This window comes from Schistocerca gregaria, chromosome 2 (assembly GCF_023897955.1).
Source record: "Schistocerca gregaria isolate iqSchGreg1 chromosome 2, iqSchGreg1.2, whole genome shotgun sequence".
Lineage (NCBI taxonomy): Eukaryota > Metazoa > Arthropoda > Insecta > Orthoptera > Acrididae > Schistocerca > Schistocerca gregaria.
Window position 1 is genome coordinate 878,638,061 of NC_064921.1, and position 288,358 is coordinate 878,926,418.

The 288,358-nt window shown below is 44.0% G+C and overlaps 1 protein-coding gene across 1 annotated transcript; it reads right to left on the reverse strand.

Annotated features, from left to right (window-relative positions):
* Nucleotides 1-105,779: 105,779 nt before the first annotated feature.
* On the reverse strand, nt 105,780-218,871 carry LOC126336037 (glutamate receptor ionotropic, delta-1-like). The gene is made up of 11 exons (XM_049999517.1): nt 218,676-218,871; nt 212,427-212,605; nt 207,407-207,573; nt 195,795-195,980; nt 184,904-185,057; nt 169,998-170,119; nt 147,812-147,982; nt 139,762-139,982; nt 121,897-122,105; nt 111,002-111,270; nt 105,780-106,134 (listed from the first exon to the last, which is right to left on the reverse strand). The coding sequence occupies exons 1-11, from the start codon at nt 218,869-218,871 to the stop codon at nt 105,780-105,782; spliced, it is 2,229 nt and encodes a 742-aa protein (XP_049855474.1).
* Between the last annotated feature and the right edge of the window lie 69,487 nt (nt 218,872-288,358).

Sequence of the window (288,358 nt, forward strand, 5' to 3'; positions counted from 1 at the left end):
GTGAGGTGCACGGAAGAAGACAGAAAATGTCTCCCACTCCATTACAGATTTTTAGTCATGCCCAACCAAAAGCTCTGCACACATGCATTCATAGTAATTATCCCTTATACCATAATAATTACCATTAGCCATTCAGACAATCCCTTGCCAGAATCTGAACAAACAATCCAGCAGGCTCTCGTCAACGTTCCTACTGTGCTGACGCGGCTGATTGCCTTCCCTTTCTCTTTAACTGCACAGAAAACGGATTTCAGCTCCAAACAGCTTTATGAGACCCATGTTCAAATGGTTCAAATGGCTCTGAGCACTATGGGACTTAACTTCTGAGGTCATAAGCCCCCTAGAACTTAGAACTACTTAAACCTAACTAACCTAAGGACATCACACACATCCATGCCCGAGGCAGGATTCGAACCTGCGACCGTAGCAGTCGCGCGGTTCCAGACTGTACGCCTAGAACCGCTCGGCCACTTCGGCCGGCACACCCATGTTCACCTAAGTTAATTTCCCTATTGCACGCCAGCTAAAAGTCCCCAAGGCTGCTGAAATAACAATACTCACTCGCCGTATAACAGAGGAAAGAAGATGTAGAAATAATTAGCAATTTAGTCATTGGCAGTAATGAATACTCTGTGCAGTTTTCATTGAGGATTAAGGATTTGACTTGACTGACTGTATGAATCTGTATATTAAATTATAAGACAACTTAAGGGACAGTCTGGGGATAAAGTGTCATGCGACATAAGATAACAGGATAAGCCATGGCAATTTCACATAAAAATGGTCTGAGTTTAGAAATTAAAAAATTCCAAAGAATCGCTTAATGTGCGCAGCATCAACTCACATATTTCTGAGCAGTAACAAAGGATACATCACTGATGTCATTGGCATAATGAGAAATAAAATTCCCTGTATTTCACTTCAAGAAAATGGACCATGACTAGTGGGCACTTCTTCTACATCTTCATCTACATAGATACTCCGAAAGCCACCAGACAGCACGTGGCGGAGGGTCCCCTCATATTCCACTCGCAAATAGAGCAAGGGAAAAACGACTGTCTCTACGCCTCCGTATGAACCCTAATTTCTCGTATCCTATCTTTGTGGCCCTTACGCGCAATGTATGTTGGCGGGAGCAGAATCGTTCTCCAGCTAGGTTCAAATGCAGGTTCTCTAAATTTTCTCAATATTGTTTCCCGAAAAGAAAGCCGCATTCCCTCCAGGTATTCCCATTTGAATTCTCGAACGACCTGCGTAACACTTACGTGTTGTTAGAACCTACTGGTAACAAATCTGGCAGTCCTTCTCTGGACCGCTTTGATGTGTTTCTTCAATCCGACCTGGTACGGATCCCAAATACTCGAGCAGTACTCAAGAATAGATCGCACCAGAGTCCTATATGCGGTCTCCTTTACAGGTGAACAGCTCTTTCCTAAAGTTCTTCCAAATTACCGACGTCGACCACTTGTCTTCCCTACCACAGTTTTCAGATGCTCGGTCCACCTCACGTCGCTTTGCAACGTTACACCCAGATATTTAAACTACCTGACTGTGTCAGGCCATACACTAGTAATACTGTATCCGAACATTACAGGTTTGTTCTCCCTACTCATCTGCATCGACTTACATTTTTCCCCATTTAGGGCTAGCTGCCACTCATCACACCAACTGATAATTTTGTCTGAGTCGTCTTGTACCTTCCTACAGTCACTTAACTTCGACACCTTACCGGACACCACGGCATCATCAGCAAACAACCGCAGATTGCTGCCCACCCTGTCCGCCAAATCTTTTATGTACGTAGAGAACACTTCCCTGGGACACTCCTGATGATACCTTCGTCTCCGTCGAGCACAACATACTGGGTGCTACCATTTAAGAAGTCTTCAGGCCACTCACATGTCTGTGAACGTATTTCATATGCTCATATCTGCGTTAACAGCCTGCAATGGGGCACCATGTCAAATACTTTCCGGAAATCTAGAAATATGGAATCTGCCTGTTGCCCTTCATCCATAGTTATTGATGCATCATGTGAGAAGAGAGCAAGCTGAGTTCCATACGACCGATCGTTTCTAAAACCATGCTGATTCGTGGACATAAGCTGCTTAGCCTCAAGAAAGTTTATTATTTTCGAACGGAGAATGCTTTCAAGGATTCTGGAGCAAAGTAGGGGTGTTGGTGTGTAATTTTGTGGGTCCGTTATTTTACCTTTCTTGTGTGTTGGAGTCACCTTTGCTATTTTCCAGTCGCTTGGGACTTTTTGTTGGGCGAGAGATTCACGATAAATGCAAGCTAGGTAAGGGGCCAATGCCGTAGAGTACTCTTTTTAAAATCGAACTGGGCTCCATCTGAACCTGGTGATTTATTTGTTATCAAAACTGTAAGTTGCTTCTCTACGCCAGGTACGCTTATTTCTATGTCGTCCATAAAGAAGTCTGTCCGATGGTGAATTGACGGTGTGTTGTACGATTTTCCTGTATGGACGATTTCTTGAACGTGAAATTCAAAACTTCAGCATTCGTATTGCTACCTTCAACTGCTACAACAGGCAGGTCAACAAGGGACTGAATGAAAGCCTTAGACTCGCTTAGCTATTTTACATAGGACCAGAATTTTCTTGGATTCTCTGCCAGATCTTTTGCTTAGTTCTGACGGTGGTAGTTATTGTATACTTCGCGTATAGATCTTTTCACAGACGCACGAATCTCTACTAACCTCCTCTCGTCGTCGTTTGTGCGTCCTCTTTTTAACCTAGAGTGCAACAACAGCCTCTGCTTCTTCAGCGTCTTACGAATTTCCTTATTAAACCACGGGGTCTTTTCCATTCTTTATCCACTTACTAAGCACAATCTGCTTAAACTTTGCCCATAATTCCTCCACATCCATCTTACTGGGACTAGGTGATGCCAGTTCACTGTCTAAGTAAAATGTTAATAACTGCTTATCTGCTCTTATTAGCAGAAACACTCTTCTAGACTTCTTAACTGATTTATTAACTTTCGTAACATAGTTGCTATAATGACATCATGATCGCTAATTCTCGTTGCTATACTGACATTGTCGATAATGTCCGGCCTATTTATATCTACAATGTCTAAGATAGTTCCATTGCGTGTGGGCTGCCGAGATAGCTCCTCACGACAATTTTCAGAAATCGTGTTCAAAAGTATTTAGCATGAAGTGTCGCCACCGCAATGAAACTTAGACATCCGAGTCTATACTCGGCAGGTCAAAGTCGACACCAACTAGTATTGCATGATCTGAGTATTTACGCTCTATTGACAGTAGTCCTCCTCTGAATGACTCTAGAACAGCCACAGAGGAATCCAATGGCCGTTAAAAACTTCCAACAATTAACTTAGATTCACCTACACCTGTTATACGCGACCACACGACTTCATTATCACACTCCATTTCTATCCCAGTAAAAACAATACTCAATTTGCTGATAAACAGAAGTAAAGGAAAGCTTTCTAGCTTGGGAAGATCATGCAGTCTGAATCCCAAAATTACACGATATTCCGTACTACTTCATTATGTTGCATAATATGAATTCAGCTTACATACTGGATGTTCTTTCTGAGCAGCAGCTGTTTCTTCGTTTGTTATACATGACTTCCCTTGAATTTTTAGCTCCGTATTCTCACTTACATTTCTGATCTTGCGGTTCCATCGCACCATGTCCGTACCTCGTAGTCCAGCTGCTGTCGTTGCAACGTCTGGATTACTGCGTCCCGGGTTCGATTCCCGGCCTGGTTTGTGTTGACCTCATCATTCCATCATTCTTGAAAGAGGCTGGATTGGACTTTGTACGTACTAGGAATTTGTATGGGATCCGATGACCACGCAGTTGAGTGCCCCACAAACCAGACATCATCATCATCATCCATTGCATCATAAAGTAAACGACATGACAGAAAATATTCATGCCAAAAACAAGTGAATGAAGTAAAACATACTTTTGCTTGTTGCCTGTAGGGAAGCGAGCGAGAAATAGGTTGTAACACGTTTACTGCCTCAGTCAGGCATGCTAGACAGACTAAACTTTCCTCATGTCACGAAGAAAGGAACTTATGCGCTACTAGTGTAAGATGGTTTCTCTGGTACTTCCAAACTATCTACAGCTCGTTACTACGGCATGTTCAGTGGTTTACTGGAAAAACGGTAAATATCCAATTTTAGCACTTTCCAGCTTTCCCATTTCTGCTCTTCAATTACAGCAATGATAAGGGTGTAAAATACTTATTGTTACCTGTTGCATTCTTACCTGTTGCATACTTAAATGTTGTTTGGAGTGACATCTCTTGGAAATGATAAGAGCTACCAGCTGGTTAGTTAGAGAGGAGGCGGTATCTGGCGGGAAAAGCAGCAAAGTAAACAACCTTAGCAACTCCAGTAAGCAGCGAAGCTTGGCCAGCTTCTATAAATGTTACAAATTGAAGACTCCCGCACCGTTTCTCTGTCTGTATCTCCAGTAAGCAGCGAAGCTTGGCCAGCCTCTATAAATGTTACAAATTAAAGGCTCCCGCACCGTTTCTCTGTCTGTATGTGAGGGATAGCCTCAAGAACCACTGCAGGGATTTTGATATGATTTCACTAATAGATTGACTGATTCACGAAAAATGTTTGTTTATGTAATTTATTAATGCTACACAACACAAGTCGTCCGGCTGTAAATACTTAGTGCTACCCGTGCGAAGCTGGAGCGGGTTGCTACTGTAATATGCATGTCAGTTGCAGTATCTCTCCATGAATTACAGCCTTCAGGCGAATGTTTACGTGCAGCTCTTCCACCTTCCCTAATGTCATCTACCAACCCTCTTTAGGCGGGCACTGTGAGTAGAGGAGCAGTTTGGAGATGGTGGTTGTTTGTATCAGCATGACAAAGCACTCTGTCATGGCACAGGTTTTGTGAACAATAATATTCCTGAAATGGATTTGTCTGCCCAGAGTTCCAACCTGAACCCAATGGAACGCCTTTGGGACGAGTGAAACGTCGACTTCGCTCCAGGACCTTGTGTTCAACATCAGATACAACTCTTGAGGAAGAGTGGGCTGTCATTCCTCCACAGACAATCAGATACGTCACTCTAAGTGTCCCCAGCACAGTTCACGTCGTCATCAAGGCCAGGAATGGGGACACCTCATAACAGTATCCACTAATATGTGTCCAGATACTTTTGAGCAGAGAGTGTGCATGTTCCTTATTTACCATCTTATGGCCGCTGCTGTCGCCGTTGCAATCTGCGTTAGTCAGCGCCGACCCTGTCACCAACAAGCTGACTGTGATGCCAACGGTTTCCCTCGAACTGCGGTACTCACGGTACACTCCTGACGCGTCATAAGCCTAGAAAGAGCAATGCGTCAGAGACTGTATCACAAGCGACGGGCACCCACGACCTGTCCGCGATCAAAGGCGCTGACATCACGTGCATTGCTCATCTCGCTCGTGACTGTCACGTCACCAGCCAGTACAGAGTCTGGTGATATGCTTCACGTGATACGGCACTATCTCTGATTCAACTGCTAATGACTGTTTTAGTACTATCTTTACACCATGTGCCTTATCACCACTTATCGTACCTTTAGTGCACTCAGTTTATCATTGTGTTGGCCAAGTGATCATTGCTTCAATACCTACATATTTAGTCTGAGCTGTGACCTTAATAACTGCCGTAAAAATAAAAAATAAAAACCCCTTAGTCATTAATCGTGATTTTTATTTCAATGCACGATGCGTTTCGAGTTCTGTGACTTCATTATCAGCAGCAGTGGTTACTTAGTTTTTAGGAAAAGCGTGTGTAAACATATTTGTATGCATACAAACATTTTAATTCAGTAGCACATTTGCAGAAAAATTTAATTAAGTCAAAGAGTATCTAAATGCACATGTTTTTATCTATAACGTGATATAGAGATGTTACATTTTTATCTATGGACAGATATTATTTCCTAAATTAAATCTTGCTGCAGATACCTTACGTGACTGTATTTTGCAAAGCTGTTAAATTCTGGCTACTTTAGGAAAAATAAACGTTTGAAATTGGTGAAAAAGCTATGGCTGCAAAAATCAGTTTGTTCGTTTAAAATGTTTTCATAAATGTTTTCTCTGTTTAACAGTATTTCTAGTTTATCTAACAACTGCTTCACCTTGCAATAAAACCGTGTACTCTCAATGAGACAAGTAGTAGCTTTTTTCAAAAAACGATGTAAACTGGTCACGCATGGAGCCCCCAGGCTCGAAATGCATCGCATGTTTAAGAAAAATCACGACTGGTGCGGTTTGTTTTCTTTTTTACAAAAGCAATACAATAGCGACAACAATGTTGACAACAATGAAGAACATTAGATAATAACTACTGTAACGCATTCGCAATGATTGACTTAGTCATTGATCAATTGTAGTTCCAACTAAAATATTCGCAAGACAAAAGTGTCACAGTGATTCGTTCACAAGCAATAAGTGCCATTGTTATCCGTGGTTTCTCACATAATGTGGTTGCCACATTCATCAAGAGTATTTCACTATTATTAAGATCCGGTAATGTACAGAAGTAATTGAATCTCATTTAACTTGTGATCTCTTACTGTTCTGCAACTGTCGTACTGTAGATTCCACACTAACTGGACCTCATGTGACTGTTTCGCGACATTCCTCGTAACAATGTCCAAGGATTCAGTTGAAGCGAAGGTTACAGCGTTTGTCTCTACCTTTACACTGCGTATTAAACTCACAAGCTGATACTTTCTGCATAAAATTCGGTCTTTATGAAGGTAAGGGTATCTTGTCAGTAGCAGACTGTGGTATTTTTGTTTAAAACGCATTTATGTTTCGACATAGTCTTCTTGCAGCTCAATGCACTTCGGCAAGTGGTTCCCACTGAGATGGTTCTGTCGCAGAACTTTGTAAAATACCCACCTACAATTGACGTAGTTTCAGTATTGAGATCAGAAAATGTCCCAACCAAAAAATTTCTTTAGTTGAGGAGGTAGGTAGAAATCATGAGTTCGCAATCTTGCGAGCAGTCCTCATTTTACCAACGCCTAGATAATTTTCGTGTTAGATGCAAGAAATACAAATTTTTTCTTAATGTACAGCAACAAAAGCAAAACGAGGATAATGGAATGTAGTCGAATTGAATCGGGTGATGCTGAGGGAATTAGATTAGGAAATGAGATACTTTAAGTAGAAGATGAATTTTGCTATTTGGGGAGCAAAATAACGGATGATGGTCGAAGTAGAGTGGATATAAAATGTAGACTGGCGATGGCAAGGAAAGTGTTTCTGAAGAAGAGAAATTTGTTAACGTCGAGTATATATTTAATTGTCAGGAAGTCGTTTCTGAATGTATTTGTGTGGAGTGTTGCTATGTATGGAAGTGAAACATGGATGACAAATATTTTAGCCAAGAAGAGAATAGAAGCTTTCGAAATGTGGTGCTACATAACTAATTAGGAGGTTTTGAATAGAATTGGGGAGAAGAGAAGTTTGTGGCACAACTTGACCAGAAGAAGGGATCCGTTGGTAGGACATGTTCTGAGGCATCAAGGGATCACTAATTTTGTATGGGAGGGCAGCGTGGAGCGTAAAAATCGTAGAGGCAGACCAAGAGATGAATACACTAAGCAGATTCAGAAAGATGTAGGTTGCAGTAGGTACTGGGAGATGAAGAAGCTTGCACAGGATAGAGTAGCATGGAGAGCTGTATCAAACCAGTCTCTGGACTGAAGACCACAACAACAACATCAAGTCCAAAAGAATTAGAGGGTTATGTGAATCAACATCCGCTTCGTTAAATCTAATCTGATATACGCGGTACCTGCGGTGTTAACGAGTAGTTTGAGATCTTTTGTGTCAGTGTAGGCAACAATTAAAATCATTCGCCATCTCTTGGCTGTGTTATGCATTACAGTGTCTGGCGACCTCTCATAAGGAAGTTAGTACTGGTATCCCGGTGTTGTCTAGTGAGCTACATAGGTGGCAGTTGTCATTTATGGACGTTTTATTCAACCAAGCTCATGCAATGCGACATCGTAATGCTGCGCAAATTGCAATGGCGGTCTGTTTATCCCAAAAAGGATGGACTTTCGGTTGTGTTGCTGCAGGTGGTTCATGTGCCATCCATAGCTTGTGGACACGCTACAGGAAGACAGGTGAGCACACAAGGATCTGCCCATTTCTTAGTTGCGGCATCTTTACGGATACCGCGAGAGCATTGCAAGACAGTGTCAAAAGGGCCACTGGAGCCGCTGTGTTCGATCACACTGCAACGAACAAGTTGCGAGAAGGAACCTTACCACTCAGACGTCCTATTCGAGTACTCCACTTGCCACATCTTGTAGCTCGCCTTCAGTTCTGCCGTTCCCATGTCAACTGGCCACTTCGTCACTGGGGAATCGTCTTATTGATAGACGAGTTCAGATATTCTCTGATGCAAGGTGATGGCCGCGTTCGTGTGTGGATTCCCCTGCTGAGCACTGCCTATCAAATGGTGTCCAGGAAATGTTTTGGGGAGGCGGAAGCTTCAGTGTTGACAGCCATACGGATCTTGTTGTCCATGGTCGCCTTACCGCCAGTCAATAAATCGAACAGACGCTTTTGGACCATGTAGTGACTACTGCATGCGCTGGTGGCCCTGAATTCCTTCTGATGCAAGGCCCTATATGGCAGGCGTCAGCAGGGTTGTTTGGCAAAGCCTGGATATTGAAGTAATGGAATGGACAGCGGTGATTCCCGACCCAAACCTCATCATGCGTTTGTGGGACAAACTTGAGAGATATGTTCGTGGTCGTTCTATTCCACCACACACTCTCCAAGAACTTTCATGGGCTCTCATTGAAGAATGGGAATGGATATCACATGGTGACCATAGACTTATACGGAGCATGCCACGTAGGTGTCAGGCAGAAATAAACGCTCACGGTGTGCGTACACGTTGTTGAAGCTCTAAAAGTCCAATGCAAAGCTACTAAAATGATTAAATGAAAGATTGTTTCCAGTTTATTTTCGACACCTGTGGAACAAATGGTTCAAATGGCTCTGAGCACTATGGGACTTACCATCTGAGGTCATCAGTCCCCTAGAACTTAGAACTACTTAAACCTATCTAACATCTCACACATCCATGCCTGAGGAAGGATTCGAACCTGCGACCGTAGCAGTCGCGCGGTTCCAGACTGCAGCGCCTAGAACCGCGTGGCCACCGCGGTCGGCACCTGTGGAACATTTCAGTTCTTTTTATGCAAACGATCGAAAATGTAATGATGTTTTAGTCCTCAATTATTGTTCAATGGAACATGGCAGACGCCCAAAGTTACGTTCCCCCAATTCTTTGATCAGTGTATTTCAGCCTCAAGTCACACAAATGGCATCATTTAAGGTTTCCACTTTTTAGCAAGTCATCATCGGGTGATAGTACTGAAGAAGCAGTATGTTGTATTTGCCTATTTTCTACTTAGCATTCTTCCCACGCGCTTTTTTTTCTAGTTCATTGCGTCCTGTGCAGTAGGCCGAGTGAGTAAGCCATCTAATCTCACATTTTTGCTGGTGCCAAGACAGCGTGCTAACGGACCTCCACTTAAACGTACTTGCTATGGCACTATGTGTCATATCGCCGACTGTAGTTCTGCAACATCTACCTGCTGTCGTTGACAAAAAATCGCGAGCACGCGACGCACTCTTTTCATAACACAGGTAGAAAAGGGGAAAGCACTTGCTTTTGATAGGGACAATTTTCGATCGATGGGAGAATAAGAAGAAATTCAACTTTTTACAAAAAACAACATTTACGTAGAAGCGCAGTGGCTTCCTGAAACAGTAGTCAAAGTAAATCCTGTCCCCAATTACAACTGTCCGTGACACCAAAGCAGAGAGAGCCACACGGGTCTTACACATTATTTCTCAACAAGCAGGATTTCCTCAAGCACTTTAGATGGTTGGTTGTTAGTGTTTAACGTCCCGTCGACAACGAGGTCATTAGAGAGGGAGCGCAAGCTCGGGTTAGGGAAGGATTGGGAAGGAAATCGGCCGTGCCCATTCAAAGGAACCATCCCAGCATTTGCCTGATACGATTTAGGGAAATCACGGAAAACCCAAATCAGGATGGCCGGAGACGGCATTGAACCGTCGTCCTCCCGAATGCGAGTCCAGTGTGAAGCACTTTAGAATATTATTTTTGACAATCCTGTGGCCCACAGCGATTTTGAGTACTACACGCGAAACGCAAACACGTGGCGACAGCACATCGGTGACTTGCCGTGGGGCTTGGGGCAAGCTGTGGAGACGCGTCGCCATCACCGGCCCAAGGGGATGGCGTTACGGCTGCTGTTGGGATGAAGCGCCGACCACGAAATAATACAGAGTGATTGAGAGTCTGCTAGCTTCTCTGTAACTCTTTTCGTGATTAACTTCACAAAATCCGTTTCAGCTATGTCGTCGTTTTCATAGAGCACGCACACAGGCTTCCGTCGAGTGCTCGGTCGCAACGCCTTCTCTCAGAGAACGAAAAGAGGCTCGTACTTACAATCTCGTTTCACTGAGCAGTACTATTTTTCCTAGATCTTTTTCTATAAGAGCCTAGGGAGCTTAATAAACTTTTGCAACTTGCCTCCTGTTCTGTTCTCAAACTCTAAAAAGGGCGCTCGTCAGATCTAAAAAAGATAGACAACCCTTTGGCGTTTGTCCCTTGCCCGTAAAAAGGGACGGCCCCATTCTTGCCTGGAATGGGTGTCCTTGCAGAAAATCTGTGCCTTAAAGTGAGGAAGTGGCGACAGTATTACCCTGGAGATACCGCATGGCCATGCATCCCTTTCTGGCGAAAATATTCCGTTAAGCCGACAATTTTATTATCGCGCTTTGACATTTACGTCTTCCTCTGATGCATTATTCGCATTCACATTGTCTCATAAAATTAATTATATGCAAACAAAGTAAATGTTTTCTGCCACGTCTTCTTTTTCTTGAATCTCAATAAATCGAGCTTACATTAAACCCCTGAAATTAAGTACCCAGTAATCCAGATGGATGAGACGGAATGGAGCATACACTCCCAACTCGGTGCCACGCTACATGTTGACTAGTAACCAAGTGCATTTTTCCCCGACGTAATGTTATATAGGATCGCTGTAATAATCCTTTGCTTTTGTTGCTGTCTTTTTTTCTAGAGTAAAGTGGTGGGCCCAGTAATACCAAAATAATAAGTTTACCTGTACAATAAGTTGCATTTCACGTAGTAAGAGGCCAAATGTTGATGAGGAATTCGTTTGCTTTTCGTCACAATTCAACAAAAGCAGAGCTCAGCCTGTTCAAATATACCGTACTCGTAACTCCTTATTACAACTATACTAAATCAAATATACTGTAGCTGTAAAACATACACTGCGTATCTCACATCTTCGTCTACATCTACATCTACGTACATACTCCGCAAGCCACCAATTGGTGCATGGCGGAGGGTACCCAGTAACACTACTAGTCCTTTTCTGTTCCACTCGCAAATAGAGCGAGGGAAAAACGACTATCTGTATGCCTCCGTAAGAGCCCAAGTCTCTTTAACATTACCTTAATGGTCTTTAAGCGTAATGTATATTGGCGGCAAATGCCTGATCTCTAAATTTTCTCACTAGTGCTCCTTGAAGAGAACGTCGCCTCCCCTCCAGTCATTCTCATTCGAGTTCCCGGAACATCTCCGTAATACCTTCGTCTTGTTCGTACCTACCGGTACCAAATTTGGCAGCCCGTCTTTGAACTGCTTCCATGTCTTCCTTTAATCCGACCTGGTGCGGATCTCAAACGCTCAAACAGTACTTAAGAATGCTTCCCATTAGTGTCTTACACGCGGTCTCCTTTACAGATGAGCCTCAGTTTCCTAAAATTCTTCCAATGAACCGCAGTCGACCATTCGCTTTCCCTACTACACTCCTTACATGCTCGTTCCATTTCATATTCCTTTGAAACGTTAAGCCTAGATATTTAATTGACATGAGAGTTTCAAGCAGCACTCTACTAATGCTGCATTCGAAAATTTTTGGTTTGTTTTTCCTACTCATTCGCATTACCTAACATGTTTCTTCGTTTAGAGCTACCTACCGTTCATCACGCCAACTAGAAATTTTGTCTACATCATCTTGTATCCTTCCACAGTCACTCATCGACGACACCTCCAGATACACCACAACGTCATCAGCAAACAACCGCAGATTGTTGCCTACCGTCTCCGACAAATCATTTATATATACACAGATCAAAAAAAGTTTCGCATCACCCCAGTTCCCAGATATCCTGAAGATAGACGTTCACTGTGGATATTGTATCACAGACACAGTCCCTCTGACTGTTCAGAGATGTCACTAAATCCGCCCAAAGATGTAAACAACCATGCATGAGCAACGCCCATTAGACGGAGGGGGTCCGACAGCCGATCAGTTACAGTCATTCCACCAGGAAGGAGATACACGGCTCATGTTGTCTGTAGTTCAACCATGCCTAAACGGTCAATACAGCGGTTCGATAGCGTCCACATTGTTACTTTGTGCCAGGAAGGGCTCTCAACAAGGGAAGTGTACACGCGTCTCGGAGTGAATCAAAGCGGTGTTGTTGTGACATGGTGCAGATACAGAAAGACAGGAACTGTCGATGACATGCCTCGCTCAGGCCGCCCAAGGGCTGCTACTGCGATGGATGACCGCTACCTACAGATTATGGCTCGGAGGAACCGTGACAGCAACGCCACCATGCTGATCAATGCTTTTCCTGCAGACACAGGACGTCGTGTAACGACTCAAACTGTGCACAATACGCTGCATGATGCGCAACTTCACCCCCGACGTCCATGGCGAGGTCCATCTTTGCAACCGCGACACAATGTAGCCCGTTACAGATGGGCCCAAGAACATGCCGAATAAACCGTTCCGGATTGGTATCACGTTATCTTCAGCGATGATGTAGCATATGCCTTCAACCAGACAATCGTCGGATACGTGTTTGGAGACAACCCGGTCAGGCTGAACGCCTTAGACACACTGTCCAGCAGATGCAGCAAGGTGGTTGTTCCCTGCTGTTTTGGGGTGACATTTGGTGGGGCCGACGTACGCCGCTGGTGGTCATGGAAGGCGCCGTAACGGCTGTTAGATACATGACTGCCATCCTCCGACCGATTCTGCAACCATATCGGCGAGGCATTCGTCTTCATGGACGACAGTTCGCGCCCGTATCGTGCACATTTTGTAAATGACTTCCTTCAGGATAACGACATCGTTCGACTAGAGTGGCCAGCATGTCCTCCAGACATGAACCCTACCGAACATCCCTGGGATAGTTTGAGAAGGGCTGTCTATGGACGACGTGACCGACCAACCACTCTGAGTAATCTATGCCGAATCGCCGTTGAGGAGTGGAACACTCTGGACCAACAGTGCCTTGATGAGCTTGTGGATAGTATTCCACGTAGAATATAGTATGCATCAATGTAAGAGGACGTGCTACTGGGTATTAGAGGTACCGGTGTTTACATCAGTCTGGACCACCACCTCTGAAGTTCTTCCTGTATGATGGAGAAACATGCAATGTGTGGTTTTCATGAGCAATAAAAAAGGAGGAAATGATGTTTATGTTGAACTCTATTCCAGTTTTCTGTACAGGTTCCGGAACTCTCGGAATCGAGGTGATGCAAAACTTTTTTTTTGATGTGTATATAAAGAAAGTCCGCCCCGATAGCTGAGTGGTCAGCGCGGCGGCTTGTCACTCCAAGGGCTCCGGTTTCGATTCCCGGCTGGGTCGGAGATGTTCTCCGCTCAGGCACTGTATGTTGTGTTGTCCCCATTTCATTATCATCAGTGGAATGCAACGGGAAGCCACCACTGGAATCACTTCCCAAGACGCTCATGTGGTGGACCTCTCTGACGAGGCACCCCCCTGACAAGACCTGCCATAAGGCAGAACACAAAGTTATATAAAGAAAAACAGCGGCCCTATCACACTTCTCTGCGGCGCTCCTGACGATACTTTTGAGTCTGAGGAACAGCTGCTGTCGTGGACAGCATACTGTATGCTTCGAGCCACTCACGTACCTATTGCGTATGCCTGTACATTCGTTAACAGTTGGCTGTGTGGCACCGAGTCAAATGCTTTACGGGAATCTAGAAAATGCAGTCTGCTTGTTGCCCTTCATTCATAGTTCGCAGGATCCCATGTGAGAAAAGAGCAAGCTGAGTTTCGCTTTATAAAGCCGTGCTGTTTTGTGGACAGAAGGTTTTCCCACAAGGGAATTTATCATATTTGAATTAAGAATATGTTCAAGGATTCTAGAGGAAACCGATGTTAAAAGTATTGGTCTGTAATTTTGAGAGTCCGTTCTTTCACCATTCTTATATACAGAAGTCGCTTGCGCTTCACCCGTCTCTTGGGACTTTGCGCTGGGCGAGAAATTAGCTACAACTGCGGGCAAAGTGTGGGGCCAATGGAGTACTCTTTGTAAAACCGCACTGGGATCCCATCAGAACACGGCGACTTATTGGTTTTCTACTCTTTCAGTTGTTTCTCCACAGCAGCAATATTTATTACTGTGTCCTACGTCTGTTGTGGCAACGACCTTGCCGCAGTGGATACACCGGTTCCCGTCAGATCACCGAAGTCAAACGCGTTCGGTTGCCGGCACTTGGATGGGTGACCATCCGGGCCGCAATGCACTGTTGCCATTTTTTGGGGTGCACTCAGCCTTGTGTGCCAAGTGAAGAGCTACTCGACCAAATAGTAGCAGCTCCGGTCAAAGAGAACGAACATATCGACCGGAAGAGCGGTGTGCTGACCACATGCCGCTCCTATCCACATCCTCATCTGAGGATGACACGGCGGTCGGATGGTCCCGATGGGCCACTTGTGGCCTGAAGACAGAGTGAGTGCTACATATGTTAGTCTGTACGATGTTCAAACGATGGTATGCTTGTACGATTGTCCTGCATCAACGATTTATAAAATGCGAAATTTAAAACTTTGCGTTTACTTTTGCTGTCTTCTTCTGCCACACCAGGCTGTTCAGTGACTAATTGGATGCAAGCCTCAGAGACACTTAGCGATTTTATGTAGGACCAGAATATTGTCGGATTCTTGGCTCTGTTGCTGAGATATGACGGTGGTAATTTTTGAGGGCTTCGCGCATGTTTTTACAGACGCACGAATGTCCATTAACTTATACCTGTCATCATTTGTGCGTTCCCTTTTAAACCGAGAGTGCAACAGCCTTTGCTTCTTCAGCATTTTTCGAATTAAAAGTGTAAGAGGATAGCTGTTTTGTGTACCTTTAATCGTCTACTGGCCGATACTATATTCTACATTATCCCTTATGTTTACATCTATAGTTATGTGCAGTCAGTTAAATGTATCACCTTGAGGCGAGAAAGAGGAGATTCGTATTTATTCTGCTTTTCAAATGGTATATTCTACACTTCGTGAATTATGTGTATGATTTTGTGATACCAAACGACTAAATGAACTGAAAAATAAAAATTTTGAAGAGGGGTATACTCACATTTAATTCACCTACCCATTTATTAATCTTGAATATGAGAGTACATTGCCTAGAAGAGCTTCACCAGCTTTGGAGGAAGTTCCATTGGTCATAAAGAGACCAAAAAAGGAATTCCATGATGGCACAGCGTACCAGTTTATCCAGGTAAACGAAAGACACACAATCGTACTTTAAAATCTTATTTTTCTGAGTCATCAGTCTTCTCGCTGGTTTGATGGGAAATGCCCCGACTTCCTCTCATATGCCAACCTCTTCGTCTCGGAGCAGCACTTACACCCTACTTCCCCAATTCTTTGTAGGATATATTCCATTCTGTCTTCCCCTGTAATTTTTGCCCTCCACAGCTCCCTCTGGTACCATGGAAGTTATTCCGTGATGTCTTACCACATGTCCTATCCCTTTGTCCCTTCCTTTTGATATTCCACATCTTCTTCTCCTCGTCGATTCTTGCGAGAAACTCCTCATTTCTTACCTCATCACCCACTTAATTTTCATCATCATTCTGGAACACCACACCCCCAAACGCTTCTATCGTCTTCTTTTCCCGCTTTTTCTCACAGTCAGTGATTCATATCGAAACAGTTTTGTGCTCGAGATGCATACTTACTTTCTTTATTTGACAAAGAGCACTCTCTTCGCCTGTGATACAAAATTCTTTTTACTTCGCTCACCTTGTTGTCCCCAATTCTGATGTTAAGCTTATCAATACTCTCACCTCTGCTGCTCATTACTCGTACTCTATCTTTCTTTCATTTCCTCTCAGTCTATATCTGTGCTCATTAGACTCGTCATTCCATTCAGCAGACCCTCTAATACTTCCTAGCTTTCTCTGAGTACGTATAGCAATGAAACCAGCGAATCTTATCATTAATGTCCTTTGAATCTGGACTGTAATCCAGCTTATGAACTTTTCCACCGTTATATAGATGGGAGCAAAGGAGCATCCCTCATTTATGTCCTTTGTATTAGGAGCAAACCTTTATCGGTCTTCTTCGATGGTGCTTTTATACATATGGCTTATGCGTATTTTCTGAAAACTCCCAACATCTTGCACTTTTTACTTTGTCTAATGCTATTAGTAAGTCGACAAATCATATGAAGTAGACTTGATTTTTCCTAATTCATTATCCACCGTATTATCAGAACTGTCTTTCTGGTGCATTTACGTTTCCTAAAGCCAAGTTGATAATCAAATGAGATAACCTTCGAGTTTATTTCAATTCTTCCGTATACTCTTCTTGTCAGTAACCTGGATAAATGAATCGTTAAGACAGTTGTGCGATTTGTATGCCTTTGCTTCTTCAGGACTGAGCGGATGGCAGCGTCCCGAAAGCCTGTTGGTTCAACAACAGTGCCACGGATCCTACATACTAACCTGAACAAGCGTTCGGTTACCACATCCCCGAACGATTTTACAAATTCCGTAGTACTTTTAGGTATCCATTTTGCCTTTTTTGATTCCAAGTCCGCTGTCAAATTCTGGCTCAAACACTGGATCCTGTCTTACAAACAGACAACAGATTGTTGTCATGAGGCAGTTCCTCCACACGCAGAGACCCTCAATATTGCTCAGTTGAGCCCTCTGCCAAGTACTAAGTGTGAATTGCAGAATAGAAATGTGGATGCGGGTGAAAGTACTCTTTCCACCTCTTCATTCTCTCCTTTGCTTTTAACAGTAGGTGTCTTTGAGGACTGTTGAATGGGGGAAAGAAATACATAGAAGAAGAATGGGTAGCTTTGAGGGATGAAGTCGTGAAGGCAGCAGAGGATCAAGTAGGTAAAAAGACGAGGGCTAGTAAAAATCGTTGGGTAACCGAAGAAATGTTGAATTTAATTGATGAAAGCAGAAAATATAAAAATGCAGTAAATGAAGCAGGCAAAAAGGAATACAAAAGTCTAAAAAATGATATCGACAGGAAGTGCAAAATGGCTAAGCAGGGATGGCTAGAGGACAAATGTAAGGATGTAGAAGCTTATCTCACTAGGGATAAGATAGATACTGCCTACACGAAAATTAAAGAGACCTTTGGAGATAAGAGAAAAACTTGTATGAATATCAAGAGCTCAGATGGAAACCCAGTTCTAAGCAAAGAAGGGAAAGCAGAAAGGTGGAAGGAGTATAAGAGGGTCTATACAAGGGCGATGTACTTTTGGACAATATTATGGAAATTGAAGAGGATGTAGATGAAGATGAAATGGAAGATACAATACTGCGTGAAGAGTTTGACAGAGCACTGAAAAACCTAGGTCGAAACAAGGCCCCCGGAGTATACAACATTCCATTGGAACTACTGACGGCCTTGGGAGAGCCAGTCCTGACAAAACTCTACCATCTGGTGAACAAGATGTATGAAACAGGCGAAATACCCTCAGACTTCAAGAAGAATATAATAATTCCAATCCCAAAGAAAGCAGGTGTTGCCAGATGTGAAAATTACCGAACAATCAGTTTAATAAGCCACAGCTGCAAAATACTAACACGAATTCTTTACAGACGAATGGAAAAACTAGTAGAAGCTGACCTCGGGGAAGATTAGTTTGGATTCCCTAGAAATACTCGAACACGTGAGGCTATACTGACCTTACGACTTATCTTACAAGAAAGATTAAGGAAAGGCAAACCTACGTTTCTAGCATTTGTAGACTTAGAGAAAGCTTTTGACAATGTTGACTGGAATACTCTCTTTCAAATTCTAAAGGTGGCAGGGGTAAAATACAGGGAGCGAAAGGCCATTTACAATTTGTACAGAAACCAGAGGGCAGTTATAAGAGTCGAGGGACACGAAAGGCAAGCAGTGGTTGGGAAGGGAGTGAGACAGGGTTGTAGTCTCTCCCCGATGTTATTCAATCTGTATATTGAGCAAGCAGTAAAGGAAACAAAAGAAAAATTTGGAGTAGCTATTAAAATCCATGGAGAAGAAATAAAAACTTTGAGGTTCGCCGATGACATTGTAATTCTGTCAGAGACAGCAAAGGACTTGGAAGAGCAGTTGAATGGAATGGATAGCGTCTTGAAAGGAGGATATAAGATGAACAACTACAAAAGCAAAACGAGGATAATGGAATGTAGTCGAATTAAGTCAGGTGATGCTGAGGGAATTAGATTAGGAAATGAGACAGTTAAAGTAGTAAAGGAGTTTTGCTATTTGGGGAGCAAAATAACTGATGATGGTCGAAGTAGAGAGGATATAAAATGTAGACTGGCAATGGCATGGAAAGCGTTTCTGAAGAAGAGAAATCTGTTAACATCGAGTATAGGATTAAGTGTCAGGAAGTCATTTCTGAAAGTATTTGAATGGAGTGTAGCCATGTATGGAAGTGAAACATAGACGATAAATAGTTTGGACAAGAAGAGAATCGAAGCTTTCGAAATGTGGTGCTACAGAAGAATGCTGAAGATTAGATGGGTAGATCACATTACTAATGAGGAAGTATTAAATAGGATTGGGGAGAAGAGAAGTTTGTGGCACAACTTGACCAGAAGAAGGTAACGGTTGGTAGGACATGTTCTGAGGCATCAAGGGATCACAAATTTAGTATTGGAGGGTAGCGTGGAGGGTAAAAATCGTAGAGGGAGACCAAGAGATGAATACACTAAGCAGATTCAGAAGGATGTAGGTTGCAGTAAGTACTGGGAGATGTAGAAGCTTGCACAGGATAGAGCAGCATGGAGAGCTGCATCAAACCAGTGTCAGGACTGAAGACCACAACAACAACAACAACAACAAATCTGACAGTACATAAGAAACGTACACTGAGGCGACAAAAGTCATTGGATCCTAATATCTTACCGGACCTCCTTTTACCCGTACAGCAAGTCATTGGAAGTTCCCTTCAGAAATATTGCGCCGCGCTGTCTCTATAAGCGTCCATAATTGTGAAAGTGCTCCCGGTGCAGCATTTTCTCCACTCTGTTACGTCTAAAAATTGCTGAATAGGGTTCATGTCGGGAGATCTGGGTGGCCAAGTCATTCACTCGAACTCTCCACAATGTTCTTCAAGCCAACCGCAAACAATTGTGTCCTGGTGAATGATATCACTGTTTGCGAACATGAGGACCACGAATTATTCCAAATGGTCTCGTTGTAGGCGACAGTAACCATTTCCAGACAACGAACGGTTCAGCTGGACCAGAGCACCCAGTTCACTCCCTATAAATGCATCCCAAGCCATTATGGAGCCACCATCAGTTTGCGTAGTGCCTTGTTGACATCTTTGATTTATGGCTTCGCGGGGTCTGCGCCATACTCGAACTCTATTATCAGCTCTTACCAACTGAAACTGGGACTCATCTGACCAGGCCACGGTTTTTAAGTCGTCTAGAGTCCAACGGATGTGGTCCCGAGCCAAGGAAAGGCGCTAAAGGCGATGTCGTGCTGTTACAAAAAGGTACTCGCATAGGTGGACTGCTGCCATAGCCCACTAAGGCCAGATTTCGCCGCGCTGTCCTAACGGATACGTTCATCGTACGTTCCGCATCGATCTCTCCGGTTATTTCACGCAGTGATGCTCGTCTGTTAGCACTAACAATTCTGCGCATTGCCGCTGCTCACGGTCGCCATGGTAATCCTGAAATTTCGTACTCTCGACACATTCTTGACACTGTGAATATCGGAATACTAAATTCCCTAACGATCTCCAAAATGGAATGTCCCTTGCGTCTAGCTTCAATTACTATTCCGAGTTCAAAGTGTGTTGAGACCAGTTGTGCGTCCAGAATCAACTTGGAAACTTTATTACATGAGTCACCTGAGTAGAAGTGATAGCTCCACCAATGCAATGCACTTTTATTCCTTGTGTACGCGGTACAACCGCCATATGTACACTATTGGCCATTAAAATTGCTACACCAAAAAGAATCGCATATGATAAACGGGTTTTCATTGGACAAATATATTATACTAGAACTGACATGTGATTACATTTCCACGTAATTTGGCTGCATAGATCCTGGTAAATCAGTACCCAGAACAGCCACCTCTGGCCGTAATAACGGCCTTGATACGCCTGGGCATTGAGTCAAACAGAGCTTGGATGGCGTGTACAGGTACAGCTGCCCATGCAGCTTCAACACGATACCACAGTTCGTCAAGAGTAGTGACTGGCGTATTGTGACGAGCCAGTTGCTCGGCCACCATTGACCATTTTCTGTATCCAGGACCTGCAATATGCGGTCGTGCTTTATCCTGCTGAAATGTAGGGTTTCGCATTGATCGTATGAAGGGTAGAGCCGCGGATCGTAACACATCTGAAATGTAACGTCCACAGTTCAAAGTGCCGGCAATGCGAACAAGAGGTGAGCGAGACGTGTAACCAATGGCACACCATACCATCACGGCGGGTGATACCCCAGCATGGCGATCACGACTAAACGCTTCCAATGTGCCTTCACCGCGATGTCGCCAAACACGGATGCGACCATAATGATGCTGTAAACAGAACCTGGGTTCATCCGAAAAATTTGAGTTTTGCCATTCGTGCACCCAGGTTCGTCGTTGAGTACACCAATGCAGGCGCTCCTGTCTGTGATGTAGCATCAAGGGTAACCGCAGCCACGGTCTCCGAGATCATAGTCCATACTGCTGCAAACGTCGTCGAACTGTTCGTGCAGATGGTTGTTGTCTTGCAAACGTCCCCATGTGTTGACTCAGGGATGGAGACGTGGCTGCACGATCCGTTACAGCCATGCGGATAAGATGCCTGTCATCTCGACTCTTGGTGATACGAGGCCGTTGGGATCCAGCACGGCGTTCCGTATTACTATACTGAATCCACCGAGTCCATATTCTGCTAACAGTCATTGGATGTCGACCATCGCGAGTAGGAATGTTGCGTTACGATAAACCGCAATCGCGATAGGCTACAATCCGACCTTTACCAAAGTCGGAAACGTGATGGTACGCATTTCTCCTCCTTACACGAGGCATCACAACAACGTTTCACCAGGCAACGCCGGTCATCTGCTGTTTGTGTATGAGAAATCGGTTGGAAACTTGCCTCGTGTCAGCACGTTGTAGGTGTCGCCACCGGCGCCAACCTTGTGTGAATTCTCTGAAAAGCTAATCATTTGCATATTACAGCATCTTCTTCCTGTCCGTTAAATTTCGCTTCTGTAGCACGTCACCTTCGTGGTATAGCAATTTTAATGGCCAGTAGTGCATAAATTTATATCGCTATGCCATGACTTTTACCACCTCTGTGTATCTCGCAGATCAACCTGTCACAACAATATTCTTGATATCGATGTCTCTCTTTGTAAGGTCTACATGTTTTCACCTGTCCTTCGTATGTTTGCACAGCGGCTGACAGGAAACAGGCTGAACACGTCCTGAGTTTCGAGTTGTGACCTCGGCCCATCTGATGCGCAGATCAACACCAGCCTGGTGGAGGCCCACCAGAGACGGAGGTGCACAAGGAGGTGGCGCCTAACCCACGCAGAGGTCTCTGCCGTGCTCGCTGGCGCCTGCGACTCCGGCTTCGAGGGGTGAGGCTCGGTCCTGGTGCCCCAAGTGCGTGGCTAGATAAGAAAAGTATTCCTGATTACACTTCTCCTTTTCTCATAGCGAGCTTTCCAATTTACGCCCATCATTTTGAATAAAATACACTGTCGGGGAAAAAAACTTAGTACACCTGGAAAGACGACGTCGATTTTGATCCCATGATGCCATATTCCACCTGGGGAATGGTCGATGTACTGACATTGGTTTCAGCGTCGTCCGCCAACAGATCATACCCTTTATTGGGGAATACTCATAGCTAGAAGACTCAGTGTGGTGCAGACGTGTGATGCAAGCAGGCAGTCATGCTACTGACAAGGGAACCTCCCCCCTCAGATTTAATTATAAGTTGGCACAGTGGATAGGCCTTGAAAAAGTGAACACATATCAGTCGAGAAAACAGAAAGAAGCACGGACAGATCATAACTTTGCGAAAATAAAGAAAGTAAACTTTTCACTCAAGGAAAGACTTGACCCAAGGACCTCTCGTAACGCAGCTACTCACGCTGACCACGGGACCACGGCGGTCCTGAGCTCACACCATCCTTGATGTTGCCTATCTTGTCCATGGAGTACTCAGTTTGTATATTTTGCTTATTTTTTTCATAGTTCCACACAAATTCTTCCTGTTTTCTCGATTGATCTGTGTTTAGTTTTTCAAGGCCTATCCACTGTGCCAACTTATAACTAAATCTGGGGGGGGGGGGGGGGTGATGGGGAGGTTCCCTTGCGAGATGCACTCGTGTTTCTACAGCCAAATGAGCGGATTTGAAAGGGGTCAAATTGTGGCCTTCCAAATGGTGAGATGATCCTTTCGGAGAATTGCCACGCAAGTTGGACTTGGCTGCGTCAGTTCTCCAACGTTGCTGGTATCAGTGGTCACCTGAGTAGTCTCACACCCGTAGACGAGGGTCTGGAAGTGCACACAACACAGTCGCCTGTTAGGCCCGTCGTATCGAATGACAGCAGTGGCAGTTCATACAGCTACCGCAGCACAGATAAGAGGACTTGTGAGCGCAGACCTGTCAACACGAAGTGTTACAAACCATTTATTACCAGTGGGAGTATGGGCACACACGCACCTCCAGCCCATTTACCATTCACGCCACAGCATCGAAGTGCACAGGTCAACTGGTGCCATCGGTGGATCGCTTGGAAGATGGAATGGCCCGCTGTGGTATTCAACGATGAAAGGAGATTCTGCCTGCACTAAAATGATGGTTCTTTGTGCATACGGCCTAGACCTAGTGCATTCGTCCAAGATACATTGGCGCCTTATGGGCTGGATGCGGTCAGCTATAACTCCCATTCACCTTTGGTGTTTCTGGAGGGGACACTAATCAGCGCTCGGAAAATGCAGAATGTTGTTACACCCGATCTTCTTCCGTTCTTGCAACACGAAGTTGATATGTTTCTCGAACAGGATAATGCTCGCCCACAAACTGCCAGTGAAATTCTACGTTCTCTGCAAGACGTGCAGCAGCTTCCCTGGCCAGTACAATTTCCAGACTTGTTTCCGTTCCAGAACGCCTGGAATTTTATGGGACGAGGAGTGACTCGTAAAACTCGTCAACCAACACCTGTTACAAAACTGCGTGAATACGTGGAGCAAGCGTGGCATAACGTATCCCAGGACAGTATTTGTCATCTGTACGATTGACTGGATGCCAGTCAGTGCCTCCATAGCTGCCCACGCGGATTGCTCACGTACTAATATGAGTGTTTCAGCATGGATCGATACCTGGCTTCTCAGAACCGCTGCTATTATTGATCTGCAAATTTAATCAATTCATGTTCTCCATCCGCACTGTTGCAACAATAAATGGATTGGTGAAGGTGCACTAATTTTTTTTTCGGCACTGTAATCCCGACATTTCGACCATCTTCGCTGTGTTCCTTTCCAGGGCGAACAAACTGACTTTAAACTCCACTATATACTGTCCTACCGCCTATGTTCGACGTCAACGTGCAATAATCACTCACAGATGTCAGATGGCAGCACTAGCAGTTGAGGGTGTATAAAATGCAGTCGTTTTCGTAATGCGGAAATGGAGCGATATATCTGATGTCCAAAAGGGCATGATCAATGTCTTTTGGGGCAAGCACGGAAGCATTTCCCAAGTGGCTAAGTTTGTAAACTGTTCGCGAGCTACCATGGTCAAAGCATGCCATGCATGGCGAAATGGCGGTATCCAAAACAGCGCCGATTTGATGCCCAAATCAAATGGCTCCAAGCACTATGGGGCTTAACAACTGAGGTCATCAGTCTCCTAGACTTAGAAAATGGTTCAAATGGCTCTGACTAGGGAACCTCCCCGTTGCACCCCCTTCAGGTTTAGTTATAAGTTGGCACAGTGCGTAGGCCTCGAAAAACTGAACACAGATCAATCGAAACAACAGGAATAATGTGTGAGGAACTATGAAAAAATAAGCGAAATATACAAACTGAGTAGTCCATGCGGAAGATGTGCAACATCAGGGATAGTATGCTCAGGAGTGCCGCGTCAGTCCTGATGTGCGGACGTGTGCAGAGTTTCGTGCGCCGCGGTCTGCTGTGCTTCGGCGTGGTAAGTAGCAGTGCTTCTTGCAGCGTTGCAGAAAGTCTACGCATATTGAAATTTGAAATATGAATTCCTGATGGCCCACATGAACAGACAAGATACTTTGAAATTCTCGTTTGATCGTAATTACGCCCGATCTAAACCACACGAAATCGAAGATTGGTTGGAATACGAAGTGAGAGTTGATTCAGAGGATGTCATTGGAATTCATCTTTCGATAGTGAGCAGCTTTGTATTTGTGAAATTGAGGAATGCTAACTTATGTGACAAAATAATTGAGTCTTGCGGAGGAATTATGAAGTTTAAACATTGCGATGGAAACGTAGGCGAAGTCACCGTAACACATGCAGGGTTTGGAATACGAACTATCAGGATATTCGAACTACCATTCGAAGTACCGGCGGAACAAATAAACGCAGTGATAGCGCCGTACGGTAAAGTTCTCAGCAACGTTGCCGAACGGTGGTCCAACGCGAGCAAATTCCAGTTCTCAACGGAGTGAGACAATTGAAGGTCGATTTGCACAGGCATGTACCGTCATACATCAGCGTCTGTGGATACCGAGGTATCGTAACATACGACGGTCAGCCGAGGACGTGCGCGGCGTGCAACTCTCCCGGCCACGTCCGCGCTGAGTGTTCACAGCGGCGAGTGGCGCAGCTGCCGGCTGGCGAGGCGCCGCGACCGCCGGCTATGACTGCGCTGCCAGCGACACGCTACGGCTGCGCGCGGCCAAGTCCTGACCCCAAGCCCTGATGGGCACACGGAGAACCATCCACCCCGAGAAGAAGGCCAGACTGCCACCACTGACACAGCAGAAGCTAGACCACCCGAACCTAAGGAAATCGTGACAGCGGTAACGGTTTCAACACAACAGACACCGAAAGATATTGGGAACCATGCAAGAACCATCCCGGAATGAGCAACCTCATAGTGAACCGATTTCTCTATTGACACTATCATCCACCAAGAGCACGGTCGACAATTTGGCTCGAAACACCACCCGCTTAGAAGATTTGAAGAATGCTGAGGAAGACAACATCAGACAGCAGCCGGTGAAACCTAAACGGTAAACACGGAAACAGAGCCCTGAAGAGATTCAAGAACTGGAAAAAAAACTCTCCCGTACCAAAAAAATCCTTAAAACAGATCGAAGCGGCAAGCAAGGCGTGGCAGACATCGGAAAACCAGACATCCCCAACCCGAATGAGGACGTACAGATGAACCCCGCCCCTCCAATTGAAGAACCAATGGACACTGTTGACCGCTGTGGACCTGATACGGGGACAGCATGGTCTGACGACACTGAATGCGCTTAGTTGGACTACCGAATGACGCAGGCGTATAAAACCGCTACGCTCAAATGTAAACAGAATAGTTTCGGAAGTAAAGTTACAATCTGTGAAGGACTACTTATATGCCGCCGACATTGACATAGCGATGTTACAAGAGGTAGTTACGACCAAAATAGCGGATGTGTACGGATATGAGGCGGTCTTAAACATAGGCAATGAATGTGGAACGGGAATATTGTTCAAACACGGCATACCATGTACAGCAAAAGCAATACTTGAATCTGGACGAGGCATCACTGCACAAATATATGTTCTGCTTCTTGTCAATATATATGCTCCCTCTGGATCCAGCGGAAAAAGAGCAAGGGGCAACCTGTTCCGGGACGAAATTGTCCCATTAATAACGGATCCTCGACTGCACATAATTTTGGGTGGAGATTTTAACTGCGTATCGCGTCCAGAAGATCAAGTCCCGAACTTCAACTTTTGTGAGGAGCTGTTGTTGTTGACTAACGGACTAGACATAATAGATGCTTGGTGCCATCTTCGACCGCACACCCGAGGATACACGTACGTATCCAGTACTTCGGCAAGCAGACTAGACAGGCTGTATGTAACGGAAGGTTTAATCCATAATGTAACTGACTGCGAAATTTGGCCTCTTAACTTCTCGGATCACTGCGCATTTCATATAACCGCGCAGCACACTAAACAAAAAACATTCCTGGGAAGGTGCGCATGGCAGCTAAACGTGTCACTTTTGGAGGACGCCGTACTGAAACAGGAGATCCATGATACATGGCAACGTTGTCTTCGGACGCAATCCAGATATCCAACACGCTTCATCTAGTGGCTACAGTCTGCGAAACCACAGATAACAAAATGCATCGCACTATACGGTCGCATGAAAGCGTACTGGCGAAAACGCACCTTGGAGAATCACTTTCTTTGTCTCCGCGAACTATATGATGATCCCATGGGATTAGTAGTAAACAGCTCTCGAATAAAACGCACTAAGGCAAGAATAACGGCGTTGGTACGACAATCACTGGAGGGAAAAAAAGTTCGATCACGTCCTCCGATTGAACTGACGCAGGAGAATACGTCCGTATATCACATGGTACGGGAAGCCAAGAGAGGTAAACAAAAGTTGGTCCACACTCTCAGTGACGAAGAGGGGAACGAATACGATCAACAAGTCACAGTAAAAAACTACGTGGTGCAACATTATGCAGAGTTTTACGCCGCGTCGGCGACTGATGCGGCGACTAGTGAGCCGCTTTTATCCAACATTCAAGCCACGGTCCATCCGACTGACAACGCCGACCTTGTAGTCCACATAACAGAGGACGAAGTATGTGCCATAATCAAAGATTCGCCTACAAAGAAATCTGCTGGTTTAGATGGCCTACCCATAGAATTTTATGCTTGTTTTTGGCACATCATAGGACCGGAATTCACCAAAAATATGCAATGAATTATTGGGAGACGTGCAGATGCCATGTCAGTTTACCGAAGGACTGATTGTCCTGATTCCCAAAAAACCACGTAGCACTACGGTCAAGGATTTTCGACAACTAACACTGCTCAATTCCGACTATAAAATCTTCACCCGACTCATGAATTCTAGACTGAAGACGGTACTGCCGAAAGTACATGGACCTTACCAAATAAGTGCTGTCCCAGGGATATCAATGTCGAATGCATTATGTGAGTATAGGGACATAATATATTTGTCGTGGCTATGTAAATGCAATGTTGGTCTCATGTTTTTAGACTTCGATAAGGCTTTTGACCGCACAAGCCATCACTTTCTACTAACTGTAATGCAACGGATGGGATTCAGTGCTCATTTTATTCAGATCATACTCAAATGTATAGTCGGAACTTCCTCTCGAATCAAAATTAATGGTCAGCGAAGTTCACCAGTCTCGATCAAACAATCAGTGAGACAAGGCTGTCCCCTTTCTATGGCACTATACGCAATATCCGTAGAACCGTTACTGTTAACCCTGCATCACAGGTTACAAGGTCTACAGGTGTTGGGTACAAAAACCGTGTGTCACGCTTATGCTGATGACATCAGTGTAGTAGTTAACACGCACTCAAAAATGGAAGTCGTTCAACAAAAAATCGACGCTTACGCCACTTCTTCCGAAGCCAAACTCAATGAACACAAATCGAAAATTTTACCTGTCGCACCCCATATGGAGACAATTCAAAGAACATGGCTACAAAGGACAGAGAAGACGAACCACTTAGGTATGATTCTAATGGCAAACCCAATAGAGATGACAGTAGCCAACTGGGACAATAAACTAAATATATTCAGGGCTACTCTCCGTGAACACAAATCCAGAACGCTCAATCGGATACAGAAAGCTCTCTTGATTAACAGCTGCGTGCTAAGCAAAATACACTCCTGGAAATTGAAATAAGAACACCATGAATTCATTGTCCCAGGAAGGGGAAACTTTATTGACACATTCCTGGGGTCAGATACATCACATGATCACACTGACAGAACCACAGGCACTTAGACACAGGCAACAGAGCATGCACAATGTCGGCACTAGTACAGTGTATATCCACCTTTCGCAGCAATGCAGGCTGCTATTCTCCCATGGAGACGATCGTAGAGATGCTGGATGTAGTCCTGTGGAACGGCTTGCCATGCCATTTCCACCTGGCGCCTCAGTTGGACCAGCGTTCGTGCTGGACGTGCAGACCGCGTGAGACGACGCTTCATCCAGTCCCAAACATGCTCAATGGGGGACAGATCCGGAGATCTTGCTGGCCAGGGTAGTTGACTTACACCTTCTAGAGCACGTTGGGTGGCACGGGATACATGCGGACGTGCATTGTCCTGTTGGAACAGCAAGTTCCCTTGCCGGTCTAGGAATGGTAGAACGATGGGTTCGATGACGGTTTGGATGTACCGTGCACTATCCAGTGTCCCCTCGACGATCACCAGAGGTGTATGGCCAGTGTAGGAGATCGCTCCCCACACCATGATGCCGGGTGTTGGCCCTGTGTGCCTCGGTCGTATGCAGTCCTGATTGTGGCGCTCACCTGCACGGCGCCAAACACGCATACGACCATGATTGGCACCAAGGCAGAAGCGACTCTCATCGCTGAAGACGACACGTCTCCATTCGTCCCTCCATTCACGCCTGTCGCGACACCACTGGAGTCGGGCTGCACGATGTTGGGGCGTGAGCGGAAGACGGCCTAACGGTGTGCCGGACCGTAGCCCAGCTTCATGGAGACGGTTGCGAATGGTCCTCGCCGATACCCCAGGAGCAACAGTGTCCCTAATTTGCTGGGAAGTGGCGGTGCGGTCCCCTACGGCACTGCGTAGGATCCAACGGTCTTGGCGTGCATCCGTGCGTCGCTGCGGTCCGGTCCCAGGTCGACGGGCACGTGCACCTTCCGCCGACCACTGGCGACAACATCGATGTACTGTGGAGACCTCACGCCCCACGTGTTGAGCAATTCGGCGGTACGTCCACCTGGCCTCCCGCATGCCCACTATACGCCCTCGCTCAAAGTCCTTCAACTGCACATACGGTTCACGTGCACGCTGTCGCGGCATGCTACCAGTGTTAAAGACTGCGATGGAGCTCCGTATGCCACGGCAAACTGGCTGACACTGACGGCGGCGGTGCACAAATGCTGCGCAGCTAGCGCCATTCGACGGCCAACACCGCGGTTCCTGGTGTGTCCGCTGTGCCGTGCGTGTGATCATTGCTTGTACAGCCCTCTCGCAGTGTCCGGAGCAAGTATGGTGGGTCTGACACACCGGTGTCAATGTGTTCTTTTTTCCATTTCCAGGAGTGTATATCACTTCGCGCCAGGGTTACCAGTACCCCAAGATACAGCGCAAAAGCTTTTAGCTGCAGCGTATTGGTTCATATGGAGCGGAAACATCTTTGAAGTCACCATGCCAACCATAGTGTTAACACGCGCCGCTGGTGGTTTGGGAGTCAAAGACATCAAGAAACAATGCATTGCCATATATATGGACCGAATCCGCAAAATACTGCAGACACCCCATCCGACAATTACGAAAACGTTATTCAACAGGTTAGCCCCAACGAGCACAAAGGCCCCAGTCGATGTTGGTCGCATTAGCGCTCAACTCGATCACGTCCGGACTTACTACCTGGAAATGAGCTATATTCAAGATACTTCACAGCTGCTTAACACCAGAAGGACCTATTACCACCTCACGAGACACCATAGGCAAAACCCAATGGAAGCCAAATATCCAGCTGTCAACTGGAGTAACGTCTGGAAAAACATTAACAACCCCATCCTCCACTCCACAGTTGTGACCACATGGTATGACATCGTAAACGAGAAGGTCCCAACAGGTGAAAAGCTGCACAATATCAAAATGAAGCAGAGTCCATACTGCGATCATTGCCATACTGTAGATACCTTGACACACATTCTCTTTTGCCGAGACCAATACCACATATGGAACTGGACTAGGAAAAAACTCGCAATAATTACTAGAACTACAGATTCTGCTACAACACTTAAAGATGTACTTCAACCAGAATGGCATTTCTTTCCTGCAACAAAGCACAATAGCTACACTTGGATCATCGGCCAGTTTGCATATTTTGCAGTTACGTATACGCATACGAGTATAGACGACTACATACAGTATATAATGGAAGAGCACCACAACCTTAAAACGAGTCGAAAATACAAAGTTTTGTTTCAAAATTTCTTACTTCACACTTTCCCATAATGAAGCGGCAATTTTGGTTGATGCACACCACTACAGCGAGTCGATACTAATTTTGCTTCATTATAATTAAGTTGGTATTTATTTATTTTTGTAGTATGGCAGTCAAAGTGTCTCAGGAAAACTAATTTTGCCAGAAGCTGTAACATAAAAGAAATCAGAAGTGCTTGCTTGATTTCGTGTTCTTCTGTTTTATGGGTATTGGACAGTTTTGTCACGGAAAAAAGATTTATTCAGTTTCTTTATATATTATTTAAAACAAAAATTACAAAAAAATTACAAAGAGAGTAGGTTAAGTTAGGGTGAAAGTTGCGGTGGCAAGAGATTTTTTTTTTTAATGCTAGTTAGGATTGGGGGGGGGGGGGCGGGGGGTGTTAAGGGTGATAGGAGCCAACGCCTGAAGTGGAAGAGGTCAGGTATAAAAAATAAAATAAAAATAAAAAAAAGTGGTTCTGTGGTTAGTGTGAGCAGCTGCGGTACGAGAGGTTCCTTGGTTCAAGTCTTCCCTCAAGTAAAAAGTTTATTTTTTTATTTTCAGTTTATGTGACAAACTAAATCTAAATCGGACAAGGTAGAAGAATCTTTTTACCCATTCGCCAAGTGTACAAGTTTGGTGGGTCGACAACATATTCCTGTCGTGTGACGCACTTGCCGTCACCAGTGTCGTACAGAATATATCAGACACGTTTTCCTGTGGAGGAATCGGTTGACCTATGACCTTGCGATCAAATGTTTTCGGTTCCCATTGGAGAGGCACGTCCTATCGTCTGCTAATCGCACGGTTTTGCCGTGCGGTCGCAAAACACAGACACTAAACTTATTACAGTGAACAGAGACGTCAATGAACGAACGGACAGATCATAACTTTGCAAAAATAAAGAAATTAAACTTTACACGCGAGGGAAGATTTGATCCAAGAACCTCTCGCTCCGTAGCTCCTCACGCTAACCACGGGACCACGACGCTCCTAAGCTCACATTGTCCATGATATTGCATATCTTGTGCATAGAATACTCAGTTTGTATATTTTGCTTATTTTTCATAGTTCCACACAACTTCTACCTGTTTTCTCGATTGATCTGTGTTCAGTTTTTCAAGGCCTATCCACTGTGCCAACTTATAACTCAATCTGCGGGGGGTGCGATGGGGAGGTTCCCTTGTGAGCACTGTGAGACTTAATATCTGAGGTCATCAGTCCCCTAGAACTTAGAACTGGTTAAACCTAACCATGCTCAGGACATCATAGACATTCACACCCGAGGCAGGACTCGAACCTGCGACAGGAGCGGTCGCGCATTTCCGGACTAAAGCGCCTAGGACCGCTCGGCCACACCGGCCAGCAACCTAGACTTAGAACTAGTTAAACCTAACCTAAGGACATTACACACATCCATGCCCGAGGCAGGATTCCAACCTGCGACCGTAGCAGCAGCGTGGTTCCGGACTGAAGCGGCTGGAACCGCTCGGCTACAAGGCCCGCTATGGTGCTCAATCGACCATAAGTGGTAGGGGTGAAGACTGCTGTGGAGATGTGTACGGGCGAATAGACTTGCAGCTGTGAGTAACTGACCACTTAGCTCCACCAAGGAGCTCCCAACAGTGTCTTCTCAAAGGCTGTTCAGCCATAGTTGCTGCATACTGGCCTCAACAGCAGGAGACTGGTTCACGCACCCATTCTGACTACTGCTCATCAGCGATGAGGGCTGAAATTTGAACGCCAATGCCACGACTGGACGTCCAGTGAGTGGTGACAGGTGGAGTTTGTAGTTGAATTACGTTTTCTCCTCGACTGGACAGATGGGCATTGGCGTGTACACCAAAAACATCAGAAAACAAACATCATGCAAGAATCGTCAGGAGAGTCCAGGACGGAGGATGGAGAGTTTTGGTCTGGTGAATGTTTTTTTCTATTCTCCCAGTGATCTCGTCGTCCTGGAAGGCACAAGTATGAAGCTATATCTGGAGAACATGTCCACTTCTAGATGCAGTTTTTTTTCCTCGGCATGATGGAAACTACCAGTGCGACAACTGTAATGATCGCCTAGTCGTGGATATTGCTAATTGCTGTAACCGCACTATTTAACTCCCATTTACGGAGCTTGTTAGCACTTGATGTTAGGTTGGCGCCATTAAAATGCATTGTAGTAATCGCTGCTGCTTGCTGGATCGCTGCTCTGTCTCGATGTTGATGCTGGCTCTAAATCTGGTTGTCTAGGGGTAAAACGATGAGGTCCTGTGTTTCTGATGTGCTTTTGATGATAAATAACGAGCGACACCAATAAATATTTAAACGTCAATTATTTATTACTCTGGTGGCCATCTTCATTCCACTGTCCACCAAAGACAATGACACAACATAAAGAAGTACTTCTTTCACATTTCTTTGCGTTGTTTATCCACCTCGAACAATAACACACATACACACTTTACCAAAGTGACAATCCGACTGCGCTCCCGACCCTTCTTGCTGCTTTTATTTATAACCTTGTCAAAGAACTACTAAAACGAGATATAGTTTATAAGTCACATGTACATCTGTTATCATAATTTGTGCAGAAAGGTTATTAATTTACATCGAGTGACATAATTTAACATGTTATTAAAATGACAGACAGATTTGTTGACTTGACAGAATAATTCTTTGGTACAAAAAGGCCGTTTTTTAGAAGTTTGTCAACTGACTTCTCTAATTTGCATAAATAAGTAAGTAACATGAATTATGAAATAATTGTTAACATAGACAATAACTTTTCTTTAATCATAAATACTCCTTAAACTGGTTGAATTTGAAGGGTATCACATACTTCGGTAAAGTAAAGCCTTTAATAGGTTCTGTTACACAATACAGCATGTCACACAGCTCGCAGTGTACGTGGGTGGTTCCAACAGGGCCGGCCGCGGTGGCCGAGCGGTTCTAGGTGCTTCAGTGAGGAACTACGCGGCTGCTACGGTCTCAGGTTTGAATCCTGCCTCGGACGTGGATGTGTGTAATGTCCTTAGGTTAGTTAGGTTTAAGTAGTTCTAAGTTTAGGGGACCGATGACTTCAGCTGTTAACTCCCATAGTGCTTAGGTCCATTTGAACCATTTTGTTCCAACAGCAGCAGGATGAGTTTACTGTAATCTCCTGGTCACCGATGTAAACCACCTGGATCGGGCTATACGCGCCATGGACCCTCAACCGAGAAACCTGGAGCAGAAGGCCGCAGCATTGGAGTCAGCATGGCTTCACATACATCTGGGTACCTTCCAAAACCGCACTGGGTCTCTTCGTGCACATCTCACTTCAGGCCGTGCTGCGAAAGATGATTATTAAGGCTTTTTACAGGTTGTCACATTAATGTGACTTCGCAATGTAAGTTGGAACCTCATCGAACTGTTCAAAGTGAAGTTGCCTGTGATTGACTGCTGCACAAAAAGCTATTGCCTGTTTTACTCTAGCAGATTATTGCCAGTCAACAATGAATCGGCAGCTTGTCTCCTGGGACTGCGTTTTCCTGCACCAAGGATTCGATCCTGCGCATGCTTGTTGGCTCAGGTCTCGAGGAGCTCCTGGCTTGGTGAAAGCATGTGCTCCATTGGATTGGGATCGCTGGAAGAAATGTGGTCGGTAACTCACACCCATACTACCTGTTCATGTTGTTCGGATATCTAATTATTTACGTGTTGTTGTTGTTGTGGGCTTCAGTCCTGAGACTGGTTTGATGCTGCTCTCCATGCTACTCTATCCTGTGCAAGCTTCTTCATCCTTCTGAATCTATTTAGTGCATTCATCTCTTGGTCTCCCTCTACGATTTTTACCCTCCACGCTGTCCTCCAATACTAAATTGGTGATCCCTTGATGCTTCAGAACATGTCCTACCATCCGATCCCTTCTTCTTCTCAAGTTGTGCCACAAACTCCTCTTCTCCCCAATTGTATTCAGTGCCTCCTCATTAGTTATGTGAGCTACCCATCTAATCTTCAGCATTCTTCTGTAGCACCACATTTCCGAAAGCTTTTATTCTCTTCTTGTCCAAATTATTTATCGTCCATGTTTCACTTCCATACATGACTACACTCCATACAAATACTTTCAGAAATTACTTCCTGACACTTAAATCTATACTCGATGGTAACAAATTTCAATTCTTCAGAAACGCTTTCCATGCCATTGCCTGTCTACATTTTATATTCTCTCTACTTCAACCATCATCAGTTATTTTGCTCGCAAATAGCAAAACTCCTTTACTACTTTAAGTGTCTCATTTCCTAATCTAATTCCCTCACCGAGCGAGGTGGGGCAATGGTTAGCACACTGGACTCGCATTCGGGAGGACGACGGTTCAATCCCGTCTCCGGCCATCCTGATTTAGGTTTTCCGGTCGCAGGTTCAAATCCTGCCTCGGGCATGGATGTGTGTGATGTCCTTAGGTTAGTTAGGTTTAAGTAGTTCTAAGTTCTAGGGGACTAATGACCACAGCAGTTGAGTCCCATAGTGCTCAGAGCCATTTGAACCATTTTTGATTTAGGTTTTCCGTGATTTCCCCAAATCGTTTCAGGCAAATGCCGGGATGGTTCCTTTGAAAGGACACGGCCGATTTCCTTCCCAATCCTTCCCTAACCCGAGCTTGCGCTCCGTGTCTAATGACCTCGTTGTTTACGGGACGTTAAACACTGACCACCACCACCACCTAATTCCGTCAGCATCGCCCGACTTAATTCGACTACATTCCATTATCCTCGTTTTGCTTTTGTTGATGTTCATCTTATATTCTCCCTTCAAGACACTGTCCATTCCGTTCAACTGCTCTTCCAAGTCCTTTGCTGTCTCTGACAGAATTACAATGTCATCGGCGAACCTTTAAGTTTTTATTTCTTCTCCATGGATTTTAATACCTACTCCGAATTTTTCTGTTGTTTCCTTTACTGCTTGTTCAATATACATAGCTTCTCTTATTTTCCGTTGCTTCATCCATACCTGCTGGACAAGTACATGGCTTTCTTGCATCCGCTACAGTCCAAATAGCGATCGGTTATTGCTGATTCTCTGTGTTGCCCCGGCTGCACATAACGTTCATGACCCGATATGCGAGTGGTAATTGTGTCACTGGTTTTGCCACATAGATGTCACTGCAATCATACAGAAGTTCGCAAATGCCTCCTGCTTATGAAGTACCACGCGCTCTATTATATCTATTTATTATAACCAGTTACTAAATGGTTGGCAAAAATTGGTTTTCCTATTAGGTTGAAAAACTTTGATAGCCTAATTTGAACTATTTGGACACAAGAAGCCTGGAATATGTCTTTACACAGGGGAAAAATTTCATTAGCTATTATTTTATGCAGATCTTATGGACTGCCTGAATAATGCTTTAGTTCGAACTAAAGAATTAAGTAATGAATGAATGCTTTCCTCGCAACTTATTACGTAAATATAGCTTCTTTTCGACGAGGTATCTGAAATTATCCATTCAGAAGGCTGTTGCACGCAGTGACTGTTATACTGACTTGTAAATAATAGATTTCAGCCATCAGTCGTCCATTTTAAATTTTATTGGCAGATCTAGATTTCAGCTAGGAAGTAGCCATTCTCAATGCACTATCGCTTTTGATCAATGCATGTAATGCCTGTTGGTCGGGCTTCATCCTCAGTTCATTGAATAGGTTGAAAAACTTTGACAGCCTAATTTGAACTATTCGGACATAAAAAACATGGAATATGTCTTCACATAGGGGAAAAAATTTCATTAGCTATTAAAACGATGGAGTTTATGAAATCAGGTGCGAATTTGGACTGGTGTCTGCAGGTGACATTGGACGTCCAATAAGCACAAGGTTAACTGAACACGAGAGATGTACCCGCCTCAGACAATACAGCAAATCAGCGGTGGCAAAACATCAGGAACAGTGCAGGATGAAGATCGAAGCGAAGAGGCCCACGTACTTGCGAAACAACCGTTTAGTTTGAGGAGGAAGATTAGAGAGGCTATAGAAATAGCCAAGCGACCCGACAACATGAATAGAAAGGACGGGTACCGACTTCCAGCGTCTTGGCTGCCAGCAGTGGCCGCTTTGCGAAAGGACAGCTCTCGCAGAGCAACAGGTGCGCGGTATGCCACAGCGGTGGAGGGTACACAGAGCGCTGACGTAGCCTAATCGATACTAGGCAGTTAGTAAACAACGCTACGCTGTATTTGACGCTCAGTTTCCTATTCGCCGATTTCCACCAATGGCAAGCAGTAAAGGAAACTCCAATGGAAACCGCCTATTTCCGCCAACACGCAAAGCAAAGGCCAATAAAATGAACTCCTAATACCCTTCCTCCTCCCCTCATATCCAATGACGGCACTCCTACATAGTATATAAGTGTCCAAACTACTGCTCATTCAGTCCCCCCTTCGTCTTTTCCTCTCCTCCCTCCTTGTTTTCCCCCTCATCCAGGTCCTTCCCACCTCACCCCCATCTGCCTTTGGCTAGGGAGTGTCATCTTTGTGCCGACATTTTCGTGAAGTGTTTTACAGTGAGTGTTTTACAGTAAGTGTTTCGTGTTGTATGTCTTTTGGGAATTGTTGCGAACGGCCGTCATACTGTCGCACGGCGTGATTTTTTATCTCTTGCGAACAGAAACCAGACTGTCGCCATGTTTTTTAATTGTGTGTCTACTATATTACTTGTCTGATTCCTGAGTATTTTATTAACATTGCCAACCCCTTTGCTTTATGTTTTAACTTTCCCCAATTTTCCGCCGTTCTACATTTTAAGTCACCGTTTTATCGCCTGCTTTTCTTGTTTCTTCTCTTCTTACGTTTTTTAAAAAGTCCGTAGGCCGTAGAGCAACGTACTAAGCTGCTGCCAGCTCGCCCCCTTGGGGGGGGGGGGGGAGGAATTGAATTTCAATAAACGAGAAAAAAGCTCATTCAGCAGTTAGCAATAAACCATGAGGAAGGCACCTTGCAACAGGCGCCGAAACATCGGAATTTTACAGATGACAATGCGGCCTCAAACCCATAAGAATTTTATTGACTGTGACAGCGGCAGCGGAAGCCTACGTTTACAAGAAGGCGATGGTTTTCTTTCTCGGATAGTCACAGGGATGAAACTTGGGTATCGTACGACACCCCTGAAACAAAACGGCAATCAATGGAATGGAGGCACACTTCGTCCCTAACGAAGCCTAAGCAAATATTGACACCTTGAAAAGTCATGTGCACCGTTTTTCGGAACAGAAAAGGCATTTTGCAGATTGATTTTTTACCTCGAGGCAAATAATTAATGCACATGGTTACTGCGGGACCATTGAGAAATTGCGCCGCGCTATACGGAACAAGCGCCGAGGATTACTGTTAAAAGGCGTTTTTTTTTTTTTTTTTTCACGGTAATACCCGACCTCACACGGTGAATGTGACATCTACATCTACATCTACATGACTACTCTGCAATTCACATTTAAGTGCTTGGCAGAGGGTTCATCGAACCACTATCATACTATCTCTCTACTATTCCACTCCCGAACAGCGAGCGGGAAAAACGAACACCTAAACCTTTCTGTTCGAGCTCTGATTTCTCTTATTTTATTTTGATGATCATTCCTACCTATGTAGGTTGGGCTCAACAAAATATTTTCGCATTCGGAAGAAAAAGTTGGTGACTGAAATTTCGTAAAAAGGTCTCGCCGCGACGAAAAACGTCTATGCTGTAATGACTTCCATCCCAACTCGTGTATCATATCTGCCACACTCTCTCCCCTATAACGCGATAATACAAAACGAGCTGCCCTTCTTTGCACCCTCTCGATGTCCTCCGTCAATCCCACCTGGTAAGGATCCCACACCGCGCAGCAATATTCTAACAGAGGACGAACGAGTGTAGTGTAAGCTGTCTCTTTAGTGGACTTGTTGCATCTTCTAAGTGTCCTGCCAATGAAACGCAACCTTTGGCTCGCCTTCCCGACAATATTATCTATGTGGTCCTTCCAACTGAAGTTGTTCGTAATTTTAACACCCAGGTACTTAGTTGAATTGACAGCCTTGAGAATTGTACTATTTATCGAGTAATCGAATTCCAACGGATTTCTTTTGGAACTCATGTGGATCATCTCACACTTTTCGTTATTTAGCGTCAACTGCCACCTGACGCACCATACAGCAATCTTTTCTAAATCGCTTTGCAGCTGATACTGGTCTTCGGATGACCTTACTAGACGGTAAATTAGAGCATCATCTGCGAACAGTCTAAGAGAACTGCTCAGATTGTCACCCAGGTCATTTATATAGATCAGGAACAGTAGAGGTCCCAGGACGCTTCCCTGGGGAACACCTGATATCACTTCAGTTTTACTCGATGATTTGCCGTCTATTACTACGAACTGCGACCTTCCTGACAGGAAATCACGAATCCAGTCGCACAACTGAGTTGATATCCCATAGCTCCACAGCTTGATTAGAAGTCGCTTGTGAGGAACGGTGTCAAAAGCTTTCCGGAAATCTAGAAATGCGGAATCAACTTGAGATCCCCTGTCGATAGCGGCCATTTCTTCGTGCGAATAAAGAGCTAGCTGCGTTGCACAAGAGCGATGTTTTCTGAAGCCATGCTGATTGCGTGTCAATAGATCGTTCCCTTCGAGGTGATTCATAATGTTTGAATACAGTATACGCTCCAAAACCCTACTGCAAACCGACGTCAATGATATAGGTCTGTAGTTAAATGGATTACTCCTACTACCCTTCTTGAACACTGGTGCGACCTGCGCAGTTTTCCAATCTGTAGGTACAGATCTATCGGTGAGCGAGCGGTTGTATATGAGTGCTAAGTAGGGAGCTATAGTATCAGCGTAATCTGAAAGGAACCTAATCGGTATACAATCTGGACCTGAAGACTTGCCCGTATCAAGCGATTTGAGTTGCTTCGCAACCCCTAAGGTATCTACTTCTAAGAAACTCATGGTAGCAGATGTTCGTGTTTCAAATTCTGGAATATTCCATTCGTCTTCCCTGGTGAAGGAATTTCGGAAAACTGCGTTCAATAACTCCGCTTTAGCGGCACAGTCGTCGATAACAGTACCATCGGCACTGCGCAGCGAAGGTATTGACTGCGTCTTGCCGCTTGTGTACTTTACATACGACCAGAATTTCTTCGGATTTTCTACCAAATTTCGAGACAATGTTTCGTTGTGGAACCTTGACTGCGTCTTGCCGCTTGTGTACTTTACATACGACCAGAATTTCTTCGGATTTTCTACCAAATTTCGAGACAATGTTTCGTTGTGGAACCTATTAAAGGCATCTCGCATCGAAGTACGTGCCAAATTTCGCGCGTCTGTAAATTTTAGCCCATCTTCAGGATTTCTCGTTCTTCTGAACTTCGCACGCTTTTTCCGTTGCCTCTGCAACAGCGTTCGGACCTTTTTTGTGTACCACGGGGGATCCGTTCCATCTCTTACCAATTTATGAGGTATGAATATCTCAATTGCTGTTGCTACTATATCTTTGAATTTGAGCCACATCTCGTCTACACTCGCATAGTCAGTTCGTAAGGAATGGAAATTGTCTTTTAGGAAGGCTTCTAGTGACACTTTATCCGCTTTTTTAAATAAAATTATTTTGCGTTTGTTTCTGATGGATTTGGAAGAGATGGTATTGAGCCTAGCTACAATGACCTTGTGATCACTAATCCCTGTATCAGTCCTGATGCTCTCTATCAGCTCTGGATTGTTTGTGGCCAAGAGGTCAAGTGTGTTTTCGCAACCATTTACAATTCGCGTGGGTTCGTGGACTAACTGCTCGAAATAATTTTCGGAGAATGCATTTAGGACAATCTCGGAAGACGTTTTCTGCCTACCACCGGTTTTGAACAAGTATTTTTGCCAACATACCGAGGGTAGGTTGAAGTCCCCACCAACTATAACCGTATGAGTGGGGTATTTATTTGTTACGAGACTCAAACTTTCTCTGAACTGTTCCGCAACTGTATCATCGGGGTCTGGGGGTCGGTAGAAGGAGCCAATTATTAACTTAATTCGGCTGTTAAGTATAACCTCCACCCACACCAATTCGCACGGAGTATCTACTTCGACTTCACTACAAGATAAACCACTACTGACAGACACAAACACTCCACCACCAATTCTGCCGAATCTATCTTTCCTGAACACCGTCTGAGACTCCGTAAAAATTTCTGCAGAACTTATTTCAGGCTTTAGCCAGCTTTCTGTACCTATAACGATATCAGCTTCTGTGCTTTCTATTAGCGCTTGAAGCTCAGGGACTTTTCCAGCGCAACTACAACAATTTACAACTAAAATTCCGACTGTTCCTTGATCCAAGCACGTCCTGTAATTGCCAAGCACCCTTTGACATTGCAGCCCATCCCGCACTTTCCCGAGGCCTTCTAACCTAAAAAACCGCCCAGTCCACGCCACACAGCCTCCGCTACCCGTGTAGCCGCCAGCTGAGTGTAGTGAACTCCTGACCTATTCAGCGGAACCCGAAACCCCACCACCCTATGGCGCAAGTCTAGGAATCTGCAGCCAATACGGTCGCAAAACCGTCTGAGCCTCTGATTCAGACCCTCCACCCGGCTCTGCACCAAAGGTCCGCAGTCGGTTCTGTCAACGATGCTGCAGATGGTGAGCTCTGCCTTCATCTCGTTAGCAAGACCGGCAGCCTTCACCAAATCAGATAGCCGCTGGAATCCAGAGAGAATTTCCTCAGATCCAAAGCGACACACGTCATTAGTGCCGACATGTGCCACCACCTGCAGCTGGCTGCACCCTGTGCTCTTCATGGCATCCGGAAGGACCCTTTCCACATCAGGAATGACTCCTCCCGGAATGCACACGGAGTGCACACTGGATTTCTTCCCCTCCTTAGCCGCCGTATCCCTAAGGGGCCCCATTACGCGCCTAACATTGGAGCTCCCAACTACCAGTAAGCCCACCCTCTGCGATTGCCCAGACCTTGAAGGCTGAGAATGATCCTCTGAAACAGGGCAGGCGGCTGCATCTGGCTCAGCCAGAGACAGTGCCTGAAACCGGTTTGTCAGACGCACCGGGGAGGCTTTCTGATCAGCCTCCGGGGACGCCTTTCGCTGCCTGCCACGCCTTGGAACGACCTCCCAATCAACCACAGGCGAGGGCTCAGCCCCACTGCGGGCAGCAACCGAGGAAACCACAGCGGTGGACCGATCTGGGGACAGACGGGACGAGGTTGACATCCCCGTGATACCCGACCAAACAACTCTTACGACAAACAACTCTTACGGGAATTTCACTGGGGCGCATTTGATCATCCTCTGTATAGCCCGGACCTCGCTCCTAGCAACGTTCGTCTCTTCTTACACCTAAAATGTGCCGCGCGGACTGACTGCGTGGTTAGTGACGATATGGCACGGACTGCGCGGTCCCTCCCGCCGAAGGTTCGAGTCCTCCCTCGGGCATCGGTGTGTGTGTTGTTTTTAGCGTAAGTTAGTGTAAGTAGTGTGTAAGTCTATGGACCGATGACCTAAGCAGTTTGGTTCCTTAGGAATACACACACATTTGAACCTAAAATCTGTCCTTAGTGGTCAACACTTCAACGATGATGACGAGCTGAAAGAACATGTTACCACATGGTTGAACACACAGGCGACAACCTTCTATGAAGAAGGCATACAAAAACGTGTGCCACGCTATGACAAGTGCCTACAAAATTTCGGAACCTATGTAGAAAAGTAGTTTGGCAGTTGTAGATTTTTCTACAAGAATTTTTTTTTCTGTGTCTGTACACGTTTGTTTCATATAACCAAATGGAACTTACATTGTGGACATACCTCGTATTTAGAGTTATAGTAACAGCAACTTCGCAACCTATAGTACCTTCCCCTCAAGAATCATTACAAGACCCTTCAAGGTATCTATCAATTTCTTCCAACTAAATCTTCGATACAAACCCGATTGGTAAAGTACTATCACGCATTAGGCCACGGTAAATGTTGAGTTGAGATTTTGCTAACTCCAACCCGTGTACGCCCTACCATTTAATATCAAAAGCTAGAATACTAACCTACCCTCACATTGAGACCGCGTGACTGCTACGGTCGCAGGTTCGAATCCTGCCTCGGGCATGGATGTGTGTGATGTCCTTAGGTTAGTTAGGTTTAAGTAGCTCTAAGTTCTAGGGGACTGATGACCATAGCTGTTAAGCCCCATAGTGCTCAGAGCCATTTTGAACCTCACATTGAGTACATTAGAGTTTTTTCATTGGTTTAAAAGGTAAATTTATTCTCCACCAACTTAGTGCCTTGACCAGCTACGATATCATAGAAGTAAATTTAATACATGAAGATTTTTGATCATCTTGCCTGTGATAACACTTTTATTTGTAGAGATAACGATTTAATAATTGCCATTTCAATATGCCCAAGCGTTAAATACACTCCTGGAAATGGAAAAAAGAACATATTGACACCGGTGTGTTCGACCCACCATACTTGCTCCGGACACTGCGAGAGGGCTGTACAAGCAATGATCACACGCACGGCACAGCGGACACACCAGGAACCGCGGTGTTGGCCGTCGAATGGCGCTAACTGCGCAGCATTTGTGCACCGCCGCCGTCAGTGTCAGCCAATTTGCCGTGGCATACGGAGCTCCATCGCAGTCTTTAACACTGGTAACATGCCGCGACAGCGTGGACGTGAACCGTATGTGCAGTTGACGGACTTTGAGCGAGGGCGTATAGTGGGCATGCGGGAGGCCAGGTGGACGTACCGCCGAATTGCTCAACACGTGGGGCGTGAGGTCTCCACAGTACATCGATGTTGTCGCCAGTGGTCGGCGGAAAGTGCACGAGCCCGTCGACCTGGGACCGGACCGCAGCGATGCACGGATGCACGCCAAGACCGTAGGATCCTACGCAGTGCCGTAGGGTACCTCACCGCCACTTCCCAGCAAATTAGGGACACTGTTGCTCCTGGGGTATCGGCGAGGACCATTCGCAACCGTCTCCATGAAGCTGGGCTACGGTCCCACACACCGTTAGGCCGTCTTCCGCTCACGCCCCAACATCGTGCAGCCCGCCTCCAGTGGTGTCGCGACAGGCGTGAATGTAGATGTAGATAGATGTAGATGTAGAATGGAGGGACGAATGGAGACGTGTCGTCTTCAGCGATGAGAGTCGCTTCTGCCTTGGTGCCAATGATGGTCGTATGCGTGTTTGGCGCCGTGCAGGTGAGCGCCACAATCAGGACTGCATACGACTGAGGCACACAGGGCCAACACCCGGCATCATGGTGTGGGGAGCGATCTCCTACACCTCTGGTGATCGTCGAGGGGACACTGAATAGTGCACGCTACATCCAAACCGTCATCGAACCCATCGTTCTACCATTCCTAGACCGGCAAGGGAACTTGCTGTTCCAACAGGACAATGCACGTCCGCATGTATCCCGTGCCACCCAACGTGCTCTAGAAGGTGTAAGTCAACTACCCTGACCAGCAAGATCTCCGGATCTGTCCCCCATTGAGCATGTTTGGGACTGGATGAAGCGTCGTCTCACGCGGTCTGCACGTCCAGCACGAACGCTGGTCCAACTGAGGCGCCAGGTGGAAATGGCATGGCAAGCCGTTCCACAGGACTACATCCAGCATCTCTACGATCGTCTCCATGAGAGAATAGCAGCCTGCATTGCTGCGAAAGGTGGATATACACTGTACTAGTGCCGACATTGTGCATGCTGTGTTGCCTGTGTCTATGTGCTTGTGGTTCTGTCAGTGTGATCATGTGATGTATCTGACCCCAGGAATGTGTCAATAAAGTTTACCCTTCCTGGGACAATGAATTCACGGTGTTCTTATTTCAATTTCCAGGACTGTATTTTGTTGTTGAGTGTTGGAAGCAATTAAACATGATTGTTGGGTATCACTTGACCCCTGAAATCACAGTTGATAAATTATACAGGGTGTTTGAAAAATGACCGGTATATTTGAAACGGCAATAAAAATTAAACGAGCAGTGATAGAAATACACCGTTTGTTGCATTATGCTTGGAACAACAGTACATTTTCAGGCGGACAAACTTTCGAAATTACAGTAGTTTCAATTTTCAACAACAGATGGCGCTGCAAGTGATGTGAAAGATATAGAAGACAACGCAGTCTGTGGGTGCGCCATTCTGTACGTCGTCTTTCTGCTGTAAGCGTGTGCTGTTCACAACGTGCAAGTGTGCTGTGGACAACATGGTTTATTCCTTGGAACAGAGGATTTTTCTGGTGTTGGAATTCCACCGCCTAGAACACAGTGTTGTTGCAACAAGACGAAATTTTCAACGGAGGCTTAATGTAACCAAAGGACCGAAAAGCGATACAATAAAGGATCTGTTTGAAAAATGTCAACAGACTGGGAACGTGACAGATGAATGTGCTGGAAAGGTAGGGCGACCGCGTACGGCAACCACAGAGGGTAACGCGCAGCTAGTGCAGCAGGTGATCCAACAGCAGCTTCGGGTTTCCGTTCGCCGTGTTGCAGCTGCGGTCCAAATGACGCCAACGTCCATGTATCGTCTCATGCTCCAGAGTTTACACCTCTATCCATACAAAATTCAAACGCGGCAACCCCTCAGCGCCGCTATCATTGCTGCACGAGAGACACTCGCTAACGATATAGTGCACAGGATTGATGACGGCGATATGCATGTGGGCAGCATTTGGTTTACTGACGAAGCTTATTTTTACCTGGACGGGTTCGTCAATAAACAGAACTGGCGCATATGGGGAACCGAAAAGCCCCATGTTGCAGCCCCATCGTCCCTGCATCCTCAAAAAGTACTGGTCTGGGCCGCCATTTCTTCCAAAGGAATCATTGGCCCATTTTTCAGATCCGAAACGATTAGTGGATCACGCTATCTGGACATTCTTCGTGAATTTGTGGCGGTACAAACTGCCTTAGACGACACTGCGAACACCTCGTGATTTATGCAAGATGGTACCCGGCCACATCGCACGGCATTTCCTGAATGAATATTTCGATGATCGTGTGACTGCTTTGGGCTATCCGAAGCATACAGGAGGCGGCGTGGATTGGCCTCCCTATTCGCCAGACATGAACCCCTGTGACTTCATTCTGTGGGGACACTTGAAAGACCAGGTGTTCCGCCAGAATCCAGAAAGAATTGAAGAGCTGAAGCAGTACATCTCATCTGCATGTGAAGCCATTCCGCCAAACATGTTGTCAAGGGTTTCAGGTAATTTCATTCAGAGACTACGCCATATTATTGCTACGCTTGGTGGATATGTTGAAAATATCGTACTATAGAGTTTCCCAGGCCGCAGCGCCATCTGTTGTTGACAATTGTAACTACTGTAATTTCGAAAGTTTGTCTGCCTGAAAATGTACTGTTGTCCCAAGCATATTGCAACAAACGGTGTATTTCTATCGCTGCTCGTTTAGTTTGTGTTGCCGTTTCAAATATACCGGTCATTTTTGAAACACCCTGCATGTATAATGAAAAAGAGGAACAGCTGTTTTGTCTTTCTAGGTTAGATCCCAAACCTTTACTTTTATTAATTCATGCATTCTAGTTACGTGACAGCAGCACTTCCCATTAATTTGCTACGATCCACACCTAACATTAGCTACCTTACAGGGCCAGATTCATGTTTATACAGAATATCTGGTTAACACTCTGGGCTTGAGAAGACACTTCAGATGCATTATCCTTTGTGCGAATGACTTACACTAGGGAACCTGACAGTGCTTCACAATTGCAAAATATGTATGGGGACTGGATATACGTCTTAATCTCCTTTCTCCCCCCCCCCCCCTCTCTGTCCGTCTTCTCCTACCCCCTGTCTTTATGTCCTTCTGCTTCCTTCACTCCCTGGCCATCTCCTACTCCCCCTATCTCTGTCCATAACCTCCTCTCCTTCCCCCTCTCCCTGCCCACCTCCTGTTCCCCCCCCCCCCCTCTCTCTCTCTCTCTCTGACCTTTAGCTTTGTTTGTTGTTATGTAGAGGGTCAAATGATGAGAGGGATTAAGTTCGTTAAAGCTAGGAGTTTTACGGCAATGAAGTTAGTAAAATGTGAAGGAATATTGGGAGCCAGAAGTAGTATGTGTGTTACATTCCGCTGCGCAGTTCAGTGCTATGACACCATGGCGTAATTGGGTCGGTGGAGCGCCGAGTTCATCAACACGAAGGAGAATTTGTGATAAACCTTATGCATTTGTTTTATGTTTTCGTCTTCTTTTAAGGCAAAGAGAAAAGATGAAGCGGTAGCCCTGCGTAGAGCCTATGCCTACTGTCATGTATTTTTTGACTTCCAGTTGTTAAAAAACGGAGGAGTTTTTTCTTATACCAGCAGGAGGAAGGAAGCATTCGCGTTCAACTAGTGAACGGGTGAGAAGCACGCCATTTCTTAGCGAGTAACTGTAAACCGTCATTTTGGGGTCGCTATGAAAAAGTGAGGAGTGTGTATTTCATATAAGTTTCGTTTAGAAAAATAGAGTATTGTTTTATTAACAGAAAGGTCGCGTGAGCTGTTATTTCAAACAGTACAATAATGACAAGAACTGAAACCCATCTGTGTACTTTGGAAAATTACGAAGGTCCGATAAGCTCAATGGGAACACGGTCAAGACTTCGAAGGTGAACACGGCGACCAAACGTAACATTACAAAGAAGGGTAAGCACAAATATACAGCGGATAAAGAAACTGCTCCCCCCTGCAAAATAATACGAACTTATTTCCAGGCATAGCTCAGCTTATTGTGCTTGTCATTCATGCCGAAAAATTGATCTCCTTAATTCAATACATTTTAAAAAGCCACGCATTTCAACGTTTTATTATCATTTATTCCATTATGTTATTATATTATAAAGTGGCGACCTTGACAGGACGTTTATTACTTTCGATTTTTTTTTCCTTTATTGTCATTTCGGTTCCCCATCAGGGGCGGGCTGGCAGCATACTGTCGGAAATAAGTCTCTTTATTTAGGAGTCAGTATAAATGCTGTGTCACCAGGCAGCAGAGGACGTGACAAGAAGCAGTTCGTTGCACACCGGGATGTCGACATCGAGGGTGGTAATCGCGCCAGTTACGCCAGCCGAGCGACACCAGAATGTTCTACCTGGGGAAGAAGAACCTCTGAAGTCAGTGGCAGAAAGCCATATTTAAGGACCTGCAGCCATCTCGTCAACATGGTCCGTCGTGAGGTGCCACCAGTTCGGAGTCGTCACTGTCATCACGCCCATCATAATAATCACCATCTTAATGCATGTCGTCCTCTATGAGGCGCCAGAGGTATGCTATCGTCGGACGCCGTCGTCAGCCGCCTGTCAATACAATCATCCCTTGGGATGCATTGTGGTAACGCACTGTGGCCGTCGTCCTCCACAAAGGCCGTGACCGGAGTCGGAGCCGAGGACCCTGGACCACTGACGCTAGGTAGCCGCAGCAGGGGTTGTCCGCTGAGACAGGCACTGACCTGTCCAGCTGCCACGCCCCCCGAGCCACCTCCACAACAGACGCCCACGCCGCATGATTCCAGCCGGCGTCGAGGCAGCAGATTCCAGTTATCTGCCGACATCTTTGTCGCTGACAATAATATTACAAGAGAAGGCAAACCTTGCCCAGGAGGCCCACAACCAATCAATTGCACTTGATCGAAAACTGTTGTTATCTACATCTACATCTATACTCCACCTGACTCTGTGTGGCGGAGGGTACCTTGAGTACCTCTATAGATTCTCCCTTCCATTCCCGTCTCGTACTGTTCGTGGAAAGAAAGATTGTTGGATTGCCTCTGTGTGGGCTCTAATCTCTCTGATTTTATCCTCATGGTCTTTTCGCAAAATATAGGTAGGAGGAAGTAATATACTGCTTGACTCCTCTGTGAAGGTATGTTCTCGAAACTTCAACAAAAGCCCGTACCAAGCTACTGAACGTCTCTCCTGCAGAGTCTTCCACTGGAGTTTATTTATCATCTCCTTAACGCTTTCGCGATTACTAAATGATCCTGTAACGAAGCGCGCTGCTCTCCGTTGGATCTTCTCTATCTCTTCTATCAACCCTATCTGCTACGGTTCCAACACCAGTGAGCAGTATTCAAGCATTGGGCGAACAAGTGTGCTGTAACCTACTTCCTTTGTTTTCGGATTGCATTTCCTTAGGATTCTTCCAATAAATCTCAGTCTGGCATCTGTTTTACCGACGATTAATTTTATGTGGTCATTCCATTTTAAATCACTCCTAATGCCTACTCCCAGATAATTTATGGAATTAACTGCTTCCAGTTGCTGACCTGCTATATTGTAGCTAAATGATAAAGGATTTATCTCTCTATGTATTCGCAGCACATTACACTTGTCTACATTGAGATTCAGTTGCCATTCCCTGCACCATGCATCAATTCGTTGCAGATCCTCCTGCATTACAGTACAATTTTCCATTGTTACAACCTCTCGATGTACTGCAGCATCATCCGCAAAAAGCCTCAGTGAACTTCCGATTTTATCCACCAGGTCATTTATGTATATTGTGAATAGCAACGGTCCTATGACACTCCCCTGCGGCACACCTGAAATCACTGTTACTTCGGAAGAGTTCCCTCCATTGAGAATGACATGCTGCGTTCTGTTATTTAGGAACTCTTCAATCCAATCACACAATTGGTCTGATAGTTCATATGCTCTTACTTTATTCATTAAACGACTGTGGGGAACTGTATCGAACGCCTTGCGGAAGTCAAGAAACAAGGCATCTACCTGGGAACCCGTGTCTATCGCCCTCTGAGTCTCGTGGACGAATAGCGCGAGCTGGGTTTTACACGATCGTCTTTTTCGAAACCCGTGCTATTTCCTACAGAGTAGATTTCTAGTCTCCAGAAAAGTCATTATACTCGAACATAATACGTGTTCCAGACTTTTGGCACCAGGAGCCATCTGTGGACACGCCACCACCATCGCCTTCCTCACATCCAGAAGAGAACCAACGTTCGAATCCAGCGACGGGCACAGGAGTCTCGTGCCTGTAACACGACCCGTTTTCACTGGTATCACATGTGGGCGTTTACAGTTACTGCCGACGAAACGTTGACTGGGAACTGAAGTCGCTTAACATGAATGGGTAAATCTGCTGCGACCAGTGGCATATGGGGTATGAGGGACATCTCTCCCGCTGCTGGTTCTGTAAGGTTAATAGCTTCAATGACAGTATTTCGCAAAGTTTTAGTCTGTAAATGGGTAGGGTTACGAAGTTTCAGACGATACAGATTACGTGGTAGTATTTCAATCGTAAGCCAACAAGTCGTAGACACTTCTTTCCTGTTTTTTATTAAAGCTCACTAGGAGGAAGAAAGCAAATCATCACATACTTGTATATACAATATTTGTTTAAAATATATGTAGTTTAAATACCCAGTTGTCATAGTTGAACTTACTGCGAGAAAGAAAACAAAACCAAATATTTTCACAACTTGATATACCACTACATTTTGTTTCTCACAGACTGTTTTAAGAGCGAACTATACATTGTTGTTTAAAAAAGTATATTGTGTATCTCCGTCTGAATGTTTTGTTATTGTAGGGGGTAAAATTTGCAGGAAAGTGGTCAGGGACTTTCCGAGGTTTTTCCTAAAAACATCTGCATATTATGCATATTTATATATTAAAAATATTTAAAGAATATATCACCGGTGTCTGCTGAGTGTTTATTAGAATTTCGTATAAAAATCTGAAGCAAGCAGGTCCAGAATTTTTCGAAATTTTTGCTAAGAGCGTTTTCCTATTATTTATTACTTAATTGTTTATTGGCTATATATTTGAAAAAAATTGTGCTGTGTCTGTCCAAAAATTTGTTAGAGTATCACATAAAAATTTGAAATAAGTCGCTCAATAACTTTTCGAAACATTTTCTAACAACATGTTGTTGTGGTCTTGAGCCCAAAGACTGGTTTGATGCAGTTTTCCATGCTGCTCTGTCCTGTGCAAGGCTCTTCATCTCCGATTAACTACTGCAACTTACATCCTTCTGAATCTGTTTAGTATAATAATCTCTTGGCCTCCCTCTACGATTTTTACCCTCCACGCTGCCCTTCAGTACTAAACTGGTGATCTCTGGATGCCTCGGAACCTGTCCTACCGACCGATTCCGCCTTCTACTCAAATTTTGCCACAAATTCCTCTTCTCCTCAATTCTATTCAGTACCTCCTCATTAGTTATTAGTTACGTGATCTATCCATCTAATCTTCACCATTCTTCTATAGCACCACATTTCAAAAACTTCTATACTCTTCTTGTCTAAACTGTTTATCGTCTATGTTTTACATCGATACGTGGCTATACTCCATACAAATAGTTTCAGAAAAGACTTTTAAGTCTATACTCGATATTAAAAAATTTCTCTTCTTCATAAACGCTTTCCTTGCCATCGCCAGTCAACATTTCTTGTCCTCTCTACTTCGACCATCATCAGTTATTTTGCTCCCCAAATAGCGTAACTCATCTACTTCTTTAAGTGTCTCATTTCGTAATCTAATTCACTCACCATCTCCTGATTTAATTCGATTACGTTCCATTGTCCTCGTTTTGCTTTTGTTGGTGTTCATTTTATATTCTCCTTTCCAGACACTGTCCATTCCGTTAAAAACTGCTCTTCCAGGTTCTTTGCTGCCTCTGACAGAATTACAGTGTCATCGACAAACCTCAAGGTTTTATTTCTTCACCCTGAATTTTAATTCCTACTCCAGATTTTTCTTTTGTTACCTTCACTGCTTGCTCATTATACAGATTGAATGACATAGGTGATAGGCTAAAACGTTGTCTCACTCTCTTCTGAACCACTGCTTCCCTTTCGTGCCCCTCAACCCTTATATAAAACTGCCATCTGCTTTCTGTACAAAATGTTAATAGGCTTTCGCTCCCTTTATCTTACCCCTCCCACCTTAAAAATTTTAAAGACAGTATTCCATTCAACATTGTCAAAACCTTCTCTAAGTCTACGAATACTATAAATTTAGGTTTGCCTTTCCTTAACCTAAGTCGAAGGGACAGTATTGCCTAGCGTGTTCCTACAATTCTACTGAATCCAAACACATCTTCCCCGAGGTCGTGTTCCACTAGTTTTTCCATTCGTCCGTGAAGAATTCGTTTTATTATTTTGTAGGCGCGAGTTATTAAACTGATAGTTCGGTAATTCTCACATATGTCAGCACCTGCTTTCTTCGGAATTGGTATTCTTCTCGAAGTCTGAGGATATTTCGCCCGCCTCATACATCTTGATCATCAGATGGAAGAGTTTTTTCATGGCTGGCTCTCCAAAGGGTATCATTAGTTAAAACGGAATGTTGTCTACTCCCGTAGCCTTGTTTCATCTTAGCTCTTTCAATGCTCTGTCAAATTCTTCACGTAGTATCATATCTCCCATCTCATTTTCATCTACGTCTTACTCCATTTCCCGAATATTGCCCCCATGCATATCGCCCTTGTATAGACCCTTTATATACTTCTTCCACCACCTTGCTTCCCTTTCGCCTGCTTCGTTTACTGCATTTTTATATTTTCTCCTTTCATCAATTAAGTTCAATATATCTTCTGTTACCCAACGATTTGTACTAGCTCTAACCTTTAAACCTACTTGATCCTGTGCTTCCTTCACTGTTTCATCTCTCAAAGCTACCTATTGTTCTTCTACGGTATTCCTTTCCCTCGTTATTGTCAATCCTTCACAATGCTCCCTCTGAAACTCTCTACAGCCTCAGGTTATTTCAGTTTACTTAAGTTCCATCTTCTTAAATTCCCATCTTTTTTTTTAGATTCTTCTGTTTTTGCCTACAGTTCATAACCAATAAATTGCGGTCAGAGTAAACATCTGCCTCTGGAAATGTCTTACAATTTAAAACCTGGTTCCTAAATCTCTGTCTTACCATCATATAATAACCCTGAAACCTTCCGGTGTCTCCAGGTCTCTTCCACATATGCAACCTTCTTTCACGATTCTTTAATCAAGTGTTAGCGGTGATTAAGTTATCTCTGTGCAAAATTCTATAAGGCAGCTTCCTCGTTCATTCCTTATCCCCAGTCCACATTCACCTACTACTTTTCTCTCTGTTTCCTTTCCTACTATCGATTTCCAGTCCCCCATGACTATTACACTTTCGTCTCCCTTAATTATCTGAATAATGTATTTTATTTCGTCATACATGTCTTCAAACTCTTCATCATCTGCGATGCTAGTCGACATATAAACCTGTACTACTGTGGCAGGTGTGGACCTCGTGTCTATCTTGGCCACAATAATGCGTTCACTATGCTGTTCGTTGTAGCTTACCGGCATTCCTATTTTTTTGTTCATTACTAAACCTACTCGTGCATTACCAGTATTTGATTTTGTATTTATAACCCTGTATTATTTGACCAGAAATGTTATTCCTCCTGCCACCGAACTTCACTAACTCCCACTTTATGTAAATTTAACCTATCCATTTCTATTTTAAATTTTTGTTTAAGGGGTCTGACAATCCGTAGAACGCCAGTTTTGTTTCTCCTCATTATGACGTCTAGAGGACAAATGTAAGGATGTAGAGGCTTATCTCACTAGGGATAAGATAGATACTGCCTACAGGAAAATTAAAGAGACATTTGGAGATAAGAGAACAACTTGTATGAATATCAAGAGCTCAGATGGAAACCCAGTTCTAAGCAAAGCAGGGAAAGCAGAAAGATGGATGAAGTATATAGAGGATCTATACAAGGGCGATGTACTTGAGGACAGTATTATGGAAATGAAAGAGGATCTAGATGAAGATGAAATGGTAGATACGATACTGCGTGAAGAGTTTGACAGAGCACTGAAAGACCTGAGTCATAACAAGGCCCCGGGAGTAGACAACATTCCATTGAAACTACTGATGGCTTTGTGAGAGCCAGTCCTGACAAAAATCTACCACCTGGTGAGCAGGATGTATGACACAGGCGAAATAACCTCAGACTTCAAGAATAATATAATAATTCCAATGCCAAAGAAAGCAGGTGTTGACAGATGTGAAAATTACCAAACTATCAGTTTAATTAGTCACAGCTGCAAAATACTAATGCGAATTCTTTAGAGATTAATGGAAAAACTGGAAGAAGCCAACCTTCAGGAAGATGAGTTTGGATTCTGTAGAAATGTTGGAACACGTAAGGCAATGCTAATCCTACGACTAATCTTAGAAAATAGATTAAGGAAAGGTAAACCTACATTTCTAGCATTTGTAGACTTTGAGAAAGCTTTTGACAATGTTGACTGGAATACTGTCTTTCAAATTCTGAAGGTGGCAGGGGTGAAATACAGGGAGCGAAAGGCTATTTACAATTTGTACAGAAGCCAGATGGCAGTTATAAGAGTCGAGGGGCATGAAAGGGAAGCAGTGGTTGTGAAGGGAGTGAGACAGGATTGTAGCCTCTCCCTGATGTTATTCAATCTGTATATTGAGCAAGCAGTAAAGGAAACAAAAGAAAAAATTGGAGTAGCTATTAAAATCCATGGAGAAGAAATAAAAACTTTGAGGTTCGCCGATGACATCGTAATTCTGTCAGAGACAGCAAAGGACTTGGAAGAGCAGTTGAGCGGAATGGACAGTGTCTTGAAAGGAGGATATAAGATGAACATCAACAAAAGCAAAACGAGGATAATGGAATGTAGTCGAATTAAGTCGGGTGATGCTGAGGGAATTAGATTAGGAAATGAGACAGTTAAAGTAGTAAAGGAGTTTTGCTATTTGGGGAGCAAAATAACTGATGATGGTCGAAGTAGAGAGGATATAAAATGTAGACTGTCAATGGCAAGGAAAGCGTTTCTGAAGAAGAGAAATTTGTTAACATCAGGTCTAGTTTTAAGTGTCAGGAAGTCGTTTCTGAAAGTATTTGTATGGAGTGTAGCCATGTATGGAAGTGAAACATGCACAATAACTAGTTTGGACAAGAAGAGAATAGAAGCTTTCGAAATGTGGTGCTACAGAAGAATGTTGAAGATTGGGTGGGTAGATCACGTAACTAATGAGAAGGTACTGAATAGGTTTGGGGAGAAGAGAAGTTTATGGCACAACATGACTAAAAGAAGGGATTGGTTGGTAGGACATGTTGTGAGGCATCAAGGGATCACCAATTTAGCATTGGAGGGCACTGTGGAGGGTAAAAATCGTAGGGGGGAGACCAAGAGATGAATACACTAAGCAGATTCAGAAGGATGTAGGTTGCATTAGGTACTGGGAGATGAAGAAGCTTGCACAGGATAGAGTAGCATGGAGAGCTGCCTCAAACCAGTCTCAGGGCTGGAGAGCACAAGAACAAGAACAACAACAACAATGACGACTTCCTCCTGAGTAGTCCCCACCGGAGATCTGAATGGAGGACTATTTTACCTCCGGAATATTTTACCCAAGAGGACGCCATCGTCACTTAACCATGCAGTAAAGTGCATACCCTCGGAAAAAATTATGGCTTTGGTGTCCCCTTGTTTTCAGCCGTTGGCCGTATGAGCACAGCAAGGCCGTTTTGGTTGATGTTACGATGTCAGATCAGTGAATCATCCAGACCGTTTCCCCAGAAACTACTGAAAAGGCTGCTGCCCCGCCTCAGGAACCACACGTTTGTCTGGCCTCTCAACAAACACAACTCCGTTGTGCTTACACTTGCGGTCTGTATCGCTGAGGCACGCAAACCTCCACACAAACTGCAAGGTCCATGGTCCATACTTTATATATATATATCTATATATATTTATATACTAGAAAATACACAGCATATGTCAATTTGAATATTTATAAAAGTATCGTACAAAAATTTGATGTAAGTCGGTCGCTAACATCATTTCCGTGTCCTTATCAACGTTTATTAGAATATCGTGTAAAAATGCTAAGTAAATTGGTGAAGAACTTTTGGAGATGTTTGGTAAGAACGTTAAACAATGACTTGTCTTTATGTAGTAGTGTGGATAATAGCGAGCATTGTAGTCGCTGGTCGTCATTAACACAAGACAGATAGATTATGAAACAAATTTGTCAACATTAGACTGACTACAAAGAAAGATTAAAACCATGCAGAGACTGTCTTTTTCCTGTTTGGACAGGTATGAACTGTGGCCTCCACCGCTGCTGGAAGAGACGGATACTATAGAGCCGGCTAAGCGAGTCCAAGTCTGCGGCGTTTCACCTCCACCCGGCAGCTGGAAGCACAGGTGCGCCGTACTAACTGATAGTGCCAGACAAAACTTGTAGAAACGCAGGAGTTAAGAAAAATGATTTTTTACAAATTTTGAGTACAGGCTTCGCACACTAAAATAGAGAAAGTCGGTATAAACTTATATTGTGAATATTTCCTTTTGTTACTATTTGCTGAAGACTGACATTCACCATGTTGTGAGGGAACATCCAAAACTAATATTCGAGACCAATAATCAAAAATCGCTTTCCTGGATGAAGAAAAATAGAACTGTCCTAATGAAAAACTTTGGTTTGAACAACACAGTAGTTGGCTACACATGTTTTATTTGTGGTCTTGCCTCCCTTCAACTTTTGGAGTGAGTTATCCAGCCAGTCATACTGCAAGTAGCCTGTGTCATTTTATAAAAACAGGAAAGAGATCCTGCCAACTAGTAATGGTACACAAGTTACTTAGCAGTGCAATTAAATAAAAACTCGAAAGAGGGAATTATAGTGCAGATTATACACTCATGCTCATAAATTAAGGATAATGCTGATACATGGTGAAACAACGCTCTGGTGGGCGGTTTGCGGATTTAAATCACCTCGAGGTATGACCATGCGGTTCATTTGACCTGCGGCCTTCGCACAATGGCGCTGGCAGCAGTCCACATACGCAGAGGTGTGCTGGTGCTCGTCAGAGTGTGGTGCAGCGTGTAAGTGGGCAGACGTTTTCAGGCGTGCTAATGGTGACTGTGTGTTGAAAATTGCTCAAAGAACACATATTGATGACGTTATGAGGGGTAGAATACTAGGGCGACTGAAGGCTGGTCAAACACAGCAGATCGTAGCAAGGGCCCTCCGTGTGCCACAAAGTGTGATCTCAAGATTATGGTAACGATTCCAGTAGACAGGAAACGTGTCCAGGCGCTACAGTACGGGACGTACACAGTGTGCAACACCACAAGAAGACCGACATCTCGCCATCAGTGCCCGCAGACGGCCACAGAGTACCGCAGGTAGCCTTGCTCAGGACCCTATCGCAGCCACTGGAACAGCTGTCTCCAGACAGTCTACAGAAGACTGAACAGATATGTTTTATTCGCCTGAAGACCTGCAAGGTGCGTTCCACTGACCCCTGGTCACAGGAGAGCCAGTAAAACCTGGTGTCAGGTACACAGTACATGGTCACTGGAACAGTTGAAACGTCCCCTTAGAAAAATTATACATGACTGTGCTTAAACTGACACACAATATTTTTGCGCAACGCAATCTGACTTTCAAAAATCCCTACAAAAGAATGGCCCTGACTAACATTAACTTACATGTTTCACATATCACCTCACAACAATCTTGGTTACTCGAACTACTGCAATACAGTGAGAACCACTACTGCCAGCTAAATAAAAGATTCAAACTACGGAAGGCACTAACTACTGATAGGTATAGTTAGCAAATGAAACATTTTAATAGAGAACAAACAATATATTTACCTTAATAGTCATAATATATATAGCAGTTCATGACATCCATTCTTACAAATTTCAAAACTCTGCCATCTCTCTTCCCACATCCACCACTGCTGGCGGCTCACCTCCAACTGCACAACGCTACGCGCTGTTAGCATCCAGCTGCCGCTGCCCAAAACTACAATGGCAGACAACAATGCAAACCACTACGTGGCGGCGGCGTTACCAATAAAAAAACCTAAACAGCCTACTTACATAGCCCCCATGCTCCCCACAAAAAATTTACAAATTGTTTTGGGCAGTGGCCAATACAGATTTGAAAAAATTTTTCATAGTTACAATAACAAAGAAATGAAATGCACACACTTATCGGTACAATGTTGGTCAAAAGCTAAAATTTTCTCACAGTCCATAAAGACAGTCCTGATCATTCATCAAAGTAAAATTGCAGTGTTTTTCTCAAAGTCTGAGTAGTAAAAGAAAATGCACACGGAAGTAGTGGATTTCCATGCAGTCTTGAAGAAGTAGTGTTGTCCTTCCAACGGAAAGACAGTGCTGACTCTTGACATGCACACAGGTAATGGGCCACAACAGAGCAAACCCACAGGAGAGTCAGTCGAAGTTTTGAAGAATATTGGTAGATAGGTCAACACAGAGTAGACCTATTGTAGTCCTGGTAGAGATTACGGTATTGGTGGGCCACCAGAGGTGCAGACCCACTGCAGTCCTTGTAGAAATAATGGTATTGGTGAGTCATCAAAGGTGTAGACCCACTTCAATCCTTGTAGAGATAGCCAGCAGCCATCTGTTGCGACTGTGCAGGTGCACAATCACCATCGAAGAGTCTTGCGGAGAATATAGCAAGTCCATCAACCACCACTTGTGCACGCACAAAGTTTTTGGAATTGTCCTTAGAACCAGCAATGCTGTTAACCAGTCCCTTGCTGAATTATCAACACATGTGCAAACACTAACAGTCCCTACTTCTCACATATTGTCCATATACTATGACCAACAGAAACATGTGCAGTGAAATGATACTTAATTTGAAGAACTGGTGTCTATACAATTATAAATTTAAAACATAAAAATACAATTACAAAGGCACAAAATACATCATTAAAGAACATAACAATACAGATAACATTTGTAGTAAAACGGGCTTTACAAAAGAATAGAAATAAACATATACATCAGTGTTACAGGAATTATGACATAAGTAAATACATAAAAGATCAGAATAACTTTTCAAACATCAATTTCACACATGATCATTAGAACAAAACAGAATAAATAATGTGTAAACATCTTTACGAAGTAAATAACATGTTATTAATGCAAATTATATTTGAGGATAACAGTATTCCTCATCATAGTGAATGTAGCTTAGTATTAGAAGAGAAAAAATTCTATGAAACAGTACACAGAGACAGAAAGAAAATAAATACACAAGGGTACACAAACACATAGTGGGATAACACAAAGGAAAGGACAGGGTTTGTTTGCAGGGTAACATTTGGTACTACAGTCCAACCCAAAACTTCATTCCTTAGATCTTTCGTCTTATTTCAAAATTTGTTTCCACCAAAAAAATCCTATCCAAGCATGCTTTTTGTAGTTATATGTTCACATATTTCTTACCTCATTATTTATTTTCCATTATCTTACCTCGTCATTTATTTCCAAGAAAATCCTACCTAAACCTGTTGTCTCTAAACCCTACTGTTTTGTTCATATCCTATTTCGAAATACTTTTTTTGGCTAAACCATTTTCTTATAGCTTCTCAATGCATTTCTTCAAATTCCTCATAGTTAGTTTCTTATATAGTCTACCACCTCTTAAGCTAAGTTAAACCTACTGAGCTCAGATTCTAAACTAAAGGACGACGCAATGCAGCAGCACAAAACAATTAACACAAACAGCAATGACAAAAAATGGCAGTTGGCAAAGCAAGCTACAGTAAATATAAATTACCAAGCAATGCAACATTACAACTGATATGAACCAATGTGCAGCAACAAGAAAAATAAATCAGTAGTAAAACTAGCTTAACAGAGTAATACAAAGTGAAATTTAGTAGCACTATGCCTGGCAAACAGCAGCACCAAATACAATAACTTATATCTAAACATGACAAAGCTCAAGCAGCAAAAATATTACACTAAAGACAACACTGCAGATAAGGGAAATGTATATTCACATCTTAATGTCTATATAGTTAAAGCGGTGCACCACAAAAACTTATTGTAAAAAAAATATTACCATGTACTTGAAAAGAAAATTCTGTATGCAACTCCTATGAAGGGAAATGTCTTTTTGAGCTCCGTTTTTTTTAAGTACATCATAAAGTTATTATTTACTGGATCTGTAGGCATAAAATATTTATATTAGTACATCCATTAAATTTTATAGTAACCAATGCTGCAGTGCAGCTAGAAACTAGGTATTAAACAAAATAGGCAAAGCAAGGCATGAAACGTCATTCACTAGCCATATGGCGTTTCATAATGCAATAAACAATCTTTCAACTAGCATGACAATAGACGTGAAATGTTTCTCGTCGTTTCATTAGGCATTTTAATGAATAAAATCGATTAAGAGCTCCACAGTATAATCATATGTTTTCAAGTTTGAGCGTGTCGTATTTGCGATGCTTTCTACAAAGGAATTAATGTCAATAGCGAGGATAATGGCCTCTTTTTTTTTACCTGTGCCTCTGAAAGGCACACACTAATGGCTTTTTTCGAGGCGATTGTCGCGCAGCTGGGTGCCCACGACGCATTACGTGAAGGTGGTCACTTAACTTTCTCACCGAAATATTTACGGCACCAGTTTGCACTACAGTGATAGTCTCATATAAAAAAATTTCACAGGTCGAGAATTTGCGTTACAAATGTGTAGAAACAAAATCCTATAAATATAACAGTGTCCAAAAAATTTCGCCAGCATAGTGATACATTCACGCATATACACACGTTTCATAACTCTTAAAGTACATTCTCGGTTTCCAACATCCTTTATCACAAACCAGAGTCCCTAACCACTACTCATTATTCCTTACCTTACTCGTCGACACTTCTTCAATATTTCATCACAACAGATATGTAGCAGAATCATATAACTCATATAACATCAGCTTATTGATCATAAACATACCGCAAGAGCGTAATACACATCGTCATCATAACATCATAAAACCTCAGCCAAATCTCAAAATCGTCGTAGCTTCTTCCAATAATTTCAAAACCTAAAAAAAATTCTCTGCTCATGTCAAAAGTGTCATCTACCTCAAACGTACTTTAAAAATCACGATCTCATACCAAATATGTCATTCAAAGCTCTCATAGTAACACAATGGTTCCGAAAAAGTATGAACAGTTCACAAAGTACAGACAAAATACAATTTCGTAAGTGTGAAGTTATCCAACTGTGTAATTACGTAAACATCTGTCACTGATGTAGTATAATAAATGTTTGTTTCTCTCAGTTAAATGATCAGATAGCTGTGTTATTTATGTCTTAGAGAAATATGGTACCGATGTGTAAAGTTGTATAAGCAAATACCATATTATCTAGGGCCCCTTGTGCTTGACAGACACATGGTACACAAAGTAGGCGTGTACCCCCCTGAGGATTAATGTAATTATATCCTCAGGTGTTACAAATTACAGCAATGGAATGAAATGTATCACGGAAAATCTTTGTATCATTGTACTTCAAATATCTTTAAAAATAAATGTTTTAAGTACAAAATTAATTACTCAAATACATGTACTGTAGCGCTAAACTGTGCGTCTTGTTGTAAGATAATCTCTGTGGAAGTGTCGTAGTTATCGTCCTCCGAAAGCTAAGTTCTGCAGAAGTCAATGTATTTACCTCATCATAAACAAAAGTGAAATGCTTTGCGTATAGATATCGTAGTTACTACGCTTATTGCCGTGATGAAGTAAGTACTGTACTGTAACGTATTGTTGTGCTACAGAAAAGGCTATCTCATTGTAGCTATACCACAAAGTTACTACTAAAACATGTTTTCCTTTCCAAAAGAATTCAGTAAAACTGTGCAGATTTAAAAAAGTTACACCGCAAAAGCACAATGTAAATTGTGTCACACATTAGCAGCGTCGTGATATAATCGTGTAGCTATCAAAGAAACCAAATGCTAAGTCATCTTTAATCTCACAGAAAGTACTTCAAATAAAGAATGTCTTTTCAACTAAACCAAAATGTTGCATTAAAATCTCATTAACAGTATATGTTCGAAATATGTAAGCCTTATAGTCGTTACGTAATCGTGCAACTAACAAGCAAGAATGTACAAATAACAACACTGTGTCGTCTGTTCACTATAACAATGCATTCGTAATTTCTGTTTAAAAATGTTCCCTACGTTCTAGACTGGATAGTTAACTTCAAAACGTTGTTGCATGTTAACAGTTTCTCAGTGTGACAAAGCATACTAGTAGTGTGAAGTGAAAAGTTTTATGGGAAAGACAAAGTTAAAAAGCAGATTATCTTTCAATAAACGGTTTTACATGTGAAATGTAATGCGATCTTTTAGTGTTCCTAGTACGCAGAGTTTCAGTTTCAACGCAATTATCATGTGGTTAAGTCGGTTAGGAACACTGGAATTTTGCTCAAGGTTAGCTTATGTTATTTTTCGCTGAGCCAGCCGGCGCACATGGCTGCCTGCGGTGCGAATCATTGTCTGTCTCTTTGTTGGCGTGCGCCGTTATTGGGATTAGGAGACCTAACTTCTACAAATTCACCTTGACGAGAAGGCCCTGCCCTGTTTGAAACTCGCCAGTTCTGATGGAATTCAGGTGTGTCGTTTTGTCGGTAGTTTACATAGTTTCTTGTTTGTCGGTCACGTGGTGGAGAATTTCTCCCTGAATCGTAACTGCGCGCTGGACCGTTGCGTCTGAAGTTAATCTGTCTCCCTTGATAATAATTATTTTGGTTCCCATATTGTCTGTTTCTCTGATTGTCTCTGTGATAGTCACTACCGCGGAGAGGTGATCTTTCCCTGTAATTATTACTACTCTGCCAACGTTTGTCATACGGGTGGTGTCTGTTTTGGTCACGATTTGTATTGTGAGAATAGCCTTGTCGTGTCCAGTTATTATTTCTTTCATCGCAGAATTGTGACGGATGTAACCTGTAATTGTTGTGTTCCTGTTTTCGCGTTCCGCGATTGTCAGTGTCAATTTCCAATTCTTGTAACAGTCCCTGAAAAGCTTCAATGTCCTCTTTGCAACGTCCTGCCAAAATAATATGTCGTAAATGTTCAGGCAATTTGATTAAGCAAATGCGGATGAGTTCTGAGGGGCTGTATGGGTTTGAAAGATACTGATTCTTATGTAACATGTCTTCAAAATATTTCACAAGACTGGAAAATTCAGATTGTTCGAAATGTTTCATCATAATGATGCTATGTTTTACGCGGTCTTGTGTAGCTTGAGACCAATATGCTGAGAGGAAGGCACGATAAAATTCTCCTTCACTGTGACAATGGTGAATGACCGATCGCATTCTTACAGCTGGTTCATTCTTTAAGTAGCCACACATAAATTCTAATCTGAGCTCCAATGACCAGTTAGGAGGAAAACAATGAGAGAATTGATGGAGCCGCGCTTGTGGATGAATGTCGTTGCCAGAATTCTTAAATGTTTTGAATTTACGTGTAGTAATGAACAGCTTATAGTCAAAATCATCATGACGGCGAGTCGCATGTCGGTCATTGTTACATCGTTTCGGCGGTTCCATCGCAAAATTCAATGCGCCTTGCCAATTTCTTTCATAATTTCCGAAGTGTCCTGTGTTATTATTTTGTGGTTGTTCTGTATTTCTAAGTTCGTCTTCCCGTATTGGAGTGCGAGTGTCCTCTGAAATATGTAATTTTTGTATTACCTACGTCAACTGATCTTGTAATTCCCGGATTTCTCTTTTGTATTGCGTATTAATTTGATTCTGATTTTGTTTGACTTTCTTAATTTGTTCATACTCTTCTGTGTCAGTGATGGCTACAGGTCTTGTGTCATTCAGATCATCATCTACCTTTGCAGATAGATTAGTGGACTGATCCGAAAGTTCGGCTACTTTCTCCGATAGTGAACACATTTCCTCAGTGTGTTTTACTGAACCAAGTTTCAGAGTGTCCATTTGAGTTGAAATCGAATCTACTGTGTCCTTTAAGTTTTCCTGAGTTCTTGCAAGTTGCGTAACCGAATCGGTGGATGCAACTGAGTCAATTTTAGCTTGCAAGGTCTTATGACTTTCATGAACAGTAGTTTGCAGTTCTTTTATGGCTGCTTCGTGAATCTGTAATGCATTTTCATGCATCGAAAAAATAGGTTCAAAATGCTCACAAATCTGTGTTTTTACGTCATTACAGACTTTTTGACATTTCGATTCAATGTTATGTAACTCAGTAGTTAAATCTTCACGTGTTGTCCAAGTGTGGTGTCTAACTTTTGAAGCTTTTGCTGTGTTTGTCTCTGATTTTGTTCCATTTGTTGCATTAATTGCAATAATAATGTATTAGTGTCGGGAATCTGTTCCTCTATGCTTTTCGGCAGTGCATTTCCACCGGCAACATTCACATTTTGACAAGCAGAAAATATGTCTTGACTTATTTGAGAAAACGGTGAGGACGCTAAACCTGAATGTACAGTATTTCCTAGATTGTGTCCTGTCGTTTCGGATTCCTGACGCGAGCTGTTGCCGACCGATCGATCGATAATGCTTCCCTGTTCACTAATTGTTTCACTGCCTGCACCATTATTTGCAGCCCGCTCCATTTCCCTATGCACAATTACCAAATTACTACTTTGAACATTAGTTAATTCATTACATGGTGGCGCTAACACACTGTTTTCGTTTTCATTGTCATTTCTCAGTTTACTTTGGAGCCTAGTATTACGTTTTTCACACGCCATTATTGTCACAATATTTCACACGACAACACAGAAAAACACAATTTGAAGAGCAAAAATAAGAGAACACATTAACATAGCAAATAATATCTAGTTAATTGCAAGCGCAGCTGCGAAATACTTGGTGCAACTCTACATGCATGCCACAACTGTTTTACTGTACAACAATGAAAGACTACAACTACAAAGGAGATTCTCTCTACAATTACGCACTAGCAATAAACAAAATCTACACTAATTACACAAACTACAAGAAAAAAATCTGAAGATTTCAGTGAGGTATCCTCGGCTAAGGGTCGACATATGAAACGTCCCCTTAGAAAAATTATACATGACTGTGCTTAAACTGACACACAATAGTTTTGCGCAACGCAATCTGACTTTCAAAAATCCCTATAAAAGAATGGCCCTGACTAAAATTAACCCATACGTTTCACATATCACTTACCACACGAACATCTTGGTTACTCGAACTACTGCAATACAGCGAGAACCACTACTGCCAGCTAAATAAAAGATTCAACCTACGGAAGGCACTAACTACTGATAGGTATAGTTAGCAAATGAAACATTTTAATAGAGAACAAACAATGTATTTACTTTAATAGTCATAATATATATAGCAGTTCATGACATCCATTCTTACAAATTTCAAAACTCTGCCATCTCTCTTCCCACATCCACCACAGCTGGCGGATCACCTCCAACTGCGCAACGCTACGCGTTGTTAGCATCCAGCTGCCGCTGCCCAAAACTACAATGGCAGACAACAATGCAAACCAGCCACAGACTGTACACGGCACAGCGAGTGATTTTCATACAGATCGCTACGTAGCGGCGGCGTTACCAATAAAAAGCCTAAACAGCCTACTTACACAGTGGTAGCAGGTTATGTTCACTGACGAGTCCAGGTATAGTCTGAACAGTGATTCTCGCCGGGTTTTCATCTGGCGTGAACCACGAACCAGACACCGACCCCTTAATGTCCTTGAAAGGGACCTGTATGGAGGTCGTGGTTTGATGGTGTGGTGTGGGATTATGATTGGTGCACGTACACGCCTGCATGTCTTTGACAGAGGAACTATAACAGGTCAGGTGTATGGGGACGTCATTTTGAACCAGTATGTCCGCCTTTTCAGGGGTACAGGGGGTCGCTCCTTCCCCCTGGCGGACGATAACGCACGGCCCCACCGAGCTGCCATCGTGGAGGAGTACCTTGAAACAGCAGATATCAGGCGAATGGAGTGGTTTGCCTGTTCTCCCAACCTAATCCCCATCGAGCACGTCTGGGATGCTCTCGGTTGACGTATCGCTTCACGTCTTCACACCCCTAGGACACTTCAGGAGCTCCGACAGGCACTGGCGTTTTGTAGCCCATGTGTTTAGGGACGGTTTTCTCAACTTATCACCAATTCCGTTGACTTACAGATCTGTGTCGTGTGTGTTCCCTATGTGCCTATGGTATTAGCGGAAGTTTTGTATAGTGCCACGTTGTTTGGCACCACATTCTGCAATTATCCTTAATTTATGTGCATGAGTGCAGGTTAAAGCAATGATATGAGGAACTAACAGCATATAGACTATCTTACCAAAACTATCCGAGTGGTGCAAAATGTGTTCATATCATTCCGGGTTTAGCGTTTTTTTAAGCACAATAAAGGGACCACACCCTAACCACGAAAAACACCACCATACCGTAATACCACCCTTCTCCGTACAGCACTATTGGCGCCACTCACGGTGTTCCCAACTCGTGGTCTAGTGGCTAGCGTTGCTGCCTCTGGATCACGGGGTCCCGGGTTCGATTCTCGACCGGGTTGGGGATTTTCTCTGTCTGTAGACTGGGTGATTATGTTGTCTGATCATTTAATCATCATTTGTGGCAGTGGCTAGAGTGGACGGTGAAAAAAATTGGACTGTGTAACTATTGGGACTTCGCACGGACGCCGATGACTGCGCAGTTGAGCACCCCACAAACCAAACATCATCGTCATCAACCATTCACGGTAGCAGGCAAGGTTTCCCACCCATTCGCCAAACCCAAACACTTCCATTGGGCTTCCACCGGGTATAGCGTGATCGAATCACTCGTTTCGAGTCGTCCACTGTCCAATGGCGTAACTCTTCACATGATCTCAAGCATCGCTTAGAACTGTGTGGTTTAAGGGGCGCTGCTCGACGCTGTACCTCATCCTCGTAACTCCCTACGTACAGGCAATGTGCTAGCAGGACTGGTAACCGCACTTTGGAGCGCACAAGTGATTTTTTCCTGATATTTTCAAGTGATTTTTTTACAAACGTCCTCCACAATGGTCGACCGTCCCTGTCCGTCGGTTTTGGTTTAGCTATGGTTGTTCCTTTGCGTTTCCACTTCACAGTCGCATCACCAACTATTACTTGTGCGGCTTTAGAAAGGCTGAGATACGCGTGACGTATTTGTTCCTCAGGTGACATCCTGGGACCATTCCATGTTCGAACTCACTGAGTCCTCCATAGCGACAGATTCTGCTGTACCTGCTTCTCTAATGACAACACCACCTGTGCACCTACATTTACATCTACATCTGCATCTGCAGTTCACAATTAAGTGCCGGGCAGAGGGTTCATCGGACCACCTTGATGCTATTTCTGTGCTGTTACACACCTGATCACCGCGCGGAGAAACAAACACTTAAATCTTTCCGTGCGAGCTCTGATTTCTCTTACTTCATTACAATGACAATTTATCCCTATGTAGTTGGGTGCCAACAAAATAATTTCGCATTCGGAGGAGAAAGTTGGTGATCGAAACTGTTTGAAAAGATTCTGCTGCAACGACTAACGCCTTCATTTTGAAGATTACAACCCCAACTCGTGTATCATGTACATGACACTCTCTCCCCTATTTCGCGACTATACAAAACTAGCTTTCCTTCTTCGAACTTTTTCGATGTCACCGTCAAAATGGTTCAAATGGCTCTGAGCACTATGGGACTCCACTTCTGAGGTCATCAGTCCCCTAGAACTTAGAACTACTTAAACCTAACTGGCCTAAGGACATCACACACATCCATGCTAGAGGCAGGATTCTAACCTGCGACCGTATCGGTCGCGCGGTTCCAGACTGTAGCCCCTAGAACCGCTCGGCGACTCCATCCGGGGATGTCACCGTCAATCCTATCTGATGTGCGTCTCGGTGGACTTCATCTACATCTACACACGTACATACTCCGCAAGTCACAGTACGGTGTGTGGCGGAGGGTACTCTGTATTAGTCCTTTCCTTTCCTGTTTCACTCGCAGATAAAGAGAGGGAAAACGACAGTCTGTATGCCCCCGTAACAGCGCTAATGTCTCGCGACCCGTACGCGAAACGTATGTTGGCGGCAGTCAACTTCAAATGCCGGTTATCTAAATTTTATCTGTAGTGTTCTTCGAAATGAATGTCTTCTTGAATCCAGGGATTCCCACTTTAGCTCCCGAAGCATATCCGTAACACCTGCATGCTGATCTAACCTACCAGTAACAAATCTAGCAACCTCTGAACTGCTTCATTGTCTTCCTTGAGTCCGACCCGGTGCGGATCCCAAACACTCTAACAGTACTCAAGTAGGGGTCGCACTATCGTCCTATATGCGGCCTCCTTTACAGATGAACCACATTTTCCTAAAATTCTCCCAATAAACCGAAGTCGACCGTTCACCTTCCCTACCAAAGTCCTCAGATAATCATTCCATTTCATATCGGTTCGCAACATTGCATCCAGATAATCAAACAATGTGACTGTGTCAAGCAGGACACTACTAATGCTGTATCCAAACATTACGGGTTCGTTTTTCCTGGTCATCCGCATTAACTTACATTTTTCTATGCTAAGAGCCAGCTGCTATTCGTCACACCAACTAGAAATTTTGTCTAAGTCATCTTATATTAAACTACAGTTATTTATCTTTGACACCTTCCTGTACACCGCAGCGTCATCAGTGAACAACCGCAGATTGCTAACCACCCTGTCTTCCAGGTCATTTATATGCAAGAATACGAGCTGCGGACATCATTTACATATACATAATAACAACGGCCCTATCTCACTTTCCTGGGGCACTCGTGCTGTTACACCTGTCTCCAATGAACATTCGCCGTCTAGGACAACATACCGGGTTCTGTTACTTAAAAAGTCTTCGAGCCAATCACACATCCGGGAGTGTATTCCGTATGCATGTATCTTCTTTAAAAGTCTGCTGTGGGGTATGATGTCGAACGCTTTTCGGAAATCTAGAAATATGGAATCAGCCTGTTGCCCTTCATCCATAGTTAGCAGTACATCGTGTGAGAAAAGAATAAGTGGACTTTCGCAATAGCCATGCTTTCTAAAGCCGTACTGATTCGCGGACATGAGCTTTTCGGTCTCTAGAAAATGTATTATTGTTGCATCTTATAAGTGTTCTGCTAATAAATCGCAGTCTTTGGTTAGCTTTCCCCTGAACATTATCTGTGTGATTTTTCCAGTTTACGTTGTTCGTACTTGTAATCCCTAAGTATTTAGTTGAAGTCACAGCCTTTAGATTTCCGTGATTTATAGTGTAACCGAGATTTAGTGGTCTCCTTTTGGTAATCATTGGATGGCGTCACACTTTTCGTTATTTATAATCGATGGCCATTTTTCGAAACATACAAATGGTTTCTCTGAATCATTTTGCTATTGGTTTTGATCATCTTATGTCTTTGCAAGACGGTAAATGACAGCATCATCTGCAAACAATCTAAGAGTGCTGCTCAGAGTGTCTCCTAAATTGTTTATATACATTGGGAACGGCAGGGGCCCTACAGCACTTCCTTGGGGAACGCCAGATGTCGCTTCTGTTTTTCTCAATGACTTTTCGTGACCCTTCTGGCAAGAAACCACGAATACAGTAGCACAAGTGAGACGATACTCTCTAAACACGCAATTTGAGTAGAGGTCACTTGTGAGGAACAGTGTCACCGAAGCCTTCGGAAAGCCCAAAAGTAGGGAATCAGTTTGGTGTCCCCTTGTAGATAGTACTCATTACTCCATGGGAACAAAGAGCCAGTTGCGTTTCCCAATAACTATGTTTACTGAAAGCGTGTTGGCTATTTGGCAATGAATCGTTTTCTTCGATGTAATTCATAATGTTCGAGTACAGTATACGTGTCCCAAAATTCTACTGCAAATCGACGTTAGTGATATGGGTCTGTAATTCAGCGGACTATTCCCATTTCCTTTCTTAAATAGTGGTGTGACCCGTAAACTTTTTAGTTTTTCGTCGAGCGAGCGGTTATATATGAGTGCTAAGTAAGAAGCTATTGTATCGACATATTCTGAAAAGAACCCAGCTGGTATAAAGCCTGGACCCGAGCACTTGCCTTTATTAAGTGTTTAAGCCGCTTTGCTACATCATCGATATCTACTTCTAAGTTACTCACGTTGGCAGCTGTTCCTGATTCAGATTCTGGAATATTTACTTCAACTTCTTTCGTAAACGAATTTCGGGAAACTGTATTTAGTAGTCCTGCTGTAGTGGGGCTGTTAGCCGTAACAACACCATTGTCTTCGCGTACTAAAGATATCGATTGTGTCTTTCCACTGGTGTACTTTACATACGACGAGAATCTCTGGATTCTCTTCCAGGTTTCGAGACAGAGGTTCGTTGTGGAAATTACTAAGTGCATCTATCAATGAAGTTGGAACTAAATTTTGAGTTTCAGTAAAACGTGGCCAATCTTGGAGATTTTATATTCTTTCAAATTTGGTATCCTTTCTTCGTTGCTGCCGCAACAGTGTTCTGGCCTGTTTTATGTACTATGCGGGATCAGTGCCATTTCTTATTAATTGATTTGTTATATAAGTTTCAATTGCAGTAGATACTATTTCTTTGAATCTAAAACACATCTGGTCTATCTATCCTTACACAGTCAGATTGGAAGGACTGGAAACTCTCTCTTAGGAAGGCACCAAGCAAATTTTTATCTGCTTTTTTAAATAGCTATATTTTGAGTTTCTTTTCTTTATTTTCGCTTGATTATTTGTCCCTAAGAGGTCAAGTATGTTTTCTCAGCCGTTTACACATTGAGTGGGCCCCTATTGCTCAAAATACTTTTCGGCGAAAACATTCAGTACAATTTCGGATGATATTTTAAGCCTGCCATCAGCTTTTTTGCATGTATAAGGGGCAGTAAAATTAGAACTGAGTATCTGCTACAACAGGGTCATGGAATGGATCCATTCAAAAGTAATCACACATAAGTTCAAACATTTATACCAGAGACGAGATGTGTCCAGAACCGCACCCACTCCTGTACTTCCTCGTCCAACGAAACCGACGTCCAATCAGGTGTTTCTTAAAGTCGCCAAATATGTGAAAATCACGCGTGATAGATCCGGGCTGTACGGAGAGTGCTGCGGTGTTTCGCACGCAAGTCACTACAGTGTAGCCTTCGACGGATTGGCAGTATAGGGGCGGGCGTTATGGTGCAACTTACAGGAATTTGCATTTGACATCTTGGATATTCGGGAATCCAGTCGGATGTTCGCGTCGTTTTCGCACGTTATTTCAACAGCGCCTTCTTCAGGTGCTATCTGAGAACATCCGTGACTGGAGGGGTCCATTGAAGCCGAGTCTGGCGGGCGCGGACCACAGGCGGAACACTCTACTCGGCGCGGACCGATTAGGGAACGCCCAGCTCCTTCCAGGCATAAATACTGGACTCAATCGACCCAAGGACCAGTCTCAGGTAGCACCTGAAGAAGAAATCGAGGCACGCTGTTGAAATATCGTACGAGATCGACGCGAACACCCAGCTGGATTGCCGAATATCCAAGATGTCAACAGATGGCCGGGAAAGCATGAAGAATTACAACTTTGCATTTCTTTGGCGGGATGTTTCCGTTGTTGGCTTTCCCGCTTGTCCTCGGTATCGACGTGGTGGCACCACGTAAGATCGTGATGACCTCCTTTGACTGCATGGACCTTGTGCTCGAAATCAATGCACAGAAACTTCGACGCACCATAGAGTCAAAACTCCCAGAACTGCTGTCGGACGGAATCATCCTGTCTCACTACATCGCTCACTCCCACCCTCCAATCGGATGAACTCTACGCTTCAGCGATTTGGTTGGTAGCACTGCAACAACATCTGTACAGCTCAGATCTTTCAAGTGTGATTTTCACCTCTTTGGCGACCTGAAGTCGGTTTCAGCCGGACGAGGATGTGCAAGATTGGCTGCAGCTACGAATGCGCCAGCGGCTGACCGCTGAAACAGGAACTGTTCGCCCTGTCTCCATGTGACATAAATGTCTTAACGCGAGTGGTTTTTACTATTGACTGGAATGATTCCATGACGGGAGTTGGGTTTTCATTAGCTGCCAATCCTATCTGTTGTGTCGTCTAATTGTAAATTCCGCCTCACGGATTGGTGTCCCGATACAGTCAGATAGTTTGTATCAGCAGGTGATAGAGATGAGTTCCTCCAGCGACACCCACTGGTACGTTGCTTGGTGTGCGTGTGTGTGTCCAGGCTGCGGAAGGAGTGCCGGTGGTACCTGCAGGAGGTGGGCGAGCAGGAGATGTACCGCCAGTGGAGGGGGATGCTGTCCTTCCCCCCTAAGCGCCTGGACCTCTTCCTCTGCAAGTAAGTCCTTTTTCTTTTTAACACAGAGTGATAAATTTCTCTGCTCTTTTCCTTAACCCAAGATGAACTGTAAGTGCTTCAAGAGGATGAGAGGTACTCGACCAATATACATTACTGACCATTAAAATTGCTAAAACACAGAGACAACGTGCTACGGACGCGAAATTTCACCAACAGGAAGAAGATACTTTGATATGGATATGATTAGCTTTTCAGAGCATTCACACAAGTTTGGCGCCGGTGGCGACACCTACAACGTGCTGACATGAGGAAAGTTTCCAACCGATTTCTCGTACACAAATAGCAGTTGATCGGCGTTGCCTGGTGAAACGTTGTTGTGATGCCTCGTGTAAGCAGTAAAAATGCGTACCATCACGCTTCCGACTTTGATAAAGGCTGGATTGTAGCCTATCGCGATTGCGGTTTATCGTATCGCGACAATGCTGCCCGCGTTGGTCGAGATGCAATGACTGTTGCCAGAATATGGAATCGGTTCGTTCAGGAGGGTAATACGGAACGCCGTGCTGGATCCCAACGGCCTCGTATCACTAGCATCCGCATGGCTGTAACGGATCGTGCAGCCACGTCTCGATCTCTGAGTCAACAGGTAGGGACGTTTGCAAGACAACAACCATCTGCACGAACAGTTCGACGACATTTGCAGCAGCATGGACTATCAGCTCGGAGACCGTGGCTGCGGTTACCCCTGACGCTGCATCACAGGCAGGAGCGCCTGCGATGGTGTACTCAACGACGAACTTGGGTGCACGAATGGCAAAACGTCATTTTTTCGGATGAATCCAGGTTCTGTTTACAGCATCATGATGGTCGCATCCGTGTTTGGCGACATCGCGGTGAACGCACATTGGAAGACTGTATTCGTCATCGCCATACTGGCGTATCACCCGGCTTGATGATATGGGGTGCCATTAGTTACACGTCTCGGTCACCTCTTGTTCGCATTGACGGCACTTTGAACAGTGGACGTTACATTTCAGATGTGTTAAGACCCATGACTCTACCCTTCATTCGATCCCTGCGAAACCCTACATTTCAGCAGAATAATGCACGACCGCATGTTGCAGGTCCTGTACGGGCCTTTCTGGATATAGAAACTGTTCGACTGCTGCCCTGGACAACACATTCTCCATATCTCTCAGCAATTGAAAACGTCTAGTCAATGGTTGCCGAGCAGCTGGCTCGTCACAATACGTCAGTCACTACTCTTGATGAACTGTGGTATCCTGTTGAAGCTACATGGGGAGCTGTACCTGTACACGTCATCCAAGCTCTGTTCGACTCAATGCCCAGGTGTATCAAGGCCGTTTTTCAGAATCTATGCACCCAAATTGAGTGAAAATGTAAGCACATCTCAGTTCTAGTATAATATATTTGTCCAATGAATACCCATTTACCACCTGCATTTCTTCTTGGTGTAGCAGTTTTAATGGCCGGTAGTGTAGCAGCCAGTGGACGAACAGTGGAGCCTCGATTACCTGGACAAAATAGGGCAGTAGGTCATCCGGCTAACCCGAAAAGTGAAAATAACATCGGAAAACATGCATTAAATGCCTCATACTCACGCGTTATATTTATTTTCACAAAAAAGACACAAACTTTACGTTATTTTCACAAAAAGATTTACCAGTTACTGGAGAAAAACAGTAACTTTCGTACACCGAAATGGTCAGAACTTTATTCTGAACCAGATTGTATGTCATCTGTAGCACGATTCGCAGGCAACAGTTAGGCTGAAGATGTTTCAGTGTGGCATTTCAAATAAACCATTACACTAGAACCTCGTTTATCCGACCTTTATTAATCCATATTCCCCGTTTATCCGTAACCATTGGGTAAATGTAGTTCCATTTCCGGCTTCAGGGGAGTGAGACAGAAGCTTTTCAATGAAATATAATAATTCTATTCCGACAGCCGTTACCTTGATATCGTTGTATTAGGAAACCAGTGTCGACGGTCCAATCATGTGGTCTTCAGCCTTGTCACATGAATGACACCGCGTACCGCTCGTGCACGTATAAGAAAAGGCACCAGTAGTCGTATCTGGTTCCGTAGATATCCGAACATCATGAGCATGTGTGATCTTCACGCATGACAGTTGCTGTCACATCTGTGAATTTCGGATATCTGCGGAACCAGACACGACTGTTAGTGCCTTTTCTTATACGTGCACGAGTGGTACCTGCTGTCATTCATGTGACAGTCCGGAACATGTGTTTGCAACAACGAAACTAGTTGCCTCATAAAACAATATCAAAATAAAAGCTGTTGCTGCACTATCATGTTATTAATTTGTATTCGTTAGGGTTCCCTGCCTCAGTCTACATCTACATATCTACATCAACAAATATACTCCGCTAGCCACCAAGCAGTGTGTGGCAGAGGGCACAATTCGCGCCAAAGTCATATACCCCCCACCCCCCCACCCCCGACCCCCCTCTGTACCATTCGCGGATCGTACGAGGGAAAAACGACTGTCTGAACGCCTCAGAACGAGCTCTAATTTCCCTTATCTTTGAATGGTGATCAGTGCGCGATTTGAAAGTTGGTGGTAGTAATATATGCTCTACATCCTCGGCAAAGATCAGATCTCGGAATTTAGTGAGCAGCCCCTTCCGTTCAGCGCGCCGTCTATCTGCAAGTGTGTCCCACTTCAAACTTTCAATGAGATTTTTAACGCTCTCGCGATGACTAAATGTGCCAGTCACGAATCTTGCCGCTCTCCTTTGGACCTTCTCAGTCTCTTGAATCAGACCCAACTGGTAAGGGTCCCATACAGACGAACAATACTCTAACACTGGACGAACTAACGTATTGTAAGCAATTTCCTTAGCTGAAGGACTGTATCGCTTCAGGATTCTACCAATAAACCGAAATCTAGAGTTCGCCTTGCCCGTTACTTGTGTAATCTGATCATTCTGTTTGAGATCATTTCGAATAGTCACACCCAGATACTTGACGGATGTTACCGCTTCCAGAGACTGGGCATTTATTTTGTACTCGTACATTAATGGGGATTTTCGTCTTGTTATACGAAGTAGGTTACACTTACTAATATTGAGGGATAACTGCCAGTCATTACACCACGCATTTTCTGCAAATCCTCATTGATTTGTTCACAACTTTCATGTGATACTAGTTTCCTGTAGACTACATCATCATCGGCAAACAGTCTAAGGCCGCTGTCAATACCATCAACCAGATCGTTTACGTAAATCGTAAAAAGCAGCGGACCTATTACGCTGCCCTGGGGCACACCTGAAGTTACCCTTGTTTCTGTTGAACTCACCCCCTTCAGGACGACTCACTGCTCACTGTCTGTTAGCAAACTTTCTATCAAACGGCATATGTCATCTGATAGACCGTATGTGCGCACTTTTTTGGAGCAAGCGACAGTGTGGAACTGAGTCGAATGCCTATCAAAAGTCTAGAAATATGGCGTCAACCTGGGATTTGGTATCTAGAGCCTGTTGTATATCATGCACAAAGAGGACCAGCTGTGTCTCGCACGACTGCTGTTTCCTAAAACCGTGCTGGTTTCTGCAGATGAGCTTCTCAGAGTCTAGCCGCGCGGAGTTGCATCAGATATTTTCATGCTCACAAATTCAGACATAAAAACCTATAGGAAACTTCCCGTTGGCCTAGAATCATGAAATTTGCCAAGCGGTGGGGTTTCAGAGTACAACTAAAGGAAAAAGATCCGAAAATTGTTAATATTTAATTATATCACCCGACAGAAATATTTTTTCCTCTCATTTGTTTTCCAACTGTATGCCTGCCTCTTAAGATACCTGTTTCTCAGGAACGGGTAGATGTATCAACTTCCAATTTATGTCACATACTAAAGTCTGTTGTCCCTTGGCGTTGTTTAAAATTTAAGATTCTAAGTCAATACAGTCAGAAGATATCGCCATTTGTGCCATCTACTTGGATACTTTCACACTCACTCATCAAAACTTATATGGTACTTCCTGTTGACCTGGAATCATGAAATTAGGCTAGAGGCAAGGTTTCATTGTAAAACCAAAGAGAAAGATCCAACAATTGTTAGTTTCTTATTACATCAAGCTTAAAATACACTCCTGGAAATTGAAATAAGAACACCGTGAATTCATTTGTCCCAGGAAGGGGAAACTTTATTGACACATTCTTGGGGTCAGATACATCACATGATCACACTGACAGAACCACAGGCACATAGACACAGGCAACAGAGATGCACAATGTCGGCACTAGTACAGTGTATATCCACCTTTCACAGCAACGCAGGCTGCTATTCTCCCATGGAGACGATCGTAGAGATGCTGGATGTAGTCCTGTGGAACGGCTTGCCATGCCATTTCCACCTGGCGCCTCAGTTGGACCAGCGTTCGTGCTGGACGTGCAGACCGCGTGAGACGACGCTTCATCCAGTCCCAAACATGCTCAATGGGGGACAGATCCGGAGATCTTGCTGGCCAGGGTAGTTGACTTACACCTTCTAGAGCACGTTGGGTGGCACGGGATACATGCGGACGTGCATTGTCCTGTTGGAACAGCAAGTTCCATTGCCGGTCTAGGAATGGTAGAACGATGGGTTCGATGACGGTTTGGATGTACCGTGCACTATTCAGTGTCCCCTCGACGATCACCAGAGGTGTACGGACAGTGTAGGAGATCGCTCCCCAGACCATGATGCCGGCTCTTGGCCCTGTGTGCCTCGGTCGTATGCAGTCCTGATTGTGGCGCTCACCTGCACGGCGCCAAACACGCATACGACCATCATTGGCACCAAGGCAGAAGCGACTCTCATCGCTGAAGACGACACGTCTCCATTCGTCCCTCCATTCACGCCTGTCGCGACACCACTGGAGGCGGGCTGCACGATGTTGGGGCGTGAGACGGCCTAACGGTGTGCGGGACCGTAGCCCAGCTTCATGGAGACGGTTGCGAATTGTCCTCGCCGATACCCCAGGAGCAACAGTGTCCCTAATTTGCTGGGAAGTGGCGGTGCGGTCCCCTACGGCACTGCGTAGGATCCTACGGTCTTGGCGTGCATCCGTGCGTCGCTGCGGTCCGGTCCCAGGTCGACGGGCACGTGCACCTTCCGCCGACCACTGGCGACAACATCGATGTACTGTGGAGACCTCACGCCCCACGTGTTGAGCAATTCGGCGGTACGTCCACCCGGCCTCCCGCATGCCCACTATACGCCCTCGCTCAAAGTCCGTCAACTGCACATACGGTTCACGTCCACGCTGTCGCGGCATGCTACCAGTGTTAAAGACTGCGATGGAGCTCCGTATGCCACGGCAAACTGGCTGACACTGACGGCGGCGGTGCACAAATGCTGCGCAGCTAGCGCCATTCGACGGCCAACACCGCGGTTCCTGGTGTGTCCGCTGTGCCGTGCGTGTGATCATTGCTTGTACAGCCCTCTCGCAGTGTCCGGAGCAAGTATGGTGGGTCTGACACACCGGTGTCAATGTGTTCTTTTTTCCATTTCCAGGAGTGTATTTTTTCATTCGGGAAGTTTTGGAAGTCCTGGGAGCGATATCTTGCGAGTATCGATATCGATAACACCCTTATTCCCGGTATGATGAACTACCTGCATTTATAATTAGGTTGATGCAGAACCCTCGGTGCGTGAGTCCTAGTCGCACTTACCCTGAATTTTTTCGTTTCCTTTTCCTTTCTTCTTAACACGAAAATATGAGGTAAGGTACAGCATGTACTGATCAGCCAAAACATTATGACCACCGCCCACCGCGACTTTGGATATCGCCTGGTGGCTTTGCAGGCACTGGACGCGATAACAAGAGTATGTAAGGGTAGCAGACGCAGACCGGAGATCAACCGAGCAAAGATATGAGCTGCAGATGGGGAAATCCATAGAGACTGATTATTATTATGCAGAGCATGTGAATGAGTATCTGGAAAAGGGCGAAGAAGGTCGAATGTTCACGTGCTACTGTCGTGAGCATCTACGAAAAGAGGCAGAAGGACAGTAAAACTATCAGTAGTTGCTAAATGGCTGGACGTCCACGACTCTCCATAGAACGTGGGATTCGGTGGATATGATGTGTGATGATGTGTGGCATCTCTGCCGAAAGAGCATAATGCTGGTGCACGAACAAGTGTTTCGGAGCACGCCGTTCACTATTTTGTTGAACACAGAACTCCGCAGCAGACCACCCCTACGTGTTTACCTGTTGATCCAAGAACGAAGTTAGTTATGACTGTAGTGGGGACGGGACTATCGGAATTCCACCGTCGATCGATCGAAATGTGTCGGCTACACTCGATCGATGGTCGTCCCCACAGACGCCGTCATCGAGGTGGACGGCGGCTCGAAACGTGCAGCGCGCCACGGACGCGGGCTGGTGGGAGCAGTGTTATGCTGTGGGACCTGTGGTAGTAATCGAAGACACGCTGACAGCTGCAACCACCTACACCCCTTCGTGGTTGACGTCTTTCCCGACAGCGATGTCATCTTTCAGTAGTATAAATGACCATATCTCGAGGCCAGAACCGTGCTGCAGTAGATTAGATTATGATAGATTGCATTAGATTAGTTTTTCGTTCCATAGATCCGTGGTGAGGAGATCCTTGTGGGTGTGGAACATGTCAATTTTTTTTTAAGGCTGAAATAACAATACTAGTAGTGTGAGTATATACAATACATCTTTTTTAAGCTGAAATAACAATACCAATCGTCCATACAATACATCATTTGTTTCTATTAAAAAATTCGTCAATGGAAGAAAAGGAGTTGGACACAAGTAAGTCTTTCAGGCTCCTTTTAAACTGATCTTTATTTGTAACTTAGTTTTTTTTGTGTTTGCTGGCAAATTATTGAAGATGAGTGTTCCTGAGTAGTGGACCCCTTTTCGAACTGAAGTAAGTCCTTTTAAGTCCTCGTGCAGATAATTTTTGTTCCTGGTATTGTATGTACGAACTGAGCCATTTCTTGGAAAAAGAGATATATTATTTATGACAAATTTCAGTTAGGAGTAAATGTACTGAGAGGCAGAGGCAGTAGTTGGTATACCCAGTGCTTTGAAGAGGTTTCTACAGGACGTCCGTGAATTTAATCCACAAATAATACGTATTACACACTTTTGGACTCTGACAACTTTTGTTTGACTTGAAGAGTTACCCCAAAATATTATACCATATGACATTATGGAATGAAAGTAGGCAAAGTATGCAAGCTTTTTCATTTTTACGTCGCCTATGGCTGTTAACACTCGAATTGCAAATACAGCTTTGTTAAGGCGTTTCTGCAGTTCTGTGGTGTACTCCTCCCAACTGAATTTATTCTCAAGTTGTAATCCCAGGAATTTAAGACTGTCAACCTCTTCTATCTGCTCCTCTTCATACTTTATGCATATGCTGGGTGGAGACTTCTTACAGGTTCTGAGTTGCATATAGTGAGTCTTTTCGAAGTCTAATGTCAGTGAGTTGGCTTTAAACCATTTATTAATATCCATGAAAATATCATTAGCAGATCTTTCTAGAACTACACTCGACATACTATTTATTGCAATACTTGTGTCATCTGCAAACAAAACGAACTCTGCTTCTGGCAGTGTAACTGATGAGAGATCATTAATGTACACAAGAAACAGCAATGGCCCTAAGATGGATCCTTGTGGGACACGACATTTAATTTCTTCCCATTCTGATGATGAGTGGTTTGAGGAACATGTAGAGAAATGGTGTTGATGTCTCAGCGACCAGATTCGCCTAATGTCAGTCCTATGAAACCCACCTGGGCCGCTATCAGGCGGCATCACCACGTATGCAAATCAATTGCCTGTTATTAACGCGAGTTACATGACCTGCGCTTAGACATCTAATGCCACATACCTGCATAAACCTATGAAGAAATTGTCGGATCCCTGATACTCATAATCAGTGAAGTATTTCATTCCAAAGACGGACAAACAAGCTATTAAGCAGGTTGTATAACTTTTTGGCCTTTCACTGTATGTACAATTGTTGTGTTGGCACCGCACTTAGCATAGACATAGCCAGTCTCACACTTCCAGCTGTCGTTATTGAGGTCAGTGTGGCTCTGTTTCTTACAGAGTTATCATGCTGTATAATATTGTCGCCTCCTTCCCCCGTATTTTGAGAGTGCATAAGTTAGGTGACTTCGCAGTGAAAATAAGTGGCTTTTCCGATGGACAAAACGTTACCAGCGCTAAACAGAGTAGACAAACGGGACCTACTGAAAAATTTGGCTGCAGAAAATGGTGTAGGAACATGAACTCCCTCAGACTGGAACTAGAATCGAAAAGAAATTGAAGACTTCTGCTTCGAAAGGATGACTGAAGACAGTTTGCAGAATTACCGGACAATTGAGAAAGCAAGAACTGAAACATCGACGAAGCATTATTTGTTTGTTTCAGTGAGAAAAGAGAAAAGAGAAAAGAGAGCATTATTTTCCGACATCCGATCCAATCCTGCAGGAAAAGGTGCTACAAGTAAACAGCAAGCTACCCAATGACGAGCCTTACTTCGCAGCCACCCAAGGTTAATTGGAAAGACAAAAATCTTGTCATGGCACACGCCACCTTTCGGATGGAGTGAAAGTTTTTCTGGGAATATAGTGACAGCACAAATGTTGAAACAAGAGTCTGAAGAAATTATTTTTTTCTGAAAACCTACCCCCATAACAGATTTCTAATTCAGATGAACCTGGACTTCGTTACAATTTTTCCGGATCATTCGCAGCTACGATGTTGCCTCTGTATGTGACATAATGTCTTCACACCATGCACCAATTTTGCCACCTAATCCATAAGCGCTATCGTTGTTATCTGCAGACGAATAAACTGCGAGACTTTCGTCGTCATAAATCATACCGTAGCCAGCGTCATTGTCATTTCGTAGCCAGTCATTTCCGCCTATAACACCTATGTCGGGACAGTCTGCAATCTTAGTAAATGCTTCAACATCAAATTTCGGTAGCTGTGTTTTTTAGCAATTCTCCTTTATCCATCCAACACAGTCGATCCAATTGTTTGCCCATGGACACAACCACCTCCTTTCCCTGTGATTTAATTTTACAGTCCCAACAAACATGGAAAATATAGTGCTATACAACTCAATGTCAACTTGTGAACCCTTTCAGGCCCAATGGTTTTTGCAACAGTAGGCGCGGAGATTGTGCTACGCGACTATAACACGCTGTGACGTTTGTCCCTTTTTTATAGTGATCGTATCGAGAAGATCATTGGCAGTGTCACTAAGTATACCTGAAACGTACCGTAACGAAAATGTGAGTTTGTACTACTGCTTTTATAAGTAAGGAGAAACAAACCTGTAATCTTCGGCATTGGTAGTGTCTGGGCGTAAGGCTGCAAAGCGATATGAAATGGAACGAGCATGTGATGATTGCGATAGGAAAGGCGATTGGTCGACTTCGGTTTATTAGGAGAAAAGTAGGAAAGTGTGGCATATATGACGATAGTGCGAACTGTTCTTGAGTACTGTCCGAGCATTTGGGATCCACACCAGGTCGTATTAAAGGGAAGCGCCGAAGCAGTTCAGAGGAGGGATGCTAGATTTGTTACCGGTATGTTCGAACGAAACGCAAATGTTACGGAGATGCTTCAGGAACTCGAACGGGAATCCTTGGAGGCAAGGTCACGTTCTTTTCGAAAAATACTGCTGACAAGGGAACCTCGCCATCGCACCCCCCTCAGATTTAGTTATAAGTTGGCACAGTGGATAGGCCTTGAAAAACTGAACACAGATCAATCGAGAAAACAGGAAGAAGTTGTGTGGAACTATCGAAAAAATAAGCAAAATATGTTAACTGAGTAGTCCATAAGCGAGATAGGCAACATCAAGGATAGTGTGAACTCAGGAGCGCCGTGGTCCCGTGGTTGGCGTGAGCAGCTGCAGAACGAGGTGTCCTTGGTTCGTCTTCCCTGGAGTGAAAAGTTTACTTACTTTATGATCTGTCCGTTCGTTGATTGACGTCTCTGTTCACTGTAATAAGTTTAGTGTCTGTGTTTTGCGACCGCACCGCAAAACCGTGCGATTAGTAGACGAAAGGACGTGCCTCACCAATGGGAACCGAAAACATTTGATTGCAAAGTCATAGGTCAACCGATTCCTCCACAGGAAAACACGTCTGATATATTCTATTCGACACTGGTGACGGCATGTGCGTCACGTGACAGGAATATGTTGTCGATCCACCTAACTTGTGCGCTTGGTGAATGGGTAAAAAGATTCTTCTACCTTGCCCGATTTAGGTTTTCTTGTGGATGCGATAAACACTCCCAAAAAAGTGATGAAAACATAAGAGTTTGTCGCATAAACTGCAACAAATGAATGCAAGTTTCATAGTCGCACAGTTTTCCCTGTACTCTGTCAAAACAAACGTTTTTAAAGTTTTCAAATTTTTGCGTGTGTAGATCGTCGCGTGTTTCGATGTTTGTTTAGGTGTAGCGTCCCCATACTACGGTGCAGTTACCTCGCATCGGACGGACAGACTGCTCACGCTAACCACGGGACCACGACACTCCTGAGCCATTATTATCCTTCATGTTGCCTATCTTGCACATAGTCTACTCTCTTTGTATATTTTGCTTGTTTTTTTCTTAGTTCCGCACAACTTCTTCCTATTTTCTCGATTGATCTGTGTTCAGTTTATCAAGCCCTATCCACTGTGCCAACTTATAACTAAATCTGAGGGGGGTGCGATGGGGAGGTTCCCTTGTGAGAAAATGTAGAGAACCGGCATTTGAAGCTGACTGCAGAAAGATCTTACTGTCGCCATTATACATTTCGCGTAAGGACCACGAAAATACGAGACATTAGGGCTCTAACGGAGGTATACAGTCGTTTCTCCCCCACTCTATCTGTGTGTAGAACAGGAGAGGTAACGACTAGAAACGACACAGTGTACCCCCGCCACACACCTTACGGTGGCGTGCGGAGCATTTTGTGGATGTCAATGAAATACGAAATTGGTTTCAAAAGTATCTCATGAAATGATGTTTGTTAAAAACTGTACCTTCCAATTGTTGCAAAGTAAAACCACGACCTTAAAACAATTGATTGTTTACTTTTTGTCAATTTCTTCTTGTATTTGTTGCTTCTTATTAACAGTTAATTTTTTGAAAAATTTTGAAGTTATATTCCAAAGTGAAACTCTGTCATTAAAACAACTAATTTTTGCTTATTGCCAATTTCTTCTTGTATTCGTTGCTTACTACTATAAAATAATAAAGGTTAATACAGTAAAATATTTAGAAATTTTGAATGTTGAAACTCAAAGGGCTAACTGAACTCTTGCCTATGTCTATTTGTGGCAGCTACGGATCGGTAAGCCTGCATCTCGTGGTCGTGCGGTAGCGTTCTCGCTTCCCAGGCCCAGGTTTCCGGGTTCGATTCCCGGTGGGGTCAGGGATTATCTCTGCCTCGTGATGGCTGGGTGTTGTGTGCTGTCCTTAGGTTAGTCAGGTTTAAGTAGTTCTAAGTTCTAGGGGATTGATGACCATAGATGTCAAGTCCCATAGTGCTCAGAGCCATTTGAACCATTTTTTTAACGGATCGGTAAAGTTTTATTTAATAATTCTAGTCATGTACCTTCCCTCCAAAAAGTTCCAAGAGTGATTTTATTCCTGCCACACAAGCGACGTCAGCGCAGTAACTACGGCAACAGCTTGAACTAACAGTTGTAAACAACATACACTCCTGGAAATTGAAATAAGAACACTGTGAATTCATTGTCCCAGGAAGGGGAAACTTTATTGACACATTCTTGGGGTCAGATACATCACATGATCACACTGACAGAACCACAGGCACATAGACACAGGCAACAGAGCATGCACAATGTCGGCACTAGTACAGTGTATATCCACCTTTCGCAGCAATGCAGGCTGCTATTCTCCCATGGAGACGATCGTAGTGATGCTGGATGTAGTCCTGTGGAACGGCTTGCCATGCCATTTCCACCTGGCGCCTCAGTTGGACCAGCGTTCGTGCTGGACGTGCAGACCGCGTGAGGCGACGCTTCATCCAGTCCCAAACATGCTCAATGGGGGACAGATCCGGAGATCTTGCTGGCCAGGGTAGTTGACTTACACCTTCTAGAGCACGTTGGGTGGCACGGGATACATGCGGACGTGCATTGTCCTGTTGGAACAGCAAGTTCCCTTGCCGGTCTAGGAATGGTAGAACGATGGGTTCGATGACGGTTTGGATGTACCGTGCACTATTCAGTGTCCCCTCGACGATCACCAGAGGTGTACGGCCAGTGTAGGAGATCGCTCCCCACACCATGATGCCGTGTGTTGGCCCTGTGTGCCTCGGTCGTATGCAGTCCTGATTGTGGCGCTCACCTGCACGGCGCCAAACACGCATACGACCATCATTGGCACCAAGGCAGAAGCGACTCTCATCGCTGAAGACGACACGTCTCCATTCGTCCCTCCATTCACGACTGTCGCGACACCACTGGAGGCGGGCTGCACGATGTTGGGGCGTGAGCGGAAGACGGCCTAACGGTGTGCGAGACCGTAGCCCAGCTTCATGGAGACGGTTGCGAATGGTCCTCGCCGATACCCCAGGAGCAACAGTGTCCCTAATTTGCTGGGAAGTGGCGGTGCGGTCCCCTACGGCATTGTGTAGGATCCTACGGTCTTGGCGTGCGTCCGTGCGTCGCTGCTGTTTGGTCCCAGGTCGACGGGCACGTGCACCTTTCGCTGACCACTGGCGTTAACATCGATGAACTGTGGAGACCTCACGCCCCACGTGTTGAGCAATTCGGCGGTACGTCCACCCGGCCTCCCGCATGCCCACTATACGCCCTCGCTCAAAGTCCGTCAACTGCACATGCGGTTCACGTCCACGCTGTCGCGGCATGCTACCAGTGTTAAAGACTGCGATGGAGCTCCGTATGCGACGGCATTGACGGCGGCGGTGCACAAATGCTGCGCAGCTAGCGCCATTCGACGGCCAACACCGCGGTTCCTGGTGTGTCCGCTGTGCCGTGCGTGTGATCATTGCTTGTACAGCCCTCTCGCAGTGTCCGGAGCAAGTATGGTGGGTCTGATACACCGGTGTCAATGTGTTCTTTTTTCCATTTCCAGTAGTGTATGTGCATTCGACGAGTCCCATATGAACAGGTGGTGTTAAGTCTGTGCAGTGTGACCCTAATGTGTCAGCATTGTTGTTGTCACAAATTTCCAACAGAGCAACGTCTCTAAGTCAAGTACTCAAGACATTCTCCAGAACATTAAAGTGTAACGGTTTGATGATATAACCGACATTCAAGCGAATGTAACGTGTGGGTTAGATTCTATCCAGAGATAGACTTTCCTGGCAGTTTCACATGGTCGCACAAACGATCTTCGCATTTTGGTGTAGAGTATGCAGAACACCTGAATCGTTAAAAATCACCCGCCTATCTTTTCCCTATCTTTTATTAATCCAGTTGCGAAACTTTTTGGATTGGCAGAGTGGATCGTTACCGCTGTTACCTCGGGATGAACCGGAGATGTGAATTAATGAGGTCGGCTAAACGAGTATCCATTATACATGCTGGAGGCATATGATACCGACCAAATGAAGGCCCTGGCAGCCCAACTAACTCGCATTCGGGAGGACGACGGTTCAATCCCGCGTCCGGCCATCCTGATTTAGGTTTTCCGTGGTTTCCCTAAATCGCTCCAGGCACATGCCGGGATGGTTCCTTTGAAAGGGCACGGCTTACTTCCTTCCCCGTCCTTCGCTAATCTGATGAGACCGATGACCTCGCTGTTTGGTCTCTTCCCTCAAACAACCCAATCCAACCCGAACTAAGTAGCGGTATCTAGTTAACAGAAAAACATTTAAGTATTTTATATGTCTTGATTCCGGAAGATGAGAACTGTTGATGTGAAATGTATCACAAATAAATTAATGTTTTATAACTAACAACCATAAACTTTCTGTATTATTATAATACAGTTACGGAAAATGCAGTCCAGAAGTATATGCAAACGACAGAGTGATTCATTGGTGAAGAAGCAGCCTTCTAAACCAGACGCAGGTGGATAAAAAGATATTTGAGGTCATGTGTTATGAAGTGGGAGAGAATGGGGTTATGTAACCAACATGGGGACCATTTTGGAAACCGTTATCCTGGATGCAACTCGTAATTTTTATTTGGAAAGGGGGGCATATGATATATCAACCAATTAATTGCTTGAGAACAACAATGGTGCCTTTCAATTGAGCATAGCGCTCTTCATTCTCGAGCTACGACTAAAGTTCCTTCCTTGTAGATGACTTGAAAGCTGATGGCTTTAACACAAGGCGAACTCATTAAGGCGGTCCTGCTACAAGGAGGGAGGAGCACTTGTGGTGTCACAGAGGATTTCGACCAACGCCACCTAGACAGACCATCTGCAGGGGTCAGACATCTTGTCAAGTTCCAGACAAACCGAAAATTGCACAATAGAAGATGGCTATGGATGAAGAAACATCAGTTGCTGTTTTGCCATCGTTGCATAAGAGTACAGAGCGTAGCACTTGCCGCATCTCATAGTAAACTGGAAGCAGCCGCACATCAGTGATGAGAATTTTAACCACCTGTAAATAGCATCCTCACAAAACACAAATCTCACCGAGGACGATCCGGATCGTCGGATTCAGTTTGCAGAATGGGTGACGCACAAAATGGACGAAAACCATCGTTATCCGTGTAACACAGTGTCTACAGACGAAGCTGATTTCTGTGTGAAAGGAGAGGTAAATAAACGGGCTCACAGACACTGTTCAGATGTCAGCCCTCACTGGACGGATCCATCGAAAACAGTTGACTCACAGAAAGCAATGGTGTGGTGAGGAACATGTGGTTCTCGTATTGTTTGACACTTCATTCAGGGTACACTAATAGCAGCCCGTTGCTGTCTCAAGACTTCATTTCCAACCTTCTTTCAAAACGACTGTGCCCACCATCATTTGGGTATACCTGGATATCTAGTTTCTCCATTGCTGATTAGGTCATAGAAGTTTGATGAGGTGGCAGCACATTCCCCAGATTTAAGCTTAATACTTTTCTGTCTGTCGGACATGTGAAGGCAATTATATGTATGGTGAAGATCAGAACCATTAAACATGTCAGTGAGCAGGTTGTCTATGGTTCTGTCCACATTTTGGTATTTGTGTTGGCAGTTGTCCAAGAGGAACGCATGAAGCGAATAAGAACAACCTTACAACGCAGTTGACAATATTTTGAGCACATCTTGTAGCTTTTGGTGTTATCACCAACATTTCACTTGTTCTGTACTGTTGTGAATGTTATAACTTTGTTATACTAATTCAGCCCAAAAGTCCACAACAGCAGAAAAGTGCTTTTACTGCTATGGTCCTTACTAATTAAATATTTTCTTAACAGGATGGCACCAGAACAGAAAGGTAGCAACACAATAAGAAATAACCAATAAAAGTTATTAAGAGCTTGTTACAAAATGGTATTTAACTCTGGTATAGTTTGGTGCATGGTATTTGATCTCCTATACCTAATGGAATGATATCTAACTGACTTTTCTGTTTCTTGGCAATTTATTATATTGACGCCATGACTGAAACAGTCTTGATTCCTCTATATTTCTCCGTAAACAGCGACTTATAACTCGGAATTTAGTCCGGCAGAGAACTGTACTAAGCTGCTTGCAACCATTGGCGTGAACTATCTCAACAGCTGATATAGAACTGTGTGCATGTCTGTGGTGCATCGGATTTTGGGTAGCCTTATGCCTGCTGCACAACATGTACAAAATTGGAAATAACTCGAGGATGATTAAAGCTACGCTGGTGTCCAAAATTAAAGCAATAAACCGCTATTTTCCCGTCCTGTGTCTAATTTATGAGATAATGATATAAACTCTCAACAGATGTCCGTACGATCGTGTTCTGCACGGAAGATGGCGTCTCAGATGACGTCAGGGCACCTATCAAATGGGGTAGTGTTTGACAGGTATTTCCACAGCCGCAGTCACTGTGTAGACAGTTACAGACGGTGCAGTATAGCCCAGAGAAGACACCTACTAGACTCTTTGCAGTGGAAGGCTATAGGGAGACTGGAACCAGGACAGTGACAAACTGATGTGACCCGATGCCTTATTGTGAATAGTTTTTGTTGTTCCTCAGATGTGGCGACAGCTTATAGAGACCGAAACTGTATTCTGAAGACCAGGGTAGGGTCAACCACGTATGATGTCAGAAAGAGAGGACCATTATTTGCTGTGAGGGTATGACAGTACCACCTTAGTACTGCGTGGCAACTGGGATCGGAGCTCGCAGCGTCCACTGGACATGTTGAATCGAAGCAAACAGTGTACAGAAGGCTTCGAAAGAGTGGTATTTATTGTCTGAGATCTACTGTATGCGTACCTCTGACGCATCTTCACTGAAGAGAACGTCTAGGGCAGGGTGGTCAATATGCCGTCTGGACAGTCGAACAGTGGGCCAATTTCCTTGCACGGATGAAACCCACTTTTGTCTGGAAAGTGATTCCCGCCGGATTCGCATCTGTAGGGAACGTGGAACATGATTTCTGGACCCAAATATCGTGGAAAGAGAACCGATATCGAGGAGGATACCTAATGGTGTGGACAGGGATTATGCTGGTCCCTCGGATACCTCATCATGAAATTGTACGGGTAGATCGGCAAGGTGCAACTGTTGTTAAATGCTTTTTATTCCTGTCTTTGATCACAATATCAATTCTTTAGACGATGACCGGTTTCAGTCCGTAATGACCATCCTCAAATCTACAATATAGACATATACACACCCAGCATAATACAGCACATAATACATACACGTTGTATGTAAAGCCCTCTAGTGGTTAAGTTCTTAAGATCGGTGTGCGCCTACATAACATCCTGGGGGCCGACCCAACAGAGGGCGCTGATCATTGATCTGTCTTTTTTTTCGGTTGTCACATAGACATTTTATCTTTGATAGGCAATTTATAGCTTGCTACAGGCAAACTATTACGTATAATGATTGTTCACCGTAAATTCACCATAAAAAGGGTCAGTCCTATTCTCTTCATGTAATTCCTTTTAATAATTTTATATGGGTAACTGTATTCGTCTTTTAATGTATCACAATTGGTTTATATGACAGTTATCAATTTTAAAAGTCTGCTACATGTATTTTACCTAAGGTGTTTTTATCAGATTATGTTTTTTGCGTAAATGATGACTACATCTAAGCCCACAGTAGCGACATCTAGGGAGGATGTAGGTGAACAGATGTCTGTTAGCTACTGTACTTCAGTAGCTAGTTGCAATAGTGACTGTGTGCACGATGTGGCCTATTCCACACCTTATTTTAGATCTATGTGACGATGCTGTGCTGATTATTTTTATATGTTTTGGTGATGCGATGGCTGTATCACTTTAGGACATGGTGTAAAAAAGGTACGTTTTACCGTATTTTATCTGTACATTTCCCTGGTTGTATGGTGGTATATTGTGATACATATTGCTGTATAATGTTGAAACAGACACTGCTTACTAGGTGTATATATTTGTATATTGTAGATCTGAGGATTGTCATTACGGCCGGCCATAGTGGCGGAGCGGATCTAGGTGCTACAGTCTGGAACTGTGCGACTGCTGCGGTCGCAGGTTCGAATCCCGCCTCGGGCATGGGTGTTTGTGATGTCCTTAGGTTAGTTAGGTTTAAGTAGTTCTAAGTTCTAGGGGACTGATGAGCACAGCAGTTAAGTCCCATAGTGCTCAGAGCCATTTGAACCATTTTTGATTGTCATTACGGACTGAAATCGGTCATCGTCTAAAGAATTGATATTGTGATCAAAGACTGGAATAAAAAACATTTGACACTATTGGATCACTGTTTGTATACGTGACCATGTCGCAGTTGGTGTAACTGTTAGGTATCATGATGAGATCTTGGGGACCTCATGTTCCGTTTTTGCAGGGTGCTAGGGGCCCAGACTCCATACTGATGGACGACAATGCTCGACCTTATAGAGTACGGGTGATTGATGTTTTCTTGGAAACGGACGATATTGCAAACAAGACGTGGACTGAATCCCATAGAGCAAGTCTGAGACGCACTAGGGAGACCCACCAAGCACTCTCCAAGACTTGCGAAAAGCTCTGCAGGAAGTACGGGCGTTATCGTCTCAGCGTGAGATTGATGACATCATTCACAGCATGCTCCATCGTTTTCAGGCCTGTATTGCTGCCAGAGGTGGTCACACCCCACACAGAACACATTAACCTGTTGTCTAAATGTGCGAGCAAATCCGCAAAGTTGGAAAAAAACGAAGAACATTTTTGTCTACCGTTATGCATGTTGCATTTGTTTACATTCTGTATTAGTTACATTGTTTCTACTTTACTCTTGCCTATTTGTACTGTTCTGTGGCAAAATAAGCGCAACCTTGCAAAAATTTTCTCTTGTTGCTTTTATTTTGGACAGCAGTGTATGTTCAAATGAAGGATACCATTGTTTTTCCAGTCTAACTCTCTGCTGGTTTGGTTTTTCGCATTACCCTCTTTCCATTCCAAAATTACGACTTGCATCCGAGATGGAAGCCTCCAAAATGGCCGCAACATTGGTAACACAACCCCTCAAATGCTATTCCTTCACATGTTTTTGTTTTAGAAGGGTTATTCCAAACACCTGAGCCACCAAGTATTCCGTAGTACACGTTCTCGCGTCCGTCAGCCGTCGTAATTTAATATATTATTATTATTTTGATTGTTGCCGACTTACGTGGTGGGCCTTAAGAAAACTGATATTTCATTCAATTTTGATTTACACTTAAATGCTTTTGAGGAAGTTCTCCTTTTTAACAATATTAATCTTAAATTATTTTTTACATTAATGAACGTTAGACTCGCTGAATCTTAAAACATGAGCATGTACATCTACATCTACATGACTACTCTGCAATTCACATTTAAGTGCTTGGCAGAGGGTTCATCGAACCACAATCATACTATCTCTCTACAATTCCACTCCCGAACAGCGAGCGGGAAAAACGAACACCTAAACCTTTCTGTTCGAGCTCTGATTTCTCTTATTTTATTTTGATGATCATTCCTACCTATGTAGGTTGGGCTCAACAAAATATTTTCGCATTCGGAAGAGAAAGTTGGTGACTGAAATTTCGTAAAAAGGTCTCGTCGCGACGAAAAACGTCTATGCTGTAATGACTTCCATCCCAACTCGTGTATCATATCTGCCACACTCTCTCCCCTATAACGCGATAATACAAAACGAGCTGCCCTTTTTTGCACCCTTTCGATGTCCTCCGTCAATCCCACCTGGTAAGGATCCCACACCGCGCAGCAAAATTCTAACAGGGGACGAACGAGTGTAGTGTAAGCTGTCTCTTTAGTGGACTTGTTGCATCTTCTAAGTGTCCTGCCAATGAAACGCAACCTTTGGCTCGCCTTCCCGACAATATTATCTATGTGGTCCTTCCAACTGAAGTTGTTCGTAATTTTAACACCCAGGTACTTAGTTGAATTGACAGCCTTGAGAATTGTACTATTTATCGAGTAATCGAATTCCAACGGATTTCTTTTGGAACTCATGTGGATCATCTCACACTTTTCGTTATTTAGCGTCAGCTGCCACCTGACACACCATACAGCAATCTTTTCTAAATCGCTTTGCAGCTGATACTGGTCTTCGGATGACCTTACTAGACGGTAAATTACAGCATCATCTGCGAACAGTCTAAGAGAATTGCTCAGATTGTCACCCAGGTCATTTATATAGATCAGAAACAGTAGAGGTCCCAGGACGCTTCGCCGGCCGCGGTGGTCTCGCGGTTCTAGGCGCGCAGTCCGGAACCGTGCGACTGCTACGGTCGCAGGTTCGAATCCTGCCTCGGGCATGGATGTGTGTGATGTCCTTAGGATAGTTAGGTTTAAGTAGTTCTAAGTTCTAGGCGACTAATGACCACAGCAGTTGAGTCCCATAGTGCTCAGAGCCATTTGAAACCAGGACGCTTCCCTGATATCACTTCAGTTTTATTCGATGATTTGCCGTCTATTACAACGAACTGCGACCTTCCTGACAGGAAATCACGAATCCAGTCGCACAACTGAGACGATACCCCATAGCTCCGCAGTTTGATTAGAAGTCGCTTGTGAGGAACGGTGTCAAAAGCTTTCCGGAAATCTAGAAATACGGAATCAACTTGAGATCCCCTGTCGATAGCGGCCATTACTTCGTGCGAATAAAGAGCTAGCTGCGTTGCACAAGAGCGATGTTTTCTGAAGCCATGCTGATTGCGTGTCAATAGATCGTTCCCTTCGAGGTGATTCATAATGTTTGAATACTGTATATGCTCCAAAACCCTACTGCAAACCGACGTCAATGATATAGGTCTGTAGTTAAATGGATTACTCCTACTACCCTTCTTGAACACTGGTGCGACCTGTGCAATTTTCCAATCTGTAGGTACAGATCTATCGGTGAGCGAGCGGTTGTATATGAGTGCTAAGTAGGGAGCTATAGTATCAGCGTAATCTGAAAGGAACCTAATCGGTATACAATCTGGACCTGAAGACTTGCCCGTATCAAGCGATTTGAGTTGCTTCGCAACCCCTAAGGTATCTACTTCTAAGAAACTCATGCTAGCAGATGTTCGTGTTTCAAATTCTGGAATATTCCATTCGTCTTCCCTGGTGAAGGAATTTCGGAAAACTGCGTTCAATAACTACGCTTTAGCGGCACAGTCGTCGATAACAGTACCATCGGCACTGCGCAGCGAAGGTATTGACTGCGTCTTGCCGCTTGTGTACTTTACATACGACCAGAATTTCTTCGGATTTTCTACCAAATTTCGAGACAATGTTTCGTTGTGGAACCTATTAAAGGCATCTCGCATCGAAGTACGTGCCAAATTTCGGGCGTCTGTAAATTTTAGCCCATCTTCGGGATTTCGCGTTCTTCTGAACTTCGCATGCTTTTTCCGTTGCCTCTGCAACAGCGTTCGGACCTTTTTTGTGTACCACGGGGGATCCGTTCCATCTCTTACCAATTTATGAGGTATGAATATCTCAATTGCTGTTGCTACTATATCTTTGAATTTGAGCCACATCTCGTCTACATTCGCATAGTCAGTTCGGAAGGAATGGAAATTGTCTTTTAGGAAGGCTTCTAGTGGCACTTTATCCGCTTTTTTAAAGAAAATTATTTTGCGTTTGTTTCTGATGGATTTGGAAGAAATGGTATTGAGCCTAGCTACAATGACCTTGTGATCACTAATCCCTGTATCAGTCCTGATGCTCTCTATCAGCTCTGGATTGTTTGTGGCCAAGAGATCAAGTGTGTTTTTGCAACCATTTACAATTCGCGTGGGTTCGTGGACTAACTGCTCGAAATAATTTTCGGAGAAAGCATTTAGGACAATCTCGGAAGACGTTTTCTGCCTACCACCGGTTTTGAACAAGTATTTTTGCCAACATACCGAGGGTAGGTTGAAGTCCCCACCAACTATAACCGTATGAGTGGGGTATTTATTTGTTACGAGACTCAAACTTTCTCTGAACTGTTCCGCAACTGTATCATCGGGGTCTGGGGGTCGGTAGAATGAGCCAATTATTAACTTAATTCGGCTGTTAAGTATAACCTCCACCCATACCAATTCGCACGGAGTATCTACTTCGACTTCACTACAAGATAAACAACTACTGACAGACACAAACACTCCACAACCAATTCTGCCTAATCTATCTTTCCTGAACACCGTCTGAGACTTCGTAAAAATTTCTGCAGAACTTATTTCAGGCTTTAGCCAGCTTTCTGTACCTATAACGATATCAGCTTCTGTGCTTTCTATTAGCGCTTGGAGCTCAGGGACTTTTCCAGCGCAACTACAACAATTTACAATTATAATTCCGACTGTTCCTTGATCCAAGCACGTCCTGTAAGTTCAACAATGGAATAAACTTTTCATATTAATTTCTTCGGCTAGTCAGTTCTCTTTAAAGCAAAAAATCTTTAGTTATTAATTACAATAGCGGCCCACACACGCGCGAGAGTATTTTTTCTTAGCTCCGTTAACCACTGCATCGTAGTCGGGAGTCCTGGCTCAGGCTCTCGGCTGTTGCACTGAAAATAAGAATCTTACAGCTACGTATTTTCTGCAGCGTTGGGCAGCTGTGGAGAAAAATGTATATTATATTAATGGCGGGCGAGTTTTTCGCTTCCGCAAATTTTTTATAAGTTAATATCGCCACGTAATGGCGTCGTTGGCTGCATCGGCTGCTGCGATTGTTGAACTGTAAATTACTCGAATGCAGGTTAATTCAAAGGCAGGCGGACATGAAATCGGGATCACCTCTTACAAATTAAAAGTGAACAATAATATTAAATCAGTATATTGTCTGTTTAATTAGTACAAACGTTGAGGTTCGCCGATGACATTGTTATTCTGTCAGAGACAACAAAGGACTTGGAAGAGCAGTTGAACGGAATGGACAGTGGCTTGAAAGCAGGATATAAGATGACCATCAACAAAAGCAAAACGAGGATAATGGAATGTAGTCGAATTAAGTCGGGTGATGGTGAGGGAATTAGATTAGGAATTGAGACAGTTAAAGTAGTAAAGGAGTTTTGCTATTTGGGGAGCAAAATAACTGATGATGGTCGAAGTAGAGAGGATATAAAATGTAGACTGGCAATGGCAAGGAAAGCGTTTCTGAAGAAGATAAATCTGTTAACATCGAGTATAGGATTAAGTGTCAGGAAGTCATTTCTGAAAGTATTTGAATGGAGTGTAGCCATGTATGGAAGTGAAACATGGACGATAAATAGTTTGGACAAGAAGAGAATAAAAGCTTTCGGAAATGTGCTGCTACAGAAGAATGCTGAAGATTAGATGGGTAGATCACATAACTAATGAGGAGGCACTGAATAGAATTGGGGAGAAGAGGAGTTTGTGGGACAACTTGACAAGAAGAAGGGATCGGTTGGTAGGACATGTTCTGAGGCATCAAGGGATCACAAATTTTGCATTGGAGGGCACTGTGGAGGGTAAAAATCGTAGAGGGAGACCAAGAGATGAATACACTAAGCAGATTCAGAAGGATGTAGGTTGCAGTAAGTGCTGGGAGGTGAAGAAGCTTGCACAGGATAGAGTAGCATGGAGAGCTGCATCAAACCAGTCTCAGGACTGAAGACAACAACAACAACACATGCTTACATTTGCCAGCACTCGCAAGATGTCCGTCTACACGGAAGCAAGACCAGAGAAGAAGTGAAGACGACTAATAAATTAACAAAAGAGCGTATCTTGTCGTCTCTTTAGGTCATTTTGTTGTATTTCTTTGCACTCGAAACTTACAGAGAGAAATACATTATGAAATATATACACTATATTATTCAATTTTTAAATGCCTCTTCTATATAAATATCGTTTTTTTAAGTCTTTTCGTAATGTAGCACTGGGGACGCTATAACGTGTCGTGCACTGCCATCACCTACTGCCACTCACTGCTGCCGTACTCACGCACTTACACGACAGTACAGACAGTTCCACGGTGATGCGAGCACTGAGCCTCGATTACAGTGTGTGTAAACTTTTAGATGGCAGGCCTCTCCCTAGTCCTGAATCGGTAGAAGTCGGTAAACGTCGGTAGGCTTCGGTAGGTGCGCAGTTTCTACTGCTGCCAACATTACGTAGCTGACTGCTCCCTTTCCCTTTCGCAGCATTCAATCACACGCAATATAATTTTGTGAGCATCGCTACGTAATACTGGTTTCCTTCTAACCGTAGGCCTACCGGTAGGGATTGTTGGCGACTCCCGAGATGGGCCAGCAACTGCCTCTTCACTCATTTTAATAATGTTTAGCACAACTGCACAAAAAAAAAAAAAAAACACGCAGAACAGTACAGCGCAAAACAATAAAGAAGCAGACGACAATGGCTACCTTGTACAACACAATAGTGTTAGTAGTGAAGAAATAATAGAATAAAACGTCATGTCTGACGCGGCACCTTTTCACGCATCTCGATGTTTACCACGTCATATCTCCTGAATTATATGTCGTGAAGAGACATAAATTTGCTGGCGCATTTACTGATATATGTGGATACTGTGTGCGAAATATGTTGCGATTAGAGTTAACAGTAACAAAATAATACATTAAAACATCATTCCTACTGCGGCAGATTTACGGTATGTACTGAGAAAACGTAGTAAGCGACAACCTTTTTTCCTTTCATTATTTTGCGGGGGGTGCCAGCGAGAAAATTTTCGTAAAAGGTTTGAAATTGTATGTAACCGTTGTTGCCAGTCACTAAGTGCTCTCTTTCTCAAATAGTGGATCCATAAATCTGGGTATTTTCCCGCGGTGCATCTCATTGGTTATGACGTCATATCTCCTCACGAATGTGTCTTATTTCTTTTTATTCGGCTAGGTACTTTCGTGAGCGTAAGGAGAACAAATCACCAAAATTTCATCGCAATCGGATGAATGGTTTGGGAACGCACAGAGGGCAGACATACGTACATTCATTTTTATATATAGAGATTTACAGTTACGTTATACTATATTACCTGTATAAGTATATTTAAATTTTATAGTTAATAGTTTAACATTGCGGGGAATGAAATAAAATTGCGCGCAGTGGGAAACGAACCCGGGTCCCCTGCATGACAAGCCTGTGCCTAATCAATTGCGCTAGCCCTGCTATTGTGACCTAACTGTTGAAACATTGTGCATTACTCTTTTCGGACGTTCCGAGAACAACTCACCAAAGTTTCATTGCAATCGGATGAATGGTTTGTGAGCGCATAGTAGACAGACATACATACATTCATTTATTTATACATATATATATTTTAATGTACATGACGATTTCAGTTTCGTTTACGAACATTTAAAGCGAGTTTTACTTCCATGCCTTTCGTCTGCTTTCGTGTAAGCATGACACGCAATTTGTAGTGCCAGCACTGCAACGGAGGATGCTAAGTCCACCCAATCTGGATATGACGTGACATCATTATGACGTATATACGCTTTAGTCGATTAACACACCTATCGATTTTTACGAACGTTCGAGATTCTAAACTGTCGTCAGCTAGTGGTTTATTTTGACACGTGCGATTCTGATAACAGCTCAGTGTGGCAGCGTATATGTATTTCGCCAAAATAAAAGTAAAAGAGCTGGATATTAATAGAAATATTCCTGACCGTGGCCTTGAAAACACCACGGACAAAACGTTTCGTAAAAAAAGTGAAGTCTTCTTATGTCCCGACCAGATTAGATTGTGTGATTGTTGTATTGAATGCTTACGCCGAAAATAATATTTATTTATTATCAATATTTTAGTATGGTTTCATACAATTGGTCTTGTCAGTACATATCTGATTGTAGCAGCACAGTCTTGCTGACTTTTTTTTTTCTTAATTTATATAGCTGAATGAGAACTCGTGCAAGTTTGTTAGCTAAGTAATTTATATGTCCATTCCAAGATAGTCTTTTATCAACCATAATTCCAAGTAATTTTACACTCGGACCGCAGAGACAGGTCCCTTAGTGTCCAGTAATGACTGGTGTGTAGAATGATTGAATCTCGAACTTAAAAAGAAAAATATGAGGCATTGTTGAAGAAAAATCGTCGACCGGGGATGAAATACGAGGGGAAGTGGATTTCTCAATGTAATCTTAACCAAAGGTTACTGTCTTGGTTCAAATGGCTCTGAGTACTATGGGACTCAACTGCTGTGGTCATTAGTCCCCTAGAACTTAGAACTACTTAAACCTTACTATCCTAAGGACATCACACACATCCATGCCCGAGGCACGACTCGAACCTGCGACCGTAGCAGTCGCACGGTTCGGGACTGCGCGCCTAGAACCGCGAGACCACCGCGGCCGGCGTTAGTGTCTTGACGCATCTGAAGATTTTGGCTGCTGAGTGCTTCTTCTCACCGAGTACGAATAACCGACGCACTTCAGCTGGGTCAGAAGTACATCAATTTCTGCTTGAGATTCACAATAACCACGCAGTTGCCCGTCGTCATCGATGCTGAACTCTTTCAGCTTTTCTCTCATTAGTCTCTCGAATGCTGAACACATAATTAGAGACGAGCAAACGAAAAACAACGCACAGGACACAAACACAGTACAATACACGATTTAAACGCAAGGAACGCAAAGCACATTTAAACGAATGGCGCTACCCTGTCACAACCTCTCGAAAGTTCACAAAAGTCGAATAGTCGATATACGGTTTCTATCGTTTTCGATGTAGCGTGTATACGTCATAATGACGTCACATCGTATCCAAGTCCGGTGGACTTAGCATCCTCCCACTGCAACTGGTAGGCGTGCCTTGTCCCCCCCCCCCCCCCCCCAACCGCTCGTCTCCTCTCCTCTCCCCTCGCAGCCAATGCTTGCTTCCTCCTCTTCCCGCACTACCCAAACAACTCTGCGTCTTACAGTTAACACACTGTACGTGTCCCGCAGGAACTCGGGCTGGCTGCGGTCGTGCATCAACCTGTCGGAGGACGAGGTGCCCACGCTGCACCCCCCACTGGTGGAGAAGCAGGCGGTCGCCCTCATCGTCGCCGCGGAAGCCACCAGGATGGCCACCTACAGCATCACCCGCTTGCGCGTCATCTGCACGCGCATCGTCTGCTGGCGGCTGTAGAGCGCTACCTGCCGCGGTCCAACACAGTCCAGCGACCCCACCCATTCACTCCCCTCCCATCTCAGGCGAACCAACGACGTCTCGCTTACTACGTTACTGCCGCAATACTGTCGTGGCTCTCTGTATTCAGTGACAGTGGCGGTAAACTAAGAGCGTCTAACGAGAAGCACTTTTCACCATAGGCATCTACCTTGTAAACACCACGAAATTTTTTAGTGACGAACCTTAAAAATCAGCGTTTATTTCGGGAAAGTCGCTCGTGAAACTCTTGTCATGACTACCAAGTCTTATCAGACAAGCCTTCGCAAAACCAATTCTTATGTTTGCGTGTAAAATGAGACTTCACAATGCGAAAACCCTGTCGGACACTAGTGCTACATGTCTCGGACAGTACAGTGAAGATTTCTTCCTACTAAATTAGCGTTGATTCATTTTTTACGAGCTCACGAATATTCCGGTAATAGATCACAATGGGAAAGAATCTAGACAGTACCGAAACTCGCCATACGGCACTCTACGTTGAGTCAGCATCAAAGATTGTCACATCTCAAATGCATATACCTCGACACAATATCCGTACACTCTCATATTCTACAGTAGTAAATATCAAATATTATAATTTATTCTTATACTGCAGTAACAAGCTGAAAAATAATATGTAATATATGTTCAGACTTTCCCATTCCTGGAACAAAAATACGCAAAACCAACAGGCCCATCATTTTCCTTTCTGTGAGATGTGTGACACTTTTGTGTACAAGTAATTACGCAAAAATTAAAGGCAAATTGCTCCATAATAAATGAAATTCGAATCTCTTATTATTAACTATTTAGTTTTTTTCAGATATGTGTTATTAAACTTTCTGGAAGATTAAAACTGTGTGCCGGACCGAGTCTCGAACTCGGGACCTTTGCCTCTCGCGGACAAGTGCACTATCAACTGAGCTACCCAAACACGACTCACGCCCCCTACTCACACCTTTAATTCCGCCAGTACCTCGCCTCCTACCTTCAAAATTCACAGAAACTACCCTGCGAAACTTGCAGGAGGGGCGTGAGTCGTGCTTGGGTAGCTCAGTTGGTAGAGCACTTGCCCGCGAAAGGCGAAGGTCCCGAGTTCGAGTCTCGATCCGGCACACAGTTCTAATCTCCCAGAAAGTTTCATATCAGCACACACTTCGCTGTGGAGTGAATATTTCATTACATGTGTTATTAAAATTAAAATAATTAGCTTCTTGGTAAAAAACGTGCGCTAGAGGTCAAAGGCGAAATTTTAAAAATGGACACTGCAGTTGACGTTTGTGGGCTTACAACACCCGCTCCGTTCATCGCCACCGCTTACCACCATGGTATGAGGGTCTGAGGATGGTCAAAAACTGACCGAAACCGGTTACCATCAAAATGAATGTTTTTGCGGTCGAGACTGTTTGTGTCCATTTAAAAAATATTTTTAGGCAAACCGCCTTTCTCAAAAATTATTAAACCAGAAATTTTGTGTAGTTACTGTGGGACCTTATATGCACTGAAGAGCCAAAGGTACTGGTACACGTGCCTAATATCGTGTAGAACCCTCGTGCAACACGACGTGGCATGGACTCGACTAACGTCTGAAGTAGTGTTAGAGGGAACTGACACCATGAATCCTGCAGAGCTGTCCACAAATCCGTAAGAGTGCGAGGAGGTGGGGATCTCTTCTGAGCAGCTCGTTGCAAGGCATCCCAGTTACGCTCAATAATGTTCATGTCTGGGGAGACTGGTGGCCAGCGGAAGTGCTTAAAAACAGAAGACTGTTCCTGGAGCCACTCTGTAGTAATTCTGGACGTATGGGGTGTCGCACTGTCCTGCTGGAATTGCCCAAGTCCGTTGCAATCCACAACGGACATGAATGAACGCAAGTGATCAGACAGGATGCTTACGTACGTGTCACCTGTCAGAGTCGTATCTAGACGTATCAGGGGAACCATAACACTCCAACTGCACACGCCCACACCATTACAGAGGCGCTGTTGGCAACATAAAACTGTGAAGAAGTAAAATCCCAAAATCCCGCAAAATTACTTTAAAGTGATCGTAACTTACAGACCCGGGACCCGCTACTTACTCTCAACAGTCACCGTAGCGCCAGGTGCCATGTGAAAGGACTGCATCAACATTCAAAATAATTGGAGTTCAATGATAATTAGATAAATTAGAGAAACTGCTTCTAGTGACATAGATTCTGTACTGTGAAAACTTCAGAGTGTTGGTACGTCCACCAGATCACTCTTAGTAACTGGTGCGACATATCGCTGCAGTCTACTATTCCTCACAACATTTTCCTGTTGTCTGAACAGGACCTACCACTCCTGAATCCACTTTGCTCTTCCAACAAGATTTTCTTTAAACTGGTGGCCGTCTTTGTCTTAATATCTTAGAAACTATTTTATATTCAGCGTTAAATTAGTGCCCTATAATTCTCATGGTGTTTTCTGTCCCCTTTCTTAAATACAGGTGTTACGAGGCTAACTTGCAGATGTTTATTTTATTTCATTATCTTCTTTATGTTCTGCATAGTCACTTACTAAATTATAATAAGTACACGACAGAAGAAACCCGAAACACCAAAAAATAATTAACGTAGACTAATGAAATTTCGGGAATAGATTTACATAGGTAGCATATTTAAATCATTAACATTGCGAGAGCGCATATTAATGTAAGCGCGAAATAAGCTATTGGAAATTTGAAATGCTTGTACAATGATAACTGTGTAACCGCCATAATGTGCATGAATTGTGGCCTACAGTTGCCGGATGTCAGTTTGTGGGATGGAGTTCCAGGCGTGTTGCACTTGGTCGGTCAACACAGGGACAGTTGACGCTGTTTGTGGAAGACGCTGGCTGGAGTTGTCAACTGATGATGTCCCATATGTGCTCGACTGGAGATAGATCTGGAGACGCACCAGACCCAGACATGTCGACACACTGTGGAGCATGTTGGGGTGCAAAAGCGACTGTGGATGACCGTTATCCTGTTGGAACCCCCCCCCCCCCCCCTGGAAACTTGTTCATGAATGGCAGCACAACAGGTCGAATCACGAGACTGACATACAATGGTGCAGCTAGTGGGCGCAGGATAACCACGAGTGCACTCCTCCTGGCATGTCAGATCGCACCCCAGTCCATAGCCGGATGCTGTGGCCGAGCGGTTCTAGGCGCTTCAGTCCGGAACCGCGCTGCTGCTACGGTCGCAGGTTCGAATCCTGTCTCGGGCATGGATGTGTGTGATGTCCTTAGGTTAGTTAGGTTTAAGTAGTTCTAAGTCTAGGGGACTGATGACCTCAGATCTCAGTGGTTAGCACACTGGACTCGCATTCGGGAGGACGACGGTTCAGTCCTGCGTCAGGCCATCCTGATTTAGGTTTTCCGTGATTTCCCTAAATCGCTCCAGGCAAATGCCGGGATGGTTCGTTTGAAAGGGCACGGTCGACTTCCTTCCCTGTCCTTCCCCAATCCGATGAGACCAATAACTTCGCAGTTTGGTCTCTTCCCCCCAAACAACCCAACCCAACCTCAGATCTTAAGTCCGATAATGCTCAGTGCCATTTGAACCATTTTGAACCCAGACCATACCTCCAGACGTAGGTCCATTGTGTCTAGCATGCAGACAGGTTGGTCGCAAGCGCTCAACTGACCTCCTCCATCACTGGCAACGAGGTAGGGCCAATTTTCATCAGAAAAGACGACAGATCTCCACCTTCCCCTCCAACGGATCATCGCTTGACAACACTGAATCTGTAAATGGCGGTAGTTTAGGGTCAGTGTCTGGCTCGGAGCTGTCCCAGAAGTAACGGATTTCTAACACAGTTCGTTGTGTCACTGTGGTGCCACCTAGGGTTACCAGATTTCGGAATGCCAAAAACAGGACATTTTCCATATTTTAGAATGAAAAAAAGAGGACACTTTCTACTTCTTAAATTTATTACATAGAAAAAAAATAAAACATTACACACATCTCACACACCTACGTGTTATTCATTTGACTGAATCTTTTTTAAAAGTTCCTTTTCTTGACACAAATATTTAAAAAAGTTCTTGCAATTCAAATTTCTAAAATTAAATTTCACCATTGCAATCCCCTTTATAGTGTCAATAGTGAGTCTATTTCTCTCCTTTGTCCACTGTGCCTTTATTAAGGAGAACAACCTCTCCACACAAGCATTATGCGCTGACAACGCGAAGAAGAATTGTGCAGTTTTAATTAACTAGCTAAACTGTTCCTCACTGCTACACGACTCAATATACTTGCACCACTTGCTATGGGCCGGTTCTGATTTTCCATCATATGTGGCTATGAATTTTTTTAAACTGGAAAACTGATCAAAGAACTTTTCATCGTCAATTTTAATATATTTATTCAAGAGAAATTTGATTGATTCTCCACGTAAGACCATGATATATCTGAAAAATCGAGCCACTTAAAACAAGACAATTCACAAAATGGTTCCATCCACACATTCAGGTGCTCAAAACATCACTCATAGAGGGTACCAAACATGGCACTTAAAATCCTTCACCTTCAATGAGAAATTTTCTTAAACAAAAGTTAAACAAAGAATGATCAAAACGCATTGTTCAGCTAAACCATGAAAAATTTTTGACTTACAAGACTTAACTATAATTCTGTGCCATAAGCTATATTTTGAAATTCACGAAACTTACCCAATAAGATGAATACGCAAAATAAAAATGCACATGGATGATCAACAAGTTCGCTAAAAACACGTGTGTCACATAAAAACAAACAGCACGTAGACAATCACAGCTATGCTTTGACCATAGATACTACCTATGGTTGAAGCAGCTATCTCGAAGGTAAAAGATATATAATTTGTGTGCAATACAAATCGATATTTTCGATTTTGTGAGTGTAACAGATCGAATTTAAGCTAATAACAAATGATGCAATACAATGAACGTAGCAAAAAGTACATAAATTGTTGACTACACGATATGAAAACAAAAAACCAAAAAATGCGGACGTTAACAGAAATGTATGCGGACGCTACATTTCACGCCGAAAATGAGGGCATGCCCGCGTAAATGCGGACGTCTGATAACCCTAGTGCCACCTGGTCATCAAACTGCTGCTGCAGGCGCAGTACGATGCACCAGAGTCGTACGCCGAACGCGATGGTCTTCCCTCTCGGTGGTGCCTCGATGTCGTCCGGAACCCGGTCTTCTTGCTACCGTCCATTCTTGTGACCACTGCTGCCAGCATTTATGTAAAGTGGCTTTATTTCCGCCAAATACTTCTGCAGTATTGCAGAAGTAACATACATTTTCTTGCACACCTTTTGTACGAACCTCGTTCAAACTCAGTGAGCTGTTAATAACAGCGTTTCTGTCGACTTAAAGACATTCCTGACGAGCGTCCACTCACCAAGTCCAATCTCAGAGATAACTAACGCTCACGACCGTTATTATGTGTATTTAAAGCAAACTTCATTTTAATCCTCACATTGGCGTTACTAACGCCACTCCTATGCGACTGACGTGTAATTGGAACAGACATCATCATTCAGATGTAGAAACATGCCTACCAACTATAATTTATGTCGCACAATTCTTGCTTGCTGTGGAGATTCTTTTTTTTTTTGCGTCAGTGTATACTATCTGAGAAGAAATTGTTTTGTTGCACACTTCAAGAGATAAACAAAATACGGATTCAGGAACTTCGTGATAGTTTGAAGCTGTGGACTGTATTACGGCTGGAACATTGGCTCTTGCCTTCTGAGAGCAGTGATCTTGTCAACTGAGCTATCCAAGACATAAGACACAAATGAAACTCCAACCTTCCAGTAACTCATCTGCTACTCTTCAAAACTGCACGCATCCTCTCCTGCATACCTCTATGGATTAGCATTCCCCGCAGAAAGAGTATTGCAGAACGGAACCTTACCTGCAGACAGCGAGTTTTCCCTGAAAACGTCTGTGACGCTGCAGCGAAATGTCCCCGTAGGTTCTTCCTCAAAAATGAAAAATAGTTTGAGCGTTGGCTCCTAAAGATAAAATGGGAGATACGAGTACCAGTCCATTTCACTGTTATAATCTACGCGAAAGTTTCAGAAAGGCACACAATCTGCTGTAGAATATCCGATTCGTCTCGGAATTTGGTTGGTGTTTATTGTCCTACATCAAACATTTAGACAGTACTAGTTACAGTAAGTGCTATTCTGTAACAGGCAACAAGAATTAAATACAGATCGTCTGACATGTAATAGCGTGCCAGTGCCTTACGAATTACATACAGAAAAGACAAAATGCAAATCAGCGAGTAATCACGTCTTACAAATTTTCAGCGGGATAAAGTAGCCAACTACTCTAAGTACACAAGGTATCCGGGAGTGAACTGCTGGGGAACTGCTCTGTACCAGGATTTAAGTATCTGAAAAGAGCAACTCAGAAAGCTGTATTAGCTGGTAGCTCACATTCGATTTAGAATATCAACCCAGTTCCGCACTGACATAAAGCGCTGCCACAATTTCACCACCTCTACATTTCTGAATGCCTCCCAAGGTAGAGATAAGAAAAGGAGAGAATGTAAGTCTTTAACATCCCATCTATGAGGCCATTAGATAGGGAGTACGACCCATTCTGATATTCGTCTTAAACGGTTAATGGATGGCATGACCCATTAGCCACCAGCATCATTCAGCCATTTCTGTCAGTACCGTGCACTGCAGAGTGTGGGTAGAACAAACAGCATTCACCTATGTTATGTCGTCTTTGTGTCCACCTGCTCAGCTGAGTGGTGAAGTGTTTGCCCACCATTCGACGGGACCCTGTTCGATTCCCGGCCGGGTCAAACACTTTCTCCATCCGTGGACTCGATGTTGTGTTGCCCTCATCATCATCATCCTCATCGCCGATCAATGTGGCGTCACCTAAAATAGGACTCACAACACGGCGGCGGCACTTCCCGGATGGGACCTCCCGGTCAACAATGCTGCACGATGCGTGGCGAGTTCAAAGACCCCACTGTCAGTGGAGGCGCCCTCCCGAGCGAAGGAGAGGCTGTGGTATGCTGCAGGGCAAAATGTTGGGCATCGCAGAAGACTGCGTATCAGTGGGGACCAGGAAGTGCCATCGAGTAAGCTCTAATCGGCCTTTTTCCTTCAGAACAACGGGATCACTTGCTCATCGCCAGAATACGTTTCTGTACAGGTGCCGAGATATACTGCGCGAGCCTTACACGAATTGAAGCGCCTCAGTTCTTTCCAGGACACCTTGCGTACTGACTGACTGTAGCTTTAACCGAGCCACTGCACGGAAGGGCGGGGCAGCGCCATGGCCGGACACCTGCTCCCCGTGGGGAGGGCGCCGGCCGCGGGCGCCACGGGACGCAACATTTCCGCGGCGTCGCCGTCGGCGTCGCCGCAGAGTGTGTGGCGCAGCCTGCGCAGGAGGCGGCGCCGCTTCCAGACGAACTCCGCGACGGTGAGCGCCGCGGCGCCCATCAGTCCCGAGCCGAGCAGCAGAAAGGCCGAGTAGACGTCGGCCAGCCGCGCCGAGTTGAAGGCCGACTCGTCGTGGCAGCGCGGCAGCGGCGGTAGCAGGGCCTCGCGCGCACGCGCCAGCGCGCCCGCCTCGCGCATGCGCAGCAGGCTGCAACCGTGATGAAGTTGACGTGTGTGTTAGGAAAGCTTAAGCGACAAATTTTCGTATTTTCACCGTTCACGCATATACAGGACACTGGAGATTTCAGTATTTCCAAGAAGACTAACAGCCTACCAATTTATGAAAAATTAACAGTATCCAAGCAAGTTCAGTAATTACAGTAAAGTGAGTGCAATCTTATTCTGTAGTTTCGATGTGGTAAAAGTATCTGGCCTCGCTCACTATCCTGAGCTCAACGACCTCATTGATTAAGAAAGGATAGTGCATTGGGTTTTCTGACACACTAACAGAAAAGAATGAATATACTTAACAGACAGGCAGCAGCATTATTTTTGTGCTTACTTTCACAGGTGCTGTAGTTATAAGTCTTCATATGCAAATAATAAACCTTTCTCTTTGATTAAGTGAGCTTGTCAAATATTGTTTTAAAATTATCTTTTTTGAACAAGCAGCTAACTGCCTTATGTTATTGAGGAAGGGCTGTGACTTTGTCCCACACGGGCTTCTCACATTGGACTTCTGTTCATCAACATCTGACAGAGTGGAACTGTCACACTGAACTACGAACAGAAGAAGGAAGAGAGGAAGCAAAAGGAGAATAGCAGTACGACTTGAGAACAGAATCGATCGATGTAGCATCAAAAATGTCGATCATTATTTCTGCTGTAACAGGTATCGACGTGCACTGTACAACTCGATCATCAGTGTTTGGTAATAGACTGTGAGCCATAGAAGATGAAATCATAGAAAAGGGTGAAGAAGAAGAGTAGAAAAAGGAGGAAGTTAACGAAGTATAATAATGAGAAAAAGAAAAACCCTCTGTCATAAGGACATTCTAAACGAATGTAGAAATCGTTTATCATCTACAATGTGTAGCAAAAGATCAACAAATCCTAGACCAGTATTTGATGTACTTGTCATGGCACATCGATGATGAGAAGAGAAACAGGAAGAAGGGGAATGGGAAGGGGAAAGAGAGTGAAAAGGAGAAGGAGAGAAGGAGGCAAGGAAAGGGAGAAAAGGAAAAGGTGAGAAGGGGAAGAAGGAGGATGAGGAGGAGAAAGGAGGAGGAGGAGGAGGAGGAGGAGGAGGAGAAGGAGAAGGAGAAGGAGAAGGAGAAGGAGAAGGAGAAGGAGAAGGAGAAGGAGAAGGAGAAGGAGAAGGAGAAGGAGAAGGAGAAGGAGAAGGAGAAGGAGAAGGAGAAGGAGAAGGAGAAGGAGAAGGAGAAGGAGAAGGAGAAGGAGAAGGAGGAGGAGAAGGAGGAGGAGAAGGAGGAGGAGTAGGATCACAAGGAGAATGAGAAGGAGAACGAGAAGGAGTACAAAATGGAGAAAGAGAGGGAGAAAGAGAGAATGAGAACGTGAAGAGAAGTAGAGAACAAAAAGAAGAAGAGAACGAGAATAAAGAGAGAAGCAGAAGAAGGAGAGAAGAAGAAGAAGGTGAGAAGGAGAGAATCAGAAGGAGGAGAGAACGAGAACTAGGAGAGAACTAGAAGAAGGAGAGGAGGAAAGGCAAAGGGAAGGAGAGTAGAAAAGGCAAAGGAGAGAAGGAAAGGGAGAAAAGGAGGCAGAGAGAAACAGAAGAGCAGAGAAGGGGAGAAGAAGGAGGAGAAGGTAAATGGGAAGAAGAAGAAGAAACCAAGAGGTTAGGTGAAGGAGGAAAAAGAAGAAAAGGAGGAGAAAAGAAAGTGGGAAAGTGTAGCAGGAGAAGTAGGAGGAGAGGCAGAATGAAAGCCTATGCATCGCTAGTGGAAGAAGAAGAAACATTTTATGGTGAAGTAATACCAGAAAAGCCCGTTGTTTCTACTATACAGACTGGTCCATTGATCGTGACTGGGCCAAATATCTCACAAAACAAGCATCAAACGAAAAAACTACAAAGAACGAAACTCGTCTAGCTTGAAGAGTCGAAACCAGATGGTGCTATGGTTGACCCGCTAGATGGCGCTGCCATAGGTGAAACGGATATCAACTGCGTTTTTTTTTTAAATAGGAACCCCCCATTTTTTATTACATATTCGTGTAGTACGTAAAGAAATATGAACTTTTTAGCTGGAACACTTTTATCGCTTTGTGAGAGATGGCGCTGTAATAGTCAGAAAGAAATAAGTACGTGGTATCACGCAACATTCCGCCAGTGCGGACGGTATTTGCTTCGTGATACATTACCCGTGTTAAAATGGACCGTTTACCAATTGCGGAAAAGGTCGATATCGTGTTAATGTATGGCTATTGTGCTATGTAACTATCCTGGAGGACATCATCTCAAGTGTCCGGACCGTTCGTCAGATAGTTGCGTAATATGCGCTGCACTATTGGGCAGCGGAAAATCCACGATGGCTGCGACAAGTGGAACATCAGCGAGCTTGGCATGTTAATCTATGGTGCGGCATTATGGGAGGAAGCATAATTGGCCCCCAATTTATCGATGTCAATCTAAATGGTGCAATGTATGTTGATTTCTTACGTAATGTTCTACCGATGTTACTACAAGATGTTTCACTGCGTGACAGAATGGCGAAGTATTTCCATCATGATAGATGTCCGGCACATAGCTCGCGTGCGTTTGAAGCGGTACTGAATAACATATTTCATGAGAGGTGGATTGGTCATCGAAGCACCATACTATGGCCCGCACGTTCACCGGATGTGATTTCCATCGATTTCTTTCTGTGGGGAAAGTTAAAGGATATTTGCCATCGTGATCCACCGACAACGCCTGACAACATGCGTCAGCGCATTGTCACTGCATGTGCGAACATTACGGAAGGCGAACTACTCGCTGTTGAGAGGAATGTCGTTACACGTATTGCCAAAGGCATTGAGGTTGACGGACATCATTTTGAGCATTTATTGCATTGATGTAGTATTTACAGGTAATGGCGCCGTAACGGCATGCGTTCTCAGAAATGATAAGTTCAGAAAGGTGCATGTATCACATTGGGACAACCGAAATAAAATGTTCGAACTTACCTACGATCTATATTTTAATTTAAAAAACCTACCTGTTACCAATTGTTCGTCTAAAATTGTGAGCGATATGATTGTGACTATTACAGCACCATCTGTCACAAAGCGAAGGAAGTGGTCCAAGTAAAACATTCATATTTCTTTACGTACTACACGAATATGTAATAAAAATGGGGGGTTCCTATCTAAAAAAGCGTAGTTGATATCCGTTTGAGCCGGCCGGTGTGGCCGTGCAGTTCTAGGCGCTTGAGTCTGGAACCGCTTGACCGCTACGGTCGCAGGTTCGATCCTGCCTCGGGCATGGATGTGTGTGATGTCCTTAGGTTAGTTATGTTTTAGTAATTCTAAGTTATAGGGGACTGATGACCATAGATGTTAAGTCCCATAGTGCTCAGAGCCATTTGAAGCCGTATGCGTTTGACCTATGGCAGCTCCATCTAGCGGGTGAACCACAGCATCATCTGGTTTCGACTCCTGAAGCTAGATGAGTTTCGTTCTTTGTAGTTTTTTCGTTTGAGGCTTATTTCGTGAGGTATTTGGCCCGGTCACGATCAGTGGACCACCCTGTATATCTGAAGAACGGAGGACACCGCCCATAGCGGTGCGAACGTTCTGGAGAATGGACATAAAAGAGAAATGTAGTAGGAAGTAGAAAGACGTGAAGCTTCATGGATATTGAAGACTGGAGTGACTGCAGAAATGTGGACCACTTTTGCTTTGGGGACGGAAGACGTTCGTGAAGGTGGCCGACACCCACGAGCTCGGCACGTACTAGGGGACCCTGTATATCTGAAGAACGGAGGACACCGCCCATAGTGGTGCGAACGTTCTGGAGAATGGACATAAAAGAGAAATGTAGTAGGAAGTAGAAAGACGTGAAGCTTCATGGATATTTAAGACTGGAGTGACTACAGAAATGTGGACCACTTTTGCTTTGGGGACGGAAGACGTTCGTCAAGGTGGCCGACACCCACGAGCTCGGCACGTACTAGGGGACCCTGTATATCTGAAGAACGGAGGACACCGCCCATAGTGGTGCGAACGTTCTGGAGAATGGACATAAAAGAGAAATGTAGTAGGAAGTAGAAAGACGTGAAGCTTCATGGATATTTAAGACTGGAGTGACTACAGAAATGTGGACCACTTTTGCTTTGGGGACGGAAGACGTTCGTCAAGGTGGCCGACACCCACGAGCTCGGCACGTACTAGGGGACCCTGTATGTCTGAAGAACGGAGGACACCGCCCATAGTGGTGCGAACGTTCTGGAGAATGGACGTAAAAGAGAAATGTAGTAGGAAGTAGAAAGACGTGAAGCTTCATGGATATTTAAGACTGGAGTGACTACAGAAATGTGGACCACTTTTGCTTTGGGGACGGAAGACGTTCGTGAAGGTGGCCGACACCCACGAGCTCGGCACGTACTAGGGGACCCTGTATATCTGAAGAACGGAGGACACCGCCCATAGTGGTGCGAACGTTCTGGAGAATGGACATAAAAGAGAAATGTAGTAGGAAGTAGAAAGACGTGAAGCTTCATGGGTATTTAAGACTGGAGTGACTACAGAAATGTGGACCACTTTTGCTTTGGGGACGGAAGACGTTCGTGAAGGTGGCCGACACCCACGAGCTCGGCACGTACTAGGGGACCCTGTATATCTGAAGAACGGAGGACACCGCCCATAGTGGTGCGAACGTTCTGGAGAATGGACATAAAAGAGAAATGTAGTAGGAAGTAGAAAGACGTGAAGCTTCATGGGTATTTAAGACTGGAGTGACTACAGAAATGTGGACCACTTTTGGTTTGGGGACGGAAGACGTTCGTGAAGGTGGCCGACACCCACGAGCTGGGCACGTGCTAGCGGCGGCGGCGGCGGCGGCTACGTGCCTCAGGTTGAGCAGGCGGCGGAACGGCGAGGTGCGGCTCATCGGCAGCGCGACGGAGGACCGGGTGGCCTCGACGGGCAGCTCCCGCACGTCGCAGCGGCGCTGCAGCTCCACGGTGAAGGCGAGCGCGCGCCGGGCCAGCCGCGAGCTCACGAAGAAGGCGTAGCCGCCCCGCACGGCGCGCCGCAGGCCCTCCGACGAGTCGTGCACGCCCGTGTTCCCCACCAGCCCGCGCAGGTACAGCCGCCGCAGGAGCGAGTCGTTCGCCGTCTGCGGCACAGCACCACGCCTCTCAAACTGCTGGCCTCGATGCACCCAGCGACTGGGGCAGGGCACTCTGTCCCAGTGCTACACGAGGCGGCCATCTCGGACCATCTGAGCAGCCATTCGGACGTGCTACCTCCTTATGGACGACACAACGCTGGTGTAATAGTCTGCAGTACTTATTACGTATTTCGCAAATGCGTTTCCGGCTGTTACGCCATCATCAGGTATCGAGACAAATATGAGTGGCCGTGAAATTTTTCAAGGATAATTTACAGCACGGCACGGATCGGATTATGAGTACTACACTCCTGGAAATGGAAAAAAGAACACATTGACACCGGTGTGTCAGACCCACCATACTTGCTCCGGACACTGCGAGAGGGCTGTACAAGCAATGATCACACGCACGGCACAGCGGACACACCAGGAACCGCGGTGTTGGCCGTCGAATGGCGCTAGCTGCGCAGCATTTGTGCACCGCCGCCGTCAGTGTCAGCCAGTTTGCCGTGGCATACGGAGCTCCATCGCAGTATTTAACACTGGTAGCATGCTGCGACAGCGTGGACGTGAACCGTATGTGCAGCTGACGGACTTGGAGCGAGGGCGTATAGTAGGCATGCGGGAGGCCGGGTGGACGTACCGCCGAATTGCTCAACACGTGGGGCGTGAGGTCTCCACACTACATCGATGTTGTCGCCAGTGGTCGGCGGAAGGTGCACGTGCCCGTCGACCTGGGACCGGACCGCAGCGACGCACAGAAGCACGCCAAGACCGTAGGATCCTACGCAGTGCCGTAGGGGACCGCACCGCCACTTCCCAGCAAATTAGGGACACTGTTGCTCTTGGGGTATCGGCGAGGACCATTCGCAACCGTCTCCATGAAGCTGGGCTACGGTCCCGCACACCGTTAGGCCGTCTTCCGCTCACGCCCCAACATCGTGCAGCCCGCCTCCAGTGGTGTCGCGACAGGCGTGAATGGAGGGACGAATGGAGACGTGTCGTCTTCAGCGACGAGAGTCGCTTCTGCCTTGGTGCCAATGATGGTCGTATGCGTGTTTGGCGCCGTGTAGGGGAGCGCCACAATCAAGACTGCATACGACCGAGGCACACAGGGCCAACACCCAGCATCATGGTGTGGGGAGCGATCTCCTACACTGGCAGTACACCTCTGGTGATCGTCGAGGGGACACTGAATAGTGCACGCTACATCCAAACCGTCATCGAACCCATCGTTCTACCATTCCTAGACCGGCAAGGGAACTTGCTGTTCCAACAGGACAATGCACGTCCGCATGTATCCCGTGCCACCCAACGTGCTCTAAAAGGTGTAAGTCAACTACCCTGGCCAGCAAGATCTCCGGATCTGTCCCCCATTGAGCATGTTTGGGACTGGATGAAGCGTCGTCTCACGCGGTCTGCACGTCCAGCACGAACGCTGGTCCAACTGAGGCGCCAGGTGAAAATGGCATGGCAAGCCGTTCCACAGGACTACATCCAGCATCTCTACAATCGTCTCCATGGGAGAATAGCAGCCTGCATTGCTGCGAAAGGTGGATATACACTGTACTAGTGCCGACATTGTGCATGCTCTGTTGCCTGTGTCTATGTGCCTGTGGTTCTGTCAGTGTAATCATGTGATGTATCTGACCCCAGGAATGTGTCAATAAAGTTTCCCCTTCCTGGGACAATGAATTCAAGGTGTTCTTATTTCAATTTCCAGGAGTGTATTTGCAGTTAGAAGCGGCCAGTAAGGGAACTGTGTGTGGTCATTCAGTAATAATGTGGGGCTGATGGGTGTATGTTTATAATTTCCATTATTTCAAATGAGTCCATCTTCCTATCTTTATGTATGTGATGTAATGCTTCAACTTGCACCTCGTTACTATTCCGTTCTGTAAGCAGGTAGTACGCAAAAGTAGAAGCTCCTTTTCTTAAGTTTCGAGCTTCTGGGCTATTGATTCAAGCGGATACACTTCTGCCTGCCAGTCTGAGCAGTTTAAAATTTGCCACAGTTACCAGTAATTTTATATATTTCTCTCTTTTTCCAAACATCTACATCTACATATATACTCCGCTAGCCACCAGGTGGTGTGTGGCAGAGGGCACAATTCGCTCTAAAGTCATATCCCCCCCCCCCCCCCCCCCTCTGTTCCACTAGCGGATCGCGCGAGGGAAAAACGACTGTCTGAACGCCTCAGTACGAGCTCTTCTTTCCCTTATCTTTGAATGATGATCACTACGCGATTTGAAAGTTGGTGGTAATAATATGTGCTCTACATCCTCGGCGAAGATTGGATTTCGAAATTTAGTGAGCACCTCCTTCTGTTTAGCGCGTCGTCTATCTGCAAGTGTGTCCCACTTCAAACTTTCTATGAGATTTGTAACGCTCTCGCGATGTGCTAAATGTACCAGTCACGAATCTTACCGGTCTTCTTTGGACCTTCTCAATCTCTTGAATCAGACCCAACTGGTAAGGGTACCATACAGACGAACAATACTCCAAGACGACGAACTAACGTATTGTAAGCTATTTCCTTCGTTAAAGGTCTGCATCGCTTCAGGATTCTACCAGTTAGCCGCAATCTAGAGTTCGCCGTGCCCGCTACTTCTGTAATCTGATCATTCCATTTGAGATCATTTCGAATAGTCACACCCAGATACTTGACGGATGTTACCGCTTCCAAAGACTGATCATTTGTTTTGTACTCATACATTAATGGAGGGCTGTCTTTACCATTGAATAAAAAGACATTGCGCACATTATTTCAAGTCAGTACCAGACTCCCTTGCTGGCTACTTCTAACTGCAGATGCCACTCATAACCCCATCCTGGCCTTATTGTAAATTAACCCTCTTACTCACAAGTTCCATTTTCATATATTTCAGTTATTATAATTTCTCTTGTTGTGTTAACAAATTTTTACTTCATATAATCACAGCTAAATAGCTTAATTGCTCAATCTCACTAGTATATCTTATCTCTTTGTAATTCAGGACCTATTACTGACAAGATCAATTTGTGCACTCACACCTGTACGACATGTGAGCGAAGTTTATTGTTCCATTTATTCTCTTCTATGAACAAATGTTGTAATTTGTATATGGTTCCTTAGTTAATACGTTACATATTTCATCTTAGCTAAATAATCCTACATCGCATTCACAGTGAAATAACCCTCTTTTTTTATTCCTAAATTTAACATTAACATTCTTCATCTCTCGAAACGGAGATTCTCTGTAGCTGGAGTAGTTTAAATAGTTTAAAATGTTTGACCCAATAAAATTTCGCTGCACCACATGCTTATCTTTGTACCTGATGGTTTTATAACAGGCTAAAACCTAAAACCTGGGCCGCGTGGCCTAGCCACGTGGTCTGTGGCGCCTTGCCACGGTTAGCGGTTCGCCCGCCCCCCCCCCTTCCCCCCCCCCCCTCTCCGTCGGAGGTTCTAATCCTCCCTGGGCGTGTGTGTTGTCCTTAGCGTAAGTTAATTAAAGTTACATTAAGTAGTGTGTAACCCTAGGGACCGATGACCTCAACAGTTTGATCCCATAGGAACTTAGCACCACCACCACCGAAAACCTGTTTGCGAAATAGATAATATCGTAGAACACTAAACCAGCATTATATTTGTGTGTATGTGTGTGGGTGTGTGTGTGTGTTTGTGTGTGGGTGGGTGGGTGGGTGTTTTCATTCATAATGTATAAAATATTGTACCAAGAACCGACGGAACAGTCAATCAATACAGTTAACTCTGTCTTCATGCTGTCTGCCTGTAAAAGGACTTAATTAAATGCATAAGGAATTTTTAAACTTCGTTAGCTTCGTAGATGTCTAGCTGACGGCCACATACCTGCTGCATTGCGTCGTTACTGTTCTGTTAACTTCCTACATACACTGGTGTGCAAAACTTAAGGACGCAAGCAACCTTCGCATGACGTGACACTACTAAGTAACGTAACTCGATGAGACTTGGACCAGCTACAGTATACAAGAAAAGGTAACTGAAAGAAATGCGCCATGAGGCGTACAGAAATGGCACTTTTATTCAGAGACAATAATTACACTGAAGTCACAGAGGCTAAAGGCACGCTCTCGTCGTCCGAGAAAAATTAAGCCATAGATCTCTCCGAAGATTAACTTGTAAACGTTTATTGATTGTCCCTGATTAATCCCCTTCACTGCTACACTATTACACTAGTCTTAATAACAGACTCCAGGCGCGATTCGACCCACAAGAAAGGGTGAAGATAGTCAATAATCATATTCCAGTAATAAATGCCCTGTAGAAATCCACCTGCTTTCTAGAAGAGTCTCACAGCCAGTCACTACAGTGGAAAATACACACCGCAGCCACTACACCGCCTCAAGCTGACTTCTCCCACCGAGGAATTCCTCCAAAAACAAAACAGAATTTCAGTTCAGAATCAGAAGGGAAAGAACTATGACATCATATTTTTCCGCAGCGACATCCTTGTATAAAGCATTGTCAGTGCAAATATGGCGTCAAATCTGAGTTAAAACTCGATTTTCGAAGGTAATCGCCATCTTCTTCGTCAGGAGATTAACGTCTAACAAAAGGAACGGTAGAAATTCGAATGTGCACCAACAATTTTAACAGAGACGGAGGTTGAAATCTCAGCGGTGCCTACAGACAAGTAATTGAAACGGATGCTGAGGTGGTCTCCATTCCCTTTCCGCCCCTCAGTTGCGACCCGCAAAGGGCCTTATGGCCACAGTGGTAATTTCCTGCATTCACGTATCACGGCTTCTAGGACACGTCTCCCCGACAATAGAAATCAGAACACTATGCGACGTCAGCCGACCACTGGGAAGCTTGGGCACCGATATAACTTGGACAAAAAAAAAATAGCTCTGAGCACTATGGGACTTAACGTCTGAGGTCATCAGTCACCTAGAACTTAGAACCAATTAAACCTAACTAACCCAAGGACATCACACTCATCCATGCCCGAGGCAGTATTCAAACCTGCGACCGTAGCGGTCGCGCGGTTCCAAACTGAAGCGTCTAGAATCGCTCGGCCACCCTTGGCGGCTATAACTTAGACAGATTTTGCTCCCGGCAGATAGTAATTCCTGATGAAGAACATGGCTATTATCTTCGAAAGCTCGAGTTTTAAATCAAATTTGACACGGTCTGTGCACGAGAATGTTTTATTAAAAAGCAAACAAGTAACAGAAAAATACAAAACTTCCTAGTTTGCATGGGGACAAATAGAGTTTATTGGCTTCAGTTAGACCTCAGCAAGTCTGTCCAACACCACTGTATGTATAATGGGGACCGGACTAAATGCCAATAACTAAACATAGGTAGCGTCAAGTCTATCTGTTAAAGGCGCATTGTCAGCTATTAAAGTAATTCTAGCTGTAGTACAATATAGCTGTCCATCGTTCGGCCTCAACGTAATTTTTAGTCAGAAATATACTTCTCTGTAAAACTTAAAGAATATACCGGTATAGATAAAGAAACACAACACATTAACTGTTGTTGTTGTGGTCTTCAGTCCAGAGACTGGTTTGATGCAGCTCTCCATGCTACTCTATCCTGTGCAAGCTTCTTCATCTCCCAATACCTACTGCAACCTACATCCTTCCGAATCTGTTTAGTGTATTCATCTCTTGGTCTCCCTCTACGGTTTTTACCTTCCACTATGCCCTCCAGTACTAAATTCGTGATCCCTTGATGACTCAGAAAATGTCCTCCCAACCGATCCCTTCTTCTAGTCAAGGTTTGCTACAAATTTCTCTTCTCCCAAATTCTATTCAATACCTCCTCATTAGTTATGTTGTCTACCCATCTAATCTTCAGCATTCTTCTGTAGCACCACATTTCGAAAGCTTCTATTCTCTTCTTGTCTAAACTATTTATCGTCCATGTTTCACTTCCATACATGGCTACATTCCATACAAATACTTTCAGGAAGGACTTCCTGACACTTAATTCTAAACTCGATGTTAACAAATTTCTTTTCTTCAGAAACGCTTTCCTTGCCATTGTCATTCTACATTTTATATCCTCTCTACTTCGACCATCATCAGTTAACTAATGAAGAGGTATTGAATAGAATTGGGGAGAAGAGAAATTTGTGGCACAACTTGACTAGAAGGGATCGGTTGCTAGGACATGTTCTGAGGCATCAAGGGATCACCAATGTATTACTGGAGGGCAGAGTGGAGGGTAAAAATCGTAGAGGGAGACCAAGAGATGAATACACTAAGCAGATTCAGAACGATGTGCGTTGCAGTAGGTACTGGGAGACGAAGAAGCTTGCACAGAATAGAGTAGCATGGAGGGCTGCATCAAACCAGTCTCTGGACTGAAGACCACAACAACAACAAGTGATTATAGAGGTACTCTTATTTGGCGAGAGATGGGAACACATAATGCAACCTGGAACATTATCGAACATGATCGCTTTGGTGCTCCATGTATTACGGCAAGGGAAAGAATAAGGTTGCGTGGTCGCATTGACTTCCACATCTTCTAACACAGTACATTCAACGTCCAACGGTACTGTGACTTCGTACCCCTACCACAATGTTCGTCTTTTCAGGCCCTAACTTATATTTCATGGATGACAATGCGCGACCGCATTGAACAGCGTAGGTGAGGGAGCTCTTAGAATGAGACGATAATCGACGATTCGACCGACCTGCCCGCTCCTTCGACTTAAATCCCATCCAGCCACTGTGGGGTGCGTCGGGGACACGTGCTGCAGCTCGTCCACATTCGCCAACGACTAAGCAGCCGTTGTTAAGCTAATGGAGCAGTGGAACGCCCTACCACAAGAACTGCTTAATAACGCTGTGGCCAGCGTGGGAGGACGTTGCAAGGCATCTATAGCCGTCCGTGGTAATCACACACCCTTTCAAGAATCACAGTCCGCTCCCGTTAGCTGAGTGGTGCCGTCATGGTAGCTCAGCGTGTTCGGTCAGAGGGCTGCTCGCCCTCTGTAATAAAAGAACTGAGTAAAGGAATCAAGATCAACTAGAACGGATGTCTTGTGAAGTCCGCCCAGACCAAACGCAACGAACAATACTGAACAAAAAAAAAAAAAAAATGTGGCCAGCTCGACAGAATGTCAATCCTAAGGGCCCAGGTTCGATTCCCGTCTGGGTCGGAGATTTTCTCCGCTCTGGGCATCCGGCGAACGGCCTACCCGACGGGAGGCCCTAGTCACACGACATTTACATTTGTTATCAACAGTCACACTTTGCTTTTTGTAATTTCCATGGGACTATCTTGAATCAAAGTGACTTCAGTTTAATTATTGTCTCTGAATAAGAGCGTCGTTTCTTTTCGTCTCACTGCACTCTCTGCGTATTTATTTTACTTACCTCCTGTACTACATTGTATCAATTCCTTCCCCGTATCGACCAAGATTACTTGAAAGTAACATTTCATGCTAAAGTTACTTTCGTCCTTCAGTTTTTCTCATCCTTGTATTTCGCATATGGATGAAATGCGACATGTGAAGGATCAGCGAGCGAAGGTTCAAAATCAATAGAATTTAAAACACCCCTAGGCCGCAAACACTTTTTCCCGTACCTTATACATTTGTTTACCTGGTTTTTTATCAACTTCAGCAAATCAATGGTAAAATATTTGCTGATACCTTCCGACTCACTAGAAAACACACGGCAATCGGATTTTTTCTAATTTTTTATGTTTATGTTTCGTCAAGTTCAGAACTCAAATATCGACCACCCAAATCAGTTCGCTGCAACTCTCAAAAATTCTGGAAAAAAAAATCTACGCTGAGGTTTTCCAAGCGTCTTTAATACTCTAATATTTCCGACTGGCAGCGTAACTCTGTGACTGGCTGTTCGTCTGTCTCGTAGGGGGCCTAGGCTCGATTCCCGGCCAGCGCAAATGTCTAAACAAACGCACAGGTTCTAGGAGCTTTTCGGTGAAGGGTAAAATACATAAAAACGGAAAAAATCAGTAACGCTCGAGACTGGTAATCGCTGATTAGAGTCTCCTTTCAGTCATTATTTCATTTTTTTTCATTTAGTTCGTACACCTAGACAATTTAAATATAAAATTCGTCATACATGTTCCAATGGAAATGCCGTGTGGCCAGGGTCTCCCGTCGCGTAGACCTTTCGCCTGGTGCAAGTCTTTAGAGTTGACGCCACTTCGGCGACTTTCATGTCGATGGGGATGAAATGATAAGGACAAGATAACACCCACTCCATGAGCGGAGAAAATTTCCGATCCAGCCGGGAATCGAACGCGGGCCGGTAGGCATGACATTCTGTCGCGCTGACCACTCAGCTACCAGGGGCGGACATATATATTCCAATTAACTACACCTAATTCTCATTTTTACGAAAAATAACACGCCCGCTTCTTTGTAATTACGTGTGTACATTGAGCCGTGGTAAAATTTGCTGTTTTGAAGAGCGCGCCGCAGCGCGTAGTGTGAAGCAGTCGCCCTCCGTTTCTGGCGGTGGCGCCGCTGTGGCAATCGCAGCTTTGGTGTCTCCTTCTGGTGGTAAAGGAGAAAAGTTGCCTGTTCAGGTGCATTTAAGGGGCGCTATGAGCTAGGCAGATGGTCAGTCTGTCAGTTGTTCAGGCGGAGTGAGCCTTGGTCAGTCACTCGCCACCGGTTGCTGGTCTGTCTATCGTACGTATTTGTGCGGCAGTCAGTGTCGGTTTGTCGTCCGGAGTGCTAGTATGTGTTAGGCCGCCAGTCTGCTCGAGTTTGCTCAGGCAATGGGCATTGGCGGTGGGATCGATCGGTTGGTCGGTCGCGCACTGTGACACTAGATGACTTGTCCGCCTTGAGTGACGGCGCACGTGAGGTCGCCACGTGAGTCCAGTGGGCCGCGCCGTATAGCGAGGGGCAGTGGCTTCGCGGCCGACACGAGAGCAACAGGAGCCAACCCACGAAATCGGTCTGACCGGGGCGAGCTGCGACGCCGTGAGACGGGAGATCGGCGCGCCTTCCTGCACCCGTTGAAGCGGCTGGCAGCGGACGGATCGGGAGAGCTTTTTGGGGGTGCTGCGCCAGGTCTTCGCCAGATATCGCAGTTAATTAGAAGTTAAGTGATTTGTGATATGTTGTTTCGTTTACTTGTTAAAATTCTACTTGTTTTCTTGGTCAATCTCTCTTCCCCAGCTTGCTCGTCTGTCTCCCGTGCGCATTTGTTAGGCAGTTGGTGTCTATCTGTCTGTCTGTTGGTCTATCATACGTTAATAGCTGCCTCTGCCATGTTTGTCGGATTCGGAGTTAACGAATTTATTGCTTAAGGTGTAAAGGCTGAATTCCTGAAATACGTTTTTATCTTGCCTATCATCTTGCGAGGTGGTATATGTGTAATGCAGAGCGTGTTGGTACATTTTATGTACAACTGCAAGTCATGGGTTTTATTTAAATGGTCATAGTATATAAATTGCCACCCTTCCACCGTAAGAGTTCTTTCAAAAACAAGTAGCACTTTGGTGGCAAATAATTTTTAATGTCAGTGTTTTGTACCATTTCCATCCCTCTTACGGTGTGCATAGTTCATGTGTTTGTGTGAGTTGTTAAAATTTTAGTTTAAAGTAATCTGGTGTGTTGCAGATTTGCACCAGTATAGTCTTTCAGAGGTTGTTGTGAGTAGTCGTGACTACGGCCGTGTTAAAAGGAAGCGGCAAGGTTCTCAGCCCGAAAGCTCATACTGTCAACAACAACAAAAATTATTTCTGTCTCTGAATAAATTGAAACTTGATATTTGCAGGGTGCTTTCTTATTATAATTTTAAATCCGTTTCAAAACAAAAAAGGGGCCTTTGGGAATGAAATTCCCATTTATTAATTTTTTTTTGATTTGGCAATTACTTCCACGCTCACATAGTGTGTTTAAACGTGTTAATGTTCTTAATGAATCGCTAGTAAATAAAGTAAATTCTTAAGAAAACGTTTTGAAAGTAAATTCGCGGTTGATACATACAATCCATTTTTCGTTCGATATATAAGTTCTTAATTACTGACCTTTTGTAAAAGATTGTTAATAAACATTACTTAAATTTTTTTAAAAAATTGCAGATTATTATTTTTTTTGTTACATCTATGTGTTTCATACTATACGGAATTCCTCGGTCACAGATACCATTGTTTAAAATTTCGCTTTTGCCGGGGATCAAACACAAGTCACTTGCAGGGGAACACTCTACCACAGAACCACAATGCCTTTCTCCGAATTGGCATAAATTTAGGTATTACGGACGCTCGGAAATCTTTAAATTCTAGAATGAGAATTTGAAAGGTAGGAGACGAGGTAGTGGCAGAACTGAAGCTCTGATTTCAGCTCTGAGCTTAGCTCAGATGGTAGAGCACTTTCCCGCGAAAGGAAAAGGTCCCGAGTTCGAGTCTCGGTCGGGCACACAGTTTTAATCTGCCAGGAAGTTTCAACTTTAAATTCGATTATCTCGAGAATTCTTGAGAGTTGCATCGAACTGCTTTGGAAATTGATATTTGAGTTCTTTGAACTTCACGCACCATAAGCATAAAAAAAATTCAAAAGCACGTTTGCCGTTGTGGTCTGCCTGTGAGTGGTTTTGTGGTCTAGGGCTGTTGCCTACCAGCGCTGTGAGCTCGCGACGTCACAGAGACGTGGGCTCACCCTGAGGAACATCTCGCCCTGGCCGGCCAGCGTGTAGCCGAACTGGAAGTCGCTCTGCAGCAGGTCGTCCAGGCCGCGGATGGAGGCCACCCTGACGGACAGCACGGACGTGATGAAGGCGGCGTACGCGTTGTACATGACGAGCGCGAACACCAGCCCGAACATGAGCACCAGGCTGCCGGACGCCGTCCGCGGGTTCCACGTGCTGCCTGCATCACAACAGTTCGACCACTTAGAGAGACCAACACAGCTTGACACTACCAAACAGACAGGACACGGCCTGACGTTTGTGGGCAAATAGACGTGAAGGCCAGATGTCTACAGGCCGGAGCCAAACTCAACGACCTGTCGTCTACCTCCTTGTCGACGCGTTCGCTTCCAGATCACCCTCTCACTTACCTGCCAAGAAACCTGTACAAACATGACGCATCTTTCGCCACTGATACGCTGCTTACACATCATGCAAGTTGATCTAAGGTATTGTGGAATGGTCTAACACAGAGATACAGCTGAAGTCGTACTGAGGTGGTGAAATGTTACCTTATAAATGAATAAAAATTAGCCCCAATTTTAATTAACGCCTATAAATATTCTAAATAATTTTACATGTACAATTAAATTTGTATATTAATAGAAAGAAACTATGTAATAATGAGGTGATGTATTTTTAATTTTTAATGAATTATTTTGTAAAAAAAAGTCTCTATCAGCTAAAATATGTAAAGAAAACACTCTGAAACAAAACGTAGCAACTATCTTCAATTTGTCTAGCGATATGAGAAAGCGGAATGCAACTCTCTCTCTCTCTCTCTCTCTCTCTCTCTCTCTCTCTCTCTCTCTCTCTCTCTCTCCCTCCCCCTCCCCCTTTCTCTTGTGCTCCGCTATCGTGATAAGCTGTGTAAATGTCACTTGTACTCTTTTGTTGAATATTTATGCCAGTTTGATGTTAAGTAGCCGTGCTTCATTTGACGATCCCTTTCCTTGCTATTCATGTTATACACTGAAGATCCAAAGAAGCTGGTACGCCTGCCTGAAATCGTGTAAGGGCCCCGCGAGCACGCAGAAGTGCCGCAAAACGACCTAGCACGGACTCGACCTAATTTCTGAAGTAGTTCTGGAGGGTAAAAAAAAATGGTTCAAATGGCTCTGAGCACTATGGGACTTAACATCTGAGGTCATCAGCCCCTAGAACTTAGAACTACTTAAACCTAACAAACCTAGGGATTCGAACCTGCAACCGTAGCAGTCGCGCGGTTCCAGACTGAAGCGCCTAGAACCGCTCGGCCACACCGGCCGGCTTGTTGGATGCAAGTGACACCATGAATCCTGCAGGGCTGTCCTTAAATCCTTAAGAGTACGAGGGGATGGGGATCTCTTCTGAACAGCATATTGCAAGGCAACCCAGACATGCTCAATAATGTTCGTGTCTGGAGAGTTTGATGGCCAGCGGAAGTGCTTAAACTCAGAATAAATGTTTCCGTATCCATTCCGTAGTAATTCTGACGTTGCGGGGTGTCGCATTGTCCTACTGGAATTGCTCAGACCCGTCGGAATGCACAGTGGACATGAATGGATACAGGTGATCAGACAGGATTCTTACGTATTTGTCGCCTGTCAGAGTCCTATCTAGATGTATCAGGGGTCCCAACTCCACACGCCCCACGCCATTACAGAGCATCCACCAGCTTGAACAGTCCTCTGCTGACATGCAGAGTCCGTGGGTTCATGAGGTTGTCTCCATAAGGGTACACGTCTATCCGCTCGATACAATTTAAAAAGGAGACTCGTCCGACCGGGCAACATGTTTACAGTCATCAACAGTCCAATGCCGGTGTTGACGGGGCCAGGCGAGGAGTAAAGCTTTTTGTTGTGCTGTCATCAAGGGTACACGAGTGGGCCTTCTGCTCCAAAAGCCCAGCATTCAAGTCTGCAGCAATTTGCAGTTCTGCCACGTTGAAGGATTCTGTTCAGTCGTGTTGGTCCCATACTTGCAGGATCTTTTTCCGGCCGCAGCGATGTCGGAGATTTAATGTTTGTCCGTATTCCTGATATTTACGGTACACCCGTGAAATGGTCGTACGGTAACATCCCCACTTCATCTGTATCCCATCGCCCGTGCGCCGATTATAACACCACGTTCAAACTCACTTAAATCTTGATAATCTGCCGATGTAGAAGCAGTAACCGATCTAGCAGCTGCGCCAGACTCCTGTTGTCCTGTACAGGTACTGCCGACCGTAGCATCATATTCTCCCTGTACACATATATTCAAATTCTAAAGGTGGCAGGGGTAAAATACAGGGAGCGAAAGGCTATTTACAATTTGTACAGAAACCAGATGGCAGTCATAAGAGTCGAGGGGCATGAAAGGGAAGCAGTGGTTGGGAAAGGAGTGAGACAGGGTTGTAGCCTCTCCCCGATGTTATTCAATCTGTATATTGAGCAAGCAGTAAAGGAAACAAAAGAAAAATTTGGAGTAGGTATTAAAATTCATGGAGACGAAGTAAAAACTTTGAGGTTCGCCGATGACATTGTAATTCTGTCAGAGACGGCAAAGGACTTGGAAGAGCAGTTGAACGGAATGGACAGTGTCTTGAAAGGAGGATATAAGATGTACATCAACAAAAGCAAAACGAGGATAATGGAATGTAGTCAAATTAAATCGGGTGACGCTGAGGGAATTAGATTAGGAAATGAGACACTTAAAGTAGTAAAGGAGTTTTGCTATTTAGGAAGTAAAATAACTGATGATGGTCGAAGTAGAGAGGATATAAAATGTAGACTGGCAACGGCAAGGAAAGCGTTTCTGAAGAAGAGAAATTTGTTAACTTTGAATATAGATTTAAGTGTCAGAAAGTCATTTCTGAAAATATTTGTTTGGAGTGAAACATGGACGATAACTAGTTTGGACAAGAAGAGAATAGAAGCTTTCGAAATGTGGCGCTACAGAAGAATACTGAAGATAAGGTGGATAGATCACGTAACTAATGAGGAGGTATTGAATAGGATTGGGGAGAAGAGAAGTTTGTGGCACAACTTGACTAGAAGAAGGGATCGGTTGGTAGGACATGTTTTGAGGCATCAAGGGATCACAAATTTAGCATTGGAGGGCAGTGTGGAGGGTAAAAATCGTAGAGGGAGACCGAGAGATGAGTACACTAAGCAGATTCAGAAGGATGTAGGTTGTAGTAGGTACTGGGAGATGAAGCAGCTTGCACAGGATAGAGTAGGATGGAGAGCTGCATCAAACCAGTCTCAGGACTGAAGACAACAACAACATACATATATCTGCATTTGAAGACGCATGCCTATATAAACTTCTTTGCCGCTTCGTTGTATATGATTTTTTTTCCTTAGTCCAGTTTCAGGGTGCATCGAAGAGAAGATCCTGGGGCATTGTATGGTTGCCACGACCGAACGCTGCTAGTGTTCATCCGCCGTATAATTCATCAGATTATAATTTGTACGTCTCTGAGATCATATGCACCAACCTTTTTTCCTAAAATCCGGGAAATGTTATTACGCGAACCGGTAACACTCAGATGGATATTTGGCCTGCAAATAATGTCGTGCACCAACGCACTCTCCGGTCTAATGCACTGATGATGCTGGAAGGCAGAGTTCAGCTTAATTAGAAAAGAGAGTAAAATTGTTTGTGCCATTTTTTTTCATTTAAGTAGCGTTGCCTCCAGCAAAACAAGAAACATTCATGTAGTGATCTACCTATAATTCAATGCTTTCTTAAAAGTCGTGTTTACTAGCAGAGATAAAATCTCATAACAATCCATTTCAATTAATTAATTCATATCTCATCCTCTTTTTATTATTTTTATTGAAAAACGCTACAGTGGACTGGTGTTAAAGTCTTCTTTTAGATTTTCCGTGCTTTCTCTAACACAATTAAGGCATAAGCTGGGACAGGTTATTTGAAAACGACTTGACCAATTTACTTTCCTTTTCTTACCCAATATGAGTTTATGTTCCGTTCTTTTGTTCGGGACATGAAACCTTAATTTTCCTTTCTACGTTAGCATATAGGTGTGTACAAATGCTGAACGTTTTTTATTTGGACAATGCGCCTGTGAACAGCTGCTTCACGTGTTCTTCAGTAACTTGATTTCTCGAGTTTGTAACCATTTTTTAAATATATGTGTATTAGTGAATTTTGTCAATAATTAGTGTTTATGAAAATGTAATACATGTTGATAGGATAACTTTTACAGTATAATGATGATGAAGTCCCATACTCCGAGGAGCGTAGGGACGATGCGAGAGACCCGCACCGCTGTACTAAGCAAGGTCCTAGCGGAGGTGGTTTGCCATTGCCTTCCTCCGACCGTAATGGGGGTGAATGATGATGATGAAAACGACACAACAATACCCAGCCATTTCGTGGCAGGGAAAATCCCTGAGCCCACCGGGAATCGAACCCGGGACCCCGTGCACGGGAAGGGAGAAAGTCCACCGCAAGACCACGAGCTGCGGACTTCATAGTATACAACAAAACAATGACATCACTGACGCGAGTGTGCGCAGTTGGGGAGCTGAAGGCAGAGAGGTATCAGCGTAGCATCTGTGGTGACTGTGTGTGTGTGTGTGTGTGTGTGTGTGTGTGTGTGTGTGTTTCTAAGGGACCAAACTGGTGAGGTCATCGGCCCCTAGACTTACACATTACTAAAGCTAACTTAAACTGACTTATGATAAGAACAACACACACACACACACACATGCCCAAGGGAGGACTCGAACCTCCAGCTGGAGGGGCCGCGTAATCCGTGAAATGGCGCCTTAAAACCGCGCAGCCACTCCGCGCGGCCATCTACGGTGTATAACATGTGTATGTGTTGGCGAGAAAATGCCAAAAAGTTTTGCGTCGCAAATGTTGAAGTACGCGACCAGGCAAACTATAGGTGGGCGAGTAAGCACGTCTTTGCAGTATATGGTCACAAGAAGTATTTAGAAATAATGAATGCTATGTCACCCAAATTTAGTCAAACTGCTAGCTGATCAGGACGAGCCTGTTGCCATTAATGGATCTCTTAATGAACACTACGTTGCACCATAAGCAACGCATCGCAAAGCAAGATCCAGACGATATTTTGTAGCTGTGTAATAGACTCGCCACCGTGTTAGTAATTTTTTGGAAGATTGTAGTGTGTCTAGTTACAGAATACATTTTTCTTTCCGGAAATTACTTCATTGTCCCGAGTCGTTAACCATCAGAAGTGTCCTATACTTTTACCACAAATTCCTAGAAAGTCACAAGTGAAAGAAACAGTCCAAAAAAGACAAATCGAATTAAATTTACAGTTCATTTTTAGTCGAACGATTGTTTTAATTAAGGTCAGTAGAAACCACAGTTGCTGAGATAGTATTGCACTACTGCTGAAGACAATCAGCTTAAATTAAAAGTGATTTAATTGAAATTCATTTTCCATGACAAAAGTATTCTGGCTGTCCTGCAGTCAAAATACGGTACACTACTGTTTGGAAAAAGTGAAACGCCAAAACCGAGAGATGTGATCAGAATGAAATTTATTCCACCGATTAGGGACATCACACAGCACAAATGATTGGCATTAAGACCTGTACACGTACTGTAACTGCGGAAATTCAGCATCACCGCGTGCAGCAATCAGAGCCGCTAGAAATCGTAGCATGGAATCAAAGAGCGCCTGAATACGCTGATGGGGATTTTTTCTGCCACGCGGTTTATAGGCATGTCTACAAAACATCAACTGTGGCTGCAGGAGGGTCTGAACGAACAAGTTGCCGACCGACCGTACCCCAGATATCTTCGATGGGCGACATGTCAGGCGAACGGGCACGCCAGGGAAGCAGTAGAACTCATCGTTCTTCGAAGAAGGCTCACACATCATCTCCACATGCTGCCGGGCGTTGTCCTCCTGAAATATAACATGTGGAACGGCCCGCAGGAGGGGCAGTGTCTCGGGCTGTAAAACCTCCCAGATCTACATCTACATCTACATGGATACTCTGCAAATCACATTTAAGTGCCATCGAACCACCTTCACAATTCTCTATTATTCCAATCTCGTATAGCGCGTGGAAAGAATGAACACCTGTATCTTTCCGTACGAGCTCTGATTTCCCTTATTTTATCGTGGTGATCGTTCCGCCCTATGTAGGTCGGCACCAACAAAATATTTTCGCGTTCGCAGGAGATAGTTGGTGATTGGAATTGCGTGAGAAGATTCTGTCGCAACGAAAACGCCTTTCTTTTAATGATTTCCAGCCCAAATCCTGTATCATTTCTGTGGCACTCTCTCCCATATTTCGCGATAATACAAAATGTGCTGCCTTTCTTCGAACTTTTTCGATGTAGTCCGTCAGTCCTACCTGGTAAGGATCCCACACCGTGCAGCAGTATTCTAAAAGAGGACGGACAAGCGTAGGGTAGGCAGTTTCCTTAGTACGTCTGTTACATTTTCTAAGTGTCCTGCCAATAAAACGCAGCCTTTGGTTACTCTTCGTCACAATATTTTCTATGTGTTATTTTCAATTTAAGTTGTTCGTAATTGTAATACATAGATATTTAGGTGAATTTACGGTTTTTAGGTTAGACTGATTTATCGTGTAACCGAAGTTTAATGAGTTCCTTTTAGCACTCATGTGGATGACCTCACACTTTTCGTTATTTAGGGTCAGCTGCCACTTTTCGCACCATTCAGATATTTTTTCTAAATCGTTTTGCATTTAGTATTGATCTTTTCGTGACTTTATTAGTCGATAAACGACAGCGTCTTCTGCAAACAATTTAAGACGGCTGCTAAGATTGTCTCCCAAATCGTTTATATAGATAAGGAACAGCAAAGGGCATATAACACTACCTTGAGGAACGCCTGAAATCACTTATGTTTTACTCGATGACTTTCCGTCAATTACTACGAACTGTGACCTCTCTGACAGGAAATCACGATTCGAGTCACATAACTGAGACGATATTCCATAAGCACGCAATTTCAACAAGAGCCGCTTGTGTGGTTAAGTGTCAAAAGCCTCCCGGAAATCCAGAAATACGGAATCGATCTGAAATCCCTTGTCAATATCACTCAACACTTCATGTGAATAAAGAGCTAGTTGTGTTTCACGGGAACGATGTTTTCTAAATCCGTGTTGACTGTGTGTCAATAGAACGTTTCCTTCGAGGTAATTCATAATGTTCGAACACAATATATGTTCTAAAATCCTGCTGCACATCGACGTAAACGATATGGACCTGTAATTTAGTGGATTAGTCCATAGCATCCAATATGGCGGCGAGTGAGTGACGTGCGTTAGTTAGCCTGGCTCGCAAGTTTACGTGAAATCTGGAGGTGTTTTAAGAAGTTAGGCTAGTCTACATTTGCTAAAGCCGTATATCTACTGCCGAGTGTCGTATTTCACATCACATACTGGGCACTATTTACACGGAATCCAGTTAAAATGGAAAATCGCCGAACAACGCGCAGTGCAGCCAAGGGCCAGGCCGGAGACAGCGCAGCCGTGGAGTCTACACCGGGAGTTGCGGCCGCTTCGCCCGGCATCGCTGACATCGCCGCACTCGTGAAGGCTGAGGTGAGTGCCGCGCTGCAGGCTAAGGAGACGCTCGGGCTCGTTGTCCAAACCATCACTGATGCTGCCATTGCAGCAGTAACGGACAAAATACAGAAAACTCTGGAGGCGAATGCGAGCGAGATTCGTGCACTGGACACATTGTTAAAAGCAAGTGAGGAGAAAGCACGACTGCTCGAACAGGAATTGATCGAGAAGACAGACGAGCTCGAACAATATCAGAGACGCAATAATCTCAGACTGTTCGGCATTCCAGAGAGCAGCAGAGAGAGCACAGATGAACTTGTGATAAACCTTGTCCAAGAAAAGCTAGGCGTGCAGGTGACTCTGAGGGACATTGACAGAAGTCATAGAGTGGGTCGCAAGTCACCAGGTTCTACAAAACCAAGACCTATAATAGTGAAATTTATGTCTTATAGGAAAAGATCTGAAATATTCAAGCAAAGAAGAATCTCGGGAATTCGGGTCTGACAGTACGGGAGGATCTGACCTCTGAAAGACTAAAAAATTTGAAGAGCGCGATTTCGAAATTTGGGCTACAGAACGTATGGACAAATGACGGCAGGATAATGATTAAGATCGAAAACGGAAAGAAAACAATTTGCAGTGTTAATGAGCTTGAAAGCCTGTGCTTTAGAAGCTAAATCATGTATAATCTTCCTGCCACTAACCTATATGTTTATACTGTTTACACTGTCAACTATATCTTAACTAATGTATTATCAAATTATTGGTTTCTCTACATAACTATTTTTTTATCTCTAATTGTTTTTTCTCGTGTAATTTTGTTATTATTTGTAATATCAACTTTTCGTTACCCCACATAACTATTTTCATCTTTAATTGTTTTTCTCATGTAATTTTGTTAATTATTACATAAGGTAGTCTCACTTCCATGCGTAATTAGCAACCCACCATCATACTTTAGTTGTAATCCTCATAAGTGAAATTAATATCACACTCTACCATTACGTGCAGATTACTCCGGTTGTGTTTAGCCAAATTCCTTCCCCTGCCAGCCCACGGCTGCTTCCAGAACCGTTGCAGACCTCGCTGACCTTGGCCGCAGATCCCGTTGCCTCCCCGGGGACCTACCCCTCCCCCTCCCGGCCGCTTTCACTGCACAGAACTGGGAGGACACTCCCTCACCCCCCTCCTTCACACGCCTTCCGCATTCATCATGCCAGACCCTCTTGTCACCGCCAACCACGACCCGCAAACATCGGTCGGCAGCCTCCTCGGGCAATCAACACCCGAACGCACCAAGCTGCATATTGCACATGCAAATGTCCAGTCTCTGCCAGCTCACTTCGACGAGTTCAAATATGTATTTCAAACTCTTGATATACACGTAATACTTTTGTCAGAGACTTTGCTCAAACCAAGCATTCCTACAACTTCCATAAACCTAGATGGCTATATCTTTCTCAGGCACGACAGATCCAACAGACGAGGGGGCGGAGTAGGGGCGTACATACGCTCTGATTTGTCACCTACAGTACTACACACATCCGATAACAACGTAGATAAACAAGTGGAATATATGTTCACAGAGATCAAATCACTTGATAGAAAGTGCTTAATATGCGTCCTTTACAAACCTCCTAAAGTAGGTGGGTTCGCCTGCTTCGAAACTGCCCTCTCTAGTCTCGAATCGTCATATGTACATGTAATTATAGCAGGTGACACTAACATTAATTTTCTGTGCAATAGTCCTTCCACTGGGAAATTTAAGAGGATGCTTTCTTCCTCAAATATGACGCTACTTCATCTGGCACCTACTCATCACACGACTACCAGTCACACTTTCATAGATACAGGGTGTTTCAAAAATGACCGGTATATTTGTAACGGCAATAAAAACTAAACGAGCAGCGATACAAATACACCGTTCGTTGCAATATGCTTGGGACAACAGTACATTTTCAGGCGGACAAACTTTCGAAATTACAGTAGTTACAATTTTCAACAACAGATGGCGCTGCAAGTGATGTGAAAGATATAGAAGACAACGCAGTCTGTGGGTGCGCCATTCTGTACGTCGTCTTTCTGCTGTAAGCGTGTGCTATTCACAATGTGCAAGTGTGCTGTGGACAACATGGTTTATTCCTTAGAACAGAGGATTTTTCTGGTGTTGGAATTCCACCGCCTAGAACACAGTGTTGTTGCAACAAGACGAAGTTTTCAACGGAGGTTTAATGTAACCAAAGGACCGAAAAGCGATACAATAAAGGATCTGTTTGAAAAATTTCAATGGACTGGGAACATGATGGATGAACGTGCTGGAAAGGTAGGGCGACCGCGTACGGCAACCACAGAGGGCAACGCGCAGCTAGTGCAGCAGGTGATCCAACAGCGGCCTCGGGTTTCCATTCGCCATGTTGCAGCTGCGGTCCAAATGACGTCAACGTCCACGTATCGTCTCATGCGCCAGAGTTTACACCTCTATCCATACAAAATTCAAACGCGGCAAACCCTCAGCGCCGCTACCATTGCTGCAGGAGACATTCGCTAACGATATAGTGCACAGGATTGATGACGGCGATATGCATGTGGGCAGCATTTGGTTTACTGACGAAGCTTATTTTTACCTGGACGTTTTCGTCAATAAACAGAACTGGCGCATATGGGGAACCGAAAAGCCTCATGTTGCAGTCCCATCGTCCCTGCATCCTCAAAAAGTACTGGTCTGGGCCGCCATTTCCTCCAAAGGAATCATATGCCCATTTTTCAGATCCGAAACGATTACTGCATCACGCTATCTGGACATTCTTCGTGAATTTGTGGCGGGACAAACTGCCTTAGACGACACTGCGAACACCTCGTGGTTTATGCAAGATGGTGCCCGGCCACATCGTACGACCGACGTCTTTAATTTTCTGTATGAATATTTCGATGATCGTGTGATTGCTTTGGGCTATCCGAAACATACAGGAGGCGGCGTGGATTGGCCTCCCTATTCGCCAGACATGAGCCCCTGTGACTTCTTTCTGTGGGGACACTTGAAAGACCAGGTGTACCGCCAGAATCCAGAAACAATTGAACAGCTGAAGCAGTACATCTCTTCTGCATATGAAGCCATTCCGCCAGACACGTTGTCAAAGATTTCGGGTAATTTCATTCAGAGACTACGCCATATTATTGCTATGCATGGTGGATATGTGGAAAATATCGTACTATAGAGTTTCCCAGACCGCAGCGCCATCTGTTGTTGACAATTGTAACTACTGTAATTTCGAAAGTTTGTCTGCCTGAAAATGTACTGTTGTCCCAAGCATATTGCAACAAAAGGTGTACTTCTATCACTGCTCGTTTAGTTTGTATTGCCGTTTCAAATATACCGGTCATTTTTGAAACACCCTGTATATTCGCAACGAAATCTCCAAACAGAATAATCTGCACCTCTCAAATATCTGCGCCTGGCATGTCTGCCCATGACATCATTTCCATGACGTATTCACTAGAATGCCCTAGAAAGAAACAAAAACTGTCTATAGGCCGAGACCTCAAACACTTAAATTTGCCTGAACTCGAAACTGAGGCACAAGAAATAGTCTGGGGGATGACCTCTACTCCCCTCATGGACATAAACGACAAACTCCAGGATTTCACTAACATAATTACTCAACTATATGTCAAACATGCTCCTATAAAGACCAGAAAAGTAAAGAGGCAACCTGTACCCTGGCTGACTGATGAACTGAAACAACTCATGAATCTCAGAGATGCTGCACATCGAGCATACAAGATACACCCAACACCTGAAAATCATGCTGTATACAAGCAGAAACGAAACAAAGTCAGTCAAGCGGTGAGAAACGCTAAGCTCAGACATGCCCGTACATTAGCTGACAATAGATGTAGACCAGCTATCCTGTGGAAAAATCTTCGTAGTCTCGGTTTAGGCAAAATAAAAATTGCAGAAAATCACATGGTCCCAGCTGAAGAACTAAACCGATTCGTCACATTACCTACAACCAAAATTGAACCGCAAAAAAAAAACAGAGAATCATTGATTACTTCATGGGGTCGAACGACTGTAACAAAGAAAAATTTTATCTACAGCACGTCACTTGCAGTACTGTCAAGAAAGCCATAATGCGGATTAGATCAGCATCTACTGGACATGATGGTATCACTATCCAGATGGTAAAACTTATTATTGACCAACTACTGCCCTCTATAACAGACATTTTCAACGATTCATTAATCACAAGTGTTCTCCCTGAGGCCTGGAAACTGGGACAAATTAAGCCACTGCCTAAAAAGGACATCGTCACAGCACCCTCTGACTACCGCCCCATCTGCCTTCTTCCTGCACTATCAAAGGCCTTAGAATATATAGTTCATGACCAGCTCACCACCTACCTAACTACTAACAACCTACTAGACGAATACCAATCAGTTTTCCGTAAACATCGAAGCACAACATCTGCTCTGATAAAGGTGACAAATGAGCTGAAACTTGCCATGGACAGACAAGAAGCGACCATCATTTGCTTCTTAGATTTCAGCAAAGCATTTGATACTGTCTACTTCGACATCTTACTGGCCAAACTTAGCGGTCTAAATTTCTCACCAAGTGTAGTGCAATGGTTTCGCTCATACATGACGTCTCGTCAGCAACGCGTCCTATCTGGGAATATAAAATCACAATGGCGGCAGGTAGTGTCAGGCGTTCCCCAAGGCTCAGTATTAGGTCCTATGCTCTTCTCTCTGTATGTCAATGATGTGTCATCGGTTCTGACCTATTGCAAATACCATATGTATGCTGATGACCTTCAGTTGTATCTAAGTGCGAAACCAAGCAATCTCAAGAAAGCTATTGAATATTTCAATACTGACCTCGATGCACTGTCAAAATGGGCATAGGTTTAAAACTAAACCCATCTAAAACCCAAGCGGTACTTGTTGGTCACTCTAAGCTCATTAGCCCAAAACATCGGGAATCCGCACCACCTCTAATCCTAAATGGAACAAATATTAACTTCTCTCGCTCAGCAAAGAGTTTGGGAGTAATAATAGATGAAAATCTAAATTGGACAGAGCACATAACTGCAGTGTGCAAAAAAGCATCAGCATCCCTTCATGTCCTACAGAAATATAAAAAAGTCTTCCCTTTCGATCTGAAAAAGAAATTAGTACAAACGGTTATACTCCCAATCATTGACTACAGCGATATTATCCTACAAGGCCTCTCTCAGGAAAATTCCCGACGTCTATAACTGGTCATGAATGCCTGCGTCCGATATATCTGTGACGTTCGACTTTTTGATCACATTTCACCAGCATATGCGAAATTGTCCTGGCTGCGTGCAGACAAACGCAGAGATTTCCATACACTCTGTCTCATCTACTGCCTTATAAATGTACACTGTCCCTCATATCTCTCCTCGTCCCTAACGCTCATGTCGAAACAACATGACAGAAACACACGTTCTCATTATAATAAAATCCTCTCCGTTCCACTGCATCGCTCAGTCACCTTCTCCAAGTCCTTTACAGTAGCGGGAACCCGACTCTGGAATAACATCCCTCGTTATGTTAGAGAACTTAAAAACATGTCCAGCTTCAAAAAACAGTTAATGACGTATCTACTTAAGCAACAGTAATGCCTTCCTCTGTACATGAATGCACTTCACCTCGTTACTTCCCTCTTTCCCCCTCCTTAAATCTTCATTCCCCAAAACACGCTATACTAGTAAACATCTACTTTAAACACCAAGATATTTTGTACATCTGCACAAACCTTCATTATTATTGCCAATCCTTCTCATGTTTGTCATTATTATTTGGTTTTTTTACTGTTATTATTATTGCTTTTATCATAATCTGTACGTACAGCACCTGTTGTAAAAATACTGCCAGAATTTACTATATTAGGTCTTAGTCATGTTTATCATTATTTTTTTTACTGTTATTATTATTGCTTTTATCCTAATCCGTATGTATAGCACCTGTTGTAAAAATACTGCCGCATTTACTTTATTAGGTCTTAGTCACTATTTCTTTATTCATATTGCCACTAGAGTAAGCTAATATTCTCATTTAAACTATGGTCATGATGTAACTCTGATGTGTGGAATGCTGCATGTGTGGAACACTGGTCCGATGTAAGAGAAGGCCTGATGGCCTTAATCTGATCAGGTTAAATAAATAAATAAATAAAAATACTACCTTTCTTGAATGTTGGTGTGACCTGTGCAACTTTCCAGTCTTCGGGTACGGATCATTTGTCGAGCAAACGGTTGTATATGGTTGTTAAGTATGGAGCGGTAGCTGTTCAGATTGCCCTCGAGACGTAGGAGGCGAGGTCGTGTGTTACAGGCAATGGCGCACCAAAACATTTGACGTTTGTCCGCTATGCCTCTCAACAATACAGACTGCCCGACTGCGTTTACCATGGCGCGGCGGTGTCGAATGTGTATACGGCATCACTGTAGGACAAGTTGAAGCGGCACTCGTCAGAAAACACTACATTTTCCCACTCAGCATACCCGTGTGTCGTCCATGTGCCAGTTGCATTCTGCGGCGTTGGAGTTGTTTGGTCAATGTAAGCCGACGCAATGGCATGCGTGACACCAGTCCAGCCTGCAGAAGACAGCGTCGGACCGTCGACACAGATAAGACCACACCCATTGCAGTGCTCCAACACTGTGGATGAGGCTGTTCTATTAGTTACAGCCAAGTGGACACGATGGCGGTCATCTAGTGCTGTGGTCACTTTCCATCCTCCAGTACACTGTCGGCACTGTGTACGGCCCTCTTCTCCCAGCTGGTTCCATATATGCCTCTCTGTTGCAGCAACGTGCCCTGTACAAGCTTGAATGTCACGGAAGGACAGACCCACCTCCCAAAGATCAAGCATTCTGCCCCATTTGAATGCACTCACATGCTGGTGTGCCGCCCTATGATGATGTGGGGAGGTATATTGATATATGCCTCACTGTTGCAGCAGCGTGCCCTGTACAAGCTTCAATGTCACGGAAGGACAGACCCACCTCCCGAAGACCAAGCAATCTGCCCCATTTGAACACACTAATATGCTGGTGTCCCGCCCTATGATGATGCAGTGAGGTATAGTGACACCTGTTTACACATTTCCTCTTTGGGTGACGGCCTCACACCGGCTGAGCTTTGCGTAACACCGACCTGTCCGGTCACACGAAAGTGTGCGCTGCTGGGCATAAGTGCACGCCACGTCTCTGCCATTTGAATCACTTGTTATGGTCTCACTGTTCTAAGCAAACTCTTATAGTGGCGTGTTGCAGACAATTGCTTCTGAGTGTGTCACTTCTTACAAACAGTTGTGTAGTTGTGTAATTTTATGTTTCATTTTGTAAATGACATCTGTGTATTCCTGCGTAACATTAGTACCGAAAAATAGTTGTTACCATGAATGAGAGTTATTACGGAATCATATAAGATACAGTCTTTCACAAAATATTAAGTAAAGAATGATAAACAGTTATTTGTCACCATTAAGCATATTTTAAAAAGACAGCACTATTATGAGTTACGTAACACATTATACTAGTAGTTTACATAAATTGTTGCTAATCATTGCTTAGTATACTATTAGTTTACATAAATTGTTGCTGATCATTGCTTACTATTGGTTATCATAAAGGTAACTAACATCACTGCATTCCAAATTAACAACTTTTGTGTGCGTAGTAAACGTCTTCTACATAGAAGCCAGCACGTGTGTATTTTGTCAGGTGGCTGCTATGTCTTTGCTACACGATATTCGTGTGATATCAACAAAGTCATTAAGTCATTCGCTAAATTTCAATTTTTGCTCGTTTTGGAGTTGGCGAACGTTTTGGTCTGCGACCTAAATTCATACAAACCATATTCTGACATTCAAAATTACGTGAAACTACAATGAGATTTTAATTTATTACCATTTTTTACATTTCTATCGTTTTGTGCGTTGTAACAAACACTCTTGCGATACCGATCAGGTTGTATGCGTATTCTGTCGGTAAGCACAGATCTTCAGATTTGATGCCTTGATTCCACTAACAATGCAACATTAGCTACACGTGAAACTTCCTGGCAGATTAAAACTGTGTGCCGGACCGAGACTCGAAAAATGGCTCTGAGCAGTATGAGACTTAACATCTGAGGTCAACAGTCCCCTAGAACTTAGAACTACTTAAACCTAACTAACCTAAGGACATCACACACGTCCTTACCCGAGGCAGGATTCGAAACTGCGGCCTTAGCGGTCGCTCGGTTCGAGACTGAAGCGCCTAGAACCGCTCGGCCACACCGGCCGGCGGACCGAGACTCGAACTCGGGACCTTTGCCTTTCGCGGGCAGGTGCTCTAAAATCTGAGCTACCCAAGCACGAGTCACGCCCCGTCCTCACAGCTTTACTTCTGCCAGTACCTCGTCTTCTACCTTCCAAACTTTAAAGAAGCTCTCCTGCGAACCTTGCAGAACTAGCACTCCTGAAAGAAAGGATATTGCGGAGATATGTCTTAGCCACAGCCTGGGGGATGTTTCCAGAATAATAAAACTTTACGTACACCGCAGAGCATAGGAACGTTATTTTATGATGAAAGACAGCATAGATGGACCATTTTTCTTCATCAAGCAAACAGTAACGGGAGCCGTTTATCTGGACATCCTTGAGCAACTTGCTGTTCCTTTGCTTCTTCCCCTTAGGCCAAAAACTTCCAGCGGGATGGTGTGCCACCGCACTCGAGTTTACACTTTCGTGACGTCTTGGATCGAATATTTCCACAACGATGGACAGGACGTAATGGACCAACCAAGTAGCCACCGCGATTGCCCCGGATATAACCCATCTGGATTTCTTCCTGTACAGTAAAGTGAAAGACATGGTGCGTGCCTCGCGTGTAGGCGACCTTAACGATATCCGAAAAGAATTGTTGACCCGATAGCCTCCGCTACGTCATCCATGCTTGTGCGCACATGGGCTGAGCTAGAGTAACGTCTCGACGTTTTACAGGTTACGAAAGGAGGCCACGTAGAAGTTGTAATGTTATGTGTGCCTCACTGCTTTTTTAACTGATTTGTACCTGATTTTATTCTGAGAAGCTCAGTAATGCACGTAAATACCGTAAATGTAAATGTGATTCAAAAGTACTTGAAGTGAAGTGAAGCGGAGCTGGACAGCAAGAAACTCTTTAGCGCGGAATGCCCGCAACGATAGTAGGTGTGAATATTTGTGTATGGACTCTATACAAAAAAAAACATAAAAATAAAAAACAATTGATTTATTAAAAAAAAGAGGACTGTTAATCTGTATCTTCTGGAAAGGGGACGTGTTGCTAGGCCGTCGCTGAGAACGTATTGTTACATTTAATGAAAATTGCTATTTTAGTGATAAAACCGAGTAAAGTATATGTAAGAGTCGCCAAACATTTATGTATACAAATTTTCTGGAAGTGAAGAATAGAAATATCTTGTTTTTGGAAAAGGTTGTGAACTTCGTTATCATCGCCGTCTATTAATCGACAGAATTGTAAGTGTACAAAGTTCACTAAGATACAGGAAAAGAAATGAATTCTCTACAGTTTTCATTCAATAAGTAACGACCTCTCATAATTACAGTAATTGGATTATGTTCTTGTAGTATAGTATGGTGCTGAACTCCACCGACCAGTTTAGATGTAGCAGGAAGTTTGTGTGCAAAGCAATCTCCTTTTCTCACGAAAAGCAGATTACTGTTTGATCTTATTTACTTACAACAGTGGTCATTTAGGTATGAAAAGCTACGAAAACTTGGGCTCAAAGCTATCCGCAATACGGCCACGTAACTAGCAGAGACGTATTTTAAACCTTAAAGAACAATAACTTCCTCCAAATTGTAATACGTCACCAACTGGTGCAGAAGCTCATCATTCAAGGAGGCAGCAACCAAAATTCAGGTACCAGTTGCGACTTAAAGTAAAACTCTCAATCAAAAATCAATCTCTCTCTCTCTCCAAACACATATATAAATATTCATATTATTAAGATAAAAGTCATTTTATAAAGTATATTAATTTTTTGTACAAAACTTTCTGGGGTAGTTGACACGACATTCCAAATTGCAAGTATCTTTGTCTCGGAGTTTGTTTTTAATTTCCTTTGATGATCAGGGATGTTTCATGTGGATGACCTGAATGTTGAACAGTCTACTGACGACTATGGGTATTTGTGGTACTCAGAGATGAAGACATTGTAATGGGAGATGGCTGATGACCCACAAGAACAAGCAAACAGGTGCAGAACCTCACCAGACCGGCGCGCAGACAAGAACCAGCCAGCTACCTTGCATGCAGAGGACGCTGATGCTCCAAACGAAAGCCTCCCCAGCGCCCCAGCGGCGGTCCGCGAGGCCGGCGCCCACGCCAGCGGCGGTGGCGGCAGCGGCTGCTAGCGCCAGTACCGTGCCAGTGGCGGCCACGCACGCCAGCAGCCGCGGGCTGAATGGCGCCAGGAAGATGTCGCGCAGCGCGCCGCCCTCCGGCCGCCGGAAGTAGATGTTCTTCCTGCAGCATCAAAAATCAAAATGTTCACATGTGTGTGAAATCTTATGGGACTTAACAGCTAAGGTCATCAGTACTTAAGCTTACACGCTGCTTAACCTGAATTATCCTAAGGACAAACACACACATCCTTGCCCGAGGGAGGACTCCAACTTCCGTCGGGATCCTCCTGCAACATCAGCAGGAGGTGCCAGGGAGCTATAGGAAACATGTAAAGTAATAAAAACTGTAGTTAAAGGAACAGATTCAATACATGGAAAAGTCGAAATAGCTTCCGATTACATATAAAGCAAGAGCATCAAAATCAGGACTGCAAAAAGAATGCCACTATCAAATGCAGACAAGAGATCAGGTAGATGGGCAGACTACATAAGGACCTGTGTGCACAGGAGGAACGGTCAGTTGACTCGGTAGAAGAAGAAATAGCTATTGAATTGAGAAAAAGTATTAATTACATCTAGTATTACAGTCAGAATGTGACCTAGCTTCGGAACACTTCCAGGCGAAATAGACAGAAGGGATAGATTTACATGTGTGTGGTGCCTCTTATTTCGATCATGTCCAAAAGAAAATACACCGTTCTTGGTCCTGCAGCCGTACATACAGGGTGGTTCATTGATAGTGACCGGGCCAAATATCTCACCAAATAAGCGTCAAACGAAAAAACTACAAAGAACGAAATTTGTCTAGCTTGAAGGGGAAACCAGATGGCGCTATGGTCGGCCCGCTAGATGGCGCTGCCATAGATCAAACGGATATCAACTGCGTTTTAAAAACAGGAAACCACATTTTTATTACATATTCGTGTAGTACGTAAAGAAATATGAATGTTTTAGTTGGACCACTTTTTTCGCTTTGTGATGGCTGGCGCTGTAATAGTCACAAACATATGCCTCACAATTTTAGACGAACAGTTGGTAAAAGGTAGATTTTTTTAAATTCAAATACAGAACGTAGGTACGTTTGAACATTTTATTTCGGTTCTTCCAGTGTGATACATGTATGTTTGTGAACTTATCACTTCTGAGAACGCATTCTGTTACAGCGTGATTACCTGTAAATACCACATTAATGCAATAAATGCTCAAAACTGTGTCCGTCAACCTCAATGCCTTTGGCAATACGTGTAACGCCATTCCTCTCAACAGCGAGTAGTTCGCCTTCCGTAATGTTCGCACATGCATTGACAATGCGCTGACGCATGTTGTCAGGCGTTGTCGATGGATCACGATAGCAAATATCCTTCAACTTTCCCCACAGAAAGAAATCCGGGGACGTCAGGTCCGGTGAACGTGCGGTCCATGGTACCGTATGGTGCTTAGACGACCAATCCACCTGTCTTGAAATATGCTATTCAATACCGCTCAACCGCACGCGAGCTATGTGCCTCACATCCATCATGCTGGAAGTACATCGCCATTCTGTCATGCAGTGAAACATCTTGTAGTAACATCGATAGAACATTACGTAGGAAATAAGCATACGCTCCTCCATTTAGATTGCCATCTATAAAATGGGGGCCAATTATCCTTCCTCCCATAATGCCGCACCATACATTAACCCGCTAAGGTCCCTCATGTTCCACTTGTCGCAGCCATCGTGGTTTTTCCGTTGCCCAATAGTGCGTATTATGCCGGTTTACGTTATCGCTGTTGGTGAATGACGCTTCGTCGCTAAATAGAACGCGTGCAAAAAATCTGTCATCGTCCCGTAATTTCTCTTGTGCCCAGTGGCAGAACTGTACACGACGCTCGAAGTCGTCGCCGTGCAATTCCTGGTGCATAGAAATATGGTACGGGTGCAATCGATGTTGATGTAGCATTCTCAACACCGACGTTTTTGAGATTCCCGATTCTCGCGCAATTTGTCTGCTACTGATGTGCGTATTAGCCGCGACAGCAGCTAAAACACCTACTTGGGCATCATCATTTGTTGCAGGTCGTGGCTGACGTTTCAAATGTGGCTGAACACTTGCTGTTTCCTTAAATAATGTAACTATCCGACGAACGGTCCGGACGCTTGGATGATATCGTCCAAGAAACCGAGCAGCATACATAGCACACGCCTGTTGGGCATTTTGGTCACAATAGTCATACATCAACACGATATTGACTTTTTCCGGAATTGAGAACGTTCCATTTTAACGAAGCAAATACCGCCCGCAATGGCGAAATGTTACGTGATACCACGTACTTGTACGTATGTGACTATTACAGTGCCATCTATCACAATGCGAAAAAAGTGGTCCAACTAAAGCATTCATATTTCTTTGTGTACTACAAGAATATGTAATAAAAATGTGGGTTCCTATTTTAAAAAAAACGCAGTTGATATCCGTTTGACCTATGCTAGTGCCATCTAGTGGGCCAACCATAGCTCCATCTAGTTCCCCCCTTCAAGCTAGACAAGTTTCGTTCTTTGTATTTTTTTCATTTGACGCTTATTTCGTGAGATATTTGGCCCAGTCACTATCAATGGACCACCCCGTATACGTGATGAAATTAAGTAGAAATCTGAAATTGGCTGGCATTTGGGCACTGAAATGAATTCAATAGTGTCGAGTGCTGGACCGGGATCGGTTCTAGGCCGTTCAGTCCGGAACCGCACTGCTGGTACGGTCGCAGGTTCGAACCCTGCCTCGGGCATAGATGTGTGTGAAGTCGTTAGGTTAGTTAGATTTAAGTAGTTCTAAGTTTGCGGGACTGATGACCTCAGATGTTAAGTCCCATAGTGCTCAGACCCATTTGAACCAACCGGGACTCGAACTTGGACTTCCTCCTTCACGGGGTTGGTCGCCTTAACTGCTTCGGTTGTCCAAAAAACTTCCTGTCAAACCTAAATTCCCAACTTGTCACGCATTACTTACGTAGGGCCCCCTGTCCACCATACTCATTGCTCGCAGCCTGACGCTGATCCTCCCAAGAATTTGGGAGAGCGAGTGCTTCCGCAGCAAAATTATCTTAATGTCCATCAAGACGCTGTCTGTTCTGTCGGCCTGTACAAAGTCATTCTAGGCAGGCATCATGAACATATGGGGTGCCAAGCGGTTGTCTTCCCTCAGGTGCCTAGGACTACTCCACATGTTGTCTCTGTAAATGCACTTTTTTAAAGTTCTCAGTGAAGGTTGGCGGATGCGATGGAGAGTGTCGCCAAACTGGGGGGTGTTGGAGGGACGCTTTGTTGTATTATTCACATACGTTTCAATGTCGTGCAACCCCCCACCTACCACCACCACCGTGACCACCCGCAGGAGGGATAGAAATAATGCATAATCACCGTTTGCTGCTTCGGATCACGTTCAATTTCGTCGGACGCCTTTGTATGCTCCCTAGTGATTCCATCCTGTACACGAACGCAAAAATTGCGATGCATTCTACTTCAAAGAAGTTCTATGACGTTCAGTGGGGATGCAGACCCGTAATGTCCTTAGAGAAGGGATGAAACGTCAGGGGGTGTCAAAGATGGCCAAGAACGTAGCCCTGTTGCTCGTAACATAGTGAACTGCCGTTCAGTGTCTGGGAATCAACGCTACAAGGGAAAGGGTGGTTTCGCTGGCGCCCTTTATGCCACCCTTTGAGGCCTTTCCGCGTCGATTCTGAGCGACGCTGAAATATTTTCCTCAGCCACCCATAACAAAACAGCGAGATTTTAACGCTGGGTGTCGCATTTCTGACCTCCACTGCAAAGGTACCAATGGAAGTGGTGAAATGTGGGTAACATGTAACGACCTTCCCATCGTGTAACAAAGCGCTGGCCATCACTGTGGTGAAATCTGATACCAATGTGATATCATTAAGCCGCTTCACACGTCACATGAACTTCTGAACTCGACCTAATTTTCGCATGAGTCAACACCTTGCGCCGGTCATTGTGGCCGAGCGGTTCTAGGTGCTTCAGTCTGGAACCGCGCTGCTGCTACGGTCGCAGTTTCGAAGCCTGCCTCGGTCATGGATATGTGGGATGTCCTTAGGTTAGTTAGGTTTAAGTAGTTCTAAGTTTAGGGGACCGATGACCTCAGGTGTAAAGTCCCATAGTCTTCAGAGTTATTTGAACCATCATCACCTTGGTGGATGAAGCGTCGTCGATCCCGAGGCTGATGTCGCAGAGCGCCACGTTTTTGCACAGTTAAAGACGAAGGTTGCAATTACCTTTGAGCCAAATTTCAAGTCCCAATGGGTTATCAATACGAGGCTTCGAAAAATTATCCCTTAATTGCCACACTCTGGAAACATCTTACGTTAGAAACCGACGTCTTACAGTGTTGAGTAGGAACCGTGCTGTTACATAAACAGATGGGCAGTATGGAGCAGCCAATCTCAGCTGAGGGTGGCATTACCTAGAAAGAATACGATGTGGGAAAGAAGAGGAGCATCACATATGATGCTCCATAAGAAGGCCTATAAATGACATGAAAATCTTTAGCAGTAAAGGAAATCAAAGAAAAATTGGGAGAGGAATTAAAGTCCAGGGAGAAAAAACAAAAACTATGAGCTTTACCGCTGACATTGTAATTCTCTCGGAGACTGCAAAGGACCTGGAAGAGCAGTTGAATGGAATGGAGAGAGTGATGGAAAGAGGACACGAGGTGAACATTAACAAATGCAGAACAAGGATATTGATCATAGCAAATGAGACACTTAAAGTAGTAGATGCGTTCTGCTATTTGGGCGGTAAAATAACTGATCATGGACGAAGTGGAGAGGGTGTATAACATAGACTGGCTATGACAAGAAAAAAATTCTGAAGAAAAATTTGTTTACATCGAATACAGTTTTAAATGTTAGGAAGTCTTTTCTGAAGGTATTTGTCTGAAGTGTAGCCATGTATGGAAGAGAAACGTGGACGATAAGCATTTCAGATAAAAAAGGAATAGAAGCTTTCGAAATGTGGTGCTGCAGAATAATGTTAAAGATTAGAAGAGTTGGCCATGTATTTAATGAGGAGGTACTGAATATAGTTGCGCAGAAAAGAATATGTGGCGCAAGCAGGCTTGAAGAAGCTATCCGTTGGTGGACGTGTTCTGAGACGTCAAGGGATCACTAATTTAGTATTGGAGGGAAATGTGGGAGATAAAAACTGAAGACGGTGACCAAGAGCTGAGTACTCTAAGTAGGTTCAAAAGGATGTAGGGTGTAGTAGTTATTCGGAGAAGAAGAGGCTTGCACTGTATAGAATAGCATAGAGAGTTGCATCAAACCAGTCTTATAAATAGAAACCAAATAGCAACAACATTCTTCAAGGACTTGTGTATGAGAACACATGACGGTTGGAATTGGTGTTGAATACTTATGTGCAATACTTTGGAGTCGTTCGCTATTTCGACTATTTCACTCTTGCCTGTGAACAATTATCTTGTCTATGTACTGATAAGCATAGAGACTATCATACCCTATGTTTGCTCTGTCGTCTTCTCAATCATTGCACTCCCTCTGAACTATATTCAATTATTATAATATTCTCTGTAAAGACCAGCAGAAATAGTCGTTTCAATAAAGTGAAATTCGCTCTGTACCACTAAACAATACAGCCATCTTCACAAAATCATTTTCTGTAGCAGGAATCCGATTTTGGAATGATCTTTCTCAAAATAGTAGAGAAATTAAATTCCTTTCAAAATTCAAAAAACAGATAATAGTCCACATTCGGTCAGCTATCTTTTCGAAACACTTATCTGCAGCTCATTCTTGCCAACATCCTCTCCCTCTCGTCACACAGCCCTCTGTTTGAAGTCCGTTCTTTCTTGACAACTACTGCCACTGCCATTTTCAATCTTGTAGTAAGAAAAGTACGTAGACCGAGCAAAGACGAATGGGGGATTACACTAGGGAAGATATGCGGTGCAAATGGAGAAATGCACTGAGGTAAGTGCCTTTGCCAAAGGGCAGTTTACTATTACGCAGACCCTATGAACGGGCTTGGCCACCAAATTCGCCTAACGTGAATCCGGTGGTTCCCGTTTGGCTCGCTATCGAGCGCCGACACCGCGTACACAATTCGGCGGCCAGTTATTTAAGAGAATTACATGACTTATGCGTAGACACCTGGTGCCGCATGGCTCCCCAAATCAACCGACGAACTATAGACTCGATTATATGCAGAATCAGTGACATATAGCGGTAAAAAGATGGGCCACGAAGTTATTAAGCGAGTGGTCTTAATGTTTCGCCTCGTCAGTGCAAGTTTTCTCATAATAACTTGTCAGATGTACATGACTGAACCTGAAATATCGTACGCATAGGAACTGAGAGTCTTTTTGCAATATTTTATGATCTGTGTTGTTCCTGGTGCGATGTAGCAGAGTGCTTTAAGGTCCTTCTCTTGTCAGCCTAAATACACTCCTGGAAATTGAAATATGAACACCGTGAATTCATTGTCCCAGGAAGGGGAAACTTTATTGACACATTTCTGGGGTCAGATACATCACATGATCACACTGACAGAACCACAGGCACATAGACACAGGCAACGGAGCATGCACAATGTCGGCACTAGTACAGTGCATATACACCTTTCGCAGCAATGCAGGCTGCTATTCTCCCATGGAGACGATCGTAGAGATGCTGGATGTAGTCCTGTGGAACGGCTTGCCATGCCATTTCCACCTGGCGCCTCAGTTGGACCAGCGTTCGTGCTGGACGTGCAGACCGCGTGAGACGACGCTTCATCCAGTCCCAAACATGCTCAATGGGGGACAGATCCGGAGATCTTGCTGGCCAGGGTAGTTGACTTACACCTTCTAGAGCACGTTGGGTGGCACGGGATACATGCGGACGTGCATTGTCCTGTTGGAACAGCAAGTTCCCTTGCCGGTCTAGGAATGGTAGAACGATGGGTTCGATGACGGTTTGGATGTACCGTGCACTATTCAGTGTCCCCTCGACGATCACCAGAGGTGTACGGCCAGTGTAGGAGATCGCTCCCCACACCATGATGCCGGGTGTTGGCCCTGTGTGCCTCGGTCGTATGCAGTCCTGATTGTGGCGCTCACCTGCACGGCGCCAAACACGCATACGACCATCACTGGCACCAAGGCAGAAGCGACTCTCATCGCTGAAGACGACACGTCTCCATTCGTCCCTCCATTCACGCCTGTCGCGACACCACTGGAGGCGGGCTGCAGGATGTTGGGGCGTGAGCGGAAGACGGCCTAACGGTGTGCGGGACCGTAGCCCAGCTTCATGGAGACGGTTGCGAATGGTCCTCGCCGATACCCCAGGAGCAACAGTGTCCCTAATTTGCTGGGAAGTGGCGGTGCGGTCCCCTACGCCACTGCGTAGGATCCTACGGTCTTGGCGTGCATCCGTGCGTCACTGCGGTCCGGTCCCAGTTCGACGGGCACGTGGACCTTTCGCCGACAACATCAATGTACTGTGGAGACCTCACGCCCCACGTGTTGAGCAATTCGGCGGTACGTCCACCGGGCCTCCCGCATGCCCACTATACGCCCTCGCTCAAAGTCCGTCAACTGCACATACGGTTCACGTCCACGCTGTCGCGGCATGCTACCAGTGTTAAAGACTGCGATGGAGCTCCGTATGCCACGGCAAACTGGCTGACACTGACGGCGGCGGTGCACAAATGCTGCGCAGCTAGCGCCATTCGACGGCCAACACCGCGGTTCCTGGTGTGTCCGCTGTGCCGTGCGTGTGATCATTGCTTGTACAGCCCTCTCGCAGTGTCCGGAGCAAGTATAGTGGGTCTGACACACCGGTGTCAATGTGTTCTTTTTTCCATTTCCAGGTGTGTAAATAAACAGGAGGACAGAACGACGCCTAAATTTTAGTGGAGACAGTTTGTCATAGAGCCTGGGTGTATACTTAGCTGGTACCCACATGGACTCGACGAGCGGGAAGGAGAAGAACATGTCGCGCGCGCGCTCCTTGGTGATGACGACGTTGTCGAGCCCGACGTCGACGGCGCCCCGCGTCACGGCTCCCAGCAGGTGCAGCCAGGCGCCCTCGCTGTTACGCCAGCCCAGCATCGGGAACGCCACCAGCTCGTAGCTGCAGAGTCACCACACCTAGATCACTTCACTACATATCTGTGGGTCTAAGTCGGGCGTCTTTACATCATCTACCACACGATGATTTTTCTAGTTAGTGAGCCATACGTGTACCAAGTTTAACTGAAAATCCTCCATATGTTTCAGAGCTATGTCTATTATTACTTAACACCCTCTTCTCCTAGAAGTACCTGGAATATATCAGACTCACAGTTTTTTTCAGGTAGTAATTTAATTTTGTTTAAAACCTTGACGCAGTTTCTACAGGCGTTCCTGTTTTCTCCAATTTCCATGGGCACTAGAGTTGTCTTCATCATCACAGTATTCTTTCCATACCAAATAATAAGTTATTTGTGTACCAAGTTTTCTAGGCGCTACAGTCTGGTACCGCGCTACCGCTACGGTCGCAGGTTCGAATCCCGCCTCTGGCATGGATGTGTGTGATGTCCTTAGGTTAGTTAGGTTTAAGTAGCTCTATGTTCTAGAGGACTGATGACCTCAGAAGTTAAGTCCCATAATACTCAGAGCCATTTGAATTTGTACCAAGTTTGGGCAATGCTCGAACAAACACACTTGTATACATACATTTCTATAAACAATGAGGATTTTCTACATTGTGACGGAATCACATTGGCTCTGTAGTTGCATTCTTCATAGTTCAGGATGGTCAAAATACAACAGGCCCGGAAAATATTTTTCACGCCTCAAGATAGGTAAGCCAAGTTACATCATGCACACCTTGGGTGGATAACAAAAGTCTGAGGTGTTTGAAATACAGGTTGTTTATAAATGAGTATCGGGGTTTTAACACTTACAATATTTATTATATTAAAGTTACAGTTATAAATGATATGTCAAATGAAAGAGCAACTCAAACAGTTTTACCTAGAAACTTATAAATGTTCAGTGTGAGCACCATTTGTCACACGGCACACATCAGGTCTGTAGCCGAGTTGATAAGTGTGTCTTCAGTGATTGTAGCAACAGCTGTTTCAATCCGGTTTCTTAATTCAGGGAGGTCTGCTGGTAGCGGAGGCACGTACACACGATCCTTGATGAAGCCCCAAAGGAAAAAATCGCATGGCGTTAGGTCCGGTGGACGTGGAGGCCATGCAAAGCAAGCCCTGTCAACTTTTAGGAAGAACTCGGCTATAGACTTGACGTGTGTCGTGTGACAAATGGTGCTCACATTGAACACTTATAAGGTTCTTGGTTAAACTGTTTGAGTTGCTCTTTCATTTGACATACCATTTATAACTATAATTTTAATATAACAGATGTTATAAAGCGTTAAAACCCCGATATTCATTTACAAACACCCTGTACTTTCCGGGCCAGTTTTATATTGACCGCCCAGTATAAGAAAAACAAATTTCACAACGCAACAAATAAAAACATTTATTTCGTACATAAGAGTACCCTGCCCTGATAATGGCCTACATCAGAGTTTGTGACTGCGTGCTAAACTGCAGGCGAGCACGATGAGCGTGGCGCGTGCGTCTGTACTCCTCGGAAGTACTCGGTACAGCGTGATCTTTCATTTAGAACTGTGGTGCTGAGTTTTTCGGTCGGCACGACTTTCTTCAGTTCGGCGGAACCGCGATGTCATCGATGTTTGCTGTCCGCTATTTGTTCACACTAAAGGAGAAGTTCACGTGTGCAGCGGCTGTTTGCACAGAAAGAGGCACTCCAGAGATCTATTGTCACGAGCATTTAAAAATCAATGAGAATGACAGAAGAGAAGGGTGAGAATTCTCAGTATGTGTTGTGATATACAGTCTCACAATCGACGGGTACTGCAAAGTTTCTATGCAATGACATTACAACGTCATTCAGAAATAATTTAAAGATTTAGTTGACGATGAAAGAGTAAAAAAAATTACAATGCTCGACACTTTCTCTGCATTAAGAACTACTTTGCGCTGGATTTACAGGCATGGAGCACTACCAATATCTCACCATCCCGTGTCTTACTGTGGGCAGCGTGCACTCAAGTTCACTTGAAGAGTGAGGTTTGCAATCCATTCTCAGCGATCTAATTTTCGTTCCACTCTGCCACAGGCTGTGCATTATGAACAGGTGCTCGATGGTGTTGAGAGATGCAGTCGCCATCCCCGAATGGCTCTTCAACGGTGGTCGTGCGAATACGAAATTTTCTGAAGTCGCACGCATTATTATACAGTTTGTTGCAACTGTTTTCGACGGAAATGAACGAAGATAACGGAGTGTTTATATATCACTGCAAAGTACACTATGTGATCAAAAGTATTCGGACACCTGGCTGAAAATGACTTACAAGTTCGTGGTGCCCTCCATCGGTAATGCTGGAACTCAGTATGGTTTTGGCCCACCCTTAGCCTTGATGACAGCTTCTACTCTCGCAGGCATACGTTCAGTCAGGTGCTGGAAGGTTTCTTGGGTAATGGCAGCCCATTCTTCACGGAGTGCTGCGCTGACGAGAGGTATCGATATCGGTCTGTGAGGCCCGGCACGAAGTCGGTGCTCCAAAACATCCCAAAGGATTTAGGTCAGGCCCTGTGCAGGCCAGTCCATTACAGGGATTTTATTGTCATGTATCCACTCTGCCACAGGCTGTGCAATATGAACAGGTGCTCGATGGTGTTAAGAGATGCAGTCGCCATCCCCGAATGGCTTTTCAACAGTGGGAAGCAAGAAGCTGCCTAAAAAATAAATGTAGGCCTGTGCTGTGATAGTGCCAAGCAAAACAACAAGGGGTGCAAGCACCCTCCATGAAAAAGACGACCACACCATAACACCACCGCCTCTGAATTTTACTGTTGGCACTATACACGCTGGCAAATGATGTTCACTGGGCATTCGCCATACCCACACCCTGCCATCGGATTGCTATGTTGTGTACCGTGATTCGTCACTCTACACAACATTTTCCACTGTGCAATGTTTACGCTCTTTACACTCAGGGAGGCGTCGTTTGGCATTTACCGGCGTGATGTGTATCTTATGAGTAGGCGCTCGATCATGAAATCCAAGTTTTCTCACCTCCCGCCTAACTGTCATAGTACTTCCAGTGGGAACCCTGCCTCGGGCATGTATGTGTGTGATGTCCTTAAGTTAGTTAGGTTTAAGTAGTTCTAAGTTCTAGGGGACTGACGACATCAGATGGTAAGTCCCATAGTGCTCAGAGCCATTTGAACGATTTTGATCCATCTATCAGTCAACAGACGTGGTCGGCCTTTACGCTTTTGTGCTGCACGTGTCCTTCACGTTTCCACTTCACTATCACATTGGAAACAGTGGACGTAGGGGTGTTTAGAAGTGTGGAAATCTCGCGTACAGACGTATGACACAAGTGACATCGAATCAGGTGACCACGCTCGAAGTCTGTGAATCTGGTCTCTCACGATGCTATTGAGGTAGCTGATATGGAGTACCTGACAGTAGGTAGCAGCACAATGCACCTAATATAATAAAGTATGTTTTTGGGGGTGTCAGGATACTTTTGATCATATAGTGTACGTTGCTTAACTCAAGTGCATGCCTGGCACTTTTTTTCTATTTCAAACCCGCTATTGTTGAATTTATGAAGGAAAAGGAAGAGGAGGAACGAAAATTAGATCACTGAGAATGGATTGCAAACCTCACTCTTCAAGTGAACTTGAGTGCACACTGCCCACAGTAAGACACCGGATGGTGAGAAACATTTTCTATCTGATTGGATGGAATGGTTAAGAAAGGAAATCATTCCGCACATTTCCTTAATCGCACCGGACCTAAAGATTATGTGATATTTGAAAAATTCATTGTGGCCTGGAAAGAATTGCAAGGGTAGTTTTCTATCTTTTTTGAGGACGCTGCCAATATTATATTTCTTTCCGTACTGTTTTTGAGACCGTTTGCCACTTCAGTTGAAACTGCCCCTGTGCTTGTGGAGGTACAACTGATCGAACTGCAATGTAATTCATCTACATCTATCTACATCCATCTACATCTACATCCATACTCCGCAAGCCACCTGACGGTGTGTGGCGGAGGGTACCCTGAGTACCTTTATCGGTTCTCCCTTCTATTCCAGTCTCGTATTGTACGTGGAAAGAAGGATTGTCGGTATGCTTCTGTGGGGGCTCTAATCTCTCTGATTTTATCCTCATGGTCTCTTAGCGAGATATACGTAGGAGGGAGCAATATACTGCTTGACTCTTCGGTGAAGGTATGTTCTCGAAACTTTAACAAAAGCCCGTACCGAGATACTGAGCGTCTCTCCTGCAGAGTCTTCCACTGGAGTTTATCTATCATTTCCGTAACGCTTTCGCGATTACTAAATGATCCTGTAATGAAGCGCGCTGCTCTCCGTTGGATCTTCTTTATCTCTTCTATCAACCCTATCTGGTACGGATCCCACACTGCTGAGCAGTATTCAAGCAGTGGGCGAACAAGCGTACTGTAACCTACTTCCTTTGTTGTCGGATTGCATTTCCTTAGGATTCTTCCAATGAATCTCAGTCTGGCATCTGCTTTACCGACGATCAACTTTATATGATCATTCCATTTTAAATCACTCCTAATGCGTACTCCCAGATAATTTATGGAATTAACTGCTTCCAGTTGCTGACGTGCTATTTTGTAGCTAAATGATAAGGGACCTACGTTTCTATGTATTCGCATCATATTACACTTGTCTACATTGAGATTCAATTGCCATTCCGTGCACCATGCGTCAATTCGGTGCAGATCCTCCTGCATTTCAGTACAATTTTCCATTGTTGCAACCTCTCGATACACCACAGCATCATCTGCAAAAAGCCTCAGTGAACTTCCGATGTCATCCACCAGGTTATTTATGTATATTGTGAATAGCAACGGTCCTATGACACTCCCCTGCGGCACACCTGAAATCACTCTTACTCCGGAAGACTTCTCTCCATTGAGAATGACATGCTGCGTTCTGTTATCTAGGAACTCCTCAATCCAATCACACATTTGATCTGATAGTCCGTATTTCTTTCCGTACTGTTTTTGAGACCGTTTGCCACTTCAGTTGAAACTGCCCCTGTGCTTGTGGAGGTACAACAGATCGACCTGCAATGTAATTCCCGTTTAAGAGACAAATTCTCTCACTTTAAAACTGTCCAGGTGCTCTACGTTGCTGTCCTCATGAAGTTTTTCCATGTCTTCATATGGGGTTACAACTGCGATGAAATATTTCGATGAAAATGTGTGTGAAAAGCTTTTTTGATTACGATATTAAATAAGTTCAAATGTTCAAATGTTTGTGAATTCTTAAGGGACCAAACTGTAGAGGTCATCGGTCCCTAGACTTACAAGCTACTTAAACTAACTCATGTTGAGAACTACACACACATACATGCCCGAGGGAGGACTCGAACCTCCGGCGGGAGGGGCTTAAATAAGTAATGATTGCATGGCACTACCAGTGCGACAGCCTGTGAAACCGTGTGTGTCTGTCGGTATACGAAAAGCTTGTATCAGATAAAAACTGTATTATGTTTTCAGTGCGCCAAAAACAATTAAATAATACAGAAAATTTGCTTGTTTGTGATCTGTGCTGCAGAGAAATGAAGTCGTATGCAGAGCAACCGCATTGCCATTTAAATGCTGCTCTTTCACAGTTTCCTCATCTTCCCCCTCGTCACACTCAGACAGCATGGCATCTCTGTGGGGGAAATGTGCAGCCAGGCGAGAAAACTATGGCACACGACCAAGAGCACTGCTTGCATACCGAATTCTTGATCGTCTCCAGTCTACACACTGCAGGATATTTGGATGCAAGCTGTTCTTCACATGTGCTCATACAACGTGTCTAACACTAAACAAGTCTGGAATTCGCCATCAGTATTTCAAATACGCGAAGTCTTTGTTATGGTCCAGAGTGCACATGGACTTGTTCACATACGTGCGTGTAGAATTTTGGTATTCGCCATCAGTGATACTTTTTTAGTATAAGTACACAGAATCATGATTTCTCACTTTTCAAGGGCGCTTAACACTTTTCAGGCTTTCGCCTCCAGGAAGCCCTATAATAGAAGTGTACCATATTTTCTGATTCCATTTTTAAATGATGGAACTTATTTTTTATGTAGTGCAGTCTTTTCATGAAATAAAAAAAAATACTCTGGAAAAGTAAAGTTATTCCAAATGTGAAAACAAGTTCCAAGGTACAACATACACTCCTGGAAATGGAAAAAAGAACACATTGACACCGGTGTGTCAGACCCACCATACTTGCTCCGGACACTGCGAGAGGGCTGTACAAGCAATGATCACACGTAGGGGACCGCACCGCCACTTTCCAGCAAATTAGGGACACTGTTGCTCCTGGGGTATCGGCGAGGACCATTCGCAACCGTCTCCATGAAGCTGGGCTACGGTCCCGCACACCGTTAGGCCGTCTTCCGCTCACGCCCCAACATCGTGCAGCCCGCCTCCAGTGGTGTCGCGACAGGCGTGAATGGAGGGACGAATGGAGACGTGTCGTCTTCAGCGATGAGAGTCGCTTCTGCCTTGGTGCCAATGATGGTCGTATGCGTGTTTGGCGCCGTGCAGGTGAGCGCCACAATCAGGACTGCATACGACTGAGGCACACAGGGCCAACACCCGGCATCATGGTGTGGGGAGCGATCTCCTACACTGGCCGTACACCTCTGGTGATCGTCGAGGGGACACTGAATAGTGCACGGTACATCCAAACCGTCATCGAACCCATCGTTCTACCATTCCTAGACCGGCAAGGGTACTTGCTGTTCCAACAGGACAATGCACGTCCGCATGTATCCCGTGCCTCCCAACGTGCTCTAGAAGGTGTATGTCAACTACCCTGGCCAGCAAGATCAGTCCCCTAGAACTTAGAACTACTTAAACCTAACTGGCCTAAGGACATCACACACATCCATGCCCGAGGCAAGATTCGAACCTGCGACCGTAGCGGTCGCGCGGTTCCAAACTGTAGCGCCTAGAACCGCTCGGGCACCCTGGCCGGCTACAATATTTGAAACCTGGTACATAGTTATCAAGGGTTTTGAGAGGAGGGCCTTTACAATTCTTGGAGATAGGTAGTCATATAATTGTCCGGTTCATGCACAGTTTCAATAGGTCCGTGGTTAGCCAGAACCAGGTTGATTTCACTTTTACCTTTAGGATCTCGCATCACGTATACACCTTTGGCATACGTCTTTAAACATTAAGGAACATTTTTAGCCGGATCATGTCTGATATTAGGGACCCTTTGTTAAATTTATACCGTCGTACATTGAGTTGTTTTAATGATTTGGTTTGAAAGGAACGAAAGATATTCATTGTTTTTACATATGATGATAGCCATGTGTTTGGTGACTGTGACTCCAGGTCTATTCTATGTTTATGTTCTATACGATTATATATTTCTGGACTAGAGCAAAGAAAAAAGGACGTATTGCCGTTTGTGCTCAATTGGTACTTCGTAGAATACTACTTCAACTAATACATGATTTTATGTGTTCGTTGTTTTATAGTTGTTTAGTTTTCGAATATTGGCACTGCGTTTTTGATCTTTGATAAACAGGGGCTGAGATGGCGGTAATTTTCCGCCCAAAACTAGTAGTGTAAGGGAATAAAGACGTTCTCAAGATACAGCTGTGATGGTACTTTTTTCATATGTTCTACTAGTCGTGTTACATACTGGGCCGGCCGCTGTGGCCGAGCGGTTCTAGGCGCTACAGTCTGGAAGCGTGTGACCGCTAACGTCGCAGGTTCGAATCCTGCCTCGGGCATGGATGTGCGTGATGTCCTTAGGTTAGTTAGGTTGAAGTAGTTCTAAGTTCTAGGGGACTGATGACCTCAGGCGTTAAGTAACATAGTGCTCAGAGCCACTTGAACCATTTTTTTTTCGAATCCTGCCTAAGGCATGGGTGTGTGTGATGTCCTTAGGTTAATTTGGTCTATGTAGTTCTAAGTTCTAGGGGACTGATGACCTCAGACGTTAAGTCCCATAGTGCTCAGAGCCATTTGAACCATTTGTTACATACTGGGGAATATTCAGCTTCTCTCTTCAACAATTACCAAATGAGACCTTTTGTATATAACAGCTCCCCCCAGTATAATTCCAGAAGTTGGGGGTGTAAGGCTCTCGAGAATCACTGTTCTTGTGACCTCTCACTATGCTGTTTACGGACACGTTGTCGTCGATCTCCGCCACACCGCCACACACCGTCAGGTTGCTTGCGGAGTATGGATGTAGATGTAGATGTAGATGTAGATCTGATGGCCGCATACAGAACCGACACTCGTCACTGAACGCCACAGAATGGCATTCACTATACCAGTTGAGTCCAACTCTACACCAAGAACGTTGTGTAAACAGCGTGTGACAACTAGAGGCCTCAACCCAACTTGCAGCACCTTCTCCCGACGGATCGTGGTAACACTCTGGCTGTAACCTAATGCCCGTATTTCAGTTGTTGTCATCCCTCTTTTCTACGATAACGATGTAGGCTGAAGCAATGGATTAAAATTTGTATCAGTGCTGGGATTTGAACCTGGGTCTCCTGCTTTCTTTTTTTTTCATTTTGTTCGGTATTGTTCGTTGCCTTTGCTCTGGGCGGACGTCACAAGACATCTGTTCAAGTTGATCGTTGATTTCTTTACTCAGTACTTTTATTACAGAGGGCGAACAGCCCTCTGACCGAACACGTTGAGCTACCGTGCCGGCAAAGCATGAAATTTCAATTTAATCAAGACCCTTAGCTGCCGACAGGCGTTGATATACATCAACGGGGACAGTTGAAAATGTGTGCCCCGGGCGGGAGACGAACCCGGGATCCCCTGCCTACATGGCAGAAGCTCTATCCATCTGAGCGACCGAGGACAAGAATCCTACGATCTTCTCGCAGTGTAGTCCTGGAAGAGCCGTCCTCTGCTTGGCACACTGGTTGTCCTGAATTCATCTCGCCACCACTTTTACTACAGTCAACTCTCTGCACGATATGTCGGCATAATGCACCTAAGTCCCTCATGACTATGGTTTGACATTTATCAAAGTGCGAAAGATGACGAAACGTTAAACGAGTCCATCTTCTGGGTGTGTTGTGTTGTGATCTTCACCTGAGAAGTTCCAGTAACGTTACACACATCCACCAGCCATGGTGTACGCTCACCATCCTTCATCAGTAGGAATGAAATTTTTCCCATACTGATAAGCGCGAATAAGGAAGAAATTGTAATCAACATATCCCACACCATGGAAGTACAGGAGCGAAAGTATATTCAATCTACATTCTTCATCGTGCAGCAATTTCCATTCCCATCACTGTATTTCCCACAGAAAAGATGGAAATTGGTTTATGAATGAACACACTCAAGACGTGTACTATTCAACAATATTTATTATTAATTTCACAAACCGCTTTTCAGCTGTTAACGCTATCGTCAGGTACAATGATAAATACGTGGTGCAGCGAAATTTTGAAGGTTCATAGAATTTAAACTAGTAGAGTACCTCTATTTCCAGAAATAAAATGTGCTAACTTTAGATGCAGGAATAAAACAAGAGGAATTATTTCATATTAAATGCTATGTAAGATTATTTAAGTAAGATGAAATATGTGATACATTAACTAATGAACTGTTTACAAATTATAACTTTGTTCATAGAAGAAAATAAATTGAACTAAGAACGTGGCTGAATAAAACGACCCTGTCTTTAATGAGTCCTAAATTACAAACACGTAAGTTGTGCAAGTAACATTAACCAGGTAAATGAAACAGCTGTGATTATACAAAGTAAATTATAGTCAGTGAAACAAAGGAAAAATGACGTATGTGAGTAAGACGGGAAATTTACAACATGGCCTGGATGGGATTACGAGCAGTATCTGGAGTTATAAGTGGCGAGTAAGGGAACTGTCTCTGGTCATTCAGTACTTGGCTTGGGCAGATTGACATATGTTTGTTAATTTCCACTATTTCAAGATATTTCCTTTTCTTTCCTTGAAATGGGTATTAGCCGATGTATCGCTGAATGGAAATAGTATGTTTATGGGTCACTGAGTGTCGAGAATTGGAATGTATTACAATATCTGTCGTGACAGGTTGCCTATAAATATTGCAGAATATTACACCAATATTGTCCGTGTTTTTATTCACATGCAATAAAATATTCTACCAAGAATAGACGAGACAGTGAATAAATTCAGATGACAGTTAATTTGTCAACAAAGAAAAATTGGGCTCTTATGGCGTAGAAAGTTGCCATAATGGATAACGTGTTTGCGTGAAACTTACTTCAGATAACTCGGTATGCTTTTCCAAGTCGAGAACACAGCAGTGTTTACTACACGCGTTACACAGATAAGATGATATTTTCAGAAGTAAACACGTGATAAGGCAGAAGGAGATGCCCTTCAGATATAAATTTGTCGATAACCTCTGAGAGGCACACAAAAGCGAGCCTAGGCTCCACATAGCTCCAGCAGCTGAGAAGAAGCCACTGACGCTGTCTCCTTGGGGCTGTCAAATAGCTCATAAGAACAGACGTTATCTTTCCCCTCTGTCACAGTTTCCCTAAAGGGAGCCTTAACGATGACTTAGTCGACATTCCGTCAAAGGTTGTCTTATACGTACACAAACTTTCACCGCAACTGTCGTTTCCTGAACATTAAAAACATTGAAATGTTGTATCGATATTCATGGTCTGATGTAACAGGAGTGCTGTATGATAAAAAAAAGTCACTAGAGGACAATGAGCACCCATACAGGGGTGGAAACGGAGATGAGAAATAGGAACCTTCCTGTCTTATACTGAATTACTGTGTACATAGTTTATGTCCAAAATTGTACGGTATCACAAATCAAAGGCATTAGAAGAAATGCCTTGTCTTTACGATAAATAGGATCGTCAAACCATGGTCCTGAGATGAGAGAGCATCTCCCGATAACGATAATTACGACGCTTAATAACATTATACTGTTTTTTAAATGACTTCATAGTCGTCATTGATCGTAAATTTATTGCAATACCCGCTATTACAATTTCGACGTTTTGAGCATTTTCAAGTTATTGCAGGAGCTCAGATGTTGACTATTGCTGTGTTTGTAGCACTTGTAACCACTTGAAAATGACCAAAAGATCCAGATTGCAATAGTGAATACTGTGACGAATTTACAGTAAGTGACGAATATGGAGTCACTTAAAATATTCTACGACACTGTGAGCCACAGCCAATACAGTTGTGTAACATTATACTATAGCGAGTGATTTCATATTTAATATAAAACAAAATGATGACAAACTAATAAAAGACAAAAATGCATGTGGGATTAAGAGCTTGAAAATTACAAACTAAATCTATCAGTTCAGACAGGAATATCAACGGAATTAAGGTACAGTGCGAGTTTTAGCGATACAGTCAGAAAACTCTGGCAGAAGCAGCAACACGAATAAATGTTTTGGAGCGAGTAGCAAAGAATCTTAATGAATGCAATGCAGACGAAAAGATGGATGGAAAGGAGTAGTGCAAGAATTTAACAACTAAACTGAAATATTTGCTACAGTGAACAAAGTAATCTCTTTGGGATATCTCAACAAAATGAGACAGGATAGGGCAACTGAGAACTTTTGTCAAAATAAATTCATTGTAGCTTGCATCACATACTTAAAAACATTATGTGGAATAGAATAATATTTAAGAAGCACAAATGTCAGAGATATCCCATTTAAGAATAAAATCTAACTTTTTAAGAGTATACACTACTGGCCATTAAAATTGCTACACCAAGAAGAAATTCAGATGATAAAGGGGTATTCATTGGACAAATATATTATACTAGAACTGACATGTGATTATATTTTCACACAATTTGATGCATAGATCCTGAGAAATCAGTACCGAGAACAACCATCTCTGGCCGTAATAACGGCCTTGATACGCCTGGGCATTGAGTCAAACAGAGCTTGGATGGCGTATACAGGTACACATGCCCACGCAGCTTCAACATGATACCACAGTTCATCAAGAGTAGTGACTGGCATATTGTGACGGGCGAGATGTTTGGTCACCATTGACCAAACTTTTTCAATTGGTGAGAGATCTGGAGAATGTGCTGGCCAGGACAGCAGTCAAACATTTTCTGTATCCAGAAAGGCCCGTACAGGACCTGCAACATGCGGTCGTGCATTTTCCTGCTGAAATGTAGAGTTTCACAGGGATCGAATGAAGGGTAGAGCCACGGATCGTAACACATCTGAAATGTAACGTCCACTGTTCAAAGTGCCGTCAATGCAAACAAGAGGTGACCGCGACGTGTAACCAATGGCACCCCATACCATCACTCCTGGCGATACGCCAGTATGGCGATGACGAATACACGCTTCAAATGTGCCTTCACCGCGATGTCGCCAAACAGCACGTTGTAGGTGTCGCCACCGGCGCCAACCTTGTGTGAATGCTCTGAAAAGCTAATCATTTGCATATCACAGCATCTTCTTCGTGTCGGTTAAATTTCGCGTCTGTAGCACGTCACCTTCGTGGTGTAACAATTTCAATGCCCAGAAGTGTATACGGAAAGTATACAAGGAATTAGGGGCAGTGCAAGCGCAAAGAATAAACTGGAATTATAGTGAATGTGTAAGGAATATCTACTAAAGACTCGGTTTATAACACAGAAATAATCGTCTTTTGTGAGTGCATAACTAAAAAAATGAAGAAGGACCCATACGAAATTTGCGAGACCTCCTCTCTTGATGGCGAGACAGGGATTTATGCTGCTGTTAGAGTTTTCCGATTTGATCAAATTCCTCAGATGTAATGTTGTTAAAGGTCTCTTAGAAGGGTGTTACCAACACCATAGAAAAAGTGCACACACACACGCACGCACACACACACACACACACACACACACACACGTCGACGAGCCGAAACGTTATTACCAACTGCTTAATACCACGTTGGTCCTCCTTTCGAACACAATACAGCAGACATTCTCTGTGGCATGCATTCGGCAAGTTAGTGGTAGGTTTTTGCGGCACCAGGTGTCTACGCACAGGCCATCAATACTCGTAAACTGTGGCTGATGATTTGTGAATGCGGATCTTGCAACTAGTAACGTCCCAGATGTGTTCCATCGGATTCAGATCAAACAAATTCCGTGACCAAGACATCGACTTGACTTCACTCTTCTGCTCCTGTATAAATATTTGGATCTTGTGAAGCAGATAGCTATCCCGCTGGAAGATACCATAGCCGCCAGGGAAAACGTCAAGCATGAATGTATGCAGTAGGTTCGCAGCAATGTCCACATAGTCCACAGCTGCCATGGTCTGTTTGATGACTGCCACATGTCCATATGGAAGCCCAAGTCTCCCAAAGCATAATGTTGCTCCAACCGGACTACGTCCATGGCGCGGTTCGTGTTTCGAGCAGCCTTTGGTTGCATGATCCACAGTCCAGTGTTGATGTGTTGTTTGGTCGGCATGAGTACACATAGAGGTCGTCTGTTGCGTTGCCCCCGCTTTTCAATGGTGTACTCTGGAATACAAGTACTTGCTCTGTTGTTGTACGTTGTCGTCACATCTGCCACAGATCACTGCATTTCCTACTTTATGGAGAGGGCAAGTCTCTAAGTGACACGTTAGTAGTAGGGTGTTGGCGATAGTGGTGTACTTTTAACATCAAATTGGTGTGCAAATTAGTTAAATTCATCGATTAATCACACCCCTGACACACCCCCGTCCCCATCCACCCACACCCCAGGGGGCGTCAGATGTTTTCATTAACCGGCATGTGGGTCCCCTACCCCTCCCCGTCCCCTTCTCCACCTACCCTATTGGCGGGAAATTTGAATTTTGCAGGGAAATTTTTTAAAAAATGGAGGTAATTTCAAAATGGCAGGAATTTTTTCATCCCAAGGCTGTGCTGACGTCCCAATCCAACCCCTACCCGGAAATTGACGGGAAATTCAAAATGTCGGTGCCCTTTCCGGGACTTGAACACCGGTCCTTCTGGGTGGAAAACTGAAGTGCGTCCCCTAACATAAGGAAACTGTCCAGATGCAGGAGGGGAAGGTTAGGTTAGTGTACTTTATTTACTTTAGTAGGGAAACTGAAGTAAAGATCGGTATTAAATACGTAATCAAACATAAATATCGGTCCTAATTTCACATCTATACGCATAGCGCTACACAAGATGTCCCTAAGTGTTAATACAGCTAAAAAAAAAGTGACGATATCATACAACTGGTGTTATCGTCCTGGGAAAAAAATTCACTATACCATTCGAAACTACCACATGCCAAAAACATGTAATTTACTTTCAAGATAATAATGTTTAAGCTCAAAGAAAGCACGTGTACTTACGAATTTCAAAATCTGTTCCATAACGCATACAGCCATATTTTATATATTCATTAGTCAACATTTGATCACCTGATTGTAAAAATGTGCGTAACTTCACATATAATTTTGTGATATGCATAAATCTGTGATTTTGCAAAAGTAAACAAAATATCTGAGCCAAATATTTTGAAGACTTTCATTGTTATCCTGGTGTTACGTAAACTTTTTATCATCAGAAATATGATTTACAGACTTCCTAAGAACCAAGTGTATTTTATTCATTTCTTCTCACTGTTTGTAATTATCAGATATTAAATATGTAAAATAATTGGATAGCATTATTCAAGAACGTTCTATAACAATGCAGTTATTATCAATACTGGTGTTTGGCTTCAAAGAGGATCTTGGACTGTCATGATATAGATCTCTTTGTCAGTTGTGAAAGTGTATGTTATACTGAGTTGCTATACACTCTTTGTTTGGCAACTGTTCTGTGATTAGAAAGTTGTCGAAGGGCTTTGGGAAAGATCTTATAGAAAGTGGCGGAAGTAACACTGCTGTGACTATGTTTTAATCTGCGTTTCTAAATAAATTAGGATAATGATTAAGTGTTTATTTTCTCATCTACTGCTAATACCACCAAAGGGCCTTGAGAATCACGCTAAAGACAACTACTACCACAAACAGAGTTTAATAAGATGAGTATTTTATTTTCTACAATGGTATGGTTCTGTTTACCATACCAATAAACACAGGAGATCTAAGATGCTTTACTGAGGAAGTGCATGAACATTGATTTAAACTTTCATTTTTAAACAGGTGCTATACAGACCATTTCAATAACACATGGAGGATTAATATAAGGGAAACAAACTTGAAACAATATTATTGAAACAGAAGAGGAAGTAGGTGAAGCTGAGCTAAAAGGAATGATACTGTGAGAAGAATTTGACTGACCACTGAAAGACCTAAGTAGTAAAAACAAGGCCCTTGGAGTAGACGAAATTCCCACACAATTATTCTGATCCATGGCAGAGCCAGCCACGATAGATCTATTCCACCAGGCAAGCAAGGTATACGAGAACGATCAATCACACCACCCTGTCATTCCCAGCCAATGGCGCCATCTTCACGCAATATCCGGGGGTGTGGGTAGAGGCCAGCACACTGCACTCCCAGCCATTGTCGGTTTAGCAGACCTGGTGCTGCTACGTCTCATTCACACTCAGCTAGCACCACAAGGCGGAATGTACCGCGTTCCAGTACTCTCAACAAGGAAAAAACTCCCATCATCAACGGGAAACGAATCCGAGCCCTTTTCGTAGTAGTCAACCGAGCTGACCACTGAGCTATGGAGGCAGACAGAAGAAACGTACCACACTGCAAAACAACGTATACAGGAATAAATCATAACTATGATGTCACAGACTGAAAGTGTCATACGCAGCTGGTTGGTAACGAACAACTGAGGTAGCAGAGCGGTATAACAACTGTTCACAGTACAAGAGGGGCGACCAAATATGTGCTCTAATTGTTGGTTGTTAAGCTAGTTGAACTATGAACCAACGGGTGGTTATAATTAAAGTGCAGCTATTCACAGAGGTCGAGTCTGGGCTACAATCACTGTATGGCAGCAAAACTTCGTAAATATTTTAATGCGTTAATGAGAAACCAGTTTACGCTGGACAAAAAATGAGTTACAATTTTGGCCATCAGGTGCTAATATGGGGCTGTGAAAGCAAGAAGGATGTGTAGAAATGTAACAGATCAGGAACAGGGCGTGGGCAGAAAACTTCAAACAAGTGAGAAAGGCATAATGTTGATTTTATCATTAACTGCCACTTACACAATTTGGACGATATGAGCACTGGAGACGTCGACAAGATGCTTCATCCATAAAACGACGTGATTAACAGGTGCTCACAGCAATTCTGATGGAATCCGAGTAACGTGACGTGGCCTTTAGATCAGGTAGGAACCGAACTCGTCACTGGTAAAAGCGTTCGTTTAAACATCTCCAGAGCCAAAAGTCACATGGATTCAGATCTTGCAGGCCATGCATTTGGAAAAACTCTGGAGGTACCTCTTTCGTGGAACGTTGCATTAAGTATATCTTTCACTAGGTGATCGACATGAGGTGTTGCCCCACCTTTGGTGAAAACAGTGGTTTCCACACAGATGCGCTCCTCCAACGCAGGAATCTCGATGACGTGCTGATGTCACGGCATACCTCTGGGTGTATTCTCTTCAAAGAAAAACGGATCAAGGAAAAAGGTGCTTGTGAATCCATACCACACCGTCACATACGGCGAGAGCAGTGGCTCTTCGTGCACAACACACAGTTTAACATTACCCCAAATTTGGCAGTTCTGTGTACTCACTGCATCCTGTCATGTAAAATGTGCCTTGCCAATCCATACAACACTGCCGGTCTACATATTATCAACTTCGATCGGTTCCAGAAACCGAAGAGCAAATTCAGAACGTTGCTGCGATTTATTATCTTCCTGTTATTGCACTGTCTGCATCTTCTGCGGGTACCATCGTACTGTTGACCATGGGATGGACAATTCTCGTGACACTGCCCGAGCAATAGCATCACCAGGGCCATGTGCCACGTGGTCAGTTACAGCAACAACAACCTCGTCTATAACTTACACCAGGATAGGAAGCATTCCTCTTCTAGATGCTACACCAAGCTCATCAGTGTTTCCGAATTTCATTATCATCTTCAAATGGTTCAAATGGCTCTAAGCACTATGGGAATTAACATCTGAGGTCATCAGTCCCCTAGACGTAGAACTACTTAAACCTAACTAACCTAAGGACATCACACACATCCATGCCCGAGGCAGGATTCGAACCTGCAACCGTAGCAGCAGCGCGGTCCCGGATGAAGCGCCTAGAACCGCTCGACCACAGCGGCAGGCATATTCATCTTCTTTAAACCGTTTAATGAGATCATACCTCTAATCAGTACTTTCAGTCAACGATACTCTCTCAATACCGCACTGTAATTGCTGCCGTTCGCATAAAACAGTTCCACCTATAGTGCACCGTTTTTCTTCTCGCTAGCGATACTGATCACTCACGTTATGGCTTCTCAAATGACCACGTGGTTGTCGTGCTGTCACTGAAACCGTGTAGAGCGCCAGATTTGCCCCTGGTGACCATAATTAGAACTAATGTTTTCTCCAGCGTAAATCGGTTTCACATTAACGCATTAGGATATATACCAAGTTTCACTCCCATAAGATAATTACAGCCCACACTGGAACTCCATGAGTAGCTGAGGGACCTGTGTGTGGTCCTATAGGGATATGTGTGTGGTCCCATTTTTTTGGGATATCAACATGGAAACACTGCTGAATGTCTTGCAGGGAGATACTGCAGTTCTGGGTGTCGTCGCATATATGGATGATCTCGTAATTCTAGTAGAAGGTGACACTCGCAATGTGATTGAGGATCGCTCGCGGCCGGGTATTGGTCTGTAAACAGATTGGTGTCAGAATACTAAAATGTGTATTGCTCCACAGAAATCAGTAGTCAGAGTTAATGGACAGATAGTATCGTGACAGAAATATGCCCATTATTTAGGGGTACATCTAGATGAGACATGGAGTTTCATTCCGCATATCGAGCAAATGACGACGAAGTACTTAGCTCTGTTCAACATACTAATATCAAATAGACAAAGAATATTCCATTTGCCGTTAAAGGCAATCAATATTTATCATAACAATATATTGGCTCTGCTGTCAGGCGAATACAGAGGAATGTTTTGATGAGATGTATTGGGGCAGTCATCACTAGTCCCACAGATGCACTGTTGATAATCATGAGTCTATGTCCACTAGACTTGATAATAAGACAGCACGCAGCCTTCTATTGGCTGCATAAACAGAAAATTGACAAAGTGCAAAATATTATGGGCACTCCTCTGATAAGTGTTAAAGCTATTAAAGAAAAAAATGCTTGACATTTGGCAGGACGAATGGGATGGGTCTAGTATGAGCCGTAGAGTCCACAGGTCTCTACCCAAGGTAAGGGAAAGACTAAAGAACAAGATAGTGAAGCCCTCACAGGGCCTAGTTCACTTCCTTACAGGTCATGGCTCCTATCCCGCGTACCTGCACAGAATAGGGAAAAGGCCAACACCAGAGTGTGGCTGTGGTGCCCACGAGGGATCACCAGAACACACAGTGTTCGAGAGTGCAATATACGAACAGGATGTCTCAGTTGAGAGGCAGCTTCTACAAACAAGAAATGCTGAGGAAATATTGACGAATGGCGAATTGTTCAACAACTTCGCAAAATTGATATACAAAATGTCAAGGGAGGCTTCCAAGAGAGGTTAAAAGCATTGTGCACTTAAGAACCACTGCGCAATTGTAAATATGTAAATATATTGTTTGTTTAAGTCTCTAACTTATAGTAGCTTGTAGTTGTAGTTAGTTCAATATGGTGGTGGAGGGAACAAAAGAATGGTATAAATGGAGTGGTTTTTTCTAGTAGTAGCGGCGGCCCGCCCCCACGTGGCTGGGGACAAGCAACTCAGTGGGAGGGTTTGAGAGAGGCTAAGAGGCCAATCATTCATAGATACTATTATTTTGTTTATTAGCTTGGAAGTGTGGTCATGTTACTAAACCACTTTTGTAAAACTAATAGCGACGTTTAGTGTTAATACGCCCACTCAAAAGTGTTACAAAGTAGGTTTATGTATGTATCAATACAGTCGGGAAAAAAAGTTGCTGCGCCTTTACCCTAGAAGCGTACACCAGTCTCTCTGACCCTGGAGTTTTCTGTTTCTTACTGTACATCGGCTCTGCACATACACAGCCCGCTGTCAGACCTAATCGAGGATGGACATTCGAATTTCTGAGACATTGATTTTTAATTAACTTGACGTAAATATTTTTTACGGGTTAATGTGACCCTGGTGTATACGCTGTGTAATTGTTCTGTAGCTGAGTGTGAATTTCATTGTCGTGAAAGTGGCACTTAGGAATGACATTTTAGTAACGTAAGATGCTATATGGGAAGCATTGTTAGAAGAGTTCAGTTGTGAAACTGACGTAAGAAACTTTCTTCATGACTATCATGTTGAAGCTGACGTACCTCCAGAAGTTATGGACATCGGTGAAACTTATCAGTTTGGCGAATCTTTAGACATCGGTGAAGAAGTTACAGTCGTCCACGGTAAGAACGGTGGCTGCTGGAACACAGGTGCCTCTGACAGAAGAGGCTGGCCAGCTGCCGATAACACTGCAGTCTAAAAATGGCTCTGAGCACTATGGGACTTAACATCTGAGGTCATCAGTCCCCGAGAACTTAGAACTATTTAAACCTCACTAACCTAAGGACATCACACATATCCATGCCCGAGGCAGGATTCGAACCTGCGACCGTAGCGGTCTCGCGGTTCCAGACTGAAGCGCCTAGAACCGCTCAGTCACACCGGCCGGTATATTGTAGCCTATATTCCAAAGAGAATGGAAATGACGGATGTACAGTTTTATAAATAACTGGGAACACTTTAAAATATTCATGAAACATGTGCATTTCATTAAATGAATAACATCTTCACCCAATTAAATTGCAAATAAAGATGTGAAATAGTGATGTAACATACAGAAAACCATTTGAGGATGAACCTGAAAGAGGTTCGAATATCGCTTCATTGAATAATAAATAACTATTCAAGAAAGTGGCTGGTTGTAATTTCATGTATTTGCAAATAAAGTCTTTAGAATTGGATCACTTCGAATTTCTTCATTGAAAAGCTTCCATGACAGTTTTTACTTAGTCTCGAATATGGCTGCATTAATACTAATATTGATTGGGAAAGTAAAAGGGAGAGGTTGTAACGCCGGAAATGCATATCCTCCTATTTCCATCTATTGTACTATAAATTTTTTCCTTATTTTGTTACCTAAAGATATGACATTTCGGTGTCTTTATATATTGTAATTGTTTTACAATGCGTTTATGTCGATGTATAATTGGTTTGTTTTGTAAATATTATTTGTATTTTTACTCTGGGTCTTGCCTAGGGAAAACTTTGCTATCGAACGATTACATCGATAGGTCGTGTGGAGAACCAAAGTGTTTAGGATCTTTGGCAGTGTTCTCTGCCGCGTGGTTCGCGGGCAGAGGGTGTCTGGCTGGAGTAGAGCGGTGGAGCAGGAGTGTTGTGTGACGCTCCCGCGAGTTGCCGCGCTTTCGGGGTTTGACAGCATGTAATTGCGCTCGACTTGCTGATAGTTTCTGGTACGGCGTTGCGGACGGGAAACATTAGCTGGCGTACATCAAGAGCCCGTTTCGCCTGGTGACCGTGTCGAGAAGAGGGCGCTCCAACATCCAGCTTCTGCAACCTCGACGGCCGACAATAAGTGATTGTCGCCACCTCCTCGATCGACGACTTTAAACCTTCAATCAACCAACAAGGAAGACTGGAAGCACGTAAAGTTTTAGAACTGTATGGCAGACCTCAGCTTTCTAAACTGTTCCATTTGCATCACTAAAATACAGCAAATTAGCATGAACCTTTGTTGCTCATTGTCCCAATTGCTTTACCAGGCTGGGTCCTTTCCTTTTTCGAAATGAACTCGAGTGTAGTTGAAATTCAAACGCCAGCTTTAAAGTAATATCATTCCATTTCACTGCTTTAATTTCGAATTTCAGTTAAAGTATTCATAGCTGGCTACAATAAACAAACAGAACTATATTTAGATTACACAACCACAAAATTAAGACTGCGAGTTTTGTTACCATATTTTGGCTTACCTGTGACTGCAGCTCACCTTGGTACGTACTAAATTTTACTATTGTTAATTGTTCAAAATCGTTTAATTCAAGTTCAAAGTTAAATCTCTTATTTCTAAATCGCGTAGATTCAAGTTGCTTTTGAGACAATTGATGAGGTAATCCAAGACTAACCTTATTTAATTTAATTTCGTAGTGCTTCAGAAATAAAGTTCACTATTAATTTCAGTCAGTAAATTAACTTTCAATATTCCAGTTTTATTTATTCTTTTGCTAAATTAAGTCAGAGTGTAGCGAAATTTATTACTTCCGACAAACATTCAGTTTTCACACAACACATGCCAACCTTCAGTTGCCACGCTTTTAGTGCTAATTATGTGCGCATTAACCTTTCTTTTTCAGTTATTATAGTAGTTGTCCATAGGACTGGCGACCGTAATTTTCCCCAAATCTCAAATATCTAATTAACGCCAGTTAATTGTCAACGTAACGACCGCACAATTACTTTCTTCACTAACTTACCCTTCTCCAAAATTAATTTCCACCAATTTGATTTGCATTTTTCCTTTCATTTAGATGTAACCCATTCCTCCGTCTTTACCGACATATTAACTTCGGTGACGATTGTTCTTCCCAAATTTCCATTAGGTACACGTGGTTTAATTTTTCACTGTCATAAGGTCGATAAGAGAGGGGGAGTTTACAAGGTAAAATAAAGTTACTTTAGTACACTAGTGTCCGGTTTCATTATAAAAGATTCTACTTTCATGCAGTTTCTCGGGCAAATAATCGAAGAGCACAGTGACTCTGGTGTACACTTCGCGTAACGATTTCAGTAGTGTACACAACTAGGCTTAATTATAACCAGCCGGTGCCAGCTGTCAGTCAGTTCGTTACTGCGATGCAGGTGTGGTACCAGAACGCTCCCATTTCAGAGCAGAGACCTCACCTGGCGTTGAGGGAGCGCGCGACGAACTCCATGACGTCGATGAGGTTGCGCGCGTCGTCCGAGTCGTCGTCGACGCTGGCCGTCTTGAGGTCCTTGACGCCGCCCGCGCCGCCCACCGCCTCCTCCAGCGTCGCGGCGCCGCCCCCGGCCAGCACGTCCGGCGCCAAGCTGCCAGCCGCCGCCGCTGCGCTCGCGTTCTTCACGCCAACCAGCAGCGGCAGGCCCTGGTGGCACAAGCGCGCTTTCATCCACATCTACACCTACTTAGATTACATTACATTAATTATTCATTCCATAGACCCATGAAAGAGGGAATCCTCCTGGGGGTGGAACATGTCAGATAAACACATTACAAAAATGTAGTTAGAAAAACTTGAGTTTCATTAATTTTAATGATCCTCAGTCAACAAACAGTAAAATTATGTACATCAATTAAATTTAAACTTCTAATATACAGGTTTAATACTTGCATCTGCTTTCATTAAATCCATCATCCAGACATTTGCTAGTTTTTTGGCTATTACAACCAAGTACTGTCAAAAATTAAAGTAAATTATTCATTTCAGTGATCCTCAGTTAAGAACAGTCAGATTATGTACAAGATTTAAAATTAAACTTCCAGTATTTACAGAGTTAAGACTTACATCTGCTTTCCATACATCCATCATTCACACAGTAGGTAGTTACTTGGCTGTTATAACCAAGTATTGTCAAAAATTAAAGTATAATAAATTTTCATTAAAATGATCTACTGCACTTGTTAAGAAACTCATGGATGGAATAGAAGGAGTTGCTCACCAAAAATTCTTTTAAATTATGTTTAAATTGTGCCTTGTCTGAAACTAAACTCTTAATGGCTGTTGGCAACTTATTGAAAATATGTGTTGCTGAATACTGCACTCCTTTCTGGGCAAGACTAAGTGATTTTAAACCTTTATGTATATTGTTCTTATTCCTAGTATTGATACTGTGTACTAAGCAGTTAGTTGGAAAAAGAGATGTATTATTTACAACAAACTTCATTAAGGAATAAATATACTGAGAAGCTGTGGTTAATATGCCCAATTCTTTGAATAGGTTTCGACATGATGTTCTTGGGTTTACACTACTCATTACTATTATTATACGCTTCTGTACTCTAAAATTTTGTTCTCTGTTTGTGGTGTTACTCCAAAATATGATACCATATGACATAATGGACTGAAAATAAGCAAAATATGCTAGTTTTTTTATATTTATATCTCCTATGTCTGACAACATTCGCATTGCAAACAAAGACTTGTTTAGACGCTTTAGCAGGTCGATAGTATGTTGCTCCCAACTGAATTTATTATCAAGCTGTAATCCCAAGAATTTTACTCTCTCAGCTTCTCCTATTTCCATGTCATCATATTTTATACACACACACCAGCAGGAAATCTCTTGGAAGTTCTGAACTGCACATAGTGGGTCTTTTCAAACTTTAATGACAGTGAATTGGCTAAGAACCACTTATTAATGACAGTAAAAATTTGATTAGCTGCCCTTTCTAAATTTATATTTGATTTACTATTTATTGAAATGTTTGTATCATCTGCAAATATGACAAACTTGGCATATGGTAGTTTAACAGATGACAAGTCATTAATATACACAAGAAACAGTAGTGGACGTAGTATGGAACCTTGGGGAACACCACATGTAATTTCTTGCCAGTCAGATGATGTCTGATTGCCTACTGCTGAAGTGTTACGTAATGACACCCTTTGTTTTCTATTAGTAAGATATGACTGAAACCACTTTGCAGCACTACCAGTGACGCCATAATATTTTAATTTACTTAAAAGAATGCTGTGATTCACACCGTCAAACGCCTTTGACAGGTCACAGAATATGCCAGTTGCCACTAATTTCTTGTCCATTGACAGTTTCGCTGTAAGTGTAAATAGTTTTCTCAATATCAGAACCCTTAAGAAACCCAAACTGTGACGTTGAGAGTATGTTATTTTTACTAAGGTGCTTAAGTAGATACTAGAATATAAACTTTTCAAAGATTTTTGAAAAAGCTGGCAAAATTGAGATCGGTCGGTAATTTGACGGCATTTCTTTGTCCCCTTGACTGCAAGTAACATTTAAGTGCCTGGCAGAGGGTTCATCGAACCACCTTCACAATAATTCTCTATTATTCCAATCTTGAACAACACGCAGAAAAAACGAACACTTATATCTTTCCATGCGAGCTCTGGTTTCCCTTATTTTATTATGGTGATCGTTTCTCCATATGTAGCTCGGCATCAAAAAAATATTCTTGTAGTCAGAGGAGAACGTTAGTGATTGATTGCGTGAGAAGATTCCGCCGCAACGAAAAACGCCTTTGTTTTAAGCATGTCTCCCCCAAATCCTGTGTGATCTCAGTGACATTAGCCCCTCCCCTCCCTCCCCCTCTCCTGTTTCGCGATAATACAACACGTGCTGCCCTTCTATGAACTTTCTCGATGTGCTCCGCTAGTCCTATCTGGTAAGGATCCCACACCATGCAGCAGTATTCTAAAAGAGGACGGACAAGCGTATCTGTGCACTCTCGTTAAGAGATCTGTTACATTTTCTGGGAATCCTGCCAATAAAACGCACTTCGTTCCGTTTTAAGTTGTTCATAATTGAAATTCCTAGGTATTTAGTTGAATTTACCTTTAGATTTGACTGATTTATCATGTAACGGAAGTTTAACGGATTCCTTTTAGCACTCATGTGGATGACCTCACACTTTTCGGTATTTAGGACTAATTGCGAATTTTTGCCTCATACAGATATCTTTTCTAAATCGTTTTGCAATTTTTTGATCTTCTGATGACTTTTCTACACGATAAATCTACAGCATAATCTGCAGACAACTCAAGAAGGTTGCTCAGAACGTCTCCTAAGTCGTTTATATACGCTATATGATCAAAAGTATACGCACACCCCCAAAAACATACGTTTTTCATATTAAGTACATTGAGCTACCACCTACTGCCGGGTATTCCATATCAGCGACCTCAGTAGTCATTGGACATCTTGAGAGAGCAGAATGGGGCGCTCCGCGGAACTCACAGACTTCAAACGTGGTCAAGTGATTGGGTGTCACTTGTGTCATACGTCTGTATGCGAGATTTCCACACTCTTAAACATCCCTAGGTCCACGGTTTCCGATGTCATAGTGAAGTGGAAACGTGAAGGAAGACGTACAGCACAAAAGCGTACAGACCGGCCTTATCTGTTGACTGACAGAGACCGCCGACAGTTGAAGAGGATCGTAATGTGTAATAGGCAGACATCTATCCAGACCATCCCAAAGCAATTCCAAATTGCATCAGGATCCACTGCAAGTACCATGACAGTTAGGCGGGAGGTGAGAAAACTTGAATTTCATGGTCGAGCGGCTGCTCATAAACCACACATAAAGCCGGTAAATGCCAAACGACGCCTCGCTTGCTGTAAGGAACGTAAACAGTGGGTGATGAACAGTGGAAAAACGTTGTGTGTAGTGACAAATCACGGGACAGTGTGCAGATCCGATGGCAGGGTGTGGGTATGGCGAATGCCCGATGAACGTCATCTTCCAGCGTGTATAGTGCCGACAGTAAATTTCGGAGGCAGTTGTGTTATCGTGTGGTCGTGTTTTTATTGAGGGTGCTTGCATCCCTTGTTGTTTTGCGTGGCACTATTACAGCACAGGACTACACTGATGTTTTAAGCACCCTCTTGGTTCCCATTGCTGCAGAGCAATTCGGAGATGGCGATTGCACCTGTTCATAATGCACGGCCTGTGGCTGAGTAGTTACACGACAATAACATCCCTGTAATGGACTGGCCTGCACAGAGTCCTGACCTGAATCCTATAGAACAGCTTCGATATGTTTTGGAACGCCGACTTCGTGCCATGCCTCACCGACTGACATAGATACCTCTTCTCAGTGCAGCACTCCGTGAAGAATGGGCTGCCATTCCCCAAGAAACCTTCCAGCACCTGATTGAACGTATGCCTGCGAGAGTGGAAGCTGTCATTGGGGCTAAGGGTGGGCCAATACCATATTGAATTCCAGCATTGTCGATGGAGGGCACCAAGAACTTTTAAGCTGTTTTCAGCCAGGTGTCCGGATACTTTTGATCACATAGTGTAGATAAGAAAACAGCAGAGGGTCTATAACACTTCTTCGGGTAACGCCAAAAGTCACTTCTGTTTTACTCGATGACTTGTCGCCAGTTTTCACGAACTGTGACCTCTCTCACAGTGTGGCAGATATGATACACGAGTTGGGATGGAAGTCATTACAGCAAAGACGTTTTTCGTCGCGGCGAGACCTTTTTACGAAATTTCAGTCACCAACTTTCTCTTCCGAATGCGAAAATATTTTGTTGAGCCCAACCTACATAGGTAGGAATGATCATCAAAATAAAATAAGAGAAATCAGAGCTCGAACAGAAAGGTTTAGGTGTTCGTTTTTCCCGCTCGCTGTTCGGGAGTGGAATAGTAGAGATATAGTATGATTGTGGTTCGATGAACCCTCTGCCAAGCACTTAAATGTGAATTGCAGAGTAGTCATGTAGATGTAGATATCACGAATCCACTCGATCAACTGATACGATATTCCACAAGCAAGCTGTATGGTTACAAGCCGCTTGTCAGGTACAGTGTCAAAATCCTGGAAATCTAGAAATACGAAATCAATTTGAAATCCCTTACCAACACAACTCAACACTTCGTGTGAGTAAAGAGCTAGTTGTGTTTCGCAAGAACGATATTTTCTAAATCCCTGTTGACTGTGTGTCAATAAACCGTTCACATCGAGGTAGTTGATAATGCTCGAACACAATATATGTTCCAAAATCCTATTGCATGTCGCCGTTAATGATATGGGCCTATAATTTAGTGAATTCCTCCTAGTGCCTTTCTTGACTATTGGTGTGACCTGTGCAACTTTCCAGTGTTTTTGCATATAGGTCTTTCGTCAGGCGAGCGGTTGTATACGATCGTGAAGTATGGAGCTATTTTTAAGTATGGAGTTATTGCTTCAGCATACTTGAAAGGAATCTAACTGGATCGGAAGACTTGCTTCTATTAAGTGATTTAAGTTGCTTCACTACCCCGAGGATATCTACTTACTCACGTCGGCAGCTGTTCTTGATTCGAATTTTTGAAAGTTTGCTTCGTCATCTTTGGCAAACTAATTTCGGAAGGCTTTGGCAGCACCGTCGTCGATAATATGTCTATTGCTATCACGCAGAGAACGGATTGATCGTTTCTTGCCGCTAGCATACATTACACACGACCAGAGTCTCTTTGCAGCAAATCAGCAGCAGTCGCCTTGCTATTTTTTTAATATAATTTCGTGCAGTTTTTTCAAGTATCTACTGTATAACAAGATTCAATGATGACACGTCTTTCCCTAGTTCAGAAGAATTATAGGACCTGCTGAATGGAATGAGAAGTGTAATGAGCGTAGAACATGAACTGAGAGGAAGCAAAAGGAAGGTGAAAGTAAACAGACAGAAAGTAAACTAACAGAAATGAGATTAGACGAACTTAACATCAAAACTAGTGACCACGAAGCATACAAAGTTAAGGAATTCTGCTGCCTTGGAAGCGAAGTAACACATGACACACGAAGCGAGAAGGACACTAAAAGCGGAGTACCACAGAAGAAAAGGGCATTCCTGGACATGAAAAGTTTGATATTATGAAACATCTCTCTTAACCTGAGGAAGAAATTTCTGAGAAAGCGCTTTTGGAGCACAGGATCAAATGGCAGTTATTCATGGACTGTCAGAAAAAAGGAAAAGAATAGCTTCGAAGCGTTTGAGACTTGGTGCTACAGAACGTTGTTGAAAATTAGGTTTACTGATAAGACGCGAGGGCGTTTGTACTGCGCCACTTATGGACAAACGACTGAATCGCTAACCATGTGAGCAACACTGTATTCAGATGTCTGGTAAACATGTTTAAACACAAAAAAAGACGCACCACGATTGAATTATCGGAATGGGACGGGTCGGTAGATGCGATGCACGTTTACAGACCAAAAATGACCACAATTTCAGAAAAATTGGATAATTGTTTCAAGAGAAAGATCTGCACAAATTGGGCAAGTCAGTAACGTGTTGGTTCTTCTCTGACCCTTATGCAAGCAGTTATTCGGCTTCCATTAATTAATAGAGTTGTCGCACGTCCTCCTTAAGGATATCGTACCAAAGTCCAACTGGCGAGTTAGGTAGTCAAAATCCCGACACGATAGGAGGGCCCTGCCATAACGCTACAAACGTTCTCAATTGGGATGATATCCGGGGGCCTTGGTGGTCAAGGTAGGGTTTATCAAGCACGGCGAAAAGCAGTAGAAACTCTCACGGTGTGCTCGCGGGCATTATGGTGATGAAATGTAAACCCAGGATGGGCAACAAAACGGGAGTATTGGAACAACTTATTTTCTACGCTAAAGTACCGTTATCCAAGACGGCGGCGATGATGCCATCCATGATGGCGGTCGTGACGTCATCAAATATGGCGGATTTTGGCGGCAAGATAGGTCAATTTGGCTATCTCCACTAACCTAGCCCCCAAACTCCCTTCCTCTCCCCTCCCCTCCACCAGAAAAATGGCGAGAAGTTCAAATTCCAACAGGATAATGCATCACACCATCGTTATCTCTAGTAACCAAAGAAAATCGAGGGAAGATAAGTCACTTGGGCTACCGCCACTAACCTAAGTCATCTGACTGCACCTCTTCCTAGGAACTGGCACCAAGTTTGAATTTTGATGGTAAAGAAAGGTCTACTAACCTAAGAATATGGTGCGAAAGAAAGGACACATGGACTACCTCCACTAATCTAAGTCATCCGACCGCCACCTCTTCCTAGGTATCCTTGGGAAAACAACTCATCCTGCACTGGGCTGCTGGAGAGAGGAAGGAGCGTATTTATTTTGGAACAATTTATCTAGGGGTGGAATATATTTATCACAGTGATACTCAACACTTGCTCTGACATGCCGCACAGCATACAGATCTGCAAACTACTCCTAAATAACTCATGTATAATGGTCTACACAAGCACCTGTTACTTGTAAACTGTCAAAACAACTCATTGCAAGCCCGCAGAGATGCAAACCACTCATAATAATGCAATACATTTACGTCCAGAGAGTAAAACGACTCGTAAATTGTCAAAATAATAATCCATCTAAAAGACTCTGCAAACATTCTTGCCAATCATGAACTGTCAAAATCATGCAACAGTCTTTATTTAAACAATTAGAAACAGTACCACCATCCAGTGTGTTCGCCAGGAGGTCCGCACTCCAACTGACCCAGTACGCAGTACCACCACCAGAGAGCACAGTCGTCCGTTTCGTGATGTAATCCAAGATGGTGGAAGGAAATGGTGGGAGAACGACTATGCCTGTGCTGGACATAAGTTTTTATTTTCCAGGCAATGCCTCCAAAATGAGATCCTGACTCCAACTGACCTAGTACACAATACTGCCAACAGAGGGTGCTGTCATCCCTCCTGTGATGTACTCCAAGATGGTGGTCTGGAGGGGGAAAATGGCGCGAAAATGACTCAGCCTGCGCTGGAATGCTGGATAGAGTAAGGAAGGAGCGTACTTTATTTATTTTTGGAACAATTTATTTAGGGATCTTGGGAGAATTGCGAAATGTCTTTCTCCGTGCTGGGCCACACCGCATCTAGGCGTCATTGCACCAGCTACAGTGCCTAGTTGACTTCTATATTGGATGAAGTTAGCGGATATTTTATAGTTCATAATTTTCCTCTGTTGGGGATAGAGAATAACAATGATAGCATGTTGGGCTGATTGATTTGAATGGATGTGGATCTGCTTTGGACTGTAGTATCTGCATCTAGTTTGAAGACGTACCACACTGCGTGCATTTCCACCGAATTGTCAAAACACAGTTCTGTTGCACTAACTCAGGTCGTTCTGTTTCTACATGGATTGCAGTAGGTGTAACAATTTATTTAGCGGTGGGGTATATTTATCACACTGATACAAAACACATGCTTGGGGTCATGTCACACAGCCCACAGACCTGTAAACTAATCCGACTTTTGCTCAGTTCCAACTTAAATGCGAATGATCATATGTGTAAAGATCTAGAAATGGGAGCAGTTGCAAGATGTGTGGGGGCTGACTAAAACCAGGTTGGAATTGGACTGTAGCAGCTAGGTACAGGAAAGGTAACTCATACCGAGATAGGGAAGTGCCAGAAATATCATTAAAGGAATTGTCAATAGGATCCAACGCAGGTATGTGCTTGAATGAAAAGACCTGATTCCAAATCATGGACGTCATTTCTAGTGAATAGCATAACACTAGAGCTCTGCGAAGCTAGCGTAGATTTTCTTTCGACCTCAATCAGCACACCATCTACTACTGTTTGTGATCCTTCTCAATCAACCATCGCCTATAGCTCAGTGGAAATATCACTGAACCTCTGACAAGGGATCAAGACAGAATGTGCTACAAATACTGTAGAAATATCTAGCTGTGGTGGCATAAAAGATTCGCAAATACCGGTTTCATACCATGTTCCTTAGCAGAATCACTTCCTAAATCCAGTAATTTTATTACGAAGTTGCACTGTTGGTGACATGTTGGTCTGATACTATATACTCTTGCGATTGCCGCCACAGTATTTGTCTGGGCAAAAAAAAACCACGTCATTCAGAGGTAATGTCATATCTCGATTTGTAAAGAGGGTATAGCTTTTAACACTGATACTTGTATGCATTTATAGAACCAAGACCACTTGTGACAGTAACATACAGTAGTTGTTGCGATCGAGTTTTTTAACATCTGGCGGTTTGTAAGATGATCACCGTCTCATTTGTCTGCAAACCCCACGTGATTCGAAGGGATTTTTAAAGCAAGTATAGCTTTTAACATGGAAACTTGTGTGCACCTGTAGAACCAAGATCGCTTGTGACAGTAACATACAGTAGTTTTTGTGATTGGGTTTTTTAATATATGAGACGATTATGGCTCTCTTTCTAAGACACAGTGGTATCACTAACAAGAAAAACTTATGAGATATGTCCACCCATCGCTGATTTACTCTCAATATTATTTTGTATCGTAGGTAGTCAGTTATTGATGAACTATTATACTTAGTAGCAGGGGGTGCGTGATAGGTTCGCCTTGAGGATCAGGCTTATAAAGTATGTGTTTGTGTTCTGACAGATGCAAAGGAAATGACTATGTCCATTCATAAGGAAGGTATGGATCTGACGTCTAGTACTGTGGCAGCAAAGGGAAGAGTATGTCAAGTAATAAGAATGGTACTGATATTTCTATTTCCAGAGCAATAGCCATCAACAGGGTGTATTTCTGATACTTCGCTCTTTGTCGAATGTCGTTCAACTGGGACCGCAATCGTAACATTTAGTTGTAAGTGCAGGGAAGATATACATATGTGACTGGTTTCTTAGGATTATTGATTCTTCCCGTGCGTGCTCGGCCTGCAGCGCTGGCGACCTGTGCGGGCGTGATTTACGTTCCCTTTAATGGTAGGAGCTGTCAGAATGGAAAGGCCTGTGAAGTGTAGGGATGTAGATGAATTAAGGTGTTGTACTCTAGACTACTGTATAGCTAACCATCATTTAGTATGCGTCGGATAGCTTTCGTGATCACATGGAAACTTGAGAATGAATCTAGATGTGCGTTTGCACTGGACAATTATTCCCTCCCATGTGAATTGTTCGGTTGACTGCTTCTGCACGTTTTGCGCCTTTATTTGATTGAGAGAAGATCGATTGTGGGGTGTGCATCTAGCATGTGGAAGACATGTTTGCGAGTTCTCTAGACATGAGAAAGACCTTAGTTGACCTTGTAAATTATAGAAGTTATTTCGAATTTGTTACATCACCAAGATCGGTATTCGCAGGTGGAAATATCATATTTCGTCTGTTTGTTTCTAGTTACTCAGTAGTCTAGAGCACACTCCATCTAGCTAAAGTTTCGGGTTTGTATAGAAATAATTCGCAGTCTATATCTTCAGAATTATGTTGCCTTGAGCAATCGGTAGGATACTGCTGTGTGCGAACCGTGTGAAATTAGATATGTTATTGTAATCCCAGAGTCTGGTGATGGGTGTAGAAACGCGAGCAAGCAGGCAGGCCCAGATCAGAAACAGTAACGTGTTTATACCGAGAGGGGGAAACGAGCCAGTCTTTGCATAACAGTTCTGAGAGTGATTTCGATCCACTGGCAGCTTTCTGATGTAAAAGAGACGATTTTTTATGGCGGAGGATATGAATTGTATGTTTACTACATCGACATGATATACAGTGATATAGTGCTGCGTTGGAGATCGGTTTCACGCTCTAATATTCAAGCTCCTGTCCTCAGTGGGAGAGCAGTGTAACTGAGTAAGAATCTTTCCGTATTTGACGATATGTATGGCACTTTGCGAGGTTTAGTTGTCAGTGTAATATGGCGATCAGTGTAATGAATGTCACATCTGTAGAAAGAAAGGAAAGATGGACCATGCTTCCCTAGGACTGAGGAGCATCATGACATATAGACAGTTTGAGTGTTGGTATACCACAATTTTTTGGGTGCTGTACAGATGTAAAAGATAACTGCACTGTTTGTGTAAAATGTGTATATATTGCATTGTAAAGTTACTGTGGCTTCTGTTGTGTAAAATGTGTATATATTGCATTGTAAAGGTACTGTGGTTTATGTTGCAGCATGACTAGAGAGGATGACTATATGTCCTATCGTGAAGGACATATAGACTCAGCGCATCAATAACTGTGTGGGTATGAGCAAGATTTTTTTGTGTGGAAAATTATGTGCGCTATAGATACTGAGATTTGTTCCAGAAGCATAGCCGTTGAGAGGAGACATTACCTGTACATCAGTCGGTGTCAGACTGTAGCAGCTATCGCAAAATTTTAATTGTAGTTACACTGGTAAATACACTCATGGAAATGGAAAAAAGAACACATTGACACCGGTGTGTCAGACCCACCATACTTGCTCCTGACACTGCGAGAGGGCTATACAAGCAATGATCACACGCACGGCACAGCGGACACATCAGGAACCGCGGTGTTGGCCGTCGAATGGCGCTAGCTGCGCAGCATTTGTGCATCGCCGCCGTCAGTGTCAGCCAGTTTGCCGTGGCATACGGAGCTCCATTGTAGTCTTTAACACTGGTAGCATGCCGCGACAGCGTGGACGTGAACCGTATCTGCAGTTGGCGGACTTTGAGCGAGGGCGTATAGTGGGCATGCGGGAGGCCGGGTGGACGTACCGCCGAATTGCTCAATACGTGGGGCGTGAGGTCTCCACAGTACATCGATGTTGTCGCCAGTGGTCGGCGGAAGGTGCACGTGCCCGTCGAACTGGGACCGGACCGCAGCTACGCACGGATGCACGCCAAGACCGTAGGATCCTACGCAGTGCCGTAGGGGACCGCATCGCCACTTCCCAGCAAATTAGGGACACTGTTGCTCCTGGGGTATCGGCGAGGACCATTCGCAACCGTCTCCATGAAGCTCACGCCCCAACATCGTGCAGCCCGCCTCCAGTGGTGTCGCGACATGCGTGAATGGAGGGACGAATGGAGACGTGTCGTCTTCAGCGATGAGAGTCGCTTCTGCCTTGGTGCCAATGATGGTCGTATGCGTGTTTGGCGCCGTGCAGGTGAGCGCCACAATCAGGACTGCATACGACCGAGGCACAAAGGGCCAACACCGGCACACAGGGCCAACACCCGGCATCATGGTGTGGGGAGCGATCTCCTACACTGGCCGTACACCTCTGGTGATCGTCGAGGGGACACTGAATAGTGCACGGTACATCCAAACCGTCATCGAACCCATCGTTCTACCATTCCTAGACCGGCAAGGGAACTTGCTGTTCCAACAGGACAATGCACGTCCGCATGTATCCCGTGCCACCCAACGTGCTCTAGAAGGTGTAAGTCAACTACCCTGGCCAGCAAGATCTCCGGATCTGTCCCCCATTGAGCATGTTTGGGACTGGATGAAGCGTCGTCTCACGCGGTCTGCACGTCCAGCACGAACGCTAGTCCAACTGAGGCGCCAGGTGGAAATGGCATGGCAAGCCGTTCCACAGGACTACATCCAGCATCTCTACGATCGTCTCCATGGGAGAATAGCAGCCTGAATTGCTGCGAAAGGTGGATATACACTGTACTAGTGCCGACATTGTGCATGCTCTGTTGCCTGTGTCTATGTGCCTGTGGTTTTGTCAGTGTGATCATGTGATGTATCTGACCCCAGGAATGTGTCAATAAAGTTTCCCCTTCCTGGGACAATGAATTCACGGTGTTCTTATTTCAATTTCCAGGAGTGTATGTTCCTGGCTTCCAGTATTCTTGTGAGTCTTGTATGTATTTGATGATCTGTAGACAACTTTGTGGGTTTAACTGTCAATGCAGTTTAGCGATCTGTGCAAAATAATTTTACTGCTGAAATTCCCATCTGAAGAAAGAGAGAAAAGATGGGTGGTGCTTCAATACCAACGGCATCAGTAATTCAATGGGTAAATTCGATAAGAGTCAATCATAATGCTCGATTCATTCACATTCTTTGTGCTAGGATATAGGAGCCTCTACGTAACGGTGGGGAACGTTTGTGTGTGTTGAAAGCAGCAAGGGTAACACGTGATGGACTGGGAAATCACGTTAGAACCGCTGGGAAGAGTGCATTCGATGTTATTCTGCACTATTTGCAGTTAAGCTGGGTTAGACACATCTCTCATGTCATGCTAGGAACAATGTGCCCTGTGCTACTCTGTCACCAATGGTAAAGACACGTGCTGCCCGGAAGTGTTTCGCATATGGGAGCTGCGTGAGCGTGTCTTGGTGTTCTGTGACGACAGTATAACACTGACTGTACACCCGAAAATAGAGGCAACTTTTACCTGCGGCTCGCAGCTGTGATGGCGAGCGTGTCCCTGGAGCGTCTGCACTCCCGCCCGGTAGCGTCAGTAATAGTGCCTAGGTGAATACATAGTTCGAGAGGAATTTCTCAAATATCAAGTATGAAAGGGCTGTCACTGCATCTTGCTTGCAGGCATCTGTGCGTGGTTTGACAGCTGACAGCCACGTCACTCTGCAGGGCAGCAGGTAGCCTCCTGTGCTGTGTACTGGACATAGGGGTGGTGGACAGTGTCTGTGTACATTGGTTGTGTGTCTGTTGCATTATTTTGCGAGCAGGTCTGTAGGCTGCACTATTCGTTATATGGGCAGTTTACGAGTTGATTTCGTGTCTGCACAACTGTGTAATGCATTATTTAGGAGGAGTCTGCATGTCTGTGTTGGAATTATTGTAGTAAGTTAGGAGATATTTGCATGTCCTCAGAGCGTTATTTAGGAGTAGTTTACAGGTCTGTGGGCTGTGTGGCGTGACCCCAAGCATGTGTTTAGTATCAGTGTGATAAATATACTCCATCCCTAAATAAAGTGTTGCAAAATAAATAAACTAAACTCTTCCCACTCTCCAGCAGCCCTGTCCAGGTGGAGTTCTATTCCCACCAATCCCTAGGAAGAGGTGGTGGTTGAGTGACTTAGGTTAGTGGAGGAAGTCCAAGTGTACTTTCTTTTGCGCCATTTAGGATAGTAGACCTTTCTTTACCACCAAAATTCAAACTTGGCACCAGTTCCTAGGAAGAGGTGGTGGTCAGATGACTTAGGTTAGTGGAGTTAGCCCAAGTTTCCTATCTTCCCGCAATTTTCTTAGGTTAGTAGAGATAACCGTGGTGTGATGCATTATCCTGTTAGAATTTGAACTTCCCGCCATTTTTCTGGGGGGGGGGGAGAAGAGGTTGAGCTTTACGTTAGTGGAGGTCCAATGACCTGTCTTCCCGCAAAAATTCAAAGTTCTCGCCAAAATCCGCCATCTTGGAGGTCATCATCATGGCCACCATGTTGGATGAAGTCATCACCGCCATCATAGATAACGTCATCGCCGCCATCTTGGATAAAGGTACTTTGGTGTAGAACATAGGTTGTCCCAATACTAACGTGGCGCAAAATATCGTCGACGAACCGCTCTGCTGCAAGGGTGCTGCAGATGACAATCAAAGAGAGTATACTGTGAAATGAAAAGGCACCCCAGACCATCACTCGTGACTTTCAAGGCATATGGCGGCTGACAGTAAGGTTTGTATCCCAACACTGTCTGCGACACCTCCAAAGTATCTTCAGTGCTCATTTCTTCTTCGAATTAAACCCCAATGACCAACATCCCATTCGGATTATTTCCTCTTGGGGTCTCGATTTTTTTTGTCTTACAGTGTCTTTGTGCATAGGTGCGTGCAGAGATATGAAGTGGAACGATCATATAGGCTAATAATAAACAGTAGGTGAAGAAGAAGCAAACTGCAATTCTTTGATAGGATATTGAAAACCATACACCTTGTAGAAAAGAGTTTGGATACAAAAAGCTTGTTCGGATGATACTAGGATACTGCATAAGTGTGTGGGACCCATATCACGTCGCACTAAAACGGGATCATCGAGTCTATACAAAGAATTGCATTGCGTATGATTGAACTGGCGACAGAGTGTAAAACAGACATCTACTGGCAGAGAGTATGAGTAGGTCGTTGTAAAGTCCCCAAGAACGTAATTAGAAAACTTCAAGAAGGCGGAAACTACAATTATTCTTCAGCCGCTACGCACCTGCCCTGTTGGGATAGCACAGAAAAAATTAGACCAATGAGAGATCGGACAAAGAGGCACAAACAGTCATTCTTTCCACACCGTGCCTATGAATGGAAGGAAATAATGCTTAGCATATTTCACGTCCAAGGGTTTCTGCTATTGCGTACTTTATCGTGACGAAGAGAGTGCAGGGGTGGAGGTAGATCAGATGTACATCCAGGGTGTGTGACGTACCTGCAGATCTCCCCTGGCCTCCAGTGCCCTGGGGCTGGTGAGCGCGGCAGTGCCGTTGGCGCGGTCCCAGCGGCCCAGGGGTACCACCACCAGGGACGAGTTGAGCGCCGGCCGGATCTTGTACACCTGCAGCAGCTGCGCCCAAGCTGCAGGCCTGCAGCACGGAATGATTCACTCCATCTCACTGCTGACTGAAGGGCTTAAGCTCATCCGAGGCTTAAGAATCAAGTGATGTCCAGAGGTGCAAACTACACTGAGGTGACAAAAATCATGGGATACCTCCTAATGTCGTGTCGGACCTCCTTTTGCCTGGCGTAGTGCCACAGCTGGACTTCGCGTGGACTCAACAGTTGTTGGAAGTCCCCTGCAGAAATATTGAGCCATGCTGCCTTTAGAGACACCGATAATCGCGAAAGTGTCGACAGATCAGGATTTTGTGCACCAACTGAAATAACGTTATGTCCCACAAATGTTGGATGGGATTTATGTCGGGTGATCTGGTTGGCCAGATCACTGCTCGACCAACCAATCGTGAACAACTGTGGCCCAGTGACATGGAGTATTGTCATCCACAAAAATTTCATCCTTCTTTCGGAACATGAAGTCCATGAACGGCTGCAAATCGTCCCAGTTCATTCAGTTTGATCAAAGGACACAGTCCATTCCATGTAAACACAAAACACACCATCCTGGAGCCACCACGAGCGTGCACAGTGCCTTATCGACAACCTGGGTTTGTGATTTCCTAGGGTCTCGCTACACTTGAACCCCACTATCAGCTCGTACGCACTGAAATCGTGAATTATCTGAAAAGCCACGGTTTTCCAGTCAGGGTCCAACTGATATGGTCACCAGCGTAAGAGAGGCGCTGTAGGCGATGTCGTACTGTCAGTAAAGACACTCGCGACGATCGTCTGCCACTTTCCGCGGCATTGTACTAGCGGATACGTTCGTCTTACGTCCCACATTGATTTCTGCTGTTATTTCATGTAGTGTTGCTTGTCTGTTAGTACAGATGACTCTACGCAAACGCAGCTGCTCTCCATCGTTAAGTGAAGGCCGTCGGCCACTGCGTAGTCCATGGAGTCCATGGTGAGAGGTAATGCATGAAATCTGGTATTCTCGGCACACTCTTGACACTGTAGATGTCGCAATACCGAATTCCCTAACAATTTGCACAATGGAATGTCCGAAGCATCTAGCTCCAATTACCAGTCAGAGATTGTTAATTCCCGTCGTACTACCATACTCCCCCCCCCCCCCCCCCCAACACACACACATGTCGAAAACCGTTTCTCATGAACTACCGGAGTGAAAGTAACAGCTCCACCAATGCACTACCTTGTTATACCTCGAGTACGTAATAGTACCGCCATCTATATACGTGCATATCGCTATCCCATGACTTTTTTTTCACCTCTGGATTACGATGATTACAGCTTAAAAAGCCTTTGCGGCTATCAAAAATATCTATCTATGTCGTGCTCTAATAAACATTCGGACGAAGATACTTTATATATTTTTCTAATATATTTTTGCACACAGGAAACACACCGAAATATACACTCAAATGGCAGTGTATTCCTTCAAAAAACGAAAATCTTCACGCAGAGTTTTTTTCAAAGCACTTATTTAAGGCAATCAATTAAAATAAAACAAAAGAAGTTATTTCGACAAAAACAAAAGGGTTAAATCAGAAAAACATACGTGAAGGAACGGGCCGTTAATTTTAACGTGCCCACACCTTTTTTCTCCGTCACTTCCGCATCGTGCAACATCTAAATCCAAACAAGAGTATCCAAAAGAAAACGGGGAATGTCAAATCATCCAATGCCTTGTCGATGAAAAGCAAGTTACAGCATATTAGAAAAAAGTTCACGATAACGGGGTATACTGAGCCATGTACAATGGGCTGTGGCCATATATTGGGAAAAGGCGCATTGATCTGCGTCATATCACTCACCATCACGTAGTGGACATAATGTTCAACAAGCCACATGATGGCTTTATTCTTCAATCGGGGATCACGAGAACCTCCTCCGAGATAGCCGCCTGCGAATTCCTGCGGAGAAAAGCCAGTTGTCGAAGAAGCCATCTCCAATGGTCACGACCGTAGGAGATCAACCGATGGTATAATGTATCAGTTTCATGGCAACGAAGCATCACATTGAGACCAATAAGAAAAAGTCGCACGTTGTTAGGTACAATATCATGAACAACTTGGTACCACAAGGACTCCACTTCCATCGGGATAATCTGGAGCCTAATGTTAGACCAAACAATCTTCCAATTCAGAATGACATTTCCACTCTGCAGCCGAGTGTGCGCTGATATGAAACTTCCTGGCTGTGTGTCGGACTGTGACTCGAACTCGGGACCTTTGCCTTTCGCGGGAAAGTGCTCTATCATCTGAGCTATTCAAGCACGACTCACGACCCGTCCTCCCAGCTTCTATTCTGCCAGTACCTCGTCTCCTACTTTCCAAACTTCTTCGCAGAAGAGCTTCTGTAAAGTTATGGCGGCGACTGAGTGGAGATCCCATTCTTCCAACGCTTTGCAGAGGCACAGCGGTGGTGCTTCTGACGCCATGGTGTGGTAAGCTATAGTTTATGACTTCATGGCTGGTAGTGACTCATGTGTTATCTCACATGGTACAGTATCATTGTGTTGTTTTTCAACAGGACATTGCTCGTCCGCACATGACACGTGTTTTATGAATTGTCTGCATGATGCTGACACACTCTCGTGACCATCAAGATTTTCAGATCTGTCCCCAGTAGAACTGGTATAGCAGCAGCTTGGATGTCAACTCTGTCCCAGAGCCAATGTACAGAATATAAATGACCAATTCCAACAGCTGTGAGCCAGCTTGCCACAGGAGAGAATACAACAGAGGTTGTCATACTATAGTGGCAACTTCTGACAGCCGGCAGTGTGGCAGAGCGGTTCAAGGCACTTTAGTCAGGAACCGCGTGACTGCTAAAGTCGCAGGTTCGAATCCTGCCTCGGGCATGGATGTGTGTGATGTCCTTAGGTTAGTTAGGTTTAAGTAGTTCTAAGTTGTAGGGGACTGATGACCTCAGGTGTTAAGTCCCATAGTGCGCAGAGCCATTTGAACCAACTTCTGACATCGAATGTAACAGCAACACCAAATGTAGCGGAATGAGGTAGAAGGCATCATATTAAGACTCATCTGAGCTTTCCAAGTGATTTATTGTTTCCAACTACGGTGCCGCATTCTCCTCGGTCTGCGTCACTGGGTCCCACAATGCTGAGGACACCACTTCGCTGTCTGCAAAATGGATTGGTGTGGAATGGCTGCCTCAATGCCGCCCACTGCCAACTGCAAGGTGGCCGACGCTGTGAATCCCCACTGGCTTGGGTCACAGCGCGATCCGGCATCTGAATCTGCGGCCCTCGCCATGGATGTCTCCGGCGCATATTAGGAGCCAAGACGACTGCCCACAGTAGCGAACCGTGGGGTGGCCCACCGCTGGCTGGCTGCGGACCCCACGTAGGCCTCACAGGGTCGAACCAGTGGACCGCTGAGGACCAGAATGTAGGCGTCCCATCTGCTGCTTTGTGTAGCTGGTGGTGTGACATGCCCCGCCGTCCAGGAAAGCTGCCACACTTGAATGCTTTGTTAGTGGACTGGCACCTATTTATATGCGGCTGTGCGCCTCTGTTTTGCTAAATGCGCCGCTCCACGTCACGTACTCATAACACTTAGGTTGGCCAGTGGGCCCCTCCTGCCTGTGATTTGCGCCATGAAAACCAATACGTGTGCTTTTTCTGGCGGTTCTACGCCCCTGTGGCCTCTATTTTACTTCGCAACTGCTGGTGAGCAGAACTCACTGTAAACAGGCCTGCGCCTGACTGTAATTTGTGGACTCAGAAATATTGCACCAAAACTGTCTTTTCCTATCCCAAACGGTAGTGCCGCTACAATACTCTTCCCAACCAAACCAATGCATGAATCCAGCCAGAGGGAGTCAATGTGACGCTGATGAGGGGCGACGTACTACCAAATTCATGGTGTTCTTGAAGGTAGCGACAAGGATGTGGAGCCATGCCAACTCCAGTGTCATGGCCAGCTGTGGTAGACTTCTGTGTTGAGGTTGCGTGGCACAGTCAAGTTGGCTCCATAGTTTCTCCACTGGGTTTAAATCCGGTGGGTTTGGTGGCTGGAAGAGTTCAGTATACCTGCCCTTGTGCTCTTTGAACCACGTACGTGCACTGCAAGCTGTGTAATACATTGCATTGTCCTCCTGGTAGATTCCATCATGTTGATCAAAAACAGACATCATGTAGATATGTACATTGCCCCCCCCTCCCCCAAGGATATATGTTTACACGTGTTGATCAATTGTGCCTTCCAGAATGACGAGGTCACCCCAGGAATGCCACTAAAACGTTCCCCAGACCATAACGCTCCCTCCTCTGGCATACACCCTCTCGACAGTTGTTGCAGGGTGTTTCCTTTCAGTCTGATGGACCTCAAAACGTGATTCATCTGAAAAGGTCACCTCCCACCACTCCGTGGATGCCCAGTTTAGATAAAAAAAATCCAGCCTTCGTCGCCAATGAACCGCAGTCGGCATGGATGCGTGAATTAAGCGCCTGCTGCAGTGGCCGATAAGCGACAAAGTTCGCTGAATGTCGTTGAGGAGACGCTGTTGGTAGCTCGTTGGTTCACCTGGCCAACAATTGCATGTCTATTCGCCGGTGCACATATGCGCATCCGTCATTCACTTCTGTCATCTATGACATGTGGTGCACCACAGTTACCTAGCCGCAGGGTTAGGATAGCGCTATTTTGCCTTGCACGGTAATCTTCAACCACGGCACCACGCGAACAGCTTGCAATCTAAACCGTTTCGGAAATGCTTTCACCCTTGGCCTGAAAGCTAATGACCATGCCCCTTTGGATGCCGACTAAATTGCAACTTTTTTGCAATACGACAACGACTGCGGTGTTTTCCGCTTTATACAGGGTGTTACAAGAAGGTACGGCCAAACTTTCAGGAAACATTCCTCACACACAAAGAAAGAAAATACGTTATGTGGACATGTGTCCAGAAACGCTTAATTTCCATGTTAGAGCTCATTTTAGTTTCGTCAGTATGTACTGTACTTACTCGATTCACCGCCAGTTGGTCCAATTGAAGGTATGTAATGTTGACTTCGGTGCTTGTGTTGACATGCGACTCATTGTTCTACAGTACTAGCATCAAGCATATGAGTGCGTAGCATCACAGGTTATTGTTCATCACGAACGTGGTTTTGCAGTCAGTGCAATGTTTACAAATGCGGAATTGGCAGATGCCCATTTAATGTATGGATTAGCACGGGGCAATAGCCGTGGCGCGTTACATTTGTATCGAGACAGATTTCCAGAACGAAGGTGTCTCGACAGGAAGACGTTCGAAGCAATTGATCGACGTCTTTGGGAGCACGGAGCATTCCAGCCTATGACTCGCGATTGGGGAAGACCTAGGACGACGAGGACACCTGCAATGGACGAGGCAATTCTTCGTGCTGTTGACGATAACCCTAATGTCAGGGTCAGAGAAGTTGCTGCTGTACAAGGTAACGTTGAACACGTCACTGTATGGAGAGTGCTACGGGAGAACCAGTTGTATCCGATCCGTACCATGTACAGCGTGTGCAGGCACTATCAGCAGCTGATTGGCCTCCACGGGTACACTTCTGCGAATGGTCCATCCAACAATGTGTCAATCCACATTTCAGTGCAAATGTTCTCTTCACTGATGAGGCTTCATTCAAACGTGATCAAATTGTAAATTTTCACAATCAACATGTGTGGGCTGACGAGAATACGCACGCAATTGTGCAATCACGTCATCAACACAGATTTTCCGTGAACGTTTGGGCAGGCATGGTTGGTGATGTCTTGATTGGGCCCCATGTTATTCCACCTAGGGTCAATGGAACACGTTATCATGGTTTCGCACTCTCCATACAGTGACGTGTTCAACGTTACCTTGTACAGCAGCAACTTCTCTGACCCTGACATTAGGGTTATCGTCAACAGCACGAAGAATTGCCTCGTCCATTGCAGGTGTCCTCGTCGTCCTAGGTCTTCCCCAATCGCGAGTCATAGGCTGGAATGCTCCGTGCTCCCAAAGACGTCGATCAATTGCTTCGAACGTCTTCCTGTCGAGACACCTTCGTTCTGGAAATCTGTCTCGATACAAATGTAACGCGCCACGGCTATTGCCCCGTGCTAATCCATACATTAAATGGGCATCTGCCAATTCCGCATTTGTAAACATTGCACTGACGTACGGACGCAGGAGGAGCTGGCCACTCTTCGCGAACAGCTGAGCGTGTTGATGGCCGCGGTCAGCCGTCTTCAGGCTGCTGCCTCGGAGTGTAGCGGCAGTGGGGAGTCTGGTGCGTCGCATGGTGCACCCCAGGTGTTAGATGCTTCACCCACTGTCCCTGCTGTCGAGACATCTTCGCGGGTACCGGGCGCGGTTGGGCCACCCTCTCCCCAAGGGGAGTGGCGGGTTCAGCGGCGTTCGCGGCGCACGAGGCGGAGGGTCAATGTGGAGGCTGGCCGTGTGGCATCGCCCGCTCTGCCTGTGAGTGGACATGTGGCTGCTCCTTCAGCAAGGTCCGAGCAGGCACACGGGGGGAGGGGTTTATTAGTTATTGGGAGCTCCAACGTTAGGCGGGTGATGGAGCCCCTTAGGGAAATAGCGGAAAGGTCGGGGAAGAAGGCCAGTGTTCACTCTGTCTGCTTGCCGGGGGGTCTCATCCGAGATGTGGAGGAGGCCCTACCGGCGGCGATAGAGAGCACTGGGTGCACCCGACTGCAAATTGTTGCTCATGTCGGCACCAATGACTCTTGCCGTCTGGGTTCAGAGGTCATCCTCAGTTCGTACAGGCGGTTGGCGGAATTGGTGAAGGTGGAAAGCCTCGCTCGCGGGGTGGAATCAGAGCTAACTATTTGTAGTATCGTTCCGAGAACCGATCGCGGTCCTCTGGTTTGGAGCCGAGTGGAAGGCTTAAACCAGAGGCTCAGACGATTCTGCGGAGAGCTGGGGTGCAAATTTCTCGACCTCCGCTATCGGGTGGAGAAATGTAGGGTCCCCCTGAATAGGTCAGGCGTGCACTACACGCCGGAAGCGGCTACGAGGGTAGCGGAGTACGTGTGGAGTGCACATGGGGTTTTTTTAGGTTAGAGAATTCCCTCCCTAGGCCCGACAAGACGCCTCCTGAGACGCGGCAAGGCAGGAGTAGGCAAAATGCAACAAGGAATAACAATATTAATGTGCTAATAGTAAACTGCAGGAGCGTCTATAGAAAGGTCCCAGAACTGCTCTCATTAATAAACGGTCACAACGCCCATATAGTACTAGGAACAGAAAGTTGGCTGAAACCAGACGTAAACAGTAATGAAATCCTAAACTCTGATTGGAATGTATACCGCAGAGATAGGCTGGACAGTGAAGGGGGAGGCGTGTTTATAGCGATAAGAAGTGCAATAGTATCGAAGGAAATTGACGGAGATTCGAATTGTGAAATGATTTGGGTGAAGGTCACGGTTAAAGCAGGCTCAGACATGGTAATTGGATGTCTCTATAGGCCCCCGGGCTCAGCAGCTGTTGTGGCTCAGCACCTGAAGAATAATTTGGAAAATATTTCGAGTAGATTTCCCCACCATGTTATAGTTCTGGGTGGAGATTTTAATTTGCCGGATATAGACTGGGAGACTCAAACGTTCATAACGGGTGGCAGGGACAAAGAATCCAGTGAAATATTTTTAAGTGCTTTATCTGAAAACTACCTTGAGCAATTAAACAGAGAACCGACTCGTGGCGATAACATATTAGACCTTCTGGTGACAAACAGACCCGAACTATTTGAATCAGTTAATGCAGAACAGGGAATCAGCGATCATAAAGCGGTTATTGCATCAATGATTTCAGCCGTAAATAGAAATATTAAAAAAGGTAGGAAGATTTTTCTGTTTAGCAAAAGTGACAAAAAGCAGATTTCAGAGTACTTGATGGCTCAACACACAAGTTTTGTCTCAAGTACAGATAGTGTTGAGCATCAGTGGACGAAGTTCAAAACCATGGTACAATATGCGTTACATGAGTATGTGCCAAGCAAGATCGTAAGAGATGGAAAAGAGCCACCGTGGTACAACAACCGAGTTAGAAAACTGCTGCGGAAGCAAAGGGAACTTCACAGCAAACATAAACATAGCCAAAGCCTTGCAGACAAACAAAAATTACGCGAAGCGAAATGTAGTGTGAGGAGGGCTATGCGAGAGGCTTTCAATGAATTCGAAAGTAAAGTTCTATGTACTGACTTGGCAGAAAATCCTAAGAAATTTTGGTCCTATGTCAAAGCGGTAGGTGGATCAAAACAAAATGTCCAGACACTCTGTGACCAAAATGGTACTGAAACAGAGGATGACAGACTAAAGGCCGAATTACTAAATGTCTTCTTCCAAAGCTGTTTCACAGAGGAAGACTGCACTGTGCTTCCTTCTCTAGATTGTCGCACAGTTGACAAAATGGTAGATATCGAAGTAGACGACAGAGGGATAGAGAAACAATTAAAATCGCTCAAAAGAGGAAAGGCCGCTGGTCCTGATGGGATACCAGTTCGATTTTACACAGAGTACGCGAAGGAACTTGCCCCCCTTCTTGCAGCGGTGTACCGTAGGTCTCTAGAAGAGCGAAGCGTTCCAAAGGATTGGAAAAGGGCACAGGTCATCCCCGTTCTCAAGAAGGGACGTCGAACAGATGTGCAGAACTATAGACCTATATCTCTAACGTCGATCAGTTGTAGAATTTTGGAACACGTATTATGTTCGAGTATAATGTCTTTTCTGGAGACTAGAAATCTACTCTGTAGGAATCAGCATGGGTTTCGAAAAAGACGATCGTGTGAAACCCAGCTCGCGCTATTCGTCCACGAGACTCAGAGGGCCTTAGACACGGGTTCACAGGTAGATGCCGTGTTTCTTGACTTCCGCAAGGCGTTTGACACAGTTCCCCACAGTCGTTTAATGAACAAAGTAAGAGCATACGGACTATCAGATCAATTGTGTGATTGGATTGAGGAGTTCCTAGATAACAGAACGCAGCACGTCATTCTCAATGGAGAGAAGTCTTCCGAAGTAAGAGTGATTTCAGGTGTGCCGCAGGGGAGTGTCATAGGACCGTTGCTATTCACAATATACATAAATGACCTGGTGGATGACATCGGAAGTTCACTGAGGCTTTTTGCAGATGATGCTGTGGTGTATCGAAAGGTTGCAACAATGGAAAATTGTACTGAAATGCAGGAGGATCTGCAGCGAATTGACGCATGGTGCACGGAATGGCAATTGAATCTCAATGTAGCGAAGTGTAATGTGATGCGAATACATAGAAAGATAGGTCCCTTATCATTTAGCTACAAAATAGCAGGTCAGCAACTGGAAGCAGTTAATTCCATAAATTATCTGGGAGTACGCATTAGGAGTGATTTAAAATGGAATGATCATATGAAGTTGATCGTCGGTAAAGCAGATGCCAGACTGAGATTCATTGGAAGAATCCTAAGGAAATGCAATCCGACAACAAAGGAAGTAGGTTACAGTACGCTTGTTCGCCCAATGCTTGAATACTGCTCAGCAGTGTGGGATCCGCACCAGGTAGGATTGATAGAAGAGATAGAGAAGATCCAACGGAGAGCAGCGCGCTTCGTTACAGGATCATTTAGTAATTGCGAAAGCGTTACGGAGATGATAGATAAACTCCAGAGGAAGACTCTGCAGGAGAGACGCTCAGTAGCTCGGTACGGGCTTTTGTTAAAGTTTCGAGAACATACCTTCACCGAAGAGTCAAGCAGTATATTGCTCCCTCCTACGTATATCTCGCGAAGAGACCATGAGGATAAAATCAGAGAGATTAGAGCCCACACAGAAGCATACCGACAATCCTTCTTTCCACGTACAATACGAGACTGGAATAGAAGGGAGAACCGATAGAGGTACTGAGGGTACCCTCCGCCACACACCGTCAGGTGGCTTGCGGAGTACGGATGTAGATGTAGATGTAGATGTAGATACTCTAACTGTGCTGCTAGAACATGTGCCTTTACAAGTACGACACAACATGTGGTTCATGCACGATGGAGCTCCTGCACATTTCAGTCGAAGTGTTCGTACGCTTCTCAACAACAGATTCGGTGACCGATGGATTGGTAGAGGCGGGCCAATTCCGTGGCCTCCACGCTCTCCTGACCTCAATCAACCCTCTTGACTTTCATTTATGGGGGCATTTGAAAGCTCTTGTCTACGCAATCCCGGTACCAAATGTAGAGACTCTTCGTGCTCGTATTGTGGAACGCTGTGATACAATACGCTATTCTCCAGGGCTGCATCAGCGCGTCAGGGATTCCATACGACGGAGGGTGGATCCATGTATCCTCGCTAACGGAGGACATTTTGAACATTTCCTGTAACAAAGTGTCTGAAGTCACGCTGGTACGTTCTATTGCTGTGTGTTTCCATTCCGTGATTAATGTGATTTGAAGAGAAGTAATAAAATGAGCTCTAATGTGGAAAGTAAGCGTTTCCGGACACATGTCCACATAACACCTTTTGTTTATTTGTGTGTGAGGAATGTTTCCTGAAAGTTTGGCCGTACCTTTTTGTAACACCCTGTATACCTCCCACTGCTAGTGCTGCCACCCGCGGTCTGTGAGAGGTTAATGCTTGTTGACGTCCGACACAGGCGGTGGTCACATTTAATGTGAGTAGACTGTGTATGATGGAGTGCTTGCAGCTGACAGAAAGGCTGGAACAGCGGAATGGTAGCTCAGTGTGGACGAGCTGCAGCGGGCAGCTGTGGCGGCTGACCTGCGCTGCGCGGTGCCGCGGCCGCCGCCGCCCCTGCGACGTCCGGGCGCCGCCCACAGGCCGCCCGCCACGTCCCTCCGCCCCCTCGTGCTGTTGGCGCCGCCGCTGTGTCTGCAGGCGCCGCCCCGGCAGCGACCGCGCGCCCGCTGCTCACCCCTCCCACTGGCGGAGGTTCTGCCGCTGCTCCTGCACAGCCACCACGTCACACACTGTTCATAAAGTTCTCCGGACCCCTCTCTCCCATCTCATTTCCACTGCTGCGAGGGAAAGTGATGAAATGTACAGATGGAAAAAAATTACAGCACCAAAAGATATTTAATCTAGAATAATGAAATTTCAGGAATACGTTTGTGTAGGTAACATAGTTGCAACTTCACAGGTTAATGTAAGTGCAATGTAGTCCATTGCAAATATCAAATGCTGGTGCATTAATAACCGCTGTAGCCGCCAGAATGTTGAATGCAAGGACGCAAATGTGCATGTATTGTGTCGTACAGGTGCCACATGCCAGTTTGTGGAATGGAGTTCCATGCCCGCTGCACATGGTCGGTCAGTGCAGGAATGGTTAATACTATTTGTAGTAAAGCCGCTTTATAAAAAGGGAGAAAGGAATAATTTAGATAATTTTAGACCTATTTCTATGCCATCAGTGTTTGCAAAAGTTACTGAAAAGGCTGTGTATATAAGGATAATTGATCATTTTATATCATACGATTTGCTATCAAATTTACAGTTCGGCTTTAGAAGTCGTTTAACAACTGAAAATGCTATATTCTCTTTTTCTGTGAGGTACTGCATGGGCTAAACAAAAAGTTTCAAAGGCTTGCGTATTTTTTGATTTAACTAAGGCATTTGCCTGTGTTGATCATAAAATGTTGCTCCAGAAGTTGGACCATTACAGAATACGGCGAGTAGTCCACAGTTGGTTCACCTCTTACTTTAGCAACAGGCAGCAAAAGGTCATTATTCACAATGTTGATAACGGCTGTGATGTGGGATCTGAGTGGGGTACTGTCAAGTGGGGGTGCCCCAGGGATCAGTGTTGGGGCCACTCCTGTTCCTTATTTATATAAATGATATGACCTCTAGTATTATGGGTAACTCTAAAATATTTCTGTTTGCTGATGACACTAGCTTGGTAGTAAAGGATGTTGTGCTACATTGATTCGGTTTCAAATAGTGCAGTACATGACCTCAGTCCACGGCTTGTAGAAAATAAACTAACGTTAAATCACAGTAAGACGCAGTTTTTACAGTTTCTAACACACAATTCAACAAAACCTGACGTTTTAAGTTCAGAGAACGGCAATATGATTAGTGAAACTGAACAGTTCAAATTTCTAGGTGTTCTGATAGATAGTAAGCTGTCGTGGAAAGCCCACGTTCAGGATCTTGTTCAAAGACTTAATACTGCCATTTTTACTATTCGAACAGTATCAAAAGCGAGTGATACTTCGACACGAAAATTATTCTACTTTGCTTATTTTCATTCACTTATGTCGTATGGTACTATATTTCGGGGTAACTCTTCCCATTCTATAAGGATATTTTTCGCTCAGAAACGGGCGGTTCGGGTAATAAGTGGTGTGAGTTCACGAACTTCTTCTCGACCTCTGTTCACGATTCTTTGTCTTTTGATATTGTCCTCTCAATATGTATACTCCATATTGTCGTTTCTTGTTACCAATATTAGTTTATTCCCAAGAATAAACAGCTTTCACTCGGTTAATACTCGGCAGAAATCAAACCTGCATTTGGATAGGACTTCCTTAACTCTTGTGCAAAAAGATGTGCATTATACTGCTGCATCCGTTTTCAGTAAGCTGCCACTCGAATTCAAAAATCTTAGCAGTAATCCACGAGCTTTCAAATCGAAACTGAAGAGTTTCCTCATGTGTCACTCCTATTCTGTCGAGGAGTTCCTTGAAAAATTAAGCTGATTCTTATTGTATTACTGATAGTGTTTACTTAAACTTATGGACTGACTTTTTTCAGGTTCATGAACATTTGTTTTTATCTGTTATTACTTTTATGTTGTAATTTCATGTACTGACACGTTCCATGACCTTGGAGATTTGCTCCTCAGTTTGGTCCTAAGCAACTTGACGTGTAAATAAATAAATATTTGTGGACTCTGGTTGACTTGCCAGCTGATGATGTCCCATATGTGCTCGATTGCAGACGGATCTGGTGATCGAGCAGGACAAAGCAACATTTCGACACTGTAGAGTGTGTTGGGTTACAACAGCGGGATGTAGAAGAGCGTTATCCTTTTGGTAAACCCCCCTAGAGTACCCTTCATGAACGGCAGCTCAACAGGTCGAATCACCGGTTTGACGTACAAATTTGCAGTCAGGTTGCATGAGATAAGCATGAGAGTGCTCCTGCTTTCAGACGAAACCGCACACCAGGCCATAACTCCAGGTGTAAGTCCAGTGTGTCTAGCATGCAGACAGGTTGGTTGCTCGCCCTCAATGGGGTGTTTGTGACACATGTTGCGAGTAGAGGTAGTAGCAAAGAAGTAATAAATTTAAATGTCATGCACGATGTGGCAGTTTCTCACCCATATCAGTGTTCATGACGTCATATCTCCTGAGCTCCTGACCTATGTGGGATGCCATGGTTTAATTTAGTACATACATTCAGCGGCATATGTGGATACTGTCTGTGAAATTTATTGTGAAGGGAGTTAGAAGCACGAAGTAATAAACTTAAAAGACATGCATGATGAGGCTTTTTATAGCGTATCTATATCTACGTGATTACTCTGCTATTCATAATTACGTGTCTGGCAGAGGGTTCAATGAACCACCTTCAAGCTGTCTCTCTACCATTCCACTCTCGAACGGCACGCGGGAAAACGAACGCTTAAATCTTTCCGTGCGAGCTCTTATTTCTGTACTTTAAAGTTTTTTGTGCGAGCACTAATTTCTCTTATTTTACCGTGATGATCATCTCTCCTTATGGAGATGGGTACTAACAGAATGTTTTCGCAATCGGAGGAGAAAACTGGTGATTGAAAATTCATTAGAAGATCCCGTCTCAACGAAAAACGCGTTTATTTTAATGATTGCCACTCCAGTTCATCTGTCATGTCTGTGACACTATCTCCCCTATTTCACGATAATACAAAACGAGCTGTACTTCTTTGTACTTTTTCGATGTCATCCATCAGTCCCACCTGATACGGATCCCTCACCGCACAGCAATACGCAGAATAGGGCGGAGAAGCGTGTGTAAGCAGTCTCTTTAGTAGATCTGTTGCACCTTCTAAGTGTTCTGCCAATGAGTCGCAGTCTTTGGTTTGGTCTACCCACAACATTATCTATGTGATCGTTACAATTTAGGTTATTCGTAATTGTAATCCCTAAGTATTTACTTGAATTTACGCGTAATCGAAATGTAGCGCATTTCTTTTAGTAGTCATGTGAATAACTTCAGATTTTTCTTTATTGAGGGTCAGTTGCCACTTTTCGCACCACACAGATACCTAAATCATTTGACAATTCATTTTGGTCATCTGATGACTTTACAAGACAGCATCACTTGCAAATAATCTAAGAGGTCTACTCAGATTGTTTCCTATGTCGTTAATATAGATCAGGAACAATAGAGGGCCAGTAACACGTCCTTGGGGAACGCCGGATATTATTTCTGTTTTAGTCGATGACTCCGTCTGTTACTACGAACTGTGACCTTTCTGACAGGAAATCATAAATCCAGTCACACAACTGAGGCGAAATTCCATAGACACAGAGTTTGGTTAGAAACGCTTGTGATGAAAGCCGGTGTCAAAGCCTTCTGAAAATCTAAAAATATGGAGTCGGGTATTAAACACTAATCTCCATCTCCTCCTCTTCAAGATCGTCTGTGCAGATACGGCTTTTTGTGATGAAATAACTCACAGGTAATTAGAGATCACTTGTACGCTTGATAAAAATAAGAGTTTTTCTCTCCAGTATTTATTGGTGACAACATGACTCGATATTTGCCCAGTACCTTATTTGTTTTTACCTGTGAGTTCATAGGAAGCTGTGCCTCCGGTATTAATGACCTGAAAGTATTTCGTTGTAGATTAAATTTGACCTATTAATGGACAACAACGCTATCCGACTACTGTTGATTAAATATTAGGCAGCAAGTAAACTTCCATAGTGCAGCGGAGCATATAAAGGCCTTTAACATAAATTAATGGAACATAAATTTCACCCAAGATCTTCTGTTGTCTTAATACAACCTCTCAACATCAACTCATCTCTGTTTGTACGGAACATGAGCGCTACGCAGATGTATCTGCACACCGTATATCCTAATGCTTAATGATCAATTCCTCGGTGCATTACACGTGTCTATGTTTTCTGCTACTGCCCTTACCTTTTGTAGCTCAAATTGTGCACAAAATAGGAAAATACTGGGTCTGCTGAATGCAGCTTATCGGAATATTAGTTATACTTAGGGCAGTTCATTCACTCCTGCTGCTAGTGGAAACAAAGGATAAACGAGCACATGGAAAATGAGCATGAAAGTTCATAGGGTTGAAAAATGACTTCGTGAGGAAAATAATTAGTGAGAGTTTTTAAATTTACTTCAGCAGTTATATAGAAAAATAGACTCGAAAACTCATAAACACAAATGCCATCTAACGGAAAACGTGGGAGTACAATGCTACACAGAAGCAGAAAAGTAACACCATATGCTTTACGACCTCCGTAACATTATTTAGCGAGTGAGAAGCTAAGGTGAAACACGACCTATACCATTGGATGTCTCAATGATATTGATCCTCGTATATTCAAACAACGACGTAATCCTAATAAAGACCTAATCTTCCTTATATGGATACGAAATTGCAAAAGCGTGTCGTGTAGACCCGCCCGAAAAATCTCGTAAGCAAACAACGATCTCACCAATAATCTTAGATGCTGCAACTTCGAAATGCTCGTCTTAATAATACACCAGACACGTGTCTGAACTTCACAAACCGTTAGTAGGCAGTACGATATTAACAGCTTCAGGAAGCTACCAAAGTATCTCTATCGACCTATCAAACATTAAATTCTGCGCCAAGCATCCTGATTGGTTAGCAGCGATTCGCATTTATACTAATGCTTGAATAAATGCGTTTTCACGGCTCAACCAAAGCTAACACTTCTCTAGTTGACGGGAAAAGGTACTATGGACGCCTTGAATCATTTAAGTGATTCACAACTCGCGCACTGATACAAAACATAAAAGACGTTTATAACTAACGGCTTTCACACTTACAAATAAACAGCAACTGCTGCATAGTAAGTTTAAAACGAAACGTAAGGCTACAGACAGAGATTTGTTGGATAAAACGCGTTTTGCTGTCAAAAGGACAGGGCATGTAAAGAACAACGAATACCATAGCAGACTGTTATCGAAAGACTTCCTTTAAGCCCCAAAGAAATTCTATCTATATGTAAAAGCTATCAAAGGCAACGAAGTTAGAGCTCAAACACTCACGGACGGCAGGTGAGCTGAAATTAAGAGAAGCAGAGCGAAGGCGGAATTGCTAATCTACTCTCCCAAATACTCCTATATAAAGGAAAATCCAAGGGTATCTCCTTATTTATTAACATTTCACAGTGACTGTATTTTATATTAATCTTCTACCCATTAAAAATAAATGCGTATCTTACATTTTTTTTTTACATATCTGTCAGATAATAGTCAAAATGTAAACGATCATTCTTTTTTTAAAAAAAATAGTATTGTGTCTATAATTTACTGTTTTTTATTGCTGAACTGACTGAAATACCTCTTTCAACATTTTCAAAATTAATGCTAATCTATTCAACATATCACATTTTACAAAAATATACTCAGTGTTATAAAACCTCTGTTTCAATATTAAAAAATGAAATTTTACAAACTCTCATTGACATTTTTCAAAAATGTTTGAAAGGGATTAGGAAATTTAACTTGTTTCATTTTAAAGTTTTCTGTACAAAACCTTTCCAATTTTTTCCAGCTGTGAGTACGCCAATACTTTGACCACACGATGGTTTTTTCACAAGGTAAACTATAACTGCGTTTAAACTTCGAAGACAGTGTGATCATCCAAAAAGAGCAAGGAAGTGCAAGATCACTGTCGAAGACAGACGTTTGGATGTGTATCCTTGCAGACACGATAGTGAGAATTTCGTGAATGTGAATGAGAAATATAAATCCACGTTGCAAGGTAGAAGAGGAAGAAGAGGAAGTTTACTAAAAGGTAGAAGCATATCGAAAGATCCAGTTTGTTCGCTTCTATACTGCTTGACAAAAACTGAAGCACCCAGAAGACATCGCCGAATGTCGTTGTAACTTCGATAATGTACACACCATTGGTGGGCCTGTAAATGATTAGACTTGCAGTTCTCTGAGACAGGCAGAATGCCCAGTGGAGTATTTTAGGGTTATTCTATAATGTTTTGGGATTGCAGCCGGAACACGTTGACCTCTTGCCACAATATTTCGGCTGGCAAACGTCCAGCCATCTTTCTGTGAGTGTCCACCACTGGTGACTCTTAGTTTCTTTTTTCCTTTATTGTCATTTCATTCCCCTGCTCCCAGGGGGCAGGGGTGGGCACGCAGCGGCACAGTTCGCCGCTCTTCAGCCAAGAGATTACATAAAATATCACAGAACAATACATATATAAAATTCGGGGATAAAAGATGAAATTTACACGTAAGAAGGGGAAACAATTGGAGTTAAAATATACAAAGAGAGGTACTTTGGCGAGGCACGTTTACATAAAATCCACATACAGTTAAAATGGCACTTGATGAAGACATAGTACACAAACACTGGCGGCACAAATAACAAATAAAAACGGCGTTCACAGTAGGGGACGACGACATTGAACACACATTGCACTTATATCACATACAAGGCGAACACCTAACCTAATGAAGCAAATGCATTAAAATTTGAATTTGAAGGGCCTGCCAAGAGAGGTCAGAGAGGAGGACGAGAGGAAAGATATATGAGGAGTTGATGGAGGAGAGGGCCAAGAGAGGGGGAATGGGTAAAGTTGGTAAGACACCAAGGGGCAGGAGATGGGGATGGAGTGCAAGGACTGGTAAAGGAGAAGTGCTAAGGACAGGGAGGAGAAAGCAGGATTAAGTAGAGTAGTGTGGGGAAGGAGAGGGAGCTGAAGGGAGGAGGGGAGGGAAAGAGGGGGTCAGAGTTGGAAGCAAGGACAAGTATTGGGGAAAAGCACAGGATGGGGAGACATTGGAAGTTCCTTTGGGAGAGGAGGTGCAGAATGTAGAGAGCATGGGACACATTGGTAAAGGTGCAGCAGCAGGAGAGGAAAGGAGACACCAGGGGGTGAGGGGTATCAAGGTGGCAGTTGGTATACAGAATACGGATGTGTTTAAGTAAAAGAAGAGATATATCAAGGGGATGAGGTTATAGAGGTTCCTCATGGGGGACAGGATACAGATACAGAAAGTGAGGTGGAAAGGGAACACGCTATATAATTTAGGAAGGGTGGAGATCCAGGCAACTCTGGCATAACAAACGATGGGACAGATCAAGGATTTGTAGGTGAAAGGGTGCAACCCCCATGTCCTGCTGGACAGGAGTTTCAGAAGGCAGAGTCTGCTGTGGGCTTTTCATTGGATGGTAAGGAGATGGGGACTCCAGATGAGGTGACGGTCAAGGGTGAGGCCAAGGTATTTCAAAGTGGGGGTAACTTGGACAAGCCAGTCACAGATGGAGAGGTAGAAATCATAGAGCTGGAAAGAGGGGATGGTACATCCTCTAATGACTGCCTGGGTTTTGGAAGGATTGATTTGAAGAAGCCTCTGGTTTCACCTAGTGGTAAACTGGTTTGTGTGAGCTTGGAGGGAGCGCTAGTACCATTGAAGGATAGGATAGTGTGACTCCTATCTTTTTTTCTTTATTGTAATTTCGGGCCCCTCCCCCATATGGACAGGGGAGGGCTGGCAGTGGCACAGTCCACTGCTCTTCATCCAAATCGCTTTACAAAAATACATGAAAGAGTTACATAAAAAGGGGGATCAAGGGGGACATAAAAAATTACAGTAAATGGAGATGATGAAATTTAAAATATACACTAATATGGGGACATGCATTGGGAGACAAAAGTTAAAAGACCACAACTGGCGTTTCGTTGCGCACTTAAAATCACTGAAGTCAAACACAAATTAAAAGTCAGCCACAGTATAAAAATAACACAGAGCGAGACGCTTAAAAAAACACTGGAAACTACAGGAACACTCATGAAGAGTAAAAACTGCTTGCAGGGACTGGAGGCCGGAGAGGCCACCTTTGCTTTTTTACTGTTCGGAATTAGCCTTCAGTGTATTAGTCTGATCTCTCCGTCTTCAGACCATGGGTGGCCTACTGGGACCATGCGACCGCCGTCTCATCCTCAGAGGAGGATGCAGATAGGACAGGTGTGTGGTCAGCACACCGCTCTCCCGGTCGTAAGATGGTACTCTTGACAGAAGCCGCAACTATTCGGTCAAGCAGCTCCTCAGTTGGCATCACGAGGCTGAGTGCACCCCGAAAAGTAGCAACAGGGCATGGCGGCTGGATGGTCACCCATCCAAGTGCCGGCCACGCCCAACAGCGCTTAACTTCAGTAAACTCACGGGAACCGGTGTATCCACTGCGGCAAGGCCGCAAGGCCGTTGCCGTATTAGTCTGATCGCAAATAAATATTGTTAATCGGACCCCTAAATTCCATTAGTCTCCTGATGCAAGCATCATGTCAAGTCCCAAAATCCGCGTCTCTCGTAGATGCCCTGTGGCAGTGTTTGTCGCTGATGCAGGTCATCAACCTGCCTTCACTGGAGATTTGTCTTTCTGTATTTGCTCCTCACCACTCGGAAATTGCAGACTGACCTTAGACCCCTATCTTCCCTCTGGCCAGTGTCAGAACACAACAATGGACTGGTGATGAATGGCATCGCATTGTGTTCAGCAATGAACCAGGGTTCTGCGCTGACCTAGGTGACCATCGTCGGTGTATATGGTGGCGGCCTCAGGAGAAGTCCCATTCCTCCAATGTTTTGGGGTAGCACAGATCCTCCACACACGGCACGTGTCTCTATGACCTGTCTGCGTGATGTCGAGGTACTCCAATGGCCAACAAGATTGCAGTCCCGCCGCCAGTAGGCAGAATATCAAGGAGCAGTTTCAAAAGTTGTGGGCCAGCTTGCCGCAGGAAACGATACAATGCATTTACGGAACCCTTCTCAGTCGAATCAGTGTATGCATCCCGACCAGAAGGGATGCAACGTTATACTAATAAATGAGCTCATACTGCAAGGTTCCTGTAAAATTTGACTCGACATTGTAATCACTGAAATGACATCGCATGTATTCTCAACCCGTGAAGTCTGATTTCATTTCCTCATCCCCTTCTGGGTGGTTCATTCTTTTTGGACGGTCTGTCTTCACAGACTCACTGTGTACGCCATACCTGATAATCTGGCTCTATGACTTCACCGTTAATTTGCCTACTTTCTTTTCATTGTGTAGATGAAACCTTATTTCCCTCTGCCTGGTGAAGGTCTTACATATATATTCGTCAGTACAGTGACATTGATTGATCAATTGAATTACGCATTTTGCTGATTTATGTCAATCGTTATGTCAGAATCTATGAATCACAGGCAAAGCGCTACTTGATATTGATTGCTCTGTTGTGTACTCTAAATCACGCCCATTGAGATAAATTCAATATTGTAAGCCAGTTTGTTCCTTTACTCGAATGAAATCCGTTGACTTTTATTTGCAATTTTAATGAGTATCTTATGCTTTACAAAGAGGAAGATTTGTGATCTATACTTTTTTGTCTTACTTACCTCCGTTATTGATGCAACAATTATAGCGTTCTTCCATTATTTTCAAGCGAATAGACAGTAAATGGAAGTTTTCTGTTGGGTTCGAAGATATAAGGAAAGAGGTGAGGACATAATGGAAGATGGCTCAAATGGCTCTGAGCACTATGGGACTTAACATCTAAGGTCATGAGTCCCCTAGAACTTAGAACTACTTTAACGTAACTAACCTAAGGACACCACACACATCCATGCCCGAGGCAGGATGTGAACCTGTGACCGTAGTGGTCGCGCTGTTCCAGACAGAAGCGTCTAGAACCGCTCGGCCACACTGGCCGGACTAATGAAAGATGACATCAGAAAATTATCAGGAGCAATATGTATGTGTATCGTTCAAGACCATAATTCATAAAGAAGTCTGAATGAGACCTTTATCAAGGGAAGAAAATCAAATGATGATGTGACTATTTAATTTATTAATCCCTCATTTCAACATCTACTCTGCAAGTAGATCTGCCCTGTTTACCACACAGGAAATCGTTTAAAGACGACAAAAAAGTTGTCTTCTCGTACGTCCTCGATCATTTTGTAGACACCGTGTAGAGCAATTTTGCTATCTGCACTGCCTTGATTACTACATACAACCTACTTCTCACTACCTACACTCAATGTCGCATCAGACAGCACTGACTTTGCTTAGCACATCTGGACCACCGCTTTGATAACTGAACGGTGATAATGTAGTCGATTTAGATTGGTAGCCATGCATACCAGACCTGCCAGCAGCGGCATCTCTTGGTGACAACACGTTGGAGAGGGTCAAAGTCATAGGATGTAGCCTTTACCTCAACCCAGACTATATCAGCTACTTTTTCCACATATGTGTCAGGTATATACCTGACCTGTCGTTGGACAATAGAGTCCTCTCAACGATACAAGCTGTATTGGTTCAGACTGAGAGTATGGAGTGTCTGAACTGATCAACGGTCTGGCACATAGTTTGTCCACATATGTTTGGTGTGTGTAACTGATATTACATTGGACAGTGGCATCCTTTCGGGGATAGACGTTGGAGAGGTCCAGAGTGAGAGTATAGAGTCTCTAAATTAATCACAAATCTAGCCTGTAGTTTGTCTGTTGTGTCTGGGAAGTGCAGAACAGCAAAGAGTGGAGGCATGAGTTGAAAAACAAGTTTAATCTCTCAATTGAAGTTCACAATCACTGTCGGACGGAATTAAACACTGAGTCCCTATCACAAACATACAACACTGTCACTTCAAGTCTGTATGTGTCCGTAGTTACAAGTTACGAGGCCAAACACTTAGTGAGACTGCAGCCTGACTTTGCACTGCAGTCAATGGCGGGGCGTGAATTGTTAACTGGTCCGGGCGTTCAGGAGTACACATGCCGCCGACGAACCCAGGGTGGCGTGGCATAGCTTGATTGGCCCGAAGCCGGTAGGTTGCTATGTTCCATATGTACACCAGCCGGCATTGCTGGGGTTTCTGCGAAAGCTGCTTAGGGATGGTTACGCCTGCGCTGTTACGTGGCTGTGAGCTGAACGCCATCTGATTCCTGGCCGCAAAAAGCTGTGAGCCTCGGTGCGATCATTGATAACACAGCGTTGTCCACATATGACTGGACTGTATAACTGACCTTCTGATAGACAGTGTCATCATTTGGATAATACAAGTTTGAGAGGTCCAGGTTGAGAGGACTGAGTCTCTATATGTAGAGAGGTTACAGTGAGTAGCTTGTCCACATACATCTTGGTGCTGTCAGCTCACCTGCGTGTTGCTGTCTCTGGCGTGTGGAGTTCAGCCAGCACGACGTCGCTGTCCAGCGCCAGGCTGAGGTACCTGAAGCGCTCTACCAGTGGCTGCGAGGCATTCGGCTGCGCTCGGCGAAGCACCAACCACGACACATAGCTGTTGAACTGCAATTGATCGGAAGCCTGTGGACACGAGACACAATAAATATAGTCACACTCTGCTGAACCATGAAGCCCAAGAATTAAGACATTCCATAAACTTTTGGGAACAATGTTCTCTATCCTCATCTATCACTCTTGATTTAATTTTTCTCTAGAGTTTATCATCGATTCTACATCTACAGCTACAGCTATACACTGCAAACCATGGTGAAGTGCATGGCAGAAGGTACTTCACATTCTGTCAAGTATTAGACTTCCTTTTTGCTCCTGTTGCACGTGGAGTGTGGGAAAAAAAAGACAGCTTTAGTACCTAAGTGGGCGTTGTGATTTGTCTGCTCTTATCTTCGCGGTCCCTTCTGGAGAGAAATTTTGAAACCCATTCCACATACCTGGATTTCTTCCTTGATCCTTGTTCTTGAAACTTTGTAAATAGGATGTCGTAAGAGAGCGTCTGGTCTGTGTTCAGTGTCTGAAGTGTAGGTTTTCTGCACTTCCCTGATGTTCTCCGATGGATCAAACAAATCTGCTACCATTCGTTCTGCTCTCCTTCATATACATTCAATATCCTCTACTAGACCTGCGTAATATGTGCCCGATACACCTGAGCAATATTCTACGACGTGTCGCGGAAATGATTTGTGAGCAATCTCATTTGCTGACACACTGCGATGTACTACTAATGAAGCGAAGTACAGCACCTGCTTTCCTACGACTGAGCTTATATGATCACTGATTTCATATACTTACACCCAGGTATTTGTATGAGTCGGCAGATTCTATACTCATGCTCATAAATTAAGGATGAAGCTGATACATGGTGAAACAACGCTCTGGTGGGAGGTTTGTGGGTTTAAATCACCTCGGGGTATGACCATGCGGTGCATTTGACCTGCGGTCGTTGCACGGTGGCACTTCCAGCAGCCCACATTCGCAGAGGTGTGTTGATGCATGTAAGAGTACGGTGCAGCGAGTAAGTGTGCAAACGTTTTCAGACTGCTAATGGTGATTGTGTGTTGAAAATGGCTCAAAGATCACTTATTGATGACATTATGAGAGTTAGAACACTAGGTCGACTGGAGGCTGGTCAAACACAGCATGTCATAGCACGGGTTCTCCATGTGCCACAAAGTGTGATATCAGATTATGGCAACGATTCCAGCAGACAGGAAACGCGTCCAGGTGCTACAGTACGGGACGTCCACAGTACAAATGGTTCAAATGGCTCTGTGCACTATGGGACATAACTTCTGAGGTCATCAGTCCCCTAGAACTTAGAACTAATTAAACCTAACTAACCTAAGGACATCACACACATCCATGCCCGAGGCAGGATTTGAACCTGCGACCGTAGTGGTTGTACGGTTCCAGACTGTGGCGCCTAGAACCACCTGGCCACCCCAGCCGGTGGATGTCCACAATGCACAACACCACAAGAAGACCCATATCTTACCATCAGTGTCCGCAATCGGCCACGGAGTACTGCAGGTAGCCTTGCTCGGGATCTTACCGCAGGCAATGGGACAGTTATCTCCAGACACACACTCTACAGACGACTGAACAGACATGGTTTATTTGCCCGGAGACTTGCAAGGTGCATTCAACTGACACCTGTTCACAGGAGTGCCCGTAAAGCCTGGTGTCAAGAACACAGTACATGGTCATTGGAACAGTGGTCCCAGGTTATGTTCACGGACGAATCCAGGTATAGTCTGAACTGTGATACTCGCCGGGTTTTCGTCTGACGTGAACCAGGAACCAGATACCAGCCCCTTAATGTCCTTGAAAGGGTCCTGTATGGAGGTCGTGGTTTGATGGTGTGGGGTGGGATTATGATTGGTGAACGTACACCCCTGCATGTCTTTGACGGAGGAACTGTAACAGGTCAGGTGTATCGGGACGTCATTTTGGACCAGGATGTCCACTTTTTCAGGGGTGCTCTTGGTCCCACCGTCCTCCTTATGGTTGATAATGCACAGCCCCACCGAGCTGCCATCGTGGAGGAGTACCTTGAAACAGAAGATACAGGCGAATGGAGTGGCCTGCCTGTTCTCCAGACCTAAACCCCATCAAGCACGTCTGGGATACTCTCGGTCGACGTATTGCTGCATGTCTTCACACCCCTATGACGCTTCAGGAGCTCCGACAGGCACTGGTGCAAGAATGGGAGGCTATACCCCAGCAGCTAAAGGACCACCTGATCCAGAGGTAATAGCACCAATGACTGCAAACGCGTATTGCAGCGTATCCTGGACATTTCAAACACTCTGATGACATAAATGGAATTTCAAGGAAGTGTTTACCACCACTTTCTTTTGTAATTTTCTTTTTGGTACTCTTGCTGATGCAATTTTGTAATATGTGTAACTTGACATTAAACTCATATTGCGAAGTTATTGCAACAATCTTTAACCTCAACTCCTGGTTTATAAATGTATTAAATTTTTCACGTGTATTTTTCTTTCAAGGTTCGGGCAGAAACAAGAGCACTTGTTACTCATCCTTAGATGGCACTTTCTTTACCTTCCAGTTGGTGTGTTGGTCCAACCACTAATAAGAATTTTCTCCACTATACTACTTTTGCATTTAAATTCTCTTAACTACATCAAGCTAAAGCGCTCCAACAAATTAACGTGACAACACAAACTTCCCCGCAAGACTGCAATCGGTTTCGTTTTCAAAACAGATAAATCCTATGTTCTTAGTATTATAATTGCTCCGACACTAGTAATCGGTTATCAGAGAGTAAAACGCCGTTGAAATTGTCTCTTTTAGAAATAAGATACTAGCAGCAGGAATTAGTACACTTCCATTTGAAATAGCACAGTTCATAACGATATCTCTGTAACTAATACAGCTATGAAAAGATATTGTACTTAATTTATTGGGGATTTTTCTACAATTCAATTGGGTGGAAACAGAATTACGATATCTTAAACGGTTCATGGAATATCTGAGGTGAATAACTTATATAAATCGCCCTGTATACAGTTCTATAGCAAAAAAATTATTTCACTAAAGCTGTGGAAACGTGGAGCTGAACAAAAGAATCGAAGAGAAACTTTTGCTTCATAAACTGGTTTCTGGCAAAGCGGAGATAAAGAAAGTTGAACAATGGTTTACACGATGCTATACGCACCAGAAAGCTTTAAGAATATCAGGAGTTGAGAGAGAAAATGGACACTGGGACTCGAGAGAAACGTCAGCCCTAAGCAAAAAAATTCCCAAAGTTACAAGTTTTACAACAGGTGGAAAGTGTCATTTAACTTTCTGGTCACTTAACTACGAGGGTCACTCCAAAAGAAATGCACACAATTTTTTTTTAAATCCATCTTTTATTCTACATCTTGGAACCAGCGCCCGTATACCCGCACGGTAAAATTCTAGACCAACCTGTTGGAGCCACTGTTTGGTAGCGTGCACAAGGGAGTCATCATCTTCAAACCTTGTTCCGTGAAGAGAGTCTTTCACTTTCCCAAAGAGATGATAGTCACATGGAACCATGTCAGGACTGTAAGGCGGGTGTTTCAGTGTTGTCTGTCCGAGTTTTGTGATCGCTTCCACGATTTGTTGATTGACATGTGGCCGTTCACTGTCGTGCAACAGCAAAAGTCCTGCTTTTGCCGATGTGGTCGAACACGACTCAGTCGAGCTTGAAATTTCTTCAATGTCGTCACATATGTATCATAATTTGGCATATTGTCCACAAGCAAGAGTCCTTCGGAATCGAAAAACACCATAGCCATAACTTTTCCAGCAGAAGGTGCAGTTTTGAATTTTTTTTTCTTTGGTGAATTTGCACGATGCCACTCCACTGATTGCCTCTTCGTCTCTGGTGAAAAATGATGGAGCCATGCTTCATCACCTGTCACATTTCTTCCAAGAAATTCATCTCCACCATACTCGTAATGTTCCAAAAGTTCGCCGCATACCGTTTTTCTTGTTTCTTTGTGAGCCACTGTCAACATCCTGGGAACCCACCTGGCACAAACCTTTTTTAACGCCAACACTTTCAGTATTCTGCAAACACTTCCTTCCCCTATCCCAACATAGCGTGACAATTCGTACACTGTGATGCGTCTGTCAGCAGTCACCAATTCGTTAAATCTCTGCACATTGTGTGGAGTGTGTGCAGTACGAGGCCTGCCACTGCAAGGACAATCCTCAATATTGCCGTTCCTACTTTCATTACGTAACCTGTTTGCCCACCGACTACCTGTACTGCGATCGACAGCAGCATCTCCGTACACCTTTTTCAACCTCTTTTGGATGTTTCCCACTGTCTCGTTTTCACAGCACAGGAATTCTATGACAGCACGAACGTCAAGTGTAGCAGCCATCTTGAAGACATGCTGTGATGGCGCCACTCGCGGGAACAGGTTGAACTAAGTTTGAAAACAAGCGGGAAGGATGTATCTACATTCTGTAAAACTTTCACACACGCAGAATGAAAACAATATTTTCACAAAAATAGTGTGCATCTTTTTGGAGTAACCCTCGTAGCAGCCTGAAAAGAAATGTCACATGTGCATTACACAACTGCAGTTCCAGATTTTAGATTCAAATGAAGAAGTTTATGATGATGACTGTGATGACCTGTCCATCCAACTGTTTGAAAATTCAAATGTTCAAGTGTGTGTGAAATCTTATGGGACTCAACTGCTAAGGTCATCAGTCCCTAAGCTTACACACTACTTAACCTAAATTATTCTAAGGACAAACACACACACCCATGCCTGAGGGAGGACTCGAAACTCCACCGGGACCAGCCGTACAGTCCATGACTGCAGCGCTTAAGACCGCTCGGCTAATCCCGTCCATCCAACTGTTTACTAGTTTAAACCACAGTACATAACAGTGTGTGGTGTGATTGTCACCTGCTGCAGCAGATCGTCCAGGTGCCTGCTGGTGGTGGCCAGCGGCAGCACGGCGCCCACCCGGTGCCTGCGAGAGGCCAGCGCAGTCGCCAACTGCAGAGGCCCCGTCCCCAGCGGCTGAAGTCCAGTCACCAGCTGCTGACTGTGCAGCACTGACAGCAGTGATGGCAGCCAGCAACCTGCACAAAACCAAATACCCACTGTGGTAAAGTACAGCAGAACACAGTATCCGTGTGAGGCTAACATAGATGGTCCATCACCAGAGGCTGTTGAACCATCCCTAGCTTCCGCCTGTGCAGCTGAGACAGCAACAAAGCAAGCACATCCTAAAGTCGAATCCAGCAGCACCCAGTGTAAGCCCATCATGGTGACCAGATGTAGAATTCCCATCCAGCTGCTGACTGTGCAGCACCGACAGCAGTGACGGCAGCCAGCACCCTGTACCAAACCAAATACCCACCATAGTAAAGTACAGCAGAACACGGTTTCCGTGTGAAGCTAACATAGATGGTCCATAACCAGAGGCTGTTGAACCATCCCTAGCTCTGCCTGGGCAGCTGAGACAGCAACAAAGCAAGCATATCCTAAAGTCGAATTCAGCAGCACCCAGTGTCAGTGTAAGCCGTTCATGGCGACCAGATGTAGAATTTCCATTTTCAGGGGCTGCAGACCCATCTTCAGCTTCTGTGCATGCTGCAGGGATCACAAGCCGAACCCTGCAGTAAAGAAAACGCTTTCCACAGCATATCCTGCACAACTAAGTGTCTGTGGGAGACCATGGTGACCACAAGTTGTATGAAGCCCATCACTAGAGGCTGATTGGTTGGTTGATTTGTTGTAGGGGACCAAACAGAGAGGTCATCAGTCCAAGCAGGTTAAGGAAGGATGGGGAAGGAAATCGGGCATGCCCTTTCAAAAGCACTTACCTGAAGCGATTTAGGGAAATCACAGAAAACCTAAATCAGGATGGCCAGATGTAGGTTTGAACCATCGTTCTCCCAAATGTAAGTCCAGTGTGCAAACTACTGCCTCACCTCACTTGGCATCATTGGAGGCTCAGACCCATCGCCAGCTTATGTCAGTGGAGTGTTAATAGTAGCAAAGCAAATGTCTGCTTAAGTAGAGCCCAGCAGAACCCAGTGTGTATGTGTGTGTGTGTGTGTGTGTGTGTGTGTGTGTGTGTAAGAGAGAGAGAGAGAGAGAGAGAGAGAGAGAGAGAGGCCAACATGGTCACCAGCTGTATAGTATCCATCACCAAAGCCTGCAGACTCAACACCTGCTTCTGAATGTGGAGCCCTGACGTCAGCCAGGCGAATCCCTGCTATAGTAGAGTCCATCAGAATGCAGTGCCTGTGTGAGATCTGTGTAGGGTACATGACCAGTGGTTGCAAACCCGTCACCAGCTTCTACTGGTGCAACCTTGACAGCAACCAAGCAAGTGCCTACTAAAGTGAGTCCCAAATCAAGCTGTTGGGATGGCAGAGAGAAGAGTGGGAAGGAAAGGAGATCCGACAGGGTAAGAAGTGTTGTTTTAAAGTTGGAAGAAAGTTCAGGTCTGTGGACGGTTTCGTGGTCGGGTAGGGAGAGATGTTTAACTTATCCTGAGGACGTGGAGCGCGTGAACATATAAGATTTGAGGGAAGAACTTGTGCAGGCTTTTTCTCGTTGCAGGTGATATTGATTGTGAAAAGAATGGGTGATGAATCCAATGACAACAAATCGTCATGAGTAATTGGGTTCATGATCGATCTCACACTGGTAAAAGACTGAGAGATTGTAAATGATTTCATCACTAGATTTAATATGGCTGCGCCACCGAAACCAACAATATTGCGTAGGGAGAAGAAACTGTTTGGAGCTGCTTCCGTAAAAGACAGACCACGCTCTGGAAGACTGAGAAGAAGATGGTTGGTTGGTTGGTTGTTTGGGGCAAGGAGACCAGACAGCGTGGTCATCGGTCTCATCGGATTAGGGAAGGATGGGGAAGGAAGTCGCCGTGCCCTTTCAGAGGAACCATACCGGCATTTGCCTGGAGTGATTTAGGGAAATCACGGAAAACCTAAATCAGGATGGCCGGACGCGGGATTGAACCGTCGTCCTCCCGAATGCGAGTCCAGTGTCTAACCACTGCGCCACCTCGCTCGGTCTGAGAAGAAGATCACACACAACTGCGGAAGTTGCAGCATCAGTGGAACGTACGCCGGAAAAGTAGCTATAAAAGCGATCACAGGAAATGGACAACCCTTAACGACTTTAAGGCGACATATGCGAACAGATTTAAACCTCATGAGTGACCAAGACTTGGAGAATCGACGTGACGGCTGTGCGCGGTTACTGCAGGTGTCCGACACAGTTCCATGGAAATGACGGATTGCACACATATCGCCTGGCGTAGATAGGGGTAATTCGACGGTACACCCCCCCCCTCCCCCCCCCCCCCATGCTGCTGAAAGAACATATCGCACGGATATGAGCAAGGTAGAGCTGGGAAAACTGAAAATAGTGGTAAGGTCTTATGGGACCTAAGCTCACACACTACTTAATCTAACTTAAACTAACTCACGCTAAAGACGACACACAAACACACCCATGCCGGGGGAGGACTCTAACCTCCAATGGGGGGAGTCGCGCATCCGTGACAAGAAGCCCTAGATCGCGCGGTTACCCCGCGGAGTAGAGGTGGGGTAATGGGGCTTTTGGTACGGCAGAGTGCGAAAGTTGGTTACTAAGCATGGAACGATTAGGTGTTTGATGTCAATTTTTTTGCATGAAGCATACGAACTCAAAAGGTGGAAGAGCAAAAGGGGAGTGGTGAACGGGAGGAAGAGATGGAGTGTAAGAGTGTAAACAGATAGAGAGGTTGAGGAAGACGACAGCATGGCGTTCGAGTATTGGGACGGGATGACAGAATTCTGGTAAGTGGGAATCCAGGAGAAATTGATATAAAATAGGACAGACATTGTAGGTGTAGAGTATAATGGGGTTATTCTCTTAGCCCCTATACGAAAAATTAATACTCTGTTATCAGATAAAGTTTTAGCGATTCTACATAACATTTAGTGCACAATGGTACCGTTTCTTGTTTTGCGTTCCACGGCAATCATATGGTTGTTATGTTTGTACCTGGAAGATTAAATAGTTACAGTATCATTGCTGACTGCAATAATCACTTTGCTTCAGTGGAACGCATATTAAAATGAAGAATTTTTCTGGGCTACCTAGAGAAGAAGACGCCTGCCTGACGCGCCCTCTGGGAAGAGTCGTACAACGTATTGCTTCACCCAACATACGTTTCGCGTAATGACCACAAGGAGAAAATTCGAGACATTAGAGCCAACACGGTGGGCTACCGACAATCATTCTTCCCGAGCATCGCGAATGGAGCAGCGATGGAGGACTCAGTTAGTGGTACAAAAAGTACCCTCCGCCACACACCATTAAGTGACTTGCGGAGTACGCTGTAGATGTGTAGATTTAAAACTGTTCTGAGCAATATTTTGTGGAAAAAGTACCATCTCTTTCCACGTTCCGTAATTCTTTATCAACATCTACATCTACATGGATACTCTGCAAATCACATTTAAGTGCCTGGCAGAGGGTTCATCGAACCACCTTCACAATTCTCTATTATTCCAACCTCGTATAGCGCGCGGAAAGAATGAACACCTATATCTTTCCGTACGAGCTCTGATTTCCCTTATTTTATCGTGGTGATCGTTCCGCCCTATATAGGTCGGTGTCAACCAAATATTTTCGCATTCGGAGGATAAAGTTGGTGATTAGAATTTCGTGAGAAAATGCCGTCGCGCCGAAAAACGCCTTTCTTTTAATGATTTCCAGCCCAAAACCTGTATCATTTCTGTCACACTCTCTCCCATATTTCGCGATAATACAAAACGTGCTGCCTTTCTTTGAACTTTTTCGGTGTACTCCGTCAGTCCGACCTGGTGAGGATCCCACACCGCGCAGCATCATTCTAAAAAAGGACGGACAAGCGTAGTGCAGGCAGTCTCCTTAGTAGGTCTGTTACATTTTCTAAGTGTCCTGCCAATAAAACGCAACCTTTCGTTAGCCTTCCCCACAACATTTTCTGTGTGTTCTTTCCAATTTACGTTGTTCGTAATTGTAATACCTAGGTATTTAGTTGAATTTACGACTTTTACATTAGACTGTGAAAGGTGGCTACACTGAGTCACAGCGCCAGAGATTGTGCCAAAGAGTATTATTCAGCCGCCTTCACTGGCAGTGGCCGCTGAGAAGTGTTGAGAGTTGTAGTAGTTCTGAGGTAGGCGTGATCTGTGCTTGTTGAAACGTCGATAGAGTACTAGTTGTTCTGTTGGGCAACACACCATATGTTATTCGATTGGGGATGTTGTAATGATCAAAGTGTATTATTCGTCAATATATATAAAGGTAAAGAAATTTTTTATTTTAAACGTCCTAAATAACAATGACTCTTGATCACAGGTTCAGTCAACAAAGCATCTAGCTCGTGTTCTTGTATTTGACTGTAATTCTGGTTTCTATGTGCAATCATAGTATTTCTGTTTTTTTTAATTACTTCATTGTAAATGGCGTTTAAAGCATCTTGTTGTATTGAGGAAGAACCGTGCCAGATGTGTACGTTGAATCACACTTCCACAAACAGAACAGTTACACTTATGCTTTCTTGTTTCATAGGTTTTATAGTTGCTGGGGACTTAACCAATTAATTGTATTAACGGAAATTTCCTTTCATTCTTTGTTGTTATTCTGTGCTGTCAGATTGCGTACTAATATTATTCAGGGCCAACCGGTTACGAGACTGCGTAACCGGACACACAGGGACTAAAAATTAAAATTATTAGCATTCTGTATTTAATTAAGCCCCCATGCAACTGATTTATCGTGTAACCGAAGTTTAACGAGTTCCTTTTAACACACATGTGGATGACCTCACACTTTTCGTTCTTTAGGGTCAACTGCCACTTTTCGCACCATTCAGATATTTTTTCTAAACCGTTTTGCAGTTTGTTTTGATCCTCTGATGACTTTGTTAGTCGATAAACGACAGCGTCATCTACAAATAACCGAAGACGGCAGCTCAGATTGCCTTCCAAATCATTTATATAGATAAGGAACAGCAAAGGGCCTATAACACTATCTTGGGGAACGCCTGAAATCACTTCTGTTTTACTCGATGACTTTCCGTCAATTAGTACGAAATAGTGGAAATTACACCAAATGAAGGCACGCCCTGGCAGCATCCTTGTATTAAGCTTAAAACAGTTGTGTGAAGCGGAATGGTGGTCAGCAGGCATTTCTTTGCGGCATTGCGGCCCTAGTTAATGGGGGTAGGACGTCAAACGGGCCGACTTGGACCAGGAAAGGGACCGCACGACATTTTAATTTCCACTGTCTATACTTTTACAAATAAATTCATAAAACTTTGTCAGCGTGACCAGGAAGGATTCAGAATTCACACTCATAGCAGTGGAAGTTTGAAAACATAACGAAATAATTTTTTTAGATGTGAAATTTCATCATTTTTTCCCACTTACTAATGGCTGCATTTGTTGCTATAGGTACACTTTTCTTCGTAAGTTAGAGAGATTCCTCGATGAATTTTGCACAGCATATAAATCATACTTATAGGTGTATGAAACTCTAGAATTTTCCAAATCTATTAAAAATTGTAGTAAAAATTGAGGTAATTAACTACAAAATTTGTGTTTTTTTCTAAACATGAAGTTTAAAATACAACAGCTACTTCGTTTTTCCATAAATTAAATAAATTCTAGAGTTTCATACACATGTAAGTATGATATGTATGCTGTGCAAAATTCATCGAAGAATATCTGTAACTTATGAAGAAAAGTGTACCTGTAGCAACAAATGCAACCATTAGTAAGTGAAAAAAATGATGAAATTACGCACGTAAAAAAAATTATTTTGTTATGTTTTCGAACGTCCACTGCAATGAGTGTGAATCCTGAATCCTTCCTGGTGATGCTGACAAAGTTTTATGAACTTATTTGAAAAAGTATAGACAGTAGAAATTAAAATGACGCGTGATGCCTCTCCTGCTCCACACCGGCCCGTTTGGCGTCCTCCCCCCATTAAGCGTTTCCTCGTAAATGATTTTTCTACTTGCGTTCTAGAACCATTACGACACCAACAGCAGCGCGCTCAGTACGGTGCAACCTCACTGGCAAACCCGGAGCAGAGGCTCAGTGAAGGCGCCTCTAGGAGGAGGAAAGGAAACTGTACCTGCTGTGGGACTGGCGAATATGACGAGCTGTGTCCAGTGGCGCCAGTCGGCGTACTGCAGCAGCAGCTCGCGGGCGTCCAGGTCTGCGGCGGTGATGCTGGGACACGGCCGCCGCCTGCGGGCTTCGCCCCCTCCCAGCAGCACCATGGCCAGCACCAGCAGGAGGCGGCAGACACCGCTCGCCGCCGCGCTCATAGTCTGCCGGCACACGGCACCAGCCGCGATCAGGCCCAACTACACGGCTAATCCGGAAACTGAGCTTACAAGAATTTTTTAAAATACAAAAAATTAATTTACACTACTGGCCATTAAAATTGCTACACCAAGAAGAAATGCATATGATAAACCGGTATTCATTGGACAAATATATTATACCAGAACTGACATGTGATTACATTTTCACGCAATTTGCGTGCATAGATCCTGAGAAATCAGTACCCACCGTAATAACGGCCTTGATACGCCTGGGCATTGAGTCAAACAGAGCTTGGATGGCGTGTACAGGTACAGCTGTCCATGCAGCTTGAACACGATACCACAGTTCATCAAGAGTAGTGACTGGCGTATTGTGACGAGCCAGTTGCTCGGTCAACATTGACCAGACGTTTTCAGTTGGTGAGAGATCTGGAGAATGTGCAGGCCAGGGCAGCAGTCGAACATTTTCTGTATCCTGAAAGGCCCGTACAGCACCTGCAACATGCGGTCGTGCACTATCCTGCTGAAATGTAGGGATTCGCAGGGACCGAATGAAGGGTAGAGGCCGTCCGCAGTGGCCGAGCGATTCTAGGCGCTACAGTCTGGAACCACGCGACCGCTACGGTCACAGGTTCGAATCCTGCCTCGGGCATCGATGTATGTGATGTCCTTAGGTTAGTTAGGTTTAAGTAGTTCTAAGTTCTAGGGGACTGATGACCTCAGAAGCTAAGTCCCATAGTGCTCAGAGCCATTTTTGAAGGTTAGAGTCACGAGTCGTAACACATCTGAAAGGTAACGTCAGCTGTTCAAAGTGCCGGTAATGTGAACAAGACGTGACCGAGACGTGTAACCAATGCCACCCCATACCATCACGCCGGGTGATACGCCAGTATGCCGATGACCAATATCACGCCTCCAATGTGTGTTCACCGCGATGTCGCCAAACACGGATGCGACCATCACGATGCTGTAGACAGAACCTGGATTCATCCGGAAAAATGACGTTTTGCCATTCGTGCACCCACGTTCGTCGTTGAGTACACCATCGCAGGCACTCCTGTCTGTGATGCAGCGTCAAGGGTAACCGTAGCCATGGTCTCCGAGCTGATAGTCCGTGCTGCTGCAAACGTCGTCGAACTGTTCGTACAGATGTTTGTTGTCTTGCAAACGTCCCCATCTGTTGACTCAGGGATCGAGACGTGGCTGCACGATCCGTTACAGCCATGCGGATAAGATGTCTGTCATCTCGACTGCTAGTGACACGAGGCCTTTGGTATCCAGCACGGTGATCCGTATTACCCTCCTGAACCCACCGATTCCATATTCTGCTAACAGTCATTGGATGTCGACCAACGCGAGCAGCAATGTCGCGATACGATAAACCGCAATCGCGATAGGCTACAATCCGAACTTTATCAAAGTCGGAAACGTGATGGTACGCATTTCTCCTCCTCACACGAGGCATCACAACAACGTTTCACCAGGCAACGCCGGTGAATTGCTGTTTGTTTATGAGAAATCGGTTGGAAACTTTCCTCATGTCAGCACGTTGTAGGTGTCGCCACCGTTGCCAACCTTGTGTAAATGCTCTGAAAAGCTTATCATTTGCATATCACAATATCTTCTTCCTGTCGGTTGAATTTCGCGTCTGTAGTACGTCTTCTTCGTGGTGTAGCAATTTTGATGGCCAGTTGTGTATTCTGTCATCCGCAGGATGAGTTTTGGGATTCCTGTGTCATAGACGTCACGTGCCGCCTTTTTCAGCCTCGATTTTCCACTCGTCGTCGTCGGAGAAGCGTTTTCCACAAAGGTATTCTTTGAATTTAGCGGCCAGATGATAGCCACAAGGTGAGAGATCGGGGCTGTGAGGGGGTGGCTTAAAACATACCAATCAAACGAAATCAACAACTCTTTTGTTGCACAAGCAGTTTGCGGATGCACGTTGTCATGAAGGACACACATTCCCATTGTCAGCATCCAGTGACGTTTGTTTTGCATGCTTCTGCGATGTTTCTTCATGCTCTCACAATGTCTTGCAGCATTTATTGTTTCACCTCTTTCCAAAAAATCAACGAGCAGAACGCCTTTTCCATTGCTCCACAGCAATTGTCTGCGTTATGTCAGAACGAAAAACAGCTGATACAGCTTTGTGAAGATGCTGTAGGTAAGCAGCCTACTCACGCCATATACAGGGTGTTTAAAAAATGATCGGTATATTTGAAACGGCAATAAAAACTAAACGAGCAGCGATAGAAATACACCGTTTGTTGCAATATGCTTGGGACAACAGTACATTTTCAGGGGGACAAACATTCGAAATTACAGTAGTTACAATTTTCAACGACAGGTGGCGCTGCAAGTAATGTGAAAGATATAGAAGACAACGCAGTCTGTGGGTGCGCCATTCTGTACGTCGTCTTTCTGTTGTAAGCGTGTGCTGTTCACAACGTGCAAGTGTGCTGTGGACAACATGGTTTATTCCTTAGAACAGAGGATTTTTCTGGTGTTGGAATTCCACCGCCTAGAACACAGTGTTGTTGCTACAAGACGAAGTTTTCAAAGGAGGTTTAATGTAACCAAAGGACCGAAAAGCGATACAATAAAGGATCTGTTTGAAAAATTTCAACGGACTGGGAATGTGACGGATGAACGTGCTGGAAAGTTAGGCGACCGCGTATGGCAACCACAGAGGGCAACGCGCAGCTAGTGCAGCAGGTGATCCAACAGCGGCCTCGGGTTTCCGTTCGCCGTGTTGCAGCTGCGGTCCAAATGACGCCAACGTCCACGTATCGTCTCATGCGCCAGAGTTTACACCTCTATCCATACAAAATTCAAACGCGGCAACCCCTCAGCGCCGCTACCATTGCTGCACGAGAGACATTCGCTAACGATATTGTGCACAGGATTGATGACGGCGATATGCATGTGGGCAGCATTTGGTTTACTGACGAAGCTTATTTTTACCTGGACGGCTTCGTCATTAAACAGAACTGGCGCATATGGGGAACCGAAAAGCCCCATGTTGCAGTCCCATCGTCCCTGCATCCTCAAAAAGTACTGGTCTGGGCCGCCATTTCTTCCAAAGGAATCATTGGCCCATTTTTCAGATCCGAAACGATTACTGCATCACGCTATCTGGAAATTCTTCGTGAATTTGTGGCGGTACAAACTGCCTTAGACGACACTGCGAACACCTCGTGGTTTATGCAAGATGGTGCCCGGCCACATCGCACGGCCGACGTCTTTAATTTCCTGAATGAATATTTCGATGATCGTGTGATTGCTTTGGTCTATCCGAAACATACAGGAGGCGGTGTGGATTGGCCTCCCTACTCGCCAGACATGAACCCCTGTGACTTCTTTCTGTGGGGACACGTGAAAGACCAGGTGTACCGCCAGAATCCAGAAACAATTGAACAGCTGAAGCAGTACATCTCATGTGCATGTGAAGCCATTCGTGCAGACACGTTGTCAAAGGTTTCGGGTAATTTCATTCAGAGACTACGCCATGTTATTGCTACGCATGGTGGATATGTGGAAAATATCGTACTATAGAGTTTCCCAGACCGCAGCGCCATCTGTTGTTGACAATTGTAACTACTCTAATTTCGAAAGTTTGTCTGCCTGAAAATGTACTGTTGTCCCAAGCATATTGCAACAAACGGTGTATTTCTATCGCTGCTCGTTTAGTTTGTATTGCCGTTTCAAATATACCGGTCATTTTTGAAACACCCTGTAGAATTCATATGCTTTCCATTGTGTGCCAGCCTAGTCCGCTCTAACTAAATATGACATCACGAATGTTGCGCAATACCATAAAAGTAAAGTAAATGATCTGAAAAGTTAATAGCATGTCAGGAGTGATGCCAAAATAATAATGTGTTAAGTTTCACTTTAATAACCTTAACAATTTTTGGAAATGTGGATATTTTACGTACAAATTATCGGCGCAACAGGAAGGAGCTAGAAACTTCAAAATTTATATTCGGATTTCTTTTTCAATGTAATTTAATGGAAACAGCATGTTGGATCTCACAAAGTAATATTTTGGTTGAAATCTATGATTTTCTGTTTTTGTGGCCTAAGAGTACGGAAGCAAGAGAGATTAACTATGTGATTAGATAAAGCTAGGATATTTAGATTTAGGTAGAAGGGAGATACACTATAATAACAAAGACATGAGAAGTTTCCGAAATGTAGCTATAATACTATAGCTGTAGCGTCTCTCCCAAGGGCAAGTTCATAGCTCCTCTATTGCGTGCAGTACAACTAAAATAATTCTCCCGCCAAAAGTAACCTAGCCACATCAGAATTTTATTACAGATACTTACTTGTGTGCTGATAGCAATGGTTTGAGAGCTTCATTGGCCTTCAGAGAATGAAGCAATTAATTATTTAGTAACTTGAAGTGGTGTTCTGCTAGCCGCAGCGGCTAGTCAAGAACGCAAATGCTGTTTGTTGGCTGTGCCTTCGGCGGTCCGCACCGCGGCTATATAAGTAAGAGCGCTGCGAGCTAAAGTGAGGCCCCAGTTCTCTTCTACATTCGTATCAGTGCACAATCCGTGTCGGAAGCCGCGTCGCATATATGCAGTTGCAAGGAACAGCCTTGGATTCCGTAATTTGTAACTCAGTATGCACGTAACAATGAGTTCGCATTGAGGTAAAGTGTTAATTGCAGAACGACTTCAGTGATTTATTCTTAGTTTGCGTACGTCGTATTTTCACGTGTCGCCGGAGGACAGACCTTCTACCATGGTTAGCGTGGCACTTGATGAGTGTTAACATCAAATTTTGGCGTGCATTCACTTTGAACATTTACATCGATAACAATTATGGAACAGTTTCGTTATCTAGGGATAATAGGATGCTCGCAATAGACTCTGAACAGCTCTGATATTGCAAGAGCTGATAGTAGCATTGATTGGGTAAACATATGTCTGGAACTTGAGGCTTTTCGTTTTCAGACTGTAGTGAAAATTGTTATTGTAAACTGCATTTTCTATGAATCCCAGACATTATCCTAAATCCTCAGCGTAATGAACTTCAATGATCAATAACTTCATTTCTCCATCAGAGTAGGCACAGTGAACTTTAATTACAGGCATCAGGTTTTTGCTAATCATTCTCTGATTGTCAGCAGTGTTGTTGGAGAGCCTGTGTTGAGAATGGCAACAATACAATAGATAATAAATTCTCCACGCGCTGCCCCACAACGTGAAGATCAATTTATCTCAAAACGACGATTGTATAACGACAATATAATCGAAACTGTTGCATTAATTACCATTTATTGTGATCTGGACTGTATTATAAGGAAAAATGTAATACATTAACTTCAAACTCAAACCAAAGTCATTATACTTGTTTGACAACTGCTTCTACTCTATATAATTTTTTAAATGTGTATAACGCGCGTATGTAGGTGTGTTTCACTGCTGTTCAATTTAAATCACTATGCATAAAAAAAGGAGTCACTGGTAGCAAACACTAGCGCAAAAGACTATCGTAGGAGTTGTCAGTATGTTATCATATTTTTCAGTGTCAACAGGCATTATGAGTCCAAACTAATTCGTTCAACATTGTAGTGGGAGAACGCATTTATGATCCATTCAACAAGCTAACAATTAGCCATCTTCTTTGAATAACTCGATGGAATGCTGACCGACAACGTCGAAAACCACCTATATCTCGACAGGTAACCCTCCCTTTCACTTTTTGGTATTTTCCAATTCGTGCCCTGAATGACAGGGGTTTACGTGTCGGAATACTGGAATTTTTCACGAATTTATGCAGCCTCATTCTCGCAAGTAATACAACAGGCTGCGAAAATCTTAAATTCTCCTTGGGCAATGTGTTGAACATTATCGTCTGATTACTTCACAGGCTACATCGCCGTAATCAGTAAAAAAAAAAAAAAAAAAAAAAAAAAAAAGGTCAAATGGCTCTGAGCACTATGGGACTCAACTGCTGAGGTCATCAGTCCCCTATAACTTAGAACTACTTAAACCTAACTAACCTAAGGGCATCACACACATCCATGCCCGAGGCAGGATTCGAACCTGCGACCGTAGCGGTCTCGCGGTTCCAGACTGTAGCGCCTAGAACCGCACGGCCACTCCGGCTGCTAATCAGTAAAAGCTAGGAAGTTCTCATGTACAGTGTATGCAGTTGATATGTTGACAAAAACGTTTTTAAACCACGGGTCTTTAAAACTAAGAAAGATCATTACTTTACTTTGTTTTAAGTGTACATCGTAATACCATCTACCATTTGAATCCATGTCCGAAACATTTCATTGTAAATTTAGGATAATACGTTCAAGGCTTTTATCCATCTTCACCTCCCTGTGAAATTCTTGTCTTTGAAACTTTTGAGCGTGACTCACACACTGTGCCCACCCTGTAGGGGGATGCTGTCCATTGTTTCATGCACAAGCCTTTCAGTGTCTGTTATCTTGAATGTTTTGTTTTTCTCCACAGATAGCTTGTAACCTGTGCGCAAATTAATTCTGTCGGATTATACTGACAGTAATAGGTGGGTAAACGCAAAACTGTGTGACCACATTCACATACAAGAAAGTCAAATTTGTACCTTCTGTCACGTAATATTTGTAAATTAACGAGCTGCAGGAGTTTAGCACGAGTCTGGCTTATATTGCCCGGAATATTTTTGTTTCTCAGACATACTATATCCCCTCTCTTGGTACCAGAACTTGGTCATTTCTCTGTAACATCTGAATGATAACTGGCACGGTAACTACAATGACCGACTTCGAAGTTAGGTGTGGCAAAAATTGTTCAGTGAATCACTTCTGGAACGTGACTGTTCATTTCCGAACGGTAGTCTCTACTGTTTTTCTTACACCTCAATACGAGTTTACTCTCAGAAACAAAATCAGAAGAAGAGTCAGCATGCAGAATAAATATCCGAGAACCTTTCCCTAAGGGAACGTTAAAACTGCCAGTACCATCACTCGTTATCCAGTAGGTATTCATGGAATGATTCTGATTCACCCAAGTTTTATCAAGGTAATACACTGCAGAACTCTTCTATCGTGCATCTTTATAACAGATGTGCTTCGTGCTGCTTCTATGTCACTTCTTTCAATTAAAAACTGTCTTCTTAACATGTTTAAAAACAACATATTTTAAAATTCTTTACATTGACGAAGCGCTACCCTTGAAGCCAATTTGCTCAGGCATAATTGTTACAAGGTTTCGTGATTTTGGGTAGTGTATTCTTATATACATTTCAAACACGGAGCGCTTTAAAACGTCGTTGTCAAAACCATCTATTTGTGTTACAGGTTTCTTGCGCTTTCGATGATTTTCAGGCGACACGAAAACAAATTTTCCTACGTTTTGTGCAGCTCCGACTCTTTTGTTTACTATTCTCTGCACGGTTCTCTTGCCGACACGCGCTTTAGCAATTCGTTCTGGAGCCGTCAAAATGTCAAAAATAGAAGTAACGGTTTCAGATTTACATTTGAAGAGGCTATAGATGCGGGACGCAAACCTCCTCGACTGCTTGTGAAGCATCTACATGTACATGATTACTCTGAAATTCACAATTAAGTGCCTGGCAGAGCATTCAAACAACCACCTTCAAGCTATTTCTCTATCACTCCCCTCTCGAACAGCGCGCAGGAAACACGAACGCTTTTATCTTTCCTTGCGAGTTCTAATTTCTCTTATTTTGTTATGATGAACATTCCTCCGTATGTAGGTGGGCGCCAACAAAGTATTTTCAAATTCTGAGGAGGAAGTTGGAGACTGAAATTCCACGAGGAAATCCAGCCATAACAAAAAAAAAAACGTTTTTGTTATTCGCGTATCATATCCGTGATGGCTAAATTGAGTACACACTCAAAGGCCAAATAAAAAAATAAAAAAAAATTAAAAAATCATATCCGTGGCAGTGTCTTCTCCATTTCGCGAAAGAGACAACCCTTCTTTGAATTTTTTCGATCAATTCTATCAGCTGTGGATCCTACACATGACAGCAATACTTTAGAAGAAGGCGGAAAAGCATAGTGTAAGCAGCCTCCTTAGTAGTCTCTTTTCAAAGTGTTCTACCAATAAATCGCCCTCTCTGGTTTCCTTTCCACACAACCTTATCGATGTGAAAGTTGCATTTTAAATTGTTCATAATTGTGATCCATAAGTACTTAGCTGAATTTACAGCTTTTAGAATCGTGTGTTTTACCTGTAAACGGAATTTAGCGTATTCGTTTTAGTACTCATGTGGGTGACTCCAGACTTTTCATTATTTTAGAGTCAATTGCTACTTTTCTCACCATACAGGTATCTTGTCTGAGCCGTTTTCTAATTTGTTTTAATCTCTGATGACTTTATAAGACGGTAAACCACAGCATCATCTGCAAACAGTCTAAGAGTGCTGCTCAGTATTGTCTCCTAAATCGCTTATTAGACCAGGAACTGAGGAACGCCTGTAACACTTCCTTGCAAACGCCAGATATCACTTACATCACTTCTGTTTTACTCGATGATCTTCCGTCCATTACTACATACAGTGATCTTTCTGACAGGAAATCACGAAATCGGTCACACGACTAATACGATACTCCACAGGCACGCAGTTTAATTAAAGTTGCTGCTGAGGAACTTCACTTTTATTGCTGTCACATGACATTTCCCTTTGGAAATCACAAGACGTTTTACATACCACATTCACAGCCATACTGTTAAAAGAAAGTAACATTAGATTAGATTAGATTAGATTAATACTTGTTCCATAGATCATGAATACGACACTTCGTAATGATGTGGAATGTGTCAGGTTAATGAAAGATGTCTCTACAAGATATTCATTACACAAAATATTGCATGACACTAATGCTTAAGTTAGTTTCTTTCCCTCCCTTAATTTATATCTAAAAATTCAGCCAATGAGTAGAAGGAGTTGTCATCTAGAAATTCTTTTAATTTATTTTTAAATGTTGGTTGACTATCTGTCAGGCTTTTGATGCTGTTTGGTAGGTGACCAAAGACTTTTGTGCCAGCATAATTTACCCCCTTCTGTGCCAAAGTCAGATTTAACCCTGCATAGTGAAGATCATCCTTTCTCCTGGTGTTATAACTATGCACACTGCTATTACTTTTGAACTGGGCTGGATTATTAACAACAAATTTCATAAGTGAATATATATACTGTGAGATTACTGTGAGGATCCCTAGATCCTTAAATAGATGTCTGCAGGATGACCGTGGGTGGGCTCCAGCAATTATTCTGATTACACGTTTTTGAGCAATGAATACTTTTCTACTCAACGATGAATTACCCCAGAATATGATACCATACGAAAGCAGTGAATGAAAGTAGGCCTAGTAAGATAATTTACTGAGATTCTTATCACCAAAATTTGCAATAACGCTAATAGCATACGTAGCCGAACTCAGACGTTTCAGCAGACCATCAATGTGTTGCTTCCAGTTTAACCTCTCATCAATGGACACACCTAAAAATTTTGAAAATTCTACTTTAGCTACAGACTTATGTTCAAAGTCTATATTTATTACTCGAGTTGTGCCATTTACTTTACGGAACTGTATATACTGTGTTTTATCAAAATTTAAAGAGAGTCCGTTTGCTGAGAACCACTTAATAATTTTGTGAAAAACATCATTTACAATTACATCACTTAGTTCTTGATTTTTGGATGTTATTACTATACTTGTATCATCAGCAAAAAGAACTAACTTTGCATCTTCATCAATATGGAATGGTAAGTCATTAATGTATATCAAGAACAGTAAAGGACCTAAGACCGAACCCTGTGGGATCCTGTGCTTGATAGCCCCCCAGTTTGAGGTATCAGCTGTTGTATTAACATTACATGAACCACTTATTTCAACTTTCTGCATTCTTCCAGTTAAATATGAATTAAACGATTTGTGCACTGCCCCCCTCAAACCATAATGATTTAGCTTATCTAAAAGAATTCCATGATTTACACAGTCAAAGGCCTTTGAGAGATCACAAAAAATACCAATGGGTGATGTCCGGTTATTCAGAGCATTTAATATTTGATCAGTGAAAGCGTATATAGCATTTTCTGTTGAAAAGCCTTTCTGAAAACCAAACTGACATTTTGTTAGTACTTTATTTTTAGATATATGGGAGGCTACTCTTGAATACATTACTTTCTCAAAAAATTTTGATAGAGCTGTCAGAAGAGAGATTGGGCGATAGTTGTTGACATCCGACGTATCCCCCTTTTTATGCAATGGTTTTAAAATGGCATATTTCAGTCTATCGGGGAAAACACCCTGCTCCAAAGAGGTTTACATACGTGGCCTGAGTGGATAATTCGGTCGCTCTGTGAATGAAACTGCATTGTCGCAAAATACGGCAACCACGCAGCATGTGGGAGAGAGATTCTCGCACTCTAGTTTGTAGAACGGCTGAAAACACGGCCGCCTTCCGACATGGCGCAAGCTATAACCAGAAATCTGTTGTCGACTTTTGGTGTCTGCAACACTCAAGTAAACTGTCTCAACACGACGTCTAAATGGTAGGGCTATGTGGTCTGAAGACTGCGACGGTACAAACTGACATTTCTACATGAACAGGTCTAGTATGCAAGTATTGCTTTGTGGAGAGCGAGCGCGCGACATGGTGCGCCATTCGCAGAAGCGCGTGGCGCGCCCGGGCGCGATTTGCAACGGTCGGTGGGATGGTCTCTGCCGCCGGGTGGCCACGTGGCCCGCAGCTCGGGGCATTGTTTAGTTTTTCCGCGCATTACGCGAAAACTTACGGTGAAGAGCGAAGCGTCAGTGGATTGTGGTCAGCAATATGCACCTTCTGAAAGATCGATCTTTATTTCAGGTCACGAGACGCAAAAGTTATAGTAACCTCAAAATCGGTTACTATCACGAATACTGAAAGATTAATAAAAATAGTAAATACCGACTTACAGGGATGAGCGAGCACTCATTAAAAACGTTTCGTCATAGCGGATCGAATGCCGTAGTCATATGTTAAGATTCATAAATAATTAAGCCCGTAAAGAGCAATAAACAAAACCTTGAGGGAAAATTGTTTATAAAATTCAATAGAAAATTTGTGGCGTAAGGAACGGCACTATATAATATTTTGGGTGGCATCACACTATTGTAAACTACTTAAGTTATACTATGCACTTAACTTACTGTAGTTTTCATTGTTTGCAAATTATTATAGACATGAAGATCGCTATAGATTACGTCTAAAAACGGTGCTATATGCAGTTCTATGTTAAAACTTCGGAACACAGATGTAAACAAACAAATTTGCGCTAAGTGGCGAAATTTTGCAAAAACTAAACTTGATTTATTGGCGATAGAATAATCCTGGAAATTAATGTAAAATAGTAAATAACATGTTCCTTTTTAACGCGGTTCCGATGGTGTACTTATTTATGTCGAGGGATGTATCTATCAAAATTTGTAACCTTAACTGGTGGGATTGGTACTTGCATAACCAGGGGGGGGGTTGACGTCCGAACCTATATAGGTGAGCAGCTATCTTGGCCAGGGGTCAGTCGTTTTGGAGGGTGGGTGGCCCATGTGGTCGTTTAAAAATTTTTTCTCGCGCCGATTTATTCCGAAAAAGAGTATTGTTTAATAGTGCAAGTGTGCAAGCATATATTTGGTGAACTGGGAGTGCTACGATTATTTGTGTGAGTGCGAATTATGAGGTATACATCGGCGTAAGTGAACATGTGGCGATGTGTGATTTCGCGTCAAAACTGCTAGAACAAAGAGGTGAGTGGGACTTGTGGTTCTGTTCGAATTGACTGAGTAATTTCCGTTTATAGCAGCCTACATTACTGCTATTTGGTGCTGGGAGTCAAATTATTATTAAAGTAAAACGGTAAACCGTCTCACCAGTGCTAATGTCATTGTGTGGAAGAAAAGGACAATGCCAATAAATAGTGATTGAACTGTGTCATGAAAAACTGATTTTGCTATAATAATCGCCTAGTTTTTATTCCCTAGCATAAACTGTCCTCATGAATATTAATTCAAAAACTATAACTAATGAGCGGGTGTGGAACAGTGTACTAATGCACCAAGTGTGAAAATCATCCCCTGAGACTAACGGGAGAACCAAAGTTTGCAATAACATTTTAACCAACATTTTTATACGCACATTCGTGTGAACTCTGCAAGCGCACTTCCTTATTTACCGCCCCGTCGCAAGACTGACTGTACCAGCCAAGGAAACGCATCCTGACGGCAGGAGGCAATGGGTGCCAGTGATGCAGAGCTCCCGTTTGTGGAAGTTATTTAAAACTTCGGATTTCGAAGAAAATAAACGACCTTCTACATAGAGGGCGCTGCTTGTCATAGCTAACTCAACTGTGCTTATTTGCACAGTCTTGGGTAGGCTGCTTAGTCACGTCCACAGACCGACTTCTTCCAATGGCAGCTTCTCTGATGCCTCTCTCATATTCATGCGTGAGCGGCCTTTCAGACTTAGGCGAAGGCCTCCCTTACAAGGAAAACGCCAGCTTGTCGAAAATTACTAACTTCAGAATTAACTGCTATCTTTACCATAAAAAATTATCGACAATAACTGTATACCGGAACATCATTAGTGTTTGTGTGGTATCTCTCGTCCGACCTCGCAACACACATAAAGTCACGAATCAAGTTATACTCGAAATTAATTCATTCGTAATATCACTTCTATCCTCGAAAGCTTGATAATCTCTGATAAACCTAATTCTAATGAAGTGGTAAAATTTTGCCATCCCTGGCGAACTGCTTCACACAATGTACCAGCCGTAAGAAAGAGATTATGACTGCAAGGTCATAGCGGACGTACTGGCCCAGCAGGTCTGTCTATTGAGTGATCATACAAGCCATCAAATTAAGTCAGAAATTGGTTTTTCACAGTGTAATATTTCGGCACTTTACACGGCATGTTGCTACCACAACGACAAGTGTGTGGATCCAGCGTACAAAAGAGGGTCACACTCAAATGGAGAAAGGAAGAAACGAAAATTAGGGCTTAAGATCCCTTCGATTATGTGGTTCTTAGAAATGGACCAGAAACGCCGATTTGGGAAGGAAATCGACTGTGCCCCTAGCATGGAAACTGCGATGGTATTTGCCTTACGGGGTTTAGGAAAATGATTGAAAACACGAATCTGGATGGCCGGACAGGGACTTGAACCGCTGTCCTTCAGAATGTGAGACCGGCTTCTTACCATTGCTGCAAGTTTACTACTCTGTTTATCGAGGGATCCATATAAATTATTACAAAAATGAAAACGGTAGGATCCAGAAGTGGAGAGCCACGTGCATGATTACTAATGACGATAAAAAGAACTTATTCTGGCAAAAAGGGCGAAATACAAGTTGCCGTCTTGTTGCCTTGACGTAAATTCTCGGTTTACTTTCCGATGCTGTCTGTACTTTCCACCAGACAGGACGCTTTCCATTACTCTGATGCATAAATTTATATTTGAGTCCTAAGAAAAATAGAACATGGATGTTGGTGCTGGGTTGTCGTGGACTTGCCTTGACTGCAGATATTTTAATACGTGGTTTTCTTGGGCTGTGGCGTCGTCGTGTGTGCAGATCCCAACATAAATTATTACACACGCTATAGAACGGGCTGCGTCGACGTAAAAGAATAAATGGGCCTGCACTATTGATTCTGATTTTCAGTTATAGTTTTGCAAAATTTATAGTCTTTCCAGTTTTTGTTCTTTAGATAGGCCAATAAATTTTCATTAACAAGTTATCAAAATGTTCCTGCTAGCTCAAAGTTTACGACCAACGAGGGGTCGTAAAAGTTTGCAGTGGTAGTATTGAAATTTTATACTAACATTTGAATGTCAGTATCGATACTGTTAACTTTTGTAAATATTCACACTAAAATGCAGTTGATTTACCTTTTTACTTTTCACTTGGTAATTTCATTTAACGTTAAATATCACAAATCTTCAAATCTAATCAGTAAAGAATCTGTCTTTCTCTCTTCTGAAATATATTCTCGTCTCTGAAACTATATCTCTGGATGATGAAAATTACGCCGACTTGGCGCAGGTAATACTTTTTGTCTAATGATCGGTACGCGCTTTAAAATAACTTATATGGACATGGTGTCTGACATGCCCGAAAGAACAGACACCATATATATGATATATATCAACGCCCGTCAGCAGCTGAAGGTATTAATATACAGGGTGGTCCATTGATAGTGACCGGGCCAAATATCTCACGAAATAAGCATCAAACCAAATAATACAAAGAAACTCGCCAACTTGAAGGGAGAAACCAGATGGCGCTATGGTTGGCCCGGTAGATGGCGCTGCCATAGGTCAAACGGATATCAACTGCGTTTTTTTTAAACAGGAACCCCCATTTGTATTACATATTCGAGTAGTACGTAAAGAAATATGAATGTTTTAGTTGGACCACTTTTTTCGCTTTGTGATAGATGGCGCTTTAATAGTCACAAACGTATAAGTACGTGGTATCACGTAACATTCCGCCAGTGCGGACAGTATATGCTTCGTGATACATTACCCGTGTTAAAATGGACCGTATACCAATTGCGGAAAAGGTCGATATCGGATTGATGTATGGCTATTGTGATCAAAATGCCCAACGGGCGTGTGCTATGTATGCTGCTCGGTATCCTGGACGACATCATCCAAGTGCCCGGACCGTTCTCCGGATAGTTACGTTATTTGAGGAAACAGGAAGTGTTCAGCCACATGTGAAACGTCAACCACGACCTGCAACAAATGATGATGCCCAAGTAAGTGTTTTAGCTACTGTCGTGGCTAATGCGCACTGCAGTAGCAGAATCGGGAATCTCTAAAATGTCGGTGTTGAGAATGCTACATCACACCCGTACCATATTCCTATGCGCCAGCAATTGCATGGCGACGACTTTGAATGTCGTGTACGGTTCTGCCACTGGGCACAAGAGAAATTACGGTACGATGACAGATTTTTTGCACGCGTTTTATTTAGCGACGAAGCATAATTCACTGACAGCGGTTACGTAAACCGGTGTAGAATGCACTATTGGGCAACGGAAAATCCACGAAGGCTGCGACAAGTGGAACATCAGAGACCTTGGCGGGTTAGTGTATGGTGCATTATGGGATGAATGATAATTGTCCCCATTTTATCGATGGCAATCTAAATGGTGCAACGTATGCTCATTTCATACGTAATGTTCTACCGATGTTACTACAAAATGTTTCACTACATGATAGAATGGCGATGTACTTCCAACATGATGGATGTCCGACACATAGCTCGCCTGCGGTTGAAGCGGTATTGAACAGCATATTTCATGACAGGTGGATTGGTCGTCGAAGCACCATACCGTGGCCCGCACGTTCACTGGATCTGACGTCCCCGGATTTCTTCCTGTGGGGAAAGTTGAAGGATATTTGCTATCGTTATCCACCGACAAGGCCTCACAACATGCGTTAGCGCATTGTCAACGCATGTGCGAACATTACGGAAGGCGAACTACTCGCTGTTGAGAGGAATGTCGTTACACGTATTGCTAAATGCATTGAGGTTGACGGGCGTCATTTTGAGCATTTAGTGTATTAGTGTGGTATTTACAGGTAATCACACCGTAAGAGCATGCGTTCTCAGAAATGATAAGTTCACAAAGGTACATGCATCACATTGGAACAACCGAAATAAAATGTTCAAACGTACCTACCTTCTCTATTTTAATTTAAAAAATCCACGTGTTACCAACTATTCGCCTAAAATTGTGAGTCATATGTTTGTGACTATTACAGCGCCATCTATCATAAAGCGAGAAAAGTGGTCCAACTAAAACATTCATATTTCTTTACGTACTACACGAGTATGTAATAAAAAAATGGGGGTTCCTATTTTTAAAAAACGCTGTTAATGTAAGTTTGACCTATGGCAGCGCCATCTAGCGAGCCAACCAAAGCGCCATCTGGTTTCCGCCTTCAAGCTAGACAAGTTTCGTTCTTTGTAGTTTTTTCGTTTGATGCTTATTTCGTGAGGTATTTGGCCTGGTCACGATCAATGGACCATCCTGTATTCTAGTCTCTGAAACTACATCTCGGGATGATGAAAATTACGCCGGCTTGTCAGATGATCGGTAGACGATTTAAAATAACTTGGTATATTTTCATTACTTCACTCTGCATAACACGAAGTAGTGGCAATCGCAGCAACAGTAATAACAGCAATCACAGGACAGGAATCGGAATAGTTTTGAGCTAACAATAATGGTCACGTGCGTATGTAGGCAAAAACAAACTACGCTGTTACAACTTTGTTCTCTTATAACTTTAAACCTGCGTCCGGCCGTCCTGATTTAGGTTTTCCATGATTTACCTAAATCGCTTAAGACAAATGCTGGGATGGTTCCTTCGGAAGGGCACGGCCTATTTCCTTCCCTATTCTTTCTCAACCCGAGCCTGTGCTCCGTCCAAATGATCACGTTGTCGGCGGGACACTAATCTCCACCTCCTCCTTTTCCTTCTCTCTTATAACTTAGTTCAAAATCATTTTACTTCCTTCTAATTAAAAATTTTACTTAAGGATTTCAGTTAATGCTAATTCAAAATTATTATGAAAGAAAGAATTACTGAAATATTTCCATTACACTATCGGAAGTGCGAGAGTGGTTGCAAACATAACAAGTTTTAAAGAAAAGGAAGATTTGGTTAAACGTCCAGACGACATGGAGGTGATTAGAGACCGAACATAGGCTCGGATTGTGTCAAGGATGGGGAAGGAAATCGGCGATGGCATTTCGAAGGAACCATTCCGGCATTTGCGTGGAGCGATTTTGGGGAATGAAGGAAAACCTAAATCTAAATAGCCGGACGCGGGATCAATCTGTCGTCCTCCCGTGCAAGTCCGGTATGCTATGCTGCGCCACCTCGCTCGGTGCCACATAAGTTACTTCCAAAGATAGCACGCGAGTATACTTTCAGAAATGTAGCAGAAACAATCGCGTTACCCATGTTGCAAGGGTGCGGCGCGGGGGTGCAGAAGATTTAATACATACAGCGGCGGGAGCGATAAGGAGCAAAACATTGAAGTACGAGATTCACAGTATCAAGAATCCATTTGCGAATGGCGGATAAAATAAAATATCTAAATACGAAAATATGAAAAACTGTGCTAAGCAAAATCAAACATTATCGTGACGGTCCTGGAAATGAAATAATGTCTATTCTAGCTAGCCTCAGTTAAAGTCAAACACTGAGAGGAGCACTTACCACGTCGACTTGCAGTGGCTGAGTCCAGAGACACAGAGTCTGTACAAAGACAGAGTCGGATAACCAAGAGACGAAAACCTTCCCTCCTCTATTCTTCAGACGTTCCTGTGGGAAAAAAGCACCTAAAAACCGCATCGGCCAGTTTAAACCTGTGGCTAGTTCCTATCCTATCAGATGAGACAAAATTACCGTTTTCGAAATCCCTTCCCGTCTGATGCTCCCTAGAAAAGTAGAAAAGTGCACTTTATCAGCGGCCAATCAAAGCTCGCGCCTAGCTGCTAGCCAATGAAAAGAGAGGAAATCGTCGTTTCGAGTTACCTCTATCTTCCCACAATTTTGAAATATCAGACCAGGCCAAACGAACACCAAAAGAGCGGATTTACCGCTTTAAGCTTGCAACGTCCATATCTAGTGCGAAAATGGAGGTGCATTATTGCGTAGACGGTGTTCTCCCATCAGAAAGCCGCCTTTTCAAGCCCATTCTAACGCAAATGCCCAAACTGGACACGCGCGCGGCATGAAAAGAGCAGTCCGGAAAAGGTGCGGCGCTGTCGGCCGCACTGCCGTTATTTGTGAAGAAGAACAGACCTTCCCGAACGGATTCTACGCAAATGGAACTCAACAGAAAACCTACCAGCCATAACTTATGGAAGGCAGAAATATTATTACTTTAATTAAATCGGAACTGCTCATTTGTTTACACATGGAGAGTAAATCTGGCTGTGCATAAATGGGCGGGATCAAGGTTCTAGCTATTTCTTAGATCGTAATTATTTCTTCTGTAAGTGATAGGTCCTGCAATCTAAAAACTGGTGAAATTTATATCCAACTGTGTCGTAAATCGATCTACATGAAAAGAGTCAGCAACAGAATTGGCGGACACGTTTCATCACGAAACCTCATTCAGTCTATATGAAGAGTCGTTACTGAAACACAGGGTGACCACAGTACGGAATAATCGCCATCTTGTCCACATGGCTCTAATGATCCATTCAACTTGATCCACGCCGTTGGTTCAATTCTCGGAGCGCTGCAACAGTTGTGGACCTACGTGCATTCCCTTTCCTCGGTCTAGACAATGGTTCCCAACAATTCTTGGACCATTTCGCCTAAGTGTAATCCCCGCCCTTCCCCGTCCCCTGCAGTCTGCTGCCCCCCTTCCCCACATTATCACCAACTTCAGCCCCTACTTAAACTGTAGAATGAAAGACTTTTCTCGGAACAATTTTACTTTTAAAATAATGAAAGATGTACCTTTTATGCGCGGGCGCGCGCGCGCGCCTGTGTGTGTGTGTGTGTGTGTGTGTGTGTGTGTGTGTGTGTGTGACAAATAAGCCGGCCGGTGTGGCCGAGCGGTTCTAGGCGCTTCAGTTTGGAACCGCGCGACTCCTACTGCGCAGATTCGAATCCTGCCTCGGGCATGAATGTGTGTGGTGTCCTTAGGTTAGTTAGATTTAAGTACTTCTAATTTCCAGATATTTAGTCCCATAATGCTCAGAGCCATTTGAACCATTTGTTAGAATGAATGACGAAGGAGTACGTGGTGCATCGTGGTTGCTATCCACAACTCCTTCTCAGAAAAACTAACTATGCACAGGGGAGGGGGGGGGGGGGACACTTGTTACAAAACATACTTTTCCTGTATTACTCTTCTCCTTTGCTGCACTTGTTTGACCTTCACACTGCAACTCCAATTAAAATCAAACAAGTTCAGATGTGTGCATTATGCTTACCTGTTCGTAAATCACTTCACTGCTGCACTCCTTACTTCTGAACTGGCAGAAACTGACGATTTCAGGATATTAATACTTTGTGTGTAATCCCTCTAACTATAGCAATAAAAATAATAATAACGCTGTGTACAGAACTGTAGTAGCCCATATATAGTTACTGCTGTGTCGTGGTGTCAATTAATTCATTTTCCTGTTTCGAAGCGAGTAATGAAGGAATTTCTGGATTACTCCAAGTACTATCCACAACCTGGAGAAGACGTTTTCTTGAGAATTTAGCACTTGTTAGTGTATATGTCTCACTTTCATCATCAGCGATGTACGGGACAAAGCACAACATACGTTTGTGTAATGGGCGGGCTACGTGAGAAACGTGTAACACCCACCACCTTAATGCTACTAACTGGGAAAAAGTAATTATTGATAACTTAATTTTATCCATTGTTTACCAGTGTTTCGTCCGCGACTGTTTTACTTTCGTAAAATAAAGAACAAACCGCCTTCAGTCACAAGTTGCATTTATTTATTGCACTATGCATTTCGAGCCCTGGAGGCTCATCTTCAGGTGCTTTTTAGTGATTTACTTCATGTGTTTTAGTTGTTTGCCTGTTGATATTACATTTTTGGTTACAACATGGTATATTGTAAATATAAGTTTAACAGCGTTAATAATATGAAAGTAACTTACAGTTAACATTGTATACTGTCTGCTTCTGTTGTCCAGTTGGTATACACAATACACATCTTTAATTTTACGGTACATATTGGTATATATAGATAGTCACACATTTATTTGCACATTGTGTTAGCAGAACGTAAACATGTGACTATCTATATATACCAATATGTACCGTAAAATTAAAGATGTGTATTGTGTATACCAACTGGACAACAGAAGCAGACAGTATACAATGTTAACTGTAAGTTACTTTCATATTATTAACGCTGTTAAACTTATATTTACAATATACCATGTTGTAACCAAAAATGTAATATCAACAGGCAAACAACTAAAACACATGAAGTAAATCACTAAAAAGCACCTGAAGATGAGCCTCCAGGGCTCGAAATGCATAGTGCAATAAATAAATGCAACTTGTGACTGAAGGCGGTTTGTTCTTTATTTTACGAATTATTGATAACTTACATAATCAATATTACAATCTTACAAAACTGTGACAATAGTTACGATCTTTTGAAAACAATTTAGCTTCGTGACTGATACAGAAGTGAATCGTTTAGTTTTTATCCGTCAGAAAATTTCATTTTACCCCTCAGGAGTAATTAAAATGGCTCTAAGCACTATGGAACTTAACATCTGAGGTCATCAGTCCCCTAGACTTCGAACTACTTAAACCTAACTAACCTAAGGACAGCACACACATCCATGCCCGAGGCAGGATCCGAACCTGTGACCGTAGCAACAGCGCGGTTCCGGACTTAAGCGCCTAGAACCGCCCGGTCACAGCGGCCTGCGCAGGGGGTAATTACTCCCAGGTTGGGAAGCACTGGTCTAGAGTGACGGCAGCTATCGGCTATCTCTGACTGTAGTACGAATATACGCAGGTTTAATCGCTATTGGCCCTTACATAGCGTGTATATGGACTCACAGTCAGAAAACAACGTAAGGACGGGACGGAGGAGAATTCTTCTGCGCTGACAGATGTGTGTAGAATCGCAGTGACTGAGGCGCTCCTGGTGATGACTTATTACCAGGAGATACTGAACACAAGAGCCGCATAGAAGAAGTAAACAACGGAGAACATTGTTAGAGACTGGCAAGCAATCTAGGTCAGGCAGAAACAGGGACGAGGTCTTACCAGTTCCTATCTGATCCCAAGGATGGATCAAAAATGTTCTTCTTTTCGCCGAGCAAGGGACAGTACACTGTCTGACGGGACATGGGACATACCCCACCTATTTATTAAAATACGCCAAAGCACCACAGACTCCGGCGAGTGTGGAGACATCGGCATCCTCGACCATATCATCGGCCCATGTGTCAATAGATAAATTATTGCGGACCGGGACAGTAACGTAATCGGTAGTAAAAGAAGGCTGCAGCGTAGTAAGGAATAAAAAGCTGCGTCAGAAGCTGAACATGGTGAAACCAAAAATGTCAGATTGAAAACTGCAAGATTACATGACCTAAGAAGCCGCATATCGTGATAACGAGAGGCACTAAGGCAGAACTCTTAACCGCGACATCCTTCCGGAAGCGGGGAGATAAGTCTCATGGAGTTACTGAGACCACGACAACCGTCTCTCTCTCCAAATTTCGACAACTCGTAAGGAAAATGAAGACTAAGGTATTCCTCAGCTCACCAGGGGTATTTTAGCGTTAACGTGATTAGCGAAGGAAAGGAAATGGGAGAGAAGAGAAACCGAAATGGAGAGAGAGAGAGGAAGGTACAGAGAGAGAGAGAGAGAGAGAGAGAGAGAGAGAGAGAGAGAGAGGAGAGAGAGAGAGACAGGAACTGAGAGGAAGAATAATGGCACATGAAGGGAAAAAGGTTCAGAGAGAGAGAGAGGAGAGAGAGAGAGACAGGAACTGAGAGGAAGAATAATGGCACATGAAGGGAAAAAGGTTCAGAGAGAGAGAGAGGAGAGAGAGAGAGACAGGAACTGAGAGGAAGAATAATGGCACATGAAGGGAAAAAGGTTCACATACAATTTTTCGCTTTTCTTCATGTTAGTCTCTAGCCCACACAGATTACCATTTCAAACAAGAACTAGTTTTCAATAGTATCAGCTGTCATCTTCAGGTCCTATACATTTTTTTTTTTGTAAAACATGTTCATTCTACGCTGACTCATGCATAAGATGTCAATCGGATAAAACTCGACACATTATAAACGTTTTTCATCATTAAGATATTTAAAAACACACGGCATCTTATGGCATGGCCTTTTTGAAAACATACTGTGTATTTTTAAATACCTTAGTGATGGAAAACGTTTGTAACGTGCTGAGTTTTATCTACTTGACATCTTGCGCGTGAGGTCAGCGTTAAATGAACATGTTTTACTACAAAAATGTTTAAGACCTGAAGATGACAGCCAGGACTGTTCAAACCGGTTTACTTGAATAAAAATACTTTGTGCGATCTTGGTTTTGGTATGATTTTTAAGAAATAGGTCACATGTGACTGAATTTAACTTGATACAGTAGCTAGGTACACAACTTTCAGTTCCATACAGGTCTTGTTTATGTTCTCTGTTGCTGCTGCTCAACATTCTGAGTGATTCAAGTCATGTGCACAGGATTCTGGACAGCAAACACGTAGAGCATTAACAGGAGCTGCATGGGACGGACACTAAAAAGCTGCACTGATCCTTTAACGGGGCAGGGCTCTGTACCGATAAGACTGTCGGGCAGCAACAACAAAACTTGAAAAACACATAAGGTATAGAAATTAAAATGTTATATTGGTTTATGGACGTCATAGTGCTGGACCACATGCAAAACGAACATGCAAGGGAAAGAAGCGAGTTAAAGCTATGACCAGCAAATTAAGAGAAATACGTCTTAGAGGAAATTGGTGCATCAGTGACGACAACTTCACGGAACGTACTGGCCCCCTACGATGCAGGACTAACAAGGAGACCACCCAGCAATCAAATTTTTGTAATTTTTTGTATTAATGACAAGTGACGTTCAGAACTCAAACAACAGTCTCCCATAGCAGTTCGACCTAACTGTCAAAAATTCTCGAGAAAATCGACTTTGAAGTTTTCTGAGGAACTCCAGGATCTTTAATTTTCTAAAACGAAAGGTATATTCACACAGGCATCTTGCTTTACTCATTGGCGTTGACGAATCGTACTCCAGTAATTAAAGAATGGAGGTTAGAAACTCGCTACGGTTTTCCTTTTTTTATTCTATTTTTTCGTTCATCTCGAAAACATACGTCATTTAATATAAGATTCATCAAATATGTGCTGGTTAAGAAATACCTAATCATTATATTTACGAAAAATGCACGTCTTTTCGATTCTAATTACGTACTGCACGCAAAACTCTAGTCTTCATGGCAGATAAAGTCATTTTTATTGATATTTTACAAAAGATTGTTAACAAAGGTCTTTTAAATTGAAAAATCGTTAATTTATTGACAATCTTTTATAAAATATCGATAGTTAAGAAGTTATATTTCCAATGAAGTCTCGAATTTTGTAAGCGATATGTAATTAAAAACAAGGAGACCTGAAATTTTCCAAAAAATAATTATTAGATGCGTGTTAGTTAGCATATATTTGATGTACATTTTTCATACAAATACTGATTAGATGTGTTTTAATTAGGATATACCTGATGAATTGTATATTTCAATGATGTAAATAATAGAAGTGAAGGAAAAAACTAAAATCAAAAGAAGTCCTAGCGAGATCGAAACCACACACATGAGTACCAGGCCCCAAAGCTACAGACTGATCAACGTTGCCTGTGGTGTAAAACAGCGTTCATTTTAGGGAATTACAATCCCTCAAGTTCCTCGGTAAACTTCAAAGTTGATTTTCTCCAGAATTTTTTGGTTGTTGCCTTGAACTGCTTTGGGACGTTGATATTTGAGTTCTGAACATCACGTTCCATAAATATATAAAAAAACTCTTTTACCAGCAGCTGATCTAGTATATGGCTAAATGAAATTAATTATACGTATCGCTTTATATGCCGAGTGACCCGGTCGGAATCTTCGGGCGGTTGGTGCAAGCTTCTTTATCTGACGCCATTTCGGCTACTTCCTCATCGATGATGATAAAATTACGTTAAGTACAACACACACACCCTACCACAAACGGAAAAAAAGCCTTTAATGTGAGCTGGGACCGAACACCGGACTTGATGATCTAATGTCAGCAACGTTAAATGAAATTGAGACACATGGAGAAAAGTAAGCTTACTGTTCATTATTTCAAACTTAATCGTAAAACTATTAATACATTTATCCCACTGTGAAACAAAACGGACAGTGGCTCCATGGAAAAGAGTTTGCTGTTGCATAAGGACCCATGATTGTCCCCCGATTTGGACCTGTTCGTCTGAAGCAAATCGGCAGCCTCGAATATCTTTCTTCAGGGCACCGAAATCTTGGAAGTCGTACGGGGAGCGCGGGACTGTGTGGAGGATGTGTAACGGCTTCCCAGAAAAACTTCTGTTCAAAAATGCTCAAATGTGTATGAAATCTTATGGGTCTTAACTGCGAAGGTCATCAGTCCCTAAGCTTACACACTACTTAACCTAAATTATCCTAAGGACAAACGCGCACACCCATGCCCGAGGGAGGACTCTAACCTCCTCCGCAACCAACCGCACAGTCCAGGACTGCAGCACCCAAGACCGCTCGGCTAATCCCGCGCGGCAAATCTGTAGCGCAATCGAAACAACCTTAGTAACATGTGGGCCCACCCGCGTGAAAGAGTGTGGAGCATCAAGAGAAGTGAGCGAAATTGTTATTGCGAAATGTCTGTTGAGAATTTGCGGAGACGGGTGGATGGGATAACACAATTGTACTAGTTCGTAAGTGGTGACTTAGCAAGAAAATGTTCTTGTAGGAAAGCAAGATGGTCAAATTGTACTGAATCTGGGAAATGATATTTCGAATTAGGAACGTAACCAATGAACGACATGGTTTATGCTGTGTGAGCAAAACTAAGTGTGCAAATACGTGGAGATTTTTCCAGAGGAACCATAACCAAAATGCAGGACAGATTTTTTAAATAAGGGAGGTATAAGGAGCCATAAAATAAAGTACTTGGCTCAGCTGAATAAACTTAACACAACGCCGTTGGGCACTGCAAGAATCGAGACGCGAGTCAAACCACCCGAGCAAGTTACGCAGTGCGGCATGCTGATTGAGCGGGAATGCTGCCACCAAGACGGTTACTTCATGCTGTCACCGAGCAGGGCAACCAGAGGCGCCAAAGCGCCAACACAGCAGAAAGGTAGACCTACCCCAGCATGGTTTGGTGGGCGTACCTCATTCCCAGGCCGACGTTCTGTTGTGACTTAGGTGGAAGAAACCAGTGCTGTAACAAAACAAGCACTGACTAGGCCCATGCAAAAACTCCTCATTTTCAGTTAGAGGCATCTCAGTCTGCCTACCTCAGAACGCATGTATTTACTGGCGACCCACGAGCGCTTCTTGTCTGAACCGACGTCACCGCTGTCTAATGTATACTGAATAATACTCTGAGGTGACATAAGTCGTTGGTTAATTATAATGCACATATAAAGATGGCAGTAGTATCGCGTATTCAAGGTATAAAAGGGCAGTGCTTTGGCGGACACGTCGTTTGTACTCAGGTGATTCATATGAAAAGGTTTCCACGTCGTTATGGCCGCAACAGACCTTGAACGTGAAGTGGTAGTTGGAGCTAGACACTTGGGACATTCCATTTCGGACATCGTTGTGGAACTCAATGTTCCAAAGCGTCAAGAGAGGACAGAGAATACTACATTCCATGCATTGAGCAAGCAGTAAAGGAAACAAAAGAAAAATTCGGTGCAGGTATAAAAATCCATGGAGAAGAAATAAAAAATTTGAGGTTCGCCGATGACATTGTAGTTCTGTCAGAGACAGCCAAGGACCTGGAAGAGCCGTTGAACGGAATGGACAGTGTCTTGAAAGGAGGATATAAGATGAACATCAACAAAAGCAAAACGAGGATAATGCAATGTAGTCAAATTAACTAGGGCGATGCTGAGGGAATTACACTCCTGGAAATGAAAAAAAGAACACATTGACACCGGTGTGTCAGACCCACCATACTTGCTCCGGACACTGCGAGAGGGCTGTACAAGCAATGATCACACGCACGGCACAGCGGACACACCAGGAAGCGCGGTGTTGGCCGTCGAATGGCGCTAGTTGCGCAGCATTTGTGCACCGCCGCCGTCAGTGTCAGCCAGTTTGCCGTGGAATACGGAGCACCATCGCAGTCTTTAACACTGGTAGCATGCCGCGACAGCGTGGACGTGAACCGTATGTGCAGTTGACGGACTTTGAGCGAGGGCGTATAGTGGGCATGCGGGAGGCCGGGTGGACGTACCGCCGAATTGCTCAACACGTGGGGCGTGAGGTCACCACAGTACATCGATGTTGTCGCCAGTGGTCGGCGGAAGGTGCACGTGCCCGTCGACCTGGGACCGGACCGCAGCGACGCACGGATGCACGCCAAGACCGCAGGATCCTACGCAGTGCCGTAGGGGACCGCACCGCCACTTCCCAGCAAATTAGGGACACTGTTGCTCCTGGGGTATCGGCGAGGACCATTCGCAACCGTCTCCATGAAGCTGGACTACGGTCCCGCACACCGTTAGGCCGTCTTCCGCTCACGCCCCAACATCGTGCAGCCCGCCTCCAGTGGTGTCGCGACAGGCGTGAATGGAGGGACGAATGGAGACATGTCGTCTTCAGCGATGAGAGTCGTTTCTGCCTTGGTGCCAATGATGGTCGTATGCGTGTTTGGCGCCGTGCAGGTGAGCGCCACAATCAGGACTGCATACGACCGAGGCACACAGGGTCAACACCCGGCATCATGGTGTGGGGAGCGATCTCCTACACTGACCGTACACCTCTGGTGATCGTCGAGGGGACACCGAATAGTGCACGGTACATCCAAACCGTCATCGAACCCATCGTTCTACCATTCCTAGACCGGCAAGGGAACTTGCTGTTCCAACAGGAGAATGCACGTCCGCATGTATCCCGTGCCACCCAATGCGCTCTAGAAGGTGTAAGTCAACTACCCTGGCCAGCAAGATCTCCGGATCTGTCCCCCATTGAGCATGTTTGGGACTGGATGAAGCGTCGTCTCACGCGGTCTGCACGTCCAGCACGAACGCTGGTCCAACTGAGGCGCCAGGTGGAAATGGCATGGCAAGCCGTTCCACAGGACTACATCCAGCATCTCTACGATCGTCTCCATGGGAGAATAGCAGCCTGCATTGCTGCGAAAGGTGAATATACACTGTACTAGTGCCGACATTGTGCATGCCCTGTTGCCTGTGTCTATGTGCCTGTGGTTCTGTCAGTGTGATCATGTGATGTATCTGACCCCAGGAATGTGTCAATAAAGTTTCCCCTTCCTGGGACAATGAATTCACGGTGTTCTTATTTCAATTTCCAGGAGTGTAGATTAGGAAATGAGACAAAGTAGTAAAGTAGTTTTGCTATTTGGGGAGCAAAATAACTGATGATGGTCGAAGTAGAGAGGATATAAAATGTAGACTGGCAATGGCAAGGAAAGCGTTTCTGACGAAGAGAAATTTGTTAACATCGAGTATAGATTTAAGTGTCCTGAAGTCGTTTCTGGAAGTGTTGGTATGGACTGTAGCCATGTATGGAAGTGAAACATGGATGATAAATAGTTTGGACAAGAAGAAAATAGAAGCTTTTGAAATGTGGTGCTACAAAAGAATATTGAAGATTAGACAGGTCGATCATATAACTAATGAGGAGGTATTGAATAGAATTTGGGGAGAATATAAATTTGTGGCGCAACTTGACTAGAAGAAAGGATCGGTTGGTAGGACATGTTCTGAGGCATCAAGGGATCACCAGTTTAGTATTGGAGGGCAGCATGGAGGGTAAAAATCATAGAGGGAGACCAAGAGATGAATACACTAAGCAGATTCAGAAGGATGTAGGTTGCAGTAGGTACTGGAAGATGAAGAAGCTTGCACAGGATAGAGTAGCATGTAGAGCTGCATCAAACCAGTCTTAGCACTGAAGACGACACCTCTCACCACAGACCAAGCAGTGGCCGCCGACGTTCACTTAACGATCGAGAGCAGCTGCGTTTGTGTAGAGTTGTCAGTGCTAACAGACAAGCGACAGTGTGTTAAATAACTGCAGAAATCAATGCAGGACGCACGAAACAGCACGACATTCCCTGCAGCGACTCTCCTGGGCTCGTGACTGTATCGATTGGACCTGGACGAGGTGAAAACCGTGGCCTGGTCAGATGACTCCCGATTTCACTTGATAAGAGCTGACGGTAGAGTTCGAGTGTAGGGCAGGCCCCACAAAGCCATGGACTCAAGTTGTCAACAAATCACTGGCAAGCTGGTGGTCACTTCATAATGGCGTGGGCCGTGTTTACATGAAACCGATCATTGACTGGAAATGGTTATGTTCGGCTACTTGGAGACCATATGGAGCCATTCATGAACTTCATGTTCCCAAACAACTATTTAATTTTTACAGATGATAATGCATGGGGCCACAGTTGTTTGGGATTGGCTTGAACGTTCTGGACAATGCGAGCGAATGATGTGGCCACCCGGATGGCCTGACATGAATCCTATCGAACGTTTATGAAGCACAATCGAGAGATCAGTTTGTGCACAAAATCCTGCACCGGTGACACTATCACAGTTACGGACGGCTATAAAGGCAGCATGGCTCAATATTTCTGCAGGGGACTTCCAACGACTTGTTGAGTCCGTGCCACGTCGAGCTACTGCATTACGCCGGGCAAAAGGAGGTCCGACACGATAGTGGGAGGTATCACATGATGTTTGTCACCTCTGTGTAAACATATGGTTTGTTAACACTGTTTCACTGATGTCTCAGCGGTCGTCTAGCAGGCACGCACTCACTAAGTAAGTGCTCTTCCATGCCTGATTGGTGGTTCACCGACATCAAGAACTCGATGTGCCATCACCACCAGACACAGGAACGGCTGTATGATTTCTGTTAGTATTTCCAGCTGAAATACATACCAAATGTAAAATATGACGGTCACCAGTGGTAAGCATGTTACTTGTGTAATGTACTGAAATATTTTAACGAAAGCTTTTCTTTTATTATTGCAAAGTTACTTGAAAAATAAGATAGGTATCATCAAGATTCTTACTTCCTAGCTTTCTAGAGACCAAAAAAATATCATTTAGAATACATTTGAACTCGGATGGCAAGACGAATTTAACAATTGCAAGTTGAAAGGCGACCTCACCAAGTACACTTTTCATATTTCATTAGTACCACTAGGTACTTTGTTAAATAAAAGTTTCTGGTTTCAGATGATAACATTTACTTATATTGATAATGCAGTTACTCAAAAAATCGATTCTTTTTAAAATGACAAAGGAAATAAAAAAGTGAATGTTTCTAAGCAACATTAATTAAAGAAACAATACTTAGGATCAACAAACGATATTCTTCCAAAATTCAGCATTCAGGCACTTTCACTGGTATGGCTGATACTCCTTATACAATTCTAAATACGAGAAAACATGAAAATTCTCGACTTATTAAAGATGAGCAGTCGTAATTTGTGGCGGAGACAATGGTACATTATTTTTTCACGTCTCCATAAATGTTGAAAATTGTGGCTCACCGTGATTCCATCCAGAGACATTGTTCTTGACTTACCAGTGGCTCAATTACTCGGCGGCAATCAAATTAATGTTCGGAAATTCTTGCATCCCCTATAAACATTTTGCCGAAACTACTTACAACTGTGCAAATTATTGCCGCACTACTTCCTTGACCTTTAATAGTTTTATCGCACTATAATCAACATTTTTAACTGCGCACTTGAGAACATCGACTGCATGACTTCACTGTCTACAAGCAAGTCAAACTTTGTTTCCAGTTCTGTTCTACCCTCGGCCGCTAAATGGGCCAAGAACATTAAAAAACGCGCCAAAGGAAAAGACACTGTAGTTCCCTGGCTTATTTGTGTGGTTATTACAAACATAAGTTCGTCATAGTTCCCTTCGGAATAGAATAGTCATTTTCTATTAATAATCTATGTTCATAATCATAAGTTTTAGATGTCTGAGACCACACATAGTACGATACCTTGTCAGTCACAGCAATATCGAAACACATATAGTTAGAAATTTATCCCCAAAATTTAAAACCATTTATGGTGTTATATATTATGTTGTTCATTTTGTTACAACAGGTCTCTGCAGCAGACAACCCCCTACGTGTTCCCGTGGTCTCCCAACGACAGTAAAATTACGATTACAGTGGGTACTGCATCATCGACGGTGGTCCGTGCTTCAATGGAATGAATTAGATGAATCATGTTCCTTGTTACTTCAGCTTCATATCCCAATAAGCCATCATCTAGGTCAGTGGTTCCCAACCTGGCCGTGATTACCCCTTGAGAGGTAAAATGAAATTTTCTAAGGAGTAAAAGCTGGAGGATTTGATTCTGTTTCGGCCACGGAACTAATTTTTTTTCAAAATGCCATTACTATTATCACAATTTTGTAAGACTCTTACACTGATTATACAAATTATGAATAATAACTTTTTCTCAATTAGTAGCTTTACTGCAAATGGAGGTTACAAGTTCTTCACATTGTCCACTCTCTACACACATATGTTGTGCTTTGTCTCGTACATTGCTGATGATAAAAGCTAGACATATAAGTAACAAATATTAAATATCTCAAGAAAGTATGTTCTCCAAATTTTAGACAGTACCTGCAGTAGTCCAGATATTTCTACATTACTCGCTTCGAAACAGCTAAATGAATTAATTGACAACACGATACAGCAGTAACTACATAAGGGCTACTGTAGTGCTGTACACAGTTTCATTATTATTGTTATTATTATTACTAGTACTATTAGTGACTGTTGTCAGGCACAAAACATTAACAGCCAGAACTCTTCCAACTCCTGCCATTTCAGAAATAAGGAGGGCAGCAATCAAGTTATTTAGGAACAGTAATTATAGCGCACATATTTTAATTTTGCTGATTTTAAATGGAGTTTCAGTGTGGAGGTCAAGCAAATGCCACAATTTGAAGACAACTGGTGCCACACACCACCAGAAACCTTCCAAGGACTTGTCGATTGCACCCACTTTTGTACGAATGACTGCTTTTCCCATATATTTAAACGCCGCAGCATGAGTCATTTTCGAATCTTTATAGTGGCTACGGAGAAAAACAGCCTCAAAACGCGACACATAAGCTCCACTCACACGTCTCTTCTTGTATATCTCAGTCAAGGATTCGGAGTAAACTAATGGTTTATGAACATTGCGTGAAGGACAAAAGTACCTCTATCGGGCTGTGAAAGAACTAAGGCGGTATCTTTTACCGCCTGTGCTTAAAGCCGACCACACTCTTACTTAACATTCTGTACTTATAATAGAGTGGTGGAAATGTACAAAACATGTGGAAGTTGACAACTTATATTAAGTCGAAGTAAAATTAATAGTCACTCTACGACAAACACGTGGATACGCAACTGAAATAAATAGACTTTGATTTCTCGCAGTAACTACGTACAGACACAAATTTATAATACCAGGAATGCGTAGATAACATGTAGGTACAATGCAATGAAATATTAACGTTAATTTCTGATACATATCAGGAATGGTAGAATTTAGAACAAACGAACATATTTTTTTGTATACAGAATCTATGCTCATCATGTTATTGTATAAAAAAATATTGCACCCAGGTTAAGAAACATAGCTAGACTATTTATTTTCTGTATATAGAGTCAATGGTGGTTTTAACTGCAGAATAAAGAATCCGTGGAAAAGGGCATTACATCCTAAAGATTGATCAACACACTGTTAAGTAGGTGGTCATAGTGTTCGGGATCATCAGTGTATTTTGCTTGTTCTGAATTACTGAATAGGCTGTAAACCAAGCACGTATTTTATACATTTCAGTCTGAAATGAATAACAATGAAGTTGTATTGAAATCGAGTCAGAGCTCTAAATCTCACATTGTTTACTTGTGTCTGAACACTATCATCCGACAACAATGATTTCGATTGACTTAACTAAATTTGGGACCCCTGCACGTCGGAAAGGGCTGAAAGTTTACACACTGTCCTATACGAGCTTCTGCTCCGTCTCTAACAACTTCATCGTCGATTCTAATGGACTTTCCTTTTAACTACCGCTTTGTCCATTTCAGCGAAACGTATGACACTGACCACCAGAGAGAGTTGCCAACGTACAACTTTACGGTGAATTTGCTTGAAATTTTGGATAAATTACTTACTTAAATCACTCTTACCAATAGTCATTCGCTTATAAAAATTTACCATTCTGTGTTACCTGCTTACTAGTCCCTCTTCCTATTTTAGATTGGATTTAAAGGCGTTGGAATTTCTCAGCATATAACTGCTACCAGGCTTAACCTACACGGAAGTTATTTTCTGTCGAAACTCTAAGACTGGCTGAACAAAACTTTTTCAGTACGGATTTGTTCAAGACTCCAAGATGCTATTGGACTCGATATGAATGTGCCGAACTCACCAGAATGCCGAAATATGAAACTGCCGCTTAGTATACACCACGAACGAGAGAAACTACGGTAGTGGTTTTTTGCTGTCAGCAGTCAACTGCATCCATTACCCAAGTTCCCCATTACTCTCCCGCGACATTTTTTCCCACCCAACCTCCTTCTGCCACTTTTCGCAGTTTGCGCTACTAATCAACGAGTTATGGCGGGCTAGATTACGGGAGCCATAAAAGCGTTTCAGTGCGCTAAGTAGTTAGTTTTTAGAGGGGAAAGGGGCGACGACATCCGCTCCTAGCCTCCAGCAGCGATAAGCCCTCAGCCATCCGCCGTTTACGGCCAATCAGAGGGCGCAATCAGCAGGTAGGGGGCTCTCGCTTCTCATGCGTCATCAAGAAGCGCTCACGGAATGATGCGTGTCTGTAGCTCATCGGAGTCCGACAGAAGCTACATGCTCGGACATTCGTCACACGAGGAGGGCCTTATCTAGCAGGGAATGAGTTGTAACGCACATCCCGAAATGCATACTTCTGTGTGCGGCCAAAACAAGAGCTCATATTGTAAAAGATGATTTTTAAGTTCCCGTTACACACATTCAGAAGTTGTAGAAGGGACTCTATGAAAACAAATATGAAAAGGTTTTAAACATGCCGTAACCATACTATAGAAAGAAACAAGAAAATTATATTTTACAAACAGCCAAAAAATACAAATAACTTGTTTATTAACATAAAAGTTGTCTGGGTGTGGAAGCGCATCATACCGTGGATAAATATCACTGATCAAACTTTTATCCATTAGGGATGTGAAGCAGTGTGACTGTGATGAATGAAAGTTTCCAGAAATTATACAACTAGTCGCCTTTTGTTTTATTCTTGAATTTTTATTTTCTATTACCAGCTTCGAACCGCCTACCGATTCATTATCAGACGGTACGTATTTATTGCATATTTGCAGCAATGTCGAGGTCGTGTAGCTGAAGCTAAATGTATAATCGAAACATGCAGAAATATAAACAATTCTCGTCACATTCAGTGGTTATCTGTTCCGTTTCCACGTCTTACCATAGCTACACGAATCCCACAACGCTGCGAACATGCAGTAAACTTGTACCACCTGATGATGAATTGCTAGGTGATTCGGAGCAGGTAAGGGAAAATGAAAATTGAAGATTAAAACAACAGGCGACTGGCTGCAGTAATGTCTGGAAACCTTTATGACTGATGAAACCAACATTTCGGCCATGGTTTCAGTGGCATTCTCCTAGGTCTACTACTGCATTTTGTTGTTCAGAGTCTATTATATTGTGTCATGAACTGCACTACTGAGCATGATGTCACGTCACAATTTTAATAAGCATCGGTATAATTGGTCTGTTTCTCCGGAAGTAGTAGGAAACTATTGTAGTATGTCTCCTGTGGTGGAGGGAGAGGGATCCACTGTTGTCTGTTCCCCCTCACGATTCGTTATTCGTAGTTATCAGCGAATGGGGTGTGGACCCTTCTTCAAGCTGGACGTAGGCCGTGAGGCAGCAATTACTCACCGGTAATGATTTACACTATTGGCCATTAAAATTGCTACACCAAAAAGAATCGCAGATGATAAACGGGTACTCATTGGACCAGTATATTATACTAGAACTGACATGCGATTACATTTTCACGCAATTTGGGTGCATAGATCCTGAGAAATCAGTACTCAGAACAACCACCTCTGGCCGTAATAACGGCCTTGATACGCCTGGGTATTGAGTCAAACAGAGCTTGGATGGCGTGTACATCTACAGCTGCCCATGCACCTTCAACACGATACCACAGTTCATCAAGAGTAGTGACTAGCGTTTTGTGACGAGCCAGTTGCTCGCCCACCATTGACCAGACGTTTTCAATTGGTGAGAGACCTGGAGAATGTGCTGGCCAGGGCAGCTGTCGAACATGTTCTGTATACGAAAACGCCCGTACAGGACCTGCAACATGCGGTCATGCACTATCCTGCTGAAATGTAGGGTTTCGCAGGGATCGAATGAAGAGTAGAGCCACGGGTCTTAACACATCTGAAATGTAACGTGCGCTGTTCAAAGTACCGTCACTGCGAACAAGAGGTGACCGAGACGTGTAACCAATGGCACCCCATACCATCACGGCAGGTGATACACCAGTAAGGCGATAACGAATACACGCTTCCAATGTGCGTTCACCGCCATGTCACCAAACACGGATGCGACCATCATGATGCTGTAAACAGAACCTCGATTCATCCTAAAAAATTACGTGTAACCAGGTTCGTCGTTGAGTACACCATCGCAGGCGCTCCTGTCTGTGATGCAGCGTCAAGCGTAACCGCAGCATGGTCTCCGAGCTGGTAGTCCATGCTGCTGCATACGTCGTCGAACTGTTAGTGCAGATGGTTGTTGTCTTGCAAAAGTCTCCAACTGTTGACTCAGGGATCGAGACGTGGCTGCACGATCCGTTACAGTCATGCGGATAAGATGCCTATCATATCGACTGCTAGCGATACGAGGCCGTTTGGATCCAGCACGGCCTTCCGTATTATCCTCTTGAGCCCAGCGATTCCATATTCTGCTAACAGTCATTGGATCTCGACCAACGCGAGCAGCAATGTTGCGATACGATAAACCGCAATCGCGATAGGCTACAATCCGACCTTTATCAAAGTCGGAAACGTGGTACGCATTTCTCCTCCTTACACGAGATATCACAACAGCGTTTCACCAGGAAACGCCGGTCAACTGCTGTTTGTGAATGGGAAATCGGTTGGAAACTTTCCTCCTGTCAGCACGTTGTAGGTGTCGTCACGGCGCCAACCTTGTTTGAATGCTCTGAAAAGCTAATCATTTGCAAATTACAGCATCTTCTTCCTGTCGGCTAAATTTCCTGTCTGTAGCACGTCATCTTCGTGGTGTACCAATTTCAATGGCCAATAGTGTATTATCACAGAACTAGTTCCGAGTCTAAGCCGAAACTCAGACCGTAGTATACATCATCATTAGCCTTCTGTCCAAAGGCAAGTTTATACATGTTAACTCCCCACGCTCTCCTGTCTTGTGCCATCCTCTTCAGGTCCACGTAACTTACGCTTCCCCTTATGTCGTCAACCATCTTGTATTTCCCCCTTCCTCTCAGTCTCCTCTGACAAACTAGTCCTTCCAAAGCGGCTCTTTGCCAGCACGCCTGCCTCAACGAAAGTCCCATCCATTTCTTCGTCCTTTCTCTTATAACCTGCAGCAGTTTTCTCCTCTGGCCAACCCTTTCCAACACTGTTTCGTTGCTCATTCTTTACCTTGAGCTTATCCTCTCTATTCTTCTCCACGTCCATATCGGAAATCCTTCTAGCGTTTTCTTCATCCTCTCGTCTCAGTGCATATGTTTCTGCCCCATAGAGTGCCATACGTCAGACAACTCAGCTGCCAAGCCTTTTCCTCAGACCTTTAGCTAGAAGTTTAATAACAAGGTGTGTGGTTTGAGAAGGCGCGTGTCAGCCCGGAATCGGTAACCATTGTAGAAAACTTTTATCAGTCCAACTGAACTGGACGAAATAAACAATGATCCAGTTTCCTCAGTACTGAACAGCTGCAAACGTACAATCCAGTGGCAACATATCTCTAATACGCAGGCTTACCTAGTTTGTCACATAATACTCTCCTCTTACACCGAAATGAATACCCCTAGTTGCATACAGGCGTTGATATGAGTCAACGGTGACAGTTTGTAAGTAGGCTGTTTAGGTTTTTTTTATTGGTAACGCCGCCGCCACGTAGCGCTCTGTATGAAAAATCACTGGCTGTGCTGTGTGCAGTCAGTGGCTGGTTGGCATTGTTGTAATACTCGCCATTGTAGTGTTGGGCAGCTGGATGTGAACAGCGCGTAGCGTTGCGCAGTTGGAGGTGAGCCTCCAGCAGTGGTGGACGTGGGGAGAAAGATGGCGGAGTTTTGAAATTTGTAGGACTGGATGTCATGAACTGATATATATATTATGACTATTAAGGTAAATACATTGTTTCTTCTATATTAAAATCTTTCATTTGCTAACTATGCCTATCAGTAGTTAGTGCCTTCCGTAGTTTGAATCTTTTATTTAGCCGGCAGTAGTGGTGCTCGCTGTATTGCAGTAGTTCGAGTAACGAAGATTTTTGTGAGGTAAGTGATTTGTGAAACGTATAGGTTAATGTTAGTCAGGGCCATTCTTTTGTAGGGATTTTTGAAAGTCAGATTGCGTTGCGCTAAAAATATTGTGTGTCAGTTTAAGCACAGTCATGTATAATTGTTCTAAGGGGACGTTACATGTGTCGACCCTTAGCCGAGGATACCTCACTGGAATCTTCTGATTTTTTTTCTTGTAGTTAGTGTAATAAGTGTAGACTTTGTTTATTGCTAGCGCGTAATTGTTGAGAGAATCTCCTTTGTAGTTGTAGTCTTTCATTGTTGTACAGTAAAACAGTTGTGGCATGCATGTAGATTTGCACCAAGTATTTCGCAGCTGCGCTTGCAATTAACTAGATATTATTTTCAGTGCTATGTTAATGTGTTCTCTTATTTTTTCTCTTCAAATTGTGCTTTTATGTGTTATCGTGTGAAATATTGTGACAATAATGGCGTGTGAAAAACGTAATACTAGGCTCCAAAGTAAACTGAGAAATGGCAGTGAAGACGAAAGCAGTGTGTTAACGCCACCATGTAATGATTTAACTAATGTTCAAAGTAGTAATTTGGTAATTGTGAATAGGGAAATGGAGCGGGCTGCAAATAATGGTGTAGGCAGTGAAACAATTAGTGAACAGGGAAGCATTATCGATCGATCGGTCGGCAACAGCTCGCGTCAGGAATCCGAAACGACAGGACACAATCTAGGAAATACTGTACATTCAGGTTTTGCGTCCTCGCCGTTTTCCCAAATAAGTCAAGACACATTTTCTGCTTGTCAAAATGTGAATGTTGCCGGTGCAAATGCACTGCCGAAAAGCATAGAGGAACAGATTCCAGACACTAATACATTATTATTGCAATTAATGCAGCAAATGAAACAAAATCAGAGACAAACACAGCAACAGTTAGACACAATGGAACAAAATCTTCAAAAGTTAGACACAATGGAACAAAAGCTTCAAAAGTTAGACACCACACTTGAACAAACACGTGAAGATTTAACTAATGAGTTACATAACATGGAATCGAAATGTCAAAAAGTCTGTAATGACGTAAAAACACAAATTTGTGAGCATTTCCAACCTATTTCTTCGCGGCATAAAAATGCATTACAGAATCACGAAGCAGCCATAAAAGAACTGCAAACTATTGTTTATGAAAATCATGAGACAGTGCAAGCTAAAATTGACTCAGTTGCATCTACCGGTTCGGTTATGCAACTTGCAAAAACTCAGCAAAACTTAAAGGACACAGTAGATACGATTTCAACACCAATGGACACTCTGAAATTTGGTTCAGAAAAACACACTGAGGAAATAAGTACACTATCAGAGAAGTAGCCGAACTTTCGGATCAGTTCATTAACTTATCTGCAAAGGTCGATGATGATCTGAATGATACAGACGAGTGCGAACAAATTAAGAAATTCAAACAAAAGCAGAATCAAAGTAATACGCAATACAAAAGAGAAATACGGGAAGTACAAGATCAGTTGACGCAGGTAATACAAAAATTACATATTTCAGAGGACAAAAATGGCTCTGAGCACTATGGGACTCAACTGCTGTGGTCATTAGTCCCCTAGAACTTAGAACTACTTAAACCTAACTAACCTAAGAACATCACACACATCCATGCCCGAGGCAGGATTCGAACCTGCGACCGTAGCAGTCGCACGGCTCCGGACTGCGCGCCTAGAACCGCGAGACCACCGCGGCCGGCTTTCAGAGGACACTCGCGCTCCAACACGGGAAGAGGAACTTAGAAATACGGAAAAGCCACAAAATAATAACACAGGGCATTTCGGAAATCATGAAAGAAATTGGCAAGGTGCACCGAATTTTGAGATGGAACCGCCGACACGACGTAACAATGACCGATATGCTACTTATTACTTAAAACAAATAAAATAATTTGTAGTAGACAGAATGCTACAATATTTTACACAGGCTGAAGGCCCAAACAATCTAAGATTTAGCAAGTAAGGAATTTAAATTTTAAAGTGGCTGAAGGCCCATTGAAAAAAACGACTACAATAAATTTTCAAAAGGCAGTAGGCCCAAATCTTTATCGAAAAATATTTTAAATGAGGCTGAAGGCCAAAACAGTGCAAGACTTAACAAGTTAGGAACTTTCAATGTTAAAGCGGCTGAAGGCCAATTATTTAAAACCCAGCTAAAAACATACAGATTCAAACCATCGGCTATAAGCCATTAAAATACACAATCAAACACCAATAAGAAAAGGCAGTACAGTCAGCGGCGCTCAGAAGTTGAAATATTAACGTTCGCTTAGGGGAGACTGGTAGTCGGCCCAACTACATCCGACCCTCCGACAACCCAACCACGAGATAGCCAACGGACCCACCGACAAGACGACTTCCTTTCCACCCGACCAGTACACAAGAAACTCCAAAGCCATAACGTAAAAGGCTTCGCCGCCCACAACCAAGAATGCATAAGCTGTCAAAACTTCACACACGTCTAGGACAGCTACAACACGGTGAGGAAAGGACACTGACTGAATATTACGTCAGCAGCCAGCGCAGGAATGCTAACGGCCACAAGGCAGAAAATTCCGCTGGTGCCCTTGGATTTCAAATAACCAAAATACAGTTAAACTCCACTGTATGGTGGCCAAACTTTCGCCAACTAGAACACTCGCTTTTGCTCACGGGAATACCCCCCAACAGCCAACCACGAAAACCAACGTTACAATGATAACAGTCTGGCTTCGGTGATTAAACCACCACTCAACTTTTATGTCCTGGGTCGGTGAGCCACGAACCTCGTAACAATCGGAACAGCTCCCACACACTCCGACACTGCGAAGAGGCCGCCAGCGGGTCCGGCTCACTGCGGCGCGTGCACATTTCCTGGTTGGTCCACATCAACTGACCGACTCATCAGAGCCAGAACGCCGACAACATTTAAAATAACTTGTCAGTCAAAAGCACCCAAACTACACACTGTTTCACGAACACTTGCACGAAGAACTAGACAATGCTAACGGCCGTGACTGTACAATAACAGGGACGAATCACGAGTCAGCACACAGAGCCAACTCATTAGCGATCGCCTACCAAATACACGTCTCCCGGCAACACGACTGACCGACGATCAACCAAAGCCGTCCCCACTCCAATTATGTGTGTCGGCAACCGTCGGACGAGTCATGGCGGTCCGGACCTCACTGCTGCCGCGCCCCGACTGATCTTGTGCCCCGTGATAACTCCAAAACACCGCAAGGTCCGAACTCACACACAACGACCGGAAAGTAATAGAAGTCCAGCAAAGATAATACGGCAGGGCCTAAATCGATAAGCGCTGCTGCTGCCGCTCCCGGGCAGGCAAGGCAGCTACTCAGTGACACCAGTAATTGAAAATTAACATAAGGGGGTGGCAGTACGGTAAAAACAAGATGTAAAATAAGAAATGACACGAACATGAGCCACGCACGGTTCAAAGCACTGGATATAATGAACAGTGTTTAAATTCTACGAAGTGGATTTTGTAATGAAATTCGTGTTTCTACGTTACGCAGAGGGGGATGGGACTTTATGATCGTATTTACACAGATACTGTTATTCAAATATGCCTTGTAGCTGCTAATGATTAGTACAAATTGAAACTGGTAGCAATAATACAGATTTTCATATCACCTGACATTGGTACTACACAGTTTTCGCTAAGCGTTAAGCGCACTGGAAACGACTTCAGGAGTACACAGATGGTGCAGTGACCAGGTTTCCTTATTCCACGGCATTTCAGTCAGCGATATTTCTCAACAACAATAATCGAAATTTCTCCCTCCTGTTCGAATATAGACCAAAAGTGAACTTACCGTCGTATGTTGCTGTTACGAATATTCGATGCCAAGGTCACCCATACAATAGTTCGTAGGGAGTAGGGGGGGGGGGGCGTGTTAGACCTGGGGATATGGAGTATTTTATTTTTAATGTCTTGAAAGAGGAGGAATGCTGACTTGTAAGTAGGCATAAAAAAGACCTCCAGTTCCTGCCCTATTAAAAACCTGCGTAATACCTACTTTTAAATGATTTTCTTGCAAGACAAACACCTGACTATATCGCTCCTTTCTCTGAGAGCTAGGGACGAGGGGGGAGGAGGAGGCGCCCCCTTGCCCTTTGGCACCCTTGCTCGATGCAGATGTCAGTTGCTACCCGTTTCCAATTGTACATGTACTGCACCTGTAGCTCAGTTATTCTTGTGTGCATGTCGTAAGGACTGTGAGTTCGATGCGCTGTAAGTTCGATGTTGGGGTGAGTCTTATGACAATGGACACAGCACTCGTTGGAAGAGGCTGTGTGGGATGGAGTTTGATGAAGTTTTAAGTTTGTCACTCATTACCTTCACGGCTGCACCATAGTTTCTCAAAGATATCAATAGCCCGATGAACAATTTGGCGCCAACATTGACGATATTTTCAAAGCTTTTCCCGGTTAAAATACGTGTCACCCCCAGGAGACATCAAAAACACTGTCCAGTCACATTAAGGACAGATGTACGGAAAAGTTTCGAACAAATTCGAACTTTTATTGCATAAAGTTTCAGATTGATTCTTTAAGAATATCATCTCAAAGTTTCATAATCGAATTCTATCTAGAAATATGTTTTAAAGAGTTTGTTTTGGCGCCTGCGCCTGCCAAGACCCCTCTTTCGATGCTCTGATCCACACTTTCTTTAAGCTAGAAAATTTTTGTGCGCTAATTTTTCGTTCACACAATCGGAACGAACTGTAGATGAGTCTAGAAGGCTGTGAAAAAGATTATCTTTGCTTGTTCCTTTGTTTACAACGAGTCTTTTTAATAGTACATGCTACAAGCTTATTTCAGTTTTTAGTTTTGCATATTTCAGCGCCGGCCGTTGTGGCCGAGCGGTTCTAGGCGCTTCAGTCCGGAACCGCGCAGTTTCGAATCCTGCCTCGGGCATGGATGTGCGTGATGTCCTTAGATTAGTTATGTTTAAGGAGTTGTAAGTCTAGGGGACCTCAGATGTTAAGTCTCAAAGTGCTTAGAGCCATCTGAACCATATGTCGGCCTATTGCTCGAAACTGGTCGTAAGAGTGGTTACATATTCAAAAAAGTGAGGAAATGTCGAATTTCATGTGTAAAAGGCACAGGAAATTTAAATATTACTGTTACAGATGCTGCTCCAATGAGTGAAGAATAATTTTTGACAACGTCATTTGAGTTCATCGAAGAAGATAATTAGTGAAGAAATTGATGATGCTGTGTACAGTGCCAAAGACGAGCTTTCCAGTGGATTTAGGTTAACTGACTTATAAACGCTTGCCATTATGATTAGCATTTCATGTGTATGCGGTAATTGTGGGTCAAAGGGCCTTAGACTGTATAATGACAGTGGCATAATTGCCACTGTACGTAATGTACATATATTTTGTGTAAAGTGTATAAATATGATGTTCTGTTCAAGACTTCTGCTCTCCATGTGAAGATGTATAAGGCGTATACAAGATTGTGTTATGCCATGAGATGCTTAGGTGTAGGGAGAGAAGGCACAAATTTGTTTTGTGTCTTGATGAACATGCGTGCACCAGCGACTAGATTCAGTGATTACAACGGAATACTCCTCAGTGCTCTTGAAGTTGAGTGCGAGGAGGACATGAAATCAGATGCTGAGGAAGCTGTACACATAATCAATGAAGGGGAAGAAGGGCACTGTGTAGCGAAGACCGATCTTTGTGTCTCTTGTGATGAAACATTGATGAAGGGGGGGGGGGGGGGCTCATACATCACTTCTTTGTGTATTATCTGGCAGACAGTCATTAGTGTGGAGACAGGGAAAATCTTAGACTTCTAAGTAATAGGCAAATATTGCTCTCAGTGTGACACATGAAACAACAATGATAGCAGTGAAGAAGAAATATGGCACCAGGAGTACAAGAAAGTGTGCAGCAAGAATTACCATGGGTCAAGTGATGGGATAGAAGCAGCTGGGATGAAACTAAAATTCCAAAAGTTAGTTGAACAATATGGCGTTAGGTATGTGAAGTACCTAGGTGATAGAGGTTCCAGAGCTTTTAAGACTGTTTTAGAGAGAATGCTTATGGCTCACAAATTAAAACTGAAAAACCGCAATGTGTGGGGCGTGTTCAAAAGCGAATGGGAGGTAGACTTCTCAGATTGAGGAAAGATAAGAAATTAGAAGATGGAAAGCCACTGGAAGGTGTTAACAGACTCACAGACAATGTAATTCACACTTTACATGCATATTATGGAAAAGCTATCAAGGATAACATATTGTGGTGACATATTGTGGTGCACATATCCTCAGGGAAAACCCAGTGGAAATCCAAACACCCACAAAAATGGTTTGCCACTTGCTGTTTTAGATATTATGAAACCAACTTCCAGGTACCTAGCTAAACCTGAACTGCTGAAAAAAATTGTATATGGGAAAGCATAAAACACAAATAAGAGTTATAATCACCTTATATGGATGCGTTGTCCAAAACCAGTATCTGTATTATCAATTGCTGTGAAGATAGCTGCATGTGATGCCGGGCTAGTGTTCAGTAGTGGAAATGTAGGTAGGATTAAGTGCTTAAGTGCCTGCAGAGACTAGGCTTCCATCCCGGTGTATTAAACTCAAAGTACGCAGAAGCATCGGTGAAATGCGACTGGACAAAGCTCAAACAGCAGAAGGAAAACAGCAGAAGTTGGCTAGGCAAAGGACGCAGGGGAAGAGATTACCCCAGGAAGACGAGGAAGACAATAAAGATTATGGCTGTGGACAGCATTAGTCACTAGAGGTATAGCAATATCGCCATAAATTGAAATGAATACTTTAAATCAAATTCCATAAACTGACTTTTTTTAGCTATACTGTACCTTTTCTCAGAAACGATGAAAGCTAAGATCCTGAAATATGGCATAGATCTTCAGAATTACTTACTGAATAATCCTTCGTAACATTTCTCCGTTATCTTTCCTCTGAGAAGAGTTCTCCTATAAAATCGAAAAAAAAAAAAACAGAGCAGTCCTGCACAACAGAAAAGTGAAAAATTAATTTCAAAGCAACTATGACCTTAACAAAAATCTGTTCCACGCGTTTTATTAGCCTCTTATCTATATGCAAACTCTGAAATTCCAGTTTTATTGATTAATTAGTTTACGAGAAAAGGCGCATTATAGAAGCAAAAAATTAAAATCTTTATAAAATGTATGTCGAGCGCATTTTCGAATTAAAATTGCACAGAATATCAAACATTACGTTGTACGTGATAATCTCAATTTTTGCTATTATAGCTGTAATTTTTGGACATATATTTAAGCACAAGAATGTATTTTGCCCTATGTCAGGCCTTAATGTGACCACCTGTCAAAGGCCTGAATAACCACTTTTTGCAGTGCGGGCCACTGCGACAAGTGCAGGAAAAGAGTCAGTGAGGTTCTGGAAGGTACCAACAGAGATGTGGAGCCAGGCGAACTCCAGAGCAAGTTTCCTGTGTTCTTTCAAGTGCGCCAAGTTTGTTGTCTGAGGTTACACGGTGAAAACAGCTCAGTCGAGGTGGTCCTCCCACAGATTCTCGACTGGATTAAAGGCAGCGTCTTTGGTGGCGAAGGAGGTACGGTATTCTCACACCGGTGTTCTTCGAAACACGCATGTAAACAGTGAGCTGTGTGATACATTGTGTTGTCCTGCTGCCGTGCCAAGAACAGACAACATGTATGTAGGAGGAGAAATAGTCGTCAAGGACAGATATGTACTTGTGTTAATCCATCGTGCCTTCCAGAATGACGAAATCACCCAGGGAATGCCAGAAAAACATAAACTCCCTCCTTCGGCCTGGATCCTTCCGAAGATTGTTGCAGGGTGTTTGCCTACAGACGTTTCACGACATACACGCCAACAACCATCAGTCCGATGGACCATAAAACGTGATTCATCTAGAAAGGCCACCTGTCACCAGTCAGTGCAAGTCCAGTTGGAGTATTGGGATGAAAATTCCAGTCTTCGTCGCTGATAAACAGCAGTCAGCACGTGTGCATGAATCCGGCCCCTACTGCAAAGGCCCATACGCAGAAACGTTCGCTGAACGGTCGTTGAGGAGCTCTAATGATAGCCACCTGGTGCATCTGGGCGGTCAGTTGCTCAATACTTGCACTGCTATTCGCCCGTACTCATCTCCACAGCCGTCGTACTCCCCTGTTATCTATGGCACCAGTTTTGAATAGCGCCATTTTGCTATCCACAGTATACTTTAACCATGCAGCAAGCGAACACCTTAAAATAGACTTAGGCGTTTCGAAAATGCTTCCACCTTACGCCCAAAAACCAATTAGCTTTTATAATGGCCTTAGTTCGGCGAGGAAGAGTGTCAACAAGTTTCTTCAGATATGCAAAGCCAGTTGAAGCCACTCACTAACAGTTAGAAACCATGGAGCTTCCACAAACTATGAGAATGCTGTGTGGTACGTTTCACTTGCTATTCCAAAGGTCTCACATAATTTCTATCGGAACAAAGTTAAATGAATTGAACCAGTAGCTAAGTGATAGGGTGCTGAGTGTCCAATATGCTATACCAGGCAGGTGTAAAAGAATGTGCGCAACGGAAAATAATAAAGGCTAAAATGATGAGTTGGCTCTGTCTGTCTACCCCCTGAAGCAGATCTTACGATCTCTTAACTCTATATATTACAATCTCATTATAAATGGATGATTAAGGCAACTAATACTACTAAATGATAAACGTTTTTCCTGCCTATATATTTATTGTAGATTAAAAAAAACCTAATATTACAGAGTTTACATTTTCTAAGTAAAATTACTAATCAATTGCCCAACTCTGCCCCTTATTATGACTGTCAGTCTAATATCAATAACGCGAAATGACTGACATCATCTACGTACCAAACACTAGAAGGCACTACTTTCAAAGACGATCTGCGGTGGTGTGGAACCTCAGTGGAAATAAACTAACGTGAGCACAGCTGTTTAGCTTTCATAGCCCTAGCCCTAATAAGCCGAAGCTATTTGCGATATCACTGTATGTACTGCGTCCAGTGCATCGAAGTGACGGTTCTCGTACTCGTTTGCGACTATGGAAGAACTCCAGCCACAAATAAACTCTTTCACACATTAGGACGGCAGAAGGCCGTCCTCTGACTAATATACTCTGATACTGTCTTCTCCTCTCTGTATTCTACAGACGAGAAATGCGACTCCCAGCCACAAGAACGGCGTTCAGATAACGTCACAACGTAAGTATAGGCATAGGAAGGGCTCTCAATCACTGAACGCTGCGTACTTAACGACGACTTCCAACCCGGAGGCGAAGTCCAGAATCATGTAAGTCCACAACAGTACAGTGCCTAACAGTTCTAACTATAAAATCACGTGAGAGCAAAGACAGCAAGTCCGTCCGTGCCAACAACAACCTTATAATGAGCGACCGTCACACACGGGAGTTCCAAACAGAAAACCTCTTCTCACCACCGCTAGCCTCCCAGCAAGGCTCGGCTCCCCACCATCGTAATTCCGAAAACGAATCATATTCCCAAAACCACGGAATATTCTCCCTGTCTACAGATTCTCCCGAATGCTGAGCAACCATATTTTAGTCTTTTGTAGAAAATCCTTGGAAACAACCAGCCTGCGTGGTTTCTGAGGTGCCGCTTCTTCGTTCCTCTCACCTGCATCCAAGATTTTTGTAGTTTCCGAAATATAATCCTTCCGGTTCGGCTACAAAACCGGCCGGTCGAGACTCTATTGTGCTCCAGCGCTTAGGTGCTACAACGTCCGTCTTGCTATTTCCTGTGTTTAAGCAGGACCAACACACCTGTGTATGCCTTCCACCCAGGGCTTGAGTTCCGTCTACCATTTCATTTCCATTGTCGTTACAACCTCTACTAGTATGACAATAAAGACACTCCGTCACCTTTCATGCAATAAGCGTTAACAATGATTTACAATGCATATGTGACAATGTCAGTCTCCTTTTAAATATTCATATATACGATGTACTACCTATCAAATAATACCTAATTGGATGAGTGCTTGTAAGGTGAGAAATTATAGCCACCTTACAAGTGTTCATCGAACCAGGAATGTATGCATGCAGCTTGTGAACAGAGCTATTCTCATCTCAGAAGATGGAAGTGTCCACAGCATTCTCATCATGAATGTAGAAGAAAGGGTAACATTTGGTTCCCGATAATGCCAAAATAAATATTCTGGCGCACCTCGAATGGAACCTGAAGAGTGGCCCAAAGTCATGATACGAAAGTCATCCCCAAAACATCCTACAATCAAGCCTGTCCTGAGCTGCACCTTTCATGTACTGCAGGTTAAAAGCTGCTTTGGGCTGTCATTGCGCTCTATGCCCTGCATCAGTTGAAAAAAAAGACAAAGAAATCTCGATGACTCATCGGACCAAGCTATACCCCTCCAATCAACTAGTGACCAATTTCTATTGAAGACGTGCAACTTTACATGCCACTACCACCAATGTCCTGCGACGTTTTCTTTTTTGAGGCATCTGTCTTGTAACTGGTTTGATGCAGCCCACCACCAATTCCTCTCCTGTGCCAATCTCTTCGTCTCAGAGTAGCACTTACAACCTACGTCCACCATTATTTCCAATCTCCAATTTCCTTTACAGTTTTTACCCTGCATGGCTACCATGGGAGGTATTCCCTGTCATCCTGCCCATTCTTCTTGTCAGAGTTTTCCATATGGTCCTTTCTTGGCCAATTCTGTGGAGAACCTCCTCATTCCTTACTTTATCAGTCCACCTCATTTTCAACATTCTTCTGTAGTACTACATCTCAAAAGCTTCTATTCTCTCCTTTTCTGGGCTTCCCAAAGTCCATGATTCACTACTGCACAATCCCGTACTCCAAATATATATTCTCAGAAATTTTTCTTTAACTTCGTCCACTTCGTGATCTCGACTTTTGGTGTTAGGTTTCTCGCTATTCTCATTCCCGCTACTTCTCATTATTGTCGTCTTTCCTCACTTTTCTCCATATTCTGTGCCCATTAGACTGTTCATTTCTTTCAACAGATCCTGTAACTCTTCTTCAACCTCACTTGGGATAGCAACGTCATCAGCGAATATCATTGATATCCTTTCACTCTGTATTTTAATCCCGCTCTTGTATCTTTCTTTTATCTCCGTCATTGCTTCTTAGATACATAGCCTGCAAAGTAGGAACGAACGTTGCGTTCCAGTCTTACAACTGCAGCGGCGCGGTTCTTTTCGTCCCTTTACGATGAAACTGCACCTACCTGTGAACATCGTCTCAGCAGATCATCAATACGAAAGCCGAGCGCTACCTACTGTACTTCGATGTGAACCTGGCTGCAATTAAAGTCACTATCTACGTTTGGGCGAAACACGAAATGAAAGTTTGGAAATTTTGTCCTCAATTAAAATATTCTGAAACTTAGGTGAACAACTATCACTGCCAAGCCCGTGCTAGTCTTAACACAGTCACTCATAATCCCTTTTACTTACGTTAGCAAGTTTATGGTGTTGCATTTCCCGAAAACGTAACAGCTACAAAAATACGGATTGTTTTTGACTGAGAATGCTCGACAAATATTAAGTCTGTCGGTACCTAATACAGTCACAGTTTTTAGCCACCGACCTGCTCAATACGCCAAGCGGAATTTATGTCTTTCCTCGTCACAAAATTCACCTAAAAATTCGGAAATTTCTACACACACATCGGAATAATTATGTCGTCACTTTATCACACTTTTGATGTATGAAACACTGCTAGAGCCGGTAACTTATCGTTTCCATCGGTACTACTACTACACACGCCCGAACTGTTTCATGGCTAGGCTCCGACTCCTCTACAGAATACTCCAAGTCTTCTCTACCAGCAGAGAAAGGCGCGCGAAGAATACTGCTTTACCATTGGTCAGTTTAGTCAAGAGCCAATAGCACAACAACATTCTCTCGCGTCAATCCGCGCTTTTCATCAGTAACCAATCGCAAAATAGTAAATCTAATGACTGTACTTTTTACCGACGTAATTATCTAATACGCTGAAGTTTTGCTTATGCATAAAGTTATTTACTATTGTTGTTTATACCTGAATTAACTTTCCCTTTACAATAAACTTACTTCACAAATCTATTCCACAAAAATCCCCCTTGTCCATATCCATACTTCTTCGAAATGTTCCGACACTAAATCCTACTACATAACTCTAAACAATTATCTTCATATTAACCTTAAACCACACTCATGCATCATTCATACTACTAAAACACATTTTTAACATTTTACACACATAAAAAGACATAACAACACTTTATGAAAATACTAGAACAGTTTATGAAAAACATTCAATTACTTTAGTGCACTCTAGTGGGCACAATCGAAACTGAAATCAAAGTCCCCCTATCCAGTATTGTCCCCTATCGGCTGATACATAGACTATGTACGCGTCCAGTCTCCTGTCACTATCCAGCTCTAAGACACATCTCCCGCTTAACCGCCTCCAAGGCAGGATCGTTATACGGCGCTACGCCTCACAACCTTTTTAATGCGAGCACTTCGTTCTTCGTCTGACAATCTCATTGTACCGTTTTAGTTCTTGCACATGTTGTATATTACCCGTCTTTCCTTACAGCTTACCCCTATTTTCCTCAGAATTTCAAGCCTCTTGCACTTCTCTACGTTGTGGAACACTTTTTCTCGATCGAAAAATCCGATCAACATGTCCTGATTTTACTCTAGCGTCTATTAACAAGCACAACGTCGGAGTTGCCCCTCTAGTGCCTTCATCTTTTCCAGTCAAACTCACAGTCATCTAACAGATCCTCAGTTTCCTTTTTCATTCATATCTACATTATTTTGGTCAGCATCTTTGATGCATGAGCTATTAAACTCCTTGTGCATGATATATACATACCAGCTGTTACCCACATCTGCGCTCGCATATCAGTGATTTTGTTACGATGAGTGATGGTGGGGAAGCAAGCTACTGCACGTGAAACAGCATCAGCTGCCCTCATGTGTGTGCCTGTTCAGGTAAGCATAGTTCGTGATTTGCGCCGCACTCTCCCCGTCCCACTGGACTCGCATTCGGGAGGACGACGCTTCAATCCCGCGTCCGGCCATCCTGATTTAGGTTTTCCGTGATTTTCCTAAATCACTCCAGGCAAATGCCGGGATGGTTCCTCTGAAAGGGCACGGCCGACTTCCTTCCCCATCCTTCCCTAATCCGATGAGACCGATGACCACACTGTCTGGTCTCCTTCCCCAAAACAACCAACCAATCTCCCCGTCCCAAGCTGTCTCAACACATGATGCACTGGCACGGACAGGAGCGCCCTGAAGTAGCTGTAGAGTGTGGATTGTGCGTGTACATTGAGCAACAAATAATGCGGAAGTATGGATTAAACAGCCCACCCGGTTAGCCATGCGGTTTAGCGCATGGCTTTCCGGAGTGGGAATGAGCGCCTGGTCCCCGGCACGAATCCACACAGTAGACTTGTGTCCAGGCCTGGGGAGCCGGCCAGCTTGTGGATGGCTTTTAGGCGGTTTTCCATCTGACTCGGCGAATGCAGGTTGGTTCCCCTTATTCCGGCTCAGCTACACTATATCGGCGATTACTGCACAAACAAGTTCTCCACATACGCGTACACCACCATTACTCTACCACGCAATCATAGGGTTACACTTGTCTGGTGTGAGACGTTCGTTGGGGAGGGGGGGGGGGGGGGGGCACGGGGGCCGAACCGCACAATAACCCTGGGTTCGGTGTGGGGCGGCGGAGGGGTGAAGTGGACTGCCGTAGTCGTGTGGTTGTGGACCACTGCGGCGGGGGCGGAGCCTCTCTGTCGTTTCTAGGCCCCCGGTTAATATACAATACAATACAAAGGATTAAACACATTGAAGATCGACTAGGATTGTGTTCATTACATTGAATCGTATCGCATAGCACATATCAACCAATACAAGCACTTTCACAATAATGGTAAAGCTCAAAACGCAAAGAGTAATTTTTTCTATGATTGGCGTAATATTGTTCAGATTAAGAAGTATCTTGTATTACACACTTTATGAAGTAACCTACGTTGTTCTTCCGTATAGTTCAAGCTATTCCATAGCAATTTTCACTGAAAATGGTATGGCGAGTTATTCCTGAAAATTACTTTTGCATTCATAACATTACAATGGACTGTATACTACATTTCTTTCCGATTAGTTATTCTTACTTTTCGCAGAATATTTGCTTGGTAACCAGTTGAGTACGACTTTTACGTTCACCAACATCAGCGATTCCCCTCGTTTTAAAACTGTAACGAACACTGCATGACACTCATCTCTGGCACTACGTCCTCCACGATTTACATGGTTGCGACTGGGACTGTTGCTAGGACACTCATCGGATAATCCACGTTGATACGTCAACAAATTGGGCAACTTCAGTCACAGCGTATAATTATCAGCACAGACATATGCACAAATATAATTCTGCCTGGACACATTCACTTTCATGTGATAAAGTCGCAACACTAGGAAAGAGTTGTGCGACATAAACAGAAGTCGGTGGACGTGTTCCTACATCTGACAGATGATGTTTACCCACATTTCGCGCCAGTATCGAGACAGTGGAGCTAGTAGCGCCACTATGAGGAGGCAAATCAGGTTTGCTTTTAATGCGCTCTCTCATTGTAGTAATGGAACTGAGCGTTTGGCGTCATTGACCGAAGGGGCCCCTTACGGGGCAGGTCCGGCCGCCTTGGTGCAGGTCTTATTACACTCCTGGAAATTGAAATGAGAACACCGTGAATTCATTGTCCCAGGAAGGGGAAACTTTATTGACACATTCCTGCGGTCAGATACATCACATTATCACACTGACAGAACCACAGGCACATAGACACAGGCAACAGAGCATGCACAATGTCGGCACTAGTACAGTGTATATCCACCTTTCGCAGCAATGCAGGCTGCTATTCTCCCATGGAGACGATCGTAGAGATGCTGGATGTAGTCCTGTGGAACGGCTTGCCATGCCATTTCCACCTGGCGCCTCAGTTGGACCAGCGTTCGTGCTGGACGTGCAGACCGCGTGAGACGACGCTTCATCCAGTCCCAAACATGCTCAATGGGGGACAGATCCGGAGATCTTGCTGGCCAGGGTAGTTGACTTACACCTTCTAGAGCACGTTGGGTGGCACGGGATACATGCGGACGTGCATTGTCCTGTTGGAACAGCAAGTTCCCTTGCCGGTCTAGGAATGGTAGAACGATGGGTTCGATGACGGTTTGGATGTACCGTGCACTATTCAGTGTCCCCTCGACGATCACCAGAGGTGTACGGCCAGTGTAGGAGATCGCTCCCCACACCATGACGCCGGATGTTGGCCCTGTGTGCCTCGGTCGTATGCAGTCCTGATTGTGGCGCTCACCTGCACGGCGCCAAACACGCATACGACCATCATTGGCACCAAGGCAGAAGCGACTCTCATCGCTGAAGACGACACGTCTTCATTCGTCCCTCCATTCACGCCTGTCGCGACACCACTGGAGGCGGGCTGCACGATGTTGGGGCGTGAGCGGAAGACGGCCTAACGGTGTGCGGGACCGTAGCCCAGCTTCATGGAGACGGTTGCGAATGGTCCTCGCCGATACCCCAGAAGCAACAGTGTCCCTAATTTGCTGGGAAGTGGCGGTGCGGTCCCCTACGGCACTGCGTAGGATCCTGCGGTCTTGGCGTGCATCCGTGCGTCGCTGCGGTCCGGTCCCAGGTCGACGGGCACGAGCACCTTCCGCCGACCACTGGCGACAACATCGATGTACTGTGGAGACCTCACGCCCCACGTGTTGAGCAATTCGGCGGTACGTCCACCCGGCCTCCCGCATGCCCACTATACGCCCTCGCTCAAAGTCCGTCAACTGCACATACGGTTCACGTCCACGCTGTCGCGGCATGCTACCAGTGTTAAAGACTGCGATGGAGCTCCGTATGCCACGACAAACTGGCTGACACTGACGGCGGCGGTGCACAAATGCTGCGCAGCTAGCGCCATTCGACGGCCAACACCGCGGTTCCTGGTGTGTCCGCTGTGCCGTGCGTGTGATCATTTCTTGAACAGCCCTCTCGCAGTGTCCGGAGCAAGTATGGTGGGTCTGACACACCGATGTCAATGTGTTCTTTTTTCCATTTCCAGGAGTGTACATTCGACGCCCCATTGGGCGACCTGCGCGCCAGATGGGGATGAAATGATGATGAAGACAAACACAACACCCAGTCCCTGAGCGGTTAAAATCCCCGACCCAGCAGGGAATCGAACCTGGGCCTCTTAGGAGAGCAGTCCGTCACGCTAACCATTCAGCTATTGGGGCGGGCTGTAATTGTAGCGAACCTTTGAGACTGGACATGGTGAGTTGACGTTAGTGAAGAGTGTCTTTAAGGCGACAAAAATGCCATTACCAACACCTCACTGAGTTTGAACGAAATCGTATAACAGGGGTACGAGAAGCTGGATGTTCATTCTGAGAAATTGCAGGAAAACTTCGCAGAAACATAGTCACTATACATAATGGCTGGCAGAGGTGATCACGAGAAATGTGCGGTCGCAAGAAGGCCGGAGTCCGCACGGTCACGTGGCGTTACCGATGGGAAACACATCTTGTTCGCCTATGGATCTGACACATCGTACAGCAGCAGTTGGCACCATTGTGACGCAACGACGTGTTACGAGTCGGTTACATTAAGGACAGCTCCGAGCCAGACACCCTGTATCGTACGTTCCACTGATCCCAAACCACCGCCATTTGCGACATCTGTCGCTGTGGTCGAGCGATTCTAGGTGCTTCAGTCCGGAACCAAGTGGCTGCTACGGTCACAGGTTCGAATCCTGCCTCAGGCATGGATGCGTGTGATGTCCTTAGGTTGGTTGGGTTTAAGTAGTGCTAAGTCTAGGGGACTGATGACCTCAGATGTTAAGCCCCATAGTGCTTTAAGCAATTTGAACCATTTTTGCGACTTCTGTGGTGTCAAGCAAGACTCATTGTAGGGCATAGTGGAGGTCTGTTGTGTTTTCTGATGAAAGCTGGTTGTGTTTCTGCGCCAGTGATGGCCGTGTGTTGGTTAGAAGTGGGCAAGTTGGGGCCCTGCAGCCAACCTTACTGCATCCTAGACACACTGGACCTACACATGGAATTATGGGTCTGGCGTGCCGTTTCATATGAGCAATCTCGTTCAAATGAGCAATCTCGTTGTCATGGCACGCACCCTGACTGCAAATTTGTGCGTTAATCTGGTGACTCGATCTACCGTGCTGCCATTCATGAAAAGCATTCCAGGGGGTATTTTCCAATAGGATAACGCTAAACCACTCACCACTGTTGTAACCCATCAGGCTATACAGAGTGTCGGCTTGTTGTCTTGGTCTTTCGATCATCAGATCTGTCTGTAACAGAGGATATATGGGACATCATTGGACGATAACTCCAACGCCATCCACAAACAGCCTTAACCCTCCCTGTATTGACCGACCAAGCGCAACAGGCATCGAACTCCGTCCCACAAACAGGCGTTCAGCACCTGTACAACACAATGCATACACGGTTGCATCTTTCATTCAAGATTCTGTCGGTTACACGGGTTATTAATTACCAGTACCTCATATTTGCAATGGCTTATCTCGCACCAACATTGACCTGTAATCTTGCAATGTTAATCACCCAAATGTGTTACCTAGACAAGTCTATTCCCGAAATTTCATTACTGTACATTATATATATTTTTTCCGTCAGTGTATCTGAAAGTTTTATCAGACATTTTTATTGTAATTCCTGATACTGGCTGAATTAGGCCATTTTCAGATCTAAAAACGTAGAATGAATGAGTCTATCAGTGGCAGTTTTTACGAAGCTCAGGAGCTGATGACACCGACAGGAATGTTCCTCTCCATATTTTAGATCTGAAAACGGCTAACTCGCCTGAAATTGTCACTGTAATAAAAATAGGTTCTCTAACGCGGCTTTATTAGTAAAGTTATAAAACAGAATCACTATTTTCTCCTGGTGGCAGCATGTCACCTTTCTGTATATTTGGAAGCATACTTCAAAGTGCGCCAAAAAATTGAAAAAAAAAATACCGTTAAATTCGATCTAGATCCAAAGCACCGTAGAGTCTGCGAAACTGGAAAGCGCTGAGAAGAAGGCTGGCATTTAGCATCTGGGCAGAATCAGTCTGAACCACCGATTGGACAAAAATGAGAAGGGAAATTAGCACACTCATCGTATGAGGAACCATCCCCCAATTTCAAAATGAATTTTCACTGTACAGTGCCCTTTTTTGAAACTTCATGGTAAATTAAAACTGGGTCCTCTGGATTTCTTGGGACACTGCTCTACCAGCTGAGCTAACCAAGCACGACTCAGAGCGCTCCCTCACAGCTTTACTTCTGCTACTATTTCGTCTCCTACCTCCTAAGTTTCACAGAAGTTATTCCGAACACCTTTTGGGAGAAGCACTCCTGGAAGGAAGGAAAGCGGAGACATGGCTTAGCTACAGTCCAGGAGATTGTTTTGAGGAGTATGCAGGAGAACTTGGAATTTCTGGGAAGTCTGGAAGATAGGAGACAATATACTAGCGGATGTAAAGCTGTGACGGAGAGCTGTTAGACATGCATAGGTTAACTCAGTCAGTAGAGCACTTGTCTACAAAAGGCAAAAGTCCCAGGTTCAAGTCCTGGTGTGGCACACAGTTTTAATCCGCCACGAAGTTTCATCCCCGTATTCGCCTGGAGTGATTTAAGTAAAACGTAGAAAACTTTGATTAGCAGGGTGACCCAAAAGTCCGTTAACATTTGAGAATGCATTGATTCATGGAATAATGTAGGTAGAGAGCTTAAAACTGACGCACATGCCTGAAATTTCTTGGGGTTTTAATGAAACGAAAACAGAATGCAAAAACTAGCCAACAGATGGCTCTGGACAGCAACACCACTGTGACGTCGCATGAGAATCGTGTATAAAATAAGATGCAGTGAGAGAGGGAATCAGATCATCCCTAGCTGATGGAAACCTACTGGATGTTACGACCTTTACTATATTGCTACTTGTATTGAAAGAACTCTTGCGCACATCGTTGATGAGGATGGTGTGCACACACACCATACTTGGCCTCCCAGTTCCCCAGATCTCAATCCGTGTGATTATTAATTGTGGGGTTATCTGTAGTCGGAAGTCTACCGCGATCATCCGACCTCAATAGGGATGCTAAAAGACAATATCAGATGGCAGTTTCTCGCCATACCTACTGATATGCTGTACAGTGCTATTCACAACATTGTCCCTCTACTACTTGCTGATGAATCACGGCCGTCATGTTGAGCGTGTTACGCGAATTATTGCTTTTGATTCATATGAAGCGCCACCTGTTGGTCACATTGTGCACTTGTTTTAATTTCACTAAAACTCCACGTAATTTCAAGCCTGCACCTCAATTTTTACCTCTCTAACTACATTATTCGGTGAAGTACTGAATTTTCAAATGTCATCGGACTTTTGGACCCCCTTTTTATTGCCAGATGGTAATTTAAGACTGTGAGAGCACTGCAGCTCTTCGCTGACTGAAGTAACTGAGAGTAGAACACTGTGTGTACATGATGTTTTCCTCCCACAAGGATCAACATTACAAGCGCTTACCGTACTTGATCATTCGTTTGAAACAACTCGTATAGAACCGAAATGACCAGCAGGCGACTTAACAGTTCCGTAATCTATACTCACGTAAGTTCCTACCCGCAGGCAGATGTGGCTGCGCGGAAATGGCTCCAGGACAAGAGAGAGCTGGAAGCACTGACTCCGCCGGTCTCTCGACGGCAGACATCACTAATTCAGTGAGGGCGCCATCACTAATGCAGCGCGCGGCCTATTCACGCAGCTGTCTCTGCCTTCAGCCGCCAGAGGGCAGCACTGGCAGCTGTCGCGCCAGCAGCAGCGTCGCCATCAAATTTGCAAGTCCGGCTCGGCACGAAATACCTCAACATCGCGGGCTGCAGCGTCTCCAATATCCGGTCCACTACACCTGGGTGCACATAGCAACAGTTTACATCTACATCTACATCCATACTCAGCAAGCCACATGACGGTGTATGGCGGAGGGTACTTTGAGTATCTCTATCCCTTCTGTTCCAGTCTCGTATTGTTCGCGGAAAGAAAGATTGTCGGTATGGCTCTGTGTGGGCTCTAATCTCTCTGATTTTATCCTCATGGTCTCTTCGCGAGATACACGTAGGAGGGAGCAATATACTGCTTGACTCCTCGGTGAAGGTATGTTCTCGAAACTTCAACAAAAGCCCGTACCGAGCTACGGAGCGTCTCTCCTGCAGAGTCTTTCACTGGAGTTTATCTATCATCTCCGTAACGCTTTCGCGATTACTAAATGATCCTGTAAGGAAGCGTGCTGCTCTCCATTGGATCTTCTCTATCTCCTCTATCAGCCCTATCTGGTAGGCATCCCACACCGGTGAGCAGTATTCAAGCAGTGGGTGAACAAGTGTATTGTAACCTACTTCCTTTGTTTTCGGATTGCATTTCCTTAGGATTCTTCCAAAGAATCTCAGTCTGGCATCTGCTTTACCGACGATTAATTTATATGTTCATTCCATTTTAAAACACTCCTAATGCCTACTCCCAGATTATTTATGGAATTACCACCTTCCAGTTGCTGACCTGCTATATTGTAGCTAGATGATAAAGGATCTTTCTTTCTATGTATTCGCAGCACATTACACTCGTCTACATTGAGATTCAATTGCCATTCCCTGCACCCTGCGTCAATTCGTTGCATATCCTCCTGCATTTCAGTACAATTTTCCATTGTTACAACCTCTAGATATACTATAGCATCATCCGCAAAAAGCCTCAGGGAACTTCCGATGTTATCCACAAGGTCATTTATATATATTGTGAATAGAAACGGCCCTACGACACTTCCCTGCGGCACACCTGAAATCACTCTTACTTCGGAAGACTTCTCTCCATTGAGAATGACATGCTGCGTTCAGTTATCTAGGAACTCTTCAATCCAATCACACAATTGGTCTGATAGTCCATATGCTCTTACTTTGTTCACAGTCACGTGGAGCATTCTCTATTTTATTTTATACGACTAAGACCACTGATTACGGTATTCCAACAGTAACAGTAAAGTTCTGGATTCCATATACCTACAAATACACTCTGAGACAGAAAAAAGAGACGAGCCACAGAAGAACAATCCGAATGGGACGGAAATTTGTATATGTAATGTACATGTATACACAAATAAACGATTGCAATTTCAGAGAAATTGTATAATTTATTCAACAGGAAGAGCTTCATAAACTGAGGAAGTTAGTAATTCATTGGTCCACCTTAGGCCCTTAGACAGTCAGTTATTTGTCTTGGCATTGATTGATAGAGTTGTCCTCCTGATGGATCTCGTACCAAATTCTATTAAATAGGTGCGTTAGATCGTGAAACTCCCACGCTGATTGGAGAGCCCTGCCCATAATGCTCCAAAATTCTCACTTTTGCGAGAGATCTGGCAATCCCTTTGTCAAGGTAGGATCCAGAAAGCACAAAAGCAAGCCATACCAGTGTGCTGTAAGAGCGCCGTGGATGGCAACTGAAGTGGTTCCGCTATGAAAAGAAATGGCACAGCAGACCCATCACCACTGGTTATCAGACCATAACATGGATGACAATCAGGTCGCTGTCCCGCTGCTGCCTGGGACACCTATAGAAATGCTCAGTTTGAAGCAGGACTCATCACTGAAGACACCCTGGAGACGTCCCAGAGGGCAGTGGGGTACAAACCTGACTATCGCCAGCCATACAGCCTGTCAACCGGGAGTGCCATTTCTTTTCACAGCAGGTCCCTTTGGTTGTCAACTGTAGCACTCTTAACAGTACAGCGGCATGTCGATGATATTCTATGCCCGTTTTGTTGCCCTTCATGGCAGGCCATCCAGACCTTAAATTTCAGCAAGATAATGCCTGCCTGCACACGACGAGAGTTCCTGTTGGATGTTATCGTGCTTGCCAGAACCTACCTTAGCCAGCAAAGGGGCCAGATCTCTCCCAAGATTGAGAACGTTTGGAGCGTCATGGACCCTCCAACCTGCAGCGGATTTTGACGATCTAACGTGCCAATTGGACAGAATTTTGCGTCATATCCCTCGGAAAGGCATCTGACAACCCTGTCAACCAATGCCAAACCTAATAACTGCTTGCATAAGGGGCAGAGCTAGACCAACCGTTATTGACTTGCTCTGTTTGTGAAGCTCTTTCTGTTGAATAAACCACGCAAGTCTTCTGAAATTGTAATCATATGTCTGTCCATCCATATACAGCACATCGACCGACTTCCGTCCCATTCAGCTAATTGTGCCATGGTGCGTCTTTCCTTTTTTCTGTTTTAGAGTTTATACAGAACCTCAAATCCAACTCCCCAACGTACCGTGCGCAACCATCCTTCCAAAATAGACAGATAGATAAATAGATGTTTCAATTCAAGTGGTACGATATGTGAGTGGAGTCAACGTAACTTAGTCCGCAAAGTGGCCAGATCTCTCCCAAGATTGAGAACCTTTGGAGCGTCATGGACCCTACAACCTGCAGCGGATTTTGACGATCTAATATGTCAATTGGACATAATTTGGCGTGATATCCCTCGTAAACGCATCTGACAACTCTGTCAACCAATGCCAAACCTAATAACTGGTTGCACAAGGGGCAGAGCTGGACCAACTGTTATTGAGTTGCTCAGTTTGTGAAGCTCTTTCTGTTGAATAAACCACGCAATTCTTCTGAAATTGTAATCATTTGTTTGTCAGTACATGTACATCAAATCAACAGTCTTCAGTCTCATTCAGTTAACTGTTCCATGGTGTGTCCTTTCGTTTTTTCTGTTTTAGAGTTTGTACAGAACCTCAAATCCAACTCGCCAATGTACTGTGCGCAACCACACATTCTAAAACAGACATATGGATAAAGAGATGTTTCAATTCAAGTGGTATGAGATACGAGTGTGGTCAAAGACCATGTAAAAGAAACTAGACTCACTGAAGGTGCTGCATGGCGGGATACTTTGGACCTTTGTCTGAATGCCTTTGAGGTGGTAAGAGTCTGGCAAGTAGAACTGTATTGTGGTTTTTAAAAACACAGATTGAACACAGTATACTTACTGGGGAATATATGCAGCACAGTATTTTTTGTTGTAACTGTGATGTCTACACATCGGATGGAGAAAATATGTGAGGCTATGCTACCGACATGCCGGTCGCTTCTGAAGCCGCCATCTTGGATGCAACTCCTAATTTTCAGTCGGAATGTGACATATCAGACAGGCAGAGAATTATATATGAATCCATGGTGTCTGTTCTGTCAGTCATGTACAAAATAACAGACACCAGGCATTCCTATAAAATTGATTCACCTCGATAGGCAATGAATCCACCACCTTAAGGGTGGATGCACAATTACGTTCGACCTCCTATGGGAATCTCAAAGTAGTGAGTGAGCATGGAGAACGTGGATATGGACTGCAGAAAGGTGGTGCTAGGTGGAAAAGTGGGTCACCCAGGAGGCAATCCAAGATAGTACCAGCAGTTGCAATACACGCTGTTCTGGATGGTGAACTGGTTAACGCAACTAAATGGTTCAAATGGGTCTGAGTACTATGGGACTTAACATCTGAGGACATCAGTCCCCTAGACATAGAACTAATTAAACCTAACTAACTTAAGGACACCACACACATCCATGCCCGAGGCAGGATTCGAACCTGCGACCGTGGCAGAAGCGCCTAGAACCGCTCGGCCACAACGGCCGGGTGTTAACACAACTGCCTAATAAGCAGGAGATGACATATTTGAATCGTGGTCCAGCATACAGTTTCACTTGTGGCTGCTGATTCAGCATAAAATCTTTACGCAGCTGACATTAATAGTTCCTTCCCTTTCCTTTCCTTTCCTTTCTCGCCCAATCACCTACAATTTATGTAAGACAGAAAACTAGAGAAATAACATGGTGTCTTTCATTTGAGAATAGCTTTAGTCACTCACTTATTCCTCGCCCACTGCGTGAGTGGTAAAGTGCAGGCAGGAGCTAATATTGCTATGAATTACATCCACAATATTTCATACAGGGACTGTAGAAGGTCATACAGGTGTAAGAAGACATCATTGCCAGCCTGAATTGTTCCCTGATCACAAGATGGCTCCATCATTTCTTATACTTTTTGATGTACTGGTATTTGTCATAGCCATATACCAACACCTATTGTCCATTCGCCAAGTCCACGTAGCCATTCTACTCTCCGCTTGCAATGAGCCACGCTTAAGTTTCATCCTCTGTTGGAAATGTGGCTTCTGTACTGCGCAATGAGGAAGTAGTCCTGGCTAGAGTGGCCACAGAAGCATTACTGTGATTGTTAAGCAAGATATTCCCCAATAAGACAAGTCAGTGTTCCATTAGACGCACAGTCATTGTTAGCTGAAGACACTCAGTGCCATGTACACATTACTTCTTTAGTGCGTGTGTGTGTGTGTGTGTGTGTGTGTGTGTGTGTGTGTGTGTGTGTGTGTGTGTGTGTGTATTTTATCAGTATTTTTCAGACTGATTCGATGTTTCCCACCATGAATTCCTTTTCTTGTGCCAACCTCAGGATAACACAAACACTCAACTTTTATTATTTGTTGGTTATATTTCAGCTTCTGTTTTCCCCTACAGTTCATGTCCTGTGCATGTTTCTCTAGAAACCGGCTGGTTGATATTGGAATGATGTATCTACTGTCGTTTCAGCCTCGCAGCGGAAAGAACAGTGTCTTGCTTCCCTGAGCCTTGTGTGACATTGTAACCCAATCTCTCTTTTCCACAACAACATACATCAGGAGCATATCTGCCAATGTCTTATTAGAGTCTTGTGTGAGGCCATTTGTCTGTGGATGGTAGGCAGTAACCGTCCTGTGGCTGAAGTCGCAATGTGAAATTGCTCTGATGGCAAGTTTCGAGTGAAAAATTTTTCCACCGTCAGTGATCAACATATGGAGTGCTCTGTGCCTCAAAATTTTTTCTTCTACAAGAAACTTCGCAATTTCCAGAACTTCGGCTATCGGCACAGCTCTAGAAACAGCGTAGCGGGTGTGTGGTCGGTGGAGACTATTATCCATCAACTCCCTTTTGTCGACTTCGGGAACTTCCCCAAGAAGTTGATTCGAGTTCGGTGGAATGGCACTGCTGCAGGCGAGACTGGTCCAGAATTGGTTGTGGCTCATGTCTCCTTTGTTGGGATTCCTTACAGTGGTTCACATAATATGTAATTGATCGGTAGAGATATGGCCATTGATATCTGTATCTGATTCTGACTAAAGTCTTCACTAATACCAAGTGACTAGTTGTTGGAGCAGTGAGAAAATACTTCAAGATAGCTGGCCATTGATAAGCTGGGATGAAGAGCAACCAAATCTGGCCTGATGGATTTTAATTCCTATTATTTAATGCTTTGTTAATTAATTGAAATTTTCTTATGGTGGTTTCCTTCTTCTTCAAGGCTTCTGTGATTTTCAGCGCTGCTGGATATTCAACCTGTTTGGCAGCTACTGCGTTAAGCCACAGGATTCTTGAAAGGCTGTTGGCATCCTCGTGTTTGCATCCACTTTTGTATACCACTGTGACGTCATACTCCTGAAGTCTCAGTGCCCATCTAACCAGTCGAGACGACAAATCCTTCAGGCTAGTCATCCAGCATGGATAGGAGTGGTCCATCACAATGGTGAAAGGTTTCCCAAATAAATGTGGCTGGGACTTATTGATACCCCAAACAACTGCAAGGCATTCTTCCTCGGACTTGAAGAGTGCTCTGGAAGAATACGCTAACACCTTTTCTGGCCCTTCCTGAATTTTTACTAGAACTGACCCTATATCAAAACCACTAGTGTCGGTGTGAAGTTCTGTCTTGGCATTCTCGTAAGGCAATGCTAGAACTTTCCTGAGCCTTGATCCAGAAAAATTTGGCATTCCCCCGCAGCAGTTCTTGTAAAGGATGTGAGTTGGTACAGAAGTCCTTCATGAATTACTGGTAGTACGAGCACATTCCTAGAAAACTTCACACATCACGAATGTTCCGAGCACTCAGAAAATCTGTGACTGCTCTTATTTCCTCGATATCAGTATGGACTCCATCACTGTTTATTAGAAGCCCTAAAATTTTTATTTCTTGGGCAGTGAAGAGACACTTTTTTTTGGAATCAGGTGGAGACAAGCAATCTGAACATACTTCAACACAGTTGTCAGGTGGCTTACGTGTTCTTCAAACGTCTTTCAAAAAACAACAATATCATCCAGACAGTAAAAACATCATCCATTTAAGTGGTCAAAGAAAGTTGCTCATCGTACGTACAAAGGTTGATGGAGCGTTACACAGTCCAAATGGCACAACTTTAAACTGATAGAGACCTTTGTGGGTTGTGAAGGCAGTTTTTCCTGGTCAGCCTCAACAATGTCGATTTGCCAGTAGCCTGTCTAAATGTGCATAGTTGGGAATACTTTGCTCCTTTCAAGCAGTCGACAGTGTCATCAGTGTGTGGCAAAGGATAACATCTTTCTTCATGATTTCATTCATTCATTGGTGGTCTATACAGAAACACAATCTGCTGTCCTTCTTTTCAAGGACCACAGCAGAGAACCAACAGCTCTCTCAAGGTTCAATGCTGTCAGCTTGCAGCAGCATCTCCACTACCTCCCGGATTATTCTTCGTTCAGATGGTGACACCCTGTGTGTGCAATGGATAATTGGTAGCTGATCGCCAGTGTTCATGTGATTTTTACCATGGTCCGCTTGGTCTGTTTTTTCTCCAATTTGGATTTGCAATCATCTGAAATTTGAAGCAAGATGGCTATCACCCACCGGCGTTATTCATCAGTAGATTCATATCGTATTCATAATTCAACAGTAGGTCCCTCCTTTGCATTACCTGTAATGACACTGAAGCAAAATTCTTCACCGATGACACTAAGGTGCCCTTCATGGACTGGTTCGGCTGTCCCTGCATCAACACCTTTACGGATCAGTTGCGACCGCCCATGTCAATTAATGACCCATCCAAAGTTCTTCTTGATCACCTACAATGCTCATGATGGTCGTTTTTGAGCCTGAATAGCTTTCTGCAATCGAAGGAAACTTCACAGGTTAACTGAGTATCTCGATTAATGACTCGAACTCGTCTCGTTGATGATAATGGAATGAAAACCTCTTCAACAGCAAACAACCACCCATAGCAACCTTTGTTATGTGCTCTTGGTTAGTCTGATCTTCCATATTTTATGACTGCTTTTGATGTCTGCATGAAGTCCCATGTGAGAAAACATTATGATTACGCTCTGTTAAAACGACAGATTTGAAGGGCAGTATTCTGTCATTGATAGTTATTCTAGCAATAAATGTTTCTGTCAGCTGGACATGTTTCTCTATCAAAAAGGCATAGGCATCTTTTGCTAATAGCTAAGCATCCAGCAGTACAGAAAATCGAGCCATGAGACGACTAGCATCTCGATAAGATGGCTATCGATGATGACGTATATTATTCTTCCTGACTTCTTGGTGACTGTCGTCCATGGAGGATTTACTTCTCTGGTGATCTTACCTCCATAGATGGTCGCCTCGCTTAGTTTTTCTGAAGTTAGTGTCTAAGCGAGCGGCTGGTAGAGTTTGTGCACGATATGGTGTCCGACATGCAGTGACCAGTTTTCGTCCAAAGTTCATTTGTTTGTTCGCTAGGGGAGACCAACAAATGTGTTCCACTTTTCGGTTGGTCAGCGAAGGCGCATGCCCTGAAATCTTTCTCAAATGGTTTTACAGAAACTATTGGGTAAAAAAAAAAATTCATTTTTGCTCTTCTTACAGCTTTATATGTCAGGTTCATGATTATGTTCCCATCATTTCGTTAATGGTCATAATTATAGTGATATTTACATGGAAGTAAGACACTGTGCGAAATTCGGAGAAGTTTGCCATGAAAAACAGAGGTCGCTATGACTTTGTATTTGGTGCACATTACATAATATGTTGTCGCGTACGAAATTTAGCCAAAATATTGAATTTTTCTTAGGTTTGGGTACAGGTATTTAAATGTCACCAATCTCTAGAAAACTGATCTGATATAGCACACTCATCTGCGATCGCGCAGGGCCAGCGGTAAGGCTAGAGTGAAATATACACAACATTATTCATATTTTATAAACGGTTTCAGATATGGAAATGAGATTTTGGCAAATGCTAGCACGCAAGAGGACAGTATTTTGTCATATTGTTGTTATACAAAGCACTCCGTCTTCAGGCCACAAATGGCCGATCGGGACCATCCGACAGCCGTATCATTCTCACATGAGGATGCGGACAGGAGGGGCGTGTGGTCAGGACACCTCTCTCCCAGTCGTTATGATGGTTTTCTTTGACCGGAGTCGCTACTAATCGGTCGAGTAGCTCCTCAATTGGCATCACGAGGCTGAGTGCACCCCAAAAAATGGCAACAGTGCGTGACAGCCCGCCCGGATGGTCACCCATCCAAGTGCAGGCCACGCTCGACAGCGCTTAACTGCGCTGATCTGACGGGAACCGGTGTATCCACTGCGGCAAGGCCGTTGCCGTTGTTATATACAATTTCATTATCTACAGTGTTGTTCCACTAACTACAGACTTTTTCGATGAAAGAATGTGACTTTTAAGGGCCATCGTTAGCTGGCGAAACGAGAAATGCTATAGGTTCTGGAACAACATGACTGAATACATTATACGTTTATTTTTTACCAAATGTGTGCTCTTTCATAGTATACTGATCTTACTTTTCCTCGGTTAGTCACTTAATAGACTTAATAAACAACTGTTTCCGAATTTTCTCACAATTGTGGCTGCACAACATATTAGTGAGGTGCGACTGTAAACTCCGCTGCGTTTTGGCAAAACAAGCAAATTTTAACATGGCAAGAAGAGAAATGTGTAGATTTGACTCAAAATTCGCCACTCATAACGCTTCTCTGAAAGTTACAAATGGTTAACAAGCAAGGCGAAAATAACTCGCTGCATTTTCGGCGGAATTCTTTTTAGATACTAATCAAAGCATAGGTGACAGTATATCCATTTGAATGGTCACCATGCAAGTGTGGGCTTGGAGGAGCTACACTTGATATTTACAAAAACTGTGGGCATAGGCCTCAGTTTAGAACGACACTTCCCCTCCAGTGCTCGGCATTTCCCCTACAATACCTGCCCGTAGCGCTCTCCCTATGCATTCCTGTCGTCTGCACATCTACCGGCCACAGCATTCTGCACAAACTACGAGGGCGAGTTGAAAAATAAGTTTCCCCTGTCTACTGCGGGCAGAGTTGTGTGATATGGGCGAAAGACGACACGGCAGGCGAGCGCGCACGTGCAGGACACCGATACACCATTGGGTAGAGGTCGACCGCGATCAAGCAGATGGCGCTGTCGCAATGCCTGCGCTACAGAGCCTGTATACAGAGAGAGTGGCCATAGGTGAAGTTGCCCGTAATAGTTCCTCAGCTTTGGCGCCATTTTTCTGCCAAACGTCTCTCGCGCTTCCTATGTTCGCCGTGCTTTTGAGTTGAAGTTCATAGGCCTTTTGGAAACGATTGAAAGGCATTTGAATTATTGAGAGCATTGTTATGCGTTGTGCATGCATGTTCGATTTAGTTGTATATCGTTTTTAGTACGTAATTAGCGTTTGCGATCTTAAATACAAGTTGAAATAATGAAGCGTTTTGTGATTTCTTTAACAGTTCGTGCATACTGGTACCATCACAAGGTTTTCTGAAACCAATATCTGTCAATCCTTGCTGGAAACGGAAAGTTCCTGTAATTGTTGCGCATTCTCATTCGACTTCATAGCGTCAAACTTTATTTAGTTCCGAATCAGAACACTAGGCATTATTTTCGTTTCAATATTGTTGCCTGACTGTTGACGCAGACAAGTTGTAAGCACGTTTTCCGCAGTTGTCGGGGTTGCTGAAACATTATTCGTAGTAAATAATTGTAGGTACTCTTGAAGACAGTTTTTAATAGTCCTACTTTCTGTGGGGTAGAAGGGATACGGTAGTTTTCTTGTTATATTTGGTCGTTATTACAGTAGGCTCCATTTAACAGTACCTGATTTTTGTAATCTTTTTCGTTTGTTATCTACAAGAGGTATTCAGTAAACAGTTGTTTACTTGTGACATGCAAAAAGTTTGAAGACGTGGCAAGAGGTACTAATAAGTCTCGCACTTTTTGCATGTCACAAGTAAACAACTGCTTACGACTTTCATTCATCTGACATAATACAGGTACGTTAAACCTTTAGCGTTACACACTTCCGATACAAAACAAATGCTATATAGTATTTTTTTTATTTACGTTACTTTCATTGCAATATGTCTAGTAAACGAACTTTAAAGGAGATAAATGCAAGTAACGAATAATTTTTACAGCCACTGTATCAAATTTTCCTGTGGTGTACTTAGTAGGCTACTATGAGTATATTCGCCATATTGTCTTGTGCTTTTTATTCGGTGAGTGTGTACTCCACTACTCCATCACTGGCCATTCAAAAGTCCCGCAGTTTGGCAGAAAAATGGCCGCCGCATCGTCCGATTGGCCACTCTCTCCCTATACAGGCTCTAGCCTGCGCAAAGCGGAGGCCAGCCGCTCTGTCTTTTCCCAGAGCTATGGAGAGAAGGTGCGATTTGGAGTCGTGGTCAAAGGCGGAAGTGAGAGCAGTTATCCACTATGAATGGGCACGTGGATTATCAGGCATCGAAATTCATAACCGCCTTGTTGAGGTGTATGGGTCAGGTGTGATGTCGAGGCAAATGGTGCGGAGATGGTGCCAGCAATTCAGTGATGGACGTCAGCAACTGCAGGACATACCGAGGCCTGGACGGACGCGCACGGCCACTACAGATACAAACGTCAGGAAGGTGGATGACATAATTAAAGCGAACCTACGTATCACCATCGATGGAGTAGCGGCAGAACTTGGAATTGGACATAAGCGAGCTCACAAGATCATCCACGACATTCTTCGATACAGGAAGGTGTCAGCACGATGAGTGCCCCGCCAACTGACCCCGACATACATGGAACAACGCATGGCGTTCAGCCTGGAACAGCTCGTGCGTTACCATAAAGTTGGCAATGACCTTCTGTTTCGGATTGGGACGGGGGATGAAACTTGGGTCCACCATTACATGCCCGAATCGAAGGCCGCATCAATGGAGTGGAAATATCCGTCATCACCTGTCCAAAAGAAGTCTGCAGGTAAAGTGCTACTCACTGTTTTCTGGGACGCCAAAGGAATTTTGCTGCTGGACTTTCTGGAGGATGCAGCCACCAATGCTGTGCAGTACTGTGCCATTCTGTCGAAACTGAAAGAGGTGATTCGGAAAAAGCGGCCTGGCCTTCTCAGATCTGGCGTTCTGATGTTGGATGACAATGCGAGACCACACAGGCGACGGCAACGTAAAACCATACTGCAATTCTTGGTTGGGAGTGCCTACACCACCCGCCTTACAGTCCTTATCTCGCACCAAGTGACTTCCATCTTCTTTCCTGCTTTTAAGAAGACTCTCGTTGGAAGGCGCTTTGGCAGCAATGCAGATGTCAAACAAGCCGTTCAACGCTTCTTCCGTATGCAACGCCCGGATTTTTTCATGGAAGGCTTTTTGAAGCTTATAAAGCGATATGACATATGTCTCAGTGTACTTGGAAATCATGTAGAAAAATAAAGATATGTCTTATCTTCAGTGTCTCATTCTCTTTTTCTCCTTTTACAAACAACACTGACCACAGTCGACAGGGGAAACTTATTTTCCAGCTCCCCCAAGTATACCTTTGTATGGCGAAAGGGGATGGCTACGTTTTGTTGGCGAGGGGTATAGTCCAAGGTATGACGATCGGCTTCATCCCACATCAGATACAATAACCTGCAGTTGGCTGGCGTGAATAGAATATTCTGATGATTGACCTCTGCCAGCGTACTAGTCGTCGAAAACTCGCCTTCTTTCTCTGCAGTAGTGTACATGTCCAGGGCGTCCACAGTCGAAACGTACAGATGTGTTGTTCTCCATCCACCAAACCTTTTTTTGCTGAAGGTCCAAATAACTGGTACAATGGAACGTACCCACCGCCAAACACTTCACAGTGGTTTTCAGAATATAAATGTAGATGTAGCTTTCTTTTAACTGTACTTGTGCTAACAACAAGACTGTTAAGCGCCCTAAAACACCAAAAACAACAGCCTATTTCTTGTCTCCAGATGCAAAATGCCAAATCGCAAATGCCTTTTTAAGAGCAAAGGCAAATATGCGGTGTTAAAAAGAGGAGGTCATGAATCGCAAGTAGACTGCAGAATTTGTTCAACAATCATTTCGATTGCAAATAAAGGTAGCTCTGACACAAATGACCACTTAAACACAAAAAAACACAATTACATTGTTTTAAAACGCTAGACATCGCTCAAAAGAAAATCATATTCGTGCATCCAATGACACACCGGTTCACCGCGCACATTTCACCATATCTCATACAAATCTTAGGACTGCACGAATTTCGTAAATAGAGTATAGTTCCCAGATCCAAATGCGGCAAAGAAATAGTGTACAATCGCATGAATCCCACAAGTATTGTGAAGTATGGGTTAATCCCTTTATCGAATGCGCCATTCATAAATCTATTTTCTTACGTAACTAATTACAGAAGCGCTAAATTATTTCCCTCCATCGTTCAGTGTTTCCATCGAAAAAACGACGTAACATCAAAGCTCCTCGAAATCGGAAGTACTGAAAATGAGACATTCGATACAGTTATTGAGATTATTTTAAAGCAACTGCGGAAGCATGATTTATCAAAGTGTATAGGTTTTTCCGGATACAGAAACATTGGCGGAGAGATCGAACAAATAATGTCTCCTATTGGCTGAAAAGGAAACTTAATCGCAATATTACTAATGCAGGATGTTCTGCTTGTATACTTCAAACCGGCGTGCACTTCCCATCGACGTAGAAAACATTCAACTTTATACAGTTTGTATAG

Bases quoted from the DNA above. Each gene is read 5' to 3' on its own strand.
- LOC126336037 (XM_049999517.1), bottom strand. From the start codon at position 218,871: ATGAGCGCGGCGGCGAGCGGTGTCTGCCGCCTCCTGCTGGTGCTGGCC. The intron at 170,120-184,903 runs GTACGTCACACA...GCGACGCTGGAG, and splicing joins AGGCCAGGGGAGATCTGCAG to GAGGCGGTGGGCGGCGCGGG. The intron at 122,106-139,761 runs GTAGCTGGCTGG...GTTGTGATGCAG, and splicing joins CAGCGTCCTCTGCATGCAAG to GCAGCACGTGGAACCCGCGG.